We start from the raw sequence: 288358 nt of genomic DNA, 5'->3' as shown, positions 1-288358 counted from the left end.
TTAAGTTCTCTGCAGTCAGCTTCAAAATATACAAAAACAGGAGTGCTGCCCATTGAATAAAATAATATTAAGGGGATTAAAATAGATAATAAGAATTCAATACATGTTGGTAACCCTCACCTTCTACAACAACTTGTGGAGATGGGGGAATCCATCTTTAACTTTGAAAGACTCTACATATAGCCATTGAATAAATGACAGAGCTTCTTATAGAAAAGTAGAAGTGAAAGAAGAGTTAGAAAATCTAAGGAGCATGTATAAATCAGCAGATTCAGAAGGCACGCAAGGTAGAGTATTAATAGAACTGACAGACACACCTCCAGGGTCCTTTCTCATTTTGGCTCAAAGACTGGTGTGAAAGCTAAATGACTAGCTGGGTGCCAAGGAAATGGTGTTAAATCTTTGTATCTTAATAAAGATCTGGGAGCAAGAGTTATCAGCAAGTTAGTGAGATTTTCCTGATATTACTAATCTGAGGGATGTTGCAAATAACAGTAAGCAAAGATAAAATAATACGAAAACATCAAATAAGTTTGGAAACACAAGCAAGCTGTAGCTATATAAAACTCAACGTGAAAAATGCTAACTCATTCAACAGAGAAGCTTGTGATGCCCAAGGGACCAGAGGACATAGGGAACTAATAATGAAAAAAGACACTGAGAGGCAAACAAGAATAGCAAATTAGAAAGAAGTTTCTATTATGAGCTCTGCCAGGGAGGAGAATAAACACCACTGTTTGAGTACATGTACAAAATTCTTTTTCCACTGAGGAAAAAAAAAAAAATAACAGCATGCATCTACTGAGATTGCTCTGAGCATGAAGTACCAAGTTTAGGGATCCGGAAGGTCACAGAATTATGTCTAAAGTGAGGGAAAAGAGTGACAAGGAATAAAAAATGCTATAATAAGGGAAATGATAGTTCCCAGGAAGATAAACAAGGGCAGCTGAGTGGTTCCTAAAAAATGAGAAGCACATGAAATTAGTCCATAAATATGTGAGAACGAAATGTAATGGGAGATGGCATTTTGTCCAAAGAGAAATTAAGAAAGAGGAGGAATTTTCAAAAGAGAAATGAAGTGTAATAACTTGGTAAACCCACAAAGAGTGGAGCCATGAATCTAGTGCTGCCCAAGAAACAAGGGCAAGGCCATGTCTCCAGGCTTCTAAACCAGCTGGGCTCGGATGCCAGAGAGCATCCTTCCTCCTGAGATATGGTCTTGCTGGTGCAATGGACCAAATGACCTATCAAGCCCTTCCTGAGAAAAGGTTTATGATAGGAAGAAACATATGTCCTGCTCTCAGAGGGAACATCTCTCAAATAAGAATAAAGCAAAAATCCTGGCTCCCTACAGTTATTACGTGTCCCAAGAACCAGTTGCAGCAGCGACCCAAATCCCAAGGCAAATTCAGCTTAATTTGTGACACTGCCATTAGCAAAGAGGACATGTAGCTTCCACACACTTTTTCTACTTAGAAAGTTTCTGACAAAGGTCAAACGATGTAGCAGAGTCAACGATGTGTTCCAGAACTCCAGAATAAAGAAGAGTTACAGTACTAAAAAAAAATGAACTAAGTGCTAACTATTATAATGTCAAAAGCGACAGAATTATAAAAGTTATATCTGGGAGTCTTGGGGTATAAGGAGAAAAGGGCAAGGACAGCATTAAGTCTGAGAAGGAAGAAGGAGACAGTTTCTTTCCATGGTTAGGCAGGGCCGACTGCAACAGAGAGAGCTCAGTCAGTAGCAGGGAAGGTAGAAAGGCAAAGGGGTTGGAAGGAAGGAAACAGGGATGGAAAGAGGGAAGAAAAAAAGACCCATACCAGGATTCTCTCTATGCCACTAACTGGGAGCTCCCAAAGGGTGTGCAGTCAGTGGGACCCAGGGGGGTCCCCTGGTGTTGTGACCCAGAAGATCCAAAGCTATTTAGACTGTCTGTAGCAGAAGAGTATATTGTAAGGAGACTACAGTTCTCTCCACTGGGGAAAATGGCCTCATGAATTTTAAAGTACAATCATGTACTCTGTTAAATAACTATTCACATTTTAAGAAACCATTCTTGACTTGCAATGGAGCCCTGGTAGAGACTATCTTTTTTTTTTTTTTTTAAGATTTTATTTATTTATCAGAGAGAGGGAGAGGGGGAGAGAGAGCGAGCACAGGCAGACAGAATGGCAGGCAGAGGCAGAGGGAGAAGTAGGCTCCCCGCCGAGCAAGGAGCCCGATGTGGGACTGGATCCCAGGACGCTGGGATCATGACCTGAGCCGAGGGCAGCTGCTTAACCAACTGAGCCACCCAGGCGTCCGAAGACTATCTTATAATGGAAAACCAGGAGACATGCAAACTATCTGTTCTTTGATTTTTAACAACCCACAAATGTACGTACGTCCAGCGGCACCCAGTTATCAGGTGGACATGGTGTCTATGAGATCAGGCTTAGCACGTCCTAAACGCCTAAGCAGGCGGCTCATCCTGCTGCTTTAGCTGCTCCTGAAGACTATGTAACCACCTTTCCGTGAGCCTACTTTTAAAGTTCAGGAAAACATGCTCTATGATCACTTAACCAAGAAGGCATTTAAGCCTGACCTAGAGACACTTCTGTCCATACCCCTGGCACCAGAAGCAGACTATAGCACAGAGTAGGTCTTCGAGTAGCTCTTGCTGCGGGTTACTTTGCCTAGAAGCAGACAAGACCTAAGGTGAGAATATATAAATTCTGAGTTTTATGAATTCTAAATTCATCATGTCCTGATGGTCATGGACAGTGTTTAGTGGTTGATCGAGACTGTCAGGAACTTGAAAGGATGAAGTTCCTTGGGAAATTCAGGAAAAGGGGATTCAGGAAAGAGCTCTCTATGTATAGAGACTATCAGAATGGACCCACAGTGCAAGGATATTTTTGTCCCATATAAATAATGACCAAAGAACCTCCAGAGGCAAGGAGGCTTTCTTCAACAGCTATTGTGTTAGCTTCCTTCCTTCACCAACCCATGCTTACTCTCTGAGTTCATGAAAAGATGGCTTTGGAGGCAGGCATGGAAGTTAAGTGTGGATTCAAAAATACAGACTCCTTCTATCCTCTACAATAAGGAGAAGAGAGCAGAGGGAAATGGGGTGTGAGATGAGTTTAGGGAGTCAGAGATCAGGTGATAGCAAACCTTGCTGCCCATATTAAGGATATTGGTCTTCATCTAAAAAGACCATTTTAGATTAAGTGGGAGGCCATCTAAGTGGGCAGTATTTAAAATGATGGAAGAGAAGAGGATACATAACATGCTTGGGGAATAAAAATGTTTTGGAGTACAGCTGAAGTAAATACATGGAGGGCAGTTAGGCGCTCTAGGAGCCCAGACAAGAACTGATGAAGCCTGGACTCAGGTGCTGCATTAAAGAGATGAGTAAGAGGATGGACCAGAGCAGTACTTGTCAGTTACCATCTTCAGAGTTTCTGACTGCTCAGGTGTGGAAACTGACGGAAGGTGTGGAAACAGATGAATGCAGGAGCATTACCTTGCATCATAACAGATGAACGCAGGAGCCCATTACCAAGACAGGAAAACAACGGAAAGGGACCCAAAAGGAAGGAAACTGTCTATTGAATAGAAATCACGGTGGGTGATCCCGCCCACCGATCAACCAAATCAAAAGATGAAATCAACTTTATTTTCAGGGATCAAAACAAAGGGTCTGTCTCTGCCTTCAAAAATATCTGTCCATTGCTGCTCTCTGATGCCTAATCTATTCTTAAAAAATAAAAAGTAAGCCTTAGTTGCCACACTCCACAATTAGAAATAAATGGCATTATACTACTTACTACTTTTCTAGGGCTGCCACAACAAATTACCAGAAACCAAGAGGCTTAAAACAAGACCAATTTATTCCCTCTCAGTTCCGAAGACTAAAAGTCCAAAATCAGTGTCATTAGGGCCGTGCTTCCAATGAAGATTCCTGGGAAAAATCCCTCCTTGAGCCTTTCAAGCTCTTTTGGTTCCTGGCATTCATTGGCTATGGTACCACAAGTCTCTGCTTCCTTCTTCACAGGACCTCCTTCTCCTTGTGTTCTTTCTGTGTCCTCTCCTTTTGTGTTCCTATAAGGACACTGTCATTAGGTTCAGGGCCCACCCTAAAACTCAGATGATCTCATTTTGAGACCCTTAATTACCTGTGTAAAATCCTTATTTCCAAATCATACCACATTCACAAGTTCAAGGGGTTAGGACTTAGACCCATTTTTTTTAGGGCCACTAGTCAACCTACTAAAGGAGTAAAATGTAAACAGATTGTTTAGATACACTCTGCTTAGGCATACTTAGATGTGTTTCAGCTAAAACAGCATTCTCCAGAGTATGTTAGACAAATTTAAGTTCCCAGAGATGCTCAAAAATAAATTTCTACCACGATCAAATAAGTTTGGGAAGCAGAGCATGCTATATACCCTTCTTATCCTAATCGATTTACATTTACCCAATAAAGTTTCTGAGAAGTCCATTTAAGTGTTCCATCCCCCATTTTTCCAAATTAATCTGACCTGCAACTTTTTCCTTTTGGTTATAAAGCACTCACTGACATCTAAGAAAACTGTAGTCCCTGAGGCATATTCACAGAAATGCTGAGTTAAAATATAATAAATCAATAACCAATGAGGATAAATGGTTTGGATTTCAAGGCTCTCCTCAACTTCAATGAGGAAGAAGAAGAAATGAAAGGAGGTCCTGCCCATGGGGGGAAGAGGAGGGAATAACCTGGGAATTCAGGCAGGGGGTACGCTGGAGCCAGTGGGCACGCTGGAGCCAGTGGGCACGCTGGAGCCAGTGGGCTTTTGCTGGGGCAAATACAGAAAGACGAGGCTGGATATTCAAAGGAATTTCTGCTCAAAGAATTCTTTCTCTACTTTAAACTATGAGGAAACAACACAAGCTGCAAAAGAGAGGTTTCTGGTGGATTGCTTGGATTTTTCATTGTGGGTGTGTTGGGTCGGTTTTCCTCAGTCAAATAAAAGCACGTACAGCAACTTTGTGATTTATAGTTGTTTTTGTTTTGTATTTTCTCAAACATGATGATTTCCTTGTAAAAGGTCATGTTTCCCATGGGCTTTATTAATTGAAGTGCCATTGTAACTACATTTCTGTCATTCTGAATTCTTCCTGTGCTGGCAGCTAAAAGCTGTAGACTTTCTCCACTTTTCAATTTTCAAAACACATGTAACAAAGTGATGGCTCGGTCCCTGAGAATCTTGATTTTTCACTGGAACAGGAGCTATAAAAGCTGTACATCCTTCACTTTTGGCCAACATGGCTGGGTAAGCCCCAGTTTCCTGGAGATCTGGTAATTCCCAGTAGTTAAGATCCCACGGTGGGGGGCAGGGTTTCAGAGAAACCCCAGACCTCTTATGCATCATGAGTTCCTCCCAGAATCCCACACCACCTGCAGCATTGTACACCGCCCCCTCCTGTGGCATTCTTTGTAGCTTATCTCTCAGCCTCTGGTACCATGTCTTCCTTGGTCACACCAAAACCGGAGCTTACCTTCCTCTTTCTGGGAAGATAAATGTGTACTCTTGGCTCCTCATCCACAGGGACCCTATTACTTCCCCTCAAATAGATCAGCAGACTGAAACAGCTGCCGGGGGCAGAGGTAGGGGGCCCCCTCCACCATTCTTTATTCATCTCTAGATTTTTTTTTTTTTTAATTTTTTTTTACTCATCTCTAGATTTTAGCTGGAGCTGTGGCTCACAAAGGTTTTTGGCAGCTTGGAAACACTATGCCAGAGTTTCCTGAAATGGAAGTCCTATGCCATTAGGGAAACACAAGATCATTTTATCCGATAAGAGAACATACATTGTTTATGGGTTAGGAATTAATGCTAACGTCCATCAGGAGGAAAAAACGTAGCACACAAAATCTGTGATTCCTTAACTGCGCTTGCTTAGAATCAGCCTAATTTTTTAATACATTTTGCTGAATCTAAAGTTTCATTTAAAAAACAGCATTAATCTAGGGCATCTGTGTGGCTCAGTGGGTTAAGCCTCTGCCTTCAGCACAGGTCATGATCCCGGAGTCCTGGGATGGAGCCCCGCATCGGGCTCTCTGCTCAGCGGGGAGCCTGCTTTCCTGTCTCTTTCTGCCTGTCTCTCTGCCTACTTGTTATCTCTGTCTGTCAAATAAATAAAATCTTAAAAAATAAATAAATAAAATAAAAATAAAAAACAGCATTAATCATATCATGGGGACCTCTCATATATGCGAGAGGTTTTACCTGACTGAGATTCAGGAAGCAACACTACCTTGCAGATGGGCACCACCACAGAATCTTAAATGGAGAGACTTCAGCGGCAGCCTGGAAAGCAAGAGTCCTTTTACCAAACTTGCCCTGACAAATGGATTCTGCCCTGAGTTCAATCTCTGTCAGTGTAGGAAAAGTTCTAGGGGAGACAATTTTCCATCACAGACAAGTTCTTACAGAAGGAGGATAGAGCAGCGTCTTTCTTTCTTAGGAAACAAAAACAAAAAAACAATTAAGAAACCAAATTGCCCTAGAGCAGGAGCCAAGAGACAAATACCAGGTCTTAGAGAAAATCAGGTTTCATTTCTCTTAAGCTGTAACTTAAGAGAGTAACAATAACAACCCAATGATTCTAATGCAAAAGGCATTGGCTTCTGGTTCTTGAACAAAACAGTGCTTGTCCCTTCCTCTACTCCATATTTCTTTTTCCTGAATCCAGCACACCCCCCTATTTTACATATGTGCTTCGAGAGCTCCAGATCAGATCCGCCAAGGAAAAGCCAGAGTCATTGATTCCCTGGATTATCCCCACAGGTCCCACAAGGACCAGGCTCTTGCCAAATTTAGGTCTTCCCATCCCCATATCCATGTGAGCATTTAAAAAACAAACAAACGGGCTCCCGGGTTGCTCAGTGGTTAAGCCTCTGCCTTCGGCTTGGGTCATGATCCCAGGATCCTGGGATCGAGCCTGGCGTTGGTCTCTCTGCTCAGAGGGGAGCCTGCTTCCTCCTCTCTCTCTCTGCCTGCCTCTCCGCCTACCTGTGATTTCTGTCTGTCAAGTAAATAAATAAAATCTTTAAAAAAAATTAAATAAATAAACAAAAAACAAACAAACAAACAAAATGATTACTCATGTATACCCACTAGGAAACTCTTGATGGATCTTTGTCATCCAAAGAACAAAGTTATTATTTATTCACTGAATATTTTTTGAGTGAGACCCATATGCCAGATACTGTTAAGAAGCATCCCCCTTGCGTAGAAGCACTGGCACAGGGTAGGCGTCTGTTGCAGAATGGCTTGGAATTGGTTAGAACCTGCTGCCTTAGAGACCTCAGGCACATGCTTAAGAATGTTCTTCTCATCCCTTCTTTGTGAACGTCCATGCAATTCTCAAGAACAGTGTATATCAGGGTGCCTGGGTGGCTCAGTGGGTTAAAGCCTCTGCATTCAGCTCAGGTCATGATCCCAGGGTCCTGGAATTGAGCCCTGCATTGGGCTCACTGCTTATCGGGAAGCCTGCTTCCCTTCCTCTCTGCTCGCCTCTCTGCCTACTTGTGATCTCTGTCAAATAAATAAATAAAATCTTAAAAAAAAAAAAAAAAGTTTATCTTCCGCAACCGTATGTGAGCTTCTCAAAGGTAAGAACTTCACGTTTCTCATTTGTGTATCACCAGTGCCCAGCACATCATAAGCATGAATTTATCACCTGAGTATGTTAATTGCCAAAATATAAGGCAATTCAACATGCAAATTAATTAATTAATTAATCATTGTTTTAGGTTACTCTTGTTATATGAGAAGAACCACAGCCATTTATTATTATCTTTTTCCTTTATAGCCATCTTTTTTAATAATCATATTTTAGATGTGCCCAGTTAAAGTAAGAAAAGAGCAAGGGACTGAGCTCAGAATAAACTGAAGAATGGCATCAAGAGAGAAGCTGTATGTTGGGAAAAAGCAAATTGTTTCAATGACAAAGAATTATTAAACATTTACACAAGGGATCAAAGAAACATCTTCCTAAGGACACAGAAGTTCACCATTCAGACACTCATTCAAATATTAAATGATGCTTTATAGAATGTTCACTAATTATAATTCCTTTAATATTGTATTCATTGGAATAATCAGGGACTTCCAATTCATTCCTCATTAACTCATTTAACGTCTCACAATGACCTATTCTGGGTCCTCCTCTAAACACTGGAAACAGAGGTGACTCTCACAGACAAGTTTCCAACTCCTTGGCATTTACACCATCCCATGAGCAGTTGGGAGACAAACATCTCAACTCGGACAAACATCTAAAACTAGAAAGAAGGAGGGAAGAAAGGAAAGGAAAATACGCAAGGACCATAGTGCTACACAGAGATTTAACACAGAAAAGGGGAAAAGGAGAGATCAGGGGCTATTTTAGACAGATCATCAAGGAAGGTCTCTCCAAGGTCTACTGAACAACAGGGAGCCAGCCAGCTGTGATCATGGGATGAAAGCATTCCAGGCAGAGAGAATATCTAGTATAAGACTGTAAATCGTAAAATGAAAAAAAAAATTTTTTTTAAAGATTTTATTTAATTATTTGACAGACAGAGATCACAAGGAGGCAAGAGGCAGGCAGGGAGAGAGAGGAGGAAGCAGACTCCCTGCTGAGCAGAAAGAACCGATGCAGGGCTTGATCCCAGGACCCTGGGACCATGACCTGAGCCGAAGGCAGAGGATTTAACCCACTGGGCCACCCAGGTGCCCCCCAAAAATGAAAATTAAAAACATAATTTAACAAGACATACCCGTAGAGAAACACATAAAAAGCTCCTTGAACTTCTGATGACTACGAATTCAGACTTCGGTTTGAAGACCAGAATAATACTCTCATCACTAAGTGGCATGAAAACTTAAACTGAAATAAATAAATAAATAAATAAATTCTGGAAGAGAACTCTTAAGACCAAAAAAAGTATAAAGAATCTAATTGTTTGTTCAGTTAATGTAATCTAGTTTGGCCAAAATATGTTATCTTGAAAAGTAAATCATAACTTCAACTTTTTTCATTTCCCCACTTTGTTGTCAATCTTCACATTTTTTTGGAAAAAAAGAAAAAAGTTGTAACTTCCCTTTGGACTGACTACCAGCAGGATCCAGAAATCCAATTTCTGAAATGCAAACAATTAGAAATTTTAGCCAAGTATGCAGAGTGCTGGGCTTTCTTTATGGATGAGGACATCTGGTGAACTTACAGTATCTCATCAATCATCACGACCTCTACTGGGTTACAAAAATCATGATATTTAAAGTTTCCAACTCCATAAACAAACAATCAGAGACAATGAGCGGTTAAATAAAATGGTTAACTTACAATCACTAATTAAGGCACTGGCAATACTTACCAAAACCAAGGGGGAAAATAATATTGCACCACAAGGAAATCGATGACCTGAATCATGTTAACAAACAAACAAACAAAAACAAAAACAAAAACAAAAAACAACTTAACCATCACACTTGAATTAGAAAATGACAAAACCTACATAAGGTCAGCATAAAAATAAAAATTTTAAGTAAATATACTCAGTAACATAAATGAATTTTGAAAACTTTATGTTGAACAAAAGAAGCCAGAGCCCCAGTATAATACTGATTTATCAGTTCAGGAATAGCCCATGCTCATTTATGGCAATAGAAATCAGCAGAATAATTATCCCTTGCTGGGGGATAGGGGTAGTGTTGATAAGAAAAATTCACAAGAAACTTTCTGAGGTAATGGAAAGTTCTATAAATTGGCCTGTGGAGTGCTTATATGGCTGTATGCAAAGGTAAAGTTTCATTAGATTCAAGATATGTGCCTGCACATTGATAAATATCAACTTAAGAAAATAATAATTAAATAATAGCAATAAATTAGAAAACAAAAAAGTAGAACTGTTAAATATAAAACCTAGTCTCTTAGGAGGGTGAATAAATACAGGAGGCAAAACCACTACACTACCAAAGATTTTGGAAAGGGAGAAAACACAGAAACACAAATGTAAGAATATGAAAAGGAAAATATAATAAATATAAGCTAAAATAATTTTAAAAGAATAGTTTGTACATTTTTTTGTAAAAATGTTAAAACCCTCAAAAAACAGAAAAATAAAACCAAAACATGGAAAAATTCCAAAGTTTTCATGGAAAAATGTCCAGAGTTTTCTAATTCTCACAAAAACATTAAGTTCAGGCAAGTTTATGAGTGAAACATTTCAAACTTTCAGGCTGGGATAATTATTGTGTTATTTACACTCATTTTTACTAAAAATGGTAGAATGGAGGCAGTCACAGATATATATCTTCCCCCAAAATGAAGGGAAAAAAAAAAAAAAAAACAGTGAAAACCAATAAACATGCACACAGAAACATTCACAAGCAAGTCAAGTAAACTGGAGTCCAAATCCCTGCCATAAATGTCTAAAAGAAAAGAGGCAAAGATTCTGTTATGATGTATCCTGGCACAGCATGGCTTTGACCCATATCACAAGGGAAAGATAAGTTAAAATATACTTAGAATTCTCACTAACAGCCCCAATTCACAGAGAAGCAAACTGAGAGACAATGATGTTCCCTGGAAAGACGGACAAAACAGTTCCGAAGATGGCAGAAGCCCTTGTCACTTTCCTGCAAGTTGCCAGTGAGATGGTTGAAGAAGGGAAGGTACTGTCTCTATAGAACAGGGAAGCTATCAGTTCTATTCAGACCTAATTATTCCCTTATCCCCAAAGGATAACTGAAAACAAATGAGAATATTAATGACAGAAGATCTTCTGAGGGGCGCCTGGGTGGTTCAGTGGGTTAACCCTCTGCCTTCAGCTCATGTCATGGTCCCAGGGTCCTGGGATGGAGCTCTCTGCTGGGCGGAGAGCCTGCTTCCTTCCCCGTCTCTGCCTGCCTCTCTGCCTGCTTGTGACCTCTTTCTCTGTCAAATAAATAAATAAAATCTTAAAAAAAAAAGTCTTCTGAGGAAACAGTAAGGCAGGGGACAGAAGAAACACTGAAATGCCCCCATTTAGGCTTTCATCACCCACTCAAACCCTCACAAAGGCAAAGAAAACCAACCTATTACCAAGGGTACCTAATGTTGCCCGATTTAACAAATAGAATTATAGCACACCCAGTTTCACTTGGATATACTTATACTAAAAAGGTGTTCATTGTTTATTTGAAATTCAAATTTAACTAGGAGTCACAGATCATGTTTGTCTACTCTAACAGAACCAGAATCAAAGAGAAGCCCTATTGTTTCCTTTTTGTCACCAGATAGAATGGGAACAGCTCTGGACAAAAGATGGGTGAGTGGAGATGAAATGAACCCAGTTCTTCCCCTCCAACAGAAACTCCATGGTATCATTAAAAAAATAATAAAATATGGGGCACCTGGGTGGCTCAGTGGGTTAAGCCTCTGCTTTTGGCTCAGGTCATGATCTCAGGTCCTGGGATCCAGCCCTGTGTCGGGCTCTCTGCTCAGCAGGGAGCCTGCTTCCCCCTCTCTCTCTGCCTGCCTCCCTGGCTACTTGTGATTTCTTTCTCTCTGTCAAATAAATAAATAAAATCTTTAAAATAAAATAAACAGGCTAGTCTTAGATGTTTCCATGGAAGCATACACTACCAGAAAATGATATTAACCATATATGCAAAGTTCTGAGGGAATGTGAAATATCAAGAACCTAGCCAATGAAGAGCTTGATTAATGATAATGAAGTGAAGCTACAACTCACTAGACTGTCTTGCAAATTCCACTAAATAATGGAAACAAAGCAACTGAGATGAATGAAGAAGGCCTGCTAAAAGGATCAGTGGTGAATACTGAAAATATTAAATTATGTTAATAAAGGTAAGACAAGGGATGCCTGGGTGGCTCAGTTGGTTAAGCGGTTGCCTTTGGCTCAGGTCTACGCTGGAATCGAGTTCCATATCGGGCTCCTTGCTCCGCAGGGAGCCTGCTTCTCCCTCTGCCTCTGCCTGCCTGCCTGCCTGTGCTCGCTTGCGCGCTCTCTCTCTCTCTAACAAATAAATAAATAAAATCTTTAAAAAAAAAAAAAGTTAAAAAAAAAAAGCTAAGGCAAACTTAGATATGATGAGTAAAGAGCAGAAAGTAAGCAAAATAAATATGAGGACTTAAAATAACAAAACATTAACAAAAAATAATGAGGTGAAGATAGAAACTGTTAAATTGCCATCAGTCATCATTACCTAAAAGTTAAGTAAAAGTAAATAAAAAGTAAAAATAAATATTATAAATCAAATCTTCCTTTTTTATTGAATTATTTTCCTAAAACCATAGAGGCATCTTTTAAAAATTAGTATTTTGTGATAAAAATTTTATCTAAATTTCTGACCTGTCCCCAGTTTCAGTTATTTTAAATATTTATTTTCTGTTAATATCAAGTAAAATTAATCTTGTTAATTGTTATTAAAAATAAATATTAAAATTTAATAAATCTACAATTTAGTATGACCTCATTTGCAAAATTTATTCCATCTAACATTCTATTTATTCAAAAAACAAATATCATTAATTGAGCACCTACCAAGTTCCAGCCACTCTGTTCTTTATATCCATAAACATAATATATATCCACATCAAGAGATATCTGGTATCATGTCTAGTATTAATGATAGGTATTTTCAAATGACAGAATTTAAAGTGAGTCTCCATTTTGTTTTGTTTTTCCTTTCAAACTTGAATTAGTTATAAGGAATGGGAATCATTTTTATAAAAGCAACCAATTATCACAGAACATGGAGAAAAGAGGAAATAACATTTTTAAAAACCAGTATAACACATATAAAACTTGACCAAAAATTGCACCAAAATGTCATATATACAATTTTATTATTAAACAAAAATCCCAATTAAAATATGAACAAATAGTGTAAGTACAACGAAGTAGGAATATGCCACAACCAAATAGCTCATTCCAAGAATGACAGTCAATCTGTATTAATACATTCATCATAGCAAGTTTTAAAAAGATTAAATCATAAAATTTTCTTGTTAAATACTAAAAAACATTTTATAAAATGCATACATTATTCCAAATATTACCAAATAATAATCTACTAAGAGATATATAACTTTTCAAACTAATAAAGCTGGAGGGAAATCAAGGAAAATAAGGCGTTCCGGAATCCTAGTGAAGAAACTATTTCAGGAAGGCAGTGAGCCACTGGTGAACATTGCTGAGATTCACATAAAACAAAAAATGAAGAAGGTTCATTAGTGACACCCTGGTAAAAGCTGTTATCTTGTCATGGTGAAGACAAAATTTTTATTGAAGTATTCAAGCAAGAAGGAAGAGAGAAAAGGAAGAGAGAAAAGTAGAGACAGCAAGCATGGACAATCTTTGGAAGAGTTTTACTATAAAAAGAAATACAAAAAGGGTATGGGGTCAAGAAAGGGCTTGCTTGCTTGAAGGTGGGATATATTCTAACATGCGTGGTGTCCCCATAAAAAGGAGAAAAAACTCTTATTGCCAGAGAGAGTGGGAACAGTTCCAAGAGCAGTATCTGGGTAGCAACAGGTACCTGACCATAGGAAACATCAAGGACATTTCCTTTGTAAAAAGGAGTGACGGACAGAGCATAAAGTACAGATGCAGATAGGTCAGAAGATTTGATGGTACCAGGAGTGGGCATTCTATGTTCATTATTTTCGATGAAGTAAGAACCAGACTCAACCATGAAAAACAGTGAAGGATGTTAAAGATTTGAGGGGAGTAGGTAGGATGAAAATAGTATTCTGGGATCATGGAAAAATGGTAATGGGAAGAAGAAAATAATTAAGATTGCCAAGCTGTGTTCAAGACCCACTTGGGATTCAAGGTCATAAATTCTGAGTTTACAGACTGTCACCATAGGTGGGTGTTCTGTCTCAGAGGTGTATCCAGTCCAGCGGACAGATGCAGAATAGGTAAATTGGGTTAAAGCAGGGTTGGGCCTCTTCTGGGTGAGTACAATAGTGAAGAGAGATACCCAGGAGTCAAGGGTCACATGCCAGGTGTGACCACAGTGACACATACGGGATCTAGGCTGGATAAGAGAAGAGAGGACATTTCAGTGAGCACAGTGTAACATACAGAATTGCTGAATCACCATGTTATAAACCTTAAACTAATGTAACCTTGTGTATCAGCTATGTGCAAAAAATAGTAAAATAAAATGTGCTTGAAATCTTACTTGTAAAAGAAAAGCAGAAAAGAGGACAAGGCGAAGGCAACAAATAGTGAAAAATTCTGCAGCCAATGGATAAAAGGTCCAAAGGGGGTCACAGATAGTTGAATTGGGGATTTTCGAATAAAACAGAACAAACAGGAAGCAGATGGTCAGAGAGTGGGATACTTAAAATGGAGATTTTGAACAGAACAGTAAAGGAGTGGAGAAAAAGAGCCTTAGAAGTGAGGAAGATAAGGTACTCAGAGGCCGCGATGATGGCTTTCCATCTCACTCTGCACAAAATGCAAATGGCCCTATGGTGATCTACAAGGTCCTTAATGTTCTGCACCCACCACCACATTAACACCCCGACCTTGTCTTCTACTATGCTTCATTTCATCACTCTAAGAAACCACACTCACCTCCTTACTCCTCCTTAAACTTCCTAGGGATGCTCACATCTCATGTTCCTTTACACCTGCTACCTCTGCCCAGAATGCCCTTCCTTGTTACCACTTCACCTAAAAAACTGCCCCTCCACACCCCAACATTTCCTACCCGCCTCCTCTGCTTCATTTTCCCCCACTGCACTTATCACATTCTAAAATATATCTCTTACTTAGTTTTCTTGCTTACTCTGTCTCCACCAGGAACCTGTAAGCTCCACAAAAGCAATGGCTTTTTGTCTCTTTGGTTGACTGCTACATACCCAGCAACTAGATTTCAGTCATATATGGAATTTAAGAACCAAAACAAATGAACTTATTAAAAAAGAGACAAACAAAAAACACTCTCTTAACTATAGAAGACAAACTGATGCTTACCAGAGGGAAAGTGAGTGGGGGATAGGTGAAGGAGATTTAGAGTACTTATTGTGGTGAGCACAATAAGTAGAGAAAAAGGTAACCTCTTGCACTATGGTGGGAAAGCAAACTGATCCAGCCACAATGAAAGACAGTATGGAGATTCCTCAAAAAATTAAAAATAGAGAGACACCTGGGTGACTCAGTCAAGTAAGCATCTGCCTTCAGCTCAGGTCATGAACCCAGGGTCCTGGGACTGAGTTCCACATCAGGTTCCTTGCTCAGTGGGGAGCCTCTTCTCCCTCTACCTGCTGCTCACCCTGCTTGTGCTCTTTCTCTGACAAATAAATAAAATCTTTAAAAGGGAATAATTTTTAAAAAATAAAAATAGAATTACCATATGATCCAGTAATTCCATTACTGGTATCTATGAAAAGAAGGAAAGAATGAAAGGAAGGAAGGGAAGGGAAAGGCAAGGCAAAGAAAGGAAAAAGAGAAAGAGAAAGAAAGGAAGAAAGAAAAGGAACGGGGGAGGAAGAAAGAAAGAAAAGGAAAAGAGGGGGAGGAAGGAAGGAAAGAAAGTAGGTAGATAGGTAGGTAGGTAGGAAGGAAGAAAAAGAAAACACTAATTTGAAAAGATATATGCACCCTTATGTTTACAGGAGCATTATTTCCAATACCCGTATTATGGAAGTAACCCAACTGTCCATTGATAAATGGATAAAGAAGATGAGCTATATACATATGTTCATATATATGTATATATTACTCAGCCATAAAAAAGAATAAAATCTTGCCATTTGCAACAGTACTAATGGATCTAGAAAGTATAATACTAAATGAAGTCAGTCAGAGAAAGACAAATAGCATATGATTTCAGTCATATATGGAATTTAAGAAGCAAAACAAATGAACTTATTAAAAAGGACACAAACAAAAAACACTCTCTTAATTATAGAAAACAAACTGATGCTTACCAGAGGGAAAGTGAGTGGGGGATTGGTGCTATAGGTGAAGGAGATTTAGAGTACTTATTGTGGTGAGTAATTGTGGTAAGTAATGTATAGAATTATTGACTCACTATATCCTACACTTGAAACTAGCATAAATCTATGTTAGTTACACTGGAATTTTTTTAAAAAATAAGTATTTTAAAAATTTAACATCTATCAAAACATCTCATTTTGGGGGACGCCGGGGTGGCTCAGTGGGTTAAGCCTACGCCTTCTACTCAAGTCATGATCTCGGGGTTCTGAGATCGAGCCCCACGTTGGACTCTCTGCTCGTTGGGGAGCCTGCTTCCCCCTCTCTCTCTGCCTGCCTCTCTGCCTACTTGTGATCATTCTCTCTCTATGTCAAATAAATAAATAAAATCTTTAAGAAAAAAAATCTCATTTTTGAAAGAAAGTGTTCATTAAAAGTGAGGAAACTTCTAGATGACATACAAAACAAAACAAAACCAAGAATATTTAATTTTAGCTATTTCTTTCAGGTCTCTTCCAACTCTTTGAGCCATTCCTTAAAAACAGTTCTCACAAGAGTCTTCTGTAGTTTTAATAAAGCATACAAGTTCCACTGAGAATTAGAGCTACAAACAAAATCCAAACTTAGAATTTTATTTTACTCGTTAAAGTATACATTCAAATCATTTTTTAAACCTCAACATTTATCTAAACCATCCAGTCTACAAGGAGATAGCCCAGGAATATTTAAATATAGATTTATAAGATTAAATGAATTAATGAATTTGTCCTAAAACTCAAGATAATTCCTAAGGAAGACAAAAATGGGGTAGCGTCGATTCCCAAATGGAAGATATGCAAGAGAGAGACCACAGGTTCCAAAATGAAGTCTAATGTCACTTATTTTCTGGCATTCTCAGAACTGCATATATATTAAAAATTTAACCCAAATATTAAAAACAAAAGTCAGAAGCAACCTAATTCCTTCTCAGTAGAAGAATGAACTATGGACTTTTCATGCAATAGAATGGTCTGCACTAGCTAAAAATGCAAGAACTAAGAAAGCTTAAGCACAATTTTCACCTTCTCATTATTTTCTTTTTCTCTTCTCTTGCCTTCCTAGCCCTTTCTTTCTCTTCACTTTCATCCTTAATCTTTTCTTATTTTTCTGTCCCTACTCCTCCCTTCCTTCCCTCTTTCCAGATCACTTCCCTTCCACTCCCTTTTTGGATAATTCAGGCTAAAAGTCATTAATGATGCCAAGCACACGTCATGCTGGTGACAGGAATCTGTGGCTGCCTGATGTAGAGTGTCAGAGCCTGAGCAGACTGAGGAGGCCCAGTAGGTTCCTCTTGATCTTCAAATTCCAATCCCGAAGTCATCTCCTCCAGCAACCTTCCTTCATGACCCAAACCCAGATGGAATAGATTTTCCCTCTTCTAAGCTCCCAAGACATTTTCCCAAGGTCTCTAACAACAGTCTTATTACAGCTGGTGTTTACACTGGTTCTTCTGCTAAATGGTGAATTATTTTATAACAGTGGCCATACTTAATATGTTACATCTTCTGATCCTGTGATAACTTGAATTTGTAGAATGAAGTTGAGGAAGAGCAATGGCAGAGGAAGTAATGAGCTTTGGATCTGGATGGAAGGAACTCGAATACAGGTAACACCTGGGAGCATATTCAACAACACTGAACCTCAATTTCCTCATCTATAAAACATGAAAATACTGGAGCAGGGAGACAGTACTAGCTATGTTCATGTTGTTGAGAGGCTGAAATAAAATAAGTACAAATGTAGTTAGCACAACATAAGCCTGGTAATCACTCAACGAATACACTATAATGGCGTCTTTGCTGGGTACGGGTTGTGATTTTGGAACCATTCAGTCGTGTGGAGTTAGGTAATACCTTCCTCTTGCCACCTGTTTTACTTATATCCGTTAGATTTACATGGGATGAGGTTACTTCTAGGGAAAGAGCTCATGTGGTACCTCTCACAAGTTAACTAGAGAAAACTGGTGAAGAGGAGAGGAAGTGGCAGAAGCCAAACTGAAAAGAGGAACCATCAGGACCAGAAAGAGAAAGTCCACCATGGGGTGGGACATATCAGTTTTGTCCAACTTGTAAGTCAAGTAATTACACTGAATAGAATATACGTTCTCAAATCACTTAAATCTCTAGGCAATTATCTGCCCACCAGGACCCTGGGCCCACTGTGGAGAGTCACTGTCCCAGACAGCCTCAGTAATAGAGCCTGGGGGCAGGAGGAAGATGTTACTCTGATTACAGGACATCAAATGAGCCTCCCACTCCACCCACCCAGAGCATCAGCAGATCCTCTGGAAAGACTGAAGTTGTAGTTATAACCAACAGGCATCTGATAAATCTTCTAACTCCTTAAGGGCCAAGTAACGTGCTGCAATGAACTCTAATTGATCAGCAAGGTGGCCATTCCCCTATGGTGCCAGGATCCATTAACTGGTTCTAAGCAACCAAAACAGACTCTGGTTATCTTAGGCACAGAAGGAAAGCTGATCCACCTAAACCTAGGAAGGACAGAGAGCAGAATCACTGTCATAATCTCGTAGATAGTCTCTTTGAGGCTATACCATTGGAATAACAACTTCCTTCCACGCATGTGTCCTTCTAATCACGGTGCAAATTTCCTGGAGACGGAGTCACCTCATCCTAGCTTGGGTTAAGGAGCCCCCTTGGGCCATATGTGTGCAAGGGGCAGTGATGAACAACCCCGCTGGACCACATGGAAGAGGGAGGGGTAGTTTCCCAAAGGGCAGGTCGGACGAAGAGAAAGAGAAGCTGGATAAGCATACATGGCAGCCTATACCAGCCCGCTACAACGAGCCCACTGTCTGAGCAGACTGCCAGAACACTACAGCAGTATCAGGGCCAAGACAGCACATGCGTGGATGCCTGGGGGGGCATCCACGCCGGGAGGAGGGATGATCAAGCAGCATGGTGGCTGCAGGAGAGCACCAGTGTGGATAGGCAGGATCCCAGAGCAGAGCACTGACCTCTCCACACGCCGCAGGCATCTTGGCAACAGCAGCATGACGCGGACTAGTCTAGCAGCTTAGGCAGAAAAAGGGCTGACTTGTGAGAATACACAAGGCCCCACGTGAGAACTTCCAAGACGTAGATAAAAATTGGAAAGAATTAAAAGTAGGCTGAGGTTCACCTGCCCATCAGGGAAGAGCCCATGAATTAGAGAAATGCAGGAACTACTGTTGATCTTTAACTAGGAAAACTTCAAGTGACTCTTGTTTTTTTTCTGCTCTTCAAGAACAGATAGAAGGAGGAACTAGATTCCAATGTCATGTTTATACGTAAGGCTCTTAAAATGGGGTGCTGCTGCTAATAACAATTACATAGCAGTTCATAGATGAACCACTGATTCCAGGGACAGAACTGCCGCACACAGTGCTCTCCTTCCTGACATGTGAAGGAAGAAAAATCAGGTCATTCTCCAATCCAATGTCCTTCCTCACCCATACTTCCCACGGATATAATTGTTCAAAGACATACTATGTCCATTAGTCATCTCAAAAGGGTGAAGCGATGGACCCTGCCATGCATCACATTTTAATGTCACACATTATTTCTCTCCAGCCACACACACACACACACACACACACACACACATTGTGCCTGTAAGATCTAGTCAAAATGAACAGTTAGAGGGAAACCTGGGTGGCTCAGTCAGTTATGAATCTGCCTTTAGTTCAGGTCATGATCCTGGTGTCCTGGGATCAAGTCCCACACTGGGCTCCTTGCTCAGCGGGGAGCCTGCTTCTCTCTCTGCCTGCCTTTCCCTTTGCTTGTGTTCCTCCCCTCACCCCGACGAAGAAGTAAATCAAATCTTTTCAAAAAAACATGAAGAATTAGGGACGCTTGGGTGGCTCAGTGGGTTAGAGCCTCTGCCTCCGGCTCAGGCCATGATACCAGGGTCCTGGGATCGAGCCCCACATCGGGTTCTCTGCTCCTCAGGGAGGCTGTTTCGCTCTCTCTCTCTGCCTGCCTCTCTGCCTGCTTGTGATCTCTCTCTGTCAAATAAATAAAGAAAATCTTTGAAAAAAAAAATAACATGAAGAATTAGAGAATGACTAAGGGGGAAAAAAGACATTTAAAAATCACAGTCTTATATCAAAGTCTTATCAAATGTAAGAGCACTTAAAAACTTCTAAGCACTGCTTAATACTAGTTCCTTGTTGCTAAAAGGAGTACATTGAATTCTAAGAATATTCTTCCCTTTGATCCTGACATGACTTAATTAGGAATCTTCGGCACAGATGAAGGCCTTAAATTACACTTCAGCTCCGTATTTGGGTTTCACTGTTTACACAAACTTAGCTTCTATGTTTAGGGCAGCTAAATATTTGCCATAAGATTATCTCTGTAAATCAAAATTTAATTTTTCCAGACGTTACGAGAATCACGGTTTTCACCATGAATACTTATGGAGGTTCAGTTCTCAAGTATTCTGGCTATCACCCTCCAAAACCCTTGAGAGACCCAGGACACATGAGTTCAAAGAGGAAAATTAGAATGTAAATCACAAAAGCACCTGAGGGTTCCTTCATGGGGAGGAAAACAAAACAAAACGAAACAAAAAAAAACAAACAAAACTATCAAATCATCTTGTCCGTAAGTTCTGAAAAAATTAAGTTAAAAAAAATACTGAAAATATATTTTACCCGTGTTTTACATTGTTTTGCATCTTTCTTATTTCTATAACTTTGAGTGCTAAGCAACTTTACAATAGTATCTTCAATAAAATTGCATTTAGCCCATGAGAGCACTAATCATATATGTATTAAAAAAGCAACCTTTCATAAGAAACATGTGGTTCCATTAGGAGTAGCACATTCCTTGGGTCCTTTATGCTTTACAGCAGGATTCTGAAATGTCTTTATGATTGTGGGGCCATTCCTGCTTATACTTTCACCAAATAAGGCTTCACTGTCTCATAATTATTACTCAGAGGTTTGATGGACTCACATGGACCTTGTTCTATTCTAACACAGGAGTAAGAATCTTACTTTAAATCGTCAATAAATACAAATACAAAATTTTGCATTATACAATAGAAAAACACCTTTTTACAAAAGAGACAAAGGTTGCTAGGCAACCACTAGGCACAAGCTTAAGCTTTCAAGGTAATAAAAAGACTACTGTACTTCCACCACCTGAAGGTCCTTGCTCAAAGCAACAAAAGAAAGCTGACAGTGAGGAGTTTGGAACGAAACTCAGAACCGCTGCCATTCTCCAAAATCATATTCCAGCATGTTTTCATGATTTTAATATGCTGACTTTCAAAATGAGTAAAATAAACATTATTTGGACCATTTCCAACTCTTAAAATTCAACTGGCATTTGTTGCATGACTCTGGCCCTTATCATCTGTGCACTCTGAAGAAATCCTACACATGAGCTTATCTTTAAAAAGGGTCAGGGCGCCTGGGTGGCTCAGTGGGTTAAGCCTCTGCCTTCGGCTCAGGTCATGGTCTCAGGGGCATGGGGTCAAGCCTCGCATCCGGCTCTCTGCTCCGTGGGGAACCTGCTTCCCCCTCCCCTCTCTCTGCCTAGTTGTGATCTCTCTCTCTCTGTGTCAAATAAATAAAATCTTTAAAAAAAACAAAAAACAAAAATAAAATAAAAAATTTTTAAAAGAAAAAAAAGGTCAAAAGCAGGGAAAATACCTGTGAGGGAAATTTGCCTTTGGTGGCTTCCACCCGATCGTTCCCTTCGGTGTGCCCCAGACTCTCAAACACCTAATATCAGAGATTGGTTTTATGGGATTAAACTGCTTCAACAATCTAGTCATATCTTAGTGGAAATGAATCCAAGTGTCAGGTGTCCTATCAAATTTGTGCCACTTGAAAGAGGCCAGTCGCAGGAAGAGCCTCAGGAGGGAGATTCAAAGGGTTGAATTTCAGGAAGAGCAGCCTGTGCTCTGTGGGGAGAACAGAGCTTACCGGACCACCGTTACTCTGCTAACAGCCCAGTGCTAAGGGATCGCAGTCCTTTCGATCTCTGGTGCAGAGGAGGGCAGAGTCTGGGCACCTGCCACTCTCAGTCCTGGCTCTACCTCCTGGCCTTATGACCTTTGACAAGGTGCTTAATCTCCTGATCACCAATCCCCTCACCTGCAAAAAGGAGAGAAAACCACTTACCTATCACCTGATGTTTGAGTACTAATGGAAATAATATATGCAAAGCCCTTTATGTAGTTGCTGACATGTGATATGTGCACAACAAATGTGTATATTACTGATATTATTCTATATCAACACTTTCAACTTTATGAAGGTCAATAATAAATACTGCTTCTTCTCATTTAACTAAATACTTTCAGAGTACTTATTAACTAAATATCCACTGTCAAGGTATTTTGTTTCATCATACAGTGTAATGTCAGAATGTGGGGCAAGAACACAGAAGTGGCCCGAGATGGATGTCATTATGGAACATTCAACATACACCTGTGCCCTTCATCATCCTGTATCATCGGGGCCATGTTGTTATGGTAGTGGTGATACAGATAAATGGTTCCCAAAAGAGGATGGACTATACATTTTGGTCCTGAGTTCCCTGTATTTATACAGATCAGGCTACATGGAATTATGTACACTTAAGTCACTATAGAATTCCAGACCTTTGCGCTACTATCTAAAGGAAGAATACTCTAAAACCATAAGGGAAATCCCATCTACAGAAAATCAAGAACTGAACTGGAGCTGGCTCGGCCCCAGGAGTTGACATGTCGTAAGTCCACCTGGCATCATTAGGGAGCTTGGTGACCCCCTCCGGTGCTCTCTAGCCTAAATCAAGCTGCTTTCTGGTGTATGTACAGCTTCTGTTTCACGACGTTCTCTTCCATATGCCTCACCGGCCCCTCCTTCACAATGACGTCCACTCTCTTCCAGAAAGTGACACTGCACCACTATGTCACCTGCTCAAAATCCCCAGAGATTCTACGTGATCGCAAAAAGGTGAAAAGGGCTGTAATGGCAAATACTGCAATGTGGCATTCAGAGTCCCTTCGGAAATAGAGGGATTTCTCCCCTAGCACCGGGAGTGCGGCTGATAGACAGTCCCCAGCTGTCAGTCCCCACAGAGACTGCCTCAGCGGCCCCATCCAAGACAGTGCTCCCTTTCCAAGCTGCTGGGACTTACAAATAGAGAGGAGAGTGGCCTCGTCCTCTGGTCCTAACTCAAGATATCTCTGAAGATTCATTCCAGCTTCAAAAATCTCTACAGTATCTGCTAAGCCTTGCAGTTGCTACATCACCAGTCAACTGCTCCGACTTCCCACTCTTGCTTCCTTCCTTCCCTGCTTTTCCCCTGCCCCTTGCTGATCTGGAGAGCCTTCCTGGATAACCACCCTACACACTGATCTCCATCTTTGTGGGAAATCAGTCAGTGACGTGAACGTAACTCAGACATGGCACTCATCATACCTTCAACCCAAGCCATAGAGGTTGTCACCAGCCTATCAAAACACTGTTTGTCCCGGATGAAGAGCTCATTCCTGATCCAATAAAACTATGACCCAAACCAGAAAGATAAGGTTGTGTGGCAGAAAACACCATTTTCAGAGCAGCAGAGGTTCTGGGCGAACTGGCAGTCTTGACAGCTCTGTACATTCTCTTATCAATCCTGGGCTGGATGCATAGGTTTGTCCCGTTTTTCCCACAATCCACAGAATTCAGTCTGTGTTCTTTTTTCTTTTTAGCTATCACTGTCTCCTCTGCTTTCTGGAGATCCCTGCCCACGCAAGAACGTCTGGAATGAAAACATCTCCACTTTACTGCTATCTAAAAACATCCCCTTTTGAGTTGGAGGGGTTTCCTGCAAGTCATGACTGGAAAACAGAAAGGAGATATGTAAAACAGCAAACATAATTAATATGTTAGGAAGAGTTGTTAAAGAGATTTTTAAAAATTCAAGCTTGTGTTATTGCACTAATTAAGGACACTCTGTGATACTTCTTATAAAATTTTTAAAATCTCTCCCTCCTCGTATTAGTAATGACTGTATCTTTGTTAAGAAAAAAGACTTATTCATTTTGTTTAAAATTATGTGTCTCATTACAAAAACTAAAATGACATCGAAAAGTCTAACAATGAAAAAAATTGTCTATAAAATCCTGCTGCCCGTAAATAACCATAGTTAGTATTATGTGAGAGTATTATTCTAGCTGTTTATCTAGGCAAATATCCAGAAAAAAATCAACCGATTTCATTAAAATGGCATTACAATGCGCATGCTATTTCTACTCTAAAATTTTGTTTTTAATTTTATTTAGCCAAAAAAATGAAAATGAGGTAAAACTGAAGTACCTTGAAGATGCAAAGTTTCTTTACCATAAGAAGTATCCCCAAAAAGATTACTCTCCGGTCAAAAAAGTGATTATGAAAGTTTTAAGTTGAAGTAATTCCAATACATGTTTCAGCTCTAGATGCCTCCAATGGAACCACATCCTGCCATAAAAACAGGAGGGAGGAAGCAGACCACATTAACTTCTGTCTCCCTCCTGAATCCCTGATTTGGATTATATCATCATTTTTATATCCTCAACTGCGGCAAACACTGCTTCTTTTTCCCCAGTCTGTTTCCCCCTTTCTCAAGTATAAGTTTTAGTTGAGCACAAGACATCCCTGCTAAAGACAACATTTCCCTGACTCCTTCTTAACAGGCAACTGTGGCCTTCTGACAAAATTCCGGGCAACAAAATCCTGGAGAAGTAACGTATGCCACGGTCAAGATATTCTGTTTCATCATACAGCGTAATGTCAGAATGACTGACGTGGGGCAAGAACACAGAAATGGCCCTAGATGGATGTCATTAATGGAACATTAAATATACACCTGTACCTTTCATCATCCTGCATCACTGGGGCCATGTTGTTATGGCAGTGGTGATACAGATAAATGGAGAAGGAGCAGGCCCTTGCCGAGATCCCTTTTCCAACTCTCCACAGGCTAGCATGGAGACATGATGGTGATGGCTGGAACACCCATGTGGGAATATGAGATGATAGGCAACACAACAAAGCAACAGACGTTTAGGTCCCAGTACCAGACGTCTGGGTCCCAGTATCTTCAGCCTCCAAACCAACCCTGGATTATCCGCCCATGCTTTTCCATGAGAATGAAGTACATGTCTATTTCATTAAAACCAATTCTGGTTTTAGGTTTCATTTTATAGCATCCCAAATGCATTCTAGCTAGTATCTCATCTAATCTATCATTAGACTAGACATTTATTGTCTACTCTAAAACCAGAACTCCCAGAGATAGTTTATCTTAGTTCAGTATTCAAAGCCATTTTATGTTCGCAGCAAGTCCCTTTCACCATGGGGTCTCCATTCTGGAATTCTGGGATATTTCTTTCTCTCTTTGTTTTTATTTGGTTTGTTGGTAGTGTATTAATTTCCCATTGTTACTATAACAAATTACCATATACTTAGAGCATAAAACAACACAAATTTGTTACCTTGCAGTAGTACCAGGAGACAATCCATCTCATTGCCTTTTCCAGCTTCTAAAGGCTGCCTGCATTCCTTAGCCCATGGCCCATTCCTCCAGCCTCAAAGCCTACAATATAGTAAAGCCTCAAAACCTGATTCTGACCTTCTTGCCTCCCTCTTTCGCTTATAAAAGTTGTGATCACACTGGGACCATTAGTAATTCAAGACAGGTTCCCCCCTCAAGATCCCGAATTTAACTACATCTGCAAAGTCCCTTTTGCCACATAAGGTAATATATTCACAGGTTCTGGGGATTAGGACGTGGACATCTGGGGAGAAAGTACATTATTCTTTTTTCTCTTTCTTTAATCTGACCAAGCTGTTTTTGTTTTTTTGTTTTTTTTTTTCTAGAAGGAGCTCATGAGTGCTTCACTGCCTGAAGTATATGATACACTACTGAGAATATATGTTTCCTTTCTACCTGAAAACAAGTTGTCTGAATGTTCTACTAGATTGCCACTTTTTCTAACACGGCATTTATTTTGAAAATAAGAGAAAACTTGGAATCAGCATGTCATTTTTCTCTTTGTATGGGATACTCTTTTTCTACCTTAATGCCTTAAGAATTCTGTCTTTATCCATGAAGTTCAACCTAATCAGGCTATGTCTATTGCTTATTATTATTTTTGCTAGGATACAATAACCTTGTCCCATTTATTAATGCAGTTCTTTATTTCACAGAAATTTTCTTCTCTGATAACAATCTCTGAATACATTTTCATTTCCATTTGTGACATTATATATATATATATCAGGATCATCAGTCATCTTAGCATTGGATTGATTGTCTTTGTATCTCTTCCATGCCTATTACTTTTTATTTAATTACCTAAATATCTTATTCTTTTTGATCTGCATTCATTATGGTTATGTCAAGTCATTAGTCTACAACAGTATTTTTATTTTCACCTATGCTAGTCCATTCCCAGATGTTTCTAATCACTTTATTATTTCTGTGATGTCTTAGTTTGGTCTTCAATTTGTCTTCTTTGCTCTAGAGCATCTTCATTATATTATCTATCAACTCTTCCCTGAGATATTACATGACTGTCATTTTTGCTACATTGCCAAATAACACAGAAATTTGTGGGAATTTTTTTTGTTCTTGGTCACTGGTATTTCCCAACTGGATTCACAGTCTGTTCTTTTTGTTTTTGTTCATGCCTGCTTTTATCATTGCTGAAGTATGTCTTCACAGTTGCACGGTCATTTCTTCTCATGCTTTCCATACTTGATCTAAGCTGCTTTATCCCAATAATTTTTCTCAGATGCACTGTAAGTTACTATTCATTTTCTACTCTCAGCTATAATCTGAGAGCTGGATATCTCATATTCAGTCATAGACTGAGTCACAGCAGGTGCAGATGAGTGGGAAAAAAAAAAGAGCTGATTCTATGTACAGTCACTTCAAGAACACAGGGGTTCCATTCACTTCTTTGAGAGTGTTCACTCCATCTATTCAGGGAAGGAGGATGAGGGCATGAGGTGACACCATGCATGTGATCAAAGGTAGATCTAGGATTACTGGGCATAATGTTTATACAATTTGAGGGACTCCCTTTAAAGAGAAGAACACAAAGTTATGGGACAAACTTAGATATGAACATGAACTCTTTTTAGAAAAAGAAAGAATACCAAAATATTTTAAGTGTTAAAAGATGTTCTTTCATTTACCTCTTAATTATGGCCACAATTTTATAAAATCACTTTCTGTGAAGAGACTAGAAAGATAATCTAGTCTCTGCCAACATATTTATTAAGATTTGCTTTTATTATTGATAGTTTTATCATGGAGAATTTCTTTTATCTTCACAATTCATACTGGGTAATATATAAATTTAGGGGAATATTATCAAACAGATTATGAAAGTTCTTTCATAGATCATATTTGGAAGTTTTTTCCCACTTCTGGCTCTGGTTCTAAATTTTTCATACCTTGTTTCTCTGGTAGCACCCACATATTTCCAGTGCCAGGTACCATGAACACTTTTAAATCATTATTCAGCCTCTAGCTTTGCAGTTGCTTACAGTGACTTGAGTTGGACCTGTAGAGCACAAGGTAGAAGTATTTCTGGAGGCAATGTCTATGTTGGTCCTGCTAACAATAACTTAATATTCATGAATAGAACTGCAAACCACTTAACTATACCCCACTTATCTAATTAAAATGCTTATTCACAAAAATATTCCACTGGCTACTCCATTGCCACCCAACACAAGGAGAAGCCAGAGGAGGAAAAAACCGCTCTCCACTGACCACAGCCAACATACCTTCCTTTTGTAAATTTTACAAAAACACAAGATAAGGGGCACCTGGGTGGCTCAGTGGGTTAAGGCCTCTGCCTTCGGCTCAGCAGGGAGCCTGCTTCCTCCTCTCTCTGCCTGCCTCTCTGCCTACTTGTAATCTCGGTCTGTCAAATAAATAAATAAAATTTTTAAAAAAACCACACAAGATAATATGAGAATAGTGTGCTAGAGCCCCTCCTTTATCATTTCAAAGGACCTATGCAAATGAGAAACTCTAAAGCTTAAGATTTTCTGTATTCGGGTGCCTGGGTGGCTCAGTTGGTTAGGCAACTGCCTTGGATTCAGGTCATGATCCTGAAGTCCTGGGATCGAGTTCCGTTCCATGCTCCATGGGGAGTCTGATTCTCCCTCCGACCTCTCCTCTCATGCTCTCTCACTCTGTCTCTCTCTCAAATAAATAAGTAAAATTAAAAAAAAAAAAAAAAAGATTTACTGTATTCATTGTATATCTACCTTTAAACGAAAAGGACATCTTTAGGTCTTACACTGCCTCTCCAGTTCACATGAAAACCTGGACACTTACTTTCCTCCCATTTCTTCCACTTACTCTTCCCTCCTCATTCCTCATTCTCCCATCAGAGGAAGGAAAACAAATCCACACAATTGTCTTCTATCCATATTTGAACATAATAGACACTGCTGCTATAATGATATTATGTTTTCCTGATAAACTTTATTTTCTGTAATATGCACTAAAGAGTTTATGGGGGAAAAGAATACATTTGGAACAGTTCACTCAAAACCTGTGCAACTTTGTAAGTGGAACAGTAACACAAATAACACCAGTCCAAATAAAAATACCAGCCACGGTTAAATATCTACTGGCATTCGTTCAGAAACAATTCTTGGATTCCTTACTCTTTTACACAGCCCATGCTTTCTGAGCAAAGGTCAGTGACAGGCTTTTGTTCAGGGATGACTGGATAGCCAACCTGAGAGGGAGAACATCTCCTTCCCCAAAGATATTCTACTATAGTAAAGTCTCGTTTCCCTTCCTCAAGGACACATTCCAAGGATAAGAGTAATAGCTTTCCAGAAGAGAGGACAGGCAACCCTGATAAAAGGTCAGAGTCTCCTAAATGTGGGATTTGTTTCCTATGATGAAAATCCACTGTATGTACAGGCAGTACCAGACCCTCATTTGCATCTCCCTGTGGGAAACGGGGGTTGGGGAATTAATGTGAGATGCTACTCTGGCTATTTTTGCTGTGAGTAATAAACCATCTTTGTCTCTGAACCAAGGGTCTTGTGTGCTTCTGTACATATGTATGTGTACATGTGTATACATAAAACACACACACGTGCACACACATCCTGTGGTAATCTAACTTGCTAGCTTTCAAGTAGGATTTTAGACCCTTCATGGTTTCTGTTTTAAAAGCATCCGCATCCAATATCACAATTGTTCCTTAAATCTCGGGAATTTCTCTTAGCCTTTAAGATCTGGTCATTAGGAGACCAATTTCATCAAAAATAAAAATTTGACCCAGTCTATAGCCTTTTTCAACAATCAATTTTTTTTCCAATTTTTTTTAATTTTTATTTTTTATAAACATATATTTTTATCCCCAGGGGTACAGGTCTGTGAATCACCAGGTTTACACACTTCACAGCACTCACCAAAGCACATACTCTCCCCAATGTCCATAATCCCACCCCCTTCTCCCAAACCCCCTCCCCCCAGCAACCCTCAGTTTGTTTTGTGAGATTAAGAGTCACTTATGGTTTGTCTTTCAACAATCAATTTTTAACACAGAAAATAATGTCCTTATAGTTTCTTCATCTGAAGAATCTGTTACTCACAGATTTAACAAATGCCTTTGTGTTTTAGAAACTGTAGTAGTTCTTGAAGCCACTAATCTCACTATTATTTGCACTCAAAGAAGATATATTTATAAGATGTGAAACTTTTTTCATAGGGTTTTTACATATCACCTAGGTTTTCAATTGTGAGAAAGTCTGCCCTGAGCACTTCAAAATATTAATAGGATGGGGGAGGGAACTCACACATGAACCAAAACTTTTAAAAATCATTCTATGTTAACAAATTCACACTGAAAAAAACATGTCTTATAAAAGAGACCATGTGTTAGGAAAAATTCCCAGGGTCTACTTTTGTTTTCTTGTTTTTAACACACTGATTTAACCTAAGGGGTATCAGGTTTAGTTTATGAGCCACACCCTGTTACTTTAGAGCACTCTTCATCTTTTTCAGCCACCATTTCTCATATTACTTTGTTCTCCTTTCCTTGTTTGGTTCCTACCTGCTTTGTGGGAAGCCTGGAGGGGAAGGGGTGATAGAATTTTTTTGATGTAGTTCTCTCATGTTTAAAAAATAATACTTTAATAGCAAGGCATGACACAGCACAGTGCAACATACATAACAAGCTAAGAAGTAGGACACCTCCCTTGTACTCTAGCTTTCTGCCAGGAAATAACTTGGTGGTCTTAAGAACACAATGTCCAGAAGTCTATCTGGAACATATGGGAATAGATTTAAAAATCCTTTTGTGTATGCAGTTAGAACACTTAACATGAGATCCATGCTCTTAGCACATTTTTAAGTGTATAATATAGTATTGTGGACCATAGGTACAATGTTAAATATCTTCTAAGTTTCTTACAGTTTATTTCCAAATTCTGTGATTCACAGAAAGATGATACGTATATAAACATTTCCCATTCCTCCCAATAAGGACAAAGAAAAACCCTGGACATTATAAGGCAAACATAAGAAGACTCTGAAAGTTGAAAAGAAGCAGGCAAATCTCATGATCTGAGGAACAACTTGGAACTAAGCATCTTGAGTTTTCTTTTAGCCATACTGACTGGATACCGAGAATCCAGCAACTCAGAAGTACCAAAGGGCCCAGACAAAAAAATAGCCCCAAGGGACCAGGAGAGCAAAACATAACTTTAAGACAATAACTAGTTTACAGCAACCAAACACTAAATACTCACACACATACACACACACACACACACACACACCTGTGGCCTACCCCTACTCGTGCCAGCAGTGTGAGTGGGAGTGTAGATTTCTGCCCTCAAAAGGATGGAACAAAAGATAACATTGAATACTCTTGACAGAACGGTGTCAAAAAAGGCACAGTAGGAAAGTGAGGCTTTCATCCCCACCAGGTCTAATGAGAACCTCCCCCATAGTGTCAGGGAAGCCTGGACTTTTCACCACCACTTACTAAAAATAAAGCATCCCTCTCCTTCCCCAGTGGGACAGTGTCAGACTCTGCCTAGTGGAGAGTCAAGACTTTCCCTACTGCCCAATGGTAAGGAACCCCATCCCCAAAGTCCCATGGTTATCAGTGAAGACCACGTGGGAAGCAGTAACAAGGCAACCCTCCTCCTCCCAGCCAGGAAGATAACAGTAGAGATCAATCTAGTGACCCCACCCATCAGTTATGAGGAGTCCCCCATCTCAGGGGTCAACAGAGGTTGAGTGAGGAAGCTGGACTTCTACCCCTTCCTGGAAGTAATGAGATGGTGGCCTCCACTCCCCCCCTTCCCTGTCAGAGCAGCATCAGAGATGCCACTAAAATAGAAGATTTAAATAACTTCCAGGGTATTACAATATATAATGCAAAATATCTTGGTTTCAATCAGAAATCATACATCATGACAAGAAACAGCAAAATGTCAAACAATTTAAAAACAAAACCAACAGGGACGTCTGGGTGGCTCAGTTGGTTAATCGGCTGCCTTTGGCTCAGGTCATCCAGCATCCTGGGATCGAGTCCCACATCGGGCTCCTTGCTCAGCAGGGAGCCTGCTTCTCCCTCTGCCTCTGCCTGCCATTCTCTCTGCCTGTGCTCGCTCTCTCTCCCTCTCTCTCTCTGATAAATAAATAAAATCTTAAAAAAAAAAAAAAAAAACACAACCAACAAACACCAACCACAAGATGACAAAAGTGTTAAAACTACCTGACAAAGATTTTAATGCAGGTTTCTTAAAAATACCAACAAGTGGGGCGCCTGGGTGGCTCAGTGCGTTAAGCCACTGCCTTCGGCTCAGGTCATGATCTCAGGGTCCTGGGATCGAGCCCCACATCAGGCTCTCTGCTCAGCAGGGGACCTGCTTCCCTTCCTCTCTCTCTGCCTGCCTCTCTGCCTACTTGTGATCTCTCTCTGTCAAATAAATAAATAAAATCTTTTAAAAAAAAGAAAATACCAACAAGCAATCACAAGAAATGACTTGAAAAAAAATTTCAAATATAAAGTCTCAAAAAGGGATAGGAGATACAGAAAAGAAATAAAAATTTTGAAACTGAAAAATTCAATAAGTGAAAGAAAAAAATTCAATGCGCAGAATCCAGAGGACAGAGAAAAGAAACAGTGAGCTTGAAGTCAAACATAAGAAATTATCCAATCTGAACAACAAAGAAAATATAGACTGAAACAAAATAAATAACAGGGGCTCGGGACTTTGGGGACTTCAAAAAAAATCTATTATTTCTGTCATCAGAGTGGAAGGAAAGGAGAAAGACAATGGGACTGAAAAGTATTTACAGAAATAATGAATGAAAACTTCTCATATTTGGCAAAGAATAGAAACCTACATATTCAGGGGCACCTGGGTGGCTCAGTGGGTTAAAGTCTCTGCCTTTGGCTCAGGTCGTGATCCCAGGGTCCTAGGATCGAGCCCTGCTTCCAGCACTCTGCTCAGCGGGGAGCCTGCTTCCACCTCTCTCTCTGCTGCTGCTCGGCCTACTTGTGATTTCTCTCTCTGTCAAATAAATAAATAAAATCTTAAAAAAAAAAAAACCTACATATTCAAGAAAAGCTGAGTGACCCACAAAGAGAATGTATGAAAAGAAATCCATACCAAGACACATCATAGTCAAACTTCTGAAAATTTAAGTAAGTTCTGAAAACAATGAGAGAAAAAGAACACTTTACCTACAAAGGAAAAAAACCACTCAAATTACAGTTAATATCTTACCAGGGAAAGAAAGACTTAATTTTTCAAAAGCTGAAAGAAAAGAATTATCAATCCAGACTCTCACAACCAGCAAAAAATCTCCTTAGAAATGATGGAGAAATCAAGGCCTTCTCAGATGAAAAAAAGCTAAGAGAATTTGTTGGAAGACAGTCTACCTTAAAAGAATGATTGAAGTTCTCCAAACAGAAAGGAAAAGATTGAAGAAGGAAACTTAAACATCAGGAAAAAAGAAAATAACATGCTAAGTAAAAATATGGGTTAAAACAGACTTCCTTATTCCTCTTGACTTTTCCAAATTATGTTTGATGAATGAAACAAAAATTATAACACTGATGTGGTTCTAAACGTATGTAGAAGATTTTTCTCAGACAATTATATAACAGGAAAGAGTATAGGAACATAAAGAGGAATAAGGTGTTTATGCTTTATTCAGGCTGACAAAATGCTGACACCAGTAATCTGTGATAAGTTTTATACATATTATATAATATATATATGAAGTAACAGCTATAGAATACTAAAAAAGCCACACAAGGTGGTAACACTCAAAACAATATAAATAAATCAAGATGTAATTCTAGGGCGCCTGGGTGGCTCAGTGGGTTAAGCCGCTGCCTTCGGCTCAGGTCATGATCTCAGGGTCCTGGGATCGAGTCCCGTATCGGGCTCTCTGCTCAGCGGGGAGCCTGCTTCCTCCTCTCTCTCTGCCTGCCTCTCTGCCTACTTGTGATCTCTCTCTGTCAAATAAATAAATAAATCTTTAAAAAAAAAAAAAGATGTAATTCTAAAAAAATGTTCAAGTTACCCATGGGAATGCAGGAAAAAGAAAACAGAGAAACAAAAAATAGAGCAAACAGAAAATAAAAAATAAAATAGCAGACTTAAGCCCTAACATATGACTAATTACATTTAATTAAAATTATCTAAATACAGCAAGTAAAAAAGATTGGCAAAGTATATTTTAAAACATGGCCCAATTATATGCTGTTTTTAAGAAATGTACATCAAATATAATAATCTAGGCAAGTTAAAAATTAGAAGTATGGAAAAAATATATTATGCAAACATTAAGCAAAAGAAGGTAGGAATGGCTATATTAATGTAACACTGACTTCAAAACAAAGAAAATTACCAGAGACAGAGAAGGACATAATTATGTAATGATAAATGGGTCAATGCTGCAAGAGAACATAGCAGTTCTAAAAATGTATACACCAGACCACAGGAACTGCAAAATATTTGTAGCAAAACTAAAAAAGTGAAAGGAAGAACAGACAACTCCACATTTCTAGTTAGAGACTTCAATACCCATCTCTCAAAAATCAATAGAACTATCTAGAAATTCCCCCAAAGATACAGAAGAACTCAAACACAACATCAACCGAGAGGATCTAATCAACATCGGTAGACTTTTCCACCTAACAACAGAATACACATTCTTTTTAAGGACCCATAGAACGTATACCAAGATAGACTATATTATGGTATTCTGAGCCATAACCCTACCTCTTCCTTGTGTCAACATTCCCCCTCAACTCATAGGAAGGCCACCTACCATCAACCAATCTCTCTTCATTCCAATTTAGAGATGTACGATATATTAATAGCTCCTTAGAAGGACATTCTGGTCACCAGATCCCATAGAGTAGGGAAGAAGAAAAGGTAAAGGGGACTCAAATCTCCCCCAAAGATACAAGCCCATTCACTCTAGAATTCCATATCCAATAAGTAGGATAAAATGGAATCTAGAATCCAAACCTTGTAAATGGCAGAGACCATAGCCATCAGGATCCCACAGCCCTAGCAGAGGAGGGATTACTCAGGATACTTTTCCAAGACCGGGACTGAGGGAGCATAAAAAAAATCACATGACTGGTGTTTTAATTAAATTTAGCCATTGACTTCCATTGTAAAGCCTGCACCTACCTCTAAAAAAGGGTAAATGACTCTTTCAAATGTGCATTAATTCTAGGATACCATTTAGAAAATTACCTCATCCAAAGTACTAAGTGGCACCCAAATTGCCCAGAAGAGTTATTATATTTCCCCAAAGTGAGCAATTGACTCTCTTCTAACCAGTTGTATCAAGTCCAATTAGAAGCAGAATATAACTTCCTAGATATTTAAAATAGAATAGGCCAGTATTATAAAAGCCAGCTGAGTAATTTATAGGAATTTTTTAATATACTAGTAATATTCCATTAAGATAAGTTAAACTGCCACTTGGAGAATAATTTTCATTATATATAAAGATAGAACTCATACGTCGTCACTCCCCTAAGACAGTGTGTGTGTGTGTGTGTGTGTGTGTGTGTGTATTAGTGTCTGACTTAGACAGAAATGTATCATTTCCAAATTGTTGTGTTGAATTATTCTTTTTCTTTATTTTTTTCTCTAAGGGTGTTTGTTTTCTCCATATCATCTATATACACTATGACATCATGGAGCAAGAAGATCAGCACGTTCTTTTCATGTTACATAAATTACTGGGCAGTAAAAATATTCACACAGCTCTCCTGGGAGACAAATGTGAATCATAAAATCTAGTTCTTTCCATGATTCTTCTAAAGTACAATAGGAATTTGTGAAAAATGCATCCTACTGGGAGTCAGGTAACAAAAATATGGGCATTCAGTTTAACCTCTGAAGTCCTCAGTCTCTCCTTGGAGAATGCGAGTGTTGAGATCTGTCTTCTGCCTCCTGAGGGAGCAGCAAAGTTTAAATAGGCTCCGATGCATGAAAGTCTGTTGGGTCCCTTGGGGCAGGAGGGTAACAATGAGAACTTGATAGTGGTATTCTTTATGGTAAATCCAAGAAAGTCTTTTCAATTTTAATTAGTTTCTTTAAACCCCGGTGGATAAGTCTCTTTTCCCCATTTCACAAGTTAAAATTCAGACACTGGGGAGTTAAATGGTTTGCCACAATCCGTTAGCCCCCTAGAATTAGAGCAAAGAGTTCCTTGAACCCACTGCTGTGAGGAAGCCACACGGAAGCATCTGGAGGGGGGGGGGGGGTGCTTGTGAACAGAATCATGGTACAGGAGCTTTAATGTATGGTTGAGCTTTGTGGCTCTGCTGCAGGGTACCAGAAAGATTCTTTTTAATTTTTATTTTTGACAGACTAGGGATTTTTCATTTGGGAAAAAAGGGAAAAGAGAAGGCTGAACAGCAGGATCAAAATCATAATCCCTGTTTTAAATGGAAATGTGAACTCAAGATTTTACCTTTGCTTGCCCCAGTTTGAAATCATGCAAGGGGGGGGTGCTGGGGGGGGGGTCTGCCTTCTTTCCAACCAGCTGGCACTGAATGCTTTGTTTTAAGCAGCTTGACTCAAATGTGTTTCCCTTTTTACAATCTCCCTAATAAAGCACTGTACAAAAGATGCTCATACTAGAATGAAGCAAGGATGTTTCCTAACCGAATGGTTAAATATTGGCTAACTGAAACTGTGAGAAGGAAAAGAAATGCATGTCTCCCTTCTGCATTCTGGGATTCTTGTTTACGGTGGGTGGAGCTCCAGTGAGTCACTACTGAGGAGTGAAATTGGAAGCATTCTTTGGCTTCTTTGCTGTTCTCCATGTGGCCTCTTGATTGTAGGAGCTGCAGGCCTTTGCACAGTTGGATGGTGTAAAAAGAGAGAAGTTGACACAAGCAATAAAACAACAGAAGCCCTCAAACCATTTCTCTCTTGCTTTATGGGAGTTTTTGTTTGAGGGGATTTGGGGTGGTGGTTTTTGTTTTTTGTTTTTTGTTTTTAATGTGTGTGGGCTTGAGGGGTTGTTTTTGTTTGTTTATTTTGGGGTTTTTTTGGGGGGTGGTTATCTTCTTGTTTTTATTTTCTGTTCCTTAGCAGCACAAGCTAGGAAAACTGATATAAAGTACTGACGTTGCCAAGCTTCAGAAAAAAGCCACAAAATATGCTTTTATGTAACGTGGTTTTTGTTTTTAAACCTGAGCACTGAGAAGTAGAGGATTTTGGAATTGAGACAGAGCATGGAGAAAACCACAGCGATCTCTCCTCGTCTTCCTTCTTCCGGCTACAATATGGAAATATGTAACAAGTTGCAATGCCAGGCAGTCATATGCACTGTTAGGGCAGAATTCTGCAAGGAGATGGCCACTTATCTGGTTATAACCACTCCGGATCTCATCACTAAGAACCCAGTAAGTTACCTTGTTCCCAAGGAGTTGCATAAAAACGTGAGACTTCCTGAAGGCAGGATTTTTGAGAATGTCAAGACTAACAGGGAACAGTTGTTGCAAAATAAGGTTCTGAATCACCTCCGATCCTTATCATCAAATCTCTGCATCTTAGATCTTTCATCTATGAACTGAATGACTTTGAGCCAATTCCTCTCCCTATCAAACCTCTGTCCTCATTGCAACATTCTTCCTAACAGCCTGAAAGTGGAACCCAAAAGTTCATCCACTGATGAATGGATAAGGAAAATGCACTGCACCCCTACAGTGGAATCATTCAGCCATAGAAAGGAAAGGGAGCACTGATACACGCTACAGTGTGGATGAACATTAAAAACATCATGTTCGGGGGTGTCTGGGTGGCTCAGCGGGTTAAGCCTTTGCCTTCTGCTCAGGTCATGATCTCCGGGTCCTGGCATCAAGCCCCACATCAGGCTCTCTGCTCAGCGGGGAGCCTGCTTCTCCCTCTCCCTCTGCCTGCCTCTCTGCCTGATCTCTCTCTCTGTGTCAAATGAATAAATAAAATATTTTTTAAAAAATCATGTTCAGAGAAAGAACCAGTCAAAAAAGACTGCATATAGTATGATTCCATTTATAGGAAATATCCAGAATGGATAAATTCATAGAGAGAGCAGATTAGTGCGTCCCAGGGTCTGGTGAGACAGAAGAGCAGAGAGTGACTGCTAACGTGTACCAGGTTTCTTTTCAGAGTAATGAAAACACTGAAATTTGACTGTGGTGATGGTTGAACAGCCTGGTGAACATACTGAAAGTGCCAGAACCATAGGCTTTCAAAGGGCGAATTTTACAGTATGTGAATGATACTGCATTTGTTGGCAGGAGGGGACCCTGTTTCTCCTCTTTTAAAAAAAGATTAATAATAGTTTCTCTCTCATCAGATTGCTGTTAACAATTAAAACTGACAATTAACTGACAATTAATTACCAAAACCAAGATGAATGTCACACATACAATCATATACATATAAAATCTATCTGGAATTTAGCTTTCAAAAGCAATTCATTGCTATTCAGTTTGGTATTTTCCCCATTCTTTTAGAAATGTTATTCTAGGGGCGCCTGGGTGGCTCAGTGGGTTAAAGCCTCTGCCTTCGACTCTGGTCATGGTCCCGGGGTCCTGGGATCGAGCCCTGCATCGGGCTCTCTGCTCAGCCGGGAGCCTGCTTCCTGTGGAGGCCGAGAGTAATTAAGGCCATCCCACCTCAGGTTTAGCCTTAGCATAAGTACAGCCATCTTAGCCTCAGCAGCCATCTCAGGCCCCAGGGACCAAGGACTGAACTTTCCCCTACTTTACTTTAGTTACAGAGACCTCCACCCTACTTTAGTTCTAAGAAAGTACCCCACCCTGCAACACCCTGGCAACAGCTCATCAGCTTAAGGCAGAAAAGTCTGAAACTTCTCCTCCTCTCCCCCCACCCCCAAGCGTCTTATAATGACCCATAAAAACCCCTGCCTTAACTAGCCTCAGGGTCCAAGTCCCTACTCCAAGGTGTAGGGTATACTTGGGCCCAAGCTTAAGCTTGTTGAAAAAACCCTCGTGTGATTGCATCAGTGTTGGCTCCTTGGTGGTCTCTCAGACGGGAAAACTTGGCCATTACACTTCCCACTCCCCCACCCCTGTCTCTCTGCCTACTTGTGATCTCTGTCTGTCACATACGTAAATAAAATTTTAAAAAAAAGGAAAGGAAGGAAGGAAGAAATGTTATTCTACCAGGAGGTTTCTCACATTTTTCAGCCAATGTTTCAACACGGTATACCTGAGAGACTGGTGAGAACCTGAATTTTATTCACACCCATGTCAATCATGGACTACTCAAGTCATAAATTATACTATTTTTTCAAATCTGGAAAGTATCGCCAACAGGACTGGCTACCTAATTTGTGGGACCCAGTGCAAAATGAAAACACATTTTTACTGTGTTCAGAATTCATGAAGAATTTCGAGTGGGTAAAAGGAGGACATAAAAATAAGTCCAGGCAGGCCTGTGCAGCCTAACAAGCTGTATGCCCAGGAAGCCAGCCCTGACCACAGATATCACAACAGCCAAACTGAGTCAACATTTTGAAGGCATGGTTATGTGCATTTCTCTTCCTCCAAACAAGGAATGAAATCAATTGATAAATTGTATTTGTTTGTTTCTTTCTTTTTTTAAGATTTTATTTATTTATTTGACACAGAGAGAGAAAGAGATGACAAGGAGGCAGAAAGGCAGGCGGGGGGCGGGTGGGAAGCAGGCTACCTGCTGAGCAGAGAGACCAATGCAGGACTCGATCCCAGGACCCTGAGATCATAACCTGAGCTGAAAGCAGAGGTTTAACCCACTGAGTCACCCAGCTGCCCTATTTGTTTCTTTCTTGAGCTCATTTGATGGTTTCATCAAATCCTGAAGACACTTTAAAAAAAAGAAAAGAAAAGAAAAAAGACTGACAAGAAATGGGTAGCATGGGTAGTAGGGTAGCTATAGGACAAGAGGAAGAGGAAGACTTTTGCTGGGTGTGCTTTGGCACCTTATGTATTTTGAACTATGTGATGTGAATGTCTTATCCAGTCAAAAATGAGTAAGTAATTTAAAGAGAGGTTTGGAGTCTCAGATCAAACCGAGTGGAATAAGCCACATGCATTTTGAATATATACAGGGGCCACCATTTGGTTGTTTCATACTTCTCTATTTTTTTTTTAAATATTTTATTTATTTATCAGAGAGAGAGGGGGAGAAAGCAAGCACAGGCAGACAGAGTGGCAGGCAGAGGCAGAGGGAGAAGCAGGCTCCCCGCCGAGCAAGGAGCCCGATGCGGGACTCGATCCCAGGACGCCGGGATCATGACCTGAGCCGAAGGCAGCTGCTTAACCAACTGAGCCACTCAGGCGTCCCACTTCTCTATTTTTTTATGTCTTATCCCTGAACAGAAAGAGATTTCTTAAGAGCAATCATGAAATATTCTAGGATCCCTTTAATACAACTGACAAGGTAGACTAAGGGAAATTTGTTTCTGTGTACCACAAAGTGATTTACCTCCTAATGTGCGGTATATTTTCACTCTGAGATCATTGTGAATTATGGGACAGGATATGGTTCCCACTTTGTTTTGGCACTTCAGGGTCTAATTCAAGCTCAAAGCTAGTAACTGGGAGCCCTTTAGGCCACATTTCTGTGTTCTAAAGCTTTCCCTTAGATTTAAATTCTTACCTTAGTTAGGATTTTTTTTTTTCATGATTCCATTTTCATGGACCTTTATATTTTCTTCTTTTATTCTATGATCCTTTTAAACCACAAGAAATACTTTGTGGAATGAAGTAGATAATTCTTAACATTTATCCCACAAAGTAACAATGAATATAGGAGAATTGAATCAGAAGGTTTTATACTGTTCTTTGTAGTATCATTTGGCCTAGTTTGTGGGTTCAAGAATACCTCACTAAATTGGGAAGCAGAAGGGTGAATTAAGAACAAAACGACAGATTCATTGGAAAATGAACTGTTGTGTAAACTTAGAAACGAGCTCCAAACCAAACTATGTGTTAATAATCAAGTAAAATTTAGTAGTGACATAAACTTGCAACCTTCTACCAGCACAGCTATCAGACTTGGCCCTGATCTAGATTAAAGCTAACAACTGGGAACATTATCGTGTCCCCTATCAATCATACCTGAGGCAATACTGTCTACTTATACCATTATTGGTAATTGTGAAAAATCAGGAACAACCAAATGACAAAGCATGAGGAAATAGATAAATTATCTATACGAACACAGAATATTATACAGCCACTAAAAATAATGCTTTCAGAAAGTGTGATGGTATGATAACCACAATTAAGACTGCTATTTGGTATACCTGAAAGTTGCAGAGAGTAAATCCAGTTCTCATCACAAGGGAAAAAAAATTTTTTTTAATTTATATGAGGTGATAGATACTAATCTGTTGAGATAACCATATTGCAATATATATAAATCAAATCATTTGCCAAACACCTGAAATTTTTTTAAAAAATTTTTTTATTTAGGGGCACCTGGGTGGCTCAGTGGGTTAAGCCTCTGCCTTCGGCTCGGGTCATGATCTTGGGGTTTTGGGATCGAGCCCCGCATGGGGCTCTCTGCTGGGTGGGGAGTCTGCTCCTCCCTCCCTCTCTGTCTGCTTGTGATCTTTCTCTCTCTCTCTCTATCTCTGTCAAATAAATAAATAAAATCTTTTTTTAAAAATTTCTTTAATTTAAATTCAATTTAATTAACATGTGGTATATTATTAGTTTCAGAGATAGACTTTAGGGATTCATCAGTTCTATACTATCCAGTGCTCATTATATCAGGTGTCCTCCTTAATGCCTATCACCCACTTATCCCCCCAATTATCCCTTCCACCTATCAACCTCTGCTCCAGCAACCTGTTTTCTATAGTTAGGAGTCTCTTATGGTTTGTATCCCTCTCTGTTTTTGTCTTATTTTATTTTTCCTTCCCTTCCCCTACATTCATCTATTTTGTTTCTTTTTTTTTTTAAGATTTTATTCATTTATTTGACAGAGAGAGATCACAAGTAGGCAGAGAGGCAGGCAGAAAGAGAGGAGGAAGCAGACTCCCTGCTGAGCAGAGAGCCCGATGCAGGACTCGATCCTAGGACACTGAGATCATGACCTGAGCTGAAGGCAGCGGCTTAACCCACTGAGCCACCCAGGCGCCCTCTATTTTGTTTCTTAAAGTCCAGATATGAGTGAAATCATATGGTATTTATCTTTCTCTGGCTCACTTATTTCACTTAGCATAACACCCTCTAGTCCAATCACATCATTGCAAATGGAAAAACTTCATTCTTTTGATGGCTGAGTAATATTCCACTGATTATATGTACACCACATTTTCTTTATCCATTCATCTGTCCGTGGACAACTTAGCTCATTCATGGTTTGGCTATTGTGGACACTGTGGCTCTACACATAGGGGTGCAGGTGCCCCTTCAGATCACTACATTAGTATCTTTGGGGTAAATACTGAGTAGTGCAATTTCTGGGTCAGAGGGTACTTCTACTTTTAACTTTTTGAGGAACCTCCATACTGTTTTCAGGAGTGGCTGCACCAGCTTGCATTCCCACTAACAGAGTAAGAGCGTTCCCCTTTCTCTGCATCCACACCAACATCTGTCATTTCCTTGAGTTGTTCATTTAAGCCATTCTGACTGGTGTGAGGAGGTACCTCTGATTGGGAAGAACTCTACTCTAAAATGGCTGACCAAACCAGCAAGGTAATTCCAGTCCCTGTCTCAAAGCCCTTCCGGGTTCTTCGTTCCTACCCCCATTTCCCACACACGCCAAAAGTACCAAGTATGCAGAAGTAGAAGGGTATAAATCCCCCTCCTTGCTTGTGCTCAGGGCTCAGACCTTCAGAGAACAACCTTGTCTGAGCCCACCAGTGTTAAATAAACCTCCGATCCTCCAAAGTCTCCAAGTGCCGCTTGGTTCTTCCACCAGGACCCCAGTCCAGGTTCCACAACACCTCATTGAGCTTTTGATTTGTATTTCCCCGTTGCAGAGTATTATGGAGCATTTTTTCATGTTTCTGTTGGCAATTTGTATGTATTCTTTGGAGAAATGTCTATTTGTATTCTGCCCATTTCTTGACTAGATTTTTGGGGGCTTTTTTGGTATTAAGTCTGATAAGTTCTTTAAAGATTTTTGATACTAGTCCTTTATCGGATAAGACATTTGCAAATATCTTCTCCTATTCTGTAGGTTGCCTTTTAGTTTTGTTGACTGTTTCCTTTGCTGTGCAAAAGTTTTGACCTTGATGAAGTCCCAATAATTCATTTTTTGCTTTTGTCTTTGCTTTTTGCTTTTGCCTTGTCTTTGAAGATATGTCTAGCAAGTAGTTGCTGTGGCTGAGGTTAAGAAGGCTGCTGCCTGTGTTCTCCCCTAAGATTCTGATGAATTCCTGTCTCACATTTAGGTCTTTCACCCATTTTGACTTCATCTTTGTGTATGATGTAAGAAAGTGGTCTAGTTTCATTCTTCTACATGTGACTGTCCAAATTTCCCAACACCATTTGTTGAAGAGACAGTCTTCTTTCCAGGGCATATTCTTTCCTGCATTGTCAAAGATTAGTTAACCAAAGAGTTGAAGGTCCATTTCTGGACTCTCTATTCTGTTCCACTGATCTATGTGTCTGTTTGTGCTAGTACTATACTATTTTGGTGATTACAGCTTTATAAAACAGCTTGAAGTGATGCCACCAGCTTTGGTTTTCTTTCTCAACATCCCTTTGGCTATTCTGGGTCTTTTCTGGTTCCATACAAATTTTAAGATTCTTTCTTTGTTCCAGTTCTGTGAAAAATTCTGATGTTATTTTGATAGGGATTGCACTAAATGCGTAGACAACTTTGAGTAGGAAATACATTTTAACAATATCTGTTCTTCCAATCCATGAACATAGAAATTTTTTTCCATTTCTTTGTGTCTTATTCAATTTATTTCATAAGTGTTCTATAGTTTTCAGAGTACAGATCCCTTACTTCTTTGGTTAATTTTATTCCTAACTCATTCTATGAGGTCCGCTTTACCTTGATCCTCAAACCAGGCAAAGACCACCACCCAAAAGAAGAATTACAGGCCAATATCCCTGATGAATCTGGATGCAAAATTTCTCAACAAGATCCTAGCCAACAGGATCCAACAGTACATTAAAAGAGTTACCCACCTTGACCAAGTGGGATTTATTCCTAGGCTGCAAGGTTAGTTCAACATTTGCAAATCAATCAATGTCATATGCTGTCAAAGAAAGGACAAGAACCATATGATACTCTTAATAGATGCAGAAAAAGCATTTGACAAAGTACAGCATCCTTTCTTGATTAAAACTCTTCACAGTATAGGGACAGAGGGAACATACCTCACTATCATAAAAGCCATATAAGAAAATCGCACAACAAATATCATTCTCAATGAGGGAAAACTGAGACCTTTTCCCCTAAGATCAGGAACATGACAGGGATGTCCACTCTGGACTATTGTTTAACATAGTACTGGAAGTCTTAGTCTCAGCAACCAGACAAGAAAAAGAAATATAAAAGGCATCTAAATTGGCAAAGAAGAAGTCAAACTTGCACTCTCTGCAGATGACTTAATAATCTAAGTAGAAAACCCAAAAGATGCCATCCAAACATTGCTAGAACTGATAACAGGAATTCAGCAAAGTCACAGGTTACAAAAGCAATGCACAGAATTCAGATGCATTTCTATACACTAACAATAGGGCAGAAGAAAGAGAAGTCAAGAAATTGATCCCGTTTACAACTGCACCAAAAGCCATAAGATACATACACCTTAAACTTATACAATGCTTAGGTCGATTATATCTCAATAAAGCTGAAAAAAAAATACAAGAAAACTCATAACAACATGACCAAAATTCCTGATATAATGCTGAGTAAAAAGAACATAATTTTGTTAAATTGATGCAGGGAAGACAGATTAAGAAAGATAATAGTATGTATGTTTACAAACATGGTCAAATTGAAAATTTTATTTTCCTTATAATAATTTCTTCCAGCTTCAAATACTTTTGCAATAAGTACATACTCTTTTATTTCTAAAAAACAAATAAGCAAAGTTATTTTCAAAGCAAATCAAGATTTTCCACAACCAAATGCAAACTGGTGCAACCACTGTGTAGAAAAACAGCATGGAGCTTCATCTAGAAGTTAAAAATAGAACTATCCTATGATCCAGTAATCACACTACTGGGTATTTATACCAAAAAAAAAAAACCCTCAAAAACACTAGTTCAAAGGAATACATGTACCCCTATTTTTACTGCAGCATTATTTACAATAGCCAAATTATGGAAGCACCCCAAGTGTCCATTAATAGAAAATGGATCAAGAAGAGGTAAGATAGATAGACAGATAGATAGATAGATAGATAGATAAAGGAATATTATTCAGTCATAAAAAAGAATGAAATCTTGCTTTTGCAGCAACATGGAAGGAACCAGGGAGTGTAATGCTAAGTGAAATAAGTCAGTCAGAGAAAGACAAATACCATATGATCTCACTTGTATGTAGAATTTAAGAAACAAAACAAAATGAGCAAATAAAAAAGAGAAAGAGTGAAAGAAACCAAGAAACAGACTCCTAATTATAGAGAACAAATTCATGGTTACCAGAGGGGAAGTAGGTAAGGGGATAGGTGAAACAAAGATTAAGAGTATCCTTATCTTAATGACTACTGAGTAATATATACAATTACTGAGTTACTATACTGTACACTCAAAATTAATAATAATACTGTAGGTTACCTATGTTAGAATTAACATAAAAACCTTAATTTAAAAAAAAAGATTTTCCACAATCAAACTCTTGAATTTAGCAAGTATGCCAGTATGTAGGCATCCTTCCTGAATTACAGCTCTATTCAGGTCCCTCAGGGGAGAGATGGTAACTAAACTCCTAGTGCAAAAACAAAATGGTAATGAGAAGATGTGCCTCAGAAATCTATAAAAACACAATATCCAAATTAATTAAGGCAACATATACAGAATCAGTTCTTAAAATCAGCAATGCAGGAGAAGAGCAGACACATAAAAAAATGAGAAAATAAACCAAATTGAACTTGTAATTGTCAGTTATGTAAGCCCATACATACACCTTGAAAAGAGAAGAGAAATGGTAAGGACATATTTTACAAACCAAGGCCCTTGATGTTCTTTTTTGCCCTGGGATTCCACAGCAAGAAACATAAAGATTCGTTTCCACATCTTGCATTACACAGGTAACACTACCAGCAGCTTGTCACTTCCTATAGCACCAAGCACATGAACAAACTTATCGAGAGTCTGACCTGGATTCCCAGACACTAATGAGCAAGAGCCTCTGTGATACAAAGGCAACAAACACGAGTTTGCAAACTTTCTTCATCCTTTCACTTCTGTGGAAATAACATTTTTTTGCTCAGGATTTCAAACTGCTGGTCACACCTCCAAACAAGTAAGTCAGTGTACATGCTACCTACCCAACAATGTGAAGGCTGCAGCTGGTAGTTTAGTGCAAATATAAAGTGGGAGAGAAGTATCATTATCAAGTGTCTGCCATGTGCTAGACAGAAAGCTGGGGTCTGGAGTCTAGGCCCTGACAGCCTCTTCTAGCACCTCAGGAAGGAAATTTTTCCTGCAAATGTGGTTTGGGGTGTGAGAGAGTGGCTTTCAGGGCCTTGGAGGCAACACGCAGTTTTCTCTGAGGGCCTTCCCTAATTCTTTTAAAAACATGCGCTCACTCCAAATGCAACAGAAAATGAAGTTGTTGTGTTTGTAGACTTGAATACAAATGATTTCTGTCTCAGGAGAAAAAAAAAACACTTTCCAGAATATTTATTTATTTTCAGTTCCTAAGTATTACTTTGAATAAGGAAATAAATAAGTGAATTTATGAATGACTGAATGAACATATGAAGAACTTTCAGAATGTGGTCTCCAGGAGAGTCAGGACACTTGTGATTGATCCAAAGGGCAGATGTCCTGGGAGAAAGTAAAAGGTGCAAAGAACAGGTCCAAAGAAAAGCTGAAGGTTATTACATAGCTATGTTTCTCAATCCCCAGCTCCCCCAAACCTGTGACCTCCACACTGGCAAGTGTGAGACTCAAGAAATGACAGGCAAGAGAATGTGCTATGACTGGGAATTTGGAGATATCCTTGACCAGAGATCAATAACAACAATATCAACCACTAACACCACAATAAAAGTAACAGAGGGAAGAGGAGGAGGAGTAATAATAGATAATTTTTTAAACTGATTACCATGTGCCAAGCACTGAGCTAAGCTCTTTGCATAAAATATCTCAACCAGTATCACCACAATCCAATTAAAATGTAGCATTATTAGCTCCATGTTACAGATCAGAACTCTGGCTTAGAAAAGGTAAATTAACTTGCCCAAAGCCGTCCAGCTAATCTTATGCTACACATATGGTAATTAATTACAGGGCATATAAATTGTATTTGACATTTTATAATGAGTTGTTATTAAATCAATCTTTCCCAGAGCAGCTGGACATTAGCATCAACATAATAGCCTCCCCATCTGGATGTCTATGCAATGATTTCCTCCATGTCAAGTTAAATTGTTTCAGATGACTCTGGATCCTGATCTGGATGCTGAGACAGAAACAGCCCTTGAAGGAGTCAGCTAGGTCCTTGAGTACACAGACACACTGTTTAAGTAACAGACTGGTGTGCAAGACAGCCCTTCATCTGCATATCAACTGGCAGCCCAGCTAATACCAAAACTGCCCGCCTCTCTGCTTATATTTTTAGAGATCTCAGAAATGTAAAATTGTAATGTTTACTTATTTGAATTACCTAATACTTAAACTGAAAAATGGACAAGAGAAATGTAATCAGCAATTTGAATTTTTAAAAAACCTGCATTAGAATAAGACGTTTCTACCAAGAAAAACAAACTAATTCATAGACTATGAAAGTTAGATCATCTGGGTGGGGAAAAAAAGAAAGAAAAAGAAAGGAAGGAAGGAAGGAGGAAAGAAGTTAGATTATCTGCTACAATGGTTATCAATGATGGATGCACAGTCAAATCACGTGGAGAAGCTGTAAAATAATGTTAGTAGTATCACCAGATCCCACCCCACAGTGTCTGATTTAACTGATCTGGGGTAGCACAGATATTTTTTAAAACTTCAGCCATGGTGAAGAAACACTGATTTAACCTAGCCCTCATTATCCATAAAATGATTTGCCATTTAGCAGGCCAGCCACAAAACATCTCTCTAGTATCGCTTGAATCGGCATTTAACCAGGACTATGGCTTCTTTTCAAAAATACCCCAAAAATTGGGGCTCCTGGGTGGCTCAGAGGGTTAAAGCCTCTGCCTTCAGCCCAGGTCATGATCCCAGGGTCCTAGAATCAAGCCCCGCATCGGGCTCTCTGCTCAGCAGGGAGCCTGCTTCCTCCTCTCTGCCTGCCTCTCTGCCTACTTGTGATCTCTGTCTGTCAAATAAATAAATAAAATCTTTAAAAAAAATACCCATAAAACTGTCTTAGAAAAAAATGCTAGCCGGACTTCAGGCTCTATTACAAAGCTGTCATCCTCAAGACAGCATGGTACTGGCACAAAAACAGACACATAGATCAATGGAACAGAATAGAGAGCCCAGAAATAGACCCTCAAATCTATGGTCAACTAATCTTCAACAAAGCAGGAAAGAATGTCCAATGGAAAAAAGACAGCCTTTTCAATAAATGGTGCTGGGAAAATTGGACAGCCACATGCAGAAAAATGAAATTGGACCATTCCCTTACACCACACACAAAAATAGACTCAAAATGGACGAAGGACCTCAATGTACGAAAGGAATCCATCAAAATCCTTGAGGAGAACACGGGCAGCAACCTCTTCGACCTCTGCCGCAGCAACATCTTCCTAGGAACAACGCCAAAGGCAAGGGAAGCAAGGGCAAAAATGAACTACTGGAATTTCATCAAGATCAAAAGCTTTTGCACAGCAAAGGAAACAGTTAACAAAATCAAAAGACAACTGACAGAATGGGAGAAGATATTTGCAAACGACATATCAGATAAAGGACTAGTGTCCAGAATCTATAAAGAACTTAGCAAACTCAACACCCAAAGAACAAATAATCCAATCAAGAAATGGGCAGAGGACATGAACAGACATTTCTGCAAAGAAGACATCCAGATGGCGAACAGACACATGAAAAAGTGCTCCATATCACTCGGCATCAGGGAAATACAAATCAAAACCACAATGAGATATCACCTCACACCAGTCAGAATGGCTAAAATCAACAAGTCAGGAAATGACAGATGCTGGCGAGGATGCGGAGAAAGGGGAACCCTCCTCCACTGTTGGTGGGAATGCAAGCTGGTGCAGCCACTCTGGAAAACAGCATGGAGGTTCCTCAAAATGTTGAAAATAGAACTGCCCTATGACCCAGCAATTGCACTATTGGGTATTTACCCTAAAGATACAAATGTAGTGATCCAAAGGGGCACATGCACCCGAATGTTTATAGCAGCAATGTCCACAATAGCCAAACTATGGAAAGAACCTAGATGCCCATCAACAGATGAATGGATCAAGAAGATGTGGTATATATACACAATGGAATACTATGCAGCCATCAAAAGAAATGAAATCTTGCCATTTGCAACAACATGGATGGAACTAGAGCGTATCATGCTTAGCGAAATAAGTCAAGCAGAGAAAGACAACTATCATATGATCTCCCTGATATGAGGAAGTGGTGATACAACATGGAGGCTTAAGTGGGTAGAAGAAGAATAAATGAAACAAGATGGGATTGGGAGGGAGACAAACCATAAGTGACTCTTAATCTCACAAAACAAACTGAGGGTTGCCGGGGGGAGGGGGTTTGGGAGAAGGGGGTGGGATTATGGACATTGGGGAGGGTATGTGATTTGGTGAGTGCTGTGAAGTGTGTAAACCTGGTGATTCACAGACCTGTACCCCTGGGGATAAAAATATATGTTTATAAAAAATAAAAAATTAAAAAAAAAAAAAAACGAAAAAATAGTCACAGGACATTAAGACTACTGTCCTATTTGTATAAAACTAATACACATGGACTTATACAAACACACTTGTATATATACACAAAGTTTCTAGAAGGACATTTATCAAAACATTAACAGTGGTTACCCCTAGAAAATAAGGGGTGGGCTAGACCAGTTGAATTTGCATTTTATAATTCTATATGGTTTGATTTTTTAAAAGGAGTATATATTACATTTACAATAAAAATGACAAGCTTTGGATAGAACAAAAAAAAAATGCTAGACATTAAACTTAAAGAAAATCAAAATCAAACGTAATTACAAATATATACACTAATAGTTAACACACTATGTCAAAATAGTTATCTTTCAAACACACTCCTACGTCGGTTATTAATTGTAATTGCTTATTAAAGGTGTTCTCATTTTCCTTGCTTCCTTTATAGAGAGTGTGAAATTTTTCCAAGAAACCAAAGGGAAGGGTGATTGCCCAGATGTAGGCTAACAGAGGTTTCCACAAACACATGTGGAAGAGTATCTGGAAGTGGTTCAGCGTATGTCCCATGGAGTGGTGTGTGTGGCAAAAACTAATCCATCTCACGATGTTTGGCACTGATTAGATCCTTAGTTAAAATGTCTTACCAGTTCTCTTTACAAATAAAAGAAATATGTGGAACTTAACATGAGAGCTAAAGAAAGCATAAGCATATTAATGATGATGAAATAAATTCCTTTTGAGAGTCCTTTTTTCTCTCCCAAATATTTTTACATTTGCTATCTCACTTAGTCTTCATATAACTTGAAAAAATATATATTTTAAAGGTAAAGAAAGAGGCAAACTCTCTCTCACATTCTAGCTCCCCAAATCAGAGTCAAGCATTATTTCTCTCTCTTACCAGAATAACACCGGGCATGATACTTTGCAATTGGGGGTACAAATGCAGAAATGACTGGGGCAAACTCTCTCCCCAAGCTCCTATGTCAGTGGAGAGAGTCAGATAATAAACATGCAAAATAAAAGGGGATAAAATTGTTCCCCATCTCAGGGAATAGCACTAAGATTCCCCCCAGTTGAGCAAGCCAGAAACTTAAAAATGTTCCCCATTCTTCCTTCTCCCTTACCAGCCACATCTGGTCTCTCAGCAAGTCCTGCAATTTTACCTCCTAAATATTTCTCAACCATTCTTTCCATCACCACTGTCACTGCCTGTGTTCAAGCCACCACTACTTCCCATATGTATATGAATTGCAACTGCCTCCTAGTCTCTCTGCTTCCACTCTGGACCTATCCAATGTACTCTACCCGTTGTAATGGGAGTGACCTTGTGAAAATACAAATCTAATCCTAAATTCTCCCATTGAAATATTTACTCTTGAAATCTTTATTCATTGTATGGTAAAACCCAAAATTCCTTAAGCTAGACTAAGGGCCTTGCTGGATGTAGCCCCTGCTTACCTCTCTAGCCCCACAATCTACCACTGTCCCACTTTCTCCCTCTGCTTTCTGCCACTGTGGCCTTCCTTCAGGTCTTTGACCATTACTGAGTCTTCGCACTTCCTGGCATTTTCGCTCATCCTTTCCTTGTCCACAGATGCTCTACCCCTGCTTCATCCTTTAATCACAGCTGAAATATCACTTAGGCATGGAAAGTTTCATCAATCTCCCAAACACAAACAGATCCTCTCATAGGACTCCATACTTTCACTTTGACTTTTCCTACTTCATGCCCATCACAACTTATAACTGTGTATTAATTGTGTGATTATTTAACATTAACACCTATCTCCTACTCCCTGTTCCTATTGCATTGTAAGATCCATGAGGGTAAGGACAATGTTTTATGTGCTTTTCTGGTAGGGGGCCTGGCATACTGTAGGAGCTCAACAAATATACTGATTGAACTGAAGGATGAATGAGTGAGTGAATGAACATTAAAATAAAGACTGCATGAAAGATGGAACACTGGAAATAAGCGGTGAGGAAAAGGTAAGATTGTGATCATCAGAAAAAGGTAGGGACAGATTTTCAGCCTCCAAAAACAGCAAACAACAGTTAAAAAGTCACAAAGCAGGAGTGGGACCATGAAGAATCCAGATTTACTGAGTTGAGAATAAGGTGTAATGGAATATGAGCCCAGAAAGACATGGTTCAGTCATGAAAAGTCCAGAATGCAGGATAAAAATCGGTGCTTATTTACAAAGTGAGCCACTGATGTCTTAAGAGCAGGAGGTGACATGTAGAAAATGAAATTTGGGCAGTATTCTGTGCTCACTGATGAAGAGAGTAAGGCAATTTAAAAGACTATGCTATTGGGGCACCTGGGTGACTCAGTTAAGGGTCTGCCTTTGGCTCCTGTCATGATTCTTGGGTCCTGGGATCCAGCCCTGCATTAGGCTCTCTGCTCAACAGGAAGCCTGCTTCTCCCTCTCCCACTCCCCCTGCTTGTGTTCCCTCTCTCTCAGTATCTCTGTCAAATATATAAATAAAAATCTTTTTTTAAAAAACCTTATGCTATTATTACCACAGAGAACAAAGTTTTTTTTTTTAAGATTTTATTTATTTATTTGACAGAGATCACAAGTAGACAGAGAGATCACAAGTAGACAGAGAGGCAGGCAGAGAGAGAGAGGGAAGCAGGCCCCCAGCTGAGCAGAGAGCCCGATACAGGGCTCGATCCCAGGACCCTGGGATCATGACCTGAGCCGAAGGCAGAGGCTTTAACCCACTAAGCCACTCAGGTGCCCCGAACAAAGTTATTTTTAAATCATATCACTATCATGTATTTAAAACTCATGAGGGCACCTGGGAGGCTCAGTCAGTTGGGCATCCAACTCTTGATTTCTGGTCAGAGCATGAGCTCAGGGTCATGGTATACAGCCCCGTGTCAGGCTCTGCGCTCAGAGGGGAGTCTGCTTGAGATTCTCTCTCTATGTCTCCCTCTGCCTCTCTTACCATCCTCTAAAATAAATAAAATAAATCTTTAAAAAAAATTTAAAAAAAAAACCTCATGAAAATACTGTAACTCTGAAGGAGACTTTAGGTAAAAGAGAGATTTCTGCTGGTGGTAATAATGGAAGAGATTTCTGAATAAGATGGTAGATAAATAACCTGATTTCTAACATGGAGTTCCTTAAAGGCTCAGGAACTGGTAGCACAGGTTACTTCTAGAAATAGGGTTGAAAGTGAAGCAGACCAGCTAGAACTCTATTTGAGAAATAGTTCACCAAAGCCCTTCCTTCCCTCCAAATAGCAGGTTTATTATCTGAAAGGGGTAAAACAGATCTTCACACCAAGAGACCTCTGGTACAGATGAGCACAGGAGTATGATACTGAAAATGAGGGTAGAAAGCTAATGTTTACATACCCAGTACTTGAGATTCTAAGATCTCTTTCCTGATTCAACTCTCAGAAACAAACATATATATCCCCCAGACAGGAAATACAAAGATTCTTTTCTGGTGCAATGACCAGCCCAATTGGAAAGACCTAAAGATACTGAAGCAAGAAGTCCTTCAATGAAAAGACCCAGCCAGGTCAGCTTATGGAGCATCTCATAGATGAGTATCATGAACTATCCAACTGAGATTTTCTAATCAGGCCTAACTTTACTCTTCTATGAGGATCATAAGACACACACAAAAAAGTACCTATCATGAATATTAGAAACAAAAGCTAATTAGTTAAATAGCTAATTAATTAAGAAAAGCAAGTTGGGGGCAACTGGGTGGCTTAGTTGGTTAAGCCACTGCCGGAATTCCATTCAGGTCATGATCCCAGAGTCTTGGGATCGAGTCCCCATCAGGCTCCCAGCTCCATGGGGAGTCTGCTTCTCCCTCTGACCTTCTCCCCTCTCATGCTCTCTTTCATCCTCTCTCTCAAATAAGTAAATAAAATCTTTTTTAAAAAAAGAAAAGAAAAGAAAAGCAACTTGGAGGAAAAGGACTCTGAGGAATAAGAACAAGGCAAAGAAAAATAATGTTAATAAAGTCAGAGAGATCAAACATTATGAACCAAAACCAAAATGTTATTAAAGAGACAAGAGAGACAAAGTAAAATTTATTAAAAATCCAAAAGTAGACATGAAATTTCAGTAGATAGTTTGGAACAAGAAAGATGTGGGGATCTCCCAGAAAGGAAAGCGGTAAGACAAACAGATGAAAAACATGAATGGGAAGACTGAAATGTAAGACAGCCAGCTAAGGGGATCCACCAGCCAAGTGGCAAAGTTTCTAGCAGGGCAAGAGAGAAAATGAAGGGAAAGAAATAACTCGGGAAAATAGTCCAGAGATAAAGAACAGGATTTTCTATGATTTTAAAGGCCCAGTCTAAAGCAGCCAACACAATGGATGAACATAGACACCACTGGGAAATTTCAGAACACTGAGAGAAAACAGAAAATCCTTTAAGAAGTGTAAGGGAGAAGAACACAGTTCACAACCCAAAGTTCAGGAATCTGAACAGCTTTTAATTTCTTAACATTAACCTTGGAAACCAGAAAATAATGCATTAAATATTCAGGGTCAGGGGTAGTGGGGGATGTTCTAGATTTCTACTACCAGACATATGTTATCAATCAAGTGAAAGGGTAGAATAAAAACAGTGTCTTCTCAAAATCTTAAATTCTCAAAAAAATTTACCTCCACATGTCTCTGGAAATATTGATTCCACCAACACAAGAAGGAGGAAGACATAAGATTCAGGTGAAAGGAGGCCCTTCCCAAGAGGAAAAAGGATCAATAGGGAAAGGAAAATCTCAGGATGTCAGCTGTGAACCAGCCATAGAAGCAACTTGTCCAGACCACTCCAGGCAAGTCAAAACGAGACAAAGAGTCCATGAGAACATTTCATCAAGAAGATGAAATTAGCAAGTTACTTGATGCATCTAAATAAAGAATTGAGAAGAGACTTAGAAAACTGTAGAAGTGCTTTGGGTTGAATTAATGATGAGTATGTACATAGAAAACACACGAACAAACTAAAGACATAACTATTAACTCCAGGAAAACAATACTGGGCAAGGAAAATGCTTCTTGTATGCCTCAACATGCATAGTCCTAACACTGAACGATACTTTAGCCTAAGTTATGATGTAACAAGGGGAGGGGATGAAAAGGGGGTAAGGAAAGAGGTGAAAGAGAACTAAAATCTTCTCTTCCTAGCAGGAAGTCAATAAATCATTTCTAAATCTGAAAAATTAAGAACCAAAAACACAAACCTGCTTTTTAGAAATATAGTGATATACACCCAATCAAAAAGCCAATAAGCTTTAAGTGGTTACCCATAGAGAAGAGGAAATGAAGCATAGGGAAGACTTCTGTTTTCACGAGTCTTAGAAAATCACCCGATTCAAACTGTGTATATATAACTTTCATAAAAATAAAGGTTGAATAAAAAGACTATTTAAAAAACCAACAGGCAAAGGATGAGGAATGGATGAATGTGAGAAAGAAAGAGAGAGAGTGACATATAAAATGACTCCAATTTTCAGATTTAAGTAACTAGAAGAAAAAGTTCTAGTTCTCTTTAAATCCCACCTTTTTCTTAGGATTTAAAGAGAATAAGAATTATAATTTAAAAATACAGTGTTGAGGCACCTGGGTGGCTCAGTGGGTTAAGGTCTCTGCCTTTGGCTCAGGTCATGGTCTCAGGGTCCTGGGATGGAGCCCCGCGTTGGGCTCTCTGCTCAGCAAGGAGCCTGCTTCTCTTCCTCTCTCTCTGCCTGCCTCTCTGCCTGTGATCTCTGTCTGTCAAATGAATAAATAAAATCTTTAAATAAATAAATTAAATAAAAATATAGAGTTTATGACAACAAATAACTACTTAGTGACACAAAATCATGGCGAACTCCTCTCTTCAGAACTTACAGAATTTTACAGCTGCAAGGACCTTTAAATATCATCTTAGCTTCTGTTTCTTAAGTCCTTTCTTGAATCTCTTTTGCAAGGGCCATCCATGGATGCTCTGTGTGAACACCCAGCCAACTGACCATCACCGTATCCTCAGGCACTCCATTTCTCCTTCGGGCTCCTCTGACCACTGAATGGGCCTTCCTTTAGTAAAGACCAATCTGCATTAGCCCAGTCCAACCTGGGTTCTTTTATCTCTATTGCTGCTTAAACATATCAGGACCCAGTCCTACTATTTATCCACAGCACTTTCATGTAACTGCCTCAGCGCTCTCCTGTCAGCTCTCTGGACTCTTCACTGGATCTGAGGACCCAACATTCTTATAAAAGGATCTGAAGACTTAAATAGAATTTATATAGAAAGATGTCCATTTCTTCTCAGCTAGCGACAAGGATTTGAATAAATGACTTCCAGAGATTCCTTCTACTCCTCTGAGACAAACCTGGGGAGTGCTGCAGGGACAGGGCTGCCTTATGAGTGAAGGGCCGAAGCAGGCAGAGGGAGACAAAGGAAGGGAAAAGCAGGGCCCTGCCTCCCACACCTGCCATTCACAGGCCCTTCTGAAGGCGTCAGTTGTCATGACGCTAGACTCTACATCCGTTTCCAAGAGCCGAAGTTCAAATTAAAGCCAAGTACAGCAACGTTGTTTCCAGAATAATTTGAATCTTCAAGCTGTGCTAAGTGCCTTTTTTGCTTCTACACTTGAAAATTACTACATTTTTCAGTTTGTTTCTATTTGAAAGGAAATGGTTTAGGTGATTATAGAGTAGTCGCTTGTCGATTCTACACAAATTCCACTCATGATTTTTATGCTAAAATTCCAAAAGTCTCTTTAATAGATAATTTATGTTCCTCGAAGATAGTTTTATTTTAGAATAATAAAAGCCCTCAAACTTACCAGAGGCAAAAAAAAAAAAAAAAAAGAGAGAGAGAGAGAGAGAGATACTCAATGTGAGATCTAAGAGCTAAGCTCTTCCCAGAGGCCTATCCCTCTTACGTGATCAAGAGATATTCTCCAGTAGTTCTCTGTGGGCGACTGGAAAGTGCAGCAAAGTGATGAGACACAAACCTTCTTCTTGGACTTGAGCGGCACCAGTGTCAAAAGCAAAAGACAAGTCCTCCGGATGCTGCGTTTGAAGAATTCTAACTCTCCAGATATCCATTCTCTTGAACTTAATTTTCATGTGTTCATTTGGAGAGCACTGATGGACCATCTACTATGTGGCCAGCTCTGTGCTGGGTATAGGGGAATGTAACAGTGAACAAGACAGAAAAATTCCCTGGAGCTCACATTTTGGCATAGGAAGACAGGTAACAAGAGCCTGTATTCATCTTGATGGGCTATAAAGAAAATAAAACAGGTTGATGTTCCAGACAGTGACTGTTGGGGCTCAGGGCGGATTGTAACGAGTGATCAGAAAAGCCTTTCCAGTGGAGATAGCAGAAATGGAAACCAGGCAACAAGGAAAAACTGGGGAAAGCGTATGCCAGGCAGAGGAAAGGGCCAGAGCAAAGGCTTAAGAGAGCTCTTCCTGAACATTATTGTTCTACAAAAAAGTTTTGAAAGGCTCTAACATCCTCAGGGATAGTGGGTGCTTCCCTGTGTCTAGCATTCAGCCCGGTGCTCAGAGATGGGGGGCACTTAGTCCTCCAGCTGCTGCACTTAGCCACTGGTGGCTCTGAGCTGAGTCCCACGCCAGGAAGGGCCCACAGCCCAAGACTCTCTGGCCTCCCTGGAGTCATCTGTACTCAGTGACTGGCCACAAAGGTATAAAGATCTCACCCCATGCTTCCAGCTCCTGAGAAGCCCCATGCTCTGTCTGCCCATAGCAAACCTCAGCTTTCCCTCTGCCCAGTTCTGCTTCCTTCACTCCCCTACAGGCCCTGATGCAGAGGGTATGTCCCGATATACCTTTAGTGTGCACATCTTCATCTCAGCTGCTCGTTCCCTGGGAAATCCAGGTGGAACTCTAAGTGGATCATGGCAGGCACACATACATACTAAAAATATAACAGCAGCACCGCCGTCAAGTTTAGGAATCACAGAGTGCCAGTGTCAGTTTCGTCTCTTGTCTACCCTTAAAGACAGCATGACAAGAGGTCCTAACTGGTTTCCATGACACACTGAAATCTGTCCCCACACTGCTGACTGGTGATTCCCACCCACAAATCTGACCATGGTGATCCCTTGCTGGAAGCCCTTCAGCGGCTCTCAGTGGCCTTCAAGACAACATCTTGGTCCGCGAGTCTCTTCATGACCTGCCTTCCACCCATCTTCTCCCACACTAAGCCCATGGTATTTTGACGATGCTGTTTCACACCCTCTTACCTTTCAACCTGCAATTTCCTCCACTTAGCAGATCATTTTTTTAATTCTTTAAAACTACCTTCTTTGAAAGTCTTCCTCAGCCCCCATACTCAGAGTTCCTAACACCCTCCTTATAACTCTTGTATACTGCATAGTTTTTTGCTGTTGTACACATGTTGTCTGCCCATTTCTGCTGCTCAGCTGCATACCACCACTTTCTATAGAAATGTATTTATGGACTTTATCCTATTCAATAGTGACCCCTCCCCTAGCTCCTGGCACAGTGCCAGTCACTATGTAGACACTTGCAAAGGCTATCTCACTCTGATCTAGTCCTAGAAAAGAGGCATAGTCACGGAAGGTATCTCTAACATCCATCCCTGGTTAGCGACCATGTTGCAATTATGGAATCCGAAAGAGGGGCAGATTAAAGAGCAGCAGAAACTTATATTGTTCATATAACAAATGTCTCTTCTGTGCCCCATCCCTGCAAGTCTCAGGCAGCTAACATCTTAAAGACCCCACAGACCACTAGATTTCCATATTCACCCACTTCAGTTAAACTCTCTAATTTAGCAGCTCCCAGCCTGTGAAGACTTAACCATGAGTATCTATTCATTCTATAGAGATAAGACTGTGGGCACACCAGAACAACAGTCTAAGTGCGTCTTTGTTTGTTTTGTATGTTCACAAGGGTAAACACTGCCCAAAAAACACATAAAATGAAAAAAATTTTTTAGAATTTTCTTTGGTAATTAACAAAGAGCAGGCTCTCCTTTCAGAAACTTGGCTGTGGGAGCGCTGTATTTAAATATTAGCATATATAGGACTGATAAGGGTTAATAATGAGCCCAGTGGAAATATGACATCCCTTAACGGAGGTTCTAGTATGCCAAAGAGGCAGTGGTGTGGTAGAAGTCAGTGGGCTTCAGAATAGAACATCTGTGCTTTAGCCCTTGTTAGCAGCAAAGGATCCTGAAAAAGACACTTCACTTCTGACTTCTTAGCTATAAAATGAAGAGTATTCATTCCTAACTCACGCTGTCCTTGTGAGAATTAAATAAATAGGTCATATGTAAGAAAGTGCCTAGGGGCACCTGGTTGGCTCAGTCAGTGGAACAAGAGACTCTTGTTCTTGGGGTTGGTTGCAGGGGGTTGCCTACATTGGGTGGAGAGATTACTTAAAATAAAATCTTTAAAGAGAGAGAGAGAAAAGAAAGTGCCTAGTCCAGGCTCTGACAACCCTAAAGCCACCACAAATGTTGTCACTGAAAGCCTCTCTCGAACTCCCTAAAACAGAAGCAGAGCAGAGCAGAAGAAACGGATTCTTATGGATTAGGATCATCACTCTACACTCCCTGAGTTTAAAATATGCTGATTTTGAATTTCTCATTTCAATCTTATTTCAATATGATCAGAAAATCAGTTTATTTAAGAAACTATATCAAACTGTCAACTGTATATACTAGGCTTTAATACATTTCATTTCTTTTTCCTAAATAAGCAGTTTGAAGAATGACAGATAGTAAAAAAGGAAATCAAATCCACGGGACGGTTAGTAGCTTTATATACTGTTATATCCCAGAAAACACCTAGGCAGATTAAGACCTTTCTGCATTTCTTAAAAAACGAATTTGCCTGACCAGCTCCATGCCGAATTGCACAAAAATGGAATTTAAAAGAGTTAGGATAGTAAATCTCTCCAATCAATGTATTAAAAAACCAATACTACCAAAAATTTTTGCCCTTCCAGCACAGTATTAAAATCACTCAGATCTGATGTGTATAAAATGTTGAGTTTTTTTTTTTTTTTTTTTTTTAAAGTCAAGTAACTTGGCTATTAGGTTGGTAATACTAAAAGATACAATGCTTGAACCTGGAAGAAAATAATCTACCACCCTCCGTGTCTTTTCATATGCAAAATGATAAATCTTGTCAAGGGGACTACAGGCTACAGCAAATTTTTATTAAAAAAAAAAACTATTAATTGGCCTTTGGTGTAGCCCTGCTTGATGCAAATTATACTACTTGTCAAGACTTTTGTTTAGTCACAAATAAAAGGCTTAGTGGATAAAGGTTTGGCCTTTCGCTACAGGTTTTCTGCCAAACTGTGACCTGAAATGAATGAATTGGTATTGAATGGCGCCTCCTGACTCGGTAATTTAATGCTGACAGTAATTAGCTAAGAAGGAGGTGTTATAATGAAAGCCCAGGGCATGGTGTTTATGTGATTTTACATAGCTGCAATAGATGGCACCTCCTCTTTCAGTCTTTTTCATTTACTACCTCTGAAAAGGGAGAAGGTGTGAGTCGTAAAAGATACTGGCTGCTTGACTCTCTGATAAATCTCCGGACAGTGAAGACCTTGGGTTTAAATTAGCTGTCAGGGTTCAGCCATCTCACTCACTGGCTCACTACGGAGTTAGCAACATTGCAAAGACATTATAAATGGATTCATACGACTTGATTAATGTCTTCCTTTGTAAACAGACTTTCAGCAAGGGGCTGTGCCGTAGCAGATGCCCTATTCTAAAGGTTAATCTTTACATCAATGGCATATTCAAGACATCCCGCATTTTCAGTTCTCCTCTTTTCCTTTTGAATTTCAAATTCTCTTGGAAGAAATGAGAAAGAGGAGGCCTAATAGCAGAATCAGAATCTATTGTTAGAAACGTCCTGTGTAAATAAAGGATCATTTTTGCGCACGTGACTATTTCATAGAACAAAGGAAATCCTCTGTATGATTCCATATTGAAGTTCTTCCTTCTTGGCCCTTAAAAAACTGCTTTGACAGAAAAGGTCGACACCTAAGTGACCCCTCTGCGCCTCGAGCTTGGGATAATTTGCCTGATACAATGGTGCTCTTATATAAGTAGTCTGATGTTAGATGCTGGCAAGTACCTGACTGTGTAACCAAACACCGGGAGCCTGTCCATTTCCAAGTGCTGCTAATCTTAGTATGCCTGAAGGTTACTCTGCTACTACAGGGGGAAAATGGGAGACCATAAGGATGCAAGAAGATAGAGACAAGAAAATGTACTAATACATTTCTACTTCATCCAAGCTTTAGTTCAGAAGGAACTGGTGATATGAGATTTTTGTCACCTCAATTATTCACAATGAATTGGAAGCAAATCTTCCTTTCAAGTGTTTATTGACATTGTCATTTACTCAGCTTCGTGAAGTGTTTTGTTGACATAAATTAGATCTTTGTTTACCCTGTTCCAGATAGGAGCAAAAATAAAACGCTTTGATAAAAACAACTGTTTAATTACTGCGCCATCCTAGAAAATCAGCAATTCTATGTAAGATTAAGAGGTTACATTCAGCCAACAGTAAAATAGCAAGAAACCAAGAATTATGTGCGGAAAGTTGGTCATGAATTCTAGTTAATTTTCAGAGTCTTTTTTCATCTACATACAGACTGTATGCAACTTATTTTGGAGTTAGAGGACGCCTATTTTTTCCATGTCCAAATGAAATAAACAATATACTTCCCCAAAACTGAGGGATTATCTCTTCATTTGCCACTGTTAACCTACAATTACTACATATTCTTACCATCTTTCTTCTTTTGAATTAAAGTGCTGCTGAGGATTTTTATTTTTTTAAAAAATTTTGTTTATTTTTCTGTCAGAGAGAGAGAGAGCAGAAGCACAGAGAACTACAGTCAGAACAGGCAGAGCAGGTAGAGGGAGAAGCAGGCTCCTGGCTGAGCTGGGACCTCCCCTCCACCCTCCGACCTGCAGGTGTCAATCCCAGTCAATCCCGGGACTCTGGGATCATGACCTGAGCCAAAGGCAGATGCTTAACTGACTGAGCCACTCAGACATGCCCCTGCTGAGGATTTTAATGAAGAGTCTAATGCAATCTGAGTGAAAATAATGGTTAGTTGATCATTTCAAAGAAATTCAGCTTCTCTCTTGTCTTTATGACTAAGGTTTCAGAAAAGAGCCCTCATCTCCAGTAGAAGAACCATAAGAACTAGACACTGGCAGGAGAGAAATGCACTGGGAGTCCTTCTTCCTTGGAAAAATAGAGGCCAACAGGGTTAAGCAAGATCCAAGAATATGGAGCAAAGGGAAAACATGTGAGGGCCCTAGGAACAAAATAACCGATATTGGTTCCAGTCCTCTTACCAGGCTCCAATTTGAACACCGCTTTAAACCATGCCTAAGCAACCAAAAAGAAAGGCATGACACCACCTAAGTGAGGTTTGTGAGCCAAGAGTTAACAGGCAGAACAAGCAAAATGTCTAGCAAAAAAAGAGATACTTATTTGGGAGAAAAATTAGGATATGCCATTGAAAAAAAAAAAGAATTCTTTGTAAATGTATCCACAGCCCCAGAGCTCATTGTGCCTGGAAAGCTAAAACACTTCGCACCATGTTTTGTTAAGCAAAGATCATCTCAGAAAGGGCAACAAATACCAAACTACCCCTTCTATTTTTTTTTTTTTAATTAAAATATAATGTATTATTTGTTTCAGGGGTACAGGTCTGTGATTCATCGGTCCTACACAATTCACAGCACTCACCATAGCACATACCCTCCCCAATGTCCATCACCCAGCCACCCCATCTCTCCCTTCCCCTCCACTTGAGCAACCTCCAGTGTGTTTTCTGAGATTAAGAGTCTCTTATGGTTTGTCTCCCTTTCTGGTTTTACCCCATTTCATTTTTTCCTCTCTTCCCCCACAATCTTCAGCCTTGTTTCTCATATTCCATGTATTAGTGAGATAATATGATAATTGTCTTTCTCTGATTGACTTATTTCATTTAGCATTATCTCCTCCAGTTCCATCCACACCGCTGCAAATGTAAAGATTTCACTTTTGATGGCTGCATAGTATTCCACTATGTATATATAATGTGTGTGTATATATATAATGTATGTAGTGTGTGTGTGTGTATGTGTGTGTGTGTGTTATCCATTCATCTGTTGATGGACATCTAGGCTCTTTCCATAGTTTAACTATTATGGATGTCACTGCTATAAACATTGGGGTGCACATGCGCCTTTGGATCACTACATTTGTATCTTTGGGGTAAATATCCAGTAGTGCGATTGCTGGGTCATAGGGTAGCTCTATTTTCAGCTTTTTGAGGAACCTCCATGCTGTTTTTCAGAGTGGCTACACCAGCTTGCATTTTCACCAACAGTGTGGGAGGGTTCCTCTTTCTCCTCATCCTCACCAATATCTGTTGTTTCCTGACATTAATTTTAGGCATTTTGAATGGTGTGAGGTGGTATCTCATTGTGGTTTTGATTTGTATTTCTCTAATGCCAAGTGATGTTGAGCACGTTTTCATGTGTCTGTTGGCCATGTGGAAGGCAGCTATGCTCACCACTATACCACCAATACTTTGGCCATCTGGATGTCTTCTTTGCAGAAATGTCTGTTCATGTCTTCTGCCCATTTCTTCACTGGATTATTTGTTCTTTGGGTGTTACATTTGATAAGCTCTTTCTAGATTTTGGATACTAGCCCTTTATCTGATAGGACATTTCTGAATATCTTCTCCCAGTCTATCAGTTGTCTTTTGGTTTTGTTGACTATTTCCTTTGCTGTGCAAAGCCTTTGATCTTGATGAAGTCCCAATAGTTCATTTTTGACCTTGCTTCCCTTGCCGTTAGTATTGTTTCTAGGAAGAAGTTCTTGCAGCTGAGGTCGCAGAGTTTCTGCAGGTTTCTGCCTGTGTTCTCCTCAAGGATTTGGATGGATTCCTACCTCACATTGGGTTCTTTCATCCATTTTGAGTCTATTTTTGTGTGTGGTGTAAGGAAATGGCCCAGTTTCATTCTTCTGCCTGTGGCTGTCCAATTTTCCCAACATCAGTCTTCAAGACTGTTTTTCCTAATGGACATTATTTCCGGTTTTGTTAAAGATTAGTTGACCATAGAGTTGAGGGTCTGTTTCTGGGCTCTCTATTCTGTTCCACTGATCTTTGTGTCTGTTTTGGTGCCAGTATCATCCATCTTGATGATGACAGCTTTTTCATAGAGCGTGAAATCTGGAATTGTGATGCCGCCAACTCTGGTTTTCTTTTTCAACATTCCTCTGGCTATTCGGGGTCTTTTCTGGTTTCATACAAATTTTAGGATTATCTGTTCTATTTCTATGAAAAAAGTGGATGGTATTTTGATAGGGATTGTATTAAATATACAGATCACTCTAGGTAGCATAAACATTTTCACAATATTGTTCCTCCAATCCATGAGCGTGGAATGTTTTTCCATTTCTTTGTGTCTTCCTCAATTTCTTTCATGACTATTCTATAGTTCTCAGAGTATGGATTCTTTGTCTCTTTGGTTAGATTTATTCCTAGGCATCTTTGGTTTGGGGTGCATTGGGTACAGTTATAAAGAGGATCAACTCCTTAATTTTTCTTTCTCCTGTCTTACTGTTGGTGTATAGGAATACAACAGATTTCTGTGCATTGATTTTTATATCCTGTGACTTTGCTGAATTCCTGTGTGAGTTCTAGCAGCTTAGGGGTGAAGTCTTTTGAGTTTTCAACATACAGTATCCTATCATCTGCAAAGAGTAAGAGTTTGGCTTCGTTGCCCGTTCAGATGCCTTTTATTTTTTTGTTGTTGTTGTCTGATTGCTGAGGCTAGGACTTCTAGTACTATGTTAAATCGCAGTGGTGTTAGTGGACATCCCTGCCGTGTTCCTGATCTTAGAGGGAGAGGTCTCAGTTCTTCCCCACTTAGAATGATATTCACTGTGGGCTTTTCATAGATGCCTTTTATGATATTGAGCTATGCACCCTCTATCCCTACACTGTGAAGAATTTTAATCAAGAAAGGATGCTATACTTTGTCAAATGCTTTTCCTGCATCTATTAAGAGTACTATATGGTTCTTATCCCTTCTTTCATTAATGCAGTATATCACACTGATTGATTTGCGGTTGCAGAACCAACCTTGCAGCCTAGGAATAAATCCTACTTGGTCGTGGTGAATAATCCTTTTAAGGTACTGTTGGATCCTATTGGCTAGTATCCTGGTGAGAACTTTTGTATCTATGTACATCAGGGATATTGGTCTCTAATTTTCATTTTTGACGAGGTCTTTGTCTGGTTTTTGTCTTTAAATCTGGAGATGTCTTTGGGTCCCTAATTGCCCTTTCTGTGAAATTTCAGATCCAAAGTTATAGTGATGAGTTAAAATGGTGCCTTACATTGTGGAAAGACCCAGCACAAAACAGGAATGAGGAAGGATGGCTTTGATAAGAAAAACTCATGTACCTTCTAAATATTGTGGTAGACTGAATAACAGTCCCCAAAGATATCCAGGTCCCAATCCTTGGAGCCTGTGGATGCTTCCTTACATGGCAGAAAGAACATTACCAATGTGATTAAGACTCTTGTAATGGCGGGACGCCTGGGTGGCTCAGTTGGTTAAGCGGCTGCCTTCGGCTCAGGTCATGATCCCAGCGTCCTGGGATTGAGTCCCACATCGGGCTCCTTGCTTGGCGGGGAGCCTGCTTCTCCCTCTGCCTCTGCCTGCCACTCTGTCTGCCTGTGCTTGCTCTCGCTTCTCTCTCTATGACAAATAAATAAATAAATAAATCTTTAAAAAAAAAAAAATACTCTTGTAATGGAGAGATTATCCTGGATTTTCCCAGTTAGGCCTAAATGTAATTACAATGCCCTTACAGGAGGGAGGCAGAGAGAGATGTGATGGGAAAAGAAGAGGAGGAGATGTGATGGTAGAAGCAAGAGGTTGGGGGGCTTTGAGAAGAGCCTAGTCAAAGAATGCAGGCAGCCTCCAGAAGCTAGCACAGGCAAGGAAACAAAGCCTCCACAGCCTTCCCCAGGAAACCAGCCCTGCTGATGTTTGAATTTTCATTGAATTCAAACTTTTGCCTTCCAGAATCGTAAGAGTAAACTTTCATTATTTTAAGCCACTAAACTTGCAACAATGTGTTACAGACAAAACGTGTTCTGGGTTTAAGATATAGCAGCCAGAGAATAAGGAGGGTAAAATATAAAAATGGGCAAAAACACAGTAGTAAATTTTCTAGTATTTTAAAGAACAAAGCTTAATTTCTAAAAATAAAACATTATTCATCCAAAGCTAAATTTACCAGAAGTAAATGGCTTGATATAAAAGAATAGCACAGCATTCCCGTGGTTATTTTATTTGATTTGTACTTGGTTAAAGATCATAAAATTCATCTCGACCAGTGCTTTAATTTCTGAAGCTATGTTATATTGGCTATTGCTTAGGAAGACTTGACTACTCTTGTATATTCTTCTCATACATGCAAGCGCTAGAAGTTTGGGAACTACAAATCCCAGAATCTCTGGCCATTAAGATTCCAAATGAGAGGGTGCCTGGGTGGCTCAGTGGGTTAAGCCTCTGCCTTCGGCTCAGGTCATGATCTCAGGGGCCTGGGATCGAGTCCTGCATCGGGCTCTCTGCTCAGCAGGGAGCCTGCTTCCTCCTCTCTCTCTCTCTGCCTGCGTCTCTGCCTACTTGTGATCTCTCTCTGTCAAATAAATAAATAAAAATCTTAAAAAAAAAAAAAAAAAAGATTCCAACTGAGATTCCATCAAAAAGATACATTTGCAGGAGCTTTGGAAGGCAGAAAGGAGGACAATCTACTCCCATCCATGCAGCTGTTCAGATCAGCAATAGCTTCCTTCCTGGGTTTCGTGGTGTACTTATCAGGCATTAGCTGGAATATAGGCAGCAGCTGCCTATAATTTTATGATTTGGGGGAAGAACTCCACTTCTTACTTTCTTTTCTTCTGCCCTTTCCTATGATTTTCTAAGCACCTAATTCCCTGAAGAAAAAAAAAAAAGTTTCTCCTTGAAAACCCTGTAGACATCTGGATAATTTCTATTTTTCTCATTGAACCAGACTGACAGGAATAAGAAGTTAGAAAAGGAAATTGTTTTTTAAATAACTAGCTAAGGGGCGCCTGGGTGGCTCAGTGGTTTGGGCTGCTGCCTTCGGCTCGGGTCATGATCTCAGGGTCCTGGGATCGAGCCCCGCATCGGGCTCTCTGCTCCGCAGGAAGCCTGCTTCCCTCTTTCTCTCTCTCTCTGCCTGCCTCTCTGCCTACTTGTGATCTCTGTCAAATAAATAAATAAAATCTTTAAAAAAATAAGTAAATAAATAAATAGCTAAGATCCTCAGTTAAATAGCTGTAAGATATGTTGATGCATTGTTTAAACTCCCCGAGTATTTGCTAATATACAATAATTTGGAATAAAGGAAAACTTTCTGGGGTGCCTGGGTGGCTCAGTGGGTTAAGCCGCTGCCTTCGGCTCGGGTCATGATCTCAGGGTCCTGGGATCAAGTCCCGCATCGGGCTCTCTGCTCAGCAGGGAGCCTGCTTCCCTCTCTCTCTCTCTGCCTGCCCTCTCTGCCTACTTGTGATCTATGTCAAATAAACAAATAAAATCTTTAAAAAAAAGAAGAAGAAGGAGAATATAGGTTTACAGTATGTGAGTAGAAACAGACTGATGATTCACTTTATAAATATTGTATTACACAGGCTGATTTGCACAAGTTTGTGCTACCGGGTCAGAGTAAAACTCAGTCCTGGCAATATGTAAGAAAAAAAGAGACACTGTAATAGCACCTTGCTTTTCTCCTCCTCTCTTCAGTATTCTTGGACCATCTCTGAATAAGTGGGGTTTTTAAAAATTTGTTTCCAAGGACTCTAATATAATAAAAATGAATCTCTGTCACATATCCCTTTTGTTCTACATCCAAGTTTGTATCATTTCCTAGTGTAACATTTAGATCATGGTGCGTGTATTTTAATAGGTTTATTGAGACACGTCACATAAAACTCACCCTTTTAAAGTACATAATTTACAAGTTGAAAATAAATTCACAGAGCTGTGCTACTAACACCACTACCTAATTTCAAACCATTTTCATCACCATAAAGAGAAACTGTGTGGCAGCAGCTCTTTCTACCCACAGATCCTGTCCCCGTGCTTTAATGAAACTACCTTTCTGTACCAAAGACGTCTCAAGAGAGGTGCCTGGGTGGCTCAATCCACTAAGTATCTGATGCTTGATTTTAGCTCAGGTCATGATATCAGGTCATAAGATCAAGCCTCGTGTTGGGCTCCTCTCAGCAGGAATCTGCTGGAAGATTCTCTCCCTCTGTCCCTCCCCCAACTCACTTGCCATCTCTCTCTCTACCCCTCCCCTGCCTTAAATAAATAAATAAATAAATCTTAAAAAGAAGCTTTCTTTTGTTTTCTTTCTGTTTTCTGTATTTTTACCCATTAGTAATCTTCATTCCACTCTGTCTCCAGCCCCTGGGAACTACTTCCTACTTTTGGTCTCAATGGATTTGCCTATGGTGGACATTTCATATACATGGAATCACACAGTATGTATTCCAGTGTGATTGCCTTCTTTCACTTAGCATGTTTTCAAGGTTTATACATGATGTAGCATGTATCAGTGTTTCATTTCTTATCACCAAGTAATATTCCATTGTATAGATATACCACATTTTATTTATCCATTTATCAATCTGGCTATATTTGAGTTGTTTCCACTTTTCAGCTATTATGAATAACGTGATTATGAACAGGTTTTTGTGTGAACACATGTTTTCAGTTCTCTTTAGGTATATCCCAAGCAGTAGTCTGCTAGATCATGTTAACTCTAAATCTAACATTTTGAGGAACAGCCAAAGTGTTTCCCAAAATGCTGCACCATTGACAATCCCTCTAGGAATGTATGAAGGTTGCAATCTCTCCACATCATTGCCAACACTTATTTGTTCCCATTTTTTAATTATTAGTATAGATATCTTGTAGGTGAGAAATAGTGTCTCAGTGTGGTTTGATTTACATTTCCCTAATGGATAATGAGGCTGGGCATATTCTTATGTTCTTATTTGCATTTGCATATATTCTTCAGAGAAATATCTATTCAAATTTTTTTAATTTGTTATTTATCATTTAATTTGAGTTGCAGGAGATAGTTCTATGCTCTTTATAAAAGTCCCTAAAACAGATATATGATTTGCAAATATTTCCCCTCATTCTGTGAGTAGTCTTTGTAATTTGTGATGGTGTCTTTTGAAGCACAAAGTTTTTAATGTTGATGAAGTTTGATTTTTTTTTAAAACACTTGTATTTTAGGTCATATGTAGGAAAACACTAATTACCCAAAGACACAAATATTTACTCCTATGATGGCATCTAAGAAAGGTACAGTTTTAGCTGTATGGTTAGGCCTTTGGTTCCTTTTGAGTTAAATTTTATATATAGTGTAATGTAGGAGTCCAACTTCGTTTTTTTACAATTTGATATCCAGTTGTCCCAAGGCCATCTACTGAAGACCATTCCTTCTACCACTGAGTTGTAACGGTGCCATTGTCAAAAATGAATTTACCATAGGGAGGCTTGTATGGCTCAGTCAGTTAAGCGTCTGATTTCACCTCAGGTCATGATCTTGGGGTCCTGGGATTGAACTCCACACTGGGTTTTGTACTCAGCAAGGAGCCTGTCTGTCCCTCTCCCTCTTTGCCCCACCCCCATTTGTGCACGCTCTCAAATAATAAAATCTTTTTTAAAAAATGAATTGACCATAAAAATAAGAGTTTATTTCTGGACTCTCAAATCTATTTCAAGGATCCATATGTCTATCCTTAATCCGGTGCCATATTGTCATGATTACTGTAACTTTGTAATAAGTTATGAAATCAAGAAGTGTGAGTCCTCTGGGCACCTGGGTGGCTCAGCTGGTTAAGCATGTGCCTTCAGCTTAGGTCATCATCCCAGAGTCCTGGGAACAAGTCCCGCATCAGTCTCTCTGCTCAGCGGGGAGTCTCCTTCTCCCTCTGCCTCTCCCCCTGCTCGTGGTCTCTCTCTCTCTCAAATGAATAAAATCTTTAAAAAAAAAAAAAAAAAAAAAAAAGAAGCATCAGTCCTACAACTTTATTCTTTTTCAAGGCTGTTTTGGTTATTCTAGATCCCTTACATTTACATATGAATTTTAGAACCAGTTTGTCAATTTCTGCAAAACTGGCATTTTGTTAAAGATTGTACCAAGTTCACAGATCAGTTTAGGGAATACTGCCATCTTAACAATATTAAATCTTCCAATCTGTGAATATGGGATGTCTTTACAATATTTAAGTGTTCTTTAATTTTTTCAATACTCTTTTTATAGTTTTCAGTGTACAAGTCTTACACCTCTTATTAAATTTGTTTCTGTATTACTATTTACAATGCTATTACACATAAAACTGTTTTCTTAATTTCATTTTGGTATTATTTATTGCTAACATATAGAAATACAATTGATTTTTTGTATTGATCTGGAATCTTGGAACCTTGCTAAATGTATTAGCTCTAACAATTTTTTAATAGAATCCTTAGGATTTTCTATATAAACCATGTAACTTGCAAATAGAGATAGTTTTATTCTTCCTTTCCAATCTGGATATGTTTGAGCTCTTTTTATTGTTTAATTATTCCATCTAAAACCTCAGTCCAATGTTGAATTGAAAAGGAAAGAACAGTCTTATTTTGTTTATGATCCTAAGGGGAAAGAAAGCATTCCACATTTTGGCATTATTACATGAGCTGTGGGTACTTTTTATCATTAAAGGGTACTAGATTGTGTCAAATTATTTTTCTCCATCTATTGAAATGAGTATGTGGGTTTGTCCTTTATTCTATTAATATAATGTAATTCATTGATTTCAGATGTCAAACCAACCTTGTATTCCTGTGATAAACTGTTTTTTTCATGTTGTACAACTGCTGTTTTGTTTTGTTTTCATATTGCTGGATTCAGTTTGCTAGTACTTTGTCACAGATTTTTGCATCTATCATATGGGATATCAATACATAGAGTTTTTCTTCTCTTTGTCTGTTCTTAGCATCAGGGGAATACAAACCCCAGAGAATGAGTTGGGAAGTATACTAGTTTCCTATGGCTGCTGTAAAAAATTACCATGACAAAGGTGAATGAAAATAATAAAACTTTATTCTCTAGCACCTCTGAATGCCAGAAGTCCAAAATCCATTCTACTGGGCTGAAGTCAAGGTGGTGACAAGGCCATTCTCTCTCTGTAGACTCAAGAGGGAAATCCACTCCCATTGTCTTCCAGGCTTTAGTGGCTGCCAGTATTCTTTTCCTTTCTCATCTCCTGGGACTCCCACTACGCATTTGTTGACATTCTACAGGGTTTCCCAAACATCTCTGAGACTGTGCATTCTTCTTTTTTTTTTTTTTCCCTTTGTTTCTCAGACTAGAAAATCTCAGTTGACTTATCTTCAAATTCTCTCATTGTTTTTTCTGCCACTTCAAATCTGCTACTGAGCTCCTCACGTGACTCTTTGTCAATTCAGTTGTAACTTTTCAACGCCAGATTATTGGATTATTTTTTATAATTTCTACCTCTTCACAGATATTCTCTACTTGATGAAAAATTACTCCCATACTCTACTTTAGTTCTTTAAACATTGTTTCCTTTAATACTTTGAACATATTTCTAACAGCAGATTTAAAGTCTGCCTAGTAATTTCTGCTATTTTAGTAATACCTGGGCTTCCTCAGTGTGCGTTTTTATTGACTTTTTTTCCCTTATGCGTGGGTCATACTTTCCCTTTCTTTGAATGCCTTAAACAAATTTTTGACCAAAATTTAGCTTTTGGCCAAAAGCTAAATACCTTAAATAATAGTAATATGGGAACTCTGAAAGTCAGATCTTATCCCTCCAAGATTTGTTGTTGTTGTTGTTGCTTGTTTGTATAATGGCTTTCCCTAACTAATTCTGTAAAATTTGTAGCCTTTCTCATGGGTGGCTACTTATTTTTCTGCCCAGTTAGCTCTGGATCAGCTAATAATTGGATACAGATTTTTCTTAAATGTCTGAACCAGTAAGTCTCTCAGCATTTACTAAGGGAGGGTCTGCGTGGGTTTCGAGATCTGACAGAGTTTATTACACTGCCTTAGCCTTCACTTCCTGTCTGAGAACTTGAGACCAGCCAGAAGTGAAACAAGAGGCTTTTCAGGCTAACCCTAGACATGCACACAGCTTTGTACATGTGTATGACCTTTTAGATTCCCAGGAATATGTCAGAGCTTTTCAAAGCCCTCTAATGGAATTTCATTACCCAGCTTTTCCTTTAAATTTCTGGCCTCCTCTTCCTTCTACTTTTTTTTTTTTTTTTAAAGATTTTATTTATTTGACACACAGAGATCACAAGTAGGCAGAGGGGCAGGCAGAGAGAGAAAAAAGAGGAAGCAGGCTCCCACTGAGCAGAGAACCCAATGTGGAACTCAAACCCAGAACTCTGAGATCATGACCTGAGCCGAAGGCAGAGGCCCAAACTTCTGGCCACCTTCATATGTGGTCCGGATATTATCACCACCTCAGGTAGGTGCACTGCTAAATAACCGGAACTGATTTTTTTTTTTTTTAAAGATTTTATTTATTTATTTGACAGAGAGAAATCACAAGTAGATGGAGAGGCAGGCAGAGAGAGAGAGAGGGAAGCAGGCTCCCTGCTGAGCAGAGAGCCCGATGCGGGACTTGATCCCAGGACCCTGAGATCATGACCTGAGCCGAAGGCAGCGGCTTAACCCACTGAGCCACCCAGGCGCCCAAGGAACTGATTATTTTTGACAAATGCCTCAGGAAAAGGCTATTAGCACTGAGCAAAAAGGTCAAGTGAAGACAAGCACTGCCAGTGGGGTTTCCAGGGAACTGGCAGACAAGTCGAACAATGACAATTATCTGGGAATAGGGCATTTTATAGACATCCAAACCTATCCTGTCCCTTCCAGTGGTTACTAGGTTGCTGGTTTTCTTGGCTACCATGATTTCAAGGTTGATGAGAAGGGCATGGGATAGGCCAAATAAAAACAATGCAAAATTTGGGGACGCCTGGGTGGCTCAGTCAGGTGAACATCCAGCTCTTAGTTTTGGCTCAGGTCATGATCTCAGGGTTGTGACATCAAACACTGCATCAGGTTCTGCACTTAGTGCAGAGTGTACTTGGGATTCCATCTCTCCCTCTCCTTCTGCCCCTCTCTCTCACTGGTACTAAATGAAGAAAGAAAAAAAACCCTTAAAAATAAGAAAAACACTGCAAAACTCATTGTTCTTACTAAGACCTAGACATTTTTCTTAAATGAATGATTCCCCAATTACTGTAAAACTTTGATTAATTTTGAGGATTTGTGAAATGTTCTTGATAATTGTTTTCAATGTTCTCATTGCTTTTATGGAAGAGTAAATTTTCTTTTTTTTTTTTTTAAAGATTTTATTTATTTATTTGACACACAGAGATCACAAGAGGCAGGCAGAGAGGGAGGAGGAAGCAGGCTTCCCGCTGAGCAGAGAGCCCGATGCAGGCTCGATCCCAGGACACTGGGATCATGACCTGAGCGGAAGGCAGAGGCTTTAACCCACTGAGCCACCCAGGCGCCTCTGGAAGAGTAAATTTTCAATAGTTCTTATTTCACTATTCTGGAAGTGCTCTCTAGATCTTATTATATTAAAAGAGCATCTATCTCCTTTCCAGCCTTACATTACATTGCCTGGCCCTCTCCTATTCCCTTTGGTTTAGAAGGTATCAAGCCCTGTCACCCCTTTGTGAACCCTGATATTTTGCTTTTTAATTTTACCATAACATCTAGGGGGAAAGCAATTCAGATATGCTTATTTTTTTTCTTTCTTATTTCTCAGCAGTTAAAAAGTAAATATAGAGAGGAAAGCATAAAGGGAAGCTAAATTCAAACAGGCTTTCCTCTGCTATAGCTTTGGGACTTGCTTTTTATGAAACTGTGCCCAAAAGACAGTTTAATTTACATTACCAGTTTTCTCTCATCAGCCCCAAAGTGTAATTGGATCAAACTTTACACCTTTAATTATACATAATAGACATAACATAAATAGTAAGCACATGTAGGGTTAAATTGGAACATGCCTAAGAACCTGATGAAATTGAGTGGAGAAAATTATAGAAGGATAGAATCCAATGACATGAAAATTGGGTACTTTACATTTTGCACCCATTAAAAAATAAACTACAGCAGTAAGCAAACAGTTTGCTATTGCCTATCTATAACGTATCACATCCATGTCAGCATTGTTTAATTTATAGCATATTTATTTGTATAAGCTTATTTTTGTGAGGCTGTATTCGACACAGTATCCTCTTAAACTTGTAAAGTGTAAAATACTGTGTTTCTGTATGTGTCAGCACCACCAAGAGCAAAAAAAGTGTGCCTGTCCTGAGTTTACATTATTCACTAACACTAAGATGGCATAGGATACAGACAAACAAAGGCAGGCTGAGCTCATTCCCTATCACCTTTCAAGACAGAACAAAGAACCTGGCTTTTGTTATTCAGCAGAGGAAACATGGTATGATCTTCACTAGGGAATATGAATGAAGCAAAATGATGCTATCTTGGCATGATGAATTTTTACCTAGATGATTTTGTGAATACAGTTTCCAAGAAGAAATAGATACCAGACCTATAGTTAAGCCTGATCACATATTAAAAATAAGGATAGTTTGCCTAATATATATATATATCTATATATATTTTGGCTAAACAATGTAAAACATTCCCACCGATTGCTTATTATTGAAAGGTCCCCCAGTAATGAGCCCGTGATTAAAGGACCAAGACTGATACAAAGCGAAGGTCAAGCAAAGCTTTATTTTGCACCAAGCATCAAGAATCAAACCGACTGGCCAGGGCTACGCCTATTACAAAGAGCACGACCCCTCTCTGTCTTACAGACTAGCTTTTAAGGGCAAAGGCCATGGGGTTGGGCCTGGCCACACACAGGTGGCCAATCAAATTGTAACACACAGAGAAAGCTGCAGTCATGCTAGGTCACACATAAGTGACCAATTGAATTACAATTTACCCTAGTAGATATCTGAACTAGCCTATCACCTTGGTCAGAACTGGCGCCCAAAAGGCACCCAAAGGGCGGGGCCCATATTCCTTGGTAACTAGGGAGACCATATGCAACCCCCCCACTGATCGGATGTCTCCACCTGGCCTGACCCACCCTTGTATCTGGGCTTTGTTACCTGGGACTGGTTTCCAGGGCTTGTTTTTAAGTAAGTCCCCTGGGGGAAGAGGGGTAGGGACAGTTTAAGTTTTCCTGCATAAACAACAAAATGACTGTTTAATCCAAGATCAAATCGCTCTGGCTAAATAGGCCCTTACAATTATGATTCATGCAGCTTTAAAATGTCCATAGAAAACATCACAAACCAGCCTTTCAATGTCTGCTTCTGTTTGCTAAATATACGGCTTGTCTTATTAGGTCCTTTGCGCCCTCAAAATTCTTTCCATTTGCAGCTGATTCTTCTCAAATTTCAAATCATGAATTCATATTAAACACTATGAAATGTACAGGACGATGCTAGATACTAAGCAAAATCTAAACTTTCTCTCCTCAAAGAAACTAAAATTTCACTATGAAGAAAAGATAGTGGCAGTGGGGGAAGAACCAGTATGTATTAACATGTCACACACAAAAATCTCAGGATGTTGATCCAGGATATTTGTAGCAAAAAAAAAAAAAAAAAAAGGTTGGTATTTTCCTCCACCCAATCCCTAAGAGTGACTTCTGTCGGACTCTCCATTATAGTCACTATTCATTATGAGTTAACAATTCCTGAGACTCTGTTTCAGGTAATGTTTATTAAAATCCACAGCACCTACTTTCTGAACATGACACTCCCTCAAAAACTCAATAAATGGAAAAGCCACAAAGGAGAAGAAATCCCAAGGTCCAAGGAGGCCACTGCTGTCAGCAGTAGTCCAAAGATCAGAGTCCTTTGGAAGATCCTGCTTAGAAGAAGTGACTCTCTTGAACATGGACTTTTTCCTGATAGCTAAGAAAGCTGAGGAAGACAATGCTTTTCCCGTGGCAGGTTTATTTCCTGCCTGGGGGCAGAGGGTGGTGGACCAATGACAAAGAAAAGCCAGAGGGTCTCTCTTGCACTGATTCTTTCTTAAGTTTAATTCAGTAAAATCAAAAGCCAAAGTGGCATTATTTTGGAGTAGCTCTCCTCAATACACCAGATGAAACCAAAACACTGTAAAAGAGCTGGAACAATATTAACATGGGAAAAAAAATGAAGGATGCCAACAAGAAGGACTCGCAGTTGAGAGGAGTCTGTGAAGAGGTATTTAGAAAGCTACAAAGGCAGAAAGAGTCAAGGGCAGCGCAAAACACTTCATTTCATTCCATTTACTGCTACCTTTCTTTCTTCTTTTGCTTTGTTCCCCAGAAGGAAATGGAAGCCAGACTTCCTAAGCTAGTCTTACGTCTAGTTAGAAGTCCCATCTATTTGGAGTTACCCATTCAAAATTTTTTTTGAAAGATTTTATTGGACAGAAAGACAGGGAAAGAGGGAACACAAGCAGGGGGAGTGGGAGAGAGGCAGGCTTCCCGCAGAGCAGGGAGCCCTGATCAAGGCTCCATCCCAGGACCCTGGGATCATGTCCTGAGCTGAAGGCAGATGCTTAACAACTGAGCCACCCAGGTGCCTCTACCCATTCAAATTTTAATATGCATATTAATTACCTGAGCATCTTACGAAATTGCAAATTCCAATTCAATAGCTCTGGGTTGATCTATAGACCCACACTTCAAATAAAGAGGTATAGGGGTATCTGAGTGGCTCAGCTAGCTAAGCATAGGCCTTTGGCTCAGGTCTTGATCCCAGGGTCCTGGGACCAAACCCCAAGTCTGGCTCCCCTGCTCAGCTGGGAGTTTGTTTCTCCCTCTCCCTGTGCCCCCCACCCCCAACCCCACCCCCGCCCCTGCTCATGCTTGCTCTCCAGCTCTCTCACACTCTCTCTCAAATAAATAAATAAAATCTTTTTTAAAAAATTTAAAAAACAAGTAGGAGGTATAGGAGATTCCTCAGTAGGGGAAACCTTAATTATCAGCCCAGTTAATGCTGAGAATTTCTCTGTTTCCCTGTATCAAAGTAGGAAAAGCATTATACTACAACATCATTACACTACAACCTCATGAGTCCGATCTCAAACACACACACACACACACACACACACAAGATAAATCAAGTGACATACACATTCACCGATTTATTCATTTCACAAATAATTACAGAACACCTGCTCTGTACCATACATAGTTCTATACTCTGGAGACAGTCTCTAAAATAATGCAAAGTCCCTTCCTCAGGATGATCCTTCCATTTTACTGGGGCAAAAGCAAATAAATTCATACCATAAGGCCAGATGGTGAAAAGTAAAAGCAAGACAAAAGAAAGGAATAGAAGAAGGGTGGGTGGTGCTATTTTGCCAGGAAAGGCCTCTGGTTGTTTACCATATGACTCTAACCCAGCTCTTTTTTTTGGAAAGTCCCAAGGGCAATTAATAGAATTCCTTCCCAATTCACTTCCACTAACCTTACTCCAGGGTAAAAAGTCTCCCAAACTCTCCAGATGTGTAGAACCAACAAAGTCTTATGTATTCAGCCATGCCAGGTAGAGCCTGCCAACTTTTATAAACTGTATAGTCCTTATCACAAAGCCATGCTGAAGAACCCAGAAGAAAGATTAGAAGACTAAGTACACCCTTCAAGCTTCATCAGCCATTGTCCCAGCATACTCCTGACTTGATAAGACACTCATTTTTAATTTCTTCATGTGGCTCAAAAGACTAAGTGGCTTTATGTAGATTAAAGAGAGGCAGAAAAAAGCAGTCTATAATTCAATACACCTCATAAGCTTTCATTTCTATTGCTTTGTCTCATCTGTTTATAAAATACTGTTTATTTCTCAATCTATTTATATTTGTACAGGACATCCACAATATACTTTATTCCACGCTTTCCTGATATGAGAACTTAATATATGGAAACATAACTCAATAGCTTTCTTTCCTCCCACCAAAGGTGCCCTGGGAAAAATACTAGATTCTGAGAGCTACACTGTTTATATCTCTATTTGTCAGAGCTATTTGTGAGCGGCAAAAATGTCCTTACTCTTTCCTTGCTATCTCTTAACATGGATGAAAATCTACCATGTGACATGTATCTTCAATCAGAAACAAATCACCTCAGAGAGCAGAAAGCCTTTGGTTTTATTTGCATCTGTCTAGTTTGACTCACGCAGAACCATGCCCCCTCCCACCACAACATTTTAATAAGTGTTTACATGTTACCACTCCCAAAAGACTCAACGGATAAAATTCTGCCTTGGAACTAATTATACTTCAAGACAATCCTACTCTCCACGGATACACTCTTGAGATAGAAACTTCAAACCCTGATGTTTAAATGAGGTCAGAGCTCCTCCTTGTGGAATCTATCTGTGGATGAGGCTTCCTAAACACAGATCAAAGAAAAAATAATTAAGAAGTACTTGTGTAAAGAGATCCTCAAATTTTGGAAACGCTATGTGTAGGAAATGAAATGTCTGTTTCATGTATAAATTTTACCAGCTAGATGAATACTCATGAATGTAGTATTTAATTTGGGATTAGATCTTGTGGGTTCACTGTCTTGATGTATGAACGTTCAATGAACTGAACATTGAATTCACTAAATTCATGAATGAATTTGACATATGCTACCATGGCAAATACTGTGGGGTTCAGAGACAATGACCGTGCAGCATGGCCATTTATGAAGAATGACATGTTTTCATTCCTATTCTTTGAGGATTTACTAGCTTGATATGAAATGCTACACGACAGCCTAGTCTTAGAGATCACAGGCACTGCCAGTTCCGTGGACCCATGATGGGCACAGCTACATAGGGACTCAGAGTCAGAAAGGCCCAGGCTCAAGAATTTAAGGGGCTGCAGTCTCTATCTTAAAATACTTAATTATTTTATCTTGGAATCTGTATTTTGTATGTAAAGTTCGATGGGACAATGGAGCATGGCCAGGGGCTGGAGGCTTGGCTCAGGCACAGTCCTGCCTCCTGCTGCCACCCTGGGATTGATTCTCAGCTGCCCAGGGGGTGGCCCACAGGTGCTCCAGGCCTTACTCAACCTCCCATCCACCCCCCCCCCCAAACAGCTACTGCTGCCACTTTCACCTTCTGGGTGTGTCAGGGTGCTACATGTAAGAGCACACAGGCAGCGGCTCAGCAAGAGGCATGGTGGTGGCCCTCACTGTTCTAGGCTGGCAGTCCCACAGCTCATGTGGCAGGAGACGTGACAAGAGCAAACCTCTAACCCACTCTGATCCAAGTACTACATGCCAGGATGGTGGCTGCAATCCCTTGGGAATCACCTGTTCTTAGCTGGTTAATACAGCGGTTTCCTGGGAAAAACGGATGATTTGTCATGGACATCTGATGCGGGCCACAGGGCAAGCCAAACACAAAGCACAGGGTGGATTCCTCGGCCCTGTAAGGGTCTACACTCTCCCAAATAACAAGAATCCCCACGCCCAAAGGAGTGTGACATTAAGTAGTAAGAAAAAGATAACTATGACAGATCAAAGGAGACTGCAAAATAAGAAGTCTTATATTTTAGTACTACCAATGGCGCTTGTGTCTTGTTTTTATTTTTATTATTTTTTTAAGATTTTATTTATGTATTTGACAGACAAAGATTACAAGTAGGCAGAGAGGCAGGCAGGGGGGCGGGTGGTGGGGTGGGTGAAGCAGGCTACCAGCCTAACAGAGAGCCTGACCCAGTCCCAATCCTAGGACCCTGGGATCATGACCTGAGAAGGCAGAGGCTTCAACCCACTGAGCCACCCAGGCGCCCCTGTGTCTTGCTTTTAAACAAGGGCTCCACATTTTCATCTGGCATTGGATCCTGCAGATTCTGTAACCACAATGAATGCTTATGTCTCCTAAAAATTTCTCTGCTGAAGCTCTAACCCCCAAGGTGATAGTATTTGAAGGCAGGGAAAGTAAACAGGTTTAAAGTAGTTCACAATGGGATCAGTGCCCTTATAAGAAAAGAAAGATCATGTGAGCATACGTGAGAAGGCATCTGTCCATCAATCAGGAAGCAGGCTCTCACCAGGAATCAAATCTACAGAGTCCCTGATCTTGGACTTCCCAGCCACCAGGACTATGAAGAACAAGTGTCTATTGCTTAAGCTACCTCATCTAGAATATTTTGTTACAGCAGTCTGAGCTAACAAAGATAACAGCCTTGAACATATGCTTTAACCAAAATGTTTTCAGAATTTTCCCAAAATTACGTATCTCTTTCTTGTTGAATTATTTGTCCAACTGGATATAGAGAAGCTGGCAGAGATCTAGAATATATTAAAAGTACAATCCATTATTGGCAACCCAGGGGATGTGGTCTGTAACTCAACTCCCCAAGATACAACTCTAGCTTTAGAAACTACAAAGGTGGTTTGTAGTATATTTCATGGAGTAGAAACAATTGCACATAAAGAAGCCACCACTCAAACACATGTAAGTGGCTTAATGCCTTCTTGAAATGTCTGCAAGATGAATCCTCATTTGTATGTAACAGAAGTATTAGCACTGAAGGGAGATATGCTAACTGGTGAAGCTTATTAGCCTGCATTTTCTTCTAAATAACCGAGACATGTTTTATAAAAAATATGGAAGTCTAGAATACGAGGTCACATTTCTAGAGTATTATGAAAGGGAGATAATGAAGAAAGCTTGGACAACAGCTTATGGATGAAAGACTTCTGAGAGGTACAGAAAGAATATAAAAGTGTATCTCAGGATATGAGGAAATTAATATTGATAAAATGCTGAATGCAATGAAAGCATTGATAATAAAGAGGAAAAGAGGGAGCCACTCAAGGATTGTAAGGATTATAATGACACAACCTCGTGACAATCAAGATGACCAGCATTGCATTTATTACTGAGTGAAGGGAAAAGAGATTAATGAAATGAAAGAATGCATGGAAGGACTCTAAGCGAATGTGGGAAGACTAAATTCTGGAAAGCATAAAGGAAAAACACTCTCATTGATCTACAGCCATATTTATATATACCTATATCTATATATCTATATATATGTATATATATGTATTTACACACATATATATACATATGTGTATGTATATATATATTTCTGAGGCCAGAAATGACAGGTCCTGGAGAACTAACATGCCAATATAGACTAAAAGGTCGGTAAACCCTATCTAATCGGGATCTAAGGACTCAGTGGGCAGAGCGACATAAATTTAACATTAACACGAACTCTGAAGTGTGCTGTTGGAGGAACAGTGGTGTGGCTGAGACACTGAGACGATACGCTTCTAAAATGGAATGAAAGAAAATTTTGAGGGAGCGGAAATCACTCCACCCAGCGTGTGAACCATTAGTTGAACAGGAAGAAAGGGTTCAGGACCCAAGCAAGAGACCTGGTGATTTTCCACACACAGATGAACCATAGTGAAGCCCCTACATTAAAACAGCAGGCTTGAGTTTGCCCTAATGGATCCATGCCTGGATTCCTCCAGCTGAAGGGCACCACCCCTGACCTAGAAGCTCTAACTTTTCTACTGGCAAAACGTGCAGAATGAGGAATACTTAGCACCATCAGCCTTTTCTTGAACACAGAGATGATTCCTCACATTTAACAAATAAACAGAATGCAAGAGCCTTTACAAAAGCAAGAGAAAGTGCTATGGTGTCTTCTACCAAACATACCAAACAGACAAATCAGAAATCTCCCTTCTTTCCTTCCGAAATTACCCAAGTTCTTAAAGTTCCCTTTAAATACACTGTTTAATCAAAACGTGAATTTTCAGCATAGGGAGAACCTGAAGGATACACTAGACATATCATTCACACAAACCTTTTCCAACGTTCACAGTTAAATGGGAAGAAGATGTCAACATGCGATGAGACACACATTTAAGATATTTGGCATAACTAATAAGTTACGTCTATAAGGAGTGTGCCACAGATACAGTATTTGTTGATGAACCTACCAAATTCAAGAAATTTGGTTATAATCTGGCTTTGTTCTCAGCTTCCTTTTTTTTTTTTTTAAAGATTTTATTTATTTATTTGACAGAAATCACAAGCAGATGGAGAGGCAGGCAGAGAGAGAGAGAGGGAAGCAGGCTCCCCGCTGAGCAGAGAGCCCGATTCGGGGCTCGATCCCAGGACCCTGAGATCATGACCCGAGCCGAAGGCAGTGGCTTAACCCACTGAGCCACTTAACCCACTGAGAGGCACCCCTCTCAGCTTCCTTTTATATCTTTAGGACAGTGCAGCAAACTTTACCACAACAACTTTTAATTCTATCCCTGGTAAAAATTTTCTTAATGTTTCTTAAATTCCTGAAGTTATCTGGACCTGTGTGTTAATTGAGAAACTGATACCAGCCTTTGAATTGTTTTAGAGAAGGTGAATACTAAGAAACAAGGTTCCTGCTTATTTAGTTGAATTCTCAATCCCATCTACTATATAGAAAGTTGAGTCTACTGCTTTGTATTTTAAAACCTTGGGCACCTGGGTAGCTCAGTGGGTTAAAACCTCTGCCTTCAGCTCAGGTCATGATCCCAGGGTCCTGGGATGGAGCCCCCGCATCAGGCTCTCTGCTCAGTGGGGAGCCTGCTTCCTCTTCTCTCTCTCTGCCTGCCTCTCTGCCTACTTGTGATCTCTGTGTGTCAAATAAATAAATAAAATCTTTTAAAAATAAATAAAACCTTTACTTTCTGATAAATTTGGAAATCCTGAATATTCTCTTACTTGAAATAGTCACCTTATAAACTCCAATAGCTAAATGGAAGGATAATCATAGATTCTATTCAAGGTCATCTACCTTTTAGGTCATTCAATTCCCTTAAATGTACAGTCCAAGGAAGCCTACATCTTTTTTTAAGGCACAGAAGCAATGTTCGGTTTTGCTGGAATGTCCTTTCTCAAATCAAAGGGCTTCTAAACATTTTTATATTACGGACCCCTCTGGTGGTCTAGTAAAAAACTTATAAGGCCATGTCAGAAGAACATTTCTAAATGCATAATAAAAAATGTATAGGATTATAAAGGGAATCACTTATACTGAAATATGATAAAATATTTACAAACTATTATGGAATAACATATTTATTCTTTTTAACATCTTAAAAAGAAGATCCAGCAAAGCATCTAATAACCACCGTAACTTTAGAGTAGTGATGAATAAGAAGAAAGATATTTTAAGAAACTGAAACAATTTTAATGTGATGTGAAAATATATGTAATTTCAGTTGATGTCGAAAGCACAAGTACTGATCATATTTCTGTGACTTACTGTCTACATTTATAATTAAAGAAAATGCTGAATTTCAATTAAATGTAATTTTTCTACTCAAATTTTCTGGTCCGCAATTTTCTATTTATGAACACCTGAGGGGCCCATGGATCAGGTTAAGAATCCCTCAGAGAGATTTAAGAGCTTGAAGGAAAATGTAATATTGGCTTACTTACTCAATTATATGTCACTTAGAGTACATTTTCCAATATTTAAATAATTGTAGTAACTTTAGTGCTGATATATGTAACTGCCACTTTTAATACAAATTCAGACTTTTCCTTTACATTCAAGCCTTTGAATTCTCCATACGTAATTCATTACTTTGGTGATTTAGAGATTCTGTTACCATGATACTATAAAGTGAATTCTATATGAAGCAGGTTCATTTTGGATTACTTTCAAGGATGCTTCCAAGTCAAAATGGCTTATTTTCAAATAGCCCCCAATTCAAGGTAGGTCCAGAATGTGAAATCCATGGAAAATATTACAAAGAGGCTTCCATGTAGCTGCTCCGCTAAATCAAATCTGCTTCTAATGTGTAATATTTAAACAGTGTGTAATGTTTAAACTTTCCCCAGATTCCTGGTTGGTTTCCTGGCAAAACTCTCTTAATACCAAATAGTCAATAAATTGCCATCTACAAAGCAAGAAATTTTAACAGTCCATCACCTTAACCACTCGGCCACCTCATCACCTCAAAGCGAGAAATTTTAAATGCATCCCAAATGCAATTCCCATCTCAAAGCACCAAAATGTTTTTCTGAAAGGAGCTCAGTTTTCAAATACAGCATGTTGTGGTTCACAATTTTCCATGCATACAACCTACTGTGAGACTGCTAATTGATTACTTTACTCATTTATTTTGCAAGAAGTTTACCATAAATCTTAATAGTGACAATTTACTTCCTCACTCAAGACTAAGTCACATTATTAATCAAGCTGGCATAATTTGAGTTGAAAACAAAATATTTTAGTAAGCAGTTGTTGAACAGAAGAAAATTTTGTATTGTTCCAAGTCTGATCACTTATGTAATAGTACCATCTAGTGGATTCTCATCCATAACACAGGAAACCAGGAAATTCTATAATCTGATTTGGGAAAACTACGCTTCTTCTAAAAAAAGGTTATGTTGTATGTATATTTAATAGACTTCTAACATCCTCAACTAAAGTATCTGAGCAGACATATCCCAAAACTAGAACTACAGATTGTCTTTCTCATCATTCCATGAAGTTCTATTTTATAAGAACTGGGGAGCTAGTCTGAGGGATGTAAAACAAGTATGTCATGTACCAAGTCTTAAATTCCTGTTGTCCAAACTACAGCATGGGGTATTCCAAAAGAGCAATATTCGAATACTGACAAATTGGGTACATTAGAATAAATGATCACATAAGTCTACAGACATATTCATAGAATAATTAGTTATTCAGCTACCAGTGTGGTATTGTCCTAAGCAAACAAACACAAATAAGATAAATCCCTTGATGTCAAGAAGTTCAAAATATCATTGAGAAGCTAAATGAAGAGTATAAACAAGTGAGAACAAAGAGGTGTATGAAAAAAGATATAGTGGCAGTAGAAAATGATAGCCCAGATCAGCTTTCCAGGAGAGGGTCAAGTAAAGCCTTATGGAAGAGGAACAGAAAATTTGGCTCAAAATGGCTTTCACAATAATCCTTCACATAACAAGTCCCAAGGCACTGTGACTCCAGGGTAGATTAATTCAGTAATTCAGTGATGTCAACCAAAGTGAAACCTGTAGGAGGATGCCAGTGGGAGCTGTCCACTCTGGTAAAGAAGGGTATTTTTATCATTACCATTGTTCAGAATGGCTGACACATGGTGATAATGAAAAGCAGACTGAATTTTAGCCAGTTTTATCACTGCTTTCAAATGCTCTACGTAAAATGCAGTCCCTTGTTGCCTTTTTTGCCCAATATCCAAAAATGAAGAAAAAATGGATAAATGTAATTTGCTGTTAATTCAAGGAAGGAAAAGAATGGGAACAAAAAATAATCATCACTAAGTGCCTATTTTACATATACTAAGGAACAGAAATCCTTTGTATAGCAACAGAGAGGAGCCTTTGGAGGCCAACTGTCACCCTTGGATTGGTTCCCTGGGAGGATCTCTCCTGTCCTTTGTCCTCCTGGGCCTCTGGTTTTACACTTTGAGATTACATTCCTTGTCCACTGTCTTTGGGCTGCAGAAGAATATCTTCTTTGGCATTACACATCTTTAGCATTGATGTGTTATGTATCCATTCTTAATCCAATCACTGGTCAGAATGGTTTAATGATTCATTAGGATCCATAAACTGAAATGAATGGCTATGTAAGAGTGTGTATTATATTCCACAGACTAGGGTTTAATAAAGGAAGAGATGGAATGAGGAATGGGTGACAGGCCCAAAGAAAAAGGAGTGGTAGGGAAATAGGGATGGGAGTTAGTACAATATTCTATAGAGAATATTTTAAGGGTAAACTTATATATCTTTACATATAGATGTACAGATGTATGAAAACCAAGTTGGGTTTATTCCAGACATGCAGTATGTTGCAACAGGACATATTAAAATATCTAATTGGGAAAGTTTTGATAACCACTTAGATACTGAAATAGATAAATGGATATCATATATTTATATAACACATAAATATGTGTGTAAATGTATTTTATATTTTGTTATATATAACTATAAATGTATAAAGTAAACATACTTATATACATACAGTTCCATTTCAATCCCAAAGCAAACATAACAGGACTAGAGGCAATCCTAATAAAGTCAAGAATAAGTCAATGATTTCCACTATGACCATCCATTTTGAACATTGTTCTAGTATGTACAAGCCAATTTAAGTAGAGAGAAAAGGAAAATAAAGGGTATGAAAGTGGGAAAGGAAGAGATAAAATAATCATTAATTACTCATGATGTAACTGTATACCTGGAGAAAAAAAAGAATAGAACAACCATCACAAATAATAAAACAATTCTGTAAGGTGGCTAGGTACAAAACTAATGTATACTTAGCAATAACCTTCGTCTGGTCAACCAACTAACTAGATGTTAAAATGGAAAGAAAGACTTCACTTAAAATAACAACAGAAGAGATTAATGTATGTAGGAACGAATTTAAGAAATGTATAAATCTATAGGGGAAAACTCTAAAATGCTCACTGAGGTTAAAAAGACTTGAGTAAGTGGAAAGATATATCCCTAGGAAGACACAGTATCATGAAGAGGTCCAATTTCTATAGCTCAATCAAACATTAACTTACTCCCAATTTTAAATACATTGAAAAGTGAAGAGCATGAAGAACAGGGAAGATGGGGCGCCTGGGTGGCTCAGTCATTAAACACCTGCCTTCCACTCAGGTCATGTATGATCCTCCCAGGGTCCTGGGATCGAGCCCCACATCTGGCGCCTTGCTGGGCGGGAAGCCTGCTTCTTCCTCTCCCACTCCCCCTGCTTGTGCTCCCTCTCTCTGTGTCAAATAAATAAAATCTTTTAAAAAAAGAAAAAAAGAAGAAGAGTGAAGAGAGTAAACTTGACCTTCCAAGCTGATTCTATGCAGCCATAAAAAGGATCCAAGAAGCTTTTTCTTGATCCAAGAAAAGGATCCAAGAGGCTCTTTCTTTAATGGAATTCTCCCGTTAAAGGCGGGGGAAAGCAAGGGACAAAATAGTGTCACAGTGAGCTCCCAAGGGGATATCTATCAACTATCCTTTTAAAAGACTGAAAAAAAAAAAAAAAAACAACAACAACAACAACTTAGCTTTTAGCAAGGGACCTGGGTTACAAAACAAAAAAAATGAGGTGAGATTCTGAATAACAAGAGTATCTCCTCCCTTTTGTAGAGCATTATCCGTCTTCACACAAAGGGTAGTCCAGCGCTGGGCAACGTAAAGTAACGTTTTCTCACCTCTTTTTCAACAACAAAATCTGAATCGTTGAGATAGATCATCTATTTTATTTAAAAGTCTCCAATCCCAGCACATGTGGCTCTTCAAGAAGTCAAATCCTCCCTTTAGAGACAGTCATCTGGCACCATCAAACGTGAGTCATCATCAAACGTGAGTAGGAAATGGGAAGCAAGCGAAGGAAAAGTACTTGTTAGGCAAATCAAGTCCTAAACTGTTTCTTCTCTTTTCTTTTTTTTTTTTTTTTAAAGATTTTCTTTATTTATTTGACAGAGAGAAATCACAGGTAAGCAGAGAGGCAGGCAGAGAGAGGAGGAAGCAGGCTTCTCGCAGAGCAGAGAGCCCCATGTGGGGCTCGATCCCAGGACCCTGGGATCATGACCTGAGCCGAAAACAGAGGCTTAACCCACTGAGCCACCCAGGCGCCCCAGTCCTAAACTGTTTCAAGCAAAATATTTTTATTTCCTCTCTATTAACAGATTATCTTGCTTGCCACAGGTTATAGCTGCCTGAATATTTCATTTATTCATTTTAATTTTTCCACACAACTGATACTATGAATTTTCTTTCACGTGCAGCTTTTGATGTACTCCCTAAATTCTGACGTCAGTCTCTTCATCAGATTTTCTAAGTAGACTGGAATAGCACTTCAAATCTCATCCTGACCTAAGTTCAGAAGCTTACTCTACGACAACGTTGATACAATTTCATCTTTCCTTTGAAGTAAAGTGCTTTATGTGTACCTGTAGATGCCGGTCTAACAAATATAGAATTGTAGGAGTCCCAGTCAATGAACTTTGCTTTATCCAAAATTTCTGATCACCACTGATTTTTCATCATCTGTAACTGTCTTGTAAAATCAGTTCTGATATATACAAGGCCGAATCTCTAGGGTAGTATAACATGGCTGATTTTCTCCAAAATGGATTATTAAATCAAATAACAAAGCAATCATATCCTGAGTAATGACCACGTCCCCCAGGTGATCTGCACGACTGTGGTTACCAGGGTCTTTGAGTTGACAGCAGCATTACAAACATCACCCACTATAAATCATTCACATAAAGAACCATAACCAGTCCTTTGTCGCAAGCCCTCATTTTTTTTATATCCATCACTTTAGCTCACTGATGGGGTGCAAAGAAGGATCCTTAACCATTCCAGGAATGCACATGGGATATTCTGTATGAACACTTACGCTGAAAGCTTTTTATTCTCTTATCAACAGAGGATGGCTTTTCACTGAAATGACACTTGAAATATCTTCCAAATTCCCCTTAATAAATAAATTATAACATGATTACATAGGTAAGAAAAAGATTTAGATTTTATCTCTAATATTACCTTGGTAGGACGGCCAAGTTTCTGAGTAAATCTCTTTATAGAAAGCACATCTGAGTTGGGTGCTTGGGTCGCTCAGTGGGTTAAAGCCTCTGTCTTTGGTTCGGGTCATGATCTTAGGATCCTGGGATCCAGCCCTGCATCAGGCTCTCTGCTCAGTGGGGAGCCCTACTTCCCTCTCACTCTCTACCTGCCTCTCTGCCTACTTGTAGTCTCTGTCTGTCAAATAAATAAAATCTTTTAAAAAAAAAAGAAAAAGCACCTCTGAGTAGAGATAATGCCCTGATATACAGGTTGAATTAATGAGGTAACACTGGCAAGCAAGGAGAAGATGAATAAATAGATAAATAATAATGATGATAATGATAATGAAAATAACAGATAAATAATTACCAGACACCGCCTGGGCCTCCTCTAAATGGGCTCTGAAATTATTTAGCAATAGAAAAGCTTTGCAACCCTCAGAGCAGGTGGTGGCTCTCAAATAATTTTCTGCAGAGTTCCAAAAACACTTCTTAGACTCTATTAATACGTTAGCTTATTATCTGTAAGTGTCAGCTGTATGGGCATATTTCCCAACTACTGAAGAGTTTTTAATTTGTAAAAGGGCATTCTTGCCCTGCTCTCATCCCAGTCCTGTTGCTGGATAGAAGGGGATTGGGTATAGTTCAGAGCTGTGGTCAAGTGCACATTAACATACTTCCCACCTCATAATCACAGTCTGGTGAGGCCTGCTCATGTCAGTTATGTTTTATGGAAGTACAAAAAATTAGCACATGTAAAAACTGTCGCATCTTTTCAAAGCCCTTTAATTATTTGCAAGTCTTACCAACAAGGTCTGACACACTGCCAGCCACACTGCTCAGCATATAATGGAGGATTAAAAATGATGTCTAAGATGGGCGCCTGGGTGGCTCAGTGGGTTGAGCCGCTGCCTTCGGCTCAGGTCATGATCTCAGGGTCCTGGGATCGAGTCCAGCATTGGGCTCTCTGCTCAGCAGGGAGCCTGCTTCCCTCTCTCTCTGCCTGCCTCTCCATCTACTTGTGATTTCTCTCTGTCAAATAAATAAATAAAATCTTTAAAAAAAAATAAAATTAAATTAAATTAAAATTAAAAAAAATAATAAAATAAAAAATGATGTCTAAGAAAAACAACAATCAAAAGTGTTTTCTGTAGCTCTATGTTCTGATAATTTCTTGAGTTATATCTCATATTCAAACGTGGGTTTTGTTTTAAAACAGTAAAGCCTCCCAAGAAAATAAACAGATGATCAAACAAAATAAAAACCTATGTAGTTCTTCATGAAATAGCTAAGAAAAAAGAAATAGCCATTTCCCCAGTAATTACTTTTTCTGAAGAACTAGGAGTACACTTTGATCTTAGGAGAGGAAATCTGAATGCAATTGAAAAGGCTGTTATCTCCAGCTCTGTTCCGAGGCTGTGAATAATAATAACAGCTATCATTTACTCAGAATCCATTCTTTTCTTTAAATAAATGTACTTGATATGTACATTCCTTATCTCTCAACCTCCAGGTAACCCTTTTTTTCAGGGCAGGTCGGGAGGGTAAGTGGCCCGTCCAAGGTGGCAGAGTTAGAAATGGCTGGCACCACATGGAGGCATGTCCAATTCCAAAGCTCGGTCAATTTAGCCACTCTTTCCACTGTGGTACAGCAGGGACCCCACAGTTCTCATTCAACGGGTATGCTGCAACAGATGACATTCACATGAGGACATACCCCCCCCCCCCCCCCCATGGAGGCTCTTAACACAAAACCATTTCCATGAAAGTAAAACAAATGGTGCCGGAGGCAACAAACAAAAATACAATAAATCTTATTGTGCCACACTTTTTCACAGTAGATCAGTATTGGTGACTTAACTCTAGGTTGTCACTTAAATTTGGTATGACATAGATTATAATTAACTTCAGACATTTTAGTTAATGACCCCCAACTCTTCACTCAAATATGTATCACAAAGTATAGACGAATAGAAGTGACCGTGATATAGGCACAACATTGAATCCATTCCAATCTGTCTTTTTTTTTTTTTTAAGATTTTGTTTATTTATTTGACAGACAGAGATCACAAGTAGGCAGAGAAGCAGGCAGAAAGGGAGGAGGAAGCAGGCTCCCCACGGAGCAGAGAGCCCGATGTGGGGCTGGATCCCAGGATCCTGGGATCATGACCTGAACCAAAGGTAGAGCTTTAACCCACTGAGCCACTCAGATGCCCCCCCATCTGTCCTTTTAAAGCAAATCATTTGCAAGCTTTAGTAATTTCTTAATAGAAGTTAATTCTTGGGACACATTTTATAACTAATTGTGATACATCTCTCTGTCAACACTGCAGTTAGGAATCACTCATGTAGCGTATAGGAGGTACTCCAATTTTAATTTTGATAATAACTATAGTTTTCCTTAAATTGATGTTAGTCTTCAAATCAGTAAGTGAGAAAGGGAAAGAGGGATGGAGTAAATAAGTGACTTTGTCATCCTAGTCAGTGGCTCAAATCTCTAGGGATTGGGAACATGGTAACTCCTGAGGGTACTCATTATAATACTAGAAACTTGCTTCTTAAATGAACCAAAAGCTTTTTTCCTAAAGCTTCCTCCCACCCAGTGGTGCATGTCCTACTTTCTGGAGCCACACAGAACTGTTTCATTCCTACTTAAATGTGACAATCCTAAAAATATTGGAAGAGTAATCACATTTTTTTTTTCTCTCCAGGCCTAACACTGCCTGTTCTTTCAACTATTTCTCCCATGATGTGATTTTTCAGTCTTCCCACTACTCTGGTTGTTCTCCTCTGTTTTTCTTGTGCTGAACTCCATAAATGCTTCCTCTACACTCAGCATTCTCATTAAGCGCCGTTGGCTTCCCCAGCATTGACTACTCAGGGAGAGTGCCTTGTCATTCTATTGGCCAAAACGACTCCTAACACTCTGTCTAGCATTACCTTTGGCTCTTTTGTTCTTGATATTGCTGCAGTCACCCTGTGGTGGTGATTTTCAATCTGTGTTCCTAGAAACCCTAAGGTTAGCAGAAATACCTCAGAGCAGATCAAGATGTTACGGAACCTGGACTGGATCGCCCAACAGAAGAACCAAGCAGCACTTGGAGATTTTGGAGGATAGGAAGTTTATTTAACATCCACTTAGAGGAGATGATCTCCAAAGGTCTGAGCCCCAAGCACAAGCGGGGGATGGGTAATTTATACAATTCTACTTCCACATACTTGGCATTTTTTGTGAGGGGGGTGGGGCGGGGAGCGGAACAGAAAGAAAAACCCGGAAGAGCCCTGGAGCAGGGATGGGGACTCCCCTGTTGGCTGGGTCAGCCATCTTAGGACAGAGATTTTTCCTCTTCAAAGAGGAGGCAATAGCCAAGAAGGGAAATTCTCTCACATCCCTGGCTCAACTAGAGAAATTATACTTTTATCCACTTCTATATACAGTTTCTGCATGGAAATTCATTTGGAAAGAATGTTCTTAAAAAAAAAAAAAATTTTAAGTTTGAATAGTATTGCCCTAGAACACAGCTGATACAGTACAAAGGATTGTCCAGAAGACAGGAGAGATACAGGAAGCCAAAGAGCTATTCAGGCAGGAATACCTTGTGCCAGGAGCTCCGCTTCTTCTAAGCAGTCTGTTAAGTTGAGGTCAATATAACAATTGCATTCTGAGAGTGTTGCTTCTGCTCTTAAAAAAAAAAAAAAAAAAAAAAGCAAGCTCATCCTCCCCACTAAGGGATGTTCCTGCCTGACAGCTGGGCGTAGCCAACTCAATTCATTTGCCTGGCATTGGGAATCCCGTGAGGATTTTGAAAAATAGCCCTCAATACTAAACATCAGCATCTTTGAGGGGGCTTTAAATAATACCAGTACCCAGTCACTATGCTGAAAGATTCTGATTTTACTAGTTTTAGATACAAGCTGGCCATCAGTATTTTTTAAATCTCTCCAGGTGACTTTAACGTGCAGAGTTGAGAACCTCCCATTTAAGACCAACCAAACATAATTTAAATAGGAAACAATTTGGTTAAATGTGGAGAGCCAGTGGAACTAACAGTTGAAGTAAATGAAGAATTCAGTAGAGCTGATTATTTTATGGTGAGGGTCAGGCAAGAGGAGGAGGTCCTAGGAAGTAACCATTTCACAGAGAATTTCTCTTAGACTTCCAAGTGATCAAAATGCATACATATTGAGAGGCTAAATTCATAGTACTCTCCATATGTACCTTGGAATGATTTCTAAACCATCACTTTTGGATATAGACAACACTCTGGCAACAACCAGAGGCCTCCTAACCTGTAGATGTCTACTAAGTATAGTAGAACCAAACAAGGGTTGAAAACAAAAACAAAAACAAAAACAAGGGTTTGAGTCTGGAGAAATGAGAAAATAAGGAGCAGGACAGACTAAATCATTTAAACTGTTCTCATGCCTATACCCTCAACTCCCTAACCCCTCAGATTTCCTTTCCTCTAACAGATTTATTCAGTCCTTATTTACTAGGTCAGAATATACTGAGTATGGGGAACTCACTTTTCATCAAAAAATGAAAAGACATTAATGCTGCTCCCTTGGAGCTCAAATTCACATAGATGAGCTCATGGTCTAGCTTTCCCTTTCTTTTCCTTCAAGTTTTTGAAGTAGATTACATTCCATCTGTCAGCTTCCTTGCCTCTAATTCACACCTCAGCCTAGAGCAAACTACTACCCACTGTCCACAAACATGGCCAATAACCTCTTGGCCACCAAATCCATTCACTCAACACTCAATCAAGGTTTGAATGGCCACAGTACTTTTCCGGTTCGGTGTTGTTTTATTAACCTTGTTTTAGAATTAGATACTATCAACCATTTTCCCTCTCCAGAACTTCTTCCCTCCCAGAGTTCCTATTCCTTTCTGCACACTCCACACTCCTTGTGTCTTGTGCCCTGACAACTCCTCTACAACTCCTCTACCACAGATACACTTTCTTGCTTGATCATCATATTTATTTCCCTGTATATTATATCTATCATTACATTACTGACTTCAAAATCAGTATCATTTAAAAAAAAAATCAGTATCATCCACTCAAACATCCCGAAGGCCCAATCTATTATCTACCTGCTCACCCGACACCCACCTAGATGTCCCATGGGCACCTCCCTCACTGCTCTCCCCCCGACACTCCCACACTTTTGGAACAACACCATCCTCAGCTGTAAAGTAGGAAGAGTTCTTTTTTTTTTTTTTTTTTAAGATTTTATTTATTTATTTGACAGAGAGTGATCACAAGTAAGCAGAGAGGCAGGCAGAGAGGAGGAAGCAGGCTCCCTGCGGAGCAGAGAGCCCGATGCGGGGCTCGATCCCAGGACTCTGGGATCATGACCTGAGCCAAAGGCAAAGGCTTTAACCCACTGAGCCACCCAGGCACCCCTAGGAAGAGTTCTTCACAGTGGTTATCCTTTCCCGATATCCAGTCCCCTCATAAGCCAGTGACATAACCCAGGGAAATCCTCAGTGACTTACTCCTTAGATGGCATTTATTCTTTTGAGGAAGAAGGGCAGAATGCCACTGCATATCCTTTGGTTAGAATTCTATAAGCTGGAGTGGTAATTCAGGACCCTGCGTTTTTACAGTCGTTAAAGAAACAAACATTATATAATTACAGAAATGACTATGTAAATCAAATGAAAATACTTAAGTTTTATAAGTTTTACACCTTTTTAATGAGAAAAAGAATCAAAGGTCAATCAGATGCTTTTAAGACAGGATTTGATTCTTTCCCGTTCCTTCTCAGTCTGACATAAATATCAGCATCCTTCATAGTTAGTTCCCCTAAGAAGAAATCTAATATGAAACCAGGGGGAGAGGTATATTTAATATTTATTTGTTAAAATATAATAATAAGGGCTCTTCATGGACCAATCTTTGCATGGATTAGCATATAGGGGAATATGACCCATCAGCAAAACAGAATTAGAACAGTGTTACAAACTTTTCTTATACTTCTCAAGGAACATAATAGGATATACATCCATAACTCTAGATCAAACTCTTTTTTTTAAGATTTTATTTATTTATTTGAGAAAGAGAGAGCATGTGCACATAAGGAGGGGGAGGGGCAGAGGAAGAGGGAGAAGCAGACTCCCTTGTTGAGCCGGGAGTCTGACATGGGGCTAGATCCCAGGACTCTGGGATCATGACCTGAGTAAAAGGCAGACTCTTAATTGACTGAGCCACCTGGGCACCCCTAATAACTTCTAACTTCTTCAATCTCTTTTCTCCTTTCCCCTAAATCTTTCATGCCCTACCCACACCCTCCCCTCCTCTACCCAACTACCTGGATGTGTCGCCCTCCACACCTTCATTCTCCATTCTTCATTACCATCTCCACCAAAGTCTTTCTGGACTTGCCTTTCTCACCAGTTTTCCCAGTTCTAGGTAAATGTAAAGCCTGGAAGTAGACTGACAAAGACAGAACTTTCTTGAGAGAGTGTTAGAAAACCAAATTCAACTGAGTAAATTTAAAGACTTAATTGACTTTATTCAACACTTCATGAATAAAGCAGCAACCCATCTAGCAAGTAAAAAGAGAAGCTCCCAGAAGGGGTCCAAAATGGAATGATTTTATAGGTAGAAACAGGACAGGATGAGGAGGTAATGAACAAAAGAAAATAAAAGATTTCAGGCAAGGTTACCTTCCCTTAGTGAAAAAGGACCGGGTCTTATCAAGCAGTTTAACTCACTAGTGCTGACCAGGAAATTCCAGACTGATTGATTTAAAATTCCACTCTTGGGGGAAGCAGGGGCAGTTTAAAAGGGCAATTAAGTCTTGGTTTGCTGTCCTGGGACCAACTTTGGCCAGTAGCGTTTTGTGAGTAAGACTCAAGACAGGGGACAATTAACATAAGCAAAGACAAAATTATTGTTAGCCAGTAAAACAGTGAAAGAAGAAATAGAAATATATACTTGTCAGAAATATATATTTGGTCTTCACCCCTATTTCTGACACCAAGCTCCTTAAAAGCCATGGAATTTCCAGTGTGATAACAGTACAGGTATCTTTTGTTAATGAGATGTTTTGATTTTATGTTAATGAGATGACTTGGAAAGCACCAAAGGCTGGCAACTGGACTCTGGGCGAGGGGAGCCAATCCTATGATTAAAGAATTGGAATTTTCAGTCCTACCTACCCCCATCTCCAAAGAGGGGAAAAGAGCAGAGGTTGAACCAAACACCAGTGGCCAATGATTTAATCAATCGTGATTACATAATGAAGCCTCCACAAAAACTCAAAAGGAAGGGGTCCAGAGAGCTTCTAGGCTGCTGAGTATGTGGTTATCTGGGTAGAGTAGTGCATCTGGAGAGTGGACCTTCCTCACCCCTTCTCCCTTCCTTGGCCTACACATCTTTTCTACCCAACTGCTCCTGAATTACATCCTCTTATACTATGGATGGGTGATCTTGTTAGTGAAATGTCGGAGTTCTCTCTGAGCCACTCTAGTAAATTAATCCCACCCAAAGAGAGGGTCATGGGAACCTCTGACTGGTAGCCAGTCAGAAGCACAGGTAACACCTGCCCTTGGAATTTTGCCTGTGAAGTGGAGGGGAGTCTTCTGAGCCTCAACCAGATGCCACTTCTAGGTAGACAGTGTTGAAGTAGCAAAGTGGAAGGGATTCCCCTTTTATTTTTTTTAAGATTTTATTTATTTATGGGGCGCCTGGGTGGCTCAGTGGGTTAAAGCCTCTGCCTTCGGCTCAGGTCATGATCTCAGGGTCCTGGAATCCAGCCCCATATCGGGCTCTCTGCTCAGCGGGGAGCCTGCTTCCCCCTCTCTCTCTGCCTGCCTCTCTGCCTGCCTCTCTCTCTACTTGTGATCTCTCTCCCTGTCAAATAAATAAATAAAATCTTTAAAAGAAAAAAAAAGAGAGAGATTTTATTTATTTATTTGAGAGAGAGACAGTGAGAGAGGGCATGAGAGGAGAGAGGGTCGGAGGGAAAGGCAGACTCCCCGTGGAGTTGGGAGCCACATGTGGGACTCGATCCCGGGTTCCGGGATCATGACCTGAACCAAAGGCAGTTGCTCAACCAAGTGAGCCACCCAGACACCCAGAGATCCCCATTTTAGAAAGGCTCTGTCTCTGCTCTGTTGCTGTTAGGCCTCATTTAATAAGCCAGAGAATCTCTGTTCCCACTTCAAGGGGAAAGCAAGAAAGTTAATCATTCTCTGAAGTTTTGTCCCAGGCTCCAAATACCTAGTAACATCCAAGAACAGCCAGGTCCTGAACATGAGCTTCAAGCAGATCTCAACTGACACTGGCATCGATTCCCTGACCTTCAGCAATTTATACAATAACACCTATTGTTCACCTGGCACTCGCCTTTGATTGGACCTTATTCTGGATACCTGAAGGAACACATACTCTAGACCCTTCGGCAATATAAACCCCTAACTCCAAGCAATGACAAGACTCATTCCCCTTTTCTTTCTGAATCTCCCAGACACTCCACTATTTTCTGACTGTCACTTATGCTATTCAATAAAGTCTTTTCACTTTCTCTCCCTCATATTCTGATTTCAAACCTGTATGAAGCCAATGATCCTCCTGGCTGGTCGCGTCCTGTGGGACCCTCCCCTGAGTTCTAGGACTGAGCCTGCCTGCGTCAGTCTCACAATTAAAGTTGATTTGTAGGACACCCAGCTCATGTCCTGAGCATTGCTTGTGGTGTGGAGGGAAAATTGCCCTCCACACACTGGAATTAGGTCCATTAAGTATGTAACTGAACTCTGACCCATCTACACTAGCTGACCAATGACTTCCAAGACTGGAGGCAGGCAGAGGAACTCAGGTTCAGAGTTCTACGTCTCCTACATAAAAATAAACTGCCTCTATGCCTCTTCCACATTAACAGGTAAAAATTACAAAAATATAACCATTTGAAGTTTCTTGAAATTGCCCGAAGGGAATACAGAAAATGAAAAAAGATTTATTCAAAAATCTATTAAGTTCTCTCAAGAACAGTGAGCACCTGTGGCACTTAAGCCCTGACTTGCTCCTAAAAAAGAAGACCCAGTTGTCACCTTAACAACCTCCATTTTGACCTCCATCTGTACTTTGATTTTTTTCTTCTTTCCAGTTTATCCCTTAACTCGGGCAAAAGACCTAGGGGATTGGAAACTACTCCCTCAAGCAGTAACAACTGCCCTGATACCAGCTAGATCTCGCATGATTGGCCCCAACACCATGACCAGAGCTGACCTTTACTGCCCAACTTACAGAAACCTAGAAGTATTTTTAGCACTTCCGAGAAGAACTTTGAGATACTAATCCACTGCCTTCCCAGTGTTGGCCTCGCTGAAAGAAATTCTTATTTCATCACCACACATGTTTCAGTCTTTGGATTTTATCCGTGATGAGTGGCCAAACCTTTTCTGTTTGGGACCCCTGGAGGCAGGAGCTCTTGTATTCTTGGTGCCTGATTATACTCCCTCCTGGATCCCCCAACTCAGCATGAATTAAAGTTCCTCTCTGGATGAATAGGGCCAAGAATGTAGGGCTCCCTGGCTCTCCAGCTCCCAGTCAAGCTATAGCATCTCAGCAGGAAGGCCACACTGCCTCAGTTCTACGTAAGTGCAGCCAATGGGTTGAGAACTACCTTCCTCCACCCAGCGCACACCCATGGGTTGAGGGCTCTACCCCAAGCACAGTAGGCCAAGAATACTGAGGCCCCATTGCCTTCACCCACTCAAAAGGCTGCAGTTCCATGTCATAAGAGGCAAACCCAAGAAGACCATGCTACTTCTCCACCCACTGCACAGCTCATAAAGCAGAGGCATCACTACAAGAGAAGGCAACTATCCTTACTCCCAGCTTTGGAGCAGTGACTCAGGGATGTTTGCACAGAGGCAGAGAGGCAACAGAGAAGTTAAAACCCAAATGACAGTGTCTGTAAGTCTTTTGTCAAGGACTCTTCATTTCCCCAGGGAAGAATCCTTCATTTCCTTTCTAGGATACATCCACCTGGTTCCAGGATGCTGGGGCTAGCGTGGGAGAAAGGGAATGAGGGTGCCACAATTCAGAATGCAGGTCTCACGTGGTCTCGACTGTCCCACACAAGGTTTCCAGAGACTAAACTTTCCTGTGGGGGCAGGATTAGCCGTGGCACTTTGAGTGCTCACTATTATGTGTATTTCCAACAATAACCCCTCTTCAATTATTTCCCACACCCCCACCTTCATGATGGCTGGTTTCTCTAAATTCTGAGACTTCAAACTTCTGTGCTGAACTCTCCTCTGATTTTAGACAGTGAATCCTTGCTCTCCTGTATCCTCTACCAAGGAGGCTGGACACCGAAAAGGCGTACTTTCTCATACCCTCGTTGAAGCCAGGAGAGGCTGAGGAACCCAGTTCTCACCTGTAAGATGGAAGCCAGTGACACTAAATGGGGCTGCAGGGACAGCTACCTAAGAGACACAGAGCTGGTCTTCATGCTGCTCTCCTTTCTTCCTGGAGCTGCAAGCCTCGTCCTGGGCTATGGGGCAGACACCTCCTGCTGATACATATGTATGGATGAAGTTTTTTGTTTTGTTTTGTTTTTTTAAAGTAATCTACACTCCCAACGTGGGGCTCAAACTCACAACCCTGAGATCAAGAGTCTCATGTACCACCAACTGAGCCAGCCGGGCTCCCCTACAATAGGTCTTTAGAAATCACAGTGAAAACAAAAAATTAAAAAGGACTTAGAAGCCAATGAAATCACTAATGATCCCAGAAATAGACATATGTCCTGGAACAACACCAGAAACCTCCTACACAGGAAATTCTCGGGTTTCTTAGAGCAGTTCAGTGAAATATGAAATAATTTGCTCTGGGGATTTCTACTGCATTGCCCCTTACCACTTTGCTGACTCTCTCTTTGGCTCTATTGTGGTGAATAATTTCTGTTAAAAACAAAAAACAAACAAAAACAAACAAACAAAAAAAAAAACCTCACACACATATGCACAAGCTCTCAGTTTGTCTTTTCTTCTCTTCAGAGTTTTCCTTTAGAAGCAGGAAAGGAACACCACTGTGACCCCAGGAGACTGCCTGCCTGGCACATCTGGGCTTCTGAATCAGGACTCACTATTCCCAAAAGAGACCAGCCCCTTCCTCCACAATCATACTGGAAAGAAATAGATAGTTCATGATTTCTTGGAGAAGGCTGTTAAGGCAGATTTGCATTGAACATCATGTGGTACAACATATGAATGCATACACACTCACATACATTCACTGCCTTTGATTACAAAACTACCTTACATACCTGTGTTAATCCCACCAATCATCAATGACAGCTTTGTTCTCTTCCCTCCAGCCTCCCCAGCCACCACCCCCTGTAATTTATTTTCTGTCTGCTTCTCATCTTTACATTTATCAGCTAACCTTTTTTTTTAACTTTTTTTAATTTTATTAATTGAGAGAGAGAGAGAGAGAGAGAGAGAGAGAAAGCAGCTGAGGGAGAAGAAGGATCAGACTCCCTGCCAAGCAGGGAGCCCAACATGGGACTTGATCCCAGGACCCTGGCTCATGACCCAAGCAGAAGGCAGATGCTTAACAGACTGAACCACTAAGGTGCCCCTGCATCAGCTAACCTCTTAAAACAAGATCCATCTGTAGGATAAAACCTTATTAGAAAAGAGTTTGGGAGGGTGCTACAAGTAAGAACTTTTTCCTATCACACTATAGCCACAGATTTTGCTGTTTCTTGAATTTTTTTACTCACTTTCCCTCTGTGTTTAGCTACATTGCTCCTCTCACACTTCCTCAACTTTTCAATCTTTGAGGTCTTCTGCACAATTCCTGCTCCTTTTTCTTTTATTATTTCTAACTCCTTCACAGTTTCATAACAGTGGTTCACAGATCAAATATTAGAGTAAATCAGCAAGATTCTAATCCAGGTTCTCTCTTACTATCTGTAATTTCATATATTAATGTTTCTTAGCTTTAGTTTACTCATACACAAAAGGCTATCTATCTCTCCATAGTGTTGTGAGGATTAAATGAGGAAATGCAGAACATTTTTGAGCACCACGCCTGGCCCCACTGAAAGAGAGGTAGCTCTCTCTCTCTTTTTTTTTTTTTTTTTAAGATTTTATTTATTTATTTGACAGACAAAGATTACAAGTAGGCAGAGAGGCAGGAAGAGAGACGGGGGGGAAGCAGGCTCCCTGCTGAGCAGAGAGCCCGATGTGGGGCTCGATCCCAGGACCCTGAGATCATGACCTGAGCCTAAGGCAGAGGCTTTAACCCACTGAACCACCCAGGCGTCCCAAGTTAGCTCTTAATAGATGCTGGTTCTATAGTAGACTGTGCAGTACCCTACCTGGACCTACTGTGCCTGCCCATTCCCCTGTTCTCTAATATTTGATCTGTGAACCACTGCTTGGTCCTTACAAAACCTCTTAAGATAAGCATTATATCCCCACTTTGCAAATAAGTTTGATTCAGGTCCATTGATATTACAGTACTTACATATCTGGCACATGGTAAACACTGATGACTGGTGCAGAAAAATAACTAATACAGCATGACAGGAAATATACTCAACATCATTAGCCATCAGAGAGATGCAAATCAAAACCAAGTGAAGTACCACTTTATACCCAAGTACCACAGCTTAAAGAATAAGCGAACAACAACAAAAACACAGACAGTAACAAATGTTGGCAAGGATGTGAAGAAAGTAGAATCACCCTATACTGCAGGAGGGTCTATGAAATGGTGCGGCCACTTTGGGAAACAGATTGGTAGAACCTCAAAATGTTAAATATAAAGTTACACATGACTTGGCAATTCTACTCCTAGCTATATACCTAAGAAAAAGGAAAACACCTGTCTACACAAAAATTTGTACACAGGGACACCTGGGTAGCTCGGTGGGTTGAGCCTTTGGCCTTCTACTCAAGTCGTGGTCTCAGGATCCTGGGATCGAGCCCCACGTTGGGCTCTCCTTGGCGGGGAACCTGTTTCCCCCTCTCTCTCTGCCTACTAGTGATCTCTCTAAATATATAAAATAAATAAATAAAATATTTTTTTTAAAAATCTGTTCACAAATGAGCTGGAAAGCATTATCTCTAAGAGCCAAAGAGTGGAAACAACTCAAATGGTTATCAGCTGATGAATGGATAAATAAAATGTGATAAATGAATTAATATGTGCTATAATGTGGATGAAAGCAGAAAAGATTATGCTAAGTGAAAGAAGACAGTCACAAAAGATACATTATATCACTTGACTGCAGTCATATGAAATGTCCACCATAGGCAAACCCATAGAGACAGAAAGTAGATTAATGGTGCTCAGAGCTGATGGCATGGGGGTGAGGCTGCTAATATGGCACAGAGTTCCTGTTGGGGGGGGGGGATAAAATATTCTAAAATTAAATAGTAGTAATAGCTACACAACACAGTAAACATACTAAAATCCATTGAATTGCATACTCTATGTGGGTGAACTTTAGGACAGGTATATTATACCTCAATAAAGCTGTTTTTAAAAATGAAAGCATGATAGAAAAATGCAGAAGATTCTAAAGAAAATATAAATAAAGGGTATGATGTAAGGATGTAAGGATGATTTCAGCTACAAGTAACAGGAAACTCCATCTAAACTAGATTAAACAATAAAGGGATTTATTATCTTCTATATCAAGGAGACTGTCAGGAGGACAGTTCCAGGGTAATTAAATCAGTACCTGCGTGTCATTTTCAGGATTCTAATTGTTTCCATTTTCCTGTTCTTCCATTCTCAAACTATTGGCCTTTGCCCTCATACTTGTCCCCTCATGATCACAAGGTGGCTGCCATAGCTCTACATGTCACTCTCTCACCAACAACACACTACAGGAGAGAATATCCCTTTGCTTCCCTTTTTAAAAGTGAGATACACTTTCCCAGAAGCTACAATAATAGGTTCCCTCCTGTGTTGGTAATAAGAACTGCGTTACTTGATTATTTCTAAAATAGTCACTGGTAAGAGGAATACATTTATTGTTATTGGCTTAAACCAGTAAAGATTCAACCTCTGGGTCCAGGAAGAAGCCCAGCCATCCTTGATGCTAAAAGTAATCAGAGTGTTGCTCAATGGAAAGAAGGGAGGATGTGTGGAAGCAACCAACATGTGCCACAATGTGAACCAAGGAAGAGATCCTGGAAAAGCCAATGCGTAAGCTAAGCTGTCACATGCCAGCAGAGGTGGGGCAGACTGAGTGGGCTCAGGAGTGGCTTGAAGAACAAGCAGGGGAGAGAGGGCATTCTAGAGAAAGGGGGCAGAAGGCGCACAAAGACCAGGAAGATGATGGAAACCCACAAGCTATTCAGTGAAATATAAAATGATGAAAGATGGGGTCATGAGCCAGCAGGTAAACTAGGTTTGTCTGCCTATGAGCAAATGTTTATGAAACTGGAACTGACCGGTCAAATCTGTGTTGGATTTCTCTGTGAGACAGATGTTCAATAAATGACCAATGCTTCCCTAAGATATCAAAATGAAAAGTGAAACAAAGAAAAACAAGTTGAGATTCTAACTTTAAACTAATCCTCCTGCTTTTGCAAAACAGCCTCTCTGTGTCCCTTTCTTCTCTCCCTCTCCCTTTTAGGCACAACGGCCTACAAGCCAAGGCCCGATCTTTAGGTAGCTTGTATCTGCTGGACTGCCTTCTTCATGAAGTGTTCTGGGATGGAGCGGAGGCTCCTGCCGTAAGAGGTTCATTGAACGTGAGCCTTTTCTCCTCTAGAGCATTTCTGCCGTAAGGTGTCCCAGCATGGCCGTATGTTTTTTCACTCTGAGTGAGTGGTTTGATTGGGAAAATGGCTTAGAAAAATTCAGAAGGGAGAGATGAGACTACATTCCTAATGGGTACCTTTTAGACTCATGATGTTCCTGTGAAACGTCATCTGTCCTACAATTCATGAATTCAGGGGTGGTCTCCAGCTCCCCGCCCACGGCACATCTACACAACCTAATAATGTGAGCTGTTACTGGAACCCCACAACTGAACCTGGGGAGGCATCTCTAGCCAATTGTAGCACCTCTTTACATTCAGTCTGGATGTGGCCTCATCACTTTTTAGGCTCAATGCTCCACAAAACCAATAATAACCTGTCAGATTTGGTACGAAAAAACACAGAGGGTAGGAATCCGTCATGTTATCACACAGGCCCCCCAAGTGAAAGGAATTCTATTTACTCAGTCCAGACAAAGAGTGGTAAGTTAGTGCCAACCTGGAAGAGTTCTTTTCTGGTTGGGGTGACCAGGAATCACCGCTTTGACAATGATAAAGATGGCTAACCTTTGGATTCTAAGCCAAAAAATGCCATTTACACCGACGGCAGTAATATGCTGAAACTAATTACTATTATATCCCAGGTCATTCTAGGACATCACCACTGCATCTGCAAAATAGATATAAAAAATTATTTTCAAATTCCCCACAAGGGAAGTAAAAAACCTATAATCACTGAAAATTTCTAATTTAATAAGGAGAGAAAGCAGATGAAAACATGTTTATAGCTCATATCTGCCAAACAGAATTAACTACTATGCACTTTAAAACTCTTCTTCCAGTGGGGGATTAGGTGCAATAAAGCCCAGCACATTTTGTCTCAACCATGAAATAAAATGATCATCTGCTTATCTATCATTTATTTCACACAGAGGGCTCACACCAATAAAACTCTGGTTTTATAGAGCTAGGAAGGAAGATAAAACCCATAAAACATACTGTACAGTTTTATAGCTTAAAGACATGTCTCTCAGAAAGGTGAACCAAATATTTACAAACAAGCCTATCTCATTATCTTTTGTTTTTTTTCAGACTGATTTTATTCACAATATGGCAATTCCCTGGGTATCTGGAGGTCAGGTTCCAGCAATCCTATAGGTATCCAAGCATGATCAGGGTAACCAGAATTTCCTTATGAAGAGGAAAATGGTTTTGGCACTGTTGTCTAACACCTGCTGGGTGGAAGTGGCCCTGGGGTGACAACAGAAATAAATGGTAGCTCCCTTCCCTACTCACGTAAGTAGGAGGAAAGGAGGGGACCCGAGGTCATCATCACGGATGAGAGATGTCAGACAGACAAACAGCTTCTCTTCTGGAATCAGTCCTCACTTAGGGGGATTCTTGCTGAATCTCTGAATCTTTGATCTTTTACTATTTCAATTCTGTCTGTTCAATTTAATAGAAATGTACTGAATAACACTATAATCTGGGCACTGGGGAAATAATGAGCTCCCTCAAGGAGCTTATTGTTTAAGAGGGGAACAGAAGCCAATAGATGATTCTAACGTAGCCTGTTAGGAGCACAACAGAAGCACAAGCAGAGGTATGGGGTGAGGACGAGGTCAGCCCTGTTGGAGACAGGTGGGCTACTGTGGAAGGGCTCTCAGAAGGCGCTTATATAAACATAACTGAAATGATGTATTATGACTGCATTAAATGCTACCATTTCATATCTGTTAATGGGGTTGTAAAATATATAAACCAGTTTAGAAAATAATGACTCCTGGGGCGCCTGGGTGACTCAGAGGCAGAGGAAAGCCTCTGCCTTCCGCTCAGGTCACGATCCCAGGGTCTTGGGATCAAGCCCCACATTGGGCTCTCTGCTCTGCAGGGAGCCTGCTTCCTCCTCTCTCTCTGGCTGCCTCTCTGCCTACTTGTGATCTCTGTCTGTCAAATAAATAAATAAAATCTTAAAAAAAAGAAGAAGAAGAAGAAAATAATGACTCACATAAGAAACCACACACTTTGGCCCTACTGTCATTACAGACAAGTCTCTGATTCCTTCTCTTTCTATTTACAGGATTCCTATCCTGGAGGGGATGGAGATCAGGAAGTGTGATTAGAATGAGGGGACAGAAGGAATCAAAGTGTCAGGTAGAAAGAGAAAAGAAGCAGGCTGTACTCTCCCTTTTCTGATTCACACTTCACATCTCCAGTAGCCTACGCTGAAGAAAATGAGATTTAACTTTAAGTCAAGATTAATTATTTAACTATTACATGCAATGGGAAAGAAAGCATCCTTGGTTACCTGAAAATGTGAGAAAGTTATAGTGTTAAATCTCGTTCGAGGGCAAAGAAAAAAAAAAAAGCCCCACAAAATAACAGAAGGAGAGTAGTAGACAAAAATAAACTGCTCCATGATTTAATTCCAAAGCAATGCTTGTTCAACAAGAGAGAGAGACAGCTGAACTTCAAGAAGGAAATGAGAAGGAAGGAGGAACGGAGGCATGGAGAGAGACAAGGAAGGAAGCAGTGAAGGAAAGGAGGAGGAAGAGAGGAAAACTGGAATGGGAAACGAATCGAAACCCACAGTGAAGGAAAACTTCCAAAAAGTAGAATAAAAAAGAAAGTCACATGAGACAAGAAAAAAGGTAAAAAAAAAAAAAAAAAAAAAAATTAAAGAATCGATCTAAGAATTTTAAGATGCAACTAACAGGATTTCAAATGAAAAACAAGTGAGAGCCATGGGATTCAGAAATCCCATTTCTGGGTCTATACACCGAAAGCCTTATCAAGGACTCCAAGAGATATTTGTACATCCAGATTGATGGCAACATTATTGGTAACAGCCAACCGGTGGAAGCAACCCACGTGTCCATAGACAGATGAACAGATAAATAAAAAGTGGTATGTACATACAATGGAATATTATTGAGTCCTAAAAAGGAAGGAAATCCTGACACATGCCATAACATACAAGAACCTTCATAACATGATGCTAAGTAAAATCAGCCAGTCACAAAAGGACAAATACCCTGATTCTATTTATGTAACAGCAATGATTAATTTTATATGCCCACTTAGCTAGTCATGGTGCCCAGATATTTGGTCAAACATCAGTTTAGATGCTGTGAAGGTATTTTTTTAGATGAGATTAACAATTAAACCAGCAGACTTTGAGTAAAGCGGATTATCCTGCAAAATGTGGGTAGGCCTCATCTAATCAGCTGAAGGCCTGAACAGTACACTTAAAAATGGTTAAGATGATAAATATTATGTTATGTGTCTTTTACCACTATTAAACAAATATACAAAAAAAAAATGAGAGAAGATTGTCACTCATGAAGAACATGAATCCAGGGATTGGAAAAGGCTACCAAGAGTCAAACAAGAACATGAGAAAAGACCCACAATAAAGGCATTACTATTGTGAAATTCCAGAACACCAAGATTAAGGAGAAGATTATAAAAGCTTTCAGAAAGAACAAAACATATAAAAGGTCACTCATAAAAGGGAACTTTAGGGGTGCCTCGGTGGCTCAGTGGGTTAAGGCCTCTGCCTTTGGCTCAGGTCATGATCCCAGGGTCCTGGGATCGAGCCCCGCGTCGGGTTCTCTGCTCAGTGGGGAGCCTGCTTCCTCCTCTCTCTCTGCCTGCCTCTCTGCCTACTTGTGATCTCAGTCTAATAAGTAAATAAATAAATCTTAAAAAAAAAAAAAGAGAGGGAACTTTAGAATGACTAAATTAGACTTCTCAAAAACCACAAGGGAATCTGGAAGCAATAATTTTAAAATTCTGAGGGAAAATTACCTTCAACCTGATTTCTATACTTAGTCAAAATATTAATCAAGTACAATAGTAAATTTAAGATAGTAGATATGTTAAGAATGTTCTTCATCGGGGTGCCTGGGTGGCTCAGTGGGTTAAAGCCTCTGCCTTCTGCTCAGGTCACGATCCCCGGGTCCTGGAATCGAGCCCCGCATTGGGGGAGGGGGGTGTCTCAGCTCATCAGGGAGCCTGCTTCTCTTCCTCTCCCTCTGCCTACTTATGTTCTCTGTCTGTCAAATAAATAAATAAAATATTAAAAAAAAAAATTCTCTTCATCAAATAAGAAGTAAACCAAGAAACAATGTATCCATGAAATGAATCTAAAAGGCTGACAAAGAATATTCCCAGAAAATAGGACTACATGCAACAGGCCTAGAGATAGAGACTGGAAATTTGTGTGCTCAAGAAAAGTCTCCAAAGAAAAAGAGGTCCTTTTTTTTTTTTTAATTTTATTTATTTATTTGACAGTCAGGGATCACAAGTAGGCAGAGAGGCAGGCAGAGAGAGAGAAGAAGGGAAGCAGGCTCCCCCGCTGAGCAGAGAGCCCGACGCGGGGCTCGATCCCAGGACCCTGAGATCATGACCTGAGCCGAAGGCAGAGGCTTAACCCACTGAGCCACCCAGGCACCCCAGAAAAAGAGGTCTTAACAAAATATCTGATAAGCCTGTCTATGAGCAAAATTATATTGAGATGTTTTCTCTTTCTTTCTCCCTCCCTCCAACTCCCTCCGTTATTCCTTCTTATTCATACGCATATTTGTATTTATATCTTACTCATATGTATATAAATATATTTGTATATTTTAATATACTTCTATGTACATATGAAACAAAACAAATGAAAAAAGCTATGCAATTATTAACTTCAGCATACACTAAAAAAAGTGTACAAAAAAATACACACGTGGAGAAACTGAGCAATGAAATTATGCTGAGGAAAAGTATCAAAGTGTTAAATTATCATCCCTCATAATAGCAAATGAACAGTTAATGTATAGAATTAATAAATTAAGACAATACAGCGTTACTCTAAAATATGGAGGCAGATAGCAAAAGAAAAAGGTGAGAGTTAAATGTGTTTGCCTCTGAGAACAAGACTGGGGATTGGGAAAAACTGAATATAATAGATTGACTTTTTTTTCCCTTTAAAGACTTCTATTTTGGGGTGTGTGGGTGGCTCAGTTGGTTAAGCCACTGCCTTCGGCTCAGGTCATGATCCCAGAGTCCTGGAATGCAGTCCCATATCGGGCTTCTCCTGCTTTGCGGGGAGCCTGGTTCTTCCTCTCCCTCTGCCTCTCCCTCTGCTCTTCCCCTGCTTGTGCTCTCTCTCTCTCTCTGTCAAATAAATAAATAAAATATTTAAAAAATAAAAAAGACTTCTATTTTATTTAAATGTTAAAACCATATTAGAAAAAATAAACTTAAAAAGTATAAGGAACTATACATCTGTTAAATCCTTCTATTAGACACCACTTAATGCTAATGTGGATGGGGAACAAGAACTCTCATTGCCTAGTGGTAGAAATACAAAACGGTACAGCCACTTTGGAAGACAATTTGGCAGTTTCTCACAAAGCTAAATATACTCTTCCCATAAAATCCAGCAATTGTACTCCTTGGCATTTACTCAAATGAGGTGAAAACTTACTTCCACGCAAAAATCTGCACGCGAATGTTTGCAGCAGCTTCATTCATAATTGCCAAAGATTGGGAGCAACCAAGATGTCCTTCAGCAGGTGAACAAATTTTTAAAAAATGTGATACATTGAGATAATAAAATATTATTCAGAGCTAAAAGGAGATGAGCTGTCAAGGCATGAAAATACATGGGAGATCATGAAATGCATAGTACTGAGAAAAAGAAGCCAGTCTGAAAAGACTATGAAGGGTAGCAGAATATTCCATCCAAAATGTGCCACTTTGGCCTAAGGATTATTTTGAGCTAAAGACAATTAAGTAGGAGATTCAAGGGCGCCTGGGTGGCTCAGTGGGTTAAGCTGCTGCCTTTGGCTCGGGTCATGATCTCAGGGTCCTGGGATCAAGTCCCGAGTCGGGCTCTCTGCTCAGCAGGGAGCATGCTTCCCTATCTCTCTCTCTCTGCCTGCCTCTCCATCTACTTGTGATTTCTCTCTGTCAAATTAATAAATAAAATCTTAAAAAAAAAAAAAAAAGTAGGAGATTCAAGAAAGTTCTCTGCCCTTTCCTTACGTGCTTAAAAACAGGACATAAATTTATAAAGATGCCCTCGTAAAGATGCCCTTGCCTCCTCCCTATCAGAAACCACACAGTTAATCACCAGAATCAACTACAGATGGCACCAGAGGAAACTATGTAACAAACCTTGCTAAAACCAGGGGCACCTGGGTGGCTCAGTGGATTAAGCCACTGCCTTCGGCTCAGGTCATGATCTCAGTGTCCTGGGATCGAGCCCCGAATCGGGCTCTCTGCTCAGCGGGGAGCCTACTTCCCCTTCTCTCTCTGCCTACTTGTGATCTCTCTCTGTCAAATAAATAAATAAAATCTTTAAAAAAAAAAAAAAAAAAAAAAACCTTGCTAAAACCAACCTTTATCTTCCATTGATTTCCCCATACATTTGCCCTCCCACAGTTTTCCACCTTAAAAACTCTAAATCTTAATCCTTCGTCTGATTACTTCTCTAAAAAAGGGTCTATTCTTCTTGTTAAGACCCTGTATAAGCCCAAGTCTGAACCATCCCTTTAGAATTTGCCTGGGAGTGTTCCCATGTGAATGCATGATATGTGATATTAAAACACTTTTGTTTTTTTGATAATTTGTTTTGTAAGTCTAATTTATAGGTCCCAGCTAGAGAACTAGGAGGGCAGAAAGGAAAAAGTTGAGTTTTTCCTCCCATACAACTACGTACTACATGATTCCAACTATGTGACAATCTGGGAAAAGGTATAACTACACAGACAATAAAGGACCAATGGCTGCCAGGGTTGACAAGGAAGGAAGGATGAATGAGAAAAGAACAGAGGATTTTTAGGGCAGGGAAACTACACTGTATGATACTAGATGATGGATACGTGTCCTTATACATTTATCAAAACCCACAGGATGTACACCAAGAGCGAATCCCTGTGTAAACAAGGGACTCTGGGTGATAATGATGTGTTAACGTGGGTCCATCCATTGTAACAAATGTACCACTGGCGGGGGGGGGGGGGTTGATAACAGGGTAGGTTATGCATGTGTGGGGGAAGGGAGCATATGGGAAATCTCTGTACCATCTGCTCAGTTTTGCTATAAACCTAAAACTGCTCTAGAAAATAGTTTATCTTTGAAATTCATATTGCAAAAAGCATGCAAAGGAAAAGGACACAGGACCTCAATTTCACTATAAACGTTAAGCTGCTCTAAAAAGTAAAGTTTAGGGGCGCCTGGGTTCAGTGGGTTAAGACTGCCTTCGACTCAGGTCATGATCTCGGGGTTCTGGGATGGAGTCCCGCATCAGGCTCTTTGCTCAGTGGGGAGCCTGCTTCCTCCTCTCTCTCTGCCTGCCTCTCTGCCTACTTGTGATCTCCCTCTGTCAAATAAATAAATAAAATCTTTAAAAAAATAAAAAATAGGGGCGCCTGGGTGGCTCAGTGGGTTAAGTTGCTGCCTTTGGCTCGGGTCATGATCTCAAGGTCCTGGGATCGAGTCCCGCATCGGGCTCTCTGCTCTGCGGGGAGCCTGTTTCCCTCTCTCTCTCTCTGCCTCCTCTCCATCTGCTTGTGATTTCTGTCAAATTAATAAATAAAATCTTTTAAAAAAATAAAAAATAAAAAGTAAAAAAATAAAAATAAAAAAAGTAAGGTTTACTTTTTAAATGTATATTGCCAAAAAAAAAAAAAAAAGCATAAAAAGAGAAAGTACATAGGACCTACTCTAAGAGTGGTCTTCACATCGAAAGTTTAACCAGGTGGAGCCAGTGTGGAATCATGGAAAGAAAAAAGACATGGAATGCTTAGTTCCAGCTTTGACTCTTCACCACCTGGTAATCTTAGGAATGCCACTTCTCTCTTCTGGATGCCACTATCTTCTACATAAGAACTAAGGTGCCACACTATGCCAGCACTTTCCCATGTGGTTTGGCTACACATGAGCCCCACAAAACATGTTGGGGAAAAAATCAAATTTGTTTAAAATTTTTAAAACATTAATTTGTCAAATAAACTTGGGAAGAAGCACAATGTAACATAACTGCCTCTTGGAGACTCCAGCCCACATTAACATCTTAAACGATGTGTGAAATCTTTTAATAAAGAAAATCTAACATTTTTTTTAACCTGCTTCATAAATCTCTTAGACCATGTTTTCTCCTCACAGTCTTTTTTCTTTAAAGCTATGGACAGTTCTTTCAACAACTGTTCTGTGGAAAACCTACGGAAACAGCACTTGTCCCAGTCAGTTCAGGCTACTCGACAAAGAACCACAGACTGGATATCCTACAGAAATTTATTTTTTCACAGTTCTGGAGACTAGAAGTCTGAGATCAGGGCTTCTTTCAGTGTGGTTACGTTGTTGGGGAGGCCTTTTCTTGGAAGCAACTCCTGTCTTGTTATGGCCTCACACAGCAGATAAGAGGGCAAAAGAGGCCACTCTGCGATCCCTCTTCCGAGGACACTATTGCCATTCAGGAGGGACTCTACCCTTGTGACCTAATTACCTCCCAAAGGCCCTACCTTCTCATACCGTCACACCGGAGGTTAGGATTTCAACATATAAATAGGGGTGGAGAGGAGACACAAATATTCAGTCTACAACACTACTCCAAGATAATTTCTAAGTTGAATATTTTCATATTCCTTCGTTACATATAAAACTCCACAGCAATACCTATACCACGGCCCTTAGATTAATGATAGATTTGGGTAAATTTAAATAATTTCTTTCTCTGATTTCTTTCTTCAGTGCTGTGAGATAACTTCATAAGAAGGCATTTAATATGAGGTTATGAATGTCACTTCAGAAATAAAATTCCTATAAAATGATCGTTTCAAAGCACAGCTTGGATCTACAAAATTGTTTTATCTAAAACTTTTTTATGTGGCCTAAGCTACGTAATAGATAAATGTCCTCTTATCTGAAATTGAACAAACACACACGTAGAGGCACTGCCCAAGTGTCATTCCGTGTTCGAACAGAGAACAGAACCAATTCGGTCCTTCACAAATAACAAACCTTCCCCTTTTGATAGAAACAAATCTGACTAGGAAAACATAGTGTATTTCATAACTGTAAATGAATGCTCTTATGAATTTATAAACAAAACTCATGAGGGCATCTATCTGTCCATGGCACGATGAGAAAACACCTCTACTCAGAGGAAGGGAAGAGGGAACCTGATTAAAATGCAGTCGATAAGAAGTGTCCGTCATAGATCATAGAGAACCGAGAGGACTCTCACTTTAATGCCCTACAAACTGTGGGAGCAGATGCTGTTATTGGCTCAGGAGAGCCATCAAGGAAACATAAATATAAAATAGCAGCTATGCAAGAATGTTTAGGAGCCTGGTGGTAGCACAGGGAGGAAGGTCTTCAAAGCGTATCTACCGGGATAAGGCACAAGAGAGAAGTCAGAATTTATAACAGTCATCAGCTACAGAAGAGGCTTGACATCATTAGCAACAATTCCAAGTAGATCTTTCCCCTGTGGGAAGTATTTATTGGCCAACTTACAGTCATTTTTCCTGATTCTTCCAATTAGGATTACATGAAAAATCTAACCTGCCAGAATTAACATTCTACGGAGGCTTGTCTTCCCAAAATCATCACCATAGCCAAGTAGGGGGAGGGGAGGGGAAGGAATCCCTGTCCAGGCCAATTCAAAAACAAATTGCCATCTGCCACCAGTAGGAAAACCTAATTGGCCACAGAACAAAGAGACTATTCCAAACCCATTGTTGAGTACCTGCTGTAGCAAAGAATAAAAACCAAGGGTCCCCACAGGCTCTAGGGCTTGGTTATTTAAAAAAAAAAAAATACAAATATTTTCCACTTCATTGGGGTTTAGTGAACTCATCTTTTGTCTTTTCCTGGTCCACAGGCACACAATTAACTTGATTAAGTTTATCTTTCACGTTAAAAAAAATATATATTATGGGGCGCCTGGGTGGCTCAGTGGGTTAGGCCGCTGCCTTCGGCTCGGGTCATGATCTCAGGGTCCTGGGATCGAGTCCCGCATCAGGCTCTCTGCTCAGCAGGGAGCCTGCTTCCTCCCCTCTCTCTCTGCCTGCCTCTCTGCCTACTTGTGATCTCTCTCTGTCAAATAAATAAATAAAATCTTTAAAAATATATATATATATTATACATTCAGCCCTCAGTAGAGACTAAACCAATCCAAGAAGTCATCAAGTAGATGTTAGTGACTGCACACTTAACATCAGAAAGTAGAAAGAAAAATTAAAGAGCAAGAAACTAAGTTTTTATCAGGCACATGGACTACATGCTCATTCTCTATACCAGTGTGCCATGTGGGCCACCAGCACCCTCTCCCTGCCGTGGCAGGAGGCAGCAGGGAATTGATCAATGAGAGACACCAGTCAAAGTCCACTAACAAGAATTTATTCCTGCTACTGGCTAAGGTTTCACAGTAAAGGGAATTCCAAGATCACAAAGCTGCTTCATCCACAATCCACTGGAGTGAAATATATTTGGTGTTAAAATTAATTATGGTTGGCTTTCTGGGGAGATCAGGGGATATTTGGGTTCTTTTTTAAATTCAACTTTCTTAAAGGGAATTACAATTTTCTTCAAAAGGAACAGGAAACTATCCTTTGCGTATTTTAAAAGTTTGTTATTCTTTATAATGTTCAAATGATTGAGTCCTTTTTGAAGGGTATTAGGACATGCCACCCCAAAATATGCCACTGTAACATAAAAATTATTTTTTTTAAATATTTTTATTTATGTATGTATGTATTTGACAGACAGATCACAAGTAGGCAGAGAGGCAGACAGAGAGAGAGAGGAGAAAGCAGGATCCCTGCTGAGCAGAGAGCCCGATGTGGGACTCGATCCCAGGACCCTGAGATCATGACCTGAGCTGAAGGCAGAGGCTTTAACCCGCTGAGCCACCCAGGCACCCATAAAAATTATTTTGAGCTGAAGGCATTTGAGTTCCTGAAATCCCTCATCTTCCTAAAAGCAGTGTCTCTCCAAAGACTTCACTTGTCCATAATAAATCCCTTCCACAAGGACAGCTCTAATCTTTTGGAGACTAGAACTCAAGAAGTAGGCACTACATTCCAACAGACTCAAGACTCAAGGCTCCCTTATCTCCCATCTGTTCTCCTAGAAGCCCATTTATCTCTCTGAAAAGCCATTTATCTTCCATAAATGCCCTTTCTCCCACCCGTCCCCCTTCTACGAAGTCATCTGGTTTCCCACTGCCCTTTTCCCCTTTCCCCTTCACCATTTAAGATGGTATATAAGCCCCAGAGTCTAATCACACCCTTTGAGCTACTCTTCCCTGGGTACCCTCATTTTGTACTCATGAATAAACATTTTTTCCCCTCCTGCTAATGTGTCTTTTGTCAGTTTAATCTACAGGCTCCCAGACACCGAGCATGGGTAGAGAAAAGTCTTTTCCTCCCCTACATTTTTCAGAGGTCCAGCTTGTTTGGGGATCCACACAGAGATTTCTACTCAACAAACATGAACACACATAGATTGGAAAACTATCTCCTTTGCAGACCCTCAAAGTACTCCTCTGTTGTCACTGGCAGCACAGGCCCTTGCATAGGTCTTGAAGCCTCAGATAAGAAAAAAAAATTTTAGATTATGGCCACTGCTTCTGGGGCCCAAAACTGGGTCCCAAACTGGGTCCAAAACAGTACAGTCAGGGACAGACTGTCTTGTTAAATGAGCTTATCACCAGAATGGCAACTATTCAAGTGATGCAAATAAAGGAAGACTTGAAACCATGTCCTGGGGGGAAAGGTAAGAGAATCCTATGAATAAAGGTCCCACATCTAAGACCCCTTTGTATGCAGCACTCCGGAAGAGAGGATAACCACTTTGCTAAGGATCCCAAGACCCCTGGGAGAGAAGATACTTGAAGCCCCACGTGACCTGGCTTGATCGAGATAAGCTTAGACAATAGTCCACTGCCAGGAATATCTGTCAGGAGCCCCAAGTAGTATCATAGAGGAATGGAAATTCTAGGCTAGTAGTCCAGGCTCACCCAAAGGTAAAGTGTGGGAACTGACCCTGGTATAGAGTAGGCTTGAAAGTGAAGCCCCATGGGAGCTATTGCAGCACAGTGTCAGAAAAAATAGCTGTGGGCACTTAGGTGGCTCAGTTGGTTAAGCAACTGCCTTTGGCTCAGGTCATGATCCTGGGGTCCCAGGATCCAGTCCCACATCAGGCTCCCTGCTCAGCGAGGAGTCTGCTTCTCCCTCTGACCTCTCCCCTCTCATGCTCCCCCTCTCTCATTCTCTCTCTCTCAAATAAATAAAATCTTAAAAATCTTTAAAAAATAAAATCAGAAAAAATATCTGTGACCCAACATGTCAATATAACCTTGGAATGTGACATGAGACTTTTTAAGGATGTATGCCAGGAAGGGCATGACTAAAGGAATGGGCCTAAGTCCATCAAGCTGTACAAGGCAGACAGAAGCAGAACTCAGTAGTACTATCTGAAGCAACAGACAGCTAACAGCCTGACTGGACACCCATCTCAAGCTCTGCCCGGTGTGTAGAAGGAAGCTTTGATCCAAACTGTTCCTGCACAGCTGCGAAGGGCACAAAAAAAAAAAAAAAAAAAAAAAAACCCACAGTGGGATTATATCTGATTTCTTTTTGAATAAAGCACATGAGGATGAAGAGTAAGAAGTAACTTTTTCCTGAAGCTGGTGAAATAAGTCACATCAGTTTCAGGAAGGTTATTTTGAGTTATCTGAATTAGTAAGTGTGTATCTTACCACTACTGATTTAAATAAAACTATTAACCATTTTTAAATGATGGAAACTAGCAGTCACACATACTCCCCCATTCACATGAAGAAGAAAGGGCCATGATCTGAGAAAAGGCTCTTATAAACACTTTTTTCTTTAGAGGACTATAGAGATGTTAATCTCAACATTCTTACCAGTGTAAAATAAATAAATAACAAGTAATAGAAACAACCTGAATTACATGTTTCTTTTTGAAGGTTATTTTCACAGGACATGGCTCTATTTTTAAAGTCCTTGGAATCTTACAAGACCCTTTGTTTCAATTTTGCTTTCAAGACCAGAATTTTATTAGTAGGAAACAAGTTAGCAACCACTATGGATATTGACAGAAATCTCTGACAGTCTAATGAATGTTTCCAATGTTTTATCACATGAGATTATTTGACTGTTTTCTATGGAACAGAAAGCTTCTCTCCCCCAGAAGCCACACGGCAGCGGTTTTCTCTTCCTCCTCTTTCTGTACCTCCATCATTCAATAGAAAGATGTGCATGCACTACAATTAGAAGTAAAAAGCAGGCTGTAGAGATCGATTTTACTGATAAGAATGAGGTGAGAAATGGATGGAGTCTTACTAATAGTGAAGTAAAAAGAATATATAGCATATTCCTAGGTTGGAATTTTAAAATTACTATTTGTAAAACTACAAATTAGGTAACCCATAGAAATATGTGTATATGGCCTCTAAGTACTTTGAGAGAAATAGAAATTGTAGGCGGGGCACCTGGGTGGCTCAGTGGGTTAAAGCCTCTGCCTTCGGCTCAGGTCATGGTCCCAGGGTCCTGGGATCAAGCTCCGCGTCCGGCTCTCTGCTCATCGGGGAACCTGCTTCCTCCTCTCTCTCTCTCTGCCTGCTTCTCTGCCTACTTGTGATCTTTGCCTGTCAAATGAATAAATAAAATCTTAAAAAAAAAAAAAAAAAGAAAGAAATTGTAGGCCATAAGAAATGGAGACATTTCTAGAATTTTTTTTTTAATTTTTTGAGCTGAAAGTGAAGTTTATTGAAGATATAAAGAGAGCAGTTAGAGTGTCCAGGAAACTCATAAAGGAAAAAAGGAGCATGAGACTCCTCAAGAATCTTATTTCATTGGTACTGCCCAAGCCAGCTTGGGGGGGGGGGGGAGGTGTTTGTTTTAATTTTTAATAGAGAGAGAGTATGAGAAAGCTGTGAATCCTTTACAATGCTTCCCCTGTGGCCATGTGGCTCAATATGAGTTCGCTGGTTTTTCCAATTCCAGACTCACCACACAGAAAAATGCTTGGGAAAGCTCATCTTTTCACATGAGGCTATAGATCTTGGGTAACAGTATTCTTAAGTCCCATATTCTCCTCTCACACAGTCAAGTACAACTGAGGTGGGACCACGCAAAGTCATTTTGTTGCTGGTTTAGCAACAACAAAGAAAATATCAGTAGAAAGGAGGGTTGGGGAGGGGCAGGCAATAATCCATAGTAAGGCTTTTTTTTCCTTAACAATAAAATATTTTAAAACTTCTATTAAAATATCTATTCACAGGTACCTGGGTGGCTCAGTGGGTTAAAGCCTCTGCCTTCAGCTCAGGTCATGATCTCACGGTCCTGGGATAGAGGCCGGCATCAGGCTCTCTGCTCTGCGGGGAGCCTGCCTCCCCCTCTCTCTTCCTGCCTCTCTGCCTACTTGTGATCTCTCTCTCTCTGTTAAATAAATAAATAAAATCTTTTTAAAAAAATCTATTCACAGTACATTTAGAATAAATGTTTCTAAAATTTCTTTAACACTTTTCAATACTCAAAAATCTGGAAGGTAAGGTGCCTGGGTGGCAGAATCAGTTAAGCCTCTAACTCTTGGTTTCAGCTCAGATCATGATTTCAGGGTTGTGGGATCCAGCTGGCACTGGGCTTGTGGTCAGCTCGAAGTCGGCTTGAGTTTCTCTCTGCCTCTCCCCCTTGCATGTGCTCACTCTCTCCAGCTCTCCCAAAGAAATAAATAAATATTTTTAAAAAATCTGTAAGGTATCTTTTTTGACATAGTGAACTAAAAATAATGAAGTTTCATAAAATTGAAACAAAGAAATAAAGTCAAGGCAACGCTGGGGTGCCTGGGTGGCTCAATGGGTTAAAGCCTCTGCCTTCGGCTCAGGTCATGATCCCAGCATCCTGGGATTGAGCCCCGCATCGGGCTCTCTGCTCAGCGGGGAGCCTGCTTCCTCCTCTCTCTCTGCCTGCCTCTCTGCCTACTTGTAATCTCTGTCTGTCAAATAAATAAATAAAATCTTTAAAAAAAAAAAAGTCAAGGCAACTCAAAATTTGAGAATGTTAGTCACTTTAGAATATTATAGTTTGAGATCTGATAGATAATATGATCAATGAATAAAAAAACCACCAAGATTTATTTCTTTATTGGGACAGATTTTTTTTTCCAATCTCAACCCCCAAATGCTACCCAGTTATTTGTGAGTACTATTTGGTCTCTTCTAGTAGACAGCTGTGGAGGGGAGCACAGAGTAGCTCAGGCCCTGGATCTCCATCAAAAATGATATCACATAATGGGTACTCAGTAAATGCTTGTCAAATGCATTAATGAATCAATGCTTTTGGTTTTCTCTTACTTTGGCAAAGTGAAGCAATTAGATAGTCTTAACTATGATGGAAATTTTTTCTTTCTTTAAAGATTTATTCCCTTATTTTTAGAGAAAGAGAGGTGGCAGCAGGGAGACAGAGGGAGAGGGAGAGAAACAGACGTCCCACTGGGCCCAAAGCTGGATGCAGGGCTTGATCCCATGATCCTGAAATCACAACCTGAGCCAATACCAAGAGTTGACATTTAACCAACTGAGCCACCCAGCTGCCCCTAAGATGGACTCTCATGCAAAGTCATTTTTTAAAAAATAGTTTATAATACAAACAACTGAAGAGGTGGCTTTAACTAGGCAAGATCTGGCCAAGGTGGGGAGAAGTATATGACAAGCAAAGATGGGAGGTGTGGTCTTGCTTGGGTATGCCCTAGTGTGAATGAATTTACCAAAGAATTATACTGTCAAAGAGAAAGCATGTGTCTCAGCTGCTTAGTAAGGTGGTTTCCAGGAAATCAGAGCCCAGTTTTACAGCATCTCTGCATAACCAGCAGAGACAACTAGGCCTTCCAGGGAGCAATCCTGTCTCAACAACAAGAGCTAGGGTCTAAAGAGATGCTGGATCTCAACACCCCCATCTTTTTCTGTTCTTTTCACCTTACCCACACCTCCTTTCCCCTATCTCAAACCTGTCTCTTCTAGAACCATTCTGCCAATGCAAAGCAAGGCGGTAGTTTGCTCCCCGAGTCATTAGGCTGTGGTTCTTAGGCTGGCACTGTCACTTTACTGGCTCTGTGTGAGTTACTTACCCTCCCTATGTCTCAATGTTCTCATTAGTAAAATGTTATAATAATTGTACCAATCTCATAGTTTTGCAGGCATGAGTGAGATTATATTTGTGAGTCTCTAAGAATCGTACCTGGAACACTAAACATGCTTGATACATTAGCTATTGGTATTCTGACATTCGGAACACAGGCTAGCATTGATTGTGGAGATCGGAAAAGGTATTTGAGCACCAAGTGTTAGTCTTTTTCTTGGCCCCTCATACAAGGAGCCTCATAGTTCAAAGACCCAAATTCAATGTATCAGCAGTTTTAACATCTCAGATGGTTCACTCTGTGGATACTGAAGGACTGAAAGGCAAGTTTGAACACAATGCCAGTAAGAAGAGGAGATTCCACCTCCATCCATAAAACAAGCTGCCATTTTGAAAGCCAATCATGCATATTGAATTTTCTCCTTCTCCACTGGTTCTATTTTTTCTGGCTTAACTTCCCACAGCATTTTTATATATTAAAATGTAATCCAATGTGATGCCTTATCAATAAACTCTTTCACTGGTAAATTTCTCTAACAAGAAAGTTGGCCAGATGAATTCGCCACACTATTCGAGAGAAATAACCCTTCTATACGTTTTCTACTTTCTACTTTAGGGAGGCTTACTGATGCACTCAGTTTCTTATCTGTAAAAAGGAATATGGGATTTTCCCCCTCTTATTCAAATGTACTGTTTGACAGTTTACTGAAAAGAGCTGTAAGCTTTGTTTTACATTTCTGCAAAATAATAATAAAATCATTTACTGATAAAGAAGGGCAGTCAGAAGAAAGGAGAAAGGCAAAAGCCCCCCCCCCCAAAGGAAACCACTGTTAAAAGGATTTTACACAACCCTGGAAGGAGCCCTCCACCCTTTCCCCACATGATAGGTAGATGACAAAAACTTGATTGTGTGATAGGCTCATGGATGGTTAATCACATTAAAACAACAACAACCTCATATGCCACCATATGCCACCAACAACCCCATAAAACCCCTTAGACTTAGAGAGTCTGGTGGCAACCCTTTCAGGTCCCATTCCTCTTCGGGAGCTTTGTACTATCACCCAATAAACTTTGCTTTGCTGCCCACCATTCTGTCTAGTTTACCTCTTTATTCTTTCAAGTGGTCTGATCCAGAACCAGGGCACTAAAGGAAAAGAAATCCTGTAACACTGATAGCTTCTATATGCCAGGCACTGTTCTAAACACACTGCATAGACTGTGTCATTAAGCATCAAAACAGGGTCTGAGTCTAAGATGGCAGAGGAATAGGAGACCTTAGTTTCATCTGCTCCTGGGAATTTAGCAAGGTAGCTATCAAATTACTCCGAACACCTGCAAACTCAACCAGGGATCTAAGAAAAGAAAAGCTGCAACTCTACAAATAGTGAAGTATCACTTTCTGTAAGAATGACTAGACAGAAAAACTCACCTCAAAAAGAGAACAAGAGGAAGTACTGACTGCCAGGAACATATTCAGTATGGATATAAGTAAGATTTCAGAATTTGATTTCAGAATAATGACTATAAAGATACTAACTGGGCTTGAAAAAATCATGGAAGACACTAGAGAATCCCTTTCTGGAGAAATAAAAGAACTAAAATCTAATCTGGTCAAAATAAAAAAAGGCTATTAATGAGATGCAATAAAAAAATGAAGTTCTAACTGCTGTGATAAATGAGGCAGAAGAGAGAATTAGTGATTTAGAAGCCAAAATGATGAAGAATAAAGAGGATGAGAAAAAGAGAAACAACTAGTGAATCATAAGGACAGGACTCAAGAGAGAATTGATACCATAAAGTGAACAATATTAGAATTGGGACTGCAAATGAGGAAAGAGAGAGGCAGGAGGACAGAAGGTATACTGGAACAAATTATAGTGGAGAAATTCACTAATCTGGGGAAGGAAACAGGCATTCAAATCCAGGAAACACAGAGAACCCCCCTCAAAATAAAAATAAGTCAACACCCCAACATATAATAGTGAAACTTGCAAATCTCAAGACAAAGAGAAAATCCTGAAAGCAGCTTGGGAAAAGATGTCCATAACCTACCAAGGTAGAAACACTAGACTGGCAGCAGACCTAATGAAAGAGAAGTCCAGAAAGGATTGGCATGATATATTCAGGGAGCTAAATGAGAAAAATATGCAACCAAGAATATGTTACCCAGCTAGGATGTCATTCAAAACAGGAGAGAAAAAAAGCTTCCAGGACAAACAGAAACTAAAAGAATTTGTGATTACTAAATCAGCCCTACAAGAAATATTAAAAGGGATCCTAGAAGCAGAGAGCCCCTCCCCCCAAAAAAAACCAGAAAGAACCAGAGAAAATATACAAAAGCAGGTAATATGATAGCACTTAATTCGTATCTTGTAATAGTACCCTGAATGTAAATGGGCCAATAAAAAGACAAAGGGTATCAGACTGGATAAAAAGCAAGACCTATTGATACACTGTCTCCAAGAGACTCATTTAAGATGCAAGACACCTCTACATTTTAAGTGAGGGGGTGAAGGGTGCCTGGGTGGCTCAGTGGGTTAAGCCTCTGCCTTTGGCTCAGGTCATGATCTCAGGGTCCTGGGATCAAGCCCTGCATAGGGTTCTCTGCTCAGCCGGCAGCCTGTTTCCCCCTCTCTCTGCCTGCTTCTCTGCTACTTGTGATCTCTCTCTGTCAAAAATAAATAAATAAAATCTTTAAAAAAAAAAAAAAAAGTGAGGGGGTGAAAAACAATTTACCATGCTAATGGACATCAAAAGAAAGCTAGAGTGGCAATCCTTACATCAGACAAATTAAATTTTAAACCAAAGACTGTAATAAGAGATGAGGAAGGACACTATGTTATAATAATTGTAAATATTTATGCCCCTAACAAGGGATAGCCAATTATATAAAACAATTAATAATAAAATTAATAAATTAATAAAATTAAAGAAACACATCGATAATAATACAATAATAGTAGTGTACTTTAACACCGCCTGCCTTTAACACCGCCTGCCCTCACTGCAATGGACAGATGATCTAAGAGAAGATCAACAAGGAAACAAGAGCTTGAAACGATATACTGTACCAGATGGACTTTACAGATATATTTGAAACATTCCTTTCCAAAGCAATAGAATACACATTCTTCTCTAGTGCACATAGGACATTCTCCAGAACAGATCACATACTGGGTCACAAATCAGGTCTCAACCAGTACCAAAAGACTGGAATTATTCCCTGAACATTTTCAGACCATAATTCTTTGAAATTGGAATTCAATCACAAAATTTGGTAAGAATTCATATGCATGGAGGCTAAACAACATCATACAAAAGAATGAATGGGTCAACCAGGAAATTAAAGAATTAAAAAATTCATGGAAACAAATGAAAATGAAAACACAACTTGAAAATCTTTGCGAAAGCAAAGATGGTCCTGAGAGGAAAGTATATAGCAATACAAGCCTTCCTCAAGAAGAAAGGTCTCAAATATACAACCTAACCTTAACATTATATCTAAAGGAACTGGAGAAAGAACAAATAAAGCCTAAATGCAAATAAGAGAAATATTAAAGATTAGAGCAGAAATCAATGAAATAGAAACCAAGAAACAGAAGAACAGATCAATGAAACTAGAAGCTGGTTCTTTGAAAGAATTAATAAGATCAATAATCCCCTGGCCAGACTTGTCAAAGAGAGAGAGAGAGAGAGAGAGAAAGGACCTAAATAAATTAAACCATGAATCGAAGAGGAGAGATCACAACCAACAATGAAGAAACACAAACAATTTTAAGACCACATTATGAGCAACTATATGCCAACAAACTGGGCAATCTGGAAGAATTGGATATATAAACCACCAAAACTGAACCAGGAAGAGAAAACCTGAACACACCCATAACCACCAAAGAAACTGAAGCAGTAATCAAAAATCTCCCAACAAAATGAGAGCCCAGGGCCGAATCACTTCCCAGTGGAATTCTACCAAAGATTCAAAAAATAAATAATACCTATTCTTCTGAAGCTGTTCCAAACAATAGAAATAGAAGGAAAACTTCCACTCATTTTATGAGGCCAGGATTACTTACCTTGATCCCAAAACCAGACAAAGATCCCACCAAAAAGGAGAATTATAGACCAATATCCCTGATGAACATGGATGCAAAAATTCTCACCAAAATATTAGTCAGTAGGATCCAACAGTACATTAAAAGAATTATTCACCACGACCAAGTAGGATTTATTCCAGGGCTGCAAGGTTGGTTCAACATCTGCCAATCAATCAGTGTGATACAACACATAAATACAAGAAAGGACAAGAACCATATGATCCTTCCAATAGATCCAGGAAAAGCATCTGACAAAGTACAGCAGCCTTTCTTGACTAAAACTCTTCACAGTGTAGGGATAGAAGGAACAGACCTCAATATCATAAAAGCCACCTATGAAAAGCCCGCAGTGAATATCATTCTCAGTGAGGAGAAACTAATTGTTTTTCCCCTAAGGTCAGGAACATGGCAGGGATGTCCACTATCACTACTGTTGTTCGACATAGTACTAGAAGTTCTAGCTTCAGCAATTAGACAAGAAAAAGAAATTAAAAGCATCTGAATCACTAAAGAAGAAATCAAACTCTCACTCTTTGCAGATGACATGATACTATATGCGCAAAGTACAAAAGACTTCACCCCAAAACTGCTAGAACTCACCAAGCAATTCGGCAAAGCTGCAGGATATAAAATTAATGCACAGAAATCAGTTGCATTTCTATACACTATACATTTGCATTTCTATACACTATACATTTCTATACACATTTCTATACACTAACAATGAGACAGAAGAAAGAGAAATCAAGGCGCTGATCCCATTTACAATTGCCCCAAAACCATAAGATACCTAGGAATAAGTCTAAACAAAGAGGCAAAGTATCTGTACTCAGAAAACGATAGAATACTCATGAAAGAAATTGAGGAAGACACAAAGAAATGGAAAAACATTACATGCTCCTGGACTAGAAGAACAAATATTGTTAAAATGTCTATGCTACCTAGAGCAATCTACAGATTCAATGCAATCCCTATCAAAATACCACCCACTTTTTTCACAGAAATGGACCAAATAATCCTAAAATTTGTATGGAACCAGAAAAGACCCAGAATAGCCAGAGGAATGTTGAAAAAGAAAACCAAAACTGGTGGCATTACAACCCTGTACTTCAAGCTCTGTGACAAAGCTGTAATCATCAGGACAGTATGGTATTGGCAAAAAAACACACAAACAGATCAATGGAACAGAATAGAAAACCCAGAAATGGACCTTCAACTCTATAGTCAATTAATCTTTGACAGTGCAGAACAGAATATCCAACAGAAAAAAGACAGTCACCTCAACAAATGGTGTTGGGAAATCTGGACAGCTGCATGCAGAAGGAAACTGGACCATTTCCTTACACCATACACAAAAATAGACTCAAAATGGATGAAAAGACCTCCATGTGAGACAGGAATCCATCAAAATCCTAGAGAAGAACATAGGCAACAAACTCTGTGACCTTGGCCTCAGCAACTTATTGCCAGACACATCTCCAAAGGGAGGGGAAGCAAAGGCAAAAATGAACTATAGAGACTTCATCAAGATAAAAAGCTTTTGGGGAAGCCTGGGTAGCTCAGTGGGTTAAACATCTGTCTTGCTCTGATCATTATCTTAGGGTTCTGGGATAGAGTCTCACATCCAGCTCCTTGCTCAGTGGGGAGCTGCTTCTCCCTCTGCCTGCCACTACTCCAGCTTGTTTTCTCTCTCCTTTCTGTCTTTGACAAATAAATAAAATCTGTTTAAAAAAAAAAAAAGAAAGAAAGGAAAAGAAAAGATACAAATGGCCAATAGACACATGAGAAAATACTCCACATCACTCAGCCTCAGGGAAATATAAATCAAAACCTCAATGAGATACCACCTCACTCCAGTCAGAATGGCTAAAAGTAACACGTCAGGAAACAGTAAGTGTTGGCAATGATGTGGAGAAAGGGGAACCCTCCTACACTGTTGGTGGGAATGCAAGCTGGTGCAGCCACTCTGGGAAACAGTATGGAGGTTCCTCAAAAAGTTGAAAATAGAGCTACCCTACAGCCCAGTAATTGCACTACTGGGTATTTACCCCAAAAATACAAATGTAGTGATCCAACAGGACACGCACCCCAATGTATATAGCAGCAATGTCCACAATAGCCTAACTATGGAAAGAGCTGAGATGACCACTCACAGATGAATGGATAAAGAAGATGTGGTGTACAATGGAATATTATGCAACCATCAAAAAATGAAATCTTGCCATTTGCAAACACATGGGTGTAACTAGAGGTTATTACGCTAAACAAAATAAGTCCATCAGAGAAAGACAATTATCATGTGATCTCACTAATATGTGGAATTTAAGAAAAAAGGCAAAGAATCATAGGGAAAGAGTAAACAATCAAACAAGAAGAAACCAGAGAGGAAGACAAACCATAATAGGGTTTTAACTATAGGAAACAAACTGGTGTTGGGGATGGGTTAACTGGGTGATGGAGGAGGGCATGTGATGTAATGAGCACTCGGTATTATAGAAGACTGATGAGTCACTGACCTCTATCTCTGAAAGCAAGAATATATTATATATTGATTAATTGAATTTAAATTTTAACAATTTTTTTAAAAGCATGTATTAGGTATTGTAAGTATAAAGGCATTGTAGGGGCACCTGGGTGGCTCAGTGGTTAAAGCCTCTGCCTTCAGCTCAGGCCATGATCCCAGGGTCCTGGGATCAAGCCCTGTATCAGGCTCTCTCCTCAGCAGGGAGCCTGCCTCCTCCTCCTCTCTCTCTCTCTGCCTGCCTCTCTGCCTACTTGTGATCTGTCTGTCAATTAAATAAATGAAAATCTTTAAAAAATAAAAATAAATAAGGGCATTGTAAACACGAATGCAAATGAATGAATGAAATTTTGGTTTGGAGCTGATCTAGATGATCAAAAGTGCTTTATGATGAGTTTAAAAATTATCTTGGGAATGAAGCCAAAAATTTAAAAAAAAATAGTAGAAATTGTGTTGATTTATGAGGGAAAAAAACTTAAAACAGCACCTCAAACTTTTCTATTATAACACCCATTAGACAGAATGAGAAGGCTGAAGTTTTATGATTTCCTAAATTCATATAAGCAATCAGTGATAGAGCCAGGGAATCTGTTACTAGAACCTAGACATACCACATCATATAAAGAAAAGAGGACAAGTAAGACCATTTTCATGAACTTTACATTTAAGAATGAAGAAAAGCTGGGGTGCCTCGTTGGCTCAGTGAGTTCAGCCTCTGACTCTTGGTTTGGGCTCAGACATGATCTCAGCATGGTCAGATAGAGTCCTGCTTCTGGCTCATGCTCTGCAGAGTCTGCTTGTCCCTCTCCCTCCGCTCCTCCCCCATTGCTCACTGACTTTCTCATAAATAAATACATACATACATACTCTCTCTCTCATAAATAAATACATACATATAAAATATTTTTTTAAGATTTTATTTATTTATCTGACAGAGAGAAACCACAAGTACACAGAGAGGCAGGCAGAGAGAGAGAGAGAAGGAAGCAGGCTCCCTGCTGAGCAGAGAGCCCGATGCGGGACTCAATCCCAGGACCCTGAGATCATGACCTGAGCCGAAGGCAGCGGCTTAACCCACTGAGCCACCCAGGCGCCCTATATACAATATTTTAAAGAAAAATGAAGAAAAGCCCTATGTTCCATAGTGTTTCAAGGCAGAAGCCTATTCAATAAGAAGCACAATGTTGAACCTTCTGATATCCATTCCTTCATTGATTAAACATATATTTAAGGCTTACATTGTGCCAGACTGCATTATAAATATTCACAGTGGCAAACAGGTGCTTGATATCATTAGCCATGAAAAAAATGAAAATTAAACCACAATGAGATAAACCAGAAACACATCCCAAAAATGGCTAAGGTGATAAAGACAAACAGTAATAAGGCTTGGCGATAAAAAAGATGTGCAGGAACTCAAATTCTCACTTATTCCTGGTAGGAATATAAAATGCCAGTTTCTTTGGAAAACGTGGTAGTTAAAAAAAATTAAACAGACAACCACTCTATGACCTTGGAATACTACTCCTAAGTATATACCTAAAAAAAATTAATACACACAAATAGATCCAAAGACTTACATAAAAATATTTATAGAATACATAAAGTACACAAGCCATACGTATACAGACTGATCAATGTGCAGAAAGTTCTCAAACCCATGTTTTTTCTAAGCCCCCCCCCAAAAGTTACCACATAAAAGTTACCACTTGACTTCAAAGATGAGATTAGGTTTGCCTGGTTTTTTAATCTATTTAAAGGGACGCACACACTCTATACTCTTTTGCATCTTCCTTTGTTACTCAATTTTGTTGACTCCTTGATATAGTTGTAATTACGGATTATACATTCTCATTTCTGTATGGTATTCCAATGTACAGATACACATTAGGCCATTTTCCAAAATAACTATATACAGAGTAAATCCAGATCTGCTAGATACAGAGTCTAAGCTGGAACTAAAGAAAAGGAATGGAAATGCTGTCACGCCCACTGCCCTTTAGGATGGGAGTAATGGAGTCATAGCTCAAGTCCATCCCCCAGGTAATCAAACAGGTCCACCCTCCAGTCATTTCCCAGCTTATAATAGAGACCATATACTCAACAGCTGAAAGAACCCCCACACTTCTCTCTGAACTGTGGAAGAAGAGCCACTATGGTGGGCAAGGTCTTGAAGAAGCCTCTCAAACTGTCTCCATGCTGGTTCTACCCTCCGGGAGGTCCTTCCTAGTCATTAACCTGCTTAGACCTGAAGTAGGACTGGGTAAAAGCCCTTCCTTGCAGTCGGAGCAGCTTTTTCAGGAAGTTCAGGACCCAAGATCATTACGGATGAGTCAGTCACAGGCTTCCTCGACCAGACTCCATTGCCAAATTCACTTTCCTAAACATCTCTTCGATATTTTGATTCTTCTCAAGTCTATGTTTCTAATTTTATTCTTTATTCTTTTTTTTTTTTGTAGAGTTCTCAGAAGCACTACATACCTTTGCTTTCTTTCTTTCTTTTTTTTTTTTAGATTTTATTTATTTATTTGACAAACAGAGATCACAAGTAAGCAGAGAGGCAGGCAGAGAGAGGAGAGAAGCAGGATCTCTGCTGAGCGGGGAGCCCAATTTGGGGCTCGATCCTAGGACCCTGAGATCATGACCTGAGCCGAAGGCAGAGGCTTAACCCACTGAGCCACCCAGGTGCTTCTCCTTTGCTTTCTGGACCTCAAGATTCCCTCACATAAGTTAACTGTGCAGACCTCGTTTATAGGTTTTTGTGGGAGTGCCTCACATTTTAGCTTTTTTCCTTGAGGCATTGAGGGGATTTACTGAGCAGAACACCTTTAGGTGGTCACCTACTCTGAAACATCTTTTCTCCTCCCACTGTTTTAACACCTGGAGAGTTTAACCCTTGACGCAAAATTGAGGTTTAATTGACTTTTATTCCCCAGAGGCCTTCTTAGTATCGGCTTTTGCTGGTTGAGATTGAAAGCAATGCTCTCATCCAAGAATAAATCCCAGAATTTTAAGACTTTCTCTATCCTTTTTCATTTCTGATTGCAAACATAGCAATTATTTTCTGAGCTCATCTCTTCTGAATAATACCTTGTAAATTCAGCCATTAGAAACCTACATAAGCTTCTAATGTTGTTTTCCCATGTCATTCCCTAGAGCTAAGCCTCATTAGCTATATGCCTTCCGAGTTATTGCAAGGAATAGTTTTATCAAATCTGTCACCACTGCATAACATGGATTACCATCCTTCTGGCTCCAGGGCTCATTCATACCCTAGTAGCATTAAAGAAAAAAATTATTCAGGATGCTTTAGATTTCATTCAAGAGAACTGTTACAATAGGGTCTTAGCAGGAAGGGCAATAGATTGAGCTCAACTCCGAGTAAGTAAGGGACAGGTGGGTCTAAGTAGGGAAAGACAGATAGGGGACTATGTGATCAGGCTCACAGAAATCCCCAAAATGTGGAGGTGTGGGGAAAACCAGAGATAAGGGAACAGACTGGACCACCCTGCCCTAGGTGGGGGGGGGGGGGGATTTTTTATGACAATCACCTGTGACCAACAAATCATAACCAGACCCTAAAAAGGAAGAAAGCCACTGAAGGTGTTATCACTAGGCCTTGCTCAATGTTATCAACAGAGATGTTAAAAGGATTTAAGTCCCTTCCTTAGTTTTCTATACAAGACCAACCCTAAAGGCCCGCCCACATTGACAACCTTGTCAGGAATTCTCTTGCTTTTTTTTTTTTTTTTAAATTTTTAAAGATTTTATTTATTTATTTGACAGAGAGGGAGCACAAACAGGGGGAGCAGCAGGCAGAGGGAGAAGCAGGCTCCCTGCTGAGCAGAGAACCTGATGCAGGACTGGATCCTAGGACCCTGGGATCATGACCTGAGTTGAAGGCAGACATTTAACCGACTGAGCCACCCAGGCACCCCATGGGACCCCTCTCCCTCTTGAGAGCTTTTTCTTTATCTTCACTTAATAAATTTCTATCACGTTACTCACTCTCTATTTTCCAGGAGATTCATTCTTCAACTCCATGAGACAAGAACTTAGCTCTCCCGAGTCACAAGTACATTAAGGACAGGTGGAATTTTACAGCCTAGGAGCAGAATGGGGGTCAGTGGATGGAAAATTACTAAGAGGGAACATCAGGGCTGGGGGGATATTGGGTAAACTGAAACGATTTCTGCTCAAGGCAGGGTGATAAGACATGGAGGTCAGGGAATAAAGATCTGAACAGATATCAAGGGTAAGGGATATATGCTAAACTGAATTAGCAGGATTCTAGGTAAAACCGGACTAGGGATGCCCTGCTCAGTGGGTTAAGCGTCTGCCTTTGGCTCAGAACATGATCTTAGGGCCCTGGAATGGAGTCTTATATTAGGCTACTTACTTAGCAGGAAGCCTGCTTCTCCCTCTGCCTCTGCCACTCCCCCTGCTTGTGCTCCCTCTATGACCAAAATAAAAGTATATATATAAGAAAAGAAAAGAAAAGAAAACTGGACTAAATGGGCAGGGCCTAGTTAGAAAGAGGTCTCAGGAGCCTAACTCAAGTTTGGTCAACGGAAAGAGTCTTTGTCAATACTGTGGATCCTCCCCACTCCCAAACTTTGAACATTATGAACTTGATCTTCTTTTGTTTGTATAAAATCACTCACTCTCAGATCTTTTTCATTGGCTTTCAAAGGTGTTCAGTGTAGGGGTGCCTGTGTGGCTCAGTGGGTTAAGCATCTGCCTTTGGCTCAGATCATGATCCTAGGGTCCAGGGACTGAGTCCCACATCAGGCTCCCCGCTCAGCGGGGAGTCTGACCCCCTTCGGGCTCCTGTGCTGGCTCTCTCATGCTCTCAAATAAAATCTTTGGGGGAAAAAAAAGTTCTCAATGTAAATGTAATCAAAAAACTTTGTTGAGGGGCGCCTGGGTGGCTCAGTGGGTTAAGCCGCTGCCTTCAGCTTGGGTCATGATCTCAGGGTCCTGGGATCTAGTCCCGCATCGGGCTCTCTGCTCAGCGGGGAGCCTGCTTCCCTCTCTCTCTCTGCCTGCCTCTCTGTCTACTTGTGATCTCTGTCGAATAAATAAATAAAATCTTTAAAAAAAAAAAAAAAACTTTGTTGAGTCTACATATCTTCCTAGCAGCATCTCTGTTGCTCTCAATTTTTCACCTTCAAAGTCAAACCTCTCAGTTTTTCTCTATGCTCACCATCCTTACTTCCTCAGCTCTCATTCACTGAATAACATATTTCAGTCTTACTTTAGCCTCCACTTCTACACTTAAACAGCTCTTCCTGAGTCATTAATGACTCTATGTAACTAAATTCACCAGACCATTTCTGATCTTCATCCTATCAGTCTTGTCGGCCACATTTAACACAGCTGTCCCTACATTCCATCCATCCTGAATCTACTCCTACCATCCATTGCACAACACTTGTCTGACTTGACTCCTCTCCTCTCATTTGTAGCTTCACTGTTTTTTTAATCTGCCATGAAATACCAGTGTTTCTCAAGGTCTCCCTTTCCCCTCTCATTATACTCTCTTTAGGTAATTAATTGTACCCATACTTCACCTCCAAGTCCCATTCTTTCAGAGGTAACTCACACGTTGACTCTAGTCCAGACTCTATACTCAACTCCAAACTCTTTTTTTTTTTTTAAAGATTTTATTTATTTGACAGACAGAGATCACAAGTAGGCAGAGAAGCAGGCAGAGAGAGAGGAAGAAGCAGGCTCCCTGCTGAGCAGAGAGCCCGACTCGGGGCTCGATCCCAGGACCCTGGGACCATGACCTGAGCTGAAGGCAGAGGCTTCAACCCACTGAGCCACCCAGGTGCCCCCAACTCCAAACTCTTAACTCTTGTTTATTCAAGAGCTCTATCTGAATGTCTCAAAGGAATGTGTCAAAATGTCTCCACATGTCCAGAATCCATCTCATATTCTTGTTCCACAAATCTGGTCTTTTTTCATGGGTCCCTCTATCACGTAAAGGCATCACCCTCCAGTCACACAACAGTTATCCTAGAGAGCCATTCTTCATCCCCCAATATTGCGTAATCACTCTAGCCAATTGATCTCAATATGTCAGGGGCTGTGCAGGTTTGTCAACAGCAAAAAGTAACCCAGAAGAATTTTTAGATAGTAAATGTATAAAAGAATTAAACTCAAACTTTTTGATACTGCAGATTTTTTAATGTGAAGAAATTCATGTGCATGTCATATGTTTCGCTTTCCCAAAAACCCTTTTTATTCAAAGATTTTTATTTTTTAAGTAATCTCTACATCTAACAGGGGGTTGAACTCACAATCCCGATGAAGGGTAGTTGGAAGAAACTTAAGCAGGGACCAGTGGTCCCCACCCTAAAAATGAAACCACCCTTAAAAGGATTTGACACCACCCTGGAGGGACTCCACCCTTTACGTAGATGAGCCTGTGAACAAACACCTGATCAGGTGATAGGCTCAGGGAGGGTTAATCAGATTAAAGTAGCCTTCGAACAACCCATAAAACCACTGAAACGGCAACCCTCTCGGGGTTCTTTCTCTGCTTGGGTGCTCTGTACTATTGCTCAATAAACTTTGCTTTGCTGCCCACCACTCTTCATCTGGTCTAGCTCCTCATTCTTCCAGGCTGCATGACCAAGAACAGGGGGCACTAACTAAAGGAAAAGAAATCCTGAAACACGGAGATCAAGGGGCTCGAGCTCTATTCAGTGAGCCAGCCAGGCAACAACCCAAAATCTTACTCTATTAACTAAGTATCTTACAAAAAATTGTACTCACAAAGAAGTATTTTTACACAGGGAAAACACTCCGGACTAAAAACAAGGATTGCCAGACTGGCCCCTATACCATTAGAAGAGCAAAGTTATATGGGGCCCGATGGTAACTATCATTCAAACCTTCTCATCAATGGCATAGTGAGGGGAACCACAGCACCAAGAGGGTGATCTGGCCAAACTACATTTTGCAGCCCACGTGGGTACCCAGGTACCCTTGATCTGTTTGAGGTCAGACGTGTAGAGAACGATCAGGCCATCGGCAGAAACGTCCAGAGGACACACGTCCGTGCCAAGTTCCACCCCGCTCCCAAACTGTTACTTACTTCTTCTCTGGAGCGGGATCTCACCAGCACTCCCTGGCCTGGCGGGAAGTCCGCTTACGAGAGACACTGGGGACACCCAATGCCCACCGAGGTCCTGTGTATCTTACCTACTTTGAGCCAGAGGGGATCCGACCAAACCAACTTCCCCGCTCCAGCTCCACATCTGTACTGCAGCTCCAAGGTCAGAGAAGGTGGGCTGCTGAGCTGGGACGCCCACGTTCACACAGGTCTAGGGGTCGTGGGGCAAACGCTTGCAGAGCGAACTGCGATTGCGCATGCGCGTGTGGGCGGCCTTCCGGCTCCAAGGAATCCGTCTGCTCTTGGCGGTGGTGGAGGGATAGTCACAGTCATAAGCAGGCAGCACTGGGGGTCACGCTGTTCTGCCAGGGTCCCTATGCACAAACTGAGAATCAGCGATTATAGGTTTAGGTATCAGTTCATTATTACGCGCAGCCTCTGTCAATTCGCACAAAGCAGGAACTCTCTTTCCTAACTAAATATATTGCCCAGCATCAGCCTGGTGAACAATCACAGATTGCGAATCTCCCTAAAAATCCTCAGTCTCTAGACAGTCCTCAATGAAATCCAGATGGCCATTTATTCTTACATCTTAGCATAGCTCCTGACATCACTTCTGGTGCAGACAATGTTCACATACTACCGATACTGATGAGGGAACAGAAGGCTAGCTGAGGACAAAGAAGATGCTAACACCCTGCAACCTCTCCCCACGCCCCACTCCTGAGTGGGACAGGTGTGACATTCTTCCTGGAATCTCCCAACTATCTCAATGTTAATACCTTGCTAGAGAGGAAAAGCAACCTTAACTTGACAATGGCAAGGCATCTGATGGATGTAGGTCTTCTTTAGCATATGAAAGTTCTTTTGAAACCTCCCCTTTCCTTACCTCCCACAACCCCATAATGTATGATCAGCCACCCCTCACAACCCTAGGACAGCAGCTTTTTCTGCCCACCAGTACTGTCCCTGTGCTTTAATAAACCAATATTTTGCACCACAAATGTCTCAAGAATTCTTTCTTGATTGTAGGCTCCAGACCTCATTTAAATTCTAAAACTTCATCAACATCATCATCCATAGTTTCCCATTTCCAAGGTCACAGTATGATACTCCTATAATGTTTGTCTTTTTTTTTAAAGATTGTTTACAGGTCTCCTGTAGCTCTCTTTTCCTACATTTAGAATTAGACTCGGTTTTCCTTTAAGCCAAGTCAGAAGTCCACTTAGGAGTCATTGCCTTACAATATACTCAGAACCATTTCTCCCGGGCAAGCTCTAGTCAGTCTCTGATTAAGTCTGTACGGTCATGCTCTCTATTAAGGTAAGTTGTTTGACCAATCTAATTGAGCACCTGGATGTTGGTTTTTCACTGTTAAACCATGCTGAAGGTGAGCTTTCTGTCTCAGGTGTTTGCTCAATGGGTCCCAAATATCTTCCCATTGGCCTCCCCATAGGTGTCTGAATCCGTAATGGGTAGCCATCTTCTAGACTCTTGTGCTTGGAGCCTCTTGTACTTACCTGTAAAATGAAGGCCGTTAAGCCGTAGGGTGAAAATACTAAAGCAAAAAGACACTGAGACTTCCTTATCTACTGTTTTTTTAGACTGCTGCTCACAATTTGTTTGTGACCTGGAAGATCGATTTAGTGGCTCCCAATCAGCATTTGTTAATAAATAGAATAGTTTTAAAAAACAAGTAAATCAGGGCACAGCACTTAGCAAGGAGTGTGTCTTACCACGAAACTGTTTCAGCTGTGTGGGTGTGTGTGCATACACCTGTGTGTCCTGGGTCATATATTTATTTTCTTACCGACTGACATCAGTCTTTTTTTAAGATTTTATTCATTTATTTGACAGAGAGAGATCACAAGTAGGGAGAGAGGCAGGCAGAGAGAGAGAGGAGAAAGCAGGTTCCCCGAGGAGCAGAGAGCCCGATGTAGAACTCCATCCCAACATTCCTCAGGCACCCCTGACTGCCATAAAACGATAAATAGTTAACTTGCAGAGATCACAGTCCTGCAAGGTAGGAATCTCCCCTGGTTTGCAAATATCCTTGAGATTTACAACAAAGAAGTTACCTTATCAATAGCCCTAATGTCACCCTCCCCTCCATGAGAAACGGAAGGAGGCGGAGGTAGAAGGAAAAGTAAATAAAGTTAAATTTCTTCTAAACCTAAATCTCATTAACAGGGATGCTTGATAGCAGGAATGTAACATTCCACCAGGAGACTCCCAATTGTGTTCAAACTATCAATCAATAAGCTCAGCCCTACCCGAAACTTGTTTGTACCTGTCTATAAAAACCCTGCACCAACCCAGTTCTGGACCTCTCGGTGTTATCGGCAACGAGCTCCGCAGAGGTCCAGGTTCGAACCTGCAATAAACGACCCTTGCTGATTGGCTTTGACTCACGTCTCTGGTGGTCTTTTAAGGTGGGGATAATATTCAATTGGCATTTCACCAGGACCCTGAGATCATGACCTGAGCCAAAGGCCGAGGCTTAATCCACTGAGCCACCCAGGTACCTGACATCAGCCTTTTTTAATAAGGTAAGTGTTGGTCTAGATCAGTGGTTCTCAAGTTATGGTTGCTATACCAGCAGTGTCAGCTATTACCTGGGAACTCATTAGAAATACAAATTTGGGGGCTTCATCCTGGTACCACTGAATCCAAACCTTTAGGAATGGGGCCTGGAAATCTGTATTTTAAAAATCCTCCACGTAACTCTGATACAGAAGTGTGAAAACCACTGGGCTTTATATGATACAGCCTTTCTCAATCACGGAAGTGGTTAGAGCCCTAGAGAAAATGATTTCAGTGACTTTTTTCTCATTTCTCCAAGTATGATACACAGACAGAGGGTATTCTAGATGCATACAAGAAAAGCTAATGATTACATATGCTGGATGCCTTAGGGCATTAGGGCTTAATTCTCTCTTGCAAATGACAGAACAACTGCTCTAGAATACTGTCCCAAGATTCCCTACAGAATCAAATTCATGTGACTTTACCCAAATTTTCCAAAACATAAAGTGACCCAACAACAACAACAAAAGTACCATTATTTCTGCTTCAAATATATATCATACTTATATTTATTGTGTTTGTAAACAATGATCTCATCTGATAATAAAGAAATTAACTCCCAACTATAGAGAACTGACCTGGAAGGAGAGGGGTGGGGGGATGGGTGAAAACAGGTGATGGGGATTAAGGAGGGCACGTGCTGTGATGAGCATCAGGTCCTGTATGGAAGTATGGAATCACTACATTGTACATGTGACACTAATATTACATTGTATGTTAACTAAATGGAATTTAAGTAAAAACTTTTAAAAAAAGAAATTAAAGGGGCGCCTGGGTGGCTCAGTGGGTTAAGCCGCTGCCTTCAGCTCAGGTCATGATCTCAGGGTACTGGGATCGAGTCCCACATCGGGCTCTCTGCTCGGCAGGGAGCCTGCTTCCTTCTCTCTCTCTCTGCCTGCCTCTCAGTGTACTTGTAATTTCTCTCTGTCAAATAAATAAATAAAATCTTTTTAAAAAAATAAATAAATAAAAATAAAAAAAGAAATTAAGTAAATAATTGTTACTAACAATTGGAAACTAAGATTTCTGAGGATATGCAGAATTAGCATCATGTTTATTTATCTAATCATAATAGCCATATTGATATGCTCGCTTTAGGACAGTGATTTACAGCCTTTATTCTGTTTCCACCCCGTTTTCTTCACAGCACATTGCCAACCAGCATCTCTCATCACAATGCTGTGATTCTCCTGGGGAGTTATGGCTGGTGGGGGGGGGGGGTGGTGGGCTTGAATCCTTAAAGACTCTAATGCCTTATACCATAAAGAATCGCTACACTAGGATAAGAGACAAAGTTGCTAATAATAATCTAAGTCAGCAGAGAACATGCCATCCTACCAGAATAGCCTAGTGTTAAATAGGCATTGAATGAGTTCCAGGATGATACAAGAGCTCAGAACATAATTCATCATTGTATACTTATTTATTCCTTTCAAAGAAGCACTTTATTCTTTCAGAAGAAAGCAAAATCTGGTCACGAGAAAGGAAAAATTTTCTTGTCAATCAAATAATCAATATTTTTATGCCTATTGTGTATGCATCAATGTACTAGACAATATGTAGGATATGCATGGTTTTATCACAACTGGATAGAAAAAATCAGAACATATTAAATAAGCAACATAAAAATATATTAATATATGTTAAATTATGAAGGACTAATTATGAAACCTTTTGAGGTGGCTTTAAGAAAAATATATATTTTTTAAGATTTTTATTTATTTGACACAGAGAGAGATCTCAGATAGGCAGAGAAGCAGACAGAGAGAGAGGGGGAAGCAGGCTCCCCACTGAACAGAGAGTCCCACATGGGGCTCGATCCCAGGACCCCGAGATCATGACCTGAGCTGAAGACAGAGGCTTAATGCACCAAGCCACCCAGGCGCCCCAAGAAAAATAGATTTCTAAGTCCACCTCAGAAATGTTACCATAAGATGCATCAGAGGCAAGGCCCAGGAATCTGCATTTAAGTCCCCCAGATAGTCATGATAGTCAATCACGTTAGGCACCACCACCTTAGAAATCCAAAGAAGAAAGTTAATTTTAATCAGTGCAGTGAGAGAGCTCCTTCTTTATGGGGCAGTGAAGCTGAACTAAACCTTGAGGATCTGGTAGAATGTGAGCAAAGTAGCAGAGAGAGTAGAGAGGATCTCTGTGCACTTGTCTGGAACAGGAATGTTATCTGGGATGAAACACTAAGGAATCTTTGAGAGGTAGAGACTGAGTGCCTAAGGCAGTCAGGGAAGGCTTCCCTCAAACGGAGTCTTAAAGATTGAGCTGCCAGTCCGAGAATGAGGGAAAGGGGATGCCAGGCAGAGGAAACAACTTGTACAAAGTGCAGAGGAATGGAAGGGCAAGGTGTGTTGAGTGAATAGTAGAAGTTCCATGTAACTAGTGAAAAGAATCAAACTGTGCCACTTTGGCATTTGGATTATTTTGAGCTGAAGGCAACTGAGACTCAACAGTTGCAGAAAGAAGTCTCAGAGCTTCCAGTAGCTGACTACAAACAGAAACTCTGAGAAACTAGGCCTGCCATTTATCCCCCTCTGGAGAGTTTTACAGCCGTCAAGAAAGTTGCCACCAAGTTGAGTTACCACAAACCTTTCTAAAATAACCCTTATCTTCCATTAGTTTTCCCCATATATTCAGCTTCCCACAATTACCACCCCAGGAGCTCCAATCCCTCCTCTCTGTAGTCACTTTCCACAATTTATCACTCATTGTTAAAATGGTCTACAAACCCTCCAGTCTATCTTTTGGGTTTTTCACTTCTTTCCTGTGAAGCACCATGAACATTAAAAAAAGCAACATTAATAAAAATATGTAGGACTTTTCTCCTATTAATCTGTCTTTGTCAGTTTAATTTATAGGTCTCATTCATTAACTGAGAGTACAGAGGAAAAAATTTCCTTCCTCTACACTAGAATAGGCAGAGAAGTAAGGAGAGGAGTCCTACCAGAGGTAGGGTAGGAGAAGTGATCAACAGGATGAAGACATAAACGAATAAAAAGAATTGGAAATCTCAAACTCACAGGAAGGCAAGTAAATTGCTGGGTATATATGTATATTATATATTGTGTGAGTGATAGGCTCCAAAAACCATACAGAAGTGGTACATTCGTGCCAGATCTATAAGGGTCAGCCTTCTCATTGCCTTCATGAGCAATAGGAGTTTGGTGCTGCCAAGTTCTCTGAGTTATGTTTTCAAGAAAATCCAGCAATCTGCATTTTTAGATAATATCCTCAAACTTTTAAATGACTCAAAATTCTTTAAGATATTACTTATGCCAAACAAACAAAAAAATGACTCTTGGGCTGATTTGGATACTAGTTTATTACTTCTAGGCTAGAGTCTAAAAAACTCTTTACTGCACCCAAATTAGACCAGTGTCTGTCTGGTTCACCATGTGCCTGATTTACATGTTGGCAGGACATGGCAACTAGGCTCAGTAAGTTAAGCATCTGACTTTGGCTCAGGTCCTGAGATCAAGCCCTGGTTTGATCTTGCTCAGCAGGGAATCTGCTTCTCCCTCTATCTCTGCCACTCTCTCCACCCATGCTCTCTCACTTGCTCTCTCAAATAAATAAATAAATAATCTTTAAAAGGGGGGGGGGGGCGCCTGGGTGGCTCAATGGGTTAAAGCTTCTGCCATTGGCTCAGATCATGATCTCAGGGTGCATCAGGCTCTCCACTCAGCAGGGAGCCTGCTTCCCCGCCCTCCCCCCACCCGCCTCTCTGCCTACTTGTGATCTCTGTCAAATAAATAAATAAAATCTTTTAAAAAAAATAAATAAAAATCTTTAAAAGAAAAAAGATTCTTTACTTCTCCCTCTGCTCCTCCCCCTGGCATTTTCTCTCTCAATAAACAAACCAACCAACCTAATTAATTAATTAATTAAAAAAAATTTTTTAAAAAGACCTGGTTATATCATTTATATCATCAACACCTATACCTCTTCCTCAAACACAGACAACAAATTGTTCTCAAATTTCCTAACAGTCTCTTAAAATTGCCCAACTATTTACTAACATGGTCAGAAATATACTAAGATTAACTATATACTAACTGAAAATATACTGATATAGCCAGGGGAATGATTTGAAAACAAGCATTCTTCACTAAAGTAAGAAGAGTATTTAAGGGGCACCTGGCTGGCTCAGTTGGTGTAGCATATAACTCTTAATCTTGGGGTTGTTGAATTCAAGCCCCATGTTGGGTATGGAGCATACTTAAAAAAAATAAATATAGGGGCGCCTGCGTGGCGCACTGGATTAAGCTGCTTCCTTCGGTTTGGGTCATGATCTCAGGGTTCTGGGATAGAGTCCCACATTGGGCTCTCAGCTCAGCAGGGAGCCTGCTTCCCTCTCCCTCTCTCTCTGCCTACCTCTCTGTCTACTTGTGATCTCTGTCTGTCAAATAAATAAATCTTTTAAAAATAATAAATAAATAAATAGAATATTTTAAAAATAAAGTAGGAGTACTTGAGACCCTATAAGATAAATTCTAAATGCAAATAGGTAGGGGAGAAGAGTACTGTTCTGCTGTGCAAGTTGAAAAGGACTTTATTTAGTGCATATATAAACTCTCATTTCATAAGCAATATGAACAAATCTATGGTCTTTATTTTTTCCTTGTTGGAAGGTTATTCGAAAGGAAATTTCATTAAAATTGGAAAATGCTGTTATTGTTCAAATTCTTTTGAGAAAGAAAAATAATTTATTTTAGGTGCCTATTTTTTGACTCCTAGATACTCTTAGAAGACCATTCTTTGACAAACGACAAATCTCCTGTTCAAGTTTGTACCTACTTCATTGCCATAATACAAGTTACCTTTTTATAGATTTTAGAAGTAATTTTCTTAAGAAGGTGAGCTGCATAAATTTTTAAGTACTATATAATTCAAAACTTCCCTTATAATACTCTTCAAGATTATGACATAAAAAATTTTTCCTCTGAAAACTGAAATCAGTTTTCATTTCAATTTTCCCTTCTGTATTTTTTTTCACAAGTATGAAATACAATTTCTCTTTACACTTCTCAAGAAAATCTGGAAAGCCTTTTCAGAAAGGCTGGTCTTTAAGATCATTCTTCAAGATTTCTACTACCTAGGAAAGGCAGAATAATGAATCCCCCAAAGTTATCTGTGTCCTAATCCTCAGAATTTATTAATATGTTACTTTAGGCAGAAAAAGAGACTCTGTAGGAGTGGCTTAATTAAGGATCTTGAAGTGGGGAGATGATTCTGGAGTATCTGGGTTGGCCCAATGTAACCACAAGGGTCCTCATAAGTGAAAGATGGGGAGGAGAGTAAGAAGTTTTGACATCAAGGAAGCAGAGACTGGAGTGATATGATTGTTGAAGAAGGAGAGGGGTCACAAGCCAAGGTATGAGGACAGCTCCTAGAAGCTAGGAAAGGGAAGAAAATAGTTTTTCCCCTAAAAACTCCAAAAGGAATGTAGCCTTGCTGACTTTAGGCCTGTGATCCCTTTCAGACATCTGACCTTCGAAACTGAAAGGTAATCAGTTTGTCTTGTTGTAAGCCACTAAGTTTGTGGTCACCTGTTATAGTAGCCACAGAAAACTAAAACAGACAGCAACCAGCCCTCCCCAGGGATAGATACTAGGAGGGGTTTTAACTGGTATTTTACATTCTTTTGGGGGTAAGAGTCTAATCAAAGGTCACCAGGGTTAGTAAAAAGCCCTGTGCCTCCCTTCTCGTAAGACTCTCCACGAGTCATCATCCAGCCTCTGGCGGAACACCTTCTACACAGAAAACTGATCATCTCTCATAAATAACTGATGGATTTCAGATACCTTTAAATATTAGAAAATTCATTCCGGTACTAATCTGAGGCCAAAACTTGGGCTCCTTACTTGACTCCCAGATCAGTGTTCTTTTCTTTCAATTAAATTCAGCCTGAATGAGGTCTTTAGATAACAAGTTTACAATATAAAATATTTCAAAATAAAGTGCACAAGATTCCTAGTAGATCCTATAGGAATGACAATATTTACTTTTTAAAGCATCGGTTTTATTGAGGCAAATATCAAAGTATTTTTAAAAACTATGATGGCTACCCTCAATTTAAATTAAATAATTTAGGGGTGCCTGGGTGGTTCAGTGGGTTAAGCCTCTGCCTTTGGCTCAGGTCAGGATCTCAGGGTCCTGGGATCCAGCCAGGCATCGGCTCTCTTCTCAGCAGGGAGCCTGCTTCCTCCTCTCTCTATCTCTATGATCTCTGTCTGTCAAATAAATAAATAAAATCTTAAAAAAAAAAAAAAAGAAATTAAAAAAATAAATAATTTAATTGCATTAGAGAGAAAAGAAGAAATTTAGGGGGAATTTTCACTTGTTCACTCACAAACATTACATGTTACAACCTACATCAAGTGAGGCAAGAATGATACCCTTTATTTTCCCAGTTGAATTTGCATTAAGCATTATTTTTGTTAGCATCTTCAACAACCCTAGAACAAATAATAATTCCATTTGCATTATAATTAGTATATACAGTACATAGGCTTAAACAAATTCCACTAGCTACATCTTCCCATTTTATCATATCCTACATATAAATCCTTATTAAACCAGTTAAATCAAATCAGAAGGAGTAAGGATTCACATATAACTCAGTCTCAAAATCCAGTTCCTTAATAGCCTTATGATTTTTAACAGATCGTTAAGCTTCTGAGCCTTAGTGTCATTATCTGTAAAATGGGAGTAAAACCTACACAGGCTTATGGTTGCATGAAATAATATGGATCAAAGGGGTAATACCATGTCAATCCCAGGGTAGGTACATAATAAATATGAATTCCTTTCCCCACTGCAATAATGCAAAGTAAGGAAATAAAAAAGGAGTACTGTTAGGAATAGGAGCATTTAGCCATTAAGACAAAAATGTTTGAGAATATAAAATAAAATTTACTGGCAGAGTGTGAGAATTCTCTAAATGCCTACCCAATTCAACATTATGCCAACTCGTGGTTAAATGTAATTTTCCAAATGTGCCATCACTTTTGAAACAACTTTCCTCATTTATCAGTAATTTCTAAGTACATACCCAATCAATAACGGACAAGGAATCATAAGCCATCGTGAGTTGAATGTCCCAGAGAGACAAACGTCAAAAACAGAAAAGTTTCCTCTCTTTAAATTGTGTGGATTTAAATGTAGGTTACTCTATCGGATACGGTATGACGCCCCACCTACCCTCGACCCCCTCTTTAAAATCGAGGACGCCTGGAAAGGGCTTAAGAAATCAGGGAGAATTGGGGCGCCTGGGTGGCTCAGTGGGTTAAGCCGCTGCCTTTGGCTCAGGTCATGATCTCAGAGTCCTGGGATCGAGTCCCGCATCGAGCTCTCTGCTCAGCAGGGAGCCTGCTCTCCTCTCTCTCTCTCTGCCTGCCTCTCCATCTACTTGTGATTTCTCTCTGTCAAATAAATAAATAAAATCTTAAAAAAAAAAAAATCAGGGAGAAAAAGCAACGGAATTAAACAACTTCCTGAACCCATCCGTGGCCACGGAAAGTTGCCGCCTCTCTGATCCCGAACTAAAGCTACTGCGGCCACAAACCGCATGGGATCCGCGGATCTCGGCGCTGGCCAGTCGGCGCCTGTCCTAAGAAATTAAACTGGACTTTTCCCTTTCTGCACGACCCAGAGCTCAGGCGAGACAGGGCAGCACGCGGCGGGGACCCACTCGGGGGACTCCCAGATATCCGGAGACTCCGTTTTCACAGCCCACACCCACCACGTCTTGAGACCCCCTCTCCCCAAGCTCTGTCCGCGCCCGCCTCGCCCCAAGATTCGCACATGCGTACACCCAATTAAGAGAGGTTAGAGCGCTCCCCCTCGGTGTGGGTCCCCACGCCCATCTGCCACGCAGCCAGTCCTCCTGCCCTTCTTCGGGCCGCCGGCTTCGCTATTCAGTACTACGCATGTGTAACACGGTACCGCCCGGCAACCCCTTAGCCGGCAGGGGTGGGGCGGCAGGCGGGACCGAGTTTCTTGCGCACGCTCGGGACATGCGCAGTGCAGCGGTTGAGGCGCCAGCTGTCGATTTGGAAGTTCCGGGGAAGCAGCGCATGCGCGAGTGTACGCGTTGCCGGCGAAGAGGGGACCCTGACGACTCGGAAATTTGAATACCACAGTAGCATGGAGTGTGACCTCATGGAGACTGACATCTTGGAGTCGTTGGAAGATCTAGGGTAAGACTGCCAGGGTACGGGTCTCCTAAACCTCACACTGCCGGCCCCCGGGAACACGTCCTCCGCCCCAGTCAGGGACACCTGCCTCCGCACGCCGCACCCGGTGGCTCCTGACTGTCGCCTCCTTACGGCTCTGGGACCCCAATGCCACGTCCACTGTCAGCCCTGCCGGGTCGGGGCCCTCCTAAAGCGACGACCCTAGGCCTGCTGTGTGCTCCCTGCAGCCGAGTTAACCCGCAGCGTTTGTCAGTCATGCGTGTCATTGTCTGGGCTCTGGGTTCTTGCCACCCCCCTCCCTGAGCTGCTGGTCTTGCTCCCCGTCTTCTTGCCTTACCCCCTCACTCTAGAGGTTGCTAAAGTTGATTCTCTTTTTTCCCTGGTTGTCCTCCAAACTTCCTGCTCCTCTCTTGAGCCCGTATTGCTACCCCACCCCATTTCTCTCCAAAAAATCTCCTTTGCCCAGTCATCTCTGCATGCACTCGGGCTTCTCTGAGCCACATGTCTGCCTCTGTTCCGCTAGCCAGCTCTCTTGGGCATCTCACCTGTCACCACCTTCATGGGAACCATTCACTGGCTGTTTCCCTTAACAGTGACACAGTACTTCGTCGAGCCACCATTAGCCCTTACTCTATGAGGCATCTTCAGCCACCAAGTCCCTACATGTTTGTTGTGCATTTCGTCCATTCTGACAATCACCCAACCATAATGCGGTACCTAGATTAGTGTTCTCTTTAAAACTTGAGAATTTAGGGGCGCCTGGTTGGCTCAGTCCTTAAGCATCTGCCTTTGGCTCGGGTCGTGATCCCAGGGTCCTGGGATGGAGCCCTGCATGGGCTCCCTGCTCAGCAGGAGGCCTGCTTTCCTTCTCTCACTCACCCTGCTTGTGTTCCTGTTCTCTCTCTCCCTCTTTGTCAAATAAATAAAACCTTTAAAAAAAAAAAAAAAAACGAAAAATGAGAATTTAGAAACTTTTGGTCTAAGTGTGTTTCCAGAAACAAATTGTGTGATTAAATATTTGTCTACAGGTAAATGGTACCCAAAATATAGAGATAGATAGATTGATTTAGCTAGCTATATTTATAAAGTAACAAGTCCTTCATCAAAACCCTCCGCAAAAGTTTTTCCATGACATGGAAGCCTTTGGGGGAACCTTTCTTTAGGAAGGGACACCATCAGGTTCTCAGCGTCTGCCGATTAAGTCATTTGCTGTCCTGATGGAAGTTTTTGGAAAAAGAAGTGGTAGTGCTTAAATCTTTTTTCTTTTTTAAAGATTTTATTTATTTGACAGAGAGATCACAAGTAGGCAGAGAGAGAGGAGGAAGCAGGCTCCTTGCTGAGCAGAGAGCCTGATGCGGGGCTTGATCCCAGGACCCTGGGATCATGACCTGAGCCGAAGTCAGAGGCTTTAACCCACTGAGCCACCCAGGCACCCCTAAATCTTTTTTCTTTAAGTGAATTACCATTGTTCTTTTCTTTGGAACTTGCTCTGAATTTTCATGAATATTCCAGACTTTAGGGGACTTGTTTCTTTGATTAGAGCATAGGTAAAAGTCACATTTAGCAAAATGGTCTCTTTGGTGGACATCTCAGACTAAATTGCTGGCTCACATATAAATCCATTCAATAAACATTTTCTTGAGGAACACCTGCTCTGTGGCAGTGTTGGGCTGATCATATATGGGCACAAAGTGAGGTGGAAGAGAAGTTCACACTGAGAATATACTATGAGGAGCACTGAGGAAGGCCCTTTTACTTGGAAAGGAAATGAAGTCCTAAAAGCTTCTTAGAAGAAATGACACTTAGGTTTAGCATTGAAGGAGTAGTAAAATGAGAGAATGGATCCTTATTTAAATGTAGTCGAACTGCCTGGGTAGATGTTACCTAACAATTGGTGATGGACGCTATTTCTTCCCATCTTCTACCCTTTTAACTATATTTTTTCTTTTCTGGAGTACTAAAGTAGTAACTTTTAGGGGTGCCTGGATGGCTCAGTGGGTTAAAGACTGCCTTCGGCTCAGGTCATGATCTCAGGGTCCTGAGATGCAGCCCTGCATGGGGGGGACCCTACTTCTCCCCACCCCTGCCCATTTGTGATCTTTCTCTCTGTCAAATAAACAAAATCTTTTTTTTGAGATTTTATTTATTAATTTGACAGAGAGATCACAAGTAGGCAGAGAGGCAGGCAGAGAGAGAGGAAGGGAAGCAGGACCCCCGCCAAGTAGAGAGCCCGATGTGAGTGGGGCTCGATTCCAGGACCCTAAGATCATGACCTGAGCCGAAGGCAGAGGCTTTAGCCCACTGAGCTGTGCAGGCGCCCCAATAAACAAAATCTTAAAAAAAAAAAAAAAAAAAAGTTTACTATAGTAATTGTAAATCAAGTAAATACTCAAGATGGGTTATAAGGTAAACCGTCAGATTTTCTGAAAACTTTGCTATAAATTTTAAGCCTAACCACTTAGTTTGGTGGTACTCACTCATTAAAATTCAGGCTTAATTAATTGACATGTACTTTTAAAGGATTCACTGAGAAATACTAGAATTTTAAATGTCTATCTTTTGTCTTTAATGTGGCACACGGGAATTCAGTAACTACTTATAGAATAAACTAACAAATTATAAATATGTAACACAAGGAGAGATTTCTAGGCCTAGTGGCTTTATTACAGTGTCTAATTATATGTGGTTTGAATCTAGATGTCAGACTATATATAATCTCACTTTTTTTTCCCTTGAAGATTTTATTTATTGAACAGAGTGAGAGAGATGACAAGTAGGCAGAGAGAGGGGAGGAAGCAGGCTCCCTCCTGAACAGGAAGCCCAATGAGGGGCTCCATCCCAGGACCCTGAGACCATGACCTGAGCTGAAGGCAGAGGCTTAACCCACTGAGCCTCCCAGATGCCCCTATAATCTCATTTCTTATGTAAGATTTTTTCCCATTCCATTCAGTGTATAAATACATAGGTGCATTTTAAAAGAATCAAGTATTGTCATTTCTTTAACATCTCTATACTTTCAAACATCAAATCATCTTAAGTATATTTAATGTTTCACCTTCAATAACTTTTTATCAATATTTCACTTAAAAGTTAAAATAATCTTCTGGAAAATATATATTTTTTAATTAGCCTGAAAATGACAGGATCTTTAGTTCTAGATGTATTCTAGGTGATTCATTATCACTATTGTCTTTTATGAATGTTTGGATATTTAATAATACTTCAGAATTATGCTTGAATCATTTTCAAAGGAATAGGATTCAGATGCACCAGTTCACCTAGATATCAACTTGCCAGCAATTACTAATCTTTTAAATTAATCCAGACATTTCTCTGGTACTAGTATGTCTTAATAGCTTTAACTGTCATTAAATATGGTAAAAGGAAATAAATGATTAACTGGAAAGTTTTTTGCTTTTAAAAAAAGTAACAAAACAAAACTAACCTAATTGATTTCTGGAAAAATTTCTAGAAAAGGTAACTTAAATTTTATTTCTGAAATCGTAAACTATAGTATAATCACTTGTTAATGTTACAGTATGTTACTTGTTACTGGGGTTTTAATATTCAGTTCGGTTAAGAAAATCTTTGTATAGCAAGAGCTTTCAGTATAATGTACAGAAGTTGACATAATTTAGTAGTATATATGATTCTTAAATATTTATGTATATTTTGAAGGGTGGAAATGCAGTTGTGTAACTTATTATTCTAATAGATTTTATTAGATTAAAATTTAAATTTTAGATTTAGTTTTCTATAAATTTTATTTACATTTTTAAGTTTGCAAAGTGGTTTTCGTAACTTGTGAAATGATTGTTTATTCATACAAATAATATGTACATAGTATTTGTATAAAATATTAGGTGTGGTTTTTTTTTTTTTTTATTCTTCTGAAGTATAATTTTTTACTCACCAGTTACAAGGGTCCATTGTTGGAAGATGGCGCTCTATCTCAGGCAGTCTCTGCTGGAGCCAGTTCCCCCGAGTTTACCAAACTCTGTGCTTGGCTGGTGTCTGAATTAAGAGTATTCTGTAAATTAGAGGAAAATGTGCAAGCAACTAACAGTAAGTAAACATTCAGTGTTAGATACAAAATATAAAGTAAAATTGGGGTATTGTCAGTTGAACATTTTAGTACTAAACCTGAAGTTTTAAGTTTTTGTGAATTAAAAAAAAAGATTTAAGGGGCGCCTGGGTGGCTCAGTGGGTTGGGCCGCTGCCTTCGGCTCAGGTCATGATCTCAGGGTCCTGGGATCGAGTCCCGCATCGGGCTCTCTGCTCAGCAGGGAGCCTGTTTCCTCCTCTCTCTCTCTCTCTGCCTGCCTCTCTGCCTACTTGTGATCTCTCTCTGTCAAATAAATAAAAAAATAAAAATCTTTAAAAAAAAAAAAAAAAAAAAAGATTTATGAAGAAACCCAAATACTTTCTTCCTCCATTATTTTCAGAGATAAAGTGATTTTGGAAGTTGAGAAAACAGATTATAGTTGGGCAAGTACTAAAACATTGTAGTGGTTGAAAAGACCACATTACTAAGATATAGAAATGGGAGACAAGTATAGCATATGTGAACTTTCCATTCTTTGTGAAACATAGCTTGTTAGTTAGATTTTTTTTTTTTTAATATTTTTATTTATTTATTTGACAGAGATCACAAGTGGGCAGAGAGGCAGGCACTGGGAGAGGGGGAAGTAGGCTCCATGCTGAGCAGAGAGCCCCCCGATATCATGACCTGAACAGAAGGCAGAGACTTTAACCCAATGAGCTACCCAGGCACCCTGGCTTGTTAGTTCTTAAATCAGTGGCTAGAACTGGAAATTGGGATGTTTTTCTTAGATTCCAAAGGTACATATAGCATGTAAAATAAATGCATTATAATCCTGTTATATATGGGGAGAAAGAACACTTTCTTAAGAAGTTGGGAATGTATTGTCAGGTCTGTCACAACCAGATGCAACTCTGTCAGATTTATGAGATAAATCTCATAAGGCATTGAAAGCTGTTTTATATTTGCCAATTTTGTTATTGTATTAGCACTAGTTTGTTGACTCTGCAAAAGAGACAAAAGCTTGGAACCCAACACTTGACCATCTGGTTTCCTCCTACTGTAGGTAAACCTACAATAGGAGACAAAGAAAAATGCTCTCTTGTTAACTTCCCCTCATGGAGAACTATACACATAATCCTCCCCCCCCACCCCTCCCCACACAGAATCCCATTTTTTTTTTTTTTTTTTTTAATATTTACTTATTTGACAGAGAGAGAGAGATCACAAGCAGGCAGAGAGGCAGGCAGAGGGGGAGGGGGAAGCAGGCTCCCTTTCTGAGCAGAGAGCCTGATGCAGGGCTCGATCCCAGGACCCTGAGATCATGACCTGACCCGAAGGCAGAGGCTTAACCCTCTGAGCCACCCAGGTGCCCCCAGAATCCCATTTTGAAGAGCTCACTTTCTTGCATATTCAGGATATTTAATGTGCTCATGTTAGTTGCAGCCAGTTCCGATTACTAAGAACACTGTCAGGTAACAGTAATGATGGCAGCAGCTTACATTTATTGAACAATATGTTGTAAGCAGTTTCCATTTGTTAAGTCATTTAAAACCTGAAGCAGGTTTTATTACTTTTTATTTTTTAAAGAACTTACTTATTTATTTGACAGATAAGAGATCACAAGTCGGTAAAGAGGGAGGCAGAGAAAGAGAAGCAGGTAGCAGGTTCCCTGTTGAGCACATAGCCCAAAATGTGGGACTTGATCCCAGGACCCTGAGACCATGACTTGAGCTGAAGGCAGAGGCTTAACCCACTGAGCCACCCAGGTGCCCTGGTTTTATTACTCTTTTATATATTAAAAAAGGAAGCACAGCTAGGTTAAACTGTCTGAGGTCACACAACTAGTACATGATACACACAACTCACTGCCTGAGGTCACACAACTAGTACGTGATACCGCCAGAATTCAACCCCAGCAGTCAAGTTTGGGAGCCAGTACTCTTTAACGCTGCCTCTTGACCTAACATTTATGAGATTGTAGGGACTTGGGAAAATACCTTCAATAGATGACAACTATTTGTAACCTGGAACCGCTTTGTTCAAACAAAAACGTAGACGCCAGCATACAAAACAGGTAACGGTGTACCGGTTTAGTTGAAGTTAAGAGGGAGTGCTTCTTACACAACGCTCCTCATGCTCCACAGCTGTTTCTAAAGGAGTTCTGTGGAATTTGAGTTCACAGAACAGCTTGCAAAACATTGATAATACAGCCTTCCCATTTTACAGATGAGAAAATGCACCCACAGAACCTGGTTGGTTTAGTCAATTAAATGCCTTTGGCTCAGGTCATGATCCCAGGGTCCTGGGATCAAGTCCTGCATCAGGCTCCCTGCTCAGCAGGGAGTCTGCTGCTCCCTCTCTCCCTCTCCCTCCTGCTCACAGTTGCTCTTTCTACTGTGTGCTCTCTCTTGCAAATAAATAAAATCTTTAAAAAAAAAAAAAAGAAAGAAAGAAAATGAACCCAGGTCAAGTTAATTTTTGCCCTTGCATGATAGAGAACCATCAGAAAGTAAGGGAGAAAGGAGCGTTGTTTCTTCTAGGTTCACAAAATGAACTCTCTACTTAACATGTTTGGGAATATAGAACTACAAGTCATGTTTGCTAACTTTAATCTCAGTGGGAATATTAGGCACAAATGAAACTGGAGATTAGTACAGTAATCTAACTTTGCAGCTCACAGGGGGAGGAAATGAATGAGTATAACAGGACTTGGGGAAGGTCTTCTCAAGGAGCCAATGGGCTTTAATGGGGAGGTGGGATTTGATAGGTGAAGGGAAAGTAGAGGGTATGTCAGCCACAGGGGATAGCTTCACTGAAGGCGCACAAGTAGAAATAACACTGTTCTTGGGACAGTGAGGAGACTGACCTGGCACAAATAGAATATGTATGGAGATAAAAGGTAACTAGTACATACATGTCATAGGTACTACTACAGCAATGGGCGTGGGAAGGTGAAGCATAGAAGTTATGAAGAAATCTTTGAAGGCAAACAAATTATTGGATTAGATGGGGTAGAAATTAGGAAATAATTAAAGATTCTCAAATAAGGGACTTATGTAATGAAAACTTTTTTTTTAAAGATTTTATTTATTTATTTGACAGAGATCACAAGTAGGCAGAGAGAAAAGAGGAAGCAGGCTCACCACTGAGCAGAGAGCCCAATGTGGGGTGTGATCCCAGGACCCTGAGATCATGACCTGAGCTGAAGGCAGAGGCTTTAACCCACTGAGCCACCCAGGCGCCCCTGTAATGAAAACGTCTTAAGAAAATTGGCAGTGGTGTGAGAAAGGATGAATTAGTAAAGTAACTTGTGCTAGGAAAATACTATTAGAACTCTCCATTTGTGTATAACTTTTATGCTAATGGGAAAAAGTCATTTTTATTAAAGTTCTTTTAATTCTTAAAAGGCCCAAGTGAAGCTGAAGAATTCCAGCTTGAGGTGAGTGGGCTACTAGGGGAGATGAACTGTCCATATCTATCACTGACATCTGGGGATGTGACCAAGCGCCTTCTCGTGCAGAAGAACTGCCTCCTTTTGCTCAGTAAGTTCATGGCTACTAGAATGTAGCTATTATTTTTATATTCATGTTTTCTTTGACTAATAAACTGACTGTTACACTATTTCATTATGGATTTATTTCAGAATGCTTCTTAAAAAAAACTATTACATTTCTAACTTAGAGGCTAGTGGAGGGCCTCTGCACTGGTAGCAGCATTGTTTCATAATTTCTACTCTTCTATCATTTAACTTTGCTGGTACTATTGTGCGTCACCTAATATGACGAAAGTTAGCGCCACGGGTTCAAGTGTGTGATCACTAAACCTTAGCATTCTAGACTGGAAACACATTTTAAAATAGACTAGGAAGGTAGTGTGGGAATGGTGAAGATTTTTTAGTAAAATTAAAGTGTTTTATATTGTGGATATTTCTTTGTGGTTGGGTAATTGTTTGGAGGTTTTGGTTTTGTTTGTAAATATATCAAATTACAGTGTAAAATTTTCTAGAATAGTATTCGAATTGTTCCTGTGCTTACTGATCATTCTGGGAAGTAAATTGTTATGAAAATTCTTTCCTTCCATGTTTTTTATATACTAACTACTATTTCTTTCTTCACCCCGAAAAACAGTAAGTAAACTCACAAATTTTATTGCCTTAAATGAACTCTCCAGCAACCACAACCAATAGTCTTAACTCAGAATTTTTATAGCAGTCTGAGACACATTCAGAATAAGCTTTGGTTAACTGAATATTATAGTTCTTATATGACAAACACAGTACAGAGGATTTTTAAAATACTGTCTTTCCAACTGTACTGGTTTCGGAAAAATGAGACAGCTTCCATTTTGAAGGTTCAGTTTTTGAAAAAAAAAAAAGAAAAGAAAAGAAAATGTATTCATTGCCATTATACCAAAGCACCGAGTTATTCCAGAGTCACTTCACATAATTTCCCCTCTGTTGAATCATTGTGGAGGACAGGAGGTGGATACATAGGTCAGATACTACTTTAAAAGATTTTATTTATTTATTTGACAGACAGAGATCATAAGCAGGCAGACAGGCAGAGAGAGGGAGAGGAGGAAGCAGGCTCCCTGCAGAGCAGAGAGCTCAATGCGGGACTCGATCCCAGGACCCTGAGATCATGACCTGAGCCGAAGGCAGCGGCTTAACCCACTGAGCCACCCAGGCGCCCCTCAGATACTACTTTAAATACTGATATTGCTGCATGTTGTTCTTACGCATGCATTCAGTATCCTTCAGATTGTGTGATTTCTGTCAGTGGCTCAGCCACAGTGTACTCACTCATTCTTCCTTTGTAACACTGCTTACCAAAACCTAACATTTGGCACTCAGGATATGTTATCTTACATAGGAAGATAAGAACTTCATGGAAAACTTGCTAATGACCGTGAATAACTAATTCTTTCAAGGAGCTCAGAGTTTGGCCTTATTTAGTGTTCTGACTTACAAAAACCACTTTGAATATAAATCGTTATAAAATGCCTTTGACTCCTTCCTGTTAAATAAAAAAACTGCCCTGAATATTATTTTGGATTTGGGGTTACAACTTACAGACTTTAATAATTTATCGCCTCAGAAGCTCTTCAGTAATACACAACTATTTGCTTCTCAACTGAATGACTAAAACCAACTAAAGGTTATGCTGCTCTTGGAATTCATGGACACGTACACTATTCACTCCTCCTTTTCTTTGCTTTTGGCTGTTTCCCTTTTAAAATGTTTCCCTGAGTTTGTATTCTCTGTCGTGCTAGTATTTATGTGCTCATTCTCTTATTTTCTCTGTATAAATATTTCTCATCTTTCCAAGTTCAGTTGTTATCTTTTGGTGCTATAATTTCACTTATTTCTCCAGCACCCTTTACCTTACTGATTTGAATCTGGTCCAAGGGGGAAAATAACCAATCTCATTGAATTGTCAGTAAAATAGATTAGTCTTTGAATGGGCGGCTAAAAAACTCTCTTGTGTCTGGTGAAGAAGTTTTGGCTATTTATTGCCTCTCTGGTTGTCAGATTATTTCCCTTAGGTTAAAAAAAAAAAAAAAAAAAAGTCAGATAATCTGAGTTCCTAATAGATGAAGAATTCCTCATCGCGAATGCGTATATTCTTTATTCCTAACTAGATTGTCAGTAGAGATCATCTGTTTTGTTTGCTTTATATTATATCTCCAGTGCCCTTCCTGGTACTTTGAACACATCAGTAACAGATAATGTTTTTTGATGGTAATTGTATTGTATTGGTGAACTAATTTCGTGGATGCCTGAGTTAATGTCCCAAATTTAGAGAATCAGTTTATTAAATCATATGATTTTCTAGAACAAGGGTTGGCAAACTTTTACTTTAAAGGTTGGGACAGTAAATATTTTCAGCTTTGTGAGCCATAGGGTCTTTGTCACAACTGCTTAACTTCCACTATTGTAGCATGTACTAGTCATAGAGATTATGGAAATGAGTGTGGTAATGTTCCAGTAATATCTTACTTAGGAAAACAGTGGTTATTTTCATGACAGTGGTGTTTTACTTTTTTGATCTTTTAACTCCTACAGTTTGCTGTAACAGAACACACGAAGATTTTATCAAAGCCATTTAGAGTGACCTTTGCAGAAACTTAGCTGTATTTATTGTTCTAGCATTACATCTTAGGTGTAGGAAATGAGATACTCAAGCTGATCATTCTTTTGAACTTTTAATAGGACTTAAGAGCCCAGAAAATATTTTTTCCAAAGCTATCATTCTAATGTTATCAGAAGGTTCTCACTTTGTCACATAACCTGAAGTCCTGAGATCCCATCTTTCATAAAAGATCTTTCATAAAAATTTAAATGTCCTTTCATAAAAGTTTAAAAGTTAAAGGAATAAGATTGGATATTTATACCCTCAGTTACTTGAAGCAGATTGCAGCTGTCCATTATGCCTGGCTGAAATCAACACACAAGGGGATGATATTGATACCATTGATATTTTCTGTTAAGAAAAGATTAGAAAGTTTTGTTGATACTATTTTTCGGGAGTTGGGGGAGAGTGAGGAAGGTAGGAAGAAAGGGAATACCGAGAAGAGGGTTTTATAGATGAAAGAAAGTTTTCTTTAAACAGAGAGGGTGGCATTAAGCTACTGGAAGCCATGAGAAAGGAGCTTTTGGGGAGTTTCATGTCTTCCCCTTTTTGTAAGTTAAGTTTGACCACTTGTAAATATTTTATGCCAGTTCTGAACAGACTGCCTAAGTATTGGAAGTAAGAGAACAAGAGAGTTGTATCACTGGTGCATGTCAGTGGTGAGAAGTAAATAATAAAAGCCGGTTCCAACTGTTGCTGAAGTTGGCTACCTTCCACCTTTTGCAGATTTGTTAACAGATGCCAACCCCTGTTCTGGAGTTCCTAAATAGTGGGTTATAAGAATCCAGATTTTTAGATGTGATCTACCTTGATACTTTGGTTTCGAAGAAGAATCACTTATTTATAAATTACCCTTTAAACATATATGGATTAAATACCTGAATTACAGAACCAGTTTATATGTTATGTCATTTGCAGGTAAAAATGGTTTTCTTTTCTTGTTTTTATCCATTCTTGCAGCTTTAAAAGTTACGTATCATTAGGTCTATAGAGTTGTGACTCCAGACTTATGATTATTAACTGTAGCTGTATCTCATTTTGAAATCTTATTTTGTTTACTTCAGCATACCTCATCTCAGAACTAGAAGCTGCCAGAATGCTCTGTGTGAATACTCCTCCAAAAAAAGCTCAAGAAGGAGGCGGTAGTGAGGTCTTTCAAGAGTTGAAAGGCATATGTATTGCTCTAGGAATGTCCAAACCTCCAGCCAATATAACTATGTTCCAATTCTTCAGCGGGATTGAAAAAAAAGTAAGACCTTTAGTACCAGATTGTAGTGTATTAAAGGCATAGTCCTACATTTGTTTGAAATGAAGCAAGTTAATTTCTCTTAATGGGAACCTAATGTGCATATTATTCATTGTACTAAATGAGTTTTGGGTTTTAAATCCTCAATACCTTAAAGAGAAATTAGTATTTTACTATTTTTTTTAACTTGTTAGCATGTTTCTTTTTCAAACAGGAAAATTTACACTTTGATTTATAAGCTGAAATAAACTAGGTATAATGTAAAAAGAATGAAGACTTAAGTCCTTTTTAAAATCTTATCATTGAACTTTGACGCAATTTTTAAGTTCTCAATCATTAAATGTTACCACCCTCCTTTCATTGACTGGACAGAAAGGGATGTAAATGTTGTTGGTTTTTAATCCAGTCATTTGAATCTTATGTTTCAATTGGCAAACTAGGTTTATTGACTACTAACATAATCTAGTATGTGAAAATAAGTCAGAATTATTTTTATGCCACACATTAATAGTTAAGAGGTTTTTTAAATATAATTGACTAGGACTAAGCAACTTTAATAAATTAATGACTGTAAGAATGATATTTATTATAGCAGAGTTACTCTCTGTATGCATATCTGCTGGACTCCAAGAATTGGTACATTTGCATTGTGGGGTAGATGGACACCATGATGCACAAATTTGGCTGAACTCTATAGGGGAGCAGCACTGTATCCATAGTCCATATTTTTCTGTGTGTTCATTCATCCATTCAACAAATACACATTGAGTGCCTACTGTTGTCAGGCACTGTTCTAGGTACAGTGAAGGAATCATGCTTCCTTAGGCACGTGAGGAGTGGGATAAGTGAGTGTCTTTATCGTGTGGGTCCTGTACATTTCAAAACATCCTCCACCTTTGCCTCTGTCAGGAATCTTCTTTTGATGGCAAGATATGATGGGAATTGGGAAGATGAGGAGGATATGTTGTACTTTTAGATTTGTTTATTCATTCATTTATGTGTTTGTGTCAGTTAAAGGAGACATTAGCAAAAGTTCCACCTAACCATGTGGGAAAGCCTTTATTGAAGAAGCCAATGGGACCAGCCCACTGGGTGAGTAGCAGTCATCTTGAGTACTCTTGGTGAAGAACCACTTACCTATCTCATGATGTTGACACAGTTTGTGCTGTTGAGGTTATGTTTTCCAATATGTAGCTTCCTAGGTGGACATTCTTAGACTCCATTTTGGTGAATCTGAAGATTTATTCAGAATAATTTTATTTGTGGAAGGTTAGAAATACTTTAACCTCATAATTTGTAAATATTTCACATAGCTGGTCCAAATAAATTGAAGTTCAGTATGTTTTTAATTGCCAGATGGGTTGCCTTCAAGCCAAAAACGTCATTGGGCTCAACTTCACACAGCAAATTATGGGAAGGCTAAATAAGAATTCATACTTAATCTTTATTATGTTTTGAGGCATTATTTAGCCTATTATTTAATGAATTTATAATAACTTTTAGTAGTATATTAAGTAATTTGTTTTGTGTTAAGTGCTGGGGAATCAGTTATGAATAAAAGAGACACGGTCTCTGCCTTTTTGGAACAGTGTGTCAGGCACATTTAAATTCTAACTGGTCTTTCAAATTTCCTTTTTAGGAAAAGATAGAAGCAATTAACCAAGCCATAGCCAATGAATATGAAGTTCGGAGAAAGCTGCTAATAAAACGTTTGGATGTCACTGTCCAGTCTTTTGGCTGGTCTGACAGAGCTAAGGTACATATTAAATATTTTATTTATTTATTTATTTATTTATTTATTTATTTATATTTGAGAGAGAGTACACAAGCTGCGGGGAGGGGCAGAAGGAGAGGGTGAAGCAGACTCCCTCTGAACGGGGAGCCTGATGATTTACTGCTCCATCCCCAGTACCCTCAGTTCATGACTTGAACCAAAGGCTTCTGCTTAGCCCACTGAGCCACCCAGGCACCCCATAGTAAATATTTTAAAAGAGCAGAATATTTATAGACATGAGACTTAAACATTCATAGCACAGGTTAGGTACAGTGAAGACTAAAGAGAAATGCATAAGAGACACACAGGAAGTTTTCTTCAGTGAGTTGTTGCATAGCAATTCTTTCAGCCTTCCAGGAATAATGAAAACATTATTTTTCAGCTTTTTAATATTTTTTAACAAAATGATATCTTTTAGGCTCCGTAGCTCAGGGGTTAGAGCACTGGTCTCGCAAAATGATATATTTTAGACCCTACTGGGAGGACTTACTTGTAAGAGAAACAGAGAGTATTTAAAAATAACTAAAACAATTTTTATATTACTCATTTATTATACTTAAAGCTAACAGTTTCATTTGCTAATTATAATTAGAAATACTGGATTTAGCAAGACCAGACATTACTAAATATTTATAGAGAATTGGAGAATCTAGTAAGACTTCAGTTTTACTTCAGACTAAATGAGATAATCCAGGTAAAGATCTTGGTCATTCAACGGGTATTTATTAAGTATCTACTGTATGATCAGTGAGCAGAAAGTAATTGGTACAAAAGACTTCACATCCTTAGGACCCTGAAATGGAATTAATCCTTGAACTTATGGGGAGGTTGGTCCATTTGTGTATTATATGTTCCCATAATAGTGCATTCATGTTTAAAAACAGATTTTTTTAGTTGACTCCAAAAAAAATTTTTATGTAGTTTTTTTGTTTTTTAAGATTTTATTTTTTTTAAGAGGGAGAGAGAGCTTGAGAGGGGAGGTCAGAGGGAGAACCAGACTCCCTGCAGAGCTGGGAGCCCCATGTGGGACTCGAATCCGGTACTCTGGAGACATGACCTGAGCCAAAGGCAGTCACCCAACCAACTGAGCCTGAGCCACCCAAGTGCCCTATGTAGTTCTCCTAAATATGTTATTTTCGCCTAAAATCTTTAAACCTTGGTACAGCCCTGTTTGGCTGCAAAATTGTTGGAGGGTATTTGTTGGAAAAGGGTGTCAAAGATCATTTCTTAACTCCCCTCATTTTGCAACTAAAAAACAAACCAAAACAAAACAAAAAAAAACAACTGGAGACCAGTAAATGGGAGGCTTTGTCTGAGATCTCACAGCTAGTCAGTAGCAAATTGTTCTCTCCTGTGGCCGTTGTGTAGGAAACAGCTGTCCTTTCCTATGTTATCTTTGATAGAAATAATCATTCAAAAACAACAGACTGCACCTCTTAGCTAAAAAACTGTCTACTTGATAATGTGCAGAGAGTGAGGCAGTAATACTGTGGTTCTTAACAGCTGTGTCTTACAGTATTTCTTGACTAGGTAGGAACACTGGTGAGTAGAACTTTTATCCTCCCATCTTAAGCCTAATAACTATTATTATCAGACATTTTGGAAGTCTTTAGCTTATTTAATATCAGTGTTTCTGGGGCACCTGGGTGGCTCCATTGATGAAGCGTCTGCCTTCAGCTTGGGTTGTGATCCCGGGGTCCTGGGATTGAGCCCAACACTGGGCTCCCTGCTCAGTGGGGAGTCTGCTTCTCTCCATCTGTCTCTCCCTCTGTAAGAATGCCCGCTCTTGGGCGCCTGGGTGGCTCAATTGGTTAAGCAACTGCCTTCGGTTCAGGTCATGATCCTGGAGTCCTGGGATCCAGTCCCACATCAGGCTGCCTGCTCAGCAGGGAGTCTGCTTCTCTCTCTGACGTCTCTCCTCTCATTCTCTCTCTCTCTCAAATAAAATCTTTAAAAAAGAAAAGAAAGAATGCCCTTTCTCTCTCTAGCTCTCATTCTCTCTTAAACTAAAAAAAAAAAAAAAAAAAAAAAAGTGTTGTCATTTTGAAAATTGACTTTTGTCTTTGAACACTTTGTTTCAACAGAGTCAGACAGAAAAATTAGCAAAGGTTTATCAGCCAAAACGTTCAGTTTTGTCTCCTAAAAGTACTATTTCTGTTGCCCACCTTTTGGCTGCAAGACAAGACTTGTCGAAGATTTTAAGGACAAGCAGTGGCTCTATAAGAGAAAAAACTGCCTGTGCCATCAATAAGGTGATTGAAGTACCTTTAATTTTCTTTCAGATACATTCATTTCTATTTATAAAATACAGTAGTTTAAAATAGCTTTCTTATCCCATAGGTGTTGATGGGCAGGGTGCCTGACAGAGGAGGTAGACCCAATGAAATTGAACCTCCACCTCCAGAGATGCCACCATGGCAGAAAAGGCAAGATGGGCCCCAGCAGCAAGCAGGAGGCCGAGGAGGAGGGAGAGGTGGTTATGAACATTCCTCATACGGAGGACGAGGAGGTCATGAACAAGGAGGAGGGAGAGGTGGACGTGGTGGCTACGACCATGGTAGCCGAGGGGGAGGAAGAGGAAATAAACATCAAGGAGGCTGGACAGATGGAGGGAGTGGAGGAGGAGGTGGCTACCAAGATGGTGGTTATCGGGATTCGGGTTTCCAGCCAGGTGGCTATCATGGTGGTAGCCACAGTGGTAGCTATCAAGGCGGCGGTTATGGTGGCTTCCAAACATCAACATATACAGGAAGTGGATACCAGGGTGGTGGATATCAGCAGGACAATAGATACCAAGATGGTGGGCACCATAATGATCGAGGCAGTGGTCGTGGAGGGAGAGGGGGTCGCGGAGGCCGAGGTGGACGTGGAGGCCAGGGAGGAGGTTGGGGGGGGAGGGGGAGCCAGAATTATCACCAGGGGGGACAATTTGAACAGCACTTCCAGCATGGAGGTTATCAGTATAATCATTCTGGATTTGGACAGGGAAGACATTATACTAGTTGAGGCTACAAAACCTTATACTTTTGCTAGAGCTCACGTAATAGAAACTTAGTTTCAGAATCCTGAGTCCAGCATCAATTTTGAATTAATGTGAGACCACAGGTGGCAGGCAGATTCCTGCTTGGGATAAGTATTTGTAGGTCTTCATTCGGTTCAGTTGGGTTTGTTTGTGGGCTTGTTGTTTTTGTTTTTTTTTTTTAAAGGACTTACATAATGAAGTTTGTTTGAGAAACACGTACAACATCTCCTTTATATAAAGAATTTTTTAAAAGGTAATTAAAATTGCCTTTAACTGACCAGTAGACTAATTCCACAGTCAGAACATGCATACTTTTTTGGGAAGAAATTACTTGAATAAGTAGTTTTCAAAAAGCGGTTTTTTGGAAATGAGGATTCTCCTAGATTTTTTTAGATTTTCAACTAGGAAACCTTCCTCATATTAACAGTCCATTTGTATGTGTTTTCCTGAAAGTATTCTAACACCTATTTTCCAAGCACAGTTCTGCCCTGATTGGCTTTTTATTCAGAGAGGTTATGCCACATTTGCTTCATGATAGACTCTTAAGTCAGTTCCTATTAAATGAGCTCTTCTGCAGATAGCACATTCAGTAGCCTTATCCTTTTGATGGAATACTGTACCATATGCTCAATTCTGAAAACCTTGAACATGGCCAAAATCCGTAAAGATTATAAAGCAAAAACTAAGTTGTGAACCTATAGTACATGTAGGCATTTATATAGTATAGCAATTCAGACTGACCTGCATCCATTCAAAACAAGTTCCTCCTTAAACTTTATTTTTACTTGAAATCTGTTAGAAGAAACAGCAAACTGAAATTTGTTTTATGCACGAGTTAATACCACTGGCTCAGCAAACACAAGTTAGTTTGCCTTGGGCAGGAGACTTTTTTTGTAATGGAAGAAATGCACTACCAAGTAAGAGGACAGATTTTTGCTTAGTGCAGGAGGCCCTTTATTATTGCTGCAGAAAACAAAAGCCTGGCTGAGTTGATGTTTTACATTCTCCCTTACTGAAATCGACATGAAGCTTCTTGCTGGGTTTTTGTATACATAAACATTGTCAAGCTGTGAAAGAAAATGGCTGGAGGTGTGCTTTGTGTGAAAGGTGAGCAATAAAGTATCTGTATGTTCTCTCTCTGGTTTGAGTTTTATTTTAGCTACTTCTAAAAACTGAATTCATGTTTCAAGCTTGTTTCAAGCTTATGAGCCAAGGCATCTGCCCCCCCCCCCAAATTCTTGAGTGTTTCTTTAAAACAATTTGTAATGAAAAATAACCCTTACCCTACAACAGTAAATAAATTGAAAAATCCCTATTTCTAAATTTACCTTTTACCATAACATTATAGCTACAAAACGTCACTACTCATTTCTGGCCACTGGGTGTAGCTGTTGTTACACAATGTATTAGGCAAAGCTAAATTAATGACCCTAATCTTTCAGCATGTTTTTGGTTTTGTTTCTCCCTTTTTCCTAAGAATGAGGGACATTTCTCTTAAAAGGAAGTGAATTAAAAATATATTTGTAAAAACAGAAATAGTATTTCCTTTTTCTACTAATCTAGGCCTTTTAGAGTAAAGAAACAAGTCATGTCTTACATTAGAATAGCAATATTCTATTTGCTGTTGAGATAAGCACATTCTTTTGGTACCTAAAAACCACTTTGAAAGCCTGCCTCGATCATTTTGTTAATTTTACTTGTATATTAGATTTTTTTGGCTAGCTTTCACCATTCTAAAATGTTCAAACGAAGAAAATTTAAAATACTTTTTCTTATCATTAAAGATTTTAAGGTCTGTCTTGAAAGTTGTATTAATCTCCATGCTGTTAAATATGTTTAGTATGTATAGGAGTTTCCTATTACAGATAAAATTGTCAAGATTTCATATCTTAGAATGTATTCACATTTTCCTTAGCTTTTGCTTTAATCTGTTTTGAAACCAAAGACTCCACAGTATAGCTAATGAATATGTTTCATTCTTTTGACAAATATAATTGATTTATTTTCATGGTTAATAGATTGCTTTTCAAATTTGCACATACAAGCAAGCAAATTATACATTTCTCCATGATGGCTCAAATTTGCATTTCATTTACTGTTTCAAACTAGAATCCATCCCCCCATTATAATCCCAAAAGAGAACTGTCTCTTAGTTTCTCCTCTTTTGACACAAATTAAGTTCTCAGATAGGATTTCAAACCACTAGTTAGTTTGTTATTATATCAAAATAAAGTTCTTAACATTTTGTGTAGAACGTGTCTGTTGATTTTACACACATTCTTAACTTTAACTTGAAGTAAGGAAGAACTTACTGGGAATGTGGGAATTTCTTGGAGAAACAGGAAAACAAAAATTTTAGGAGGGAATTTTTGGTATATGAAATCTCAAAATGCTATTACTTGGACAGATTGAGAAAAACCGTGCCTGTTGGTAGTGCTTTGCTTCTTCCCTACACCAGGAACTAAAACAGGATGTCAGCATTCTCTATGAAAATTATCAGAGAGATGCCACTGTCATTTTTATTTCTTGATCTGGATTCAAACTGAGCTAGTGTCCAACTATGCTGGACATAGAAGAATTAAATAAATTCTTGCTAAGGGAAAGCATTTGAAATCATTTCTATGTATACCTAACCTGTCTTCCCACTTCTCAAATCACTTGTATTCTTTTTATTTTAGGTAGTGCCCTACCTACCTTCCTGGTAGGTGAAATAGTGAATATGAAGTATTATTTACCTGTATTCTATCCTTTTGAAAATAGTTTTTGAATGTATGTATATCATTTAACTCTCTTAAGTACTTTGAATGGTATTTGATTAATTTTAATAGGGCCATTGGGTTTAATTAAAAAATATATCATAGGGTCACCTAATGTTGTGTATAAAATGTCTTTTTTTTCCTGCTCTTTTTGTTCAGTGCTCCATTTCCACATTTGGATACATTAACATATGCCCACAGTTCAAACCCCTGATGAAAGCAGATACGCATGTCAGTGTTTGAACTCACTCATTTACCTCAGGTACTTTTAGTCACCTGTAAAAGTATGTTGGTAAAGATGTTGCATAAACACAGCTGTTGGCGTGAGTACTTCCCCAGTGTATCCTTTTCTTCCCACTAAATGAAGAGACTGGGATGGAACTGGAGTAAAACATTTTTTTCACATGTTCCCCAGGAATTTGAGGGGAAACATTAAAAAAGTACAAAGGTAAGTTAGAAAGTCTTGCCTTGGAAAATGTGCAGACCCAGAAACAGATAATCATCACATAAAATAATAAGAAATGAAAGTTATGCCGGGGATCTAGGGTAGCAGTGTTCAGTATTGCTCATATGAGATGGAAATGGGCAGAAGTTGGAAAGGTGGTAGCGGCTGGTTACTAGGAGGCTGTACACATCTTCCTGAGTAACTTTTACCTGGTTTATGTACCTCAGTATATAAGAGTATGCAACATGGTCAGCTCTGGATTCTATATAAATCATTGGCCAGAGGACAATAAATTTAAGGAGGGACAAAGACTGGAATCAGAAGCACAGAGCTTAAACTAATGTATATAATGACAGGGATGAGGGATGATTTCAACTTGAAACTTGGGGAAATGTCTGGAGACAGATTTGGGAATTATCAGCATCCAGTGATTTTGCATTGGAATAATCAGAATAGTGATTCTGTATTAAATTACCCAAGAAGGGGAAAGAGCACCAACCAATGATAGGATCTTGGGGAATCACTTAAAGGGTGATGGAGCAGGGTCACCCTGCAAGAGGAAATCAAGAGCAGCATGGGAATCTAGGTTTAGTAGTAAGGGCAGTAGTCTGATACACTTCAAGAGCCTTGTGTTACCCCAGTTTGACACATAGAATAAAGGCCAGGATGGTTGAGTAGACTGCCCACATTCATGTAGCCAGTAAGCAGGAAACTGAAACCAAACCTAGGCCATCTGGCTCCAGAGCTCAGTAACCAACAATTCCAGATGCTACAGAGATTCAGCAAAATATCCATTACATCTTGAGATCTTTTCAATAGAACTTTCGGAATAAACTAAAGCCAGCTTACTGGAGTTTAAGGAAGGAAAGACATGAAAGTAAAGTTTAGACTTTCCAGAAGCTTCACTGGAAGAGAAGGACAGAGCAAAATAATAATGTAAAGCTTAATAGGATGAAGTGTATTCTGAGAGGTTACAAAAAGGCAAGGAAATTTTCAAGAAAATAGAAGTTAATATCCACAAGAACCCGAGATAGTCAATTGCATAATTCTCTAGGAATTCAAAGCAATCAGGGGCGTCTGGGTGGCTCAGTGGTTTGGGCTGCTGCCTTCGGCTCGGGTCATGATCTCGGGGTCCTGGGATCGAGCCCCGCATCGGGCTCTCTGCTCCGCGGGAAGCCTGCTTCCCTCTTTCTCTCTCTGCCTGCCTCTCTGCCTACTTGTGATCTCTGTCTGTCAAATAAATAAATAAAATCTATTAAAAGAAAAAAAAGGAATTCAAAGCAATTCCTATCTTTCATTGATTATATCTTAATGCCTTTTTTTTTTAATGAGGCATTTACAAGATGGTTGAGATAAATTAGATTTTCATGGGGAAAAGTTGTGAAAAGTACAAACAATTCCTCAGAACAGATGGGTTTACTCCCAGTTTTGCATAGTTTCCAGCACTCACCACAGCCTTAATCAGCACTGGCTCTAATGTTTCCTAAGGCATTCCAGCTTCAGAATCCTCTTTCTCAATGGAGACCAGTTGTGGGGTATAGAAGATCAATCACAAATCAACCTCATTTATAAACTACAAAGAAATTTGTTTCATTCTAACTGATCTTCAATTATCAGAGATTAGTGAAAAAAAAAATCTTAATGAAACAAGTAGAAAGTAAGTCCCAACCTTAAGGTGAGCTATTTTGTAATCTCATTTACAATGATCATGAGCTACAATAGTTTTAAATCTTCCAGTGCCGAGAGCAGTTTCCTTCTTACCTGTTATTTTAGTACTTACCATGCAAATACAAAAGTAATGGAAAGCATGTTTCCTTCTCACCAAAATACTAGCCAATAGGATCCAACAATACATTAAAAGGATTATTCACCACAACCAAGTGGGATTTATTCCTGGGCTGCAAGTTTAGTTCAACATCCACAAATCAATCAATGTGATAAAATACATTAAAGAAAAGACAAGAACCATATGATCCTCCCAATAGATGCAGAAAAAGCATTTGATAAAAGCATTTGTCCTTTCTTGACAGTGTAGGGATAAAGGGTACATACCTCAATATCATAAAAGCCATCAACGAATATCATTCTGTGGGGAAAAAGAAGTTTTCCCCCAAGGTCAGGAACATGGCAGGGATGTCCATTATCACCACTGCTGATCAACACAGTACTGGAAGTCCTAGCCTCAGCAATCAGACAACAAAAAGAAAGAAAAGTCATCTGAATAGGCAAAGAAAAAGTCAAACGCTCACTCTGCAGATGATAGGATACTCTGTGTGAACAACCCAAAAGACTCCACCTCAAAACTGCTAGAACACACAAGAATTCAGTAAAGAGTCAGGGTATAAAATCAATGCACAAAAATCAGTTGCATTTCTATACACCAACAATGAGAAGAAAGAGAAATTAAGGATTAAATCCCATTTACAATTGCCCCCCAAACCATAAGATACCAAAGAATAAGTCTAACCAAAGGGGCAAAGGATCTGTACTCAGAAAACTATAGAAAACTCATGAAACATATTGAGGAGGACACAAAGAAATGAAAAAATGTTCATGCTCATGGATTGGAGAAACCAATATTGTGAAAATGTCTTATGCCACCTAGAGCAATCTACACATTCAATGCAGTCCCTCTCAAAATACCATCCACTTTTTCACAGAAATGGAACAAATAATCCTAAAATTTTTATGAAACCAGGAAAGACCCAGAATACCCAGAGGAATATTGAAAAAGAAAACCAAAGCTGGTAGCATCACAATTCCAGACTTCAAGCTCTATGACAAAGCTGTAATCATCAAGACAGTATGGTACGGGCACAAAAACAGACACATAGATCAATGGAACAGAATAGAGAGCCCAGAAAGGAACCCTCAACTCTATGGTCAAAAAATCTTCAACAAAGCAAGAAAGAATGCCCATTGGAAGAACAGTCTCTTCAACAAATGGTGTTGGAAGAATTGGACAGCCACATGCAAAAGAATGAAACTGGACCATTTCCTTACACCACACACAAAAAATGGACCCAAAATGGATAAAAACACTTCAATGTGAGACAGGAATCAATCAAAATCCTTGAGGAGAACACAGGCAGCAACCTCTTCAACCTTGGCTGTAGCAACTTCTTCTTAGACACATCACCTAAGGCAAGGGAAGCAAGACCAAAAATGAACTACTGGGACTTCATCAAGATCAAAAGCTTTTGCACAGCAAAGGAAACAGTCAACAAAACCAAAGACAACTGACAGAATGGGAGAAGATGTTTATAAATAACATATCAGATAAAGGGCTAGTATGCAAAATTTGTAAAATCTATAAAGAACTTATCAAATATAACACCCAAAAAATAATCCAATCGAGAAATGAGCAGAAGACATGAACAGACATTTCTGCAAATAAGACATTCAAATGGCCAACAGATACGTGTAAAAGTGCTCAGCATCACTCAGCATCAAGGAAATACAAATCAAAACCATAGTGAGATACCATGTCACAACAGTCAGAATGGCTAAATTAACAAGCTAGGAAACAACAGATGTTGGTGAGTAAGTAGAGAAAGGGGAACCCTTCCCTACAGTCTTGGTGGGAATGCAAGCTGGTGCAGCCACTCTGGAAAACAGTGTGAAGTTTCCTCAAAAAGTTGGAAATAGAGCTACCCTACAACCCAGCAATTGCACTAAGGATTTACCCCAAAGATACAAAGGTAGTGATCTGAAGGGGTACCTGCACCCCAATGTTTATAGCAGTGATGTCCACAATAGCCAAACTATGGGAAGAGCCTAGATATCCATCTACAGATGAATGGATAGAGAAGATGTGTACATATACACAATGGAATATGATGCAGCCAGCAAAAAAAAAAAAAAAAAAAAAAAAGTCGAAATCTTATTATTTGGAATAACATGGATGGAACGAGGGTATTATGCTAAGCAAAATAAGTCAATCAGAGAAAGATAATTATTGTATGATCTCAATGATATGAGGAACTTGAGAAACAAGACAGGATTATAGGGGAAGAGAGGAAAAAAATGAAACAAGAAGAAACCAGAGAGGGAGACAAACCATAAGAGACTCTTAATCTCAGTAAACAAACTGAGGGTGGCTGGAGTTGGAGAGGGTGGAAGGGATGGGGACGCAGGGAGATGGACATTAGGGAGGGTATGTGTTATAGTGAGTGCTGGGTATTGTGTAAGACTGATGAATCACAGACCTGTACCCCTGCAACAAATAATACATATGTTAATTAAAAAAAAAAAAAAGAAAAAAAGCATGTTTCCCCCAGAGACAGTTCTCTGTAACAAACTAGGGCAATGAAATGTGTACCCATATAAAAACTAAAAAGCAATGTATGGATACAACAAATACTTGCCTAACAATTAGCTTAGAGCACCAGGAAACAGGTGATCTGGATTCAGAACTCCAGTGCACAAGCCATTATCTCACAATCTGTATGCCTTCATAGAACAGCTGTGCAGATTAAGTGACAATCTATATAAAATGCCTTCCATGGTATATGGTACATAATATGCACTCAGTGTTCAGCTACTGTCAATAATTACTACTCAGGAACAGGATAAACAGAACCTTAGGGAGACTCTCTTCCCTTCCTGGTTCAGGTTTGGAATAAATGTTGCAAAGAAGTTCATAGCATTCAGTTCTCCTTATTACAACCTCAAAACAGCCTAAAATAGATTGATATCCCACATATGTACAGAATCTATGATTGACAATATTCTATGCATCCTTTTGTTTCTTGATTCTAGTTTTTGTCTGATAAGAGAATCTTTTCTTGTGCATTTGTGTGGAGCAGAGCAGCTTTGCAACAAAGGAATGGGGTGAAGATTAGAAGGATCATTCCTATTAAATATCTGTCAAATATTCTATTTGAGCACTTTTTTAAAAAATCAAGAGCATGGTAAAATAAGAAGGTAGGACGATGCCTCTGATATGGCATAGGGTTTTCCAAAATGAAATTGGCAAGAATATGCAGTCATTGCAAGAGAAATGCTATTTGAATGGATTGCTCTAAGCAAAGGAATGAATTCCAAATCCTCATCTTCCACAAATACTCTTCCCCAAAACTAGATGAGAAAATCACTCTTTCCACTATGCCAAAAAACAAACTAGCAAACCAACAAAAAGTCCACAATACACCTCTGACATCTTCCTCTTGCAAACTGTGCTAGATATAAATTCTTTTGGATACCAAACATAGAGACTGTAAGATATATTGGTTCAAGGAAGCCTCCTTTAACACCTGTTTAAAGCATTCCAGCCCCTCTAAATCCCTTTGTATTTATTTCCCTTAAGGATCAAATTGGCCTGTCTGGGGATATTCTGAATTCAGAGCAACCAAAAGATTATTGGTTAGTTATATGGATTCCTTTAAATGTAACTGGACTATTTTATAAAAATCAAATCTATTAAGATACATTGGATAAGAAATGTTAAGTGTTCTTTCAGATTCAGAGATCTTTATACGATAAGATAGTTAGAACCTATTTTACCAAATCATGTCATGAGATCTTTATTCCTATCACAGTGAGTGCTCATTTCATTTTACAGCAACCAAGGAATATTTAAATTTACAATGAAACTTTTTATATTTAAACCTAAAAATGTTCAGGTGAGCAGAAAAGCTTAAGGACCACTAACTGGTAAATATCTTCATGTATGTATGTATGAGGACTACTTCACTAATAATGCAGTGTCCTACACCAGAAATAGCTGTCTGTATATTATGCACAAGAGAAGCCTCTTCTTGAGAATATAATCTCTACTATCATTGAAGTGTACAGAACACTCCTTCTGGGTTCTTTTTTAGCTATGGAAAAATCAAGAGTGAGGGTGTGTTGTACTGAAAAGAATGCTAAATTTGGAATTTCTAAAAAAATTATTACTAATTTTGAATAGATAATACATAGCTCAAAATTCAAATGCAGTTATTCAGTGAAGCCTCCTCAATTCCGTCCTTTGCAGCACAGTCCTCCCCTACTCCTCCTCCCCATAACAGACATCTAATTTGTTAGGGGTGTGTATGTGTCCTCTTTCAGAGATATTTTAAACATATACAGAGAATATATTCATTTTTTCCCTCCACTGTACATAAATGATGGCATGCAGTAAGTTACCCTCCTCATTTTTGCTTCTCTTGTGTCCCAGTCTATCTTGAGAGGTCACAAGCAAGAGCCTGATCTGACATGTATGGTTGGGGTTTGATTGGGCCTGTTAAGTTTTCTGTTCCTCAAGCTTTTCATTGATAAGAACTCAGGTTACTGCAGAGATTCAGTGAATGGCCATATACAGAAACTACTTAGAATGATGCCCAGTGTAGAGTAAATGCTGTATTAGCTGCTACTAGACTGCTATTGTTACTATCTATCATCAGCTTTAGGATACATTCCCAGACACTGAATTACTAGGTCAAAAAGGAAATCCACGTCAAATTTTGACAGATGTTGTCAAAACAGTCTTCATCGAGGTTCCGCAAATTTACATTCCCAACAGTGATGTGTGAATTGAATGTCTACTTTCCCACACACATGCCAAGGAAGTATTTAAATTTTTTGAGTCTGATGAGTGAAACCATTACTACAGTGTAGTTTTAAGTTATATTTCTTTTTAGTGAGGAGGGTAACATATTGTGTACTCTGGATTTCTTTTGGCACAAATTATCTGTTGAGTTCCTTTGCCCTTTTATTTGAAACCTGGAATGTTAATTCATCTTAATGTACTTGTAGCTCTGTGTACTGTGTCATACTAAAAAAGGCTTTCCCTATCCAGATCATAATTTAAAATATTTATCCCATAGTTTATAATATGCTTTGATTTTTTTCCATTTAAATCTTTCATTCAGTTGGAAATCATTGTGGTGTAAGTTTTGAGCTATAAATCTAAATGTATTTTAAGCTTGTTGCCCACTTGTCCCAAATTATTTTACTGAATATTTTCTGAAATGATATGAGATGCCTATTTATCATATACTCAATTATCATAATTATCATATTGCTTCTTCTATTTCTGGACTTGCTATTCTTTATCTGTCAATGCATACCCTTGTAATATTGTGTTACTTTATGTTTCAGTATCTGATGGAGCTGATTTGTACTCATTAGTCTTTTTCAGGTACTCCCTAGCTACTCATGTTTGTTATTTTCTCCCATGAACTTCAAAATCAATATGTTAATGTAAAAAAAAAAAAAAATGTTTTTCCTCTTAGAGTTTTTTACGGATTGCTGTAAGAAATTCAAAGGTTCGGGGCGCCTGGGTGGCTCAGTGGGTTAAGCCGCTGCCTTCGGCTCAGGTCATGATCTCAGGGTCCTGGGATCGAGTCCCGCATCGGGCTCTCTGCTCGGAAAGGAGCCTGCTTCTCTCTCTCTCTCTCTCTCTACCTGCCTCTCCATCTACTTGTGATTTCTCTCTGTCAAATAAATAAAAAAAAAAAAAAAAAAAAAAAAAAAAAGAAATTCAAAGGTTCATTTGAAGAAAACCAAAATCTTTTTTTTTTTTTTTAAAGAGAGAGAGAGAGCCAGTTGGGGGAGGGCAGAGGGAGAAGCAGACTCCCTGCAGAGCAGAGATCATGACCTGAGCCCAAGGCAGACACTTAACTGACTGAGCCATCCAGGTGACAGAAAACTGAAATCTTCATGATGTTTTCTTCTTATCCAAAAATGTAATGTCTTTCCATTCATTTCAATCTTCTTTCATGTTTCTTGGAAGCATATTAAAGTTGTATTTGCTTGTTTTCTTTTTTTTTTTATCATTATTAAGGTTTTATTTATTTATTTATTTATTTGAGAGAGAGAGAGTGCATAAGTGGGAAAAAGAGAAAAAGAAAATCTCAAGATCTTAAGCAGAGTGTGCACTGAGTGCAGAGCCTAAATCTGGGCTCAGTCCCAGGACCCTGAGATCATGACCTGAGCCAAAATCAACAGTCAGCTGCTTAACCAACTAAGCCACTCAAATGCCCCTGCTTGCTTCTTACTAAGTTTTTTCCTTGATATCTTAACTTCTTTCTGTCACTCACGGATGAGGTCTTTTATCTTGTTAGATCTCCATATTGCTGTCTGTATTCAGGAAAATTATTTCTATCTTTAATATCCAACGACCTTATTGATTTTTTTGTTGTAGTAAGTTTTCAGTCGATTCTCTTGGGTTTCTAAAAATAGAGTCATATCATAATAATGATTTTACCTACTTTTAAATGTTGATATCCCCAGGGCACCTGGGTGGCTTGGTGGGTTAAGTAGCTGCCTTCAGTTCGGGTCATGATCCCAGGGTCTTGGGATCCCAGGGTCCTCATGTCTAGCTCCCTGCTCAGCGGGGAGTCTGCTTTTCCCTAGCCCTCTGCCCTTCCATCTGCTTGTGCTTTTCTCTCTCTTTCTCTCTCTCTGTCAAATAAATTAAACCTATAAAAAGAGAGAAAGAAAGAAAAAAGTTTACCAAAAAAAAGAATAAAAATTGATAACTCTATCAAATCAAAGAATGTTTTTCTCTATTTTATTACCTAATACTTCTCAAAGCAATGTTAGGTAATAGTGAGGATAGGCCTTCTTTTTTTCCCCCTTTTTTAAAAGATTTTATTTATTTATTTATTTGTCAGGGAGAGAGAGAGAGAGCAAGCACACAAGCAGGCAGAGGCAGAGAGAGAAGCAGGCCCCCTGCAGAACAAGGAGACAGATGCGGAACTTGATGGCAGGACTCTGGGATCAGGACCTGAGCTGAAAGCAGCAGCTTAACCCACAGAGCCACCCAGACATCCCGGATAGGCATTCCTCTTATCTTAGATAAAACTTTAGCATAAATGCTTGTGGTGTTTCCTTACTAGGAATCATGCTGGTTTGGGGGTTGAGATAGGTAAATTTTAATCACATTCAGGAATTTGATCTATTTTTATTTTTAATACTATTTACATTAAAACATGTTGAATTTTTCAAATGTTTACTTAGCATTTATTAAGATGATCATTTATTTTCACTTTTTTGATTTATTAACATAATCACATATTCATAGATAAATGAATATTGAACCATCCTTAAAACTCTAGTATAAACTTTCATCTGTGATTATTCTAGTTTTCTTATTTGGGGCAATACTTACTGAGTTTTATTGTCAATACTATGTTTGCTTAATTTAAAAGATTTTAGAAATTCTTTCCTTCCGTTCTAGAACAATATAAGTTATTCTGAAACTATACTTTAAAAAGTCTGATAATATTTTCTAGTAGAACCATCTGATAACTTTGAACAGTAACTCTTCAACAATGCCACTTTTTTATTAAGCCAGTTTTTGCAGATTTTCCTAGAAAATTATCCATTTTAAGTGGGTTTTTTTTCTAGATTTGAGCAAAATAGCCATTTATTTTACTTCCTTAATAACTATTCATGTACTCATGTATTTAAGACTTTAACTTTCCTTCTGAGTACTACCTATGCTGAATCCCATAGGCAGTTTGTACAACGTTTTCATTCACATGTGTTAAACTTTCTTCAATTTCAATTTCCTCCCTGAGTCAGAAATTGTTTGAATGATTTAAAGAGGTGGGCTTTGTTTTTTGTTTTTGTTTTTTTTTAATATTTTATTTATTCATTTGACAAAGATCACAAGTAGGCAGAGAGGCAGGCAGAGAGAGAGCAGAGAGCCTGATGTAGAGCTGGATCCCAGGACCCTGGGATCATGACCTGAGCCGAAGGCAGAGGCTTTAAACCACTGAGCCACCCAGGTGCCCCATAAATAAATAAAATCTTTTTTAAAAAAGTGAAAAAGGTAAAATTATTTTTAATACTATATTTTAACCCATTGTATCAACATGTAATCAATCAATATTCAGAATTTCTTAAGTAACATCTTTTTTGTGTGTGCTATCTTTGAAATCAGGCATGTTTTATACCTACAGCACATTTTATTTTGGACTAGCAATGTTTCAAGTGCTTGACAGCCACAGTGGGTAGTACCTGGTGTTTTGGATGGCATAGGTCAGAACTTATTTTCTGTGTACTTGGCCTATCATGAACTGAGGAGGTGAAAATACCATTAATATATTTCTGTGTTTTTCTTGTTAAATCTCCTATAGTTTTTGGTCTATAAATAAATGTTGGGGCTTTGACTCTGGTCATGATCTCGGAGTACTAGGATTGAGCCCCACATGGGGGGGGTCTCTGCTCAGCAGGGAGCCTGCTTCCCCCTCTCTGCCTGCCTCTCTGCCAATTTGTGATCTCTCTCTCTCTCTCTGTTAAGTAAAATAAAATCTTAAAAAAATATAAATAGGGGTGCCTGGGTGGCTCGGTAGGTTAAAACCTCTGCCTTCAGCTCAGGTCATGATCCCAGGATCCTGGGATAGAGCCCCGCATCAGGCTCTCTGCTCGGCAGGGAGCCTGCTTCCTCCCCTCTCTCTCTGCCTGCTTCTCTGCCTACTTGTGATCTCTGTCAAATGAATAAATAAAATCTTAAAAATAATAATAATAAATAAATGTCGATGCTCTGTAATTTGGTGAAAAAATATTTGTAATTATTATATTTTCATTGTGGGCTATATTCTTTAGCATTAAAATAAGCCTGCCTTTGTCTCTTTGTGTCTTTTGCCTGGCATTTAATTTTGTGTGATATTATATTTATGAGTAATGTTTTATCTTTGTTTTCATTTACCTGATATATCTTTGCCTGTTTTCTAACTTTTCAAACACTGAATCACTTATGCCCGTGTCTCATACATAGCTTAGAACTGGATTTTTCTTTACCAGTCTGAGAATCTTTTTACTAGTTGAGTTTAGCCCATTTACATTTATATGACAGATATATTTGAACTTAGTTCTGTCTTATTATTTTAGGATAGGTTTTCCATTTTTATGACTTTCAAAATTTATAAGGTCTCTTGGCTTTGTTTTTGTATTCTGGTATATAGAAATTTTGTTTTGTTCCAGTGTTCCCCTTTGTAACTATGCAGAACTGCCTCCACCTTCCATTTTCCTAGAATTACAAAGAAAAGTCATTGGAAATCTGGAAATAAAGCCAAAGATGGCTTCACAGCTTTTGGGTCTCAGTCTAAAGTATTGTCTAACTAAGGGTCATCTGACTTTCTGGAGCAGTGATTCGCAAATGCTATATCCAACTAGCAGCATCTGCGCCAACATCACATAAACAATTAGAAATGCAAGTTCCCAACCCCTAGTCTGGAGCAGCAAAATCAGGAACTCTATGGACGGTGCGCAGCCAAGTGTTTGAGTGACACCTGAAGATCATTCTGATGCATGGGTCCTGTTTCTCCGACAAGAGCAATTCTGCCCCATAGAGAACATTTGGAAATGTCTGGAGACATTTTTATTTGTTACAACTTAAGGGAGAAGAGGAAGTGCTCCTGGCATCTAGTGGTATCGCCTGCAACGTACAGGAAAGCCCTCCCCCCTCCCCCCCAAATCATCTGCAAACGAATGTCAGTCAAGCAGGGCTTGAGAAACTCTCTTCTAGGGGAACAGAACTTTGTTTGCTATGCTATTTATTACGGATTAGGACCCAGACACCAACCTGTAGAAAACGTGACGAGAATGATTTTTATCTGATAGAGATTCAACTTATTTCTGTGCAATAGAGAAGATAATCTAAATCTTAGGGTTGGATTGTCCAGCAAGATAGTACCTTAGTTCTCTATTATTGTGTAACACGATACCCTAAAACTTAGTGGCTTAAAACAACACTAAGCATTTATTATTATTTTTTTGAGATTTTTATTTATGTATTTGACAGACAGAGATCACAAGTAGGCAAAGAGGTAGGCAGAGAGGTAGGCAGAGAGAGGAGGAAGCAGGCTCCCCACTGAATAAAGAGCCCAATGCAGGGCTCGATCCCAGGACCCTGAGATCATGACCTGAGCCGAAGGCAGAGGCTTTTTAACCCACTGAGCCACCCAGGAACCCCTAAGCATTTATTATTATCATGGATTCTGTGATTTAGGAATTCATTAAGTGACTTTGATATGTGGAGAAACAATTTTCAGATGCTCTGTAACAATGTGGCTTGTTTGTTTTCCGGTGAGAGGTCTTCTGACATTAACTATCCTATTTCCCCCTCCTCTACTATGCCCCTGGGGTTTTTGTTTTGCCTTAACTGTTAATTTTGAGCTTTTATCCAAAATTTGTGCAAAGTTCGGTTAGGAAAGGAGCCAGGATAATGTCCAGGCCAGGTGAAATTTGTCATGATCCTGGGTTTCGCATGTAAATTCAATTAGCAAAGGCTAATTGGCAGAGATTGGCAATTGTGGATCCCCCCTACTCCCCTACCACAAGACTGTAGCATTCTGCTATGGTAGAGACAGATGGTTTTCTTGCAAATATTCCATGTCTGTGTGCTCTGCTTCTTAGAACAAACCAGGTTCTACTATTTCCTACCACTGGCGGTTGGTGCATTCCTTCTACTGTAAACAAAGGATGAGGCTAGTACTTCTGAATGTGCCTCTTTGTGTTGACAGGGGTTTTTGTAGTGGTCTTTGTAATCTCTCTACTACAGCATCTTCTCTCCAGGCTCTCCTGTAAACCTCTGATCAATCTCTCATGTTGTGGGCCCATCTTTCCCGTTGGGCCCAGGATTTCAGATCCCTCCTTAGTTGCTCTGCAAGTGGAATTTGTTTCTTGTTTTTATTCTTGTTGTTGTTTTAAAGATTTCCAGTAGATTAGAAGTAATGATTTCTTTTTCTCTAAATTTTTTTTAGTTTTTTTTTTTTTGACAGGGAGAGCCAAAGAGCAGAAGTGGGGAAAATGGCAGAGGAAGAGGGAGAAGCAGGCTCCCCACTGAGCAGGGGGCCCGATGCGGAGGCTCCATCCCAGGACCCTGGGGTCATAACCTGGGCGAAGGCAGACGCATAACTGACTGAACCACCCAGGCGCCCCTTCCCTACTTTTTTTTTTTAAACTACAAAACGTCAGAAAAGCTGAAGATAGTACAATGAATATCCAGACCATTTACATAGATTTAACTGTAGTTAACATCTTGCCACATTCGCTCTCTCTACGCAAAAATTTTAAAGTAAATACAGACATACTTCAACCCTAAGTATGTTAGCAGGCATTTCCCCAAAATGAAAATGTTCTCCTATGTAATCATAAAGTCATTATCACTCTGAAGTGAATAAACTTTCAGTAAGTTATTTAACATATACACTTTGTCCCCTCAGAGGAGAATATGATCTAAGAGCCCCCTAAAACTGCAGATAGTACTGAAACCTATAGGTGTTACATTTTCTCCTCTACATATGTACCTATGATAAAGCTTTATTTTGTTTTATTTTATTTTTTTGTGTGATAGACTGTGTGCACAAGCAGGGGGAGCAGCAGGCAGAGGGAGAGACAGGCAGGAGAAGCAGCCTCCTCACTAAGCCAAGGAGCCTGATGTGGAAGTCGATTCCAAGACCCTGGGATCATGACCCGAGCTGAAGGAAGGTGCTTAACCAACTGAGCCACCCAGGCATTCCTCTGATAAAGTTTAATATATAAATTAGGCATAGTAAGAGCTTAACAACAATACCTAATAACAAAATGGAGCATAACAAAATCACTGTAATGAAAATATGTGAATGTGTTCACTCTCAAAATATCTTATTGGGCTGTACTCACCCTTCGTCCTCTGTCACATGACAATCTGCCTCCATGATGGTAAGAGGAAGTGAGGTGAGGCCTGCGTTGTGAGGCTAAGTGTTGCCGCGTCTGACGTCCAATGCCCAACGTCTGACATTGCATTAGGCCACTATTGACCTCTGAATGGGTCAGAAGGAGAAGCACCTGCTTCCAACAGTGTTGCCTACGGGTGACTGGAACTGTGGAAATCAGAGCTGCAGAGAAGGGGGATTGCTGACGTCCGTATTTAAATTTCCCTAATTGCTGCCCCCAAAGTGTCTGCTTTATTTATTTTTTGATCCAAAATCCCATCAAGGTTTACAACATATTATGTGGCTGTTGTGTTTCATTTGGTTAATGCGTTTCATGTGATCCAGAACTGCTCCATCCCTCTTTTTTTTTTAATTACATTTTATTTTTGAAGTTTCAGGCCAGCTGCCTTAAAGAATGCAACCAAACAATGCTTTCCTTATGCTATTTTGTATAAGCTGCAAGTCACTTCGTTTCTGAATAGATGTGAGTTCCAGTGTGCCTGTTACTCACATTTTAAAAAGAAAATAGATACTTTTATTTGAGTATGCTCTAGACTTCAGGATGCAAGTTTTTTTTTTTTTTTAAGATTTTATTTATTTATTTGACAGACAGAGATCACAAGTAGGCAGAGAGGCAGAGAGAGAGAGAGAGAAAGAGGAGGAAGCAAGCTCCCTCCTGAGCAGAGAGCCTGATGCGGGGCTCGATTCCAGGACCCTGAGATCATGACCTGAGCTGAAGGCAGAGACTTAACCCACTGAGCCACCCAGATGCCCCTAAATTTTTTTTTTAAGATTTTATTTATTTATTTGCCAGAGAGAGAGAGCGAGCACAGGCAGGCCGAGTGGCAGCAGAGGCAGAGGGAGAAGCAGGCTCCCCGCCGAGCAAGAAGCCCAATGTGGGACTCTATCCCAGGATGCTGCGATCATGACCTGAGCTGAAGGCAGCTGCTTAACCAACTGAGCCACCCAGGCGTCCCCAGGATGCAAGTTTTGGATGCAACTTGGAGGGAGCGATTTCCTGATAATCTTTAAATCCCAAGTAATTTCCTACCATTTCCACCCTCAGCTGGTGTAAAATAGATTCTGGTTAATTGTTTTCCTCTGTGTGTTTTTTTTTTTTTTTTAATTTTATTTACTTATTTGACAGAGATCACAAGTAGGCAGAGAGGCAGGTAGAGAGGCAGAGGAGGAAGCAGGCTCTCTGCTGAACAGAGAGCTGATGCAGGGCTTGATCCCAGGACCCTGGGATCATGAACAGAGCTGAAGGCAGAGGCTTAACCCACTGAGCCACCCAGGAACCCTTTGTTTGCATCTTTTAAACTAAATTCCTTCAAGAGCCAACAACCTCTTAAGCCTAGCTATGGGTTAACCTATATTCCTCTATACTCATTTACATTTTACCCATTTTGTTTCTTAACCTTGCCTACCTGTTTTTCAAACAGAGAGAGAACAACCAATGTTAAGAAACAGACCAGAATTAACCCTACACACACATAGTGCCAGGAATAAGAAAAAGCCCTTTAAATATTTTTCCATTTATACTTCTCCATTTAAATAATTCTTTTTTGATACAGAATTTAGTCAAATGTTGGGTTTGGAGCCTCCAAAGTACACAGTCATGTAAACACATAGTCTGGGATCTTGTTGACAATTTTAGAAAAGAACCCTGCTTAACTGCAAAGTAATGTCAACTTACTTATAAAGTCTTTATAAAGTATTTTTACATGGACTATTCGACCTGATCTTTCCAACAGCTCTGTGAAGTAGTTGAGGAAGGTGGTGAAATCTCTTGTTGTCAAAGGAGGAAATTGAGCCTCTAACAGATGTACACGACTTGCCCAGGGTTTCACAACTATAACTGGCAGAGACGGGATTTATTTTTTTAATTTTTTTTTCAGAGACAGGATTTATTTATTTATTTATTTATTTATTTAAAATATTTTATTTATTTATTTGGCAGAGAGAGATCACAAGTAGGTAGAGAGGCAGGCAGAGAGAGAGAGAGGGAAGCAGGCTCCCTGCTGAGCAGAGAGCCCGATGTGGGACTCGATCCCAGGACCCTGAGATCATGACCTGAGCCAAAGGCAGCGGCTCAATCCACTGAGGCACCCAGGCACCCCCAGAGACAGGATTTAAATCTGATTGCGAATTATATGCCAGCGGCATGTTGCAATATCTCTCTTCACCGAATTTACCTCCTTAATCAAAAATCAGTGTGTTTGTTTTAGGAATGCTAAGGTTTCTACCACCAACAACAGTTGGGTGCTCCCTTACATAGGAGTCCTGCCTTCACTGTTACACAGCAAGCCCTTTGGACCTTTGGAAAGACTCCATTACCCTGGACATCTGGGGATATTATTGCATCAGGAGGCCACCACTAACCTAAAGTGTTCAACAACAACTAGGTCCACCCTCTGATTAGGCAGATCTTTAAAAAAAAAAAAAAAAAGCATCAGTCCAATTTGTACATTCTTCAAGGTAGTCCCAGTTGCAGCGTCTAACATACTCTCTCCTGGTATCTAATGACAGTCACTGTAAAGAATCTGGTTTCGCTTTTGCCTTTCACCTAAAAGGTATTAATGATCATTAAAACTACAAAAGGGAGGTCTGGAGGGACCAGACGTCATAGTTCTTTTCCCTTCACTGTGGGTTTGCCGAATTTACTTATCTTACTGATAATGGGAAACTGACAGATCAGAAACCTTAGAGTCACCACTGATTGTGAGTAAATAACGTAACCAACATTACAAAGAAGCTTCATTGTGGACACAGATTCTTCTTTAGCAAATTCGTAACAGCAGTGTGTGTGTGTACCTGTGTGTGTATACACGTCTGCACACAAATATACGTTTGTTTCATTTTCTTTGTTGTTCATATTTATTTCTTTTTTAGTTGAAGTACATTTAGCATCTTTGTCACAGGAAGGCTGACAATATAAAACTCTTCTTATATATGAAAACTCAAAACTAACCCAAACTAAGTGACGAGTGTAATAATCGCTTTGAGAGGAAAAAGAACAATCCAAGTTTTCTTCCTGAATTTTCTTAAAATTAAAAAAAAAAAAAAAACAAGAATGTTTCATGTACTTCAATTGCCATTTTCTGTTTGTATTTCATTGCATTTGTGACTAGGAATAGATAATATATACACACAGAGCCAACACTTGGGGATGGCTGCTTGCTTTCTGAGGTGCTTTGCAAACGGTGAGTTCTCTTATTACGTAGCTTATTCAAAGCTCCCTCAATTAATAACTTCATTTAATTTGCAATATTTCTGCAAATCGATTTCTCAATCTGTTTGGCACAATTAAGTCTGTCCTAGCAAATCCAGAAGTGTACTTTAAGGCACCATCTCTCCAGAAGGTAGAAATCAAATGTTGCTTGTCTTTGTGCATCTACCACAGGACCTGCCCCAAGCAGGTGGTCAAGTGTTGGGTGAGTAGAACTGTCCTCAATTTTATATAATGGAAAAAAAGAAGAAAGGTATTTCTTTACTGAAGTGACTGCGCCAAACAGAAATAAATTCAGCCTTACATGGTAGACACATCTGAACTCCCAATGAACCCCAGTGCACTTCTGTGGATACAATTTCTCACTGGCCACATGGCAGCAGGTCATTCCCCTTGTCCAGTGGCTCAATCTATTTTCCCTGTTTGAACACCTTGAACTAAGTTCTTTGTCCTCTAATCATGTAAAAACCAGACCCATGCCTAGTTGTTTAGGTCAAAGGGAGACATTGAAAATACTGGTACTTTAAAAGCTGAAATGAAATAGTATTAATCCAAGGTGGTTCCTGATGATTTGATTTCTATGACTATTCTTTAATTATGGATGGAAATTTCTTAGGAAGAGGACAAAAGCTCTCTTTTATAACCCAAATTTTTCATTTTTAATAAAGTTCTTAAAACTGTTTTGAGTTTTTAAAGAATTGCTGGTTGTTTTTCATTTCACTAAGTGGTTTGCTTTTCTCCTAAATTTTATTACCCGAAAACTTAATTGATTTTGTAATCACTCTCCATATTTTTTTTTACTGGCAATCTTAACGGGAGTCTTAAGAAAGACGGCTAAACCTAAGTCAGCTAAGACAAGTACACTTAATTTTCCCTCACAACAATTATAAATATCAGGAGAGTTTTCATGGCTTGTCATAGCTTCCTTATGATGCAGAACTAGTAAGACTTATGTGAATATAAATGTATGACTTGTTACACATTGTAATAGCCACTGTAGGATAAGAACAATGTAAACATCTCCTTGTGTTAGAAGAAACACCTCATTCCAGGATCTAAAGAGCTTTCTTGTCTCTCAAGAAAATAAGTCCTGGTCCCATCCCAAAAGCACAAAACAACAACAACAACAAAACCCCTCTAAATTGACTTCTCCTCCACCAGAAGTTTACAAAAATACTGAAATAATCTTCTCACAAAAAAGTAGAGTTTAGAGAACGGGTATCAAGTACATGCAGAAAGGCTTTCACTTCACTCATATATAAATGGGAAAGATACAGGAGACATCTACCAACTACATCACCCAGACCTGGTGACACCTGAACTAGGGCTTGGGAGGAGGAAATAAATAGTTCATATGGTAAATCCTCGGTCCCATAGTCCAATCAGGGAAACCCATGGAGTTATCAGGCAGTAAAAGTCCAAGATATCTTTTCAGATAACTTCCTGAGTTGGAGAATTCTTCAGACTTTCTCATCGTGCTCCTTCCAAATGCTGACATTATTGCCTCCAGTGTCCTCAGCCCGAAGTCAGCCATCCTGAAATATGAATCAGAATCTGTTGTATGGCTGGGTCACATTTAACCAAACAAGAATATTCTTAGATAGTGGCTTATTGGTTACATTTGAGGGAACATCTCAAATCATCAGTACTTTGTACCCTTAAGATTTAGAGGGAATGAAAAGACCATGTAGTCTATCTACCTGGCTAATGAAATCTTAAATCTTATGGAGTCCAACAAGGTCCTTCACATTAACGCCCCCTAAATAAGGTGCATCCCAAGACACTGGTCTATGAAACCCTTCTTGTTGAAGTTTCCCTCTTAGAAATCCACAGCATAAATCTGTATAAGGACACTGAGAAAATCTGTGAGGGAAAACAATATGGATCTGCATAGATATATAGAGAGATACATAGGGAGAGAGATACATAAACATATCAGACTGTTTACTCCAGGATTTCCTAGCCCTTCTACAATATTTGTTAGCTAGATTTAACTTAACAGAAGATAAGGGAAAACAAAGAAGCATTATAAGGAAAATAGACATGTTCTCACTGCCAAGAGAGCAATCATGACCTGACATTTGTCCCTGCCATCCAGTGCCTCAGTGATCATTGGTGAAATGATATGCATAGTCACAAAAAATGTTCAGACCCTCAAATTTTAAAATGAGTTTAAATCCTGGAACTCCACCAAAGGAAATACACAGATTACAAACATAGCTTTCTTTTCTGTCAGTTTCTCATTTTTACTCATAGGATCACAGACATTATCTGAGTCTACATAATAAATCTGTAGATCACTTCTCTGAATGCCAGTCATTTCCTTGCCTGGCAGAAAAAAGTTCTTAAATATGAAAACCCCTTTGTCTACGTATTCAACTCTGATGTAATTTCATCACATTTTTTCCTTTTTCCTCAACAAGGTAATTATCTTTTCATCTGTTACTGATTTGGATGAGGACACTGTATACCATATGCATTACATATACAAACATATTGTGTTCTTTAATTAGCACACATGAAATTAAATACTAGTAGTCAGTGAACCATCCCTATGATTTATGACATGAGAAAATTGAAAGGATAAGACAATACTTGAATATAAATACTCAATTTTCAAAGAATAAAATTAAATTTAAAAAATCCAGATCTTTGTCTCTATTTCCTTATAAAGACTGAAGATCAGGAAATCCTACTCATGTAAATGATTGTCCTACATTGAACAGGCCATGAATTTCTCCTAGTCCCGGAGCAAAGTTTAAGTACCCTGCAGTGCTAGGAGAATAGAAGTGAGCTCATAGCTCATTTCACTATTTATTAAGCAAAAGCAGGTACTCCCCTGAATTCAGAGGTGGTCTACAAGGTGAGCACCATCTTGAAAGCTCTAGGTAGGCATCCTATGACTCTGCCCATAGAATCTCTTGTTTTTCCTGAGATTTTAATTATAACTACATTGCTCATGGAAACAACCTCTATAGGCTGAGGCAGTAAGGAATGACTAGTACTATTTCAAAGAATCTTGCACAGCAGTTTCTCACTTTTTTGGGGGGCCATAGACCCCCTTAAGCATCTGCTCAATGCTGTGGACCCTTTTTCCAAAATGAGCATATATCCATAATTTCACATAAAATATAATACAGTTTCATGAATTCCTTAAGGCCCTTCTTGAGACTGCAAGTTAAGATCTCTTCCCCTAGAATATCTTCTTCTGTCATAGTATCAGGAACATTTTCTTATTCACCTTTATATTCCCAGTTTGAACTATGCCAGGCCAGTAGAAGAAATGGAAGGATAGGACTGAAATATTTGCCAAGATGATCAACGAAGAAATGTTAAAAAATAAAGTTGGCATTGCAAATCTATAGGGACAGAGAGTAAATTAGTGGTTTACTTAGGGTTGGGATGAGGTAGGGGAGATGAGCTGTGACTGCTAATGGGTATGTTCAGAGATGATGTAAATGTTCTTTTTCTTTTTTTGAACAATTTAATTTACTTACTTATTTTAGAGCGAGAGAGAGCACGAGGGGGTGGAGAGAGGAATAGAGGGAGAGGGACAAGCAGACTCCACAGTGAGCATGGAGCCTGATGTGGGGTATGATCCCACGACCCTGAGATCATGACCTGGGCTAAAATCAAGAGTCGGATGCTCAACCAACTGAACGATCCAGGCACCCCCAGAGGAGATATAAAAATTCTGTAATTAGATTGTAACGATGGTTGTATATCTCTGTGACTACTGAAAACCAATGAATCATATATACACTTTATTTATTTATTTTTAAAAAGATTTTATTTATTTATTTGACAGAAATAGAGAGAGCACAAGTAGGCAGAGTGGCAGGCAGAGGGAGAGGGAGACACAGGCTCCCCACTAAGTAGGGAGCCCGATGTGGGGCTCGATCCCAGAACCCTGGGATCATGACCTGAGCCAAAGGCAGCCGCTTAATCCACTGAGCCACCCAGGCACCTTATATATACAGTCTAAATGAGTATGTGGGTTTTTTTTTTTTTTCCAAGATTTTATTTATTTGACAGGCAGAGGGAGATCACAAGTAGGCAGAAAGGGAGGCACAGAGAGAGAGAGAGAGAGAGAGAGAAGCAGGCTCCCCACTGAGCAGGGATCTGGGATCATGACCTGAGCCAAAGCAGAGGCTTAACCCACTGAGGCACCCACCCAGGCGCCCCTAAATGAGTATGTTTTATAGTACATAAATGAGGTTTCAATTATGTTGTTTTCAAAAGTTGGTGTTAAAGAAAGGAAAAAGAAATGGCTCAGCAGGAACTTACAGTAAACTGCCTAAAACTGAAGATAAATTGTGGCCTCCTTATTAATTGTCTTCAATGAGGAAGGAACTAGAGGAATTTTGGTTAAAGGTCATTGGGGTTTTTCTCATGGTGGGAAACCAAGGAGACTGTGTGTTTAGGTGACTTACAGAATGGAATGTGGAGGACCACCCATAAGAATAAAGAGTACTGGCTTGATCCAGTAGGATCTTTGCCTAACCCAATAATTCTGTTTATGACAACGACTCCATAGAGAGGCGATGGCTGCCCTCCATGGCACTGCTTGAAAGGTTAGGAATACGACACCAATTTCCCCAAATCTTTTTTCTTAATATACTACGGACTGTTGACTAATAAATTTATCTACGTCTATCTTGAATCAATTTATATTTTCTGCTTATTCTAACAAATTCCATATGCTTGGAAGATGTGACTGTAATATTTATGTGGAGCCAGAGCCTGGCTTATAGAACCTTGAGGCGCTCATGTCTCTGCTTCTCACCACCCCCTTCTCCATGATGCTGTCAAAAGCCTTTTTTTTTTTTTTTTTTTTAATTTTTTATTGAGGGCAAGAGTTTCCAATGCTGCTTCTCTATCTGCAAATCTTTTGCTTCCATTACCCATCACTCTCCCTCCCCGATCCCGAGTTTGGCCCTGATTCTAGCTTGGAAAACTACACTGGTTGGTACAGGGCACTGGTCTCTTGGATACACGCAGTAAGTCATGGATCCCTGGGACATCATTTCAGTACCTAGAAATGGCAGCCTCACTAAGCCTTAGAATCCATCTGGTTCCATTTTAGACATGATGAAACTGTGCTGCAAAGAGAAGTCATTTTCCTGGGATCACAAAACTAGCCAACAGCAAGATGGAAAGTGGTATGTGTTAATGCCTAACGATTCGGTTCGCAAAACTGGCTGTCTCCTGGACTCACTATAATGCTCATCTCCACCCCTCTCATTTTCTTTCTTGCGATATTACTTGTGGTTTGACCCAGCACTGACCTCACCGTCCTGTCTTGTCTCACCCGCATCTGCTTCATCCTGGTCAGGCTCGAACTCCGTGCCCCGGTCAACAACATCCACGCCAGCCTGCACTCTGGGCTTCTCGTTTTCCCACTTGGCAAAACCTTTGTCCTTTGCTGCTTTGTCATGGAATTTGGATTTCATTTTGGGGAAGGTGTGGGACCCTGAGTCCCCCCAGCCAGCCTCGGACCATACGGGTTCGGTCTGGGTGGCCTGGCTGGTGGTAGCCCGCTGGAGCCGCACGGAGATCTTGCGAGAAGAGCCTGTGACCAGTGTGATGGCTCTGCTGTCCAGGTCTCGGTGTCCAGCAGCGACGCCAGGGAACTCGAACACCTCATCCTGCACTAGAGGGGGGGAAGGCTGTTGTGATTATTTGACATCTGATCACTTTTGAGCGAACCATCAAAGCTGGGGCAAACAACAGGAGTCTGATGGTCAAGGCCCTAGGGGCACAGACCAGAGGCAGACCCAAATAGGCTTCAGGGAAGTTGCGTAGCAGTGAGACCTGAAAGCAGAGAGCAGCAAGTGGGCATCAAGGCTGTAGCCATAGCTACCCTCCCGGAAGTAGGTCTGGATGTCGATAATGACACTGACCAGGTGCAGATCCAGAACCCAATGGAAGCCCAAATGCAAGAAGGCGAGCAGAAAGAAATCAAGGTAGAAAAGAAAGCAGAGGCTATTACCTGGGGGCAGCGAGGGACTTCCAGGCAGTGACCCATGACTACTACCCAAGGAGGGCGCCCGGGTCAGTCTCCTGCAGGCCAGAACCAGGAGGTCTTTGCACTGTTTGTGACAATTGGCTCCACAGTCTGAAAAATTCCACAGTATCACAGATGATTAGTGGGAACCATGGGCATCAGGTGCTGCCTGGGCTTCCCGGGTGCCACCTGAGCTGCCAGCTGTGGCCTCCCGTCTCCCTTCCTATGTTGACTCAGAGTCCGGCCAAGGCCTGCAGGGTGTGGCCAGGGGCTGGAAAAGGGCCAGTGGGGCTTGTTAGCCTTCTTGGCGTTTCTCTCACATTTCCTCGACTTCTTCCTCTGCACAATTCACTGAGGTGCTAGGGAGCAAACCAGCAGGGGACAGACCTACTGGGGAGTTGCCTTTGCTTCAAACAGAATGGAAATCCCATGGGATTGGGGTTCTCTCCCAGGCCCAGACAGATTCTCCACCAAGAGGCTCCCTGAGCCAGAATGAGGGAAAGAAACCCCAGCTTCCAGTGTCTCCCAGGACCAACAGCCACCTCTGATCAGTCATAGCGAGGTGTTCATTCAGTATTCACTTGCATTTTTTTTTTTATTCTTCTTCATTCCTCCAAATCTTTTCCAGAACAAGTGATTTTATCTCCTGCTTTCTTTCTTTGCCATAGAAACAGAAAACAAGGTGGGCTTATGCCCAGGATCAGGTTCCAGATTTGACTATGGCTTTGAAACAGCAGCAGACTGTGAAAAAGTCCCATTAGATCGCTTTAGTTAACAAAGTAGACTATTAATTGCTATTTGGGGTAGAAAACTTTGGCTGCTTTGGAAAAGAGCAACACAATTAGTTCCCATAGAGGGTCCTACATTTCTCTTAGAATAACTGAACAGATAGGATCAATTTAAAGAGCATATTTCTTGCTCACTATCAAACAGGACCTTTCTAATTCTTTCTAATGCTTGCTTTCCCCCCAAATGGTCTTATTTCAAATGCTCTTGTAATGACATCATGGAAAGACCAAATTATAATGAAATGTTCAATCTATTTTAATTAGGTTTTTTATTCCATTGCCTTTAAGAGAAAATACTGTATATACAAAGATGATCCAAGGGCTTAATTGATTTTTGTCTTCATAAAAGTGTGTGTGTGTGTGTGTGTGTGTGTGTGTGTGTGTGTGTGGTGTATGTGTCTTTTTAGAGGATAAGGGTCAGAAACCAGAATAAAACTATGGCTAGGTGATAAGATACTGCAGTATCTTTGCAGCTTGCAAGTAAAAATCCAAGTTATACTCAGACAACGAATACCAGAAATTAAAGGGAAGGTTTTTGAGACTAATCTAGCTTCAGGGAACTCTGTTCATACAACACAAGGGCCAAATGCTGAAAAAGAGCTGGGGGGGGGGGGGCAGGTACCATAAAGGAATAGTATTAATCTGAAGGCATTCTGTGATGAAGATGTTTCCTTTTGTAGCTATATCTTTCAAGAGCATTGTCAGATTCTTAAAACCACCAGTACAAATAATGTGCATTACCTGTCCAGCAATTTCATAAACACCAGTAATAAATGATGATCATATATGCATACATAGTAACAAAGTCCTGAGTGCTTATTGAGATGAATTTGTATTGCTTTATCAAGTATATATTTATACTTGATATACTTGATTGATATTTATATATCAAGTACATATTTATTTGTTTCTAAATTTCAATTAAATGGGGGAACTATATGAACAAATTCACTGAAAGGGACAAAAATAAGTTTTAAGGCTTCCTTCTTTTCTCATCATCATCTGTGATTTGGTGGAGATAGGAAAAGCTACCTATGAGAGCAGATAGAAAGGCATACATATTATGGGAATGAGTGTCTGCTTATTCCCATGAAGGACAAAGTTCTTTTATAAGGTATTTTGGTTAGGCCTGTCCCACTCCAGAACCCCCACCCTAAATCTGTGCTGAGGATTCATAAGTTATCCTAGAGATGGGGCCACATGTGTGTGGGTTGATAAGGGTGGTTTGCTTGCTCTTGCAACAAATTATAAAATTCCAATTGGGACTCTCCAAAATTCCAGGTTATTGGATTTTCCTTCCTAGATGTGTTATCTCTTCAGTTGCCCGTGGCCCAAAGAACAGGGTTCTCTATGATGCCAAGAGTTTTTGTGGTTTCATCAGACAGATTTGATTCCTGCCCCAAATGTCACATTTTAAAATTTTACAAAATAACATTGATTTACCTTTGCATTTGTATCCTTGCTTGATTATGCCCCAAAGCTGTAACAAGAGACAAAAGAATGTCAGAGAACCTGAATTAAAATCTGGAAACAAACAAACAAACAAACAAACAACCGCCCCCCAATCCCCCCCAATCTTCCCCCGCCCCCGCACCCCCCCGGCAGCCAGAGAGAAGGAAGTAAGTCTTGGGAAGCATGATGGTTGGCAGAGCACAAACAGGATGTAGCTGATCCTGACACCCTTCCTGTCAGACAGAAGCTCACTCCAGCTGGGGTGATAACAGCTTTGCTTCCCTTTTCTTTCTGGAAGCCAAATGGGAGCCGGGATGGGAAACTGACAAGGGTACATTTATTGGACTTTGGTATGATGCGCTCTCAGCACAATGCACAGGGGGAAACTCCCACTGTTTTTGGAAGCCCCCAGCTCCCTCTGCCTTCCTTTGAATCACTCCAGCTGCTCATGGCGCCCCCTACAGGAAATTAGGCAACGGATGGGGACGTATATCCCACTAAAGCATTTGCGTGGCACTAGGTTCTTTTCAAAGTAGCATTTGTATCTTGAAAGAATACGGAAAAGGGAAAATATCTATTTGTTTATGTATCCATTCTCTGATTGCTCAGTGTTTGGCCTGTGTCAGGGCTCAGGTTGATGCAGTTAAGGCTACGATTCTGCCAACCACACAGGAAGCAGGATGTAGGAAGTGAGGAGTGTCTCAGGAGAGATGCAGTGGCCCACAGTTTAAGAAGTGGGGGGTGTTTGCCCAACTGATTCAGAGGATCGTCCTGCGGGTAGTGTGTTCGCCCTCCTGACACACCGTGTTCTTCCCCGTGTCTCCCTCAGCATGGCATGTGGGTCCCCCAAACAGAAACATATAATATTGATGAATTCAGTGGGGTTAACCCAAGCTGGAAGAACTCCCATTTTTAACCTTTTAGTAGTTAGGTTAGGTGACTGGTATCTATTTAATAAAATGATTTTGAAAGAAACAAGGCCGGTGGCCTACTAGGGCTGATGGCGGTGTCATTTACACGTGTGATAGGGGACCAATGCCCTGAGTGGGGTTATCACGACCCTCCCTGTAAGAAGAATGAAGAGTTGCTAGTGTGAAGTGACTTGAGGCATCAAGAAGACTGATCCTTACCCTCTGACCCGGAAATTCCACCAGTGGAAAGTGATTCCTTTGAGTCTTAAAAGTTATGGGGTCCTGGGATGCCTGGGTGGCTCAGTCGGTTAAGCCACTGCCTTCGGCTCGGGTCATGATCCCGGGGTCCTGGGATCGAGTCCCACATCGGGCTCCTTGTTCTGCCGGGAGCCTGCTTCTCTCTCTGCCTCTGCCTACCACTCTGCCTGCCTGTGCTTTCTCTCTCTCACAAATAAATAAATATAATCTTTAAAAAAAAAGTTATCAGGTCCTTCAGAGTACATTATTAAGATGGAAATGTGTTCTGGGAAAGAAGGATTATTAAGACAACTAACTGGAAGCAAGGCCTCAGTAACTCAGTGACGGGAAGAGGTCAGGAGCAGTCTATATAGAAAAGGGAAGTGGCATTGGGGTAATCATAGCATGTCAGAGATTCAGGGATCTTCAACATAATCTAGTTTGCTTCTCTCGCATAAAAGGTGAGTGGGATGTCCAGAACATTAAATAATCTGCAAGGTCCCACATCTGGGAAACTCTGCAGTGATAAGACACTGTTTCCTCGCAGAGCCCTTGATGATAGAAATAACCATAATAATGACAGCTAACATATTGAACTTCGGTTGTGTGAGAGGCACGGTCTTAAGCTTTTTATGTGTACTCACTCGCTGAACACTACGTATGTATAGACCGGGCTCTAGAGAGGTGAAGCCACTTGGCAAGGTCTTGCTGCTAGTGAGCAGGGAACAAAGACTTGGGTCACAGGAGGGAAGGACAGGAAGCCACTGCTTCTGGGTGTTTTGTGTATGAGCAAAAACCACCGATTTAGGACAAGGAAGGTTAAGATTTAAGAAGAATTCTAATGTCCAGATATGGCACAGTATTAGCATAGTTGCAGGAACTGCTAGAAAACACAGAATGAAGCCTGCGTCCTATCAGGAGGGACACTCCGGGCACTGCTTGCTAATGCTAATGACTAGGAGACAACACAAGGCAGGAAGAGGCTCTGGGTCAGTGTGCCAGCCATGACCGGAGACAGGGACCTCATGGAGATGGGCGTATAGGACTATTTCCTACAGTCCTTTGATTTCAGAGCTCAGGTTGCTTTAGGATTTGGAGGGACTATGGTGTGAAGAGCACTGGACTGGGAGTCCAGTGCACATGAGTGTACACGACTCATGATCCTTCTGCTAATGCTCCCTGCAATTGTACAGAAGTCACTTACCTTCCCAGATCCCAAAATAAGGGAATAGCAAAACTCGTTCAGTTTGGGAATTCTAATTCTAAGATACATATACTTCAAATCATGTTTGTTTTGCTGACCCCTAAAATGGAATTTATTTTAAAAGCAGGTGGTCCTGGCACAGAAAAATGATTCCTTGCCTTCACCTGCAATTCTTTCAGTGACACATCTAAACTTATAAATTCCTGTTGAAAATCAATGACTTTGTGTGTGTTTGTGTGTGTGTGTGTGCGCGCGTGTGTAAAGATTAAATTAAATCACATCCACGAAATTAAATATATTTTAAAGAATAAAAAGGGCTATTAAAACTTTAAATGACATTTTCAGTTAAACTCTAAAATTAATCATGGAATACTTTTAAAAGAGAAGTATTAACTCTGAGCATGCTTGATATCATTTAATTATCATAACAACATGGTAAGTTTTTTTTTTAAAGATTTCTTTTATTTGAGAGAGAGAGAGAGAGCATGAGCAGGGGGAGGTGCAGAGGGAGAGGGAGAAGCAGACTGTTTTCTAAGCAAGGAGCCTGACATGAGGCTCAGTCCCAGGACCCTGAGATCATGACCTGACCCAAAGGCAGATGCCCAACCTACTGAGACACCGAGGTGCTCTATGATATGGTAAGTTTAAACCTCCTTTCCCAGATAGGAAAACAGAGACTCAAAGATGATTCGTAATTTGCTCAAGGACAAAAACTTAAAAAGGGCAGACTTGAGATTCAAAGTCAGGGTCCCAGACTCCAAGTCCAGAGCTTTCTACCTTATCACAGAAGCATCAAGAACATGATACCAGCAAACCTGCTCTGTCATCAGGAAGGGGAGTGTGGAAACTCCTGGGAAAGATTCCTCGCTGTTCCTTCTACAGAACCTGTGGCTCCATAGAAGGAAGAGATACCCTGAAGGACTGTAGGGCACGGATAAGACCTTGACCTTTGATAAGAGCCCACCAGCTCTCACACCATACCAAAGAGCAGATGTCTCAACCTGACTTTGGGTGGAGCTATGCCATGGCCTAACAGATTCCCTGGGCCCTGCTCTGCAGAAGAGCTTCATGTGGCCCTATCCCATATTAGCATTTTTCACGTCAGATACAAACAAAAATTCCCATCAGAGGATAGAAACATGAAAAAGGGGACGTATTTGTTGTATGATAAAGTGGTCAGGCGATAAAATTCGAATGGTTAAGCTGACAGAAATAGAATCTCTCCTTCTCTGGGGTGGGCAAAGACAGCTGGTTGAGCTGGCCTTGCCCCTTGACCACATCAGCTGCAGTGACCCCCTGGGGCCATCTTTGAGGTGACTACTACCTCTTATTTACCCATTCTTGGTGTGTGTGTGTGTGTGTGTGTGTGTGTGTGTGTGCTTGAACACAAACTCCTGTCCTTGGGCCCCTCAAAGCCAGTCCTTCCAGCCTAGGATGGGAAAAGTCTAATTTTTGCAGTAGTAGCTGTGAATTCAAATGGGTCACCAGTAGAACCTAAATGGTTGAATGAAGCTAACACAACTGAGCTTTGGCATCTGGATGAAGAAGCAATCTTCAGGCTGGGTGCTGGGCCACCTGCATCTGGAGAACCACATTTTCATCTTCTAAACTTGGGTAACAATTCGACTTTCAGGGCCCATGACTCTTGGTTCAATATCAGGGCCAACGCTGCGCTTAGCTGCTAAAGAATTATCAAATGTGGGGGAACAGAGTGTACAATCTTCATTCGTGCCATGGTATACGTAGAGCAAGGGATTTAGAGTCAAGACACCTGCATTTGAGTCCTGGCTCTGGTAATTACAGGCTATATGATCCTTTATCCTTCCTCTCTGGACCCCTTTGTCTTAATAGGCAAATGGAGAGAAGGAAGTATTCACCTCATGAGCTAGTTATGAGGATTAATTACACTAACATGCATGGAAGTACTTCATTACTGTCAAATGCCAAATAAATGTTATTTATTATTATAACCATCTTCTCTCCAAAAAGATTTTTTTTTTCCTTTTGAGTTATGAATCATTCAGCCATGCCCTGATAGATTTCTAGTGACTGACAGCACATGAAACAAGAACTGGGAGGAACTGGCTAAGATAAATAATCCCCCTTAATTGCACCTACTATGAGTATTAACGATGAATGCCAAGGCTCATTGGGCAGAGCCTTTCGTTGGCAGGGATTAACAAACTGCTCTCTTGAGTTAACAATCCTCGCCATCCCTTCCTGTCACCAGCCCAGCGTTCCTAGAAAGAACACAATGAAACCTGCAGATTTTGCTTTTGTTTTTAACTTAATTTTTAATTTCAGGGAGCCATCATAGTTTACTTCTGATCTAAAGCAGACAATGAACTCGGTTGGGGTATCATCTTCCTATCTTCTCAGAATGAGGCGCAAATAACTGCACACAAGAGAAAACAATAGAAAAGGGACTTACAAATCCTGCACAGTGTTCGCAGAAGGTTGGCTTGAGATAGGTCATCTCCTGAAAATTGTGGACAAATCCAGGTCCCATTTTACAGTGTAACTGGGACTTAGCTCGCAGAAAGTAAGCCATCATTTCGTCTTTACTAATGAGGCCATCCCTGTGAAGAGAATCAGAGAAGGGAGGGATCTTTGAAGACCATGTTGTGAGGTGGCTGACACACTGTAATCACCCAACTCCCCAAACCTTTGTGGCCAAAAGCAGGTGGGCAGTGTTCTCCTTTCTGAAAGGAGAGGACCTCGAAGGACAGCTTTTGGTGCAAAGGCTTTCTTAGTAAAGAAAAGAGACGTATGTATATCCTGTGGTCCACAGCATAGAACTCTCCTTCATTACCAAATGGAAGCTTCTAGAAGGAAATATCCTTGATCCCATCCCTTAGCAACAGGGTGTGCAAGAATCAGGCTGCTGGAGAAAGGCAGAAAACCGTAATAACTGGGCCCATCATTCTCAAATTCATTCAGCCTGACGTCATTTGGGCCACTGCTGTTGGTAATCTTTCCTTCATGTCTTACTGGCTTATGGACCATCTGTTAGAACGATTCTTTCAGATCTTCACATAGAACCTCTGGTTACACCCACCAGCACACAGCCAGACTTCTTGTTTATCAAGAAGATCAAATCCACTTGAAGCACGTGGTCTTCATACCACCTTCTCTCCACGTCAGCAAGTGACGGAGCATGTGCCCTTCTGTGCCAATTCAGAATGCCTTTGGATCTCATCTGTCCTCTCTTGTGTCCTCCTGTCTCTGAGGAAGTCATGCTCCCCTACCCAACTCCGCAGTCTCCCAGGACATGGCTCCTTCCATGTTCCGCTCAGTCTCTTCACCCACTCCTTCCTCTGTGTACAAGTACGCTCACTACTTCCCCATCTGGAAAATGTCTTTCTTTTTTTTATTATTTTATTTATTTTTTTAAAAGATTTATTTATTTATTTGACAGAGAGAGATCACAAGTAGGCAGAGAGGCAGGCAGAGAGAGAGGAGGAAGCTGGCTCCCTACTGAGTAGAGAGCCCGATGCAGGACTCGATCCCAGGACTTTGAGATCATGACCTGAGGCAAAGGCAGAGGCCCAACCCACTGAGCCACCCAGGCGCCCTGGAAAATGTCTTTCTTTAACCTTGCTTCCATCCCTGGCACCTGTCTTTTCTCTCTTCCTTTTCTTACTCCCAAAGTTTTCAGGAAGAATATTTTTTAGAGGGTTTTTTTCTTTTCCATTTCCTTCAATTACTATGACCAGGATTCTAACCCTACTGTTCTGTCGAAACTGTCACGGTGACATCCTCAGTGGCCTTTCCTCACTTCTTTTTTTTTTTTTTTAAATTTTATTTTTTTAAAAGATTTTATTTATTTATTTGACGGAGAGAGAGAGAGAGAGAGAGAGAGCTACAGAGGGAACACAAGCTGGGGAGAGGGAGAAGGAGAAGCAGGCTTCCTGCCAAGCGGGGAGCCCGATGTAGGGCTGGATCCCAGGATCCTGGGATAATGACCTAAGCCGAAGGCAGATGCTTAATGACTGAGCCACACAGGTGACCCTCTTTTTTTTTTTTTTAAGATTCATTTATTTATTTATCTGACAGAAGGGAGAGAGAGAGAGCGCGCATGCAAAAGCAGGAGGAGAAGCGAGGGAAAGGGAAAAGCAGTCTCCCTGCTGAGCAAGGAGCCCAACGTGGGGCTTGATCCCAGGATCCTGGGATTATGACCTGAGCTGGAGACAGATGCTTAACAGACTGAGCCACCCAGGTGCCCCCTTTTCTCAATCCTTGACGATGTCGACCTCCTGGCTGCGTGTGACATGCAGGCAGGTTTCTTTTCTTTTTGACACTTTCTCCTCCACGTACCCGTGTGATTCCACACAGCCCTGGTTTCTCTCCTGTCTCCCACGTTCCTCCTTCTCTGGCTTTCCTGTAGGATCCACTTCTTCCTTTCAGCTGAATGTGGGGGGAAGCGTCCCAAGCTGTAGTTCTCAGGCCCTGAGCTCATGTGCCTTTCAATTTTCCCATAAGAATTTGCTCACATGCCCAGGACTCCAGCTTGCATGGCTAAGCTGAAGACCTAGAAACCAATATTTCTGATAGACACAGCTTGCTAGAATCTCCTCTGGAATGTTCTACCCCCCTCTCAACATCAACGTATCTCAGCTTACCTAACAAAAATCACGTAAGCTATGAATATTTCAAACTTTCATTTTTAGAAAAAAATAAAATTTATATATCTTTGCCAGGACAAGTGTCAGGTCTATCAAAGAAGAAACAAGAAAATGAAACAAGAAATGAAACAAAAAATGAAAAGTAGGAAATGATTTTAAGTTCATGTCTTACCTACATGTCACGGATAGAAATGAACTAAGGGAAGTCGGTAGTTAGCAGGTAGTAACTTGAATTTTATTTTGTAAAAGAGGTTCATGTTTCTAATAATTTAATTTATCTTAAAAGTACTCTTTGTCCTAGATATACAATAAAGATGAATTAAGGTTTTAAGATGTTATGATAAAATATCAAGGCTTTCCTTGGTGTATTGAATTACTTATAGATTTAGTTTTTTAAAAATTCTCACACCAACAAAAACATTAAAGAATTCTAAAGTGATATGATTTGGACATTTCATCAATATAAAATCTAGCACCTCATTATAGATGATTTTTAAACTAGGAACTAATCTCACAGAATCAAAAATGAAGCAGTCAAATTTCTAAGTCCAGTGTTTCTCTGATATGTATATATATATATATATATATATATATATATTTTTTTTTTTTTTTTTTTCCTATTTCATTTTCCACTGTTTTCTACTGAGCTAGATCTTAGCCTCTAAGATCATTTAATTTTCCAGGAATCATTTAAGGCTACAGAGAAATGTATGTTTACTTCATTTATCAAAACAACCTTGAGCTAGGAAAGAGAGAAACAAAGAAAGGGCACTTCTTGGCTATCTGTAGATATTATCTGCTCTTCTGAAGACTGTAAGTAATTTAAAATAATTTTAGTTATTTGGTGAGTTTTAGTCCTGCCTGCAGGTCCACTGATGCTGAGGACTCTACCAGCCTAGGTGTAACGATATTTCTCCTCTACACTCCTTTTTTTAAAGATTTTATTTATTTATTTGACACACAGAGACCACAAGTAGGCAAAGAGACAGGCAGAGAGAAAGAGGTGGAAGCAATCTCCCCGCTGAGCAGAGAATCTGGTGTGAGGCTCGATCCCAGGACCCTGGGATCATGACCTGAGCCAAAAGCAGAGGCTTTAACCCACTGAACCACCCAGGCGCCCCTCTCCTTTGCACTTTTTGATGGAGTTTTGGGGGCTGATGAAAGAGCTAAGCAGAAGTAATGTGGGGATGGAGAATCATCTTCATTTGCAAATGGGCACTCGGACTGCACACTGATGGTATAGTCAGCCCTGTGATTTCGCCCAACCCGTCATGTTTGTGGACACCAAGAAAAAAATCAGCGAAATATTAGACTTGTCTCATCAGTGCCCTAGGATTGAAGCTGTCCGAATGTACACTAAAGGTTCTCCTCGGACACTAATTTTCTGCTTCAGGACAGTTGCATTAAAATATAACAAAACGAAAACTTACTGATCTTTGTCCAACACACAGAAGGAATCCAAAAAGGGAAAATTGGCAGCTATACTTTCAAAGTCCTCTTGGGAGATGTACCCATCGTGGTCGTGGTCATAGTTTCTAAACACAGACTGTAAAGGAAAAACAAATATTTATGGAAAAACTATTTATGAGGCCGGCTCTGAACTTGTCATTGGGAAAGCAGTGATAGCCAGCATATTGTTCTATTGAGGAGCTCAGAATCCAGTGGGAGATAATGAAATTGAGAAGCCTTTATGATATAAAAAGATAAGTGCAATGGTGAGGATAAAAATGGGGTGTCATGGGGCACCTGGGTGGCTCGATTGTTAAGCCTCTGCCTTTGGCTCAGGGCATGATCCAGGGGTCCTGGGGTGGAGCCCTGCATTGGGCACCCTGCTCAGCAGGAGCCCTGCTTCCCCCTCTAGTACTCCCCCTACTTACATTCCCTCTCTCACTGTCTCTGTCAAATAAATAAATAAAATCTTTAAAAACAAAAAAATAGGATGTCCTGGGGAGGAGTGGAGATGGGAGATTTTAAAAAGTTTCCTGAAGAAAGTAAGGCCTAACTGAGACCTCAGTTTTTGTAAGAGTTCAGCTTGGTGAATTCGCGAATGCCAATACCATGCTGATAGCAAATGAAGCTTTAAGGTGTTAAAGTATCCAAAAAAATTCAAGTATATTTTTAATGCAATTCTAATAGAATTCCAGCGGGAATTTGTTTTAAATAAACAAACTGATTCCAAAGTTCAAACAGAAGTAGACATGTTGAGAATAGCCTAAAATTGTTTAAGATGAATGAGGGAAAAGGTGTCCTATCAGAAATCAAATAATCTACAAAGCTACATTAATCGAAACAACATGGTACTGTAACTTACTGCAGATAGCAGAGTCTGAAAATAGATCCATGTTTATAAATGAATTTAGAATATCAAAAGAGTATCTTTTGAAATCCACAGGGAAATGAAAAATTACCCAATAATTGCTGTGGAGCTAAATGGCTAATAATCTTACAAAATCAATTGTCCCGAAACTAGATTCTAGATGCATTAAATATTTTAATAGAAAAAATAAAGCTATAGGGGTGCCTGAGTAGCTCAGTGGGTTAAGCCTCTGGCTTCAGCTCGGGTCATGATCTCAGGGCCCTGGGATCAAGCCCCGCATTGTGCTCTCTGATCAGCGGCAAGCCTGCTTCCCCCACTCTCTCTGCCTGCCTCTCTGCCTACTTGTGATCTCTCTCTCTGTCAAATAAATAAATAAAATCCTTAAAAATAAGTAAAGCTATAAAAGTATGAAAGGTAAAGAGACAAAAATAATTTTTATGTTTTGTCATCTTTGAGTGGGAAAGGCCTCCTGACATCAAAGTCAGCAGCTCTAAGTAGAAACATTTTATTACATAAAATGCAAAATATCTGAATCAAAAAAGTCCAGTGGATAAATTAAAAGATAAATGACAGAGAAGATTATCTGCAATATACAAGAGAACAAAGACATAGAAAGGAAATCGGGAGATCAGAAAGTAAAAATACAAACGGCCAATACATTTGTGGAAATTGCTCAATTCTGCTAATAATTATAGAAACACAAGGAAAACTTTTTTTTTTTAACCTTTCAGATAGGAAATGTTAAGATCATTGATAATTTCCTAGGATATGAGAAAATAGGCACTCTCATATTAGTTGATGAAGTCAATAGACACAGTCATTCTGGAGGACAGTCTGCTTACTCTCTGACCCAGCAGTTCCACTTAGGGGACTCTGTTCTAGGCAAATTGGTGAACCATGTTACTCAGAGGCATATGGGGGCGTGTGTGTTTATGGGGGGATTAAGTCATACAAGGTAATTTACAAATTATCAGTGTTTATCCCCAGAGAGCAAAATTCCCAAGGTCTGAAAGCAAAACTTGGATTCTCTCCTTTTTATGAAAAGTTTGCATATTTACAATGATTCTGACTTTCTTTATAATCAGAGAAAAATAAAAGGAGTGTTCCAATGCCCTCTGTTAAATTGGGTTTTCAAAAAGGTATGTTATGCTCTCCCTAGAAACCCATCTATGCAAGCAGGTAATGATGAGTCTTTCTCCCTTTTCCTGGTGGTTTCTGTCTATTCTATTTTATCCATGGCACTCGATGTTGCAAGCTCCTTCAGGAGTATTTTGGGAGATGGGCAAGGTATAAATGAACAAATTACTTAATTAAAAATATGACTGTTCAGCACCTATTGTAAGTTTATTTATAGATAACTGAATTGTGCAAAATCCTAAAGCATTACCTTTTTTGTAAGTCCCAATATCTGCATTTATCTACAATAGAAATTGCTTAAAACTGACCATTGTACTGTGCCTTCTATTTATAGGTAACATCCATATTTCTGTTGAAAATACAATCTTTTGTGGAATAAAATTGAGTTTCCAAATTCCATCATAAAACACAGTCTTTCATTTGATTGAGCTGAAAGTAGGCAACTTATCCAAACTGGGCCAACCTTCTCCCCTAGGAAATTGGAATTGGAGAGAAAATAGGAGAGATGGCATCAGGGTGGAGAGCGTGAGGGAGAGAGAAAGGGGGAGAGAGTGAAACAGACTCCCCACATGGGACACAAAAAGTCTTTCAGCAGGTAATGAAATGAGCATTCAGAGAAAAGAGTGGGAAAGAGAATCGTTCTGTCTTTCACTTCCTGGCTCTGGACCTTCCTGAGCTGCCACTCTGTCCTCCCTGGATCCTGCCCCATACCCCCGCCCCCTTCCTTGGCTCCAGGTTGGGTCTGTGACCACAACATCGACACATGGCCTCCTCCACTGGACCTTATGCGACTAAACACCTTCCCCCATCCTTTCTGACCTTTCCTTGCTGCCTCACAGGCTCCACAGAACTTTTCTTTCAATGCACTGTAATTCCCTGGATGATCCAAGATGTAGAACATTCTTTCTTTTCCTTTAAACACCCATCCCCAGCAAAAAAGTTCATTTTATCCCAAGACGCAATCCTATTGCATCATACCCACCCATTAAAGCTGATATTTAATCAGGGGTCATAGTTTTTAGGGCCAGGTTTGTTTCCATTTTCCCCACACTGACACTCCTACCCTTTCTGTCTTCCTTCCTTCTTTCTTACCTTCCTTCCTTCCTTTCCTTCCTTCTTTTAAGATTTTATTTATTTATTTTGAGAGAGAGAGAGTATGCACATGATCAGGGTGAGGGGAGGGGCAGAGGGAAAGGGAGAAGCAGACTCCCCACTAAGCAGGGAGCCTGAAGAGGGGCTTGATCCCAGGACCCCAGGGATCCTGACCTGAGCTGAAAGCAGACGCTTAACTGACTGAGCCACACAGGCGCCCCTCTACTCTTCTTTCTATGTAGAAAACTCTGATGGAGACTCTCTCATCATTAAGTGATGTTTCTGACCTAGATGTCATTGTGCTGCTGTGTCACAGACCCCCAATACATACAGCAAAAGAAACTATGCAACCTACAGGATCTTTTCCTACCCTCAGATAATCAATTTCTTGGGCATTTTATTGTGACCCATGTAGGTTTTTCATGAGTAGATTCTAATCCCCAAACAGCCCTTTGAGTAGCAGGGGCAATAGTGGGGGCGTCAAATGCCACTGAAAGAGAGTTGGGAGTAGCTGAGGGTATTCTGGCAAATGAGAACATGAGGACAAGAAGGGGAGGGGGGCCTTTCTGGGATACTCTCCCCCAGAGGCCAATGCCAAGTACAGAGAGTGTCTGCTAAATTGCTCCTACCTGCCAGAGGCCTGTTTTCATTGACTTCAGTTGATTCTTGGCAATGGTAGAGTATTCTGGAAAGAGAAAGGGGCCTTCTAGTGCTCAATCTCCACTCTCTCAACCACTTACCTCAACTAACTTCCTTATGTGCTTATTGATGACTGTGGGGTCTGGCTTCGGCATCACTCCTGATGCCCATTCCAAGGGCACCACAGGCTTCGTGGGTGTCGTAGGGGAGGTAGGCTGCTGACAGAGAAAACACATTTTTTTAACTTTATCTGAGACTTTGAACAATTAGGGGGCACTGAGAAGAACATACACTTTCTATATTAAAAATATCAGCATTGGGGAGGGTATGTGATTTGGTGAGTGCTGTGAAGTGTGTAAACCTGGTGATTCACAGACCTGGGGATAAAAATATATGTATATAAAAAATATATGTTTATAAAAAATTAAAAAAAAAAAAAAAAAAAAAAAAAGAATGGGCATCTAGACTGCAGAAAGTTCTCCCTAACACATAGGGGAATTGAGTTTTTCAAAAACAGGAAGAAGTATTCCATAAAGAGGGAAGATAAGAGTTTGTAATGTAAAAATGTAAAAAGAAAATTTTTCTTTATTTTAAAGACCCCAATGACTGATTTTCCAGGTAGAAATAAAGTATTTTTCAACACCAAAAAAAAAAAAAAAAAATATCAGCAAAAACATATATGCAACACTTAAATGTTCTGAAAGCAAACATCTTCTATCAATGGAATCTAATCTGTGACTACATACACGTGTGGATACTGTATTTTGTTTAGCAATAGCCTAGATTCCATTATTCTAAATGGAAAAAAAAGATGTTGCTCTCCCAGCCCACTCGAAAATTCTACTCATGTTCCCCAAATATTACTAAAACAGCTTTGAAACTTATTTAATACTCCAAACAGATTTTTTTATAATATAAAATATATAAAACACCAGTTGTCTAATTCTTTAATAACTGGATTGCTGATAAATTAGTAGATGTGTGCAGTAAATGGGCCCATGAAAATGGTCAAGTTTATGTCCTCAAGCCGGTATCTTTATCTTTCTCAATACGCTTAATCCCTTCTCACTGTTTGGCTAATTAGGTTTTTCTAGCCTCTTTGGTGGATTTGCCTTCTCTATGTTTTTCCACGTTCTTTCAAGACATTTTCACTAAATAATGTGGAGGAGATGGTGGTGATAATGTATTACATGTTTACACAACACAAAGGAAAACACAATCCCCTCAAGAGACTAGCCAAGAGTGCTGTGCACTTAAATCCTCTCCCTGGGACTGTCATACAATGTAAATATCTTTGCTGGTGCAAGCATGAAAACTGTATTGGAAGGTTTTGATACTGAATTGGGGATAAATATGTTTGCAAGAGGAATTAAGGAGTATCTATTCTGGATTTAAGCCCCTCACAATGTTGTGAGATGAGAGAGCAGGACCAAAATCTACCTGCTGCCTGGATGTGATCACCAAAACATAGACTCACTCCCACACACATCATACATATCCTGGCTCCTTCTTTCAAGCTTTTTATTTTGTTCATCTGATGAAGGATAAACCCATGGTTCCCAAACTGTATAACAAGGTGCCTCATTGGGAACATGGCAGTGGACTCATATGGGGGTACCAAAAGATATTTCAAACTTCCAAGGTCAATAAAGCAATACTCCATATTTGACAGACACCATATGAACTACCATCTTAAAGTAGTTCACAATTCCCCCATTAGATCCTGCTACATTTCTTCCAATATTATCATATCTTTCCAAAACAAAAAATCAGTGTGGAACAAGGAGAAAGATGGCAGTATTCAACCTGATTCTAAGATTTAAGAAATTGTTCCATGCCCAACAGGCACACCCCTCCATTTGTAAGTAATTGTGGTTATTTAAGAATGAAATTAAAATATTATTTTTATTTCAACATGTGTTATTTTTTCAAGTGGTTTCTACATCATTAGAAGATTAATATATATTAAATTGTTTGGCCCTAACTATCCTAAAAGTGGAATTGTGAGGTATTTCTTTTGATCTAGAGGTAGTCTGAAAAAACTGAGACACAAAGTAAAACACAAAGAACTAGTGAGACACGAAGGATGCGCTGTGCAGAGCAAAAGTTCAGAGGGGGACTATGCAAGGTCCACCAGCATTAACCATAAGCACACCCGGTACTATCATCCTGACAGGAGCTTGTTCTCTAGTGTCAGCATATGTCAAACCTAAACACAAAACAGGAGGACAAGAGATGGAAAAGAATTGGGGAAATGTGTTCGCATAGATTCAGAGGCTTTTAGTCGTTGGAAGGGGCTTTGAAAGCTTCTGCTTTTATAAAAGATAAAAAAGACTACATTGGATGGAAATGTCTCCTACAATTGGCAAAAATTCATCCTGAAAATAAACTAAAACATCTAAAGAGCACAAATCAGGCAAGTATGCTAACATGGTCATTCCTACCATGTTCCTGATACAAGGGCTGCCAGGAAAATGATGGGGAGCATCCTGCGGCAGAAAAAGCACAGAAGGGGTGCCTGGGTGACTCAGATGATTAAGTGTCTGCCTTTGGCCCAGGTCATGATCTCAGGGTCCTGGGATCGAGCCCTGCATGGGGCTCTCTACTCAGCAGGAAGCTTGCTTCCCCCCTCTCTCTGCCTGCCTCTGACTATTTGTAATCCCCCTCTCATTCTGTCAAATAAATAAATAAAAATCTTTAAAAAAAAAAGAAAAGAAAAGAAAACGAAAAAAGCACAGGAGTTGAAGACAGACAGGCCTGACACCACCTCCCATTTCTTCCACATACAGGCTCTCCATGTGAGACACCTGTCCTCATCAGACTCCACTTCCTTAAGAGTTAATGAGATACAGAAGCCCCAGCAGGTGCTCAACAACCAATGGATAGCAATTAAGGTGCCTGCTTATAGGTAGAGGAAGGGGTGAGGAGGTGGAAATGCCATGTGCACGTGTAACAGCTTGCCACACTGAAATCAGCATCCTCCCATCAAAGCCAAGGAATGAGAAAAGAGCTCATGAATTCCTTTTTTCTAATAACTTTGCCTTTCTCTCCAGCTCTTAGGCGTGCTAACTTTGCAGAGTCTAGCCCTCATTCTTCCCTTTGGTCTGTATCTGGCCACATGGATCTGTTCTTCAGTGTCCCCAGGAGATGAGCCTCTGGGGACTGGTGGGGAGGTGAACATGCTGATGGAAACACCACACTCATGATCATAAGAACAGATGCTACCAGGTCAACCGACTCAAGCTCAAGTGCGTAACCTCCCAGCACCTCACAGTCATTCTGCCTCTTTTGGGCTGATGCTTCAGAATCAGAATAGAGGGTCACACTTAAGGTCCACATCTCTGGCAACATGCCACAGAACTCAACAGGTAAGGAGGTAAGGCATGAAGCCTTTATCAGAAACCTGATGTCAGGATAGGAGTCTAAGAAGCCAACATAGAGACAGTTTTTCCTTCAACATGTGAACCTCATCCTCACTATAAATTTCAAATTCGCCCAGGTATTTTTTTATTAGCACAAAACATATCTAAGACACAGACAACTGTTTCAGTTTGCTGCATAAAATACTCGATAAAACTAATGGCCAGTGTACTTTCGGTAGTGCAATTTCCCCAATCTCAGCATAGAATGTTTCTTTACTAAGAGTCAGTGATCCAATGTGATACTGAAATTATGAGCTGAGTCGATCATTAGCAGGGAAATTTGTGAATTATGATTAGGGTCTTCAAAATTTATTACACTTAATTTCATACTGAATGGGTTTTATATTGGAGAGTCTAAATGCTGTTTAACATTAAGATGAGTTCTTGTTTTGTTGGGAAGAGGGCCTATGTGTACACAAATTCTCAGATGGGACACAGCACATAGAAGATAAACAATGAAATGGAATAATTGGGAATAATGTTGTTCTTTATTAGCCTCTGATATGAAGAAATAATCTCAAACTGTCAGAGCTCAGCTCTTCCACAGGCAAAATGGAATAATACGAATTTTTAAAATTATTCAGTCTTCAGATCACAAAGCATCACTGGAACAGGCATCATGATATATGACAAACAAAGGTATTTGACTCTGATCCTTAGAGAGAAAACACCACCTACCGATTTAGAATTTCTAGGCTCCAGCACCAGTGACAGTTTGTAAATATCGTCTTCTGTGTGGTAGAGGTCCAGAGAAAGCTACAACAAATTAGAAGGGATAAATAATGATGTTGGATCACATTTACTTATTTATTTACATTGCTGAAATATTTTTCAAACTCAATGTGTAACCTCAGTGTCTCAGTGTCATTTGAGAGAATGTAGAACATTAAAAAGAGAGCAATTGGAGGTGGAACATGAACTTTTAAAAAGAAATAGTGAAACCTAGTATGGCCATCAGCCATACTATGAGTTATGTCAGATGTGTTTACATCAACAAAAGGCAATGTGCTCAATGCAATAGGGATTGTTCAGAGAGGTGACAAATATAGCAGAGAGGGAGGTTCTGGAGTCCAGTGGGTCTGAGTTCAAGTGCAGGCCTGCCACTGCTTAGCCCTGTCACCTTGAACTAGTTACATCTTCTCTGATACTCAGTTTCCACATCTGTAAAATGGAAATTATCTTAAAAGTCCCTACCGAATTGCATTTTGATCAGGATCAAATGGAATACCTCATGGGAAGTACTACACAGGGGCCTTGGTACACAATGAAATGTCAAGAAAGTTTGTTTGGTATTGCAGTATCTTCTCATTTGTCAGAAGAAGCCAGAAATCTGAAGTTTTATATGAAATACTCAATTTTTAAATATTAGCAACTAATTTTAAAAATTTAAGATTACATGTCAGCCAAATAAAACCCATCTGCCATGGGCAGTTGCCCACCATTTTGTAAATTCCATAATGGAAAACTCTACTGGCCTCTAAGCCTCAAGAAAACAGTTAGCCATTTGTCTTTTCTGCCTCTGTAACCCCCCCCCCCCCATGGCTTGCTGCCTTGCATTGTGAATGCTACATAAACAGAAAGAAAATCAAGTGACTTCTTTCTTCCAAATTCTTTGTTACCAGGAGTTATTCTGGACTTTGATGAACCTGTTCCTGTCCTCCTAATTAGGTCTCTAGTGACTGGCACTGACATCTGCTGGAGAAGGGATGACAAGAGTGCTAGTACATCTGTCCAGAAACCCAAATAACCACATGCTATGCAAGGGAGATGCTCTTTCAAAAGACACAGAACATCCTTGAGCATTTTCTTTTTTTTTTTTTTTCATTTATTTATTTTCAGCATAACTATCATTTTTTCACCACACCCAGTGTTCCATGCAATCCGTGCCCTCTATAATACCCACCACCTGGTACCCCGAGAATTTTCATATAGCACATGGACAGATACCAGATCCAATAATGGAAATATCTTCTCCAAACCTTTGCTCTCTATTAGTGGTATTGTGAACCTGGGCAAGTCATTAACCTTCCTGGGGCTCAATCTCCCAGTCTATAAAATGGGAAGCATAAATAATAAGTCCCTCCTAGAACTGATGTGAAGATTAAATGAGCTAACGCGTAACCAGTGGGGTTTGTTTAGTGGGCCATACTGATAGGTTTCCAGCCAAATGTCACTGCACGCATCAGTGAATGTGAAGCTGCCCCCTGGGTTACTCCTGCCAGCTCTCTGCTTCCCCAGCCATGATCCTACCTCCGTGCATTCTCTCATCTCCTCTGGGTTTTATGTCCTGCGTAGAGTAACCTGTTGTATTTCCTATATGCCTGTATTTTATAATTATAGGCAGTGGAATTTCAGGAATGTTTGCTTGTGTCTAACATATTCTGAGTCTCATTGTTTTTGAAATATGTCCTGAGTCACTGTTTCCGTTTGCTGCATTTACATCAAAGTCTATCAGCAAAGATGGTTGTGGATTTACTCTGTACATTAAGACCACATTGCCTTGATTAGAGAATTATAAAATAAAACACACTTGGTCATCAAACTATCGCCATTCACCATTTTTGCAATTCTTCTTCTTCTTTTTTTTGGAAACTGTAAAAATACAGGGGGCTTTCCAGATATTTGCATATACTCAGAATGGTAAAAGTAACTGATAGATCTAAAAATACTATGAAAAGAATCAGACGATTTCATATGCCATGAAGCAAGAAGCATTGCTTTTAAAGCTTCTGGTTCCAGGACTGGGAGGGATGACAATGGAAGATGCCTTCTCTAGATTGTCCCTGAAAAGGGGAACAATTCAAATCCCAACAGTGTAGTGCTGGGGTCCTAGTTCCTTCACGTGCTGGGTACTTTTCAGGGGATAAGTTTACAATGATAAAAATGGCATCACAGTATCTGACTCATAGATTTGGTTCTGTAATTAACTCCTTCTCTGAATACCCATGAAGAGGGAGAGAGAGACTATTTAATTTTTTTTTTTAAGGATTTTATTTATTTATTTCACAGAGATCACAAGTAGGCAGAGAGGCAGGCAGAGAGAGAGCAGGAGGAAGCAGGCTCCCTGCTGAGCAGAGAGCTTGATGTGGGCCTCGATCCCAGGACCCTGAGATCATGACCTGAGCCGAATGCAAAGGCTTTAACTCACTGAGCCACCCAGGTGTCCCTAGACTACTTAAATTTTTACAGATGCAAAATAAAATAAATGTCAGCAATGTTTCCACATTACGGAGTAAGAGTCCATGGTTGAGGAGAGGTGGAGTGCCCCCACCACTCCATAGCGGGATTCAGAAGTTTGCCATTTGCAAGCTTCTTGTCCTTCAGAAGTCTGTTTGTTTCTTTGTAAAACACAAAGGGTTAGGGGTTGAGGTTACAGGCTCCGGTCTGCAGAGGCTAGCTCCTAGGGTGTCTGTGAGAACCTACCAAGGAGAAGTTCGTGGAAGCACTGTGAAAATGCAATCAATTATTACAGGAAGTTCGCACACTGCTGTGCAGCTCCCTGCCTGGGGCAAACACTCAGTAGTTCTGGATCCATTGAAGAGTCCTAATTTGCTGTTCTCCAGGGCTTTCTATTGTGAATTGTCTTCCTCACCAAGGCCGTGTTTAGAAGCAAACAATCACTCTGGGCAAAAACCTGACCCAGAGTCTTGGGGCTTCCCAGGCCTTTGCATGCATTTGGGTAGCTTCCGTCAATCAAACGGTTCTAATCCCAACACATGGGTGCTCCGTGAAATGCCCCCTGGGGTCCAGGGAACCCCTGACGGGAGTCTCCTCTATCCACATTGAAGAGATTCATCCGTCGGTGGCAGGAAGAAGGAATGCGTGTTCCTGTGCCCTGAACCTTCTCCTCGGTGGTGGGGAGGACAGAGGGATGTGGGCTCTTAAGCAGGACCTGGCTTGCTGATGAGTGCTCAGAGGGGGAGCTGTGCTATTGAGGGAACCACGGGGCTGGAACCACAGAATCAGACTGACACCGGCTGCCTTAGTCTCCAGGCTCCCCCCGTGCTTATATCCAGAATCACAGAAGTTTAGAGCTGGAAGAGATCTCATAAAGGAGCACGGAACCCTTTATGAAAAGTCCAAAGTCAAGACCAAACGAAGTAACTGCACACCCAGAGCTAAAAAGCTAAATCTCCCACCAGGGATCCTTGCCCCTGCAGTATACTAACAACCCTGCTCTTCCTAAACATGGGGCTTGGTGGCTCCTATATACTCCTTTAATGGCCGAGAGAGAGTGAGAGAGAGAGACTGAGTTGGCATCCTCTTTCTTTTTTCTTTCCTTCCCAGAAAAAAAAAAAAAAATGTTTTCTTCATCCTTATTTCTGGAGTTCAAATTTTCCATTTGTACCTGAAAAGTTTCATTCAAAATCCTTTGATACCTTCCAAATAGCTGTCATTAGGGTGCTTGCTGCATTCGTGACCCAAAATGTATTCCCCTTCTCCATCACTGTCTTTTTTTTTTTTTTAAGATTTTATTTATTAGCTTGAGAGAGAGAGCTTGTGTCAGAGAGAGCATGAGAGAGGAGAGGGTTAGAGGGAGAAGCTGACTCCCCGCTGAGCAGGGAGCCCCATGTGGGATTCGATCCTGGGACTTCAGAATCATGACCTGAGCTGAAGGTAGCCACTTAACAGACTGAGCCCCCAGGCACCCCCTTCCATCACTATCTTTTGTGTGGATGAGAAAAATGCATGGGCACCTGTTCGATGATGCTCTCACAGAGCCGCCTGGACACAGACATGGGGAACTCAGGCCAGTCTGCAGACATCACCTGGGTCTGTGGGTTTGCAGTCCGACTGGGGCTGCAACTCTGGTCACTTATTCATGGAAACAGATTTACATGGCAAATGATTAATAAATGCAGGTGCCTGGTCTATTGTGAGGGTTTTTTTCCCCCAATGGCGAACGTCTGCGTGTTTACTGTTTGTCATATAGATTCAGCCCCAGGAGATTCATGTTTCTGTGCGTTGCCCACTTCTGCTTTATACTAAGGTACAGCTGGCTTTACGACGTGCATTTAGGGGGTTCTGTTCTTTGGTAAACAATTATGTGCTCTAGGAACAGTCTATGAAAGGTCTAGGAACCAACGCTCTCATTCCAATGTAGCAGTAGGGGATTTCAGCTCTCAGAGCTTCAGAAAGTTATTGTTTTCATTTTCCATGGTCATTACGGGAAAATAGTCAATTCGGTGTTGCAGCCACAGGTCAGAGGCTTCAGTGTTATAAACCCAAACAGGGAAGTTGCTTCTGCATTTGTGAAACGAGGGTGAGAGAATTTGGTCATGCCTCTGCCCCCTGACAAAGCAGCCGCCAGTGGGGAAGGCTCTCTTCTCTACACCTGTTCTCTCTAAAAGCGCTAGGACCTGGTGACCCACCACAGAGGACAAAAAGTATGATTACTGGGTGAATGTCTTCTGTCTGACCCCTTCATTTCTAGATACAGTGTTCATCTGTTGAGCGCCTAAATATGCCAGGTACTGTGAGAAGTGCTGGGGAGATGGGCTGTGTCAGGCAGGTAAACAGGAAAAGAAATCTATTACCGAGTGATACCGCCTATGGTTAAGAAAGCATAAAGGGCAAGAGCCACACATGTGACCGATGTGTTACTGCTCTGGAGAGGAAGAGAGAATGCTCCAGAAAGACAGAGGCTTTTGAATTTGAGCTAGTCACAGGGGTGGGTAGGAAAGGGGTTTTCCAAGAAAGCGCAAAGGCCAGGAAGCAGAAGGCAACAGTTCACAGTGGAAAGTCCAGTGTTCCTCAAAGGCGAGCGTGTTGTGGGAGCAGGTGATGGCAAAACAGGCTAGATAGACAATGAGTCTGGAAGGGTCTCCAATGCCAGGTGGCTTTGGGGAGGTTGGCGTTAGGGGCAGGGAGATGATGGAGGAGGTCCTGACATTACCCCAGGCTTCAGCTACGGTTGTGCGGGGCGGGATGGGGGGCAAAGGGAGGCAGATGAGATGAGCCATGTAGAGGGAGGGAATGAACAAGACAGGTGTGGTGAGGGAGAGTGAGGGGCTGAGAGCGGGAGGGGCTGAGAGCGAGAGGTCTGGATGCGGAGCTGGAGCGGTGCTGATTAGGCTCCTCCAGACAATGGGAAATTTCTTGGCCCCAAGATTGCAGTCTCAATTCATGCTGCTTATAGGGCTGGGCTCCCCTCCCCTCCCCCACTCTTGCAGATCTCTCCACGTCCACTGGCCCAGCATGCAACCTGGTGAGTGAATGGCCTGGATGTTCCTGTACACCCTGTGCAGGGAGGCACGGAAGAGTCCTGAACACAAACCCGGTCCCTTGAACTCACCGTGAGCAGGTTGATCAGGTCCATGTTGGGTTCTAAGTGGTGGGAGGCGTTCTGCAGGGACACCAGTTCACTCAGGGTCACGGAGAGTTGGTGCATTTTTACAATGTTCACTTTGTTGTCCTCCGTCCAGTCTGGGAAAATGACGTGGACTGCTATCAAGTCTTTCAAGTGCACGCCAAGGATGGGGATCTTGAAGCCCTCGCAGTCTGCAAAGGCCCTGCGGTAGCTGCAGTAATTGCCGTTGGAGGAGACCAGCTCTGTCATTTCGTGCCAGTTCTGGGAACGGATGGGAAAGGAGAGGTTTCAGTTTTCCTGTCCGCCCACCCCCGTGTGCATCTGCTGTGTGCAGCTAGGACATTCCTCGGCCACTGAGAGAAGCATCGATCGAACCAATACTGATGCAGGGAAATATTAACCTGGGAAAAGAAAATTAGAGAAATGCACTGGGCCTGGCTAGGAGAGGGGCAGCCTGTTCTATTTCACTGCAGAGCAGAAACCTCCCTGCACCTCTACCTGCCTGCTGGCAATGTCAGGATGTTAAATGACATCAAATAGCTATAAGTAGTTTGCAATTCATGGAAATCTTACAGTCCACAAATATAACCATGTATCCTATTAAAATATAGTAGGTACTATATTGGTGTGTCCTAGTTGTTCTAAGAAAGTTGCATTCATGGTATTACTTGAAGGTTCATCTGGGACAGGATGGGGTAGGAGGAAAAGCCACACTTAGGTGTAAGACAGCTAGGGGTTTGGGACAAGCATGACCTTGAGCAAGCAACTTCATTTTGAGGGGCCCGAGTTTTCTTTTCTGTAAGAAGGAAGAATTCAAATAATTTTCGAAGATACACGAGTGGTTCCAAGCCTCTAAGAGCCTCTACTGAATTCTTACTCCTCACAACATGTAAAATGTGTTTTGCTCTTTACTTGAAATTCATTACAAAGACAAAGGATATTAAGACACTAAGATAACGAGCCTCTTTATGCTTTGAATGAGTGTTTTAGGTCAGACAGCTGTGTATCTTGGCTTATATCCTGCTGTTTATTGTTAGTTGCCTAACAGCAACCAGACCTTTGTAATAGACCTCAATTTCCATGGGGCTATACTTTCTCCAAATGGCCCATGTAACTGAGGGAGCTGCCTCCATTCCCAAGTCCAAGGATGGGTTCTGATTTACCATCATCCCAATTCTATCCCCTCTGGTTTGTGATTGGTTCAGGAGCACAGACCTAAGCTAATCAGTACATTCTATTTCTCTAGCCACTGTGATTGGCCTAGTGATGAGCATGGAACTTGAGGTGGGCCAAGCTGCCTAAAAAGAGGTCTTTCATTCCACCCGGCAGGGCTGAGAGCTTTCTCTATCTCCAACTTTCGTGAACAAGAGCATATCATTTATGGAACACCTGGGTGGCTCAGTCGGCTAAGCTTCTGCCTTCAGCTCAGGTCATGATCCCAGGGTCTTAGAATGGAGCCCCACATTGGGCTCCCTGCTCCGTGGGGAGCCTATTTCTCCCTCTGCCTGTCGCTCTCCCAGCTTGTGTGCACCCTTTCTCTCCTTGACAAATAGATTTAAAAATCTTAAAAACAAACAGACAAACAAAAAAACCCAAAGCATCACTTTCTTGCTGCTACAGATGGTCTAATCAGGAAAGAAGGCAGTCTAATGAAATGAATAAAAACCTGATGCTCCAAGGAAGACAGAGCTACTGAGCCAAGAGCTCTGATCAGACCATGCTTGGATCTGGCCCTGCCTCTGGACTTCCAGGTATGTGAGCTGACCCATTCCCTTACTGCTCCAGCAATTCCCAGATTTTTTTAAACTTATAACTGAAAAGGGTCCTTACTGATAGAGCGAACTCCACACTTACACTTACAAGGAAATCTTTTCGTAAGGATGCAATGTCCTTTTTCACTCAATAAGGAAAAATATTATTCTAGTGGCCTGGAAACCAATGTGGCAGAAAAAGCTCAGTTTGGGAAATGATCACTGTTTTTTCAAAAATATATTTTTTTCCCTGAAAACTCATCTATCAATCTGAGGGATTTCTGGACAAGGTCTACACCTGCCTCTTCCTTTGTCTCTTTCACCATGCTGAACACAGGGCCTTGAAGAGAGCAGGTGTTGAACGGCTTCATTTGAGGAGGGTAGGAATGACTTGTCTTATTCATCTTGTATCCCCTGTGTGTGTCACGGGGCCTGTCACACAGTAGGCATGAAATGCACACTAGTACTTACAACTGCAGTACGTTTATGGTATTCACGGCCTTCCTACTGGGACACTTGCCACCACTTCCGATCCGGTTTTTCCAGGCAGTGTGGCTACTCCTTTCCTATTTAATTCTCCATGTGTAACCAATCATCACCTAAGAAGAAAACTTCCCCCTCTGAGTGACATTTCTTAGGAGCATCCTATCCCTAAACAACTTACAGATGAGTTTTTTTTACTTAAGATTAGGATCTAATCCACTGTACCTTTGTAACTTCTGAAGAAAGATGAGAATGGGTCTCCTTGAGGCGTGAAATGGAACTGTGACTAAGGCCTCCCACCACCGCCATCAGAGTGTTAAAATTTTTAAGCTGGAGGAGCTTCTGCAATAAAAAATTTAAAAAAAAAGTTAACATCAATACTTTGTAACAATTTTTCAATTATTCTGATCTATCTGAATTACAGGTGAATGCGTGCACCATTTCAATAACAAAGAAAAATGTCATCAGTTTAAAATGAAGTACAAATGCAATTCACCAGAAAAATATGCCAATAATTTTACCAAAAAAATAGTTATAGTAAGTTCTTCTAAGTATTGCCAATTAAAAGCAATCTTCTCCCATGATAGCAGTATGAGGTGTTCACCAGATATTAAGAATACTTTAATTGTCCTTTATATTGCAAACCCCAAATTTCTTCAACAGCTTTTCTCTAGAGTGAACGAACGTTCCTTTAAGAACCCTGTCCAAGGGACACCTTGGTGGCTCAGTTGGTTAAGTGTCCGCCTTCAGCTCAGGTCATGATCCCAGGGTCCTGGCCTGAATTGGGAATCCTTGCTCAGCAGGGAGCCTCCTTCTCCCTCTGTCTGCAGCTCCCTCCTCTAATGTTCCCCCCAACCTCTCTCTGACAAAAGCCTAAACCCCCTCCCCCCAAAAACCCAAAACCATCTAACTCCAAGACATACATACCTTGGCAACGTTGATAAACTTTGTAATGACTTCTGCCCTTTGCTGGGGGGTTGGTTTGCTAAGAACCATCAACTGGACCCACTTAGAGATTCCATTAAATAAAGCAATAGATCTCTCCAAGGTTGGGTTATTCTCCAGACAGCCATGGATGACATAGCTTTGGTAATCAGTGAACTAGTAAAGGAAGATTCAGAGACTCTGAATTAAAAGGGAGCCTTTGCAAAATCAGAAATTAGAACGTTGGATGGAAGATGTGGGATATTGTTTCATAACAACAGAATGATTTCTTTCATTTCACATTCATAATGGCATCTTACACATTTGAATATACATGTACCCTTCACATATTATTTTGCTGTTTCACTCCCCCATACACAGATACATACTTATACATCACAGCGTCAGGGGTGGGGTGGGGAGGGACAAGATTCCAAATCACATTCCAGTGAGTCCCAAATTTGCCAGATCGTGAGATTCACCGGGGGCATTTGTGTTATAACCTCTTGGTTTCTGGGAACCCTCGAGACCTAAAGGATCAATCTCCCGAGGAAGAACCTAAGAATCTCCATTTTTCAGTCATTGGTGCTGGTGATTCCAGTGGTCAGGCAAGGTTGAGATACAATGGCATGCATTAAAGAAAAGAAAATGGGGGCGCCTGTGTGGCTCCGTACATGATCCCGGGGTCCTGGGATTGAGCCCTGCATTGGACTCCCTGCTCAGTGGAAGGCCTGCTTCTCCCTCTCCCACTCCCCTTGCTTGTGTTCCCTCTCTTACTCTCTCTCTCTCTCACTCCCTGTCAAATAAATAAATAAATAAATAATCTTTAAAAATAAAGAAAATGAATATATATATACATATATATGTGTATATATATATATAATGATTTCAAGTCAGAATAATTCTGTAAGGTTTTTTCAAGAAAAAAAATAAAAACAGCAGTTGAAGTAAGGTAGCTCCTTAGCAAAACGGACACCTTTTCAGGAGGTCACCATGGATGTCATCAAATACATACGAGCCTTCCATCATATAAACAATGCAGCGGGTTACCTCTCATGGCCTGCTGGTGGAGAACCATGAAGGTCCTCTCCAAGTAGGATTATTTATTGAAAAGAATCTGTGTTTCAGAAATCCATACTTCTAATTTCATGTTCTTCTTTGCAACTAATAATATAATTAACTCCTTGGCATTTTGGAAAAGTAGGAAGAAGAATGGCTGCCCCAGAGCTTGGTGAGACAAAGGCTGATTATGAGCCACTGCAGAAATATTATCATAACAAGTGGATAGAGAGTAGGTGGCTAGGAAGAGACAAGAGACCATACTCAGGAGGAAGAGATAAGAGGTGGAGAAGGAACGCTATCAAGACAGAGTAGGAAAGAAAGGTTTAATTCAGGACCTCCATTCTTGGGAAAGAAACAACCTAATGGAAGATTCTTATCAAAGCCTACAACTCTTATTTTCAACCTACACCCATAATTAGGCATTTACAGAAATCCCAACCTAAATAAAGATTTCTTCCCTCAAATGAAGGGCCTAGCAAAACACATTCACTTGGGAGAAGTCGGTGGAGCTCCATAAACCTTGAATGGTTAAATCTCCACTGAGTATTCAGAAAAATCATGCTTTAATCCTATGAAAGGAGACATTGAAAATAGCGACAGATATATAGCTCCTAAGCCATAAACTAAAGACAGGATAATATTTATCTTTGGTTAAAAGGGATTGTTCCTGTGAATTCAGGGCACTTTTCCAGTGGAGCACAATGATGGGGCTGCCAATACTTCAGAGTATGAAAACGTAGCTCTTGGGAAAGTTGGCATGGTGGTTGTTATCCTTGGAAGAATAAATGTCAGTTTCTTACTGAGATCCTTCTAAAAGATTTATGCTCCAGAAAAGTGAGGTGCTCAGCCAATTCAATGGGCTCCAGATGGTCAAAGAGCAGACAGGCTTTTCCCTTCTTGGATACTTTTTTCCTCTGTGTGACTCTTCTCATCCAGTCATAGGAAGGACTATAAAAAAAACAGTGAGTCTGGTCAATGTGCTGAAAGGCCATTTCATTCGATGGAAGTTATTAACCTACTGACTCTGTAACTCTTGGCCTGCTTTCAGGAGCAAAATACACGCCCTGTCCCTCATATTTGAAGAGAAAACCACTGACCCATTGCCAATAGAACAGAAACTTTGAGTTGTTTTTCCAGACAGGGTGGGTTTGCACTGATCCATCAAGAATTTCTTACTTGCTCTTTCTTATGACCAGTGAGGTTGGGATCACAGGGGAGAGGTTTGGGTTAGGTATATAAATTTGTCAGATTATCAATAAATAGGATGGTGATTTAAGGCACATGAAAGCTACTAGAAGTTGGTTCTCACACTTCAGCAACATATGGATGATCTGAAAGGCTTGTGATAAAGACAGAGGTCTGACCTCACTGCCGGAGATTCTGATTAACTAGGAATGAACCTGAATAATCTCTATTTTTAACAACATCCCTGATGATTCCTGGATAATGCCACCTGGATCAAGATTCTTGAAGAAGTATTCTAGGAAAATGGACTAGAGTATGAATGCCCACAATACAAGAGCTTATCTTTGCAAGACGGATAACCATACTTAGAGTCATTAAATAGTTTTCTCTGTGGCAAGTTAATAGTAGATATAAAATGTCAGTCTCATTAGCACTGAGTTCCTAATAACTGAGTTAACCAGCAGGGCCACACCACTCCCTCCCCCAACAGTGGGCTCATTGTGTTGGAAAGAAGCGTGAGCCACTCTTACATGCTGGATATGTCGATGAGGCTGATGTGCTTTTCATACCCTAGTTGACTAGCTACTTCCCGAAACTCTTCAGTCATACGGATCAAACCAAGGTCCAAGTTAAACTCTGCAGGAAACTTGAGAATCCAGTACCTGAAAGGCATTAAGTAGTTTTGATGAAGAGAAGATTTCAAGCTAGATCTTTATGGATAATGTTGTATCATTTTCCAGATTACAATTAACAATGAACCCAGGACTGTAACCCAAATTAGCAATCTCTTATTCCCCACCGATGACACAGAGTCTCACTCTTCCCACCTTCAATTAAGGACCCAAGCCTACCACTCCCACTCTGAGCCTCTCTTTCTGACCCTAAGTCCTGAACATCTGGACTTGTACCTAAGTGCTGAGACACAGCTGAAATTGAACGCTTCTCCCAACCCATGGCAACTAGATGGGAAAGCATATGGTGGGAAAATAGAAAAAAAAATGAATTTACTCTTTCCAAGAGCTAGTTTTATTCCCTAATCACATGTGCTACTGCTTAATCTCTAAAAGAAAGATAAATTCTACTCCCAGGAACAGAGGAAGGCCAATTTAAACAAAATCAGTAAAATGGGGTTGGGGGTGGGAATCTGAGTCAATTCTATTGCCAAACTAGGTCTACTGTCTGGGGGGAAAGAAATGGTCAACAATTCCAGAACCATCCGCTGCAAGACAGTTACATGTATATTTACCTCATGAAGTAGCAGATCTTTAACCGAAATTCATCACAGGTTTCTCCACTGGCATCTTGATACGTGCACTAGTTAAAGAAAAAAATCCCTGCACCAAGGTCCTTTGCCCACACCTGCATGTCTCTGACCAATTTAGATGAATTCCTAATACAAAGGCCATAGTGGGGACATCTGGGTTATGTGGGCGTTCAGATGGGGAGAGAATGGGCTCTGATGATGTCAGCAATGAATAATCGTCACCTACACACTAATCCTCAATATTGAGACCTGGGGATTAGGATCTTGCTCACTTTCAGGAACCTCTGTTCAAGGCGAATGTCTTCTTACCCTCTCAGACATCCCCCCTGGCCCTGAGGTTGTTGGGAGGATGGAGGGGAGACGTAGGAAGTGAAGGAAGCTTGCAATGAGCAGAAGGATGACCACATGGCCCTAATAATCAGACCTTCTGCCTTTCAGGCTCCTCCTACCCCATAAGGCTTCCCAGTCATCTGCAAGGTCCCCTAGGCTTGGAGCAGGCTGAGACCGTGGGAACCAATATTAGTGGTTGCATAATCAACATTAGATCTCTGAGAAGAAAATCCCCTTTTAAATCTAAGAGTGTTTTGTCATTTTGAGTCATTTGGCTTTCAGTCACCTTTTAGTACTGTTTTATGTTCAAAGGTGGTAGACTATTAAAGCCCTTATTATAGAACGGAGTCTCTAACTAGGGTTTTTCCCCCCTGTTTGTTTTTGCTATTATATCGAAGGAAATCTGAAATTATGATCAATGAACAGATTCCAATAAACTGCTAGAATGTTCTTTGAGTTTTGTAATCAAGGGAAGATGTGAAAATTCAGGTGCTGTTTGTTCCTGAGCCAGATCGCGTTATTTTGGCTGGCATTTTCATATGTCTAAACTGTATCCTCTACGTCCATCATTTTATCATCCCAAAAGGAATAAATTAGGTCTGGAATCAGTGTTGACTATTCTTTCATTGTACTAACAGCAGAAATGTTTAAGTCAAGTTAGAAACAGTCAGCCTACAGCTTCTGTTTCATTTTGTATCTAGTGATTATTTTTCAGTAGAGCCAAAACATCCAGATGGATAGTCAACTGTTTGGTCCATCATCCAGATGTCTTGTCTAGACATCTATATATATCCACAAAACAGCTGGAACACTGACTAAAGACTATTTATTCATCTTAATTTACCGGCTTTTGTTAGACATTCTATCTAAATACAGAACTTGATTTATGATTGTAAAAATTACACAGTAGTTGAAAAGATATATGCAGAGAAGTTTTTCTGCCAATTCAGTGGAAGATAAATACCATCGGTGCATCAGTAGAACTATTCTTGGCAAATAACTATTATTCAGCTCTCCATTGTCATCTGTTAAAAAATAAAATAAAATGAGGGGTGTGGAGACAACAGTGCACTCTTCTCTTTTTCTAATACCAGTAGAGAAACATCAGTGTCAAAAATTTCTCATAGACCCAATGATTGTTTTCCTCCTCCTTCCACTGGCTCTTCCTTGCAAGTCAAGTGGATGGACGGGGGTGGGTGGGGGGGTGGGGGGAGGTTCACCCTCCCTCTGGTGATGGATTACCAGATTCGGCAAACCGAAGTACAAGACACTTAGTTAATCGAAATTAAGGTAAACCACAGATAATTCTTTCGTACAAGTATGTCCCATGCATTATTTAGGACATGCTTACACTAAAAATATACTTTATCTGAAATTCAAATTTAATTGATCTCCTGTATTTTATCTGGCCACCCTACTCTGGTCTAACTCTTCCTGTAACAATCAACTTAAAAAACAATTAAAAAACCATCCACTTTATGACTCTGTTTGTGCAAAGAATAATCTGAAATGCTGAGGTGGATATGTAAACAACATTAGAAAGCATACAGCTATAAAGTCTGTAAACTACTAGGAGAAATAAGACATACATGCAAAGGTAGAACACAGCAGATTATGCTACTTGTCTGAGTCGAAAGACCGAGAAACGATCACAGTACCATGGGAAAGTCACAAAGAGCTGTGGGAGGAAGCAATCAGCATTCCTGACAGTGGAGATTAGGAATGGTAGAATGAACATCTGACCGGCTTCTGAGATGAGCCCTGAAGTAGAATTTCAGTGAAGGCACAGAGGTAGAAAGATGCAGGGAATATTCCAGAAACATTAAAGTGGACAGGATGCCTGGCATATTAACTATGGGCATGGAAATGCACATGGCAGTGTTACTGGGGAGGCAGACTGGAGTCCATCAAAAAGGACTTAAATGCCAAAGATGGAGACTGAATTCTGTTCCATAGCATTCCGATTAGGGAGAAGTGAGAGTATCAAGGTACATCAAAGGGAGAAAGGGCTCATACCAAACATCTCAATGCACGTTCTCAACAGTTCATCTAAGGTCGCTGCTTTTCCAAGTCCACTTGACCCCATGGTTATTTAGCTGCTGTCAAAAAACTAGATACATTTTCAGCATCAAATAGACCATCTCCATAATCACGTGACTTGGTAAGGTTTGTGCCACTAATGGTGTCTGTTCTCAGTCATACTTCAAGACTCTAAAGAAAGAGGAAACGGAAGTTATCAGACTAGAGTTCAGACCTCATTAAGGCATCACTTTCCCACATAAAAAGATAAGGGCTTCCATGACTGTATCTTTCTAGAAGAAAAGTCTCCTAGTGAGAAAGTCCATCAACCACCATGATGGTCAAATGCCTGCTGAAGTGTTCCTTCGCATGGAGGGCGCCCCAGAACGACCAGAGTGTTCTGTGAGGTACCATTCCATTCTGCAGCTGACATTTTCTGGATACAGTATCTTACACTTTCTTCATATTCTTAAGTGATAAGAGAGCCATTCAAGAACATTATAAACGTTACTCGGCTTAATATTATTACAAGTATATAGGAGGTAAATTTTAAAGTGCAAATATATTGATATGCATCATCTGCTGTGATCATATAAACATTCAACAACTAATTTAAAAAATCTTATTTGCCTGATTTCTCTAATAGTAACACTAATAGTAGTAGTGAAAGTATTAACAAAAACCAACTGAACACACATTCTGTACCAGGTGCCATACCAAATGCCTTATGTGTATTATCTAACTTGACCTTCATAATAATAACATTATGGCCAACACAATGATACTTCATAACAAAGTTAACTAACAAAAGTAATCATTATTCCCAGTTTACAGATGAGGTCATGGGATTTGCAGAGATTCAGCAACTGGTCTAAACCTACACAATTAGTAAGGCCTAGAATCAGGACTCCATTGTAAAATAAAGTTTTTACTTTCCTTTCTCTCCTTTCACTGCTCTCTCAAGTAAGGATATCATAAGCTGTCATAATTTTGTCCCCTAGTCAGAAAGAGGACATAGCTGAATGAGCGGTCACCTAGGTAGAAGAAAAGTGTGGCTATGACAGAGGTCCTATTTTACAGCACTGTCATGGGAAAAATGGGAATTAGAAACAACCTCTTAGAGTTCCTCATACTGAAAGTATTGCTGTTGGAAACATCACCATTTTATTTTACAGAGTACCTGTGACAAGTCTATACAGGGCCTAGGGAAGAGAGAGGTTATCATGATGTAACAAAGTTATCAATGTTGGGTGGTTTAATAGGTAAATGTGGCCACTGGGCATTAATCTCACAAACTGTTTGAAGTCAATGTCTATTTTGCTTTCAAAATTTATTTATTCAACTAGTAATCATTGAGTACCTGACAAATACCAGGCACTGGGCTAAGCGCTGAGGCCGGCAAGATGAATAAATCATTGTCCCAATCCCGTCTTCAGTAGGCTCAAAGTCCACTTCAGAAAGCAAACACATGAACGTATAGGGAAAAAAACTAACGTCCACATACATGGTTTTGTTAGTTCAATCAGACCACCAAACAGTGATATTTGAGTGGATCTGCACACTAGGCATACAACTCCAAGGACAATTTTTTACCATGTATGATTTCTGTGTAAAAACCATATTCTTGTGCTGAAGGTGCCATGCTCCAAGCATAAAAAGTCAGATTATTTCACATGTGCGGTAAAAGTAACAGAAACACTGGATCAGGGCTCTCCCACTTCTGCTGCTCAAATGATTTGTGAAAGGGAAATACTAAAGATGTCTGGGACCACCTCTTTTTACATCTCTTCACCAGGTTACCTTATCGGTGAGACCTTTCCTGACCACCCCACTTAAAACAACAAGACCTCTCTCCCCACACTCACCTCCTACTTAGCATGCCCTACCTCACCTCCTGGATTTATTTTTCTTCATAACAGTTATCCCCATATGACACACTATATATTTTACTAGATTTGTTTTGAAATCTCTCTAGCGCTATAAACATAAACTCTATGAATGCAGGGATTTTTTTGTGTTTTGTGCTCTGGTGGACTCCCCAACACCAAAGATTTTGTCCCTCAGAGAGAAGATACTGAGAAAAGCAATTGATGAATTAATGAAGAAGTGGATGGATGGATGAAGAAATGAAGAAAATAAGGAAGTGTAAAAAGTTTGCCTTTTTAAGTATATATTTGTATGCACGCATGCTATAAATTTTTTAGTTTGTTTTAGTAAACAGCCTGGAACAGGAGTTCCTGCCAGCTTTCTAGACTTAATAGAATCTCTCTGTATTCATAATAAGAACTTTATATCTCTTCCAGGACATTTGGGAGCAACAATTCTCTTATTTCCCTAATATAAATTCTCCCAATCCCATTAAAAGTCCAGATTGGACAACTGACAGGTTTGATTCTCCTTCATGTCTGTATAGACACTTTTTATCTTGTTAACTCTTGTTACTGGATAGTAAATATATTACTTAGAACCAAGAGCTTAGATCAACTAAACTAGATTCTCAGGGCAAAACCAAAATTATTCAGCTGATCTACTTGAGGAAGTTATTACCTTTCCATAAGGCGTTGGACATAACCTCATACCAAAGACCTGTCACCATGTTTGGAGTTAGATTTGTGATCCGCAATAAAGCCAGCACCTGAGAGCCAGGTGGGCCAGACTACTCAGTTAAAATCTGTTTCTGCAGTCAGGAGATGTGTCTGTGCCTCTACTTAGCATTCTGTCACCTGTACATGTAGTTGAGGTCTCATTTCAGATGTGTGGCTATTATTGTGTCTACAACTGATTTTTTCAACAGTAAAGCTTCTTTATTATAAAAGCAATATATATTCTTCATTTAAAATAGGACAGAAAGGAAAAAGGAAGGAAAATTATGTTACCCATCATCTCATCATCATGATTGTTAATATCATAGCACCTTTCTTTTGTTTTTTCTAGGCATATTTATCTTGTCAAGCTTCTTACATCACCTATAATGGTTTACAGAAATACTTACCTACTGGCTTTACACTGAAAGATCTCCAGGTCTGAAAAAATTGTAAGGGCAGTTATCATCCTTGGAAAAGGTGCTGGGGATGCAGTCAGCAGAACCGGTTTATCCAACTTGAATTATAAGTACTTTGGAGAATCTGATAAAAGAACATAAAGAAATCCCCAGACAGAGTTAAATAATAGAAGCCCAAAAGAATCCATGTGGTGTTAAAGGACTTCCAAAACCCTTGAGTTATAGGTGGTATTGAGATTTTGTCTAAATTTCATCTACAAAGTCAATTTAAAAAGAAAAATATTCAAAATAGTTATTTGGTGACATGTTATTTATTTTTTTAAAAAGATTTTATTTATTTATTTGCCAGAAACAGAGGGAGAGAGAGCGAGCACAGGCAGACAAAGAGGCAGGCAGAGGCAGAGGGAGAAGCAGGCTCCCTGCCGAGCAATGAGCCTGATGTGGGACTCGATCCCAGGACCCTGGGATCATGACCTGAGCCGAAGGCAGCTGCTTCACCAACTGAGCCACCCAGGCGTCCCATGTGACATGTTATTTTTAAAATCAAGTCGTTTTCCTTTAATTCAGCCTATTACAATTCTGCAAGTGTGGCAAAATTGAAATTTATACACATAGTATAAGACACTATTTTGGTCCAAATATACTTCTATTATTGGAGTACTCCTTAAGAATTTCCAAACACTGACCTTGGAGTGTTAGTAAATCTCCAGAATAGTTTGTTGTGGTGATCATCAAACTCTAACTCTAAATCACTCCTGACTGTCTCAACGTGAATGTCAATGTTATTTTAGTCCAGGTTGTTTAGTCTCCCGATGGTTTGGGACTTGCTTTAGTGTTGATAGGTACTCTCTGGCTGCAAGGAAAATTATTGCTCCCCAGCATCCACATTTTCTCGCAAGTTTGAAAAGGACACCATAAGCCAAATTTCCCCAGGGCTTGAATTACTTCTAAGAGAGAAGTTCTCACTTCCAAAGGGCAATAGATTTCTGTTGGGTGTGATTTCCAAAGGCTATGATGTATTCATGCAGCGAAAAGGCTTTCACTAACATGAACGCCTCTATCTTCAAATAAATCCTCGTGAGGTTGTCTAGGACAATAAGAACTATGCTCCCAAGTTTAGAAATAGTAAAAAGAGCCAACTCTATGCAGCTGTCCATTAAGCGACATAAATTAGCACCCCAGCCTCTTGACTCAGAATCTTGGATTGGATTTCAACATTAGATAAGCAAATGGGGAAAGTCTTACTTACCACCGACTACAAGGTCATTAATCCTGCTTTCTTTGCTAGATTGTTGAAGGAGTTATAGAGGTAATGTAAAATCTATCCACTGGATGTCTTCTAAAACACTGGGTGCTCAGGAAAGCTCTCTCTCTTTGCCCACTCTACCTCTTCCCTTCCAGTATTTAAGGGTTTCTAAGTTGAGGACTTAGGTGAAGTAGAAGACATATGTTTGAAGTGACAGGAAGAGAGATGTTAAGTTAGAGAAGGAAAAAGGAGAAAAAGTATTGTGACACTGGAGCTTTTAGGAGTAGGGCAGGTGGCCTCATCAGCAATGGAATCTCATTCTTGAAAGTTCTCAAGCCAAAGTAAAGTAATGACTATCAGAGATGTTGTAGGCTTAATTCCCAGATGGTGTCTAGGAAGCATGCCAGAATGACAGCAAAGGTTGCTCCTGGCTCCAGGACTGTAGGATTTATAAGGTGAAATATTATATCTAGTGAGTATTCAATAAACAGTTTTGAAATGATTTTGGCCCTATTAGAACTTCCAAAGGTAGTCTTGTCTATAGTTTTATCTCTATTGCAATAAAAAACTAACAAAAACCCATAAAGACTCTTTCCTCCTAATGGCAGATATTGTCTTTATGTATTAATAACCACAAACATGTCTTTGCTTTTTTTGACCCTCATATGATCAATTAATTGTAAACACCACTGCACTCAGACCGGCCATTTGACCCTCATATGGAGATAAGGGGGGGGGGGGGTGTCTCTAAATGCCTAAGTCCTTAGTGAAAATGACTGCTTGATTACAAACCTTAAGCCTTAAGGATTAACATAGCATTTGTTGTTCTGGCCATGTTCAAGCTTAATCTCCCTTTCTCACCACAGACGTGAGATCTGAAATGTGCTGTGATTATATTCTCTGAAACTCCATGGGAGAATCAAGACTATTAAGTTCAGTAAGAGAAATGATAGCAAAACCCTGAAAAAAAATCAGGTTATTTGACAAATACTGAGGATCTATTAGAAACCAGATACTAAGCAAGATACCAGAGTAGCTGGTAAAAGAGATTGGGAGCAAACAGAGAGAAGGATAAATTGGTGAGCAAGAAAGACATAATTCTTTTTTTTTTAACATCTTAATTTTATTTTTTTCATGTTCCAAGATTCATTGTTTATCCACCACACCCACACCCACTGCTCCATGCAATACGGGCCCTCCTTAATACCCTCCACCAGGCTCACCATCCCCTCTCCCCCCTCCCCCTCATAACCCTCAGTTTGTTTCCCAGAATCCAGTCTCTTGTTTTTCATCTTCCCCTCTGATTTCCCTCAATTCATATTTCCTTTCCTTCTGCTAATGTCCCCCATGTTAGTCTTTATGCTCCACAAGTAAATGAAACCATATGAAAATTGACTTGCTCTGCTTAACTTATTTCACTCAGCATAATCTCCTCCAGTTCTGTCCATGTTGATGCAAAAGTTGGGTATTCATCCTTTCTGATGGCTGTGTAATATTCCACTGTATATATCGACCACATCTTCTTTATCCATTTGTCTGTTGAAGGGCATCTCAGCTCTTTCCACAGTTTGGCAATTGTGGACATTGCTGCTATGAACATTGGGGTACATATGGCCCTTCTTTTCACTATATGTGTATCTTTGGTGTAAATGCCCGGTGGCACAATTGCAGGGTCATGTGACCCTGCAAGAAAGACATAATTCTGATACTCTAGCAAAGAATTAAACAAGTTATTGCAATAAAGAATCCCAGGAAGGGGAGGAGCACTACTTTAGTCTAGGAGCCAAAGGAGTTTTAGCTAGGCAAAGAGTAGATAGGAAGATGGCAATAATGAAAAGCTGAAAGACATAGAGTGATTGAAGTACTGAATGTGGTGAGACATGAGACTCAGAAGTTCATAGGAGTAGCTCATGAACAGTACTGTAAGCTATATGAAGAAGTATGAACTCTATCTGAAAGGCAATAGGAAACCGTGATTTCAAAGATGAGTAAGAGTGTGGCATGATCCTATCTAGACTTTTTAAAGATTCCTCCAGCTGCAGTATGGAAAAGAGATGAGTAGAGATGTACACAGATGATCGTGAAGCCTGTTAGTAGTTAGTTATGACCATCTAGGCAAGAGATGATTGTTATCTAAACCAGTATGTGGCAATAGAGATGAAGAAGACTGGTTGGTTACAGGATATAATTTGAAGATAGATCCAACAAGATTAGCTGATTGAATGGCTTTGGGGACTGAGCAGAAAGGAGGAATCAGGGATAATGTCCAGGTTTCTAGCAAACCATTTGGTTGGGCTATGAAGCCATTCCCCTGAGACTGAAAAAACGAGAAAAAGGGAAAGGAGAAGGAAGTTCATTTTGGACAAATGATGAGTGCATTTTTAAAGGTGTTGAGTTAGAGATGTCTGAGATATCCAAAGGGAAATGTTGACTTAGCTTCTGGATACACTATTACAGATTTCTGAATTGACACCTGAGCATATTTAAGTGCTAACAATCAGTGGAAAGGAAAATTTAAGAACAGGAGAAAAAGAATTTAATCTATATAATAAGGTCCCCAAGAGGACAGAGGTGATGTATCCTTTTATAGGTGGAGGGATTTACCTTGGATAAGGTAGCAAGTCACCTTTTTCAATTTAACATGAGGAAAGAGGTGGGAAATGGGTAGAGGTATAGGTAGGTCTGTCCATTTGATAGTAGGGAGTTGAGGAAGTTTCTGTCTAATGACTCATTTACTCTAAAAAGAAGGAGACAAGGTCATCTGCTGGAAGGTCTGAGGTTTATCAAGAGGGGAAAAAAATATGCAGGAGATGTTATAAAGCACAGAAGAAACCAGAATTACTGGGCTATCTCCCATTATTTCCATTGAAAAGGCTGATGTTTCTCTTCTGGAGTTTGTTTTGAAAGAAATTTAGTGTTCCCTGTTCCCTGGGTGACATCACTCACTTATGCCATGTTTCTGAAATCATTTAACTTTTCTGGAACAACTTATACAGCAAGTTCCTTCTTTATGAAGCAGGCAATTCTGAGTTAATGCCATTATGGTCTAGTCACATGTGGTTTCCATAACTCAGAGCTAAAGCATGGCTGGCATTTGCTAGGTAGTTTCATCACAAGGACACGAGCCCCTTCCATTTCATCTAGCTTTGTTTCAAATGGTGAAGAAGAGGACGGACACTATTGGAGAAGTCATTTGTCTCCCACACTTTGTCTTGATCCAGGATACTGCATTCCAAAGCTACAGCCTCAGCCACCATCCCCCTGTCTTGCACTTTCCCTGCGGGGACTTCTGTCTCTCTCTGCCCCCCCCCCCCACACTCACCAATGCCCTAATTATCCATTACCTCTAAAAAAAGGTCATAAATAAAAAGATACATTACTGTTTCTTCTCAGTTCATTCTTCATACCTGGCATTCTTATTTCTGTATTGGTGGTTTTTTTTTTTTTAGATTTTATTTATTTATTTGACACAGAGAGAGAGATCACAAGTAGACAGAGCAACAGGCAGAGGAAGAGAGGGAAGCAGGCTCCCCGCTGAGCAGAAAGCCCTACACGGGGCTTGATCCTAAGACCCCGAGATCATGACGGGAGAAGGCAGAGGCCCAACTCACTGAGCCACCCAGGTACCCTGTATTGGTGGTGTTTTAACTTTGATTTTCCTTCTCACTTCTTTCCACATTGCCTCTTAGTTCTTTGAATTGCTCTTTCTACCTTATTTCCTCCATTCAGTAACTCTTGTCATGGCCTCATTGTCATTATTGTCAATGTTGATTCTATCACAGACCAACCAGGATAGTACATACTGAGGAAATGAGTTTATTTATTTGCTTATAGCAAAGTTATAACATTTTAAGTGGGCCATCACGATGACCCAGTATCCAGAGTCCAGTATCCCACATTTATACAGAGTGGAGCAAAATCCCCAAAGGTTATTTAACAATGACATACGGAGTAGCTGTGGAAAATATTTTCTCAACTCTAGAGTAATTTCTTTTTATTCTTGCCTTGGATAGGTTTACTTAATGTGATAATGAGTTTTTCCTGGGTTTTAAGCTTTCACTGTTGTTGTTTTTCTCCTACAAAGAGCTTTTCCTAAATCAGTAGGGCATTAATAATCAACATTCTTGTGGATTTTGTGTGTGTGTGTGTGTGTATTTTAGAAAACAAAGTAATAATATCTTCTTCAAATACTACTTGTTCGTGGCATGTGATGTGATACACATAATGTTGGGGAAAACTAGCTATATGATGTTTAAATCTTATAACATCCCCAAAGCAAAATATTATTTTCCCCATTTCATAGATGAGGAGATTAAGGCCTATGGAGGTTAAGTTACTTGTCCCATCATGTGACTAGCTTAGTGACAAAGCCAGCTCTGACTTGGAAAATTTATATTTTTCTTACTACCAATAGAAATTTTAGCTGTTGTTAAGGCTTGCCTATTAGATCAATTTCTGAGCATTGTCTAGAACAAATGTGTACTATGCCTCTGCTTCGTTTCTAAGCATTCTATCACTGGCTCTATTGTCTGCAGATGAATAACCATTATTATTAGAGCAAGCTTGGCATTTCAGGGACTCACTGGTACCAAATACTGAACGGAAGTCAATAACTAGCTCAGAGCTCATTCCACAAGGCCCTGTTGTAGTTTGGGTTAACAATTAAGTAACAAGGTTAAGCTGCATTATATTTATTCTTTCTTGGTTAACTGAAATATACTATTGTCAACCCAACGGACATATCTACAGCTATCTGACATGAGTTGAATGACAAATGAGAATCTTAAAGAAACTCTAGGAATAAATATGAGATTCCAAAGTCCAACAAGGAGGTATTTTCCTAGCATTAGGCTGAAGCTAAACACAGAGGAGAACCGATATACACACATATTAGACATTTGCAATCTGATGGTTTCCAGAAAAACACATTCAACTCCATGGAAAGGTTATGACCTACTACAGCAACTCTAGTGTTCAAATTATAAATAAAATCTCAAAATAAGATTCAGAACTAGAAAATATTTAGCTTATAAGTTAAAATTTTAAGCCTTGGGAAAACAGTTTTTGTGAAGACCAGTGTTTTCTTCAGCATTATATTCATAAGAATCTCGTCTGTGGCACTAATGCTTGGGAAGGACCTGGTTCCAAACCCCCTGAAATGAAGTCACATCCCCTTATTCATTGACTCCAGACTGAGCTTGATTATGATGTTGGTGGAGGAGAAGGAGGAGAAGGTCATTGTTTTGAATGCTGTCTGTACCATCACTGTGCTGATGCTTTATCCATTGAACTCTGGGAGGCCAGTATTCTCCCCAGAAATCTAGCAACAAATAAAGCACAGTTCTACCTTGTTACTTAGTTGTTATAAAAAATTTCAAGGAAGTCAGGTTCCAGGATGAGGTCTGAGCTGGTTATTGACTTCTATTCTGTACTTGGTACCAGCACTAACATGGTATTGTCTATGTGCCCACCAGGGGCAAGGAGACATTTTCAGTAACTGGCATGAGTAAATAAAACTCTTAGGTATCCACCCACTGGGGCCAAAGGACAACCTTGGGGGTTAGAGTCTACATAAAGGAGGTTCTAAGAGAATGAAGATACTATACAGAAAGCCTCTAAGAAAAAAAAGAATGTGAACAGAAGGCACAGCTTGCAGTATACTCTTTCTCTCTGACCTACCACCGTTCTGTGCTGGGAGTGAAAGCTGCTTATCTTTGAGAACAGTAGGAAAGCATTTTATTTTATTTCTTCTTCTTCTTCTTCTTCTTCTTTTTCTTCTTCTTCTTTTTTTTTTTTCCCTAAAAGCAGGCTTCCCCGTAAGCAGGGAGCTCGATGTGGGGCTTGATCCCAGGATCCTAGGATCATGATCTGGGCTGAAGGCAGATGGTAAATGACTGAACCACCCAGGCACCCCAGAAAAGCATTTTAAAACCTGAGTTCAAACTTGTTTCATGGGAATGCAGCAAGAAACACTAACATAATGAAAAACTGACTTCCATGCTCACAGAAAGGCATTTGTTTGGTTGAGAGAAAAAAAAGCCAATGATTATTAAATATCTACGAAGCATTAAGTGCTATGATATGGGCTGGAGATGTAAAGAGCTCATTTAGGATCCTATATCCCACTGCAGTTTACAGATCATAAACCAGTCATTATAAAACAATGAGCCCATTAAGTCCAGTGTCAGAGAAACAAGCCCTGGGTGTTATGGGAGTACAAAAATGGGATAAAATTTAACCAAAGAGAGCTGGGAAAGCTTCCTGAAAGAGGAGACATCTGAGAATATTAAGTTTTATGGGTCACAAAACTAGAATGGAAAATACAAGTTAAAGTCAGTGTTATCAGATAGCCAGTGCCCTCCTCAATATCCATCACCTGGCTACCCCATCCCTCCCTGCCCCTCCCCTCCCCTCCAGCAACCCTCAGTTTGTTTCCTATGATTAAGAGACTCTCGTGGTTTTTTCCCTCTCTGATTTCACCTTGTTTTATTTTTCCCTCCCTTCCCGTATGATCCTCTGTTTTGTTTCTTAATTCCGTGTATGTGAGATCATATGATAACTGTCTTTCTCTAACTGACTTATTTCACTTAGCATAATACCCTCTAGTTCCAGTCACGTCATTGCAAATGGCAAGACTTAGATTTCCTCCTTTTTAAGTGAAATGGTGCATGTTATCATTTAAATGAAAACTTTTTTATTTTATTTTATTTTTTATTTATTCATTAGACAGACAGAGATCACAAGCAGGCAGAGAAGCAGGCAGAGAGAGGAGGAAGCAGGCTCCCCGCTGAGCAGAGAGCCCGATGCAGGGCTCGATCCCAGGACCCTGGGATCACGACCTGAGCCGAAGGCAGAGGCCTAACCCACTGAGCCACCCAGGTGCCCCTAAATGAAAACTTTTGATCCTATTTAGAAACCAATTCATTCATGGTACTCTTTTGTGGGATGGTAAAGTCCCAGTTTTCAAATACTTCTGAATCAGGGATTTGGGGCTAGACCTTTTACTGAAAACAATTGAAAGTGAAGTGTAGGAACAAAAAATGTTTTTAAGATTATTTCCGTACTCTCAGTTAAATGTATAGAGCCTGAAGACCATAATTAGAAGACTCCACTTAATGACTTTGTCATTCTCTCTGATTTCATGTCTTTTTCCTACAGCAAGTGTTTCTTCCTTTCTTCAAAAGGAAAACAAATCTCAAGAGGTGGTAATATCTCCTTCTTCTCATTTAAGGCATTAACTAATTCCACTTTACTCCTGAAAAGAAATCCCTGTACATAGCAACAAAAGAGAAAATATTAGTGACTAACAAGCGTCCGTAGTGTCTTAGGTCCCTATTTAACTACCTTAAGCCTTGTTTTCATCATCCCTAACACGAGAGAAACAGTATTACTCTGTCTTCCTCATCAGAACAAAAAAAGCTCTTTTAGAAAAGGTTTTCAGAGCATAGAACCCAATGGGAAAAAAAAAGGAAGTCCTAGAATTACGAAATGTTTCCAACTATATTTGTAAAGTGGTTATTTGGAATTTAGAGTATATTTTCCTACTAGAACAACATTATACATGGATTAATAGCACATTACATACAGAGGATAAGGAGTTTGGTGGGCATCTATCAAAATGCTAAAAAGAACTTTTGGAATTCTTGTGGAGTTTACAGGTTGATGGAACTAATTGGTTCATATGCCAAATTACTCTTCGGAAATTGTGTAACTGCTAGAAACATGAATCAGACGGGTTTATTAGAGGATCTAGAGACACACAGGAAGAGGGGGGGAAAGGGAGAACATGGATCCTTATCATAAAGTAAGTACTGAAGAGTTGGAGAAGGCAAAGGACTAGAAATAAGGGTTTTGTTGATCCCATTATAAAAAGGAAGAATTAATGAATTGGAGCTAAACTGCTAGCAGTTTGAGTAAAGATGGCCAAGTCTGGCCAAAACCAGAAACAAAGAATACCAGCTCCCCATTGGCCAACTCTCGTATCTCTCCCATCCTTGAGGGCAAGTAGAATTTGCTGGATTTATTTCATTCCCTCTTCTGATGACCCAAATCAAGCTCTGTCCAGTTCTCCCCTCACTTCCCACTCCCACACTTGACCAAAACTACTCTGGTGGAGTCCCCACATTTATGCTAAGGCTCAGCAGCCTTGTGTTACCTCTTTACCACACTCCCCCTGAAATTCTTCCCTTGGGTGATTTTCCTGACGTCTTCTCTTCCCTGGTTTTCCTCCCGTGCCTCTGGTCACACCTTCTCAGTCACACACAGACTCCCCTCCTTCTGCTGGGGGCCCACAGGTATCTATGCCTGGACTTTCCTTCTCACCTCAGACTCTCCATGGTTAACTCACCCACAACCATGGCTTCAACTACCACTTCCATGTCAGTAACTCCAAATCAGACTGAGGCCAGCTGCAAGGTGTACAGTAGAGGGCCAAGAGTGGGGGCTGCCACTTAGGAGTGGGTGCATTTAGGAAAGTTTTATTTAACTTGAGGATAGGTTTTCATATCTAACCATCTTACATTGCTAGTGGAGATATGAAATGATGCAGCCACTTTGGAAAACAACTTGGAAGTTCCTCAAAAACTTAAACATAGAGTTGCCTTATGATTCAGCAAATTCACTCCTAGGTAGATAGATCCATGAAAGAACTGAAAATATATGTCCACACAAAAGCTTGTACACAACTGTTCAAAAGTATTATTCATATTAGTCCAAAAGTTAAAACAACCCAAATTTCCATGAACTGATAAAGAGATGGACAAAATAAAGTATATCCCTACAATGGAATTTTATTCAGCCATAAAAAAGCATAAGGAACTGATACATCTCACAATATGGGTATACCTTGAAAAAATGATGCTAAGTGATAAAGGCCAGACAAAAAAAAAAAAAAAAAAAAAAAAGCCATATGTTATAGAGCTCTATTTAGATGAAAGCCCAGAATAGGCTATACTCATGACTTTGACTCTACTCATAGAGACAGAAAGTAAATTAGTGGCTTCCAGGAGCTGAGGGAAAGGAGGCATAGGAGTGACTACAATGAGTTGAGGGTTTCTTTTTGGGATGATGAAAACGTTCTGAAGTTTGATAGTAGCAGTTGTGCTACAAACTTGTGAACAGACTAAAAATCACTAAGCTATACACTTTTTTAAAAAAGATTTTTATTTATTTATTTGACAGAGAGAGAGATCACAAGTAAGCAGAGAGGCAGGCAGTGGGGGTGGGGGGGAAGCAGGCTCCCTTCTGAGCAGAGAGCCCGATGTGGGGCTCGATTCCAGGACCCCAAGATCATGACCTGAGCCAAAGGCAGAGGCTTAACCCACTGAGCTACCCCAGTGCCCCTACACTTTTTTTTTTTTTTAAAGATTTTATTTATTTATTTAATTGTCAGAGAGAGAGAGAGAGAGTACACACAAACATGCAGAGGGCAGGCAGAAGTGGAGAGAGAAGCAGTCTCCCTGCTGAGCAAGGAGCCTGATGCGGGACTTGTTCCCAGGACCCCAGGATCATGACCTGAGACAACGGCAGCGGCTTAACTGACTGAGCCACCCAGGCGTCTCTAAGCTAAACACTTTAAAAGGGCAGATTCCAGGGACGCCTGGGTGGCTCATTGGTTGGGCAGCTGCCTTCGGCTCAGGTCATGATCCCAGCACCCTGGGATCGAGTCCCACATCGGGCTCCTTGCTCAGCAGGGAGCCTGCTTCTCCCTCTGCCTCTGCCTGCCTCTCTGTCTGCTTGTGCTCACTTGCACTCTCTCCCTCTATCTCTGACAAGTAAATAAATAAAATCTTTAAAAAAAAAAAGGGCAGATTCCAAAAGCCTGTGGATTATATTTCCACTAAAATTTTTTGATTACTTAAAAAAATATGTCCTCTTCACCCTCCTAAACTTCTGTATCTGTTTCTCCTTCCTGGATGTGTGGCTCCGTCTACCTCCCAGTACTCCATGCCAGAAACTTGGGGCTCCTCCTAGACCTCCCAGGGCCTTCTTGCACTATCCCTCCATACCCAAGTCTGCTCATCTACCTCCCAAATGCTTCTTATACGGGTTCACCCCTCTTCCTCTCCAGTGCTTCTCCTGGGCTTTTGGAGATGGGGCCTTTGGGAGGTAATGAGTTCATGAAGGTAATTTATTGCTTAAACCACCCAGTGTATGGTATGTTTGTTACAGGAGCCTGACCTGACCAGGACAACATGCTTTGGATATATTTTTTCCTTTTTTTTAGAATGTTTTCCTTTCCCTCTCTAAGTCTGTTTGGTAATCATATACTCTTTTTATTTAAATTTAGATGTTATTTATTTATTCGCCAGAGAGAGAACAAGACAGCAAAAGCAAGAGAGAGAAAGAGAGCACAAGCAGGGGGGAACAGGCAGAGGGAGAAGCAAACTTCCTGCTGAGCGGGGACCCTGATGTGGAACTTCAGGATCCCAAGACCCCAGGGCCCCAGGATCATGACCTGAGCCGAAGACAGCCACTTAACTGACTGAGCCTGCAGGTGTCCCACATACTCACTTCTTAAATGCCCACTTGAATTCTTCTCCTCCCTTCCAGCTCCTCTGGGCAGATTTTTGGCACTCAACGTACTGACTTGAGTGAGTCTTTGTGTGACTTTTGTTACTGAATGGTTCTGTCCCCCCAGTAGTTTCTTAAGAACCAGACAGTGTCCTTTGTCTTTCTAGCTCTCGACCCAGAAGTGTGTCTGATACCTGCTTATGCTTATCTTGCTCCGTCACCTTACTCTTCCCACATGATCTGCAGACTTCAAATTTGTTTCTTTTCCACTTTTCCCCTCTACTCTTATTTTTGTCTTGAATTTTTTTTAATTGAATGAATTTACTCCTCTTATATTAACTGCCCCTGATGGAATTTCAAGACATGCTTCCAGATTTTTATTACAGATTTATGTTACAGAGAATAAAATTACACTGAATACTTCTTCCAGTCATTTTATCATTTATTTAATAAACACTTATTTCTGTGCCAGACACTGTGATTAACACCATGGCAGAGGTACAAGCTTATATCAGGCACAGATTGTGATCTCAGAGGCCTTAGAATCTAAAGAAGGCGGGGGGGGGGGGTTCAAAATAAACAGAAATGACGATACAGGGCATTATGAAAGAGTCACGAGAGAAGTAAAAACTTCTGACTCACAGAGTTGGGCTGTGGCCTTAAAGCATGAGTGGGGTTGCACTGAGTGGAGAAAAGGAGAAACCACATGTAAAGAAAATGACACTGAAAAAGGCAGAGAACGGTGGAGAAGCAGGAATGCTAACAGAATAGGGAGCTCTTAAAACTGGAATTAAAGAATCTATGTGTTCATTCTTTCATTCAACAAACTTTGAGGGGGGAGAGCAGGAGGACCATGTTGTAAGGAGCAGAACTAAAAGCCACTGTGAAGGTCTGTGTGATAGAATCCAATGTAGCCCTTCTCTGTGGCTTTGCACAAGCTTCACATGTTTTAGTCACTTGATGAGTTCTGAGTAGAGCTGGACGGTTGAATAAGAGTCTGGACTCAAGAGCCAGACCCCTGGGACCAAATTTGACTTTTGTGCTTTTTAGTATGTGGCCTTGGGCACTTTATGGATTCTTACTGTGTCTCTGTATCTTTAGTTATAAACTTGGATAGTAATAGGATCTATGTTGTAGGGTTGTTCCAAGAATTAAATGAGTTACTAGAGAGGTTAGGGGCTTATTAACTGGAACATAGTATGCCCTTGATAAGTGTTAGCTACTATTATTTTTTTCTAGGTAAATGATGACATTCTACTTAAGGAATAAATGATTCCTATTTATATCATTTCTCTCGAAGTTATAAGCCCCATAATTTTACCTACATATAGTCATTTTGCAAAAGAAAGAAAGAAATATGAGAGAGAGAGAGACAAAGAAACTGGGGGAAAGGCAGCACGGGCTAGGAATGTGAGGTATGAAATGAGAACTAGTTGAAATTCCATTTCTTCTAACTGACTTAGGCCCACATTTCCTTAAATTAAGAATCCAAAATCAGCTTCTTACTATGTAATATTCACTATTTGGGAGGACAAAGTAGCTGCCTCTAGACATACAATCCAAACTATTAATATTCACCTACTTATACATATGTATATATAATTAATGTACCTAAAGTACATATATATATTAAAGATTTTATTATTTATTTATTTATTTGCCAGAGAGACAGAGAGCAAGCACAAGCAGGGGGAGCAGCAGTCAGAGGGAGAAGAAGGCTCCCCACTGAGCAAGGAGCTCAATGTGGAACTCAATCTCAGGACCCTGGGATCATGACTGGAGTCGAAGGCAGACACTAAATGACTGAGCCATCGAGGCATCCCTCAACTATTTGTATTTTTATCGATCAGTTATAATCTATTTTTTTTAAAGATTTTATTTATTTATTTGACAGAGAGAAATTACAAGTACACTGAGAGGCAGGCAGAGAGAGAGAGAAGGAAGCAGGCTCCCTGCTGAGCAGAGAGCCCGATGCGGGACTCGATCCCAGGACCCTGAGATCATGACCTGAGCCGAAGGCAGCGGCTTAACCCACTGAGCCACCCAGGCGCCCCAGTTATAATCTATTTTTTTAAAGAAATATCTATCAAGCATTTAAGTACTTAAGGGGATACACAGACACATACAGGTCCCCAAAGACGTCAAAGAGGAGGATATTTCAGTAGATTCCTATAGAAATCCCAGTAGTAGTTCATGTGTACCAAAGAGTCATGAAGAGGATCCAAGTTTTAACATTGCCATCATTTTTCTCCAGCATGGGAATAAATGCATATTAGGTTATTAATATCCATAAAAACAATTCTTGAGGGGAGAAATCACACAAAGGCATTTCCAACAAAAGTTCTCCTGATGGATCTCCTAGTCACAATAAGGATGTTGAAGAGTTGAAATAGTAAGTGAAACCAGGCTCGGCACTAAAATTAGAATCATCAGCTTCTGTGGTAATTTGTGGGGATTTCACAAGTCCCCGGGTTCACACAGTTTTAAACCCTCACCAATCTTTATCTCACCACAATATCTCATTTTCAGTGACTTTTTTTTTTTTCAGAAGCTCTAATTTCTAGTCCAGGAACTAGAGCATGTATTTATTTATTTAGCTATTTTACCATGCTTCAACTGTTAATCACATACAACCTGAAAGGATTTAGCAAACATGGAGGTGAAAAGATACTTCCTCACTACTTAATGCAATGCTGATTATGATTATTTATTGCCTTCTTATGACAGAAAAGTACAAATGAAAATGTTTAAACCTCTCATTATCTTATTACTATTAGTAATATTTGGTTTGGGTGATAAAGGGGGGAAAAAGCTACCATAAAACGGTCAGTAACTGGGGAAAAAAAAAATACTGGACTATCTCAAAGGTGTCTTAATGAAATATAAAGGAATACTCAAGACCCAAACTGTGTTACCTTCAATATCTAAAGCAATGTGAAGGGAGCTCGAGTTTGATAAAAGTGTTTTTGGTTCTCAGGCATTCTAGTCATTTTTTCCCAAAATTCAGTTTTGCTTTTGGATAAGGGAGTCTTGATTTCAGTAATGTGCTGTCTACACGGTGCCAAACATTCATTTTATAAAAACTAGAAAATTGTTTATGTCGTCTAGATGTCTCCAAGTATCCATATCCTCGTTGTAGTACTGAGTGATCTGAATCACCCCAGTGAGGTTTTTTTTTTTTTTTTTTAAAGATTTTATTTATTTATCAGAGAGAGAGAGGGGGAGAGAGCGAGCACAGGCAGACAGAATGGCAGGCAGAGGCAGAGGGAGAAGCAGGCTCCCTGCTGAGCAAGGAGCCCGATGTGGGACTCCATCCCAGGACGCCGGGATCATGACCTGAGCCGAAGGCAGCTGCTCAACCAACTGAGCCACCCAGGCGTCCCCCCAGTGAGTTTTTTTAATTGAGAACTATGTTCGTGGCAAAATGACTGAACAGATGCTATGTACGTGACATCAGCAACATCTTGAATAGGTGTTCTTGTGGGTCCTAACATAAAGTCATACTTTCTATAAAAATCTAAGAAACCGGCTCTAAAGCCATAGAAATTAAATATAAAAGTACTGCTTAAATATTCTATTGTTCTCAAATGCTTTTCTTTTTATTTTAAAGATTTTATTTATTTATTTGACAGACAGAGATCACAAGTAGGCAGAAAGACAGGCAGAGAGAGGAAGGGAAGCAGGTTCCCTGCCGAGCAGAGAGCCCGATGCGGGACTCGATCCCAGAACCCTGAGACCATGACCTGAGCTGAAAGCAGAGGCTTTAACCCACTGAGCCACCCAGGCGCCCCTCAAATGCTTTTTTGACGTTTTTCTCTTTATCTGAGAAGGCTTATTTAAAGACATACAAATACTGAACCACAAGTCAAGTTCTTTTCTCCAAATTAAAGATGGTGCAAAATAAGGTCTCTTCCTCACTCAGCATCCACAATTATAAAACAGTGACCTCTTGGACAGAGATCCAGCCCACAGATTTTGTTTGTTTGTTTGTTTGTTTTTTAATTAGGCCCACACAGAATTGGCTCTCACAAAGATTCAGAATTTTTCCATTATTTGCAACATGCACAAGTCCAGACTCTCACTTTTTACAAATCCAGTTTTCTAGATTTTTTTAAAAGATTTTATTTATTTATTTGAGAGAGAGAGAGCATGAGCAGGAGGGAGAGGGGGAGAAGCAGGACCCTGGGATCATGACCTGAGCCTAAGGCAGACACATAACTGACTGAGCCACCCAGGCGCCGCAGTTTCACTCATTGTAATATTTTCTTGGCCCTGCAGACATTTGCATTTTTGAGCTCCAACCTCAGACACATCAGGCTGCCAATTGACATCACAGATGCTCAGCGAAAGCAAAGGAGGACTCTTCCCTGGGCAGATCTTAACAATGTTACTATTCGTGGATTAAACAAAGAAGAATCCCAGCTACTATGCCTTCTGGCACATTTTCATTTACAAAGTAGGTTCAAATTGCAAGACAAACTTCACCTTGTGCCCAAGCAAGAAAGTAAGTTTGAGGATTTCTACAACATTTGTCAAGCTTGCTTTGGCTAACATATTATTATTTATTTCCATTTATAATATTTTTTTAAATGTCAACGTTACCTCCAAGCTTTGCAATTCCCCCAGATTTCTGTGTTTTCCTTTTGGAGAAAAGCTCTCGTAATAAACAAAATAAATGTCTACTAATGATTCCCAAAGAGCATGGGACTTGGTGCAAATGCCCTTGCAACACTTTACTCTGTAGATTCTGGAAAGACTAAGGGAAAACAGAATGTATACTGGGATATTTATATAAAAAATATGTAACTACTCATGCTTAGAGGCAAATACATTTTTAGATTCCTCACATTATAATGAGTGTCTAGTTTCACTCTCTCCCACTTCCTCTCTGGGTTGCTTTGGATATGTTGACTACAACTGTTAACAACTTACTCCTCCATGTTAAATTTGGGTAATCCGCAAGTACTCATCGCTGTGGGCTTTTCAGGATAATTTCCTATGGATAAATCCCACCACTTAGATCATGAGTCACTTGGGTAACCAGTGACTACACAAGTTGAGCTGGTATTCTTCCTTTGTTGTTGTTTATTGCTCTAAAAGGAGAAACCAGAAACCAGGGAAGGGTTATTTACTGGTCAGTGCAGCTGCAGGGACTGGTCTCTAAACACCTGATTTCATCAGCTTGCTCATTCAAGTCTTCTGATAGTGCTTTTTTGGGTCTACTCAGAGAAACTCTGTAGTTCTAATGGGGAAAGAGATTGTGGTACAAGAGAGACTGACAACATTTCTATTTTTCAGGGGGACCTTTTATTTTCCAGGTAAACTCCCTCACTTTATAAAGGAGAGCCCTAGAATCAAAAAGTCAACATAATTTACCCAGGTTTAAAGAGTGAGTTTATGGGAGAAAGGGAAATATGCCACCATGGTGAGCGTTCAGAAAATCCAGCCTCTTCCTGGGGACCATGGGACATAAAAAGGGTATGTATAAGAAAGCCAATTTTGAACTTAGACGTGGAGGAAATGCTGTCTGTCACAGAATTTCTGCTCAGCGGTCTAATTTTAAGGGGATTTGGCTCCTTGACTAATATGATTTCTATCCCATCATCTCCCTTGGCCAAAAAATATATATATATATATATATATATATATATATATATATATATATATATTTACATTTAAGGGTCTAATGTGATAAAGGAGGTTTTAGTAAGAGGCTAAAATCCCTGGTTGGTGGGTCCTGGGCATCTGAAACAGTTCTGGATACTTCTGAGCTAGGCAGAGATGTGTTTGTTGGTAACGGTGACCTTAAGGTGGAACCTTGGAACTCAAAATGGTCCTGACACAAAGAGCTCTCTGGCTCTGATATTTGCATCCTAAACCCTGTCTTGTCATTTACTCCTGTCCTATGAAACCCCACATATTTTGTTGGTTAACTTTGGTCACTCAAACTTTGACTTCTTGTTTAAAGTCTTCCAGAAAAGACCTGCACACATTCCCCTCCCCGAGTCTAAACTCACTCCTACGGCATCACCAGGCTTTGAGACTCTGCCCTTCCTTTCCCAGGTTGGAAGCAAATAGTCTATAGTTTACAGTTCCTATTGTCGTCACCCTCAAATTCTACCCACATCAGATAGTGGCAGCCTTTTTAAGAGGGATAAGGCTGGATTTTTAAGCAGCAAATGCTTCCCACGTTCTCAGAGGTTTGTCTCTGGGTTGGGTAGCTCTAACCTTTTTTTTTTTTTTAAGATTTTGTCTATTTATTTGACAGAGATCACAAGTAGGCAGAGAGGCAGGCAAAGAGAGAGGGGGAAGCAGGCTCCCCGCTGAGCAGAGAGCCCGAAGTGGGGTTTGATCCTAGGATCCTGGGATCATGACCTGAGCTGAAGGCAGAGGCTTTAACCCACTGAGCCACCCAGGCACCTCAGGTAGCTCTAATCTTAATTGGAGAGAGACCTGCCTCTTATTAAATGCTTGAAAGAAATTCAAGGAGGTCCTTGGTTCAGAGGGACAATCTTGTCAGTGAAATGAAGGAGAACCTAGAAAGAAGTCTACACCCAACTTGAGAACACATCAGCCTTCAGCATGACCTTCATACTTTGCTCTGTGAGTGTGGACTCATGAAGCCAGGGACAGAAAGGGAGAGCCAGGCATAGTGCTGGCAGCTGGTCCTTTCCCTGATCTCCCAGGTCCCATACACAACCACCATGCCCTCCCCCTCCTGCCAAGTTGGTTCTTCCACATGCAGAAAAGTTGCTCCCTAGGGAGTCCCCCTTCTCAATACCTACTCCTTCAAAGCACAACTAGTTTACAAGACACAGCAGTTTCTAGAGTAGACTGATATTAGTCTGCACCAGTCACTAAAATAAGATATCACAAACTGGATGGCATAAACAACAGAAATTTCTTAGAGTTCTAGAAGCTAGGAAGCCCAAGATCAAGGTGCTGGCCAATTTCGGTCCTCGTGAGACTCTTTCTGGCTTGCACTCTTCTTGCTCTGTCCTCACATGGTGGAGAGAGAGAGACAGCTCTGGTGTCCAGTCCTCTCCGATGAGGGTCTTACAGTTATGACCTCATGTAACCTTAATTACCTCTGTATAGGTCCTATTTCTCAATTTGGTTACATGCAGAGTTAGAACTATGACTTATGGGGGCGCCTGGGTGGCTCAGTGGGTTAAAGCCTCTGCCTTCAGCTCAGGTCATGATCCCAAGGTCCTGGGATCAAGCCCCACTTCGGGCTCTCTGCTCAGCTGAAAGCCTGCTTCCCTTCCCCTCTCTCTGCCTGCCTCTCTGCCTACCTGTGATCACTGTCTGTCAAATAAATAAAAATCTTTAAAAAAAAAAAAAAAAAGAACTGTGACTTATGAATTTGGGGAGGGACACAATTCAGTCCACAGCAAGACTCTTAACCAAGAATCAGAGATTTATAAGACCCCCCCCAACACCATATATGGAATTATATGTGTTTGTGCCCATGAGCTTCCTCTTTTTTTTTTTTTAAGATTTATTTAAAATTTATTTAAGATTTATTTGACAGAGAGAAACAGCACTCAGGCAGGGGGAACAGGAGAGGGAGAAGCAGGTTCCCCGCTAGGCAGGGAGACCAATGCAGGGCTCGATCCCAGGGTCCTAGGATCATGCCCTGAGCTGAAATCAGACACTTACCTGACTGAGCTACCCAGGTGCCTCCCCACTGACCTTCGTTCAGGGAGAGGGTCCATAGCCTTCTTCACAGTCTCAAAATGGTCTGTCATCAACAATAGTTTAGGAACCACTATTTAAACCCACAAAGACTGATTGCCTCAGAAGATATCAGAAGAAGACAAAGTAAACCTCAAATTTCTTGAAGTTCTACCACCTAATGTCAGTTTTTAAATATACTAAAACAAATGGACTTGCCCAATGTAAAAGGAAAGGAAAAGCAAAATTATTCCCTGACTACTACCAACAGCATTTTAGTCACAAAAATTTGAGATACTGGTGGGGCTCCTGGGTGGCTCAGTGGGTTAAGCCTTCGGCTCAGGTCATGATCTCAGGGTCCTGGGATCGAGCCCTGCATCAGGTTTTCTACTCAGCAGGGAGCCTGCTTCCCCTTCTCTCTCTGCCTACTTGTGATTTCTGTCAAATAAATAAATAAAATCTTTAAAAAAGAAATTGAGATACTGAAATGTTTTCCCCTCCCAAGATTCTATGTGCAACCTTAGACTGAACATCCAACTTAAAAACAATGTGAGCTTCCCTCCACCCCCCCCAACTCTTCTGAGATATCTATGGCACTGTCAAGGTCTAGAGATACTACCCCACTCCTCCCAGTGAAATTGCTTTTTTTGCCACTTCGTTCAGCACCTTGGCCAGATGCCATCAGGTGAGGTGGGGTTGACACTGCTGTGTGGTCCACCAGCTTCGATGGCAATTCCCACAGGGCACAGCAGCTAAGAGGAAGACTCCAAGGTACATGGACAATGATTTAAATCCAACCACTTCATAAAAACACCGTCAAATGGTGTCCTTTCAAATAGGGCTTTTAACAAAGAAGACTGGTGACATTTTGTTGACCCACAAACCACAAGAGTTCAGACATTAGTGCAATGCAGTTCTCAGCCTAAGGAAATTGATATTACATGTAATCTCTGCACCATCTCGAATGGGGCTTTGTGCCTATCTAAAGTCTTTATTCAAAAGACATTATAGCACACGGATCTAATTTCACCCTACAAAACAATTCTGAAAAAGAGAGTTGATAATATTATTTCTATGTTACAAATGAATAGGAACACAAAGAAATTAAGTAAATTTTCAATTATCTATTCAACCAATTCATCAGTGAACAAGCATATTAAAGATTAATTTTTTTTCCTTTTTTTTCCTTAAGAAATTCATTTATATGACACACAGAGAGAGAGAGAGAGAGAGGGGGAATACAAGCAGGGGGAGTGGGAGAGAGAGAAGCAGGATTTCCTGTGGAGCAGGGAGCCCAACTCAGGGCTTGATCCCAGGACTCTGGGATCATGACCTGAGCTGAAGGCAGATGCTTAATGACTGAACCACCCAGGAACCCCATTTTTACTATTTTTGGGAGGGGAGGGGCAGAGGGAGAGACAGAATCTTAAATAGGCTCTATGCCCAGTATGGAGCGCAGTGTGGTGCTCAATCCCACGACCCTGAGATCATGACCTGAGCTGAAATCAAGAGTTGGATGCTTAACTAACTGAGCCACCCAGGGATCCATTTTCTCTTTTTTGAATGATGTATAACTATTATCTTTTCATCTTCTTATGAGTATGATTCAAACAGCAAAAGGATCTGATTCTTATCTCACCAGGAAAAAAAGTGTTGGTTTTAGGTGGTATCTAAACTGTCCTTTATTGACTAAACACAATATTGTGTTTATCGAACACAATACCTCTACCTTCCAGACATTATGACAGGGCCTGGGTACCCAGCAGTGAACAAAAGAGACCAGACCCCTGCCAAAGGGAATGTACAGTTTAGAGGGAAACCAACATCAGACAAGTACACAAGCTGATACACAATTACAAGCCTTTATAAGAGCGATGAATGAAAACCCACACAGGAAGTGAAGAAAGAGGGTGACAAAGAGGGATTATTCTAGGTGAGTAGCAAGGAAAGGTCTCTTTGAAGTGTTGGAACTTGGAGAATATTTAGTGAGAGATGTGAGAGAACGAAAGGCCTGAAGAACTGTCAGGATTACAATCTCACTACTGAGTTGGGAAAGATGGACAGGACAGAGGGGGAGGCACACTGGGAGAATTCTAATGCTGGGCTTCAGAGGCGCTAAGGTTGAATTGCCTGTGAAGTCCCAGACGCAGGTCTCAAGATGCAATGAATTCATCCAAATGTGGCAAGATCAGAGATGGAATTTAATTTTGGGAATTATCCCCATGTAAACAACATCTAAAGCTACAGAAAGGATTTGAATCGCTCGGGAAGAAAGCAGAAGGAGAAAGAGAGCTCACCCTTGCACCTCGGGGACTCCAACATCTAGAGGTCAGAGAAAGGAGGTAAAGCAGCAGAGTGTTGGAAGGAGCTCCCAGAGAGACAGAAGGAAAATGTAAAGCATGTTGTGCCATGAGGCCAAGAGAAGAACATGCTTGTGGAAGCTGAAACCATGCGCTGAATGCTACTGAGGGAGGTCAAACAAGAGAAGATGGGAAGCCAGCTGCTTTATGCATTTTCGCTACATGGAGGTCACGGGCAATTTTGACAAAAGCAGCTTTAATGGAGCTGTGGGCAGAAGACTGGTTGGTGTGAGCGGAAGAGTAAATGGGAGATGAAGAAACAAAGACAGCATGTGTAGAATAGGAGTTTAATGACTTTATCTAGAATTGAAGAGAAATTGGCAGAGGATGTGGGGATCAAGGGATATTTTTATAAGACGAGAGATGCCAAAACATTCCTGTACCTTGATGGTGATGATCTTGTAGAGAGAAAGAAGTAAACGACTCAGAAGGAGGAAGGAGTAACCAAGGGGACGAGCCCCTGTTGTAACATGGATGAAGAAAGGAGAACATGGTTGCCAACACAGAGAGAGTATGTAGAATTAGTAGGGGGAAGGAGAAGAACATAAATGAGACGGGCACCTGGGTGGCTCAGTGGGCTAAAGCTCAGGTCATGATCCCAGGGTCCTGGGATCGAGCCCTGCATGGGGCTCTCTGTTTAGCGGGGAGCCTGCTTCTCCCTCACTCTCTGCCTGTCTCTCTGCCTACTTACGATCTCTGCCTGTCAAATAAATACATAAAATCTTAAAAAAAAAAAAGAAGAACATAAATGAGAGACATAATCATCAGGTTGGTAGCAGTTTATCTAATCTACCTGCTTCCAATAGTCCCAGTTCCCCTTCCTGAGATTTTTGAAGAGGAAAGAAGCAAACAGAGAAACAAGCTCCCCAAGTCCCAGAGGGAGAAGTCCCAGGATGAACTGTCCTATGACTTAGGATCTAAAGATCACTTTTCCTGCCCATTAAATAGTATGGAGCTAATTCTCTTGAATATTTTTCTTGTCATCAAGTATCTGGATTCTTGCCTGCCAACATGTGATCCTCTTAGATAACAAAGTGTTGTCTACTTACGTTGTAAACCACTCAGTTTGGCTTTCTGTGGACCTTATTCTGAAAGACTGGTCATTTTCTGTCTCGTTTTTTGCCCTGGTGCCCATGCAATAGTATTTCATTAAGGGTATTGGGTCATCATTAGTTACCACTCTTCGATAGCACTCATGAGATGAGATGGCATGTGTAAATCACCTAGTGTTTTCAAGGCACATGAGAGTAAGATTTGTAACCAACACATATTGATCAGAATTTCTCAACCTCAGTACTATAGGTACTTCAACTGGGTAATTCTTAGTTGTGGAGGTCTGTCCTTGGTTCTGAGGGATGTTTAGCAGCACCTTTGGTCTCTATCCACTAGGTCCTGGTGGGACTCCATCTCCAACCCCAGTAGGAACAGCCAGAACTGACTTCATAGGTTGTCAAATATCCCTGGAGGATAAAATTGCGTGCACGCATGCACGCGCGTGCACACACACACACACACACACACACCCAACTCTGGGGAAAACCACTGAAACAGACTGATGTCTTAACATCAAAATGGAAACTGAAAAAGTCAATCAAACACCTACATTTCTTTCTAGTATCAGAATGTCTTTTTTTTTGTGTAAGCAAAGGGTGGCTATTTGAATTTTTCAGTCTTCAAATGAATCCTAGATATCTTCATCAGCAAGAAGCCTTTGAGAAAAATGCATCTTCTAGACATGCTCTCTGCTTGATTTTTAATCCTTGAGCCAATCAGTGGGTTTTAACATGTCAGAATTTGACTTCATTTACAACATTTCAAAGCTTCCTATGTCTAAGCTTGTTATATCACTCTAACTGACATATTTTGGCCCTTGTTTTATTCCTGTGCTAATCATTTTCAGTTTTATTTTGTTTTTGCCATTTATCATAAGCTGCATTTAATCTTTCAGGAGACTGTCAGAAAATTTATGAACATGGACATTTTTTTTTTCTCAATATGTGAATAAAGAGTTCTCTTTTGTGTGGATAGTTTACCTTCTTTCCTCTTGCACACATACCAGCTCTTCTGTATGGAATGCGTTGCCTCTCCTACAGTTTCTCCTTATAAACCATTCACTCTGTTATCCTGTTCTTCGGCGGAGTCATTATAGGTAGGGAGGGATGAGATGCTCAGCATGAAACGGTTGGAGGTGATTTGTTGTCATACCTGCTCAGTCGTTTCCTGGCAAAGAGTTTATGTTTCTGGGTGTCAGTTTCTTCACATTCAGAGGTCTGTCCTTGGTTCTGAGGGATGTTTAGCAGCACCTTTGGTCTCTATCCACTAGGTGGATATCCCTTCTCAGTAGGAACTGAGAAGCTTTAGGTTTGCCAAGTCAATAACGGACATTGCCTCAAAGGCTGTTTTGTGGACGGGTATGGTTGCTCCATATGGCAACAACTTTTGAGAATCAAGAAGTTCTCAAACAGCTTCTCATTTACATAAATAACCCAGTAAGAGCCAGCCATGAATTGTGTTCATCCTTCTTGAATTGTAGCCTTTCCTTTTGGCAAAATAAATGTATAAAGTTCATCTCCCTTGTGTAAAATACAAATTTTGCACAAACAAATATTGAACTCCAGTTAAAAATATGACTGAAGAAGTATTTTGAAATGAAGTGCACTGCTGTCTGCAACTTATTTTGGGGGAAAAAAAAAAAGGATGAACCAATGGATGGATAGAAGAACGGATAAGTGGGTAGATGTGAAAAAGCAAACGTAGTAAATTGTTAATGATAAAATTGAATTGGTGGCACATGGATATTCACTATATAATTCTTTCAAGTTTTTTTGTTTGTTTGAACATTTTCACACAAAAGTGTGAAAAAATTCCTCCCATTATTTTATTTTATTTTTTATTTTTTAAAGATTTTATTTATTCATCTGACAGACAGAGATCACAAGTAGGCAGAGAGGCAGGCAGAGAGAGAGGGGGGAAAGCAAGCTCCCTGCTGAGCAGAGAGCCCCATGTGGGGCTCGATCCCAGGACCCTGAGATCATGACCTGAGCGGAAGGCAGAGGCTTAACCCACTGAGCCACCCAGGCGCTCCTCCTTCCATTATTTTAAATTCACATCTTTCAAAACTTTAGTGTTTGGGGATTTGATGAATAAGTCATGTTCATTAGCCTTTATGATTTTGTAACTATTATCAGCTGTAAACTAAAGTGATCTCAGTTACCAGTCTGTCCAAGTGGCTCCTCTATCCCCTTCAACATTTTAGATGTTATTCTGGCTGTTTCCTAACTTTTGTTAATGACTTTCTTAAAATGGGACATTCAAAATTACTTCAAATGTTCCAAGTCTGAAAGTTTTGTTTGAGGAAGATATTTTTTTGGATTTGTATCCACACATCTCTTACTAATGAAAAACCAGGCTGAATTGCTTTTCAAGGACTCCCTACACTATATTAGTTATTGGTGTATTCATATGCTGGTAATCCAAATTTTCCTTCTTACCCCCCTTTACCCTCATATCTAATTGATCTCCAGAATTACCAGTTTACTTTTTAAGTACTCTGAAAAAAAAAAAAATACTCTTCCACCTTCTCCATCACTATTGGCTTGGTTCAAACCCATCTCTGGAGTCTTCTATTGGTTTGGTACTTTTTTCCAAAAATATTTTTGGAATATTTTTTCGACTTATTCCCCTCATTGCCTCCAGAGTTTTTTCCAGATTACAAATATATTCATATCACTTCTTTGGCAAGCTATAACAAAACTTATAAGTTATTAATTATTTGAGATGTATTAATGACCTCATGGGTTTTTCAAAAGATAACTTATCTTTTAGAAATACACACCAAAATAGTTACAAGTGAAATGATTAAATGACTGAGATTTGTGTCAAAACTAATATGGAAACAAGAGAACATCTGTGGGACGCCTGGGTGGCTCAGTTGGTTGGACGACTGCTTTTGGCTCAGGTCATGATCCTGGAGTCCCGGGATCGAGTCCCGCATCAGGCTCCCAGCTCCGTGGGGAGTCTGCTTCTCTCTCTGACCTTCTCCTCGTTAATGCTCTCTCTCACTGTCTCTCTCTCAAGTAAATAAATAAAATCTTTAAAAAAACAAAAAACAAAAAACAAAAAAAACAGAATACACATTCTTTAAAAAAAAAAAAAAAGAGAGAACATCTGTGGGGATAGAAATGAAACAAGACTGGCCATTAAAAATTGTTATTCAGGTAATGAATATCATGGGGGTTCATTATATTATTCTGTCTACTTTTGTATACGTTGGGAATTTTCTATAATAAAAAACTTTTTGGAGGGTATGTGCTATGGTGAGTGCTGTGAAGTGTGTAAACCTGGCGATTCACAGACCTGAACCCCTGGGACTAATAATACGTTATGTTTACAAAAAAAATTTAAAAATTTAAAAAAATAAATAAAAAGCTTTTTAAAGACTTTCAATGGTCCTCAAAAACATCTAAATGCTTCGGGCGCCTGGGTGGCTTAGTGGGTTAAAGCCTCTGCCTTCAGCTCAGGTCATGATCCCAGGGTCCTGGGATCAAGCCCCGTATGGCATCAGGCTGTCTGCCCAGCAGGGAGTCTGCTTCCCCATCTCTCTCTCTGCTTGCCTCTCTGCCTACTTGTGATCTCTGTCTGTCAAATAAATAAATTAAATTAAATTAAAAAATCTAAATGCTTCAAAAGGGTACACACTACCCTTAGCCATCAGAACCACCTTATCTTTGGACCTTTTCTCCAGTTCCTCTTCTCACATGTACCCTCTGGTTCAACCGTATCAAATTACATGTTCTTCATGGAAAGGAGACTTTCTATTTTTTTAAGGGTTTATTTATTTATTTATTTGTCTCAGAGATAGAGAGAGAGAGAGAGAGTGAAAGAGGAAATACAAGCAGGGGGAGTGGGAAAGGGAGAAGCAGGCTCTCCACTTCGCAAGGAGCCCGATGCAGGGCTTGATCCCAAGCTCCTGAGATCATGACCTGAGCCGAAGACAGATGCTTAAAGACTGAGCCACCCAGGTGCCCTGAAAGAAGACTTTCAAAATATAGTTTTTTCTCCTTGAATAGTGATTACTTATCCTTTTATACCTAGTTCAAATGTCACCAGTCCAAGGGAAACTTCTTTGACTCAGCCAGATATATAGACATCTCCCTTTTGCCAACTTCCTTCCATAAGACTCTACACAAGTCCCTTTTAAAGACCAAGTATTTGTGTGTCATGATTGTCATAACAGTTTTTAAAAATATTTATATGCTTAACTAGGTGGTAATATCCTGTAAGGTAAAGTCTGTGCCATTATTCATGTGTGTAACAAGCAACACAATGTATATGTTTAAAAACACTTGCCAAATGAATTGTATGAAAATATATTTAGGGTCTTTTCTCCTTTCTTACTTTTGTTATGTAAATGTAAGCTCTGGCTTCTACATAAGAAGTCTCATAAACTAGGCCATACTTACTGATGTTTTGATAACTTTCGGTTGACTAAAATTTCCGTTATTGAGGATTAAAACTCAAAACAGTTTTCCAAACATACTGGCCTCTCTAATATGAGAGAATATTCCACATAGTTGCAGAGTTTAAGGCATACACATTTCTCAGTCATCCTTATAGCCAGAAAGATAAAACCTCAAATCTTACACAATAAAACCACCATGACTGACTTAAGTCAACCAAAGTTCCTGCAACTTCCAAGAGAGGGTGAAGGAAATATTTCTTCTAAAACCCCAGAGAATTAAAATAGCATGAGATATGTTCCACTGGTCCTGCTTCAAGGTCTGCTTCGTCCTTTTATCTATTTGTAATCATGGCCCCAAGACACAATTTATTAAGTGAGTATGATTGCCTCGTTTGATGCCAATATTATGTCACTTCTTATAAAAACCAAATATAATTTAAAGCAAACTGTCATTGCTGGCTAATCATCCAGATCCTTCGGTCATGATCTTTTTTATACCTGTCATCATCTGAGATAGTGTTGTGATTTTCAAGCATAGCCAGAGGCTTGGCTCTGGAAGAGAACCCAGCCCAAGGTTCAGAGGACCAGAGTCGAAAGAACAACTCAACAACAGAAACAGGATGAGTGCATTCTGGGTAGAGGCTAAGAGGCGACTGCAGGACGTACTCATGAATCCAGAGCCCTAGGAAGTTTTTTTTGTCATTTAGCAGCATCCCTCTAATGGAAACGGCTATGACATAATGTTGGTTGTGTGTAAGCCAGCAAAATCCAGACTCCACAGAAAAGCTACCCTTTCCACAGTGAGCAGCAGTTTTTAACATAAATATAGTGAGAGACATGTGAAGCTCAATAGAAAAAGTATGTACTTTGTTTACGGGCAAACTAGGACCAGAATCCTGGCTTTGCTACTCTCTGGCTTTGACCTTATGGAGGATACTTGACCTCTCTGAAATTTAGTTTTCTCTTCCATAAAGAGCATCAGTGATGAAGTTTACCTCTGGGAGTTGTGAAAAGAAATACCCGTTTCTTTCCTCTCCCAGCCGCAGATTCTGTTTAGATGCTAACTACAGAAGGAAAAGAGAGATGGATTCATCTTAGAACCTGAGTGAGCCAGGAGAGAGAGACAACAGAGAAATTTAGACGGAGCACTGTCCTTGCCATAAACAAACAAGGATCTGCAAAACATCCTGTCAACTCATATGATTTTGAGTGGCAGGCATTCCACGCATACATGAAATACTTTATACTTTTGAAAAGCAGAACCAAAAGGAAAGCAGAATCCTAAGTTCAGTCAAATTGAAGCCAGGGTATGATTTTTCCAGAGCCAAGTATGGAAACTATACTCAGTTCTTCTTTTAAAATGGTTTTAAATTCTTGGGGCGCCTGGGTGGCTCAGTGGGTTGAGCCGCTGCCTTCGGCTCAGGTCATGATCTCAGGGTCCTGGGATCGAGTCCCGCATCGGGCTCTCTGCTCGGCAGGGAGCCTGCTTCCTCCTCTCTCTGCCTGCCTCTCTGCTTACTTGTAATTTCTCTCTGTCAAATAAATAAATAAAATCTTTAAAAAAAAAAAAAAAAAAAAAAATAAAATAAAATGGTTTTAAATTCTTGAATCGTTTTTGAGCTTCAGGATTCTATATTAACTTGAGATTTGAGAACATTACTCCTTGATAGTCATGGGCAAGTTGATAGAGTATGGCTGGGGAAGGCTGTTTGTCCTTCCTAGCTCCTTGACTCCACACCCAGAAAGTTCTGTCAAACCAGTGTGTCAATTCCTAAAAAGGAACAGACCCCCAGGTGGTACCTTCCTCAAGTGAACTCATATACAAGTCTCCAAGGAAAATTGGTTCAGCTCATTTTGAATTGTTAGTTGAAAGGAAAATTACTAATCTCTCAAAACAAAACAGATGACTGGCTAAACAGCCTTTTTTTCCTTCGAAATTTCTCCCTCTCTTTCCTTTCTCTCCTTCCTTCCTCCCTCCCTTCCTCTTTCTTTCTTTCTTTCTTTCTTTCTTTCTCTCTCTCTCTCTCCCTCCCTCCCCCCTACTTGCTTGCTTGCTTGCTCGCTCCTCTGATTCCATGACAGATTGATATCCTCTTTGCTTGAATTCTTCTCCAGCCCCTTGACTTCCTTCTGGCCCTTTCATCAGTTGCTAAGGTCGCAACCACAGTACAAAGACCTTGGCTGTGATTTTTGAAACAATGAGGCAGCAGCAAGGTAGTAACTAAAGTGAAGTTCTGGAATTAATGACGAACCTTTTTCCATGTTATTTTCCCCATCACTAGTTCTCTATCAAAGGCCGTACCCAGAACACATTCTCTTATAAACACTTACAACACAAAAACAAATCAAGGACACAATGATCTCGGCACGGGTCTTGGAATATTTTGTGGGGTAGGGACACGTCCTTTTAAAGCAGCACTAAATTAAGCGTAAAGATAGGACAGCAGTTGGAATAGATGAGCCTTCAAAAAATAAAATGACCAATTTGATCCCATGGAAACTTCCAAGATGATGGGGTACCTGCAGTTACATGAATCATTTGTATAATGACTTGAATTCTCCAATTACAAGAGGGATATCAGGTTTATATTACTTCCTACTCTACACACTGAAATCCAGGACACTAAGGGTTTGTTTGTTCTGGGCTTTTTTTTTTTTTTTTTTTTTTTAAAGATTTTATTTATTTATTTGACAGAGATCACAAGCAGGCGGAGAGGCAGGCAGAAAGAGAGGGGAAGCAGTCTCCCCGCTGAGCAGAGAGCCCGACGCCGGGCTCGATCCCATTACCCTGAGATCATGACCTGAGCCGAAGGCAGAGGCTTTAACCCACTGAGCCACCCGGGTGCCCCATTGTTCTGTTTTTTGTTTTAAGATTTTATTTATTTATTTGAGAGACAGAGAGAGAGAGAGCAGAGGGAAAGGAGAGAAGATCCCAAGCAGACTCTGCACTGAGCACAGAGCCCCCCATGGGGCTTCATCCCATGACCCCAAGATCATGACCCAAGCTGAAACCAAAAGTTGGACACTTAACCAACTGAGCCACCCAGGGGCCCCCAGGACACCAACCCTTGAACCTACCCTTGAATCTACCATTTCATTTTCTTTCTTTCCCGCTTTTAAAAAAATGTTCTTTCCCCTTTTGCCCTCTTGAGAGGTACAGAAAGTTCTGATTATTACAGTAGTTACTAAGAAAAACATTCTTTGAGTCAATTCTTGAATTAAATGTTTTTCAGGATTTTTTTAATTCAAAGAAGGCTACCTTTCACATTCATACTAACAAAAAAAAAAAGGAGGGGACAGCTTTAGAAAGAAAGACTGTAATGGCTATTACTGTCAGAGGGCGGTTCCCTTGCTTTCCCCCACCCCCACCTGTAAGTCACAGCCATTAAAATGTGCAGCTACATTGTAAAATCATCAGGCATTGGGTGCTGTCATTTTTATGACCTTGCCAACACACAGATAACATTGTTATACAATGAACTGGGTGACCATAACAGAAAACGGACTAGTAGTGGAGATGCTCAATTATCCTACCAAGCTAGGGCTCTTGAGGTAACTTTGTGGAGGCAAATAGTCCCAGTGGACCCTGTTCCTAGTAGTCAGATTTATACATTTCCCATGGGAGTCCAGGTATTATAACCAGGAGGATTCCAAGGCTGCTGACGGTTTTGTGGGATAATGGGAGTGGCATGCTGAACAACAGGCTACATTTTTTGGTACCTAAAACGAACACATAAGCAAAAAACCCCAGATCCCTTATAGAAGTTGAATATTATATCATGCCCTAGTTAGTAGGACCCCAACTTAATCATACTGTGTGTGCAGAGGAGGAAAACAACCACTAAGTTCGTTTAGAAATACTGCACAGATACACTCACTGACGTGCACAAGACGGTGCATTCTGAACCAGTCTCCCCTTTACCCTTTGCCCACCAGAAATAATACAAATTATGGCACTTTTGATCACAGAGGACAATTCTCTAGCTAGTACTATTCAGAGTCAGAGGACACAGGATTTTGTGGACCTCTGCCAGGGACTGATTCCCTGTCACACTCACTTGGCCTCATTCTCAGCTTCCTCACGGCGAACCGTGGTGATGATGCCCTCCCTCTCTCACAGGATTGTAGCAAAATGCAAGCAAGTGCCTTACCCCAGAACATTCCAGTAGAAATGCAGGAGTTGGTCTTCTAGATACTCCAAATGGACTCAAGATCAAACACAGCAAACCTACACAGACTCAGAGATGCTACTGTGATCATTTACAACGACGAAAACAAACAAACAAACAAAACTCCAGACTTTCAAATCCATCAGAGGAAGGGAAGAAGGGAAGGGGACTTGCAAGTAGGGGAACAGCTCTAGGGACTGTAAATGCACCATCAGTACAAAGGGGAAGTGGGGCCCAGGGGAGGGAACTCTGCTAACAGGGTCTTTGGAACACACCATCTGGAAAAAAAACAAAGACACAAAGCCAACCAACACGGTATCACAAATTTTGTTTCCTCATCTTAAAAGCTCCCAAGAAGATAACCAAACACTTTTTTATTTTGCTTTAAACTGGATCTGGAGTATAACTTACAAACTCTGCAGTGATTTTGAATCTGTCTCATGTGTCTCTGTTTATCACACGGGACTATTCCCACTGCCATGGAAATAAGCCATTCCCAGCAAGAACTGGAGGTAATTTCCTAGTGGTTCTGGTTTAGCAGACTGTTTGGGTCACTTCTCTGGAGCTGATTTAGAAGCATCGGCAGGTGATAAGTTGATTAAAAATTCCCCTTTCTTGCTGTAAATAGCTTGACCTTCAGAATGCGTAATCTTGCCATGTAACAGCCTTGAAAAAAAAATGCAAACTTTCTCAAAGACATCCATGACTGGTCTCCAGACTTAATTTTCTTCCTGATTAAGCACAGGACCCTTCTGCTGTCTATGTATCACTCAGTCCTCTTTCTCATTACCAGCCCTAATTTGGACATTTAACGACAGGGAGGAATCAAATTAAATTTTTAGAAGGGTTCAAGAACTACGGCTTTCTTTCTTTCTTTCTTTCAGATTTTATTCATTTACTTGACAGAGAGAAAGAGCACAAGCAGGGGGAGCAGTAGGCAGAGGGAGAAGCAGGTTCCCTGCTGAACAAGGAGCCCCATGCGAGGCTCGATCCCAAGACCCTGGGATCATGACCTGAACCGAAGGCAGACTCTTAAGCAAGTGAGCCACTCAGGTGACCCAAGAACTATGTTTCTTTAAGGGCTTGGTCTCTGTCTGGCCGATGACCCAGAGAAGCTTCAGGTTCCTGGCCCACAAGTGAAGAACCATCAGTCTTTAGCTACGCGACAGGTGCAGGGGGAAGAGTGTACCTGGGGCCAGGGCCAGAGCCCGCAGCATTTCCTTGGACAGGGAAAAGCAGGCCTCTCCTCCCGCACCTCACTCCCCCCAGCCTCCAACCTCCCCTGTCAGGCTCAAAACCACAGGAGCAAACAGAACCGCAGGAGCAAACAGACGGAAGGACTACATTGTTTCTATGCATGAGGAACACCCACCTGCTGGGACAACCAGCCTTCCAGGTGGAATAACAGCGAACAGGTCTGCAAACAGTGTTATCACCACAAAGCCAGCTATTGGGGTGCGGCAGGGGTGGAGCAGCTGTCCTCCAAAGGAAAGGAGTGACAGGAAAAGCTGAGGAAAAGGCCAGAAAGGGCAGGGACCATGGAGTGCTCCAGCCTAACGGGAAAGCTCCAACTTGCCGTTCTTCCCAATGGGAGAGCCATCCCTGAACTACTCGCAGTGAGAAAAACAAGCTGCAGGTCAGTGATCTGAACAGCTCGGGCCTGGACGGTCACAAGGGGAAACCTCGCCCTTCCTGCCCGGGAGCAGCGTCCGAAAGAGCCTTCCCGCGGGGTGTGTGCGGTGTGTGTGTGTTCTGTGCAACTGAAATGGTCTCGTTTGCATTCAGTTAAGCACTTCATTAAGCATTACGCTTTTAAGCGTGAATGTGTGGGATCAGTGTATGTGTTCCATGCTTTTTTTTTTTTCATGTGTGCAGTTTCTGGAGTCAGATCCAGGAGCCGCTTCTGTCTGTGCCATGGACTGCCCAGCAGCCGAAGGGGACCCTGAGGCTTCAGGTTCTCCGTCTATAAAACTGAAATGATGATAGCTAGTACACAGATGTATTGTGAAGGTTATATAAAAATGAATACACTTGCTTAGCACATCATTTGGCAGAGTAAGTGCACGGTAAATGGAAGTTATAATTATTAGGATTAATGTTATAATCATAAAATAATAATAGTGGCGGAAGCCTTGAGCCCTCTTTGTTGGCTCTGCAACAAAGTAGCTCTTTGACCCAGATAAATGTGTTATAATTTTCTCAACTTTGAAATGGATGGTACATTCTAGAATTTCTATCCAAATCTAAAAGTCTGTGACTCTATAGGCATTCTTTTGGCATGTAAAATAATTATTCATTAGGCTGTTAATATTCAAGGTAGCATGGGGTTTTTCAAAATCATCTGTGGGCCTTGAAAAATTCAGCACTTGAATAATTCAAAGGATACCCTGTCAATGAGACCCCCCTCCCATTTTATCGTGGGTGTCTCTATTATCCTGGAGACAAAATTTCACCTGATAGTTCTTTTCCACGATGCCTGCAGTAAAAGCGAAACTAAACCAGGCGCAAACTCCCCTAAAAAGTGGCCCAGTGGGCAACCCTGGGAGCCAACAGGGCAGTCACTGAGCCACACGGCCACGGGCTAAATCAAGGCCCTCACATAAATGGCATAAAGAGGAATTTTTTGCTTGTTGAACTTTCCAGGTCTTGTAGACTCTTCTACATTTTAAGGAGAAGAAGGGGAGAAATTTCCCAGTGCCAGACTAGCCCCATTTACAGATGGGCATCTGAAAGTGCATTCGTCCCAGATGTTTGACTGATGTGGTACCCAAGACCGGCTGCGCCAAGGGAAACCGCCACAGGCCCAGCGTGCTCTGGTCATTTTCAGTCCATCCTCTGCCTCCCATGGGTGGAGGGGGTGTGGGGAGAGCAGAGCTCCCTCCCTGCAGGGAGCAGAGACCGCAAGACAGCTGGACCCCTTGAGCCTATCTGACCATCCATCAGTCATCTGGGGGAAACAAACTCACTTTGGAATACCCTGTGCTTGTCTCAAGCAAAACAACTGTTTGGTAAGAACCGAATCCAAACAACCTGCCCCCGCCTCTCTTCCTAATGTCCGGGCACTCCAGAAAAAGGAACTTGTTTGGTTATCTCCCCCAGGGCTCTGATTCAGAGGCCTGTCACTTCCAGAGGTTTGCCTCACTGATTCCGGGTTCTGGCCTCTCCCTTTCCCCTTTTCCTTTCTTAAACATTCTGGCTGGTGACGACCACAGAAAGACCCTGAACAACAGCCCCATTCCAGCATGGTGCCTGCTGTGCTGCTCTCCCCAGAGTAAGCTCCAATCAGCCGAATGAACCCGAGAAAGAGAGAACAGGTCTGTTACTTGGAAGCCGGCTCTCAAGCCCCCAGAGCTGATAATCAGCCACAGGCAGCACTTTCATCACCCAGGTCATCGACAAGGAGGGACACTGAGCATCATCAAAACGCTAACTTGCCCTTATCTAAAGTCAGGAGGACCAGGGGGTGACTAAAAAAATTAGCTTTAAAGTAATGAGGTTGAATTAGCTTGTTCCCGAAAAGAGCTACAAAATGTATCTTCAGTGAGTTGGAAAGCATGCCTGAACTCAAAAAAAAAAAAAAAAAAAGCTTCCTTATCTAAATCTCCATATCATTATGTTAGTTTTCTATATTGCAGATTGTTATACACCGTTAAATGAGATCGTTTCCCAAGCTGACCGATCAAGTGAGACATACACCTTTCTCAAAGCACTATTTTTTTCAAATTTCAATGGCGAAATCGATTCAAATCCAATCCAGTCATCCATCCACTTTATTGTAAGCTCCCTTTTTCATAACTTGAATCTTGGCTTTGAACCTAAACACCAGAGACCATAAAAATCCCAGACACCAGGAAATCAACTCGTAGCTTCCTAGGTAGGAATCAAGCAAAACGCCTTATTCACCCTTAAAGTTAGAATAAAACACTGCTGCAAATGACAGATTCTAAAAATAATAATAATAATAATAATAAATCAGTAAAAACGCAACTGGCTATTAACAACAGATAACATAAAATACCTCCTTGAATGCCAAATGGAAACCAAGATCCAAATTAAAATTTGTCAGTGCCTTGCAAAACACACACACACTCTCTCTCTCTTTCCCTCCCTCTCTCTGTCTCTCAAAAGTTCTCCAGTTACTTACTGGGGCGGTTCCGACGTCCTCCTCACATCGGCACCCTGCCTGTCCGGCTGCCAAGTGCTGGAGCATGCCTCGAGCAGCTGTTTCCTTCAAGCTGCGGCTCTGTGTCTTAACCAGTCACATGCGCCTCCTGATAAATACTGCTGCCGTGCCAGGAGGTCAGAAACTGAAGATTATTATTCTCCTAATTCGCAAGCCTCATAACCCCTGAGCTGGCTCAGCCATTTCATTAGCACGCAGAGCGGTGCATTCCACAATTTGTTTTCTTTCAGTGGCAAACCCCAAACAGCTGATAAGTCACCCTGAAGGGCAGGTCACTGCAAGTGGAAAGTTGATGTGTATGTGGAGGGCGGGGGAGGGGTAGGAAGGGGTGTGGGGAGAGGAGCTGCAGTCCCTATGGTCTCTCATCTCATCAGGTTTTCACTGGGGTTCTTGAGCAGCAGGAAGAAGGAGACGCAGCAGGTGGAAACCATGCTGCGACCGGGTGCCCCCAGGGTCCATCAAGATGCTGCTCCATCTTGGTTTTCTCTGCTCAGCGTCCAGGCTCCGGTTTGTGGGAAGAGCTGTTTAAGACTGGGCAGCCTGGGCGCCTGGGTGGCTCAGTGGGTTAAGCCGCTGCCTTCGGCTCAGGTCATGATCTCAGGGTCCTGGGATCGAGTCCCGCATCGCGGGCTCTCTGCTCAGCAGGGAGCCTGCTTCCTCCTCTCTCTCTGCCTGCCTCTCTGCCTACTTGTGATCTCTGTCTATCAAATAAATAAATAAATAATCTTAAAAAAAAAAAAAAAAAAAAAGACTGGGCAGCCTGTTGTGAGGAAGGCGGACTAACCATCTCAGGATGTTTAGGTTTAATTTCGAAGGCCAGGGCTTCTGTGCCAGGCGATGCTGAGGGGCGAGTGGGTGAGGGTTAAGGAAGACCATTATCTTCGTCTAGAGCCAGTGGAAATGACTTTCAGGTAACCTGAGACTGAGCTTCCGCACACTATAGTTATCTGTTGGAGCGTATCAACATTTGGGGGGCACCGCAGAGCCGTTGAGACTATCAGCGGGGAATCAAGAGTGGAAACAGAAATGATGACAAGATGTACAGGCCACTTTACAGATGTGCTGCTGCCCCCTTTGGTGCTAGGAAGTTGAACCGACCTGCTGTTTCCTGTGTGACTCAGGAAGGTGGCAGACGTTCTGGGAGCCTTGTTGAATTCATACTTCTCACCTGAGCTGATGTTTCCCCTCTCCAAGGAAAGCCTGTGGACGCTCTGACTTTGGATAGCACCTGACTTCTTATGCCACCTTCTAACAGCAGAGCCCAAGCAGGCTAGAATGTAGGTATGACAGGCAGTGAGCTATTTGGCAAACTGAACATCCAAAAGAGATTTTAAGAGGTTAAAATGCCCCGGGGGATTTCTGCACCATAATGAGCCCGTTAAACTGTCAACCTTGATTTTTAGTAAGTGAGATATTACTCAACAGAGGAGCTTGTGTGGGCAATCTTCCATATCTGGGTTTTGTCTCATAATTATTTACAAAATCAATCAAACCAGAAGTTTCCCTCCATACAGAGGAAAGAGTGTTTTTTTTTCCAGAATAACAACAACAACAACAGAAGACCAAAACCCCTCAGTCTTACCATTCTTTCAGGGGACTAATTTGTTACCAACATGTGAGTGACCAAAGTGTAAATAGAAAAATGTTTTGCAAGCTGCAAAACATACCCCTTTTGTTCAAAGTTAGTAATACAACGAAACTACAGATATTAAAATACAATGTGCTAGAATATGTCACCTTCCTAACCCTTTTTCCTCGTATGACAATCATGAATCAGAAGCAGAAAGGGAGGCCTACTGAAGACTGGAAATGTTATTTGGATTTATTTATACTTCACACTTAACAGTAATGGAAACTTTGGTGATCTTGTGGCATCCATCAATCACCTTATGTGCAACTGGTGGTGTTAATTATTCTGATGATCCATTGCATACCACATACTTAATGAGGCAGAGGCTTCTGGAAACCCTTCAATGAACAATGAAAAAAAAACAGCCTCGGGAAAGGTAAGCATAGAAATTCTCTCATTCCTTTGGGAGAGAGGAAGGGATGGATTCCAAATCATACATATCAAGGGAACTGTCCACACAGATGAAGATCCTGGGCCTTTCTGACCGCGTCCAGGAGTGTCCCGGAGGTTCCAAAAGACCCTTTTCTAACCTTGCAAACAAATGGAGAAATCCCTCCTTTGTGTCCCAAACACCTACAGGGACCAATCTTCTCCTTCAACTCCAAAAGAAGTGCCCTCCTCCCACCAAAGGCTACCCCCACCTCGGCCCCAACTTTCTGTCTCACCTTGGATCCTTTGCCAACCATCACGCCTTCTCTCCCTGTCCACTTGCCCTCCTCATTATCTAAATATGTTCACATTATTTTTACGTCCTAAAAACAATCTTTTTTGATCTTTTGCTTCCTTAATTACTGCCCTAACCTACACATTCCCAGCACAGGTGAGCTTCTAGACACACTTCTTGTGTCGCTCATCTTCACATCCCATTTATCCTGAGGTTGGCTTCCAGTCTGCCTCTTCCCCCAACTTCACTGAAACTCATTTCCCCAAGTCATCAAAGACCAATGCTTTGGACACCTTTTTGCTTTTATCTGACTTGACCTCTCTGCTGCACTTGACCTCAGTGGCCAAGCACTCTTTAATGTGTTCTCTTTGGGCTTCTGTAAAATTTCATTCCTACCTCCTTCAGCCTCCTACGTGGACTCTTCTAATAGAGTCCCGCTCTATTAGAGTTATTTATTATTATTAGTCCCGCTGCTCTCACATGTAAAAATCCCCTCTCTTCTTCATGTTTTCTAACAGCTCCCATATATCTTCATTTATTACTGAATGACTGCAGTAGTTTCCTGATTAGTTGTTCTGTGTCCAAAAGCCTGTCTCTGACAAAAAAATTTTATTTTGTTTTATTTTTAAACTTTTGTACCATAAGCCTCTCCAAAACTATGGTAGAATCTCAGGCATCTTTGTATTCCCAGAACCTAGAACAAGGCTTAAATCCTTCTTTTGTACATTCTGTTACTGTTACATTTCTTACTCTATGTTATAAGTAGGTCTTTTTTTTTTTTTAAGATTTTATTTATTTATTTGACAGGCAGAGATCACAAGTAGGTGGAGAGGCAGGCAGAGAGAGAGAGGAGGAAGCAGGTTCCCCGCTGAGCAGAGAGCCCGATGCGGGGCTCGATCCCAGGACCCTGGGATCATGACCTGAGCCAAAGGCAGAGGCTTTAACCCACTGAGCCACCCAGGCGCCCCTATGTTATAAGTAGGTCTTAATGTGTCTATGTCCCATTCACACTGTGACAACCTTAAAGAAAGCCTGTGACTTCCTCATTTTATATCCTGCAGTGCCTCATCCAATGTCTGACCTGTAGGAGACACATGGAAACAATGCTGAATGAATAAATGAATGATTAAAAAGAAAGATCTTCTGTTTACTCCTCTCAGAAAAGATAAGAAAAGTAACAGTAACTCATTTTATATTAGACCATCAAAAAATCTTTTTTTTTTTAAAGATTTTATTTATTTATTTGACAGAGAGAGAGAGATCACAAATAGGCAGAGAGACAGACAGAAAGAGAGATGAGGAGAAGCAGGCTCCCTGCTGAGCAGAGAGCCCTATGCGGGACTCGATCCCAGGCCCCTGGGATCATGACCTGAGCCAAAGGTAGAGGCTTAACCCACTGAGCCACCCAGGCGCCCCACCATCAAAAAATCTTAAGTAACGTCCCCCCACAAAGAAATTATTTTCACCACATTCTATGACTGCATTGTAATACAACTATAAAATAATTGCAAAAGTATAAGTCAAAGAAGAACCAAGCTCTTGGAAAATTTTTATGACTCTTCTTTAAGAAAATAATTGATTGGAAAGAAATCAAAAGGGCAATCACAGAATGCTTAGCAGGTCTCAGTAATGAGAATACCATATCCAATACTATAGGTAGAGCCAAAAGAGTTAATGAGAAGCAAACTGACCCAAGGAGTTGAAAAACAACGGATCAATAAGCATGGGAAAATGCCAAAGTTATTAAGAAATTGTTTCCAAAGAAGTTTTTTGCCCAAATTACTTACACAATCAAGTTATCCTTGAGTTTCAAGCCAAGGATAATTCCCAGGCTGTATTAAATGTTCAAATGAACAAAAGTAACAGAAACCTAACATAATACCCCAGACACAAAAGCACACAAACAAACCACCGATAAGGCATAATAATGGAAACCACAGACTAACCTCACATATAAACATAGTCTGCTAGAGAAACGTAAAAAAACTGTGAATATTAAGGAATGCATCAGTATGATGATGTGATGGTAAAAAGCCTTTGAATTAGCACAAGAGGTACTCTTCAAAAGTCTTTTGATAAAATTTAGTATCAATTTTTTAAATTAATAAAATGGAGTTAGGAAAATTTTTCTTGGCATGATAAAGATGATCCCAAACCAAACACAAGTGTCATATAGTATAGTAGTAGAGATATTAAATGGTATATTAGTAGAGACATTAAAATTAAATTGAGAAACAGGGAAAGGGTGCTCGTTGTTACTACAGCACTGTTTCCGTCATTCAAGCCCTTGCAATCAGACAAGAATAAAAACAAACAAGCAAACAAACAAACCAAAAAACTAAAGAAGAATTAGGGGAAAGCAAGAGACAAAATTACCCAACTTGCATATGTTATAATCATTTACTCAGTAGAATCAACTTTTAAAAATGTTTTAAATGATTATAAATGCCAGTGAACAATCACAAAATCAAATTAATTGGGTTTCCCACGTCACAGCCTAAAACTGTTAGAAAAATCATGAGAAAAAAAAAATCTCATTCAAAATGGCAACAGTAATAAAATTTCTCGGAAAGACAAGAAAAGTGAAGAAAATATAAAGGAATTTATAAGTTTACTGAGAAAATAGGAAATCTTTTTTTTTTTTTTAAGATTTTATTTATTTATTTGACACACAGAGAGAGAGAGTGATAGAGGGAATACAGGCAGGGGGAGTTGGAGAGGGGAAAAGCAGCCTTCCTGCTGAGCAGGGAGCCTGAAGGGAAGCAGGGCTTGATCCTAGGACCCTGGGATCCTAACCTGAGCTGAAAGCAGATGCTGAAGGACTGAGCCACCCAAGTGCCTCAGAAATATTTCAATAAATGGAGCATTCTATGATTTTCCAGGACTGGAAGACTCAACATTGTCAAGCTGTCGATTCTTTTCTATTTAATTAATACATATAATTAAATTTTGATTAAAATGCCAGAGATTTTAAACAACAGGTCAAAAAAGAAATTCTGAAGTTTATGTGAAAGAATAAAAAGCTGAGAATGGTAAAGAAAATTTCAGAAAACAACAAGGCTAGTCAAGGGTACTAGGTATTAAGTAGGCTGAAAAATCAAGAATTAAAAGTTTGATTCTGGAGCCAAAAGAGGCAGACCAATAGCAGAACAGAAAGCCAGAAATACAAAAACAAGTACTATATTAAAATGTTTATTCGTTGGGGTACCTGGGTGGCTCAGTGGGTTAAAGCCTCTGCCTTCAGCTCGGGTCATGATCTCAGGGTCCCGGGATTGAGCCCCGCATCAGGCTCTCTGCTTGGCAGGGAGCCTGCTTCCCCCTCTCTCTGCCTGCCTCTCTGCCTACTTGTGCTCTCTCTCTGTCAAATAAATAAAATCTTTAAAAAAAATGTTTATTTGTTAAATATGATATTTAAACCCAGGGGAAAGAAATGGACTATATAATGACTGGTTGGATAGTTAAGTATGAGGAACAATAAATTATCACCAATTATTAAAATAAAATAAAAATCAATTATTACCTCACAAAAATAAAATCAGTTATTATCTCATACCATACACAAACTAAATGCCTAGTAGACAAAGGAACTAAAAGTGAAAATAAGACCCCACATAAACTTGAAGAAAATCACGTGATTTTTTTTAACATCTTAAAATTATTTTAATTTTAATTATTTTAATCATGACTAAATGCTTTTACCATGAAAATTATTTTAATTATGATCACAAAAGTGAAAACCATTTAAGAATGTTTTAAATATTTAAATAAGTAAAAAGTAAAATGTCAAAAAAAAAAAACCCCACCATAAACAAAATTAAATCACGCATGACAGAATGAGATTAAGAAATGAAGCCTCTGCCTTCAGCTTTAAATGCTTTAATCATCTACACAAAGAGGAGAAAGCCATAAGAAATGTGATCATGAAAAAAGACCCAGAGCTGCAATGCCTCACCTTCCCCTGATTAGGTAAGACACGTTTTCCTAAGTCTCAGTTCTCCACCTTTCTGTGTCTGGACTCCATATTGGACAGCAAGTCACTGGACGTGGTGGAACGAGCAGGTTCAGAGGACGTGGGAAGAGGAGAGAAGTATGGTCTTGCTTGAGCACCGTGGGTTCAGAGATGCCCGGATGGGCCTTTATGTCTACCTGAGATACTCCCTTAAGTAGAAAGTCCCAAATGGTTTCCATCTTATGCACACATGGTCAGAGAGCAGGAAGGTCCTCTGCCAACTGCCCCCACAGGAAGCTGCCATTCACTTTGTGCCAAACTCCTACTCCAACTTGGTGACACACCACCTCCTGGTCGATTTGAGGTACTAACGCCATGCTGCATCCCCAGCCCTACCTGCCTTTCTTTTCTTTTCTTTTTCTTTTTAAAGAATTTATTTATTTATTTGACACAGAGAGATCACAAGTAGGCAGAGAGGCAGGCAGAGAGAGAGAGAGGAGGAAGCAGGCTCCCGGCTTAGCCGAGAGCCCGATGCGGGACTCGATTCCAGGATTCTGGGATCATGACCCGAGCCGAAGGCAGTGGCTTAACCCACTAGCCACCCAGGCACCCCCCTACCTGCCTTTCTTTTCAGCGGACCTTTCACACATTACTTTCTTATTTCTACTGGGTCATGTCTTTCTCAGATACATACGCTTCTTTCTTGTTTCTTCCAACATTTGTCTAAGTATCATGGGGGATTTTTCTCTCCCACTCTTGTTCGTCCCCTGTATTTCCCCTTGAGCCAAAATAAACCCCTAGACACCATCAGTTCTCCTAAGAGTTGTGCTAGCCACATGTCTGTAACAAACAGAAAAAATTGTGAAAAGAAAATCAGAGCGTGGAGTTCTTAATCTCTAAAGCCCTTGAACAAAGCAAACCATTGTCAACAAATAAAGAAATATAGTGTCTGCTTTCAAAGTGCATTGCATTTAAGGAGTCACCAAAGCACGTGACAAAAATCTCTGCTCTCAAAGCTGAGTCTCTCTTGGAGAAAATGGGACATGCAGAGACCCATACATAAGGAATTCTAATTATAATATATCATAACACTTAATACCTATTAATATTGTACCATACTAATATAATATTAATAATATATAACAAGCTAACATCTGTGCAAAATACTCATTTAATTCTCACAACAATGCCCTAAGGGGATGCTATTATTACTATGATGATGACCTTTAATGAGATTAACTAGCCTGCCCCCAGCTAGTAAGCAGCAGAGAGAGAAAGAGAGAGAAATACAAATGCAAACAAACCCAGGTCTCTCTGACTCCAAACCTTCCATGTTTACTATCTCCACCCAACCAAATGATTTAGGGTCCATGGAAGTTTTCATAGACTTGCTCGTCTTTTTCTAATTAAACCTGTTCGCACTCATGCACAACGGCCAGGTCAACTGTATTGCACTGTGGCGTCTAATGACTGGCATTACCACAGCAGTTGTAACCGACCGATTCACAAGTGAACCTTTTGGTACAAGCCATTCACAAACTGGGGTTGGGCTGTATAAAAGTAAAAAGGTGGCTGAGTCAGGAGGACAACCTCTACCATAGGCTGCAGAAGCTTCTCCCACACCCTGTCTGGGCATCGTGCCCCCTTTCTTCAGCATCTCTGGACAAATTCCCAAATTTCTGGACAAATCAGTTACATTTAAAAATGGACTTCCTCTGTTGGTCTCTTTCTTTTTCGTGTATTTTATCTCTTTTCTTTCTTCCTTTGTGTTAAATTTCATTTGTTTTTTAAAAACACATTACATATTAATGTGGCATTTACTGAATCTAATTCATTTACATTTACCCTTATGGAAGATTCTTCTCCATCTAATCAGCTTCTCAGTCTGGGCTAGATTTCTAGCTGAAGCTGGATTCGTTAAACATGAGATGGAAGAGTTAGCATCCATGACACGAATCACCTCGCTTAGCATAATTACTTAATAATAATAATAATTACTTACATAATAAATAAATAAAATAGTAAATAAATATTATATTAAATATAATAAATAAACAAAACAGTTTTATTTCTTTTTTTTAAGATTTTATTTATTTATTTGACAGACAGACATCACGAGTAGGCAGAGAGGCAGGTAGAGAGAGGGGGGGGAGGAAGCAGGCTCCCTGCTGAGCAGAGAGCCCAATGCAGGGCTCTATCCCAGGACCCTGGGATCATGACCTGAGCAGAAGGCAGAGGCTTTAACCCACTGAGCCACCCAGGCGCCCCTTATTTCTAAACCCCGATTTGACAGCAACTTGCACTAATCTTTGAAGATCTTACCCCTATAAACCACAGACTAGTGGTCAAACTAATCTGATATAAGTCTTCTAACATACCACTGCTGCTTTCCAAATTTAGTTCTTTTTTTTCTTTTTTTAGACTTATTTATTTGAAAAAGTATGCGTGTTGGGGAAGAAGAAAAGGGAAGGTAAGAGGCAAAGGGAGGGGAGAGAATTTCCAGCACACTCCTCACGGAGCAGAGAACCTGGTGCCGACTAGATTCCAAGACCCTGAGATCATGACGTGAGACACAATGAAGAGTCGGCGGCTTAACCCACTGAGCCACCCAGGTGCCCCCTCAGAATTGTTTTAGTTCTTCAAGAAGTTGCTTAGGGGGAAAGAAAAAGCTTCCTAAGGCTGCCTCTGTGCGTTTTTCTGAGAATCATTTAGTGTGCAGAAAATAATAGAAGGGCAGTTTCAGATTTATAATTTCCTTTCTATTCAAGTTTCGGCATCATTGCTGTTTCAAAGGAGAAAATACAAAGCTGCTTCAGGGGAAATGAGGCTAAGAATATATTTTTAAAATTTTTTCTCGAAATGTGTGATAGCTAAATGCATGAGATGGGCACAGTTTGCTCTTTGCAGGAATCCTAGGAAAAGCACTGTTAGAAGCTCCAAATCCTTTTTCTCATATGAGTATTTGAGACTCTCCTGCCTTCTCCCCGCACTCCTACATCCGCTCCACTCTGAGTCTGCTGACCTGCACTGGGTTCATACCATAGCCCACCAGTCTTGGCTGGAAGATGATGCTCAAGGTACACTTTCTGAATGAAGGAAGGAACTTTTACACCATGGCTGTCATGATAAAATAGCCATCTTAATTGATACTAAATCCATTCACTAAAATTGTGCAAGCGGGTATCCCCCACTTTTTGAAAGTTCAAGTTAGGCTACTTCACTTTTACAATGAAAGAGCTGCATTAGTACCAGTTTTGGTTAACCAACAGAAATTTTAAAAAAGATGACAAGTGAAAATAATGTTCCCCACTTGGCAGTGAGCCCTCACAGAGGCAGGGCGCACCCCAGAGCCACGTGTGTGGCACCGCCCCCATCTCTGGGGGAGAATGTGGTGCCACCAAGCTCCTTTCCCAGGAACTACACTGAGCATCTCAGTATCAAGCCCCCGTAATTTTCAACTGTGTGAGCATCTGTGCTTTTCGTGGATTTATTTTGTGCATCTATTAGTAAGATGTGATAGCAGAAAAGTCTAAGAGAAGTTATTTTTTGGAGTGTGGGCATGCTCAAAAACTTTTCCACACAGGGGCGCCAGGGTGGCTCAGTCCTTAAGCATCTGTCTTCCACTCAGATCAGGATCCCAGGGTCCTGGGATGGAGCCCACATAGCTGGGGGGTCCCTGCTCTTTGGAAGCCTGCTTCTCCCTCTCCTACTCCCCCTGCTTATGTTCCTTCTCTCATGGTGTCTCTCTCTGTCAGATAAATAAATGAAATCTTTTTTAAAGTCCCATATAAATTAATAATAAATTATTAATGTAAATAAATTGTTTTATTGCTTTATGTCATTTTGGCTTACACAAAGTTTCATAGGAATGCTCTACTGTTGAATACCTGGGGAAACCTGTACTAATTCTTTTTTTTTTTTTTTTTTTTGACAGAGAGAAATCACAAGTAGGCAGAGAGGCAGGCAGAGAGAGAGAGAGAGGAGGAAGCAGGCTCCCTGCTGAGCAGAGAGCCCGATGCGGGACTCGATCCCAGGACCCTGAGATCATGACCTGAGCCGAAGGCAGCAGCTTAACCCACTGAGCCACCCAGGCGCCCAAAACCTGTACTAATTCTAAACAATGTCCATGTTCTACATGTTCTACATGATCACTTCCGCTCTTCACTCTAGCTATCCCATTATCCAAACCCAGCTAGCTGACTGCAAGTCCTGTTTCTCAGTCCTTGGTGCCAAACTACTTGCTCACATTTTAATCCAACCATCACCATCCCTAGGTTATAAACCTGTGAGGATTGAGCTTCTAACTTCATTTCCATATCCTTTCCTAAAGTATCATTACCTTTATCACACACTTCATTAAACATCGCCATGATTTACTTACACGGTGTTTGCTCCAACTTTTGGCTGCAGTCTTGGGATTACTTAGGACCTTTGTGTATGGAAAGCCTTTGGATAAGATATTCTTCATCACGACTGCCCGGGAGAGCACAAAGGCAACCACAGACAGAGCAGGAACCTACTGAGTAATAAGGCTCTAAAAGTATTGCAACCAGATTTTCTGATTTGTAGATCAGAGAGGGTAAACTAAGAAAACACTTTAAGAAACACATAAAAATGGGGTAGGAAAATTTCCAGTTCTCCTTCATGTTTTAATTAAGCAGGGAGTTTTTGTTCTCAGGGCTCATCTTTGTGTTGCCATTCTAATTCGTGAAAAGCAGTAGATTGATGCATGCTGTGTCCAAACTCTCAAACTGAAGGGCAGGTGGAGGGGAGGGGTCAGAACTGAGAGTGGGTGTTGTTTCTTTAAAACAACCGTGGGAAGTAGGAACTTTGCAAAGCTTCTTGGCTGGTGGAGATAAACACATGGTAGTGGGAAATCAATGCAGGCGCATGCGGGCTAAAACAGCTGAACAATACTAGCCTACGTGGTATTTGACAGGTACTGAATGCCTATAAATTCTTTTTAAATTTATATTGTAACCGGTCAGACTAACTACTTTATCACATGGAAGAATAGTCTTGTTTCCTTTTGGAAAATAGGAAAAGCAGGACTCCTACGTTTCTCTTTGTACTTTATAAAATATATACATTTAAAAAGCAATAATGTTCACTGTAGCAAATCAAATGATACAGAGATAGACATACAGAAAAACTTAGTAACCTATCCACTTCCATCTTGCCAAGATGACATACACCTATGGAAAATGTATCTCATATATATGTACATATATAAGGTTCTAGTTTTCCATTAAAAAAAAGTCTGTATTTGGGGTGCCTGAGTGGCTCAGTGGGTTAGAGCCTCTGCCTTTGGGTTGGGTCCTTGGGATCAAGCCCCACGTCAGACTCTTTGCTCCGCAGGCAGCCTGCTTTCTCCTCTCTCTCTGCCTGCCTCTCTGCCTACTTGTGATCTATGACTGTCAAATAAATAAATAAAATCTTTAAAAAAAAAAAAGTCTGTATTTTATTTTTTCCCTTATCATATCATGGTCATGTATATGGTCAGTAACAGAGATTTAACTTATATTTTTCAATAGCTGTATACTTCTCCACAGCAAAGTTATATCATACTGTATTCACCCTATTAATGAACATTCATCATGCTCTCAGTTTTGTGCTAGTATAAAATGTTGTACTGATTATCCTCACCCATACACCTTTAGTTTCTGGTGTTTTTCATTCCATGGTAGAGATATCCAAAACTGGGATTATTGGGTTTGCAGAATTACTCATTTCACTATACAGTCTTAGTTATTTTCCCAAAACTAACTTAAAATCAGTGCAAACATCAATGACCTTAAGAAGACCAGTAAATATCAACTTAGAGGATCAAGATTTTAATCTGAGAAGCATTAAAATTTCCTTCCAGATTTATTTTCCATCAGGTATATTAACTACATCATTTATATTGAAGATATTGACTGGCTTTTCACAAGCAATAGTAAGTTTTTAAAACCAAAATGTTTTAATCAAGTCGACTCGAAATGTGTCCAAGTTAAAAGTTGGAGCCTGTTTCCCTCCACCTAGTCTTTATTATCTTCACACACCAAAAATTCCATAAACTCTCAAGCCCATTCCGACTGCAGAATCAATTGCTGATTAATTTTTTAAAATTATGAGTGAACGTGAACGGATATGTTATGAAGAACGAAAATGTGAATGTTGGACTAAAACTGATTCACTGAACTTTCAAAGAACGCAGCGGGGCTAGTGCAAAAATGGGTCAGAAACTCCCTTGTTTTGATTTTATGCTCTGGATTTTGGTCTTAGTAACTGAAGAGCCCACTATCGTCTCCAAGAGACAGGAATGGGCCCTGCTGTCCAAACACACGGCTAAGCGTACACACTGTCTACAGCTCTACTCCTCCTGGTTTTCTAAAACTGCCTCTTCAAAATTATATGGTTTTTCCATGACATTTGGTTTGGGGCTTTGGAATGAGAAGTTAGGCAACATTTTTCTATATTTTTCACAGCATATATTTTCCAACTAATATGGCTACAGCCACCAACATACTCTAAGACGCAAGCGACCAAGCATAAGGTTCCTTGCCCTCCGAAAAACTTGGTTACAGTCAACATAAATTCAGGGAAATTTGTTCACATTACCAAAGCATTCTTTGTTTTAGAAATCTACTCGTCGCAGGATTATAAGAAATGTGTGCACCTCTGGTGCATTAACAATGGCATTCAACCAACCAAAATTTAGCTCATATTATTCAAGAGCACATTTATTAAGTAAAATAAACATGAGTCCCATTTTGGACCCAACTTACTGGCCCAGATGGACTGTGTCCTTTCCTTCAGAACACAAAAGTGGGCAAGTAATTCTACGCTGCCTGTGATGGACAGGCTATTTCACAACCCCCACCCCCCAGAGGGCTTAAAGTAACCTGCTAAAAATAGCCCCTCAGGGCTCATATTAGCCTCCTTTGCTGAAGGGCCAGGTGAAAATATAAATTGCTTGAAATACGTCCTGTATTCGAATTCCATAGGAACTACCATTAGCTGAAAATCCCCACTAATCCTCCTGACAATTCCAACATTAATAACCTTTTTCTCTTTTAACCATTTTTCCAAGCCAGTAGGAGAGGCAGTGTTGTTGAGTGTTGAGGACTTGGACACGCTGGGACACTGGGATGTCAGGATTCTCATTCCCCCATCAGCCACTCACCCACTGAGTAAGCTTAACCCTTTCAGGATAAACTTCCTCAATTGCAAAAAGCCAATGATAATACCCAACTCAAAAGGAGGCTATATCGGTTGGGAATAATGTGCTGTATTTCAGGATGTTCTCCTATAAAAATACTCAGCAAGTACACAAAAATATATGTTAAGACAAGCTCAGTGAGACACTGGTAATCACACCAGAAAAACAAAAATAACCTAAAAAGAAAAGGAGATTGAGGGGCGCCTGGGTGGCTCAATTGGTTAAGTGTCTGCCTTCAGCTCAAGTCATGATCCCAGGGTTCTTGGATCAAGTCCCACATGGGCTCTCTGCTCAGCAGGGAGCTGCTTCACCCTCTCCCTCTGCCTTTCCTCCTGCTTGTGCTTTCTCTCTCTGTCAAACACATAAATAAAATCTTACAAAAAAAAAAAGAAAGGTAGGTTGCTAAAAATAATCACAGTGCATTAATTCAATGCTATACACATTATGCAGCCAGTAAAAGGATTAAATGGGAAGATGGCTTTGCTGTAAGAAGTGGAAAAAGCAAGCTGCAAAAATCACTAAGTATAAATGATTATTGTTTTAAGCCAGAAAGAGCCCTCCACTATGTGTTTAGTTCCATTTTTATCATAATCCGGTATGTTTTCAAATACGTAGAAAATATCTACGATGATATCAAGCAAATATCCACCCTGAAGAAAACAAGAGGGTGGCCAGAGTTGCTAGTCTTTCCTTTTTCACACTATTCACTTTTGATATTGAATACATTTATGTATCATAAACCTGTGCTGTTTTTACAATTAAAAATTGAAGACACTGAAGAATGCAATGAAAATTAATCACCGTAAAGCACTTGGCTCAAGGCCTAGCGGGCTTTGATGAATGGTGATTATCACAGTTAATTCTATCCAGAAACCACAGAACTTCCTAAGTAAAATGAGGGTATGGAAAGCAAGCAGACCTTGGTAAAACAGCAGCCAGTTCCGCTCGAGTGTGACCCTGATCCGTTTACTTTTTTCAAGTGACTGTTTGTGATCTCGATGTGCTGATAGCTTCCTGGGTACCGCCATGAGTCAAGACAGCAAACAGTATACTTGCAATAGGCACCTTTTATTATATGTCAATTACGCCTCAACAAAATTGTTTGAAAGAGAAAAAAGTGGAGCTAAAATTTTCAGCAGTAATAAGACGACGGATGGGAAAATGAGATCAGAGTCAGAGGTTTCTAAGGTCTTTGTGTTATTCGCAAGAAGTTGTCCATGTGAAGACATTAGCATTAGGCTTTGTTACATCAAAAGATGTCTTTAATGTGCAAATGCAAGAAAAGAAATAGAGGACATAGCTTCCAGAACACTAGAGGGGAGACCCGAGAATAACGAAAACTTGAAAAATCCAAAAGGAGCAGGACAGGCGAGGAAAAGAACCTCAAAGAGAAAATAATGCTCTTGACTCTTCAGAGCATTCGAGCCTGGCTGAACTCACCATGAAAATGCAGAGACTCTTATTAAATAAGAAGCAAAAGGAGGGACTCATTTTTAAATCAGTTCAGCCTCACAGGCACAGGGCGCACACATGGGTGTGTGTACAGAAAATAGATCAGATATCTCCCCTCAACTCAACGTTTTAAAACTGCTTTTCTGAAGCCTTGAAATTCATGGAAGGAAAGTTTTTTATACCAAAAATAAGAAGGGGAACGGACTTGGTCGGGAGGGGAGAGGGTGAGGGAAGTGTCAGAGAGGCAAAGACAAGCGGCGAGTGGACAGCGTGTTTGTCTGCCAGGACCTCAGCGGAGGGGAGATGCAAGACGCAGGGAGGTGCCCAGCGGATCCCGCAAGGGGCCACCCTTCCTACCTACAGTGCGGCCCTCCGCTGGCGTGGGGGCTCCCCTGGGGACCCTCGAGCTCCTCTCTCCAGAGGGTGTCTGAAGGTCCAGAGCCCTCCCCAGCCTGGCGGAGCCGGCACTCTTCGGCCACATGTGAACTCAACACGGCCACGCCAGACGGCACAATTCATCCATCCTTTCATGCAATCTGCAAAGCAGGGTAGATGGTTCTAATCCATCTTATCTGGAAAACAGATGGAAAATTCTTCCCAGAAGTTACTTCTTTAGTCTTATTCCAAAAAAAGGAGGCCACGTGGCTCCTCTGGCCCTGTGCACTTGGCAGCGCCCTCCCGGCCTCTGCGGATTGGACACGTGTTGGGGCGGCCGTGCAGGCGACGGTGGGGGAGACCCTCGGTGACGAGTGACACCTGTCTGCCCTACAGCCCGCTGCCCTGGAATGGCAGGCACCTCCACACATCCTTCCCTGCCCAGTTGTCTGGGAATCTCACCGATGGGGTGCTACCATAGAACTGGAATCAGAGGAAGAAAAGACAGACAAATCATAAAAGACTTTATGATGGAGAACAAGCCCAGGGCTACTAGAGGGGAGGAAGGCAGGGGATGGGCTAATGGGTGCCACGGTATTGAGGAGGGCGCTTGTCCTGTTGCCCACGGTCCGATATAAGTAAGCCATGAATCATTGACTTCTACTCCTGAAAACGAAACAAAAAAAGACCAAAAAACAGGGTTTCTCCTACCAGCTCTGCCTTAATCTCGTTGAGCAATAGTGAGCCAGTTCACACCATTACCATTAGAGGTCCCCCTAATCATCAAGAAAGTGGAAATGACACTATCTGTCTCATAGGTCTTTCTGGAAAGCTAATAAAATGATGTACTTTGAAACCCGTATTATATTGTGGGAATGCAAAGTGTATTCATTTCCTACAACTGGTAAGACGGCTTTCAGGCTTTATAGCACCTTTGCCTGCATAACACCATCGCCTGCAGAGGAGGCCACGGAGTTTCAGCTGACATCTTTGATGGGCCCAACGTGCCCACTCTTAGTGACAATCTCTTCTGCCCCTCCTACCTTTGGGACGGCTTTGGTATTTGGGGCAGTGTTCACTGGTCCAGGGATGGGCGCGTGTGATGGCGCGTGTGATCCGAAGGGGAGTAGTCTTTTTTTTTTTTTTTTAAAGATTTTATTTATTTATTTGACAGAGAACACAAGTAGGCAGAGAGGCAGGCAGAGAGAGAGAGAGAAGCAGACTCTGCACTGAGCAGAGAGCCCGATGCGGGGCTCGATCCCAGGACCCTGGGATCATGACCTGGGCCGAAGGCAGAAGCTTTAACCCGCTGAGCCACCCAGGCGCCCCATGAAGGGGAGTAGTCTTAATACTTCTCTTGCTCTGGCCACAGTTGAGTGTTTCAGGGATGAACATCTGACTAGATTCAGGCAGATGATTCCCTAAACTATCAGTCCCTGCCCCATGCTTTTCAGACATGGAGCCAGAACATCCTTTTCAGTGGCCAAATCTTAAGACGCAAAACCTAGAACCTATTGGCACTCACATTATCTGCTTGGCCTATACCATTCTAGGAGATGAGGGGGAGTAGAGGGTTGGTGTTGACCTTCAATTAATTCTCTAGTTTCAGCTGTAAAAAAAAATGTCTGCCCTCAGCTGGGCCCTATCCAAAGTGCTTTTATTTATTTATTTTTTTAAGATTTTATTTATTTGTTTGTCAGAGAGAGAGAAAGCAAGCATGAGCACAGCAGGGGTAGCAGCAGGCAGAGGGAGAAGCCGGTTTTCTGCTGAACAGGGAAGTGCCTGACACAGGGCTTGGGGCTCTATCCCAGGACCCTAGGATCATGAGCCAAAGACAGATGCTTAACTGACTGAGTAGCCCAGGCATCCCAAGCTAACCATTTTTTTTTTTTTTGAAGATTGTATTTATTTATTTGAGAGAGAGAGTGTGCATGTGCAGGGGCAGTTGCAGAGGGAGAGAGAGAAGCAGACTCCCAACTGAGCAGGGAGCCCAACACAGGGCTCCATTCCAGGACCCCGGGATCATGACCTGAATCAAAGGCAGACGCTTCCCAGACTGAGCCACCCAGGTGCCCCCCAAGCTAGCCACTTTTTACAAAGATTTCAAACCAGTCTTCAAATTGACCTCATTTTCACCTACAATTAATTTCAGGGGTGGCTGGTGCAACTAGTTCCTGGGTCGTGCACATGTGCTCTGGTGCAAAATGAATGAATTTTCTGATTTCTATTGTTGAATTAGTGATCAACTGTCTGTTTTCTAGCTTTCTAAATACTGTCTTATGACTTATTTATGACTTAAAAACAAAACAACACACCAAGCCCTGTGATCTCTTTGAATGGATCTCAGAAAGCAGAAGAGGAGTTAAATGTTTGTGTTACACCCTCCTTTAGCAGAAAACTCCAGGTCTGTACAATATACTTTCACTCTTCATCATACTCAACCCTCTTTGGTGGTCCCTGTGGGCCAGGCCTCCTCCAGGCTCTTTACCTAGGCCACCCTTCCCAGTCTTGTGCTCCGGATTTCAAAACTATTCCTCTTCCCACATGATATTCCTAAATTACAGGATTATATGCCTAACCCAGCTTAGAAAAGTCAACAGATAACCCAACTTTACGTCGAGGTATCAGGGATCGACTGGCTCCTATTTGGAATAGTTATGGTTTTTGAAAAGTGACTTGTGTTTCTTTGTATGTGTGTGATTTCAAAACTCATGTTCACCACAAGTGATCTGAAAAGTATAGAAAAGCATAGAGAAGAAAAATAAGATCAACTCTTACCACACTCTTCTTAAAATTTTTTTTTTCTCTTTATATACATGATAACCAGCATATGGATGTTCCCAGTCCCAGTGACGCTCTTATGCCTTATACCTCCAGGAATCTATAATTAAGTGGATGAGAGAAGAAACTCCTGGAAGATGAACCAACCAGGCATCTAACGACTGAATGAAAGAAATATCACCAAACATCTTGTGATAGAGAGCATGTTATAACACGTCGGAAGAGGCAAAGTTAGGAGACGCATTGTTGGCTAGGGTCTGGCAGAGAAAAGGAAAAAAAATAAAAGGCTCTATTCTGCCCGATGGCCAGGTGTGTAAGGCTCAGCTTCACAAGCACGAGCCTCTCTTCCGAAAACGGCCCCCACCCTCTGGATTAGTCCCGGGACTTGCCTCTCAATGTTATACAGGACTAGACGAGGAATGGACACCTGAGGCAAGTTTAGGCCAGTCTGATAGTCAGATTCTTTCTAAAAAGAATTTGGAGTGGAAAGCAAGAGATGTATCCATTTCGATCAGCGCTTGAATAAAAAGAACCTTCAAATGAAGAGCAGATGGACATCCTCCATGCTGGGCTTGGTGAAGTCGAGACAGAAAGAGCAGCCGGGGTGGGAGGAGGTGAGCAGAGCCTCTGAGGAATGGGGCAGAAACCATCATGTTCCAGAATTCATGGCCTTCGGCTCTGGTCATCAAGTTTCTGGAGAGAGGCCCCTGCCATTCTCCACTTCATTACTTGTGTTTCCATGACGTACATGTTTTCTTATAACCAATGTAGCTCTGCTGAATGTATTTCCATTCCCTGAGCCTTGGCTAAGAGCCCAGGCCGTGTGCAGCCTTGTGTCAAGAGCTTAGCTAATGGACACCAGCCCCTCACGCAAGGGCCTTCCCTAGATAACAGCCTGCAGAGCGACAGGTTCACATCAGTTCCTCATAGGACTTCTCTAAAGACCCTTGGGATCAATAGTCTCCCCCACCTCCTAGGGCCTTCCCTCCTGCTATCCTTAGGTAAGACCTGGTGGAACTTACCAAAATCCACACTTTGTGGTTTGAATCGGCCCATCAGGCCTTAGCCCGGGAACCCCAAAGCAGGCCAACCACAGCCTCTGACAAAGGCGTGTGCTCAGGTCCGGGGCCCGCACCCCACCTTGACTTCCTTGTTTAGCCTCTCAAGGTACGTGGTGCGCTTCCCCCAGAACCTGTGAGTAGTAAATCTATTTCAGTTTCTGTTGTGGCCTTCTGTTTTGCTCACCATCCAGCAACTCTACAGGGCTCTACTTAACAAATGTTAACTTCACAAAGGGTAACACCGTCCAAGACAGATCATGCTCTCACGAGTGTGGAGAGGTGAGTGTGGGGGAATGGGAGAGCCCGAGGGAAGGAAATCAGCTGGACGGCTACTGACAAAGTCCCCGGTTGAGGTAAAAAGGACGAAGAAGAGAAGCATTGGTGACAGGAAGGGAGGAGCTGAATGTGAGACACATTCAGCAGGAAGGATAATCTCCTGGGTTACCAGGAGGTGAAGAACAAGATGGAGGAAAGATGGCTCCAACCCAGATGGGATGATGTCACCGTCAAAGGAAAGAACACAGGGCGGCTGCGTAGCTCAAAGGAAAGAACACAGGGTGGCTGTGTAGCTGAGGGAAGAAGGGTTAAGATTTTTATCCTGGACGTGCTAAGTTTGAAGTGATGAAGGAACATCGAGTAGAAACATACGGACCAACACCTGGTCCTAGAATGCAGGCGACAATCCCCTTAAAGCCAGAGAAGCGAGTTCAGAGTTCTTTACATATGGAAGCCATGAACGAGCTCTCTGAGGGAGAAAGGATTTAGAGAGAAAAGGATCTCTGGTAAATGGCTGCGTTTGAGGGCAAAGAAAAAAGAAAACACTCGTCAGGATTGAAAGAAAACAGGAACAATGTGGCATCTCAGATTTCAATAGAGGACAACTTTAGGATATTAAATGGTGCAGGGGTCGAGAGGAATAAAAGTGGAAAGAGATTATTTCCTGCATCATTGAGAAAGTTTCTGACATTATACTTTCAGTGGAGTTAGGGACAGAGTGGCCGATTTAATATGTTTAAAAATCTTGAAAGAGAAATGAGAAAACAAAGGTGTTATGTGCCAGAAGACACATTGAAAGCTTCAGTGGTAGAATCTGAGAATTCAGATGGGTAACTCATGAGGGCAGCAGATTTAGGTAGTCTGGGTCAGTTTCCACAGCAAAGAGAAACGTGAAAGTTTTAAAGAAAACGTCCTAGAATCCAAAGAAATTGAGAGAGAGGATGGATTTATCAGACAGGAGGGTTAGGGGTCGTTTCAGATACAGGAAACACAGATGTGCATGTCCCAGCCGTGGCCTGCCTCTTTGAGCAGCACATGGCACAGCACCCACCCTTGGTCTCTGTTGGCCAACCTCCCTGCCCAGGGAGACAGCCCCAGGTCCCAACCAGAAGGAAGGACAGGAAGACGTTCTAAAAGAGAGAGGTCACAGGCATACTTGATCCTCCTGGATGAGGCTCCTGTTCTTGAGCTACGGATGTCACCTCCACTCACCTGCATGTCCTTGAATTCTCTTGTTGACTTGTGAAACCAACCAGTGGCCCTTGAAGGGCCCGAAGGGCAGTTAATGTCTCACTTTGTCACACACTCTTCATTTACTGGTGATGAGAAAAAGCCATGGTCCTATCCGCAAGATCCAAGAGCTCATGGCGCGCATGAGCAGCTCATGCAGAAAACAGAGTCAGAAAGTGCCCTCTAGGTGCAGAGACCGGCTGCACAAGCCTCGCTCCCCTCCTCTTTGCCACCCTGGAGACTGCAGGGGAAACACAGATGCAGGGTCCCTAGTGCTCTGCCTCCGTTTCCCCTCTGCAGAACTGAGCCATTGGACCCGATCTCGGTCTCATGGGCCCACATAATCTCCTTCACTGCAACTTTCTCTCCACCTTCCTTTCTACCAAATGTTACTTAGGAAAACCTCACCCTATTTGGGAACAAAAAAAGATCCTAATTATGGCTACACACCAAACGCAGCGCTAGACATACTTCATCCATAAGGAACGGGCAAATCTAAGGTTCAGACATGCAAATGAAAAGGCCATCTCCACCGGCAGGTCACAGAGGTAAGGCAGCCTCCTTAGAAAAGAATTCCACCTGTTTTCTCATTCTTCAGTGAATTTGCTTTCCTGCCGACATTAAGGGACAAAATAGGTATATCTTTTACACTTGTTCCCACACCCAGTGGGACACCTGGCACTTGCTACCTTCTCTACCAGTGTTTGTTGCTTCGGATATAAGGTGACGTGTGCCTTGATTCTACATATTCTTTTTTTGTTTTAATTATTCATAGGTTATTAATCTATTAATGGGATGTAATTATTAACATATTATTAATGTATTATGTAATATACTCATGTAGAAGTGATATATGAGTAACTGCATTTCATGATAAATGCACTGTAATAATTTAGCTAATACAGATTTATAAAAATTATAAATATATAACATATAATATATAAGAGATTTATATTAATCATGATTTAATAACGAATAATAATTTAATGTAATATATTGTGAATATAAATATATTGTAATAATTTCATTGTAAGTACACAGTATTTCATTTTTATTTTATTTATTTATTTTTTAAAGATTTTGTTTGTTTATTTGTCAAAGAGAGAGAGAGCATGCACAAGCAGGGGGAGCTGCAAGCAGAGGGAGAAGCAGACTCCATGCTGAGCAAGGAGTCTGACGTGGGACTCGATTCCAGGACCCTGAGATCATGACCTGAGCCGAAGGCAGACCCTTATCCAACTATGCCACCCAGGCGCCCCAGTACACAGTATTTTAGATGCACATACCCCATCACTATTTATGACTTTGTTTCTTTCTTTCTTTTTTTTTTTTATGACTTTGTTTCTGTGGGAAAAATGGAAAGTGAATTCAGAGGGCCAAGAAAATTCTTACAAACAGGCTTTTGGAGCACTACCAATTTGTAAATCACGCCATAGATGGTCATTATTTACATTGTAAATGTCTTTATGTTTTATTTTGATTTTTGGGTTTTCTGACTGCTTTCAATCTAGCTCTTATAAACAGACCCTCATAGAATAAGAAATAAACCCAAACTCTGAGGAGACCAGGGGACTGGGACTCTTTGCCAGGACTTCGGGGCTCTCATCTCCAGCTCTCTGCCATGGGTGGGGCCACAAGAACCTACAGAGTCCTTTAGTTTGATCCACTTCCACCGGCTCTATTTTTGTATCCCCATATTTAGCACACACAGCTATATTTATCGCTCCAGCTGACTGGCATGCGAGTCCCCAGGGCATCAGAGTTATACAAGATTATTGAAGCTTACTTCCTACTCTTGAAATAAGACAATGCAGAATGCCGAAAAGACATCAGCAAGTGATCACAATGTTAGAAGGAGTGTGTGTGTGTGTGTGTGTGTGTCTGTGTGTGTGCGCTTGCGTGCACGAATTTCTAAAGGTTTCTTTCTTTGTACTAAGTTGTATGCATTATTAGAAACACAATATTTATAATGCTTACTGGAAATACGTCTTAGGTTGTGTAATGAAATCTATTCCTACGCCTAAGCTCACCTGAAAACATTAAGAAGTAGGGCTTCTTACCACCATGTAACCCAGATTTCAAAAATGGGGAACTTTTTAACCTCTATTACCCTCTTCTTAATTGGGGCATCCATTAGTTACATGGTCTAAATGAACAGCTGAATTGTTCTAAAGGAAGAAACTCAAAAACTGCCAAGATTTTGCTTGCTTCTCAGTCCTTCAGTTTTAGCTGATTCCTGTAAGAGTGGCCAGCAGAATCGATCACAAAGGAGAAGACTGAGTCCTGAACAGATAGTAGGATCTCACAGACCAAGCTTCACATGCTATTGATATAACTCTAACTCTTCTGTTCAGATCTGCTGAATCCACTATCATGAGCCTCGTCCCAATGGGGATCTGTGCTAAGAGTAAAATACACTAACCTGATGTCAAAGACTTGGTCCAAAAAAAAAAAAAAAAAGTAGACTATCCCACTAATAATCTTTTATATTGATTATGTGTCAAAATGATGATGTTTTGATATGTTGGATTATATAACTACATTTTTTAAAAAGATTTTGTTTATTTATTTGACACAGAGAGATCACAAGTAGGTAGAGAGGCAGGCAGAGAGATGGCGGGGAGGCGGGCTTGCTGCTGAGCAGAGAGCTCAAACTGGGCTTGATCCCAGGACCCTGAGACCATGACCTGAGCCAAAGGCAGAAGCTTAACCCACTGAGCTACATTTAAAAGACCAATTCTAATTGGGGGCACCGGAATGGCTCCAGTGGTTAAGGGGCCAACTCTTGATTTCTGCTCATGTTGTGATCTTAGGGTCCTGGTTTTGAGTGGCTCAATGTGGCATCTGCTTGAGATTCTCTCTCTCTCCATGCTCATGCTCTTGCTCTCTCTCTCTCAAAAATGAATAAGCTCTTTAAAAAATTAATTCCGTTTCTTTTCTTAGTTTCTTTCTTTCTTTCTTTCTTTCTTTCTTCCTTTCTTTCTTTTTCTTTTAAATGTGGTGACTGGAAAATACAGAACGACATTTGTGGCTCACATTTGATTTCTACTGGACAGCCCTGGTCTAGAAGCTTTCACAACAAACAGCAAGGCCTATAAGTGGTCTTTAAGATTGGAAGCCAGAGCTGCTGCAGAACTGTGCTTCCAATCAGGCTAACCAGAGGAGAATCTGACTTGGGATAAAAGTGAAAGCATGCCCTGTGTGTTTAGTTTCTCCACCCAAAGAATGTACTTCATTATTTTTTATTAACATATGATGTATTATTTGTTTCAGGGGTACAGGTCTGTGAATCACCAGGTTTACACCCTTCACAGCACTCGCCATAGCACATACCCTCCCCAGTGTCCATAACCCAGCCACCCTCTCCCTCCCCCCAGCAACCCTCAAGTGTTTTGTGAGATTAAGAGTCTCTTATGTTTTGTCTCCCTTCCGATCCACCCAAAGACTTTTAAGAGTACTCAACCTGACAGTGATATTACACTACGGGCACATGCCACTAGGGAAGAGAAATGTTACTGTAGTATATGCAACACCCGTCTTCCTTCGCTCTTTCCTAATCGATAATGCAGCCTTCATTTCGGCTCTGTGGTTGTTAACTGTGCCCATCCCACTAGCAAGTGAATCAAGAATTCACTTGCTTTGAGTTTCTATTGTTTGTTCCCCCAGCCGCTGCTTGTAAAAGGAAGACCAGGCATCCTTTCATGGAAAATAGAACTATGAATTTGATATTTTTACATTTAATAGAAAAATAAAGCTTTTAGAGTTTTAGGTATGGACAACCAATGGCAAGTTTATTATTAGAGAAGCACTGTTAGCAGACACACACACACACACACACACACACGGAAAAGTTCACACTGACCCCAAGTGTTGATATACACAAAAAGTTCAGTACAAAACCCTGATGTGGGATTACCAGATTACTGAATCAAAAGCATACGGGGGGGGGGGGTCACTGCTGCCAGCAAATAATTGTGTAACTGCTGGTAAAAACAACAGTGATTTCAGGAGTGGATTGAAAACAAAACAATGACATCTTTGTAATGTTCTGAAATTGTTGCAGGAATAAAATTGAGACTGGCTCCTTTGCATTTCCCAGTCAGATCTGCTGACCATCTTGTCTGCCCATAATTGTTTTCTGCCATTCATTTCCTCCAATTGTCAATTATTACTAAAACAATTATGAAAAAAAAAAGTGTGTGTCTTTGTTTCCTGTTGCTGATGAATATAGTGAAGTCACAGACCAGGCTAGTGCATCATAATCTTTTCCATTACAATGAATTATGCTGTCACAAACAGGATACAGCTCTTTACTGGGCAAAGGGGCCGTAAATGGGGCTGAATTAGCTCAGATGTTATTGTCAGCCATGACAGCAAGAAATCAACCCTGGGACTTAACTCTCCACTTTTTCTAAAACACACTGGTTTTGTTCCTGATTATAAGAGTAGTTAGCGCATGCTTATCTTGAAGAACATGTTTATCCTGGAAACAAAGTAGAAAATGAAAATCCCCATTATCCCACCAAGGAGAGATTCCTATTGCTAATATTTGGTATGTAAAATTTTAGGTAACTAATTTTCATATAAACATATACAATTGTTAGGTAAATGAGTTCGCACCATGTATATAATGTTTTGCCTTCTTTTTCACTTAACATTTACTAAAAACATTAACTATTTTAATTAATGGCTATGTGAAATTCCACATTGTGGAACACTATTTGACAATTTCCTCATTTTGTATATTTGTCCAAAATGTGTCCATTACAAATAGATACGCATTCTTTCACATACATTTTGGTCTCAATCTGTGAATATGTTCTTAGGATATATTCCTAAGAGAGAGATTACTCACTTTTGACTAAAACCTATACTGTGTATCTTAGAATAAAAGGCCTAGGAAACTTTCTTAACAATTAAAGCACCTATGTGAATTAAAAGCTTAATAACCAAACTTGATAATATGTGTCCTCCTAACAAGATAAAGAAGTGACATATTTTTCATGGTTACAAAGTTTAAGGTAAATCTGAAATGTATCTATTCAAAAGACCCTTCAGGCCAACCAACTGTAGGGGGTATATAATTCCACGAAGACCTTTTCCAGAATCTCCTAGCACAACGAGGCTCCAAACCATTTAGGAGCTCACAGATGTTTCTGCAGGGATTCTGTGAACTCTTGGTTTCCTAACAAGCTTGCTGCTAGACGGTGCTAGACGGGGCCAGCGCTGTCCCTGCCTGGCCTGGGCATCGTTACCTAGGACGGCCACTAGAGGACAGCCGGGGACAGAGAAAGGAGTTTGTTGTTGTTTTTTTTTAACACTCGAAGGCCTGTTTTTGGCATAATTACTCATCTGATAAGCAAGGAAAAGTAAAACACGAGGCACGGAAGGTAAAATCAATTTTGGAAATAAATAACCATGAAAGTAAAGAAATACGAAATTCTCCGAGTATACACGTTTCCCTTTTGGGGGAGATGAACCAAAAGGTGCAGAATTCTGAGAGCTACCAGTTAGAAAAAAATTAAAGACCAGGAATCCAGCTAAAAATCGGGTGACAGCATGAACAATTGGTGCCTTTAGATCCTTGCAGAGGCAGAAGGGGAATTCAGAGCTGATTGCTGGCTTGGGCCTCCTACGCACCTGCTTTTCACTCTCTCGCTAGCTAAGGAGTCATGGACAGATTACTTAACCTCTCCGAACCTCCATTTCCTCTTTTATAAAAGGTGGCTGGTAATGGAGCCTGCCCCTGGGCGGCTGGGAGCATCACAGAAAAGTCTTGGCATGAAGGAAATGCCCAATCAGGGCTGGCCCGTTGTGATCTCTTCTGCTTCTCTCCTTCCTCCTAAGCTGTTTCCCATTTCCAACTGCTCACTTAGGATTTCTACCTGGCTGTCCCATCAGAGCATCAAAGTTAAGACTTCTACAACCCAAATCCTCATCTCCCCGCCTCACTCCCTGACCTGCGGCTATCCCTCTGACTGGCTATTTCTTAGCATAGAAACGTAACCCGAAACACAACATCCTCTCTGATGCTTCCTCTCCTCCTGTAACCATCACCGATTAGTTGACGAAACATGTCGATTTGTTCTCTAATGCGTCTCCATCTGGTTTCCATCTCTCTGCGGTCACCAGAGCCCAGGCCTTGGCAACCTGCTCTCTCTGCCCCACCAGGTCCTGTCTTGAACAGGCAAATTCTATTGATGTCATTTCCCTTTCCAAAGCCCCGCAATGGCTTCCCAGTGGCTTTAAATTAGATTCTAAACTCCTCTGTCCGGCATCACAGTCACACCAGTCTGACCCCGAACCTCCTCCAGATGCCTCTCTCTGGCCCCATATGCTCACTGCCTCAGCCCCCGCCAACGGTTGATGCACAGCTTCCTACTATGGTTGCCTGATTTAGGAAATTAAAGCAGAGGACACCCACGTATGTGTGAATTTCAGATAAACAACAAATAATATTTTTGAACATGTATGTCCCGTGCAGTGGCTACACACACACACACATATGCACACACACACACACACACACACACATACACACCCCTGTGCAATAGGACAGAGATATACTTTAAAAAGTTCATTGTCTAGCTGAAATTCACATTTAACTGGGAATCCTGTTTTCCGTCTGGCAGTTCTCTTCCTTGGGTACACCAAGAATATTGCTGTCCTACTGGCCTGCGCAGAGGCCCACATACACAGCTCCAATCCTGTTCTGGACACGCTTGTCTCTTTTGTCATCAGCTGTTCTGCCCTGCAAGTCAACTCAGCCTCAGAACTCCAGGAAGCCCGCCTAGACTAGGATTTACCCAGTACCCACCATCTACATCGTTCATTTAGTTAATACGAATCAAGAAGTTGGTGTCAGGGGCTTTGTGACTTACATAATTCCCTTTCTCTGAGTAAATGCTGAGTTAGCAAAGGTAAAGATTGCCGGATAAGGAGGAAAACTCAATCAATATGCTTTGGTGGCGTGTGCTGTTGTTAACCTGTCACATAGGGGTATGGGGGGGGATGAGAAAACCTCCAGAGACCACTTATCACAGACAAACTAAAACCATAATGGGACCCCCTCCATGGCACCTGGCCAGGTGGGTGCGGCCGCTTGGCCTTAGCATGCTTCTCCCCACACTCCACACCAACACATCCCACAAATTGTGCATCACATGCAGTGACTTTGCCGGCTCTCAACACTTCGCACTATCTCTTCAATAATCTGATTTCCCCTGTATTTAAATGGGAGGGCCAGAGGTGGCTCTATCATGAGACCTATATACACAGAGCAATCATAAGAGTCACGTTGGAAGCCAAGCGATACATCTCTATTTAACAGAAAACCTAAAAAAAGTTTTTTTGTTTTTTTTTTTCAAAAAATTGGGTAACTCTACCTTCAAATAGTCTGAGGAGCTTGAAATTACATCAAGAAACCAGTGAAACGATTCAACAATCCTCCCCCCAAATCTATTTTAAATGACTGGGATTTCATGAATATATTTATAATCATCTGTGGGGCCTCCAGAAACCAATGACCCACCATAAGGTTTCTAAAAGTGAAAAAAATATACACTTTTAGAATAAAAAGCATAATGCCAAATTTTCTCTATTATTTAAACCTTCAACAGTATTTAAACCATTTTTATTCTCGTAATGTAAATATACAAATGTGTCAGATGAGAAAGTTGTTTTGAAACCGTTAAGAGCAGGGAGTTCAATGTTCCCAGAAATGAAGATCACCGTCAGCACCATCTCTATCACTAGACCCACGTGGAGGGGCAATTAAAGACGTTACCTGGGGCTTCACTTTGCAGAAGTGAAAGAAAACAGATTCAGAAATAACTTTGCAGCACAGGAATGTCTTGGAAATGCATGCTAAGAGTTTGTCTCTTCAGATCTACCATATTTATCCAGATTAATTTTATTTCCCTCTTTCTTTGTACAGTTGAAGTTCAAGGAAGAAAACTGTTCTCCCTAGTCAAGAATACCACGCTTGAGTACAGTTTCCAAGGAATGAATTCTAATATTCTAATTTAAAAAAAAAATAGCCCTTAAATTCTCCTAGGAAAGAGAGCAGCCAGCGGACTCCACGTGGAGACAGATCCGTGTCCTGGCGTCCTCTCCCAGTCACAATCTGGTGACCTCAGCCTTGCTGGCTCCCAGCTTTGCTATCTCCTTGCGACAGATTCTAAACATACCAATCTCAAACTGGGATAAGGCAAAATAACAGCAACACGTTTCCTTCTGCTCTTTCTTGTCAACAGACCACAAGAAACATATTTTTTTGTTGTCCTTGTGACAACATTAATCAAGTTCCGCCAGGACACAAACGTGGGTATTCTCAGCAGTGGATGCAAATACGGTGCATCTTGTAAACAAACGTACTTGTTTGATGGCAAGGAATGTTAAAAGAATTTAGAATGGCCCTAAGGAGCTTTCCAAGTTTTTGTGGGTAGCATCGACTGTTCTTGGATTTAACCCTTTCCACCTTTCTTCTTCCAAACCCGGGGGGCAATTTTCAGGTCACTCAGAAAATGTATGCGACACGATTGTTTTGAAATCACAACTTAAATGTAAATAGTTATTGCGAACAGTTTCTATCACTGGAGCTGGTCAGTGATGTTTTTGGTGCTTCTGGAAGGTTCTCCTTTGTCTGAAAATGAATGTCCAGGAAAAGAAGCTCTGTATTAAAAACAACAACAACAACAACAACTTTCTCTCTGCTTACTTTTCTGCCAAATTTAACTTTTAATTAAAGCAACTTTTCTAAAGTTGACTATGTTTGCTTGCGAGCCAATTTAAATGTATTCTAAGCCAGGAGTGATGGAAGGAATGGTACACGGATTATTAAGCAGCGATTTGAAAGGACTGGACAGACAAACTCAAGAAATTATTTTTCAAAAATGATCTTTAGTAAAATTATTTATACTATTTACTCCCTGGTGATGATGAAGCAGAAGAATACTTTAAAGCTATCTTAAGGAAACAACTACGATTTCAAAAAAAAAATAATTATCATTGTTAAAAACTGAAGAAGTCATGATGGAGACTGGTTTCTGCATTTCTTCAGAAATAGAAGCAAGCTTCTGAGCTCTTCGTGAGGCCGTGCCCTCACAGGATACACACTGTCTCTGTTTGACACCCGTTGCTCCCGATACGCATGTAGACACAGCAATGGTTGGTCTTAAAAATGACACTTACCTTCATTCACAGATGTGGACTCTTTTCCAGCTTATTCCTCTGTTGAACTATCTCTTTCCGCTTCTCCAACCCCTCCCGAGCGTCTCTTCCATGCATGCAAAGTCTTAGAGATTTCTGTCCTGTCTTCTAAAACGCTGCCATCACCTCCACTGCCCCAGCACTGGTCCAAAGTGGGAAGAGGAAAAAATTTCAAATTTGCAAGCTGTTTACGCCTCAGGACGACAGTGAAGCTGCTAAGCTTTGAGCTCAATGAATTAAAGGTTGTTTGGCTACATGGCAGGCACACTTCCTCCTATTCTTTCTGAACTTAGTTTTCCTGCCTCCCCTGGAGCTTTTTCCTTTCCTGGGCTATAAATAGGCTGGTCGAGCACGGAGGAAAGAAGAAGGCAGGAAATGTATTTGATTTCAAAAAGCAGTCTGAGGTGTGTGTGTGCGCGTGTGTGTGCGTGTGTGTGCATGTGTTTCTTTCAAGTGAATACCAATAAACAAGCTAAGGGAAATTCAGCTTTGGTCACAGTACCATAGTCAAGTTTAACTTCCTATCATCTTGGTTGTGCTAAATTGACATTTCCCACCACCAAAGCTAGGGGTTGGAGATGTACCATTTTCTATATAAGATACCATCCACAAACCTGTATCACCTTCATTTCCCAAGGGAATGATCTAGAAAATGAAACTCCTGGGGGAGACGAGGGAGGGGGCAGACGATAGGGATTGCCACACTGATTTCTTTTCATCCTTTTGGAGGCAAGGTTCAACAACAGAAGGTATCAGCAGGTGGATGAGAAAA

At 40.4% G+C, this 288358-nt stretch overlaps 2 protein-coding genes across 10 annotated transcripts; one reads left to right on the top strand and one right to left on the bottom strand.

Moving 5' to 3' along the window:
• The first annotated feature begins 143539 nt into the window (after positions 1 to 143539).
• On the top strand, positions 143540 to 161064 carry FAM98A (family with sequence similarity 98 member A). Of its 3 annotated transcripts, XM_059188620.1 has the most exons (8): positions 143540 to 143710; positions 147624 to 147772; positions 151160 to 151294; positions 154948 to 155132; positions 156141 to 156221; positions 156769 to 156885; positions 158988 to 159155; positions 159244 to 161064. In XM_059188620.1, the coding sequence occupies exons 1-8, from the start codon at positions 143658 to 143660 to the stop codon at positions 159907 to 159909; spliced, it is 1554 nt and encodes a 517-aa protein (XP_059044603.1). In that variant the 5' UTR covers positions 143540 to 143657; the 3' UTR covers positions 159910 to 161064. The 3 variants fall into 3 exon arrangements, with proteins under 3 accessions (XP_059044603.1, XP_059044604.1, XP_059044606.1); XM_059188621.1 differs by lacking the exon at positions 147624 to 147772 and having other exon boundaries at positions 143597 to 143710; XM_059188623.1 differs by lacking the exons at positions 143540 to 143710; positions 147624 to 147772; positions 154948 to 155132 and having other exon boundaries at positions 151161 to 151294.
• An 18542-nt stretch (positions 161065 to 179606) lies between these two features.
• RASGRP3 (RAS guanyl releasing protein 3) lies at positions 179607 to 287877 on the bottom strand. 7 transcript variants are annotated; one of them, XM_059188618.1, is made up of 18 exons: positions 287569 to 287877; positions 222138 to 222270; positions 219143 to 219337; positions 218049 to 218151; positions 216779 to 216841; positions 216063 to 216194; positions 215148 to 215295; positions 213289 to 213462; positions 212587 to 212703; positions 210113 to 210388; positions 204496 to 204573; positions 200497 to 200613; positions 196641 to 196756; positions 193017 to 193164; positions 188225 to 188261; positions 185979 to 186104; positions 185298 to 185639; positions 179607 to 181521 (listed from the first exon to the last, which is right to left on the bottom strand). In XM_059188618.1, exons 3-18 carry the CDS (start codon positions 219210 to 219212, stop codon positions 181502 to 181504), a joined length of 2067 nt encoding a protein of 688 aa, XP_059044601.1. In that variant the 5' UTR covers positions 219213 to 219337; positions 222138 to 222270; positions 287569 to 287877; the 3' UTR covers positions 179607 to 181501. The 7 variants fall into 7 exon arrangements, with proteins under 7 accessions (XP_059044601.1, XP_059044596.1, XP_059044600.1 ...); XM_059188613.1 differs by having other exon boundaries at positions 185275 to 185639; positions 287569 to 287875; XM_059188617.1 differs by having other exon boundaries at positions 185275 to 185639; positions 200497 to 200610; positions 287569 to 287875.
• Between the last annotated feature and the right edge of the window lie 481 nt (positions 287878 to 288358).

Source organism: Mustela lutreola, chromosome 9 (assembly GCF_030435805.1).
Source record: "Mustela lutreola isolate mMusLut2 chromosome 9, mMusLut2.pri, whole genome shotgun sequence".
Taxonomy (NCBI): Eukaryota; Metazoa; Chordata; class Mammalia; order Carnivora; family Mustelidae; genus Mustela; species Mustela lutreola.
Note: the sequence above shows the minus strand (reverse complement) of the source record. Positions and strands in the feature narration are given on the sequence as shown.

What these genes read in the sequence shown, in the direction of transcription:
- FAM98A (XM_059188620.1), top strand. Translation starts at nt 143,658, where the DNA reads ATGGAGTGTGACCTCATGGAGACTGACATCTTGGAGTCGTTGGAAGAT. An exon ending in AAATGTGCAAGCAACTAACA is followed by an intron (nt 147,773 to 151,159) that starts GTAAGTAAACAT and finishes AATTCTTAAAAG; the next exon opens with GCCCAAGTGAAGCTGAAGAA. An exon ending in CTGCCTGTGCCATCAATAAG is followed by an intron (nt 159,156 to 159,243) that starts GTGATTGAAGTA and finishes CTTATCCCATAG; the next exon opens with GTGTTGATGGGCAGGGTGCC.
- RASGRP3 (XM_059188613.1), bottom strand. Translation starts at nt 219,212, where the DNA reads ATGGGGTCAAGTGGACTTGGAAAAGCAGCGACCTTAGATGAACTGTTG. An exon ending in AAGATCTGCTACTTCATGAG is followed by an intron (nt 216,195 to 216,778) that starts GTAAATATACAT and finishes AATGCCTTTCAG; the next exon opens with GTACTGGATTCTCAAGTTTC. An exon ending in AGCCTAGAAATTCTAAATCG is followed by an intron (nt 200,614 to 204,495) that starts GTAGGTGGTGTT and finishes TTTCTCTGTCAG; the next exon opens with CAGCCTACCTCCCCTACGAC.